The sequence below is a fragment of the Ptychodera flava genome, chromosome 10 (genome assembly GCF_041260155.1).
Source record: "Ptychodera flava strain L36383 chromosome 10, AS_Pfla_20210202, whole genome shotgun sequence".
Classification (NCBI taxonomy): domain Eukaryota; kingdom Metazoa; phylum Hemichordata; class Enteropneusta; family Ptychoderidae; genus Ptychodera; species Ptychodera flava.
In genome coordinates, this window is record NC_091937.1 from 5,143,507 (window position 1) to 5,431,864 (window position 288,358).

The following is a 288,358-nucleotide window of genomic DNA, read 5'->3' on the forward strand; positions in this document are numbered from 1 at the left end:
TGTACATTTAACTACTTCATAGATAGAGCTTTTAATCATTCAAATGATTTGAGAAAGACATAGCTTATTAGCAGTAGAGACAGTGACTCTATGAAATAAGATTGGTTAATTGTCATCGAAGTCCATGATAGATACGGAGATGTGATGTCAAATATGACACATCTGTTTCTCAAACGTTTAGCGACAACATATCTAACTTAAACCTACAATTTGGTGGTTTGCCAAATAGTAAGAAAAATATGTTACTTTGGGCCAGTTTTGACGGGTGTAGCATGCTAGAAAGGTAGGCCATCCGTTCCGGACACCTGGTACTATTCAAACTTAAATAATGTTAATTATTGAACCTATCATATTTGCAAATTGTCGCCACCTTTTTCGTTTCGTTAGTGTTCCCCGCTCCGCTCTGCCGTTGTCCACTGAAGGTCAGTGTAAATTTGGAAGAAAATATTATTAATTCTGTGTAAAATTAGAAAAATAAACTGAAAATTTGGAACACAAACAATTGCATATAAACATCCCTACCACCATCTCCCAAGATCTGTCCTTCGGCACAACAAAGCCATTGGTCACAATGTGGAATAAAAAATCCAAACATGACAACTGTGTCATTTTAAATATATGTACCTTAAACTTATAAACCGCGGGGAGGTTCGGATGCATCACATGATATACTGTGACTAACGCTTCCTATTGGTGCGGTGTTCATTTTCACGCAACGATGGCGCTTTTTGAGAAACTGAATGCTTTATCCGTCAGGTCTAAATACGCTCACCTTCATTTCGACATGTCCTCGATTTAATCTTTTAAAATTGTTTTACAAACTCTCAGTTTATATACACTTTTATAGCCATTTTATTGAGACCTTGTTTTGACAGACATGATATAGAAATTATCTTGTGAACTGATACCAATTATGTAAGTTCAGAGTTATTCCAGTGATCAGCCGTACAGAAAGGTCACCTCCTTATAGTTGTCACTTTCAGACAGTCCTAAAGACATCTGTTCACAGTGTATGAATGTCGCGACAAGAGAAGGCCTTAGAATTTACAGATTATTTATTCTCCATGTATTTTTAAAAACAAATGATTGGATGCGTTGGAAAAATTTTATCGTAATTATATCTTAAACAAGACTAAACTCACTATTTTTGACGAATAAACTAGATCCCTTTTTCAAGCGTTTTTTAAGATTCTTCCATCATGTCATATATTAAGTCTTTGCCATTCGAAACTATTACTTGTTATTATCAGCAGACACTTTCGACCAAAAGTTATCACCCTATTATATTCCGTTCTGAGGTACCTGTTCCGAGTATAACTCTGTTTAATTGTTCCCATGTTCTCGGTTGCGCATTAATTTCATTACATTGAATACAGTTCCGTTTAATTAAATTAAAAGGGACCATTGTTTATTTGTGAAAGCATCACAATATAATTATGATTGTTGATTTTCTATCCGCCCAAGTGTCCACATTGTAAATAAATATCCAGCATTTTTATTTCCGTTTACTTATTTCACACCGCTCGTTTTCTTTCAGTATAATGAAAGGTGAAGATCAGTTTCATTCACACACTGGTCAAAACCTTTGTACTTGCCAGCCTTATACCCTTGAAGCATGACAACATAGGAACAATTCACAACGTAAAATGGATTTCAGCATCAATCTAATAACCAAAGCTCGGCGCCAACGTTAACTTCACCTATGAAATTCTCGTCAAAGTTCAATGTTCACAAGCCAATATGTTTTTGCGTATGTTGCCATAAATGTCTTTTGCGATCATTGCAAATTTTCGTTTAAACTTGAAAAGACTTAAAAATAATTTAAAATTTGCAAAAAACGTATAGTATTTTATGATCAAAGTCTTGCTTTGGTAGGAATTCGATGGTTCAAGCTTCTGCCGAAATTCAAATTTGTTAACCAAAAATCTGTTTTCTGCAGTTGGTGACAAACAATGAAGAACGGATGCACCAATGAGCGTGTACACTCCTCGAGTTGATATTGTCCTCTCTTATGTTTGATCATTCTTGATCTTCGTCACTCTTCTGACTTGTATTTAAAAAAAAATAACATCTGTAACTTTCAGTTTCACACCAATAACTTTCAACTTTATTGCTGAAATACGGTAAGAGATTACATTAATGGTTAGCATTAAAAGAGTATCTATTGATAATTTTAACTTAGCGTAACCATGAAAGTCAATAAACCCATCAGTATACAAGAAATTATCTCTACATGCGAGGTGATTGTTATCGCTCAGTCGCAGAACAGTTGTCGAACCCCTACAAGTTCAAAACGGGCAGGTTAGGACAATTTCATTATTGTTATTATCAACATTATTTATATTCTTAAGAATTGTTCACTTTAGATGTACGTGAAGACCAAATCACTCGCAGTGATTCAACAGTTGTCAAGCAGTCGCCACAAACTGCTGATACAAACTCAAATGAACTTGGCCAAGGACAACACAGATCGCAATAAACACAAGACAGCTTCTACTTCCACTTGAGACAATTGTTAAGACTGATTAGAGTTGCTGGGTTTTAAAACTGCACGTGGGGGCACTCTGCATAAAGACGTACATGCTATGTAAATTACATGAAAGATATTCTACAATTGTAAATGTAACCACATGCAGACTAGTCTGGTGCAGTCTCTATCGTCGGTGACTCTGTTTATTGAACTTCTTATCGGTATTTCGCGGTACTACCCGACAGTATAGTTTGAATTGCGGGTATTGATGACGCTAACAGCCACCATAACAGCAAAACGTATCATCATCATCATCATTATCATCATCATCATCATCATCACAACCACCATCATCATCATCATCATCAACGTTTCTATCACCACGATTTCTTTTCGAATGTGTAAAGTGTAGTGTATATGTGTAATTTCTTTGAATTCCAAGATTCACAATATCATGATTTATTAAGGTTGTTCAAAGTCTGATAATCCGAGCAATTTAACGACCGATCAACCAGAAGGTGCACTGACAGCTACAAAAGCGATTATCCAGATAAAGACGTTAAGGAAGCTTAAACCCCTGGCCTAGATTGGCAGGGAAGAAAGAACATGCTGTAATGGAAGGACCGTTGTATCCCGTAGGAAGCACTTGTCAAATATCAAGGAAGCCAACGCAGGCAATGCAGATCGGGTGGATATCTGAAGCGATAAGAAACTAAATTCCAGTGATAGATTAAACGCGTATACATCAACAGTATATTGTTTTCTCTGAACTTGAACTTGACTAGAAAACAAATCTCCTGTATTGTTATAACTCCTTCGAAGACTGTGAATCAGTCACACGTCTTACTTCTTCGAAATCTTTGACTATCTCTGTGCCAGAATCAATGCCTTGGTATATCTCCACATACTTGTCTTCCTCGTGTCTGCAAATGAGTATGAAGTATAATTGTGTCCACTAGTTTTCCGAATGATACCTTGAACTTTCAACAGCCATTTCGGATACTTATATTCAGCTGTATCTAGCCAATAAAAGTTAACATTCTTCTATACTTGCTGAGCCGAAAGACAGATTCCGACATTTAAAGGACAGCATTTGTAACCTTTGAAGATATATTCACAGTTTATGTTTTAAATGTCAACAACTATTTCTCATCCTACTCCAAACTGCATTTTGAGAGAACATGCAGTCACTTATAGTAAGGTACATGGCTGAAGGCTCCTTCAACCAATAAAAGCGTTTTTGGTTGCATGGACCTTTCTCCACGTACATAACTATAACGTTATCGAAAGTCAAAGAACGTGATAATTTTGTTTTCCTGGAACAAAACCCGTATGTCTTGTTTCATCTTGAAAACCTTGTCATGGAGAACGGACATCTTCTGTACCTTCTTTTACTATCTTATATTGAACAGAAAAATGGTATGAAGTGCAAAAAAGCAAGTATTATCACAAAGCTTACCCTAAAGCCACAACAATAGCTGCACACACTACAAGAAATACGAGATTGTAGGGTTCAAATTGGAATCAATCTGGTACTAAAGCTGAATCAGCCACGGGTCAATGAAGTGTCAAAATGTCAATGAAAATGATGATTATAAATATCGTATAAAATTGTTCTTTTCATAGGATTTATCAAGCCGAGCTAGAGATGAAAGACATGGTTGTCAGCAAACTAATTTAAATTCTAGACGAGCTACTCATATAAAGCGTTAAGTTAAACCAGGGTAGGCAGGACAAATCCGAGGTTATCGTCTAAAATCATGGTTGTTTTGCGTTTCCAGAGTTGGTGTTTTCATTATTTCGCTCTCTGGAACTGTCGCTTTCCTCATTCGACTTTTCCATCAACGTCTTCCAATATAAAAGAGAAGAACCCAATATCACAGCAAATGCACCAACTAAATGCCAGTGGTTTGGTACGACTTTTGTGACGCAGTATTGTAGAATGTAAGCAGGTACCACTTCGAAATTGCTTAAGAGTGTGGCCACAGTTGTACGTTCAAATTCTACACTGCCAACACGGGCATACTCGCCGATTATACTCAGGGTAGCCATTGCTAAAATACACAACATCGTCCCCTTCGCTTCAAATTTCCACGTCGGCTTCTCCAGCAAAAAGGTCAGAAGCAGACTCAAACTGGGGACGAGTATGTTCATATAGAAGAGTTTCGTAAATATGGGAATGCTACCAGCAAGGTAACGACACAGAACAAAGATGGTGGCGTATCCAACAGAACTGCTGATGATTAGAAGATATCCGACCAGAAAGTCGATGTGTTGTTCATCAAGGAGGTTACTTGTGTCACCGAAGATAAATACCGGCTATGTTATCAGAACGGTACCGGCACCATTCAACACAAATGCGATAATGTCCGAAAATTTTATAGGTTCGTAAAGGAATACCTTTGCTGCGGCGCTGGAAAGCATTTTTATGCAGCCTGCACTTACTGATGTGGCGTCACCAATAGGGATGTACTGCAGCGAGAAGATGAAACAGATAGAGGCCAGTGCCCTAGCTATTCCTAGGGCAAGGAAAGATACTCCATGCCCCACACTGTCCGGAATCAACTGTATCTTACGCCATATAACTGCAACAATGACGATCAATAAATTAACTATGTTGCAAAGAAAGGAAATCTGCAACGGCTCAAGTCCCTGCTTGAAGAGTAGAGCGATGAAGAAATTGCAAACAGCAAATGAAGTTCCAGCTAGCAGTGCAAGCGAAGCTCCTACAGTCGACTTTAAGACGCGGTATGGTTCCGAACAAACAACAGAGATATGACAACACCTGTGCTTCTTTGCATCGAAGTTCTTGGAGAACAATGAACGCCTTTCATCCATCTCCGTCATTTCTTGAAATATGTCGTAAGCTGAAAGTCGTTGCTATTCATCACAATCGTCACGGGACGTCCAGCCCCAATCAGCTTACCTTCAAGCAGGCATACCTACATCATGACCCTACCACTGCAAAGGAGGGAAATAGCCTGATATTAATTGACTATGCCTTCCAAAAACAATTATTGCCACATATGTATTTTTGTCATGGACGTTAGCGTCATTTTTATTTAGGGAAGATAGGTTTGATGTCCCTCTGTTGACGTTAATGGCTTAACTGTGATCACGTGTAGCCTAGTTTGACAAACGCCAATGAACGATACGCTTTGAAACATGTCACTGCATGACACTGACGCATACTTTTCGGCTGTTTACAATAAATGAAGGCCATTTGAGACAGACTGGCGTGTTTATGAGGTTGTTGACATGTTTGAACCGTAAAATAACCTCATATCTTTTGGAAAAAGTGTCACGACTCTCTGTAAATTCCAAGAAGTGCTCCAACCTTTTCGTTGTAAAACATTCGTCTACGCAGTCCCCATCAGTTATCAAAGACACCAAGGGACCGTAATACTTGTGTAATTGAAGACGAAAATGCCACCGGGAGAATTCAAACTAATGGAATTTATTGAGAAATCGTGAACTCCAACCGCGTTACAACTTCAGCTCTCTTACCAATGCTTACATTCTATATGGCTCTTTTCTAGAATCTGTTTCTTTTCTCCCTCATTACATTTTAATCTTCGATGATATATTTTCACACAAGATGTAACACTCATTGTATTCTAATGACATCAGCTTGTCATACAAAGAATTGCCGACTCTTTAAATGCCATTTATTCTACAAACCATCACTGACAATCTTCCAAATTGTTCAAAATAAAATCGACTCATTATTTCATGTATCTATGATGTTACTAAGATTAAAATAAAAATCTTACTTCTACGATATACAGCGGTTCAACTCAAATTATTACGTCACTGTCAGGACACTGAAAACTACTGATGTATGAAACGATGCATACTGTCAGACCTTTGTGCCTCTCAGCTCAGTCTTAGCCAAGTTAGCTCTAGCAAATGAGTGAAATTCCCCCATCATATTCCCCCTCTCAACAACCCCCCCCCACCCCCACCCCGCATGACAGTGGTCTGGATATCTTTGAATTCAAACACCGTGTAGCGATGCAAGCAATTCGAAGGAGTACAACGTTGGTAAAATTGTATCCATATTGTAACATTATCTGTGTTCGTAAGATATGAAATTAAAGGATTATATGTATTATGGGTGGAACTAACAACATTATTCTAAACTTAGTAAACATGAAAAATTCAGGCACACATGTAAAATGTTTCTCAAAATGTCGCGCAGCAAGTTTCATGCTTCGAAAATAATTTGACAAATTTCTGCTGCCTATGTAACTTGCCTGGTTATCTTGTATGAGGTGTCTTCAGACATATGCTTCTTTTTTAATTTTACAATCACCTGATTATATTTCAAAGCATGAAAAAGTAAAGTGTTTTTCAAGACAATTAATTTGAAGGAGATCAATAATATTTCATTGTTTCATGGTACATCAAAGTTCCATCTGATCATTATCCATCATAGAACTACTCACATGTAAATTATCCTTTCTTCACAAATTGAAGGAAATAAGCAAATAAGGCCGAGGGAGTATTAACAAATGTAATACAGAACCTTTGCCATTGAGCACATTGCTTTACGATAAAGCAAAGACTCATGGTTGGATTGCTGCAGTCAGCCTGCTAACCCGATCGTCCCCATTGTTCCTTCAAACTGCAAAACAATTTTAAAATATGTGAGTTGACATTATGGAGCAGATATTAACGTTTTTCACTTGCTACTATTTGATTGAAATATAATGTTCTAAAAAGTAAATATTCTAAAATAGAGTTATTGTGCGAACGACAACCCTCTTCGTAGGCCCAGTCGCCATTATGTCAAAATACGTCTATTAAATTACGGTCTATACTATTTGCAGGGTACATGGTAATTTAGCCTGTACTAAGTGTCAAATTATCAATGGCACTTATTTCTTCGTATTAGACCATTCCAAACTCACCGAAGACCACCGTCACGAAATAACATTATTCCCTTACGTTTGATATATTTTGATAAATATTTTATAAATTGTTCTCTTGATCGAGATTGTCAAGCTGAGCTATAGATGAAAGACCTAGTTGTCAGCAAAGTTAATTTAGGTTCTTCACCAGCTACTCATATGAAGCGTTCGGTTAGTATGGCCAGGGTAGGCAGGCAAAATCAGGAGGTGTTATCGTCTAAAATCATGAGTGTGCTGCGTCTCCAGAGTTGGTATTTTTATGATTTTGCTATCTTGAACTATCGCTTTCCTCATTCGACTTTTCCATCAACGTCTTCCAATATAAAAGAGAAGAACCCAAGATCACAGCAACTGCACCAACTAAATGCCAGTGGTTTGGTACGACTTTTGTTACAAAGTATTGTAGAATGTAAGCAGGTACCACTTCAAAATTGGCCAAAAGTGCAGCCACAGTTGTACGTTCAAATTCTACACTCCCAATACGGGCACACTCGCTGATTACAATAGTGGAGGCCAATCCCAAAATGCACCACGTCGTCCAACTAGATTCAAATTTCCACGTCGGTTTCTCCAGCAAATAGGTAAGCAGCAGACACAAACCGGGAACAAGTATGTTGATATAGAAGAGTTTTGTACATATGGGAATGCGACCAGCAAGGTACCGACACAGAACATAGATAATGGCGAATCCAGCGGAACTGCTGATGATTAGAAGATATCCATCCAGAGCATTGAACTTTATCGTGCCTGTGACTTGATCAGACTTGTCATGGACATGTTGAGTAACGAGGTAATTTGTTTCACCGAAAATGAACACTGGTTGGGTTATCAGAATGGTACCAGAAATATTGAATACAAATGCGATTAGGTCCGAAATTTTGAGTGGTTCGCGAAGGAATACCACTGCCGCTGCGCTTGAAAATACTGTTATGCAACTGGCGCTGACCGACGTGGCGTCACCAATAGGGATGTACTGGAGTGAGAAGACTAAACAGATGATGCCAATCGACTTAGTTATTCCGAGAACAATAAAAAGAATTCCATCCCAAATGGTGTCTGGAATCAACTGCACCTTGTGCCATATAACAGCAACAATAACAACCAGGAAGTTACTTATGTTTCCTAGAAAGGAAATCTGCAAGGGCTCAAGTCCCTGCTGTAAGAGGAGAGTAATAAATAAACTGTAAAAAGCAAATGAAGTTCCAGCTAGCAGTGCAAGCGACGCTCCTACAGTCGACTTTAAGACGCGGTATGGTTCCGAGCAAACAGCAGAGTCATGACAACACCTTTGCTTTTCGGCATCGACGTTCTCAGAGAACAAGTAACGCCTTTCGTCGATCTCCGTCATTTTTTCAAACTGGTTGTTACATGTAGCTGAAACGTTTTCACCACATAGGATTCGGAGTGACTGGGATCCGTGAAGGTAAATATCACTGGGTGAATATAGTGAAAGTCAGCTTGTAGGCCGATGCGACCACTGCATGGGATTGTAATGACCTGACGATGAGTCATGCCTATTAAAAGGACAGCAATAGCATTCACTCAAATTCGATGTTACTGCCAGTTTCCATTTAGGGAAAATAGGCGTGTCGCACCTTTGTCGTACCCTTTTTGAAATCATTGTGTTGGCAATGATTTTAGGTATCCTAATTTGCCAAACGTCTGTTAAGACCCCTCTGTTATTTAATACTTATAGTGAGATGTAAAATTATAAAATTAGGGCTGGAGACGGCATTAACAATAGGGAGGGCCAGCGTTTATGTAAATTATACCCACTCTGTAAAGGAGGCATTTGAAGTCATACGGATATTGTTGGAGTCATACTAGTCGCTGCTTTTAAATACATGAGTGGATATTGTATATAAAACAATAGGACTCGATAAAAAATTAACAGAAAGAGTCCCTTAAGGGTCTTCACCCAAATTTTGTTTTCTTAGGTAGATTACGCAACACTTTTAAGTATGCTAACCCTAAAACTAACCCTAACCCTCATTCTTAAGCCCTCCAAAAGTTGTATGTGATGTGCTTCTTCCAAGGAAAGTCCGCAATTAAAGTTATTTCCAGGTATGAGGGGGACTAAAGGAACTCTTGCACAATTAACTAGGAGGAAATTATTTTCAAAAATAAATCTAACCCAAAATTAAGGGACATATTTGAAGTTATGTAGACAAAGTTACATTGATAGCTGTCACTTAGTACTTCAAGATGCATATAAAAAATACGAGATTAGGGCATGGGACAGTACTGACAAGGGGAGGGCACGTATCTTACAAAATATATATTCTACTGAAGACATGCATATTTTTGAAGTAAAACTAGTTACAGAATGATTAAGGGGCTAACACAATACAATAGTTGATATTACTGCACATAGAATGCAGTATATAAAACATAATTCCCTTGACATCTAGGGACATGAGCTTGTACAATAGAAGTGTGTGATCATTCTATCAAACGCTTTTGAAAAATCCAATTGGAGACAAAATAATTTACCATGTGTGATACTTAGGTATTTATGAATGAAAGCATAGAGTACAAAATCATTATTGACGGTGCAGTGTTTTTTTGGGGGGGGGTTTGTTGTTGTTGCTGTTCTTTTTTGGGGTTGTTTTTTGGGTGTTTTGTTTGTGTTTTTTTGCAAGCCCGCTTGACAATCTGAGATAATATTTATTTGATTAGACCATTAGCTTCGACGTTCATTCAAGATTGAAGTGAATTTTTTCCCTAGTGCATCGAGAAAGGAGATTTCACGATAGTGGTTTAAATCTCTTTTGTCATCCTTTTTAAAAAGAGAAATTACAATAGCCCATTCTGAGAGGTAAAGTCCAGACCTAAAAATACTGTTGAAAAGCTTCAAAGAAACTTTAAAGGCACATTTATAGAATTCGTTCTGAAGTCAATATGGACCCCTGGATTTACTTGTTTTTAAACACTGCAACATTTCATGTGTCAGTAATTGGACCTTTTAAGATATTAAATACACCATCCCCGTCATCTGTATTGCTTTCAATCAAGATCTGGCCAATGGTTTCCTCTACTGTAAGCAGAAAATTCAAGTCACTTCATTCAATAAGTTAAATGTAACATTCCTTGTACTGAAACATAATCTTACCATTCCTGAATACCGATATCATCAGGTATACTACCTTTACATTTCATTATAGATTTTAAATGTGACCAAAATTCTCTAGCATTTGTAAAGCGGCCTCTTGAAAACTTCTCCCGATCGACTCTTAAATCTGTTTAAGGTCCACTCAAAATAGGGATAGACCCACCACAAATTGCAAAAGATTTTTTTCTTGACAATGCATTTTGGAGAGGTACCCAGAACAACATGTTAAAAGTTTACTCGAATCTGCCTTGGAGAAATATGTCTAATTTGCATAAATCAAATATGACTGCCAGCTATCTGACAAAATAACATTATTAGCCATACATCACATGTTAAAGAAGCTAAAGTTAGTTAAGAAGCTAGTGATTTTATAGTCTAACGTTACTTATTTGTCACAGGGAATCATTTTGGAGATAAAATGTTTGACATGGGAACTTTGACAATTTGCATAAATCCAATGTGGATGATTACATTCCCACAAAATAACATTTCCCCCTGAACATCAGGTCATAAACAAGCTATTTCTGTGATTTCTTAAGTCTAAGAACATTTCTTTGGCATGGACAAACGATTTTTGAGGTACAATGTTTTACATAGACATTTTAATAATTTGCATTAATCCAATATGGCAGCCAAAATTCCTACAATTGACATTTTAGTCATACACCATGTATTAAAAACAAGCTGTTACAGTGATGTTTTAAATTGAAATATATTTCTTGGGCATAAGAAACACCTTTGAGGTTCAATGTTTTACAAAAGCACTATGATAAATTGCATAAATCCAACATGGCTGCCAAATTAATGTCCCCAATGCTTAATAGTTTCTAATATGAAAATATTGTATATTTTTAGGACTAGGAATCTATCAAAAAGGAACTGAAGTCCTTGGACATTTATTTTTAAAAATATAGAAAATATGATATATCGTCCTATTAATAATAACGACCCATTTAACACTGGAAGTCTATTTTAATAGGTTTGTGGGGCATGTGTTAAAATACTTTATGAACATACTGTATTTTGTAAAGAATGTTTAGGTTGATTTTATAGAATTCCATACATGACTAACAAACAGATTAAAACAAGTTATATACGCTTTTATTATTAAGATGTTAGAAAGTCGTGCGATTTTAATTATATCGTAATGTTTCTATATATGTACCTGTTAACCATTGTAAGTCGTCTAAATCATTTATTATCTTTCTTAATATAACGTTGGCTTCATTAGTGTGGTACATTATTTGTGATTTGTATTGGTTTTAATACCATACTGAGACAAAATATGTAATCTGTAATGCTTACTGTTAAGAAGACGCGTATAAAATGTTTACTGGTTAATTTAGACAGAACCACCTCATTATGGATGAGTTTATCTTTAGTAGATTCCCCTAGATGATAGGCAGGAAGGAATCACACATAATAGCAAAAATACAATAAACACAACAAGGCTAATAAAATCACAGAAACAATGAATAATATGATGACACAAAATATAAAAGTGCCACATGCACACAAATTAAAAGAGCACTTTTGCAAAAGATGTCAGATTCAAAACAACCTTATCATCAATCAAAATATATATTTTAAAACTGCAGACTTAACAAAGGCTTAAAATTATTTCAAACAGAATCTAACTTTTACGTAAACTAACAAGAAAATCTGGAAAAATGACACTTCGATATATGATGACACGTAAACTTGTAATTGTGTATGCCCATGTTGTTCGAAGTGAAGACATTCGTATTGGATTATGATTTCTTGTGATTGTCTATTTTTCTGATTCTTTTGTTTGCAATAATTTTTTGTTTTGCAAACAGATTCTTTAATATTTTGTTTGTTTTTTTAAGTTAATACCAGTTTTCTGTCAGGAATTGTATGATTCTCTTTGTTCTGATATATGGATTACATTAATGTGAAAAATACACTGTCATCCTTGGTTTGGTTTCCTACTTTTTGTTCCACTTGCCTTCTTGCTTTACGTTCTTTTACTCCCGATGATGTTTTCTATTTCCTGTTTTTAGTATAGTCTACATCATGTCATTTTCTGCTTAAAAATAGTCTTTGTTGTTGCATTTTACTTTAATGTTTCATTTTTAATGAGGGCTTTGAACATTGCACTAGAATGACATGGCTTTCAGTGTAAGAACCGGAATATATCCGTTGCTTTTGTGTGTTCCAGTGGGGAAAATCTTTTTTGTTGTATCATTAACCTTTAAAGAAAAATTAGGCCTGAATATTAGATATGTTTATCAGAGTTTCAAACATGTTGTATGAGAGGTCCATTTTGATTTTCAGCATATGGAAGTGTCTTTCTTCCAGATGTATTGTTTGTATTGTTTGAAAGTTTGATTCTGTTGGGATGAGTAGGTGTTTGAATAATTTAAGCCGTTTTTAAGCATGCTGTTTTCAATTTTTTGCAGGCCTGATTTTTGTGAGTTTGTGTGGTGATAATTTTGCTATGAATCTGACATTGTCTGCAATAAAAGTTTTAATTTGAGTGCATCGTGGCATTCTGTTGTTTTTGTCATATTGTTGTTTGTTTCTGTGTTTACATTAGCTTTAATTTGTTCATTCTTTTTTGTTGTTATATATGATGACTTCTTGCTTATCATCTAGGGTGGGTCTACTCAAGATACACTCATCCATAATTAGTGAGTTCAGTCTAAAATAAAAACTACACATTTTGTACATGTCTTTTAAACAGTAAACACACATATTATATGGTTTGTCATTGTATGGTATTAAACACAAATACAAATTACAAATAATGCCTTACACAAATGCATCCAATGTTGCATTTGGAAGGAGAATACATGATTAAGATGACTTACAATCATTAATAGTACTTTTTATATATAGAAAATCACAAAATAATAAAATCGCATGACTTTCTTACGTCTTAATAGTAAAAGCTATCAGTATATTACTTGCTTTAATCTGTTTGTAAGTCATATACGGAAGTCTCTAAAATCAGTCTAAACATTCTTTACAAAATACATTATATTTATGAAGTGTTTTAACACAGTTGGGTGCCCCACAAACCTATTAAAATAGACTTTCAGTGTAAAATGGGTCGTTATTATAAACTAAGGTTTACAGCATATTTTCCATATTTTTAAAAATAATGTCCAAGAACTTCAGTTCCTCTTTGATTGATTCCTAGTGCTACAATAAAGCAGAACCTTATTAAGCAATGAGACATAAATTTGGCGGCCATGTTGGATTCATGCAAATTATCATAGTGCTTTTTGTAAAACATTGAACATCCAAAAATGTTTCTTGTACCCAAGAAATGTATTTCCACTTAAAAATCACTGAAATAGCTTGTTTTAATACGTGGTGTATGACTGAAAATGTCATTTGTAGGAATTTCGGCCGCCATATTGGACTTATGCAAATTATTAAAATGCCTGTGTAAAACACTGTACCTCAAAAATCGTTTGCCCATGGCAAAGAAATATGCTCAAAGTTCCTATGTTAAACATTATATCTCCAAACTAATTCCCTGTGCCAAATAAGTAACGTTAGACTTTAAAATCTCTAGAATAGCTTTTTTTCCATGTGATAGGTGGCCAATAATGATGTTTTGTCAGACAGCTGGCAGCCATATTTGGTTTATGCAAATTAGACATATTTCCACAAGGTAGATTCAAGTAAACTTTCAGTATGTTGATTCGGGTTCCTCTCTGAAATGCATTTTGAAGAAAAAAATTCTGTTGCAATTTGTGGTGGGTTGGGTGCATAATGTCATAGATTGACTGTACTATACTATGCGCTTCAAGAGTGAAAGACTTGCACTTTTAATTCAACCATTCTCTTACCAAATCTACAATAAAAATCTGGGATCACTGTGCAAAGTTTAGAACTAGCGAAACAAATTACCCAACATTTTGCGATATTTGAAATTCAACATGGCCGCCATCCATGCGTTAAGTCTATGGGGGGAAATTTAATTTTGGATTTTCAAAAAAACTAAGAGGGTAAAAGATTTTCTTTCTCCAAGAGCTTTACAATGAGCACCCACAAGTGATACATCAGGAAGGAATTGTAGAAATTCGAAAGTTGCGTTCTACCTTAATATGTTTCTTTGCAACTTTGTAATCGTTACGAGTCTCCATGGAAGTACAGTATTTCTTCAGAATAGTTTCATTTATCATGTACGCAACGATTTTTGTTTTTATGAGATGCATCAAACCGAACTATTTGATTTTATTAACGGGCACTCTGATGTTTGTACTGATAACATCCATCAATTCAATTTATCATTTGCATTGGGTTCGCAATGTTCTGTTACGAATCTTTAACATTACGCAGTACTGAAAAAGTTAGTTGTGCATTTTTCAGATATATGAAGACGAACATTGGTAGAGATGAGGTTATCAGGACACTTTTTTATAACTTGCAGCTTAACACCCTGATCTAAAGTCGCAAAATGGTGTTACGAAGGTGGTTTATCTCACACAGAGATTAATGAACCTAGCGGTCATCGATCTCAGTAAAATTATTTAACTCGGCTAATTCCTTTCTACAAGGTTTTACGCAACACATGTTCGAATGATATTAGAATAATGAAAATAGATAATAGTTAATAAATGAAAATGAGAATTTCCCGTAATGAATTTGCAACGAGTCACAGTGACGTTGGAATGTTAATTGTGACATGTAATTTTAAGATCATGATATATTGATGTTTGTGATTGGATGTATTATTTTATCTTTAATTCATGGCTATCGTATGATCAAACCTTTAATATAAAGTTTTCAATCCCATTCTAAAATAATACGAGGGGTTAAATACACAGACAGAGGAATACGGCGGACACAAGACATAAAGACTATGGGAGAAGCATATCTTGGGCGATGGCACCTGTCCAGCTTGTCTACAAAGAGATAAAGTCTATGTAGTGTCAGCGAACTCCGAACGTTTGGTGTAGTCAATATTTTGAAGATACACAGTAGTTCTCAGCAGGCCTAGACGAGTCAACGAGACGAACAACCAGGTAAAAAAGTACTGTAACAATGGTCTAAATCGACCATAAACAAAACATCAAATTATTCACGTCAGCGAAAATTGTGAAGATCATTATCGTATATTAAACATCACAATACCCATTTGTATTCACACAGGTTACATTTCCTAGCTTACCGATCGCCGTTCTACACTGTAAAGTTAAGTGTTCAAGGATAGAACACCAATTAAACGCCTTTTTGTAACACTTTTTGAACGCGTCTAGACGTTCAGAAATTTAACACTACGTGTTCAACCAACGTTCAATATTTGAACACACGTGTTCAAATTTTGAACATCACGTGTTCATCAGACTTATATTGAACACCATAGTGTTCCATGACTGAACACACATTGCACATCAATCTGATTAAAATCAGATGTAGAGTACGGCGACGTCCTCTTATGCGTACGCGGTATTCTGTAGTGAGAGGCGACAGCGAGAGAATACCGCGTACGCATAAGAAGACGTCGCCGTACTCTACATCTGATTTTAATCAGATTGATTGCACATGAAATGTGTTCAAAAAATTGAACGCATTTACGCGTTCAAAGGGCTGTAACACTTTTTGAACGCATGGACGCCGTTCAACGATGAGTGTGTTAAAGGATAGAACACATGATATGCACTTGTTGAACACCTTTCATTTTGGGCGTTCAGGGGGTGTTCAAGCCTGGCAATAACAAAGCAGACCATTGATATTCAGTAAAACTATTTTATTCTAAAAATACACAAAAAATTCCTTGCATAAAATGCAATAATTTAGTATAAAATGGGCAAATAAACATGGCCACTTTGTAAAGTTTGTCAGAGGAAAACATCAATGGTGTAAACACTCATCACAACATTAACAAAAGAAAATCCAACTAACACACTGCAGATTGTTTTCAAACGACATGAACAAAGTAATGACAAAACAGGTTTTACTTAAATATTGTGGATTACGTCATATGTTCATAGTTGTAAAACCGTACAAGAATATCTGTTTTGAAAAAGCTCAAAATTTGGCTTATTGTTTTGAAAACACGTATATGTATGAATTGCATACTCCATTTTTGTAAGACGGTTTCTTACAGAAATTTCCTTTTGTATAGACAATTGTAAATTTGGAAAAACGTTTGCCAAGGCTTCTCTGATGCACATGCTACATAGTTGTCCACACTAAAGTAAACACAACATGTCAAGTTGTCACAGTAAGGCACAACATTAGAAAGTGGGTAAAGTGGGTCCTTGGCAGTGTAAAACCTATTTCCTTGTCCAACAAAGTAATTCATGAACGAAAAGGTTTGTTTGTTTGTAATATCTTTAAATAAAGATAAATATTAAAGAAATCGTACTGGCCGTTTTGAAGAAAAAGCTTGGGATGTAAAAATTTGAGGACGATGCCACACATTCACCTATTAGATAAGCTCTGCGTCGCTAACAGCAAAGCTAAAAAACAGTAACAAATCGAGAACAAAAAACGTGTTGATCTACAATACAAAATAATCTAAGATTTGGTAGGCTATGATCAACTAAATTTAATTGAAGCATAAGCCTTTGTAGACGTGAAGTCTCCTTCATTAGATGCAAGGGTGTAATGAAGAATTGAAGCAGAAAGCGACAGAAAATTCTGAGTGAAAACTTCATAGAATTCATAAATTCAGAGTGTACATTTTTCACTCTGAATTTCTGTCGCTTTCTGCTTTATTTCTTCATTCCATTCTTGCATCTGATAAGGGAGACTACACGTATTTGAAAGCTTATTCTCCAGTAACATTTAGTTCATCATAGCGTTCTACCAAAGCTTAGATACATTCAGAACAAAAATACAGAAACTTATCAAAATTCAGTTACTGACCCTCGAAAGTTTAAATCTACACTAGAGATGAACTGAGGTTCTCAAGCTTGTTTCCAGACAGCTACCTGTACACTAATCATCGTCAATTTCTGTACCGTCAGCTTCTGTAATAACTCTTCGATAACCAGGTTAATCCAACTTTTGACATCCTGGAAATAATTCAATTATAGGTAATATAGCGACATGAGACTTTAAATAAAAGACAAGGTGGCCTTATTAGGTTAAGGAAAAGAGGTGACTTTGGTATACAGTGCCTCTTTTCGATACTGTTACAAAATATTGGCTTCTTCTTGTCATCAACTGATGAAAAGTAAAAAAGCCAACTCTCAAATGCTGAAACAATAGAGTGTACACTCTGCGATGTTTAACTAATGTTTTACATGCGATTGTGATTACCAAAAGACATGTGTTAGCTGTGATTACGCAGCGGCATGACCCTTGACCCGAGTGCGATCGATACGCGCGGCCCAAAACACCGCTGCGTATTCACAGCTAGTGTATGGTATACCAGCCACTGAAAGAAAAAAAAGGTTTCTTCTCGTATTTTAGCTATTCCAAAGTACTATACAAATAATTTCAAAGGATAATAATACAGGTGCTTGAAAATTTAACACCTTTTAACTATTTTGGAGAGAAAACTTACCCTTTCTGGTCTTGCTTCCGCACGATCACGACTTCAGCGTGCGTTTACAAGAAAAATGTCGCAACTTCCGTTTTGATGCATTACGGGATAAGAAACGGCACCAAATTTGAACACCTAGTGTTTAGGAGTAGAACGCCTCTTGCACGCCGATGTTAAAATTAAAACGTTCATGGTGGTTATCTGATTTTCTTTTCTAAATTTCAAAATTTCAACCCGTAATAAACGTGTAAAATTATTTTGTATACTTCCTTTTTTCGAAAAAACATGCTTTCAGCAATTTTAGACCGGAGATATTTTTCACTTTGTGGCAAATTCGTTACATCAAAATCCGTGTACGTTTGCCGGACAGCGAGGCAGTAGTAAATTTAATATAGCCATAGTAAAGTAAAAAAACACTTAAGATTGTTAATTGTTTTACAGTATTGTAAAATTTCTGTAATGCTAAGTATTTGAACTCTTGAAGAAGATAGTTGTTAACACTTCGTGTTCAGCTTTAGAACACCACTGTTAATAATATGAACACTAACGTTAACAATATGAACACTTGGCGTTCAAATTTGAACACCGACATCTACATTTTGAAACGCGTAAAGACGCGTCTAGCGTCCGCTATTTTTACAGTGTACCATTGACAATATGAAAATCAAAATTCCCGCAGATATTAAAAACTATCATGTGGCAATTGATCAATCAGATTGCTCCATTCAATAGTCTTTATCTATTCATGAGGCCCTTCGTGACGATCATGATGCCAATCGCGAAAGCGGGGAGGGGACATTGAAGCACAGGGAAATTGGAGGGTAAAATCTAAAAATCGCACAAGAACCGAGTTAATGAAATGCTTTATTTATAACGCAAGAAAAGTGACGTATTATACGTCATAGAAATCCATTACAAGACTGTGACTTTTTATACAAAAACCTACTGAGCTGTAACATAAAAGTCCGATAGCTTTCATACAGAATCAATTATTCAAATGAGCTTGGATATTCAAAGTTGGGTCAAAAGAGTTTTATTTCAAAATTCACGTCCTTCATTTTTCGACCCACGTCTACAGTCCAAACATTCAGTGTACATCTGTTTCATCATACCATCGAAAATTCATCTACTTGTGACAAAGGCCGCGTCATTTGCGGCTGAAAAATTCAAATCAAAACGCCCTAAATCGTCTCATAATGCCGTTTGAGCCCACACGCTCCAGCTGGCAGAGTGTATTTGGCATGTACTTTTTGACATTTCGCTTGTGGACTTCCTCAAAAAATGCAGCAGCCAAAAGTTTAGTTCGGTGGCACTAACCTCACTGAAATCAGTGAGAACTCTGTTATATTGCAAAACTGAAACACTTGTAGAATTTTTGCTATCCATGCTGGGCTGGCAAGGGACATACCCAACGACACTGACTGACCATGCGATGACGGCAGAATGTTGGCAAGATTTGGTGGGTTTGAACTGAAACAGGGGTAAAAATATTGATCGCTTGGAAAGAAGACAGGTTGCAACATCATACATGTCACCATACACATTTAGCAATTCAGTCGCACACCATGTTTTAGAAAACGGAGTTTGACCAATCAGAAACAAGATAGCAACACTGTTGCACATTCTGCACTCAAATACTGAGAAGACCTAAATTAGCATGTTAGGATGCACGTCACTGAAAGTCAAATAAAATGATAACGTCACTACCAAAGCGTTGTCCAATCAAAAGTGATAACGCCATATCACGGTCCCTCAACATAGGACCGTGGTCATATCCCTTAGACAGCAGCAATTTTCACTATTAAAACACAAAGCTGAGCATGTAAAACTGCATACATGCGTTGGCAAAAATATAGAATAAGATGCGCTCAGGCTTTTATGGGACAATTACATTTTAGCTAATTTTAAAAATCAAAGTTTAATTTATATACTAAAAATGTTACATGTACACATTTTATCGTAAATGGTTTTCTTTAAATGCAATAAAATGCCACCACTTGGACTTCCTCGTGTATGGCGTTTTGTTACAGGTAAACAATCACAGTATAATAATAACCTTTATTTCGAGAACCAGCTCATAGAAAAATGCAAAGTTGAAAGAAAAACAGACAAATACGTAGACAACAAACTACATGCTTCCATAAAAAATTGTCTCAACAATACAATACAGAGATTCTACAAGCACAGAAAAAACCTTAAAAACAATCTGTCATAAAACATTTCCACCATCTACTCCCTTTAATAACATAACCAGACAAGGCAGAGCAGACTAAAGTATTTGTACTTCTGGTCAGTATAAGATAACCAGCCCTAGCCGCACGAAGTTTACTGTGAAAGGTCAAAATGTGATTACGTACAAATGTTTCACTTATGCTCAATCTTTGCTTAATATTCAAAAGAATTCTATTACTATTATTGTAAGCAACACGAATGTCGCTCATACTTCTTTTGGAGAAGACACTCCATAAATGGGAACAGTACATCGAAGAACAGAAAGTTTGAAAAAGCCTAGTTTTGACCAGGGTTGAACATCTATGAAATTTACGAATAAGTGAATTCGCCTGAGAATACAGCAATCTCATTTGGCGCATTATGTCGTCATTGTCATTTCCAAAATGGTTGAAGATGACTCCCAAATACTTATGTTTCTCAACAAATTTCAACACAGTATCATTAAGAAGAATGTGAGGTAAACGTGAAATTTTGTACCTTGGTGGTTTTACAAACAAGCACTTCGATTTCTTAGCATTAAAGATAATATCGTGGACAGCAGGATAACTACAGCACTTTTTAACTAACATATTAAGACCCTTAACTGAGGGACATATAAGGACAATATCGTCTGCATACATGAGATGATTAACACATTTTCCTGCAAGAAAACAACCAATTTGTGTTCCATCAAGGTCATTACTTAGCTTATCTACATATACTGCAAAAAGCCATGGGGAAAGAATTCCCCCTGTCTGACACCATTTTTGACTGGAAAGCTGTCTGACAGCACTGAACCCCATCTGACACGAAAACATTGGTGTCTGTACCAGAAAACTAAAATTTTAACAATAAAAAGTGGAACAGATCTGTCAATCAATTTACGAAACAAGGTCCAGTGATTAATCCTGTCAAATACTTTTGTCGCATCAAGAAAGCATAAAAATACAGTACTGTTATGTCGATTGTAAATATCAATGACCTCTTTCAAAATAAAGATACACATATCAGTTGAGTGGTTTTCTTTAAATATCTGATAAATCTTTCAGAAAAATCAACACTCTATACTAGTAGATGTCTAGAAAGTTTCCAACAAGCTAAGCACATCGTAGGTTCCACAACAAGAAATAAACTAAGTATACTACAATTTGGATTTTAAACCTCTGATGTTCAACATAATGACATAAATATTTAAGTTATTGTTTCTGCCTTGGACACACCCACATCTATTGGTCGGTGTATTGGTAAGATTTTCCGCTAATTTCATTGATCGTATAAACCGTTTTCTTACCTTCATTGTTATTGTAACGACTTTCGACTTGTTTCGTTGGGTTCCCTTCAATCAGCAACTTGCGAAACGCGAATATGTAGTCTCGATTGGGTTCGTCTCGAAAAGTCTTCGCTAATATGTATATTCGTTCCTTTACAACTTCGATCTGTCATTTAGGCCTATAACGACGATCGGTTTCGCTCGCACAGACAGATCATTGGCAGTGAGGTGCGGTATACCCTCTCACATTTAATTGTGATTGCATCCTGCTTATTTTAGAATGTCAACTTGACCTTCTCTCCTTAGTATTCCCAACTAACATATTGGTTATGTTGCGGTACACTGTAAAACATGTTGTTATTTTTCTGCTGCGATTCCCAAATCATCGTTTGTTTGTATCAGGCTGCCATTCTCTCTCCTTAGTTGTTCTTGTCTCGTTTTGATTTCATTTACAGAGTCCTTGCTTGCTTCAAGATAAGCAGAGTTTTGTTGAAGATGTTCCATCACATCTGAAGTAGTTCTGGTTTTTGCCATATATATTCAGATCGTGCAATCACTTTGTTATGTCCAACGCTTATACATGCAAATCATTTCGTTGATGTCTTAAAGGCACAGAGTCGCCAATTTCTTCATGAATTTTGTTTGATACGAGATACTACTTATATTGTTTGACATGTTGAAAGATACTGAATGAATGGGTGACCATGCATATATTCTACCCCGGTTTTAGACACGATAGATGAAACCATCGTGAAAATGAATTAATGGTCATGACCATTAATTCATTTTCGCCATGATTTCTTTTAATTTGTCTAAAACAGGGGTTAAATATACACCCATTCATTCAGTATCTTTCAACATGTCACACAATATAGATAGTATCTCGTGTCAAGCAAAATTCGTGAAAAATGGGCGACTTAAACCCTCTAAAGTCTGTAATCTGTAATGGTACCCGATGTAGTTTTGGAGGTCCTGGATGTCTTTCAATATTACGAAAAACGATCAAGAGTGCAACCAAGCAGAATTTAATCGACAGAGACAGCTGGCATTTCATTTGCGACATGACAAGGTTGGCCATCTTTGGTACTTTTCTTAGTCGAGTGCGAGTGAGATCGCCACCCACAAACCTCTTATATTGACGCTATATTTGTCCAGACCCAACTCCCACTTTGTATATCAGTGAGTTCAGATGAACATTCGTCAATTCCAGTGATGATGTAAACGACTGTTAATGTCATCATTCAGATGACAATGAAAAACCAAATATCTTGCAAATATCTTTATAAATATGTATAACGAGTTTCATCGGCTTTTATCAAATCCTATTGGAAAATTGTGAAAATTCATTAAATATGGAAATTACTGAATATTATTTGTCTGTATTTTCGCCTGTATCAACGTCATTACGATAACTTTGTCATTGAGAATGTTATTGTTCTAAAATAATAATCTGGAAATGACTCTCAACCCTAAAATTCTCTATGTATGATTCTCAGTAAATAGCTAGGAAGCTGTGACAAATTCAAGTCATTTGCGCAGATACTGAGCAGACAACATTCACCCTGACATCATCATTTAAACATGTCCAGTTATGAATTGCTTTTCTTTGCATTTTATCGACTCTAGAGCGAACAAACGAGGTAACATAAAAATAAAATGCAGGTTTCGACCTGCTAAGTCATGTGAACGGAACATCTAATTACTTTCACTATAGGGAAAAATTGCGAGACTGGGGCGAGAAAGTGACGCTTTCTCGCAATGGGTGAGAATCTCTTGTTATTCTTACTCCTACTGGTGAAAATTTTGAATTCTCACTGGTGATCAGTGAGAAATCAACTCTTAAGTGAGATTCTATTATCTCGCCAAGGAAAGCATTTCTCACTGATCACCAGTGAGAATTCAAAAATTCTCACCGGTAGCAGTGAGAATGACAAGAGATTCTCACCAATTGCGAGAAAGCGTCACTTTCTCGCCCTAGTCTCGCAATTTTTCCTTATAGTGTTTGCTAACACTAAAACACAATTTTTGAGTGACACATACGAAAATGCTAGTCATGTCACGCAATGATCTTTAACAATCTACGTTTTGACAAATTGTCATCATTGTTTCCTTTCAATGTTAGGCAGTCCTGCTTGCTTTCTTTATTTTCATGTAAAATATCAACGTAGCCAGTATGGTAGCCAGTATGGTACCGCAGGATGGGTACTGACTATATATTTTTGCTCATGGCTGAGAGCTGATGCTCGGAGCGAGTGCCAACAAAGTCACAAGCTCTACTCCTGGCGAAAAGTTCAAAACAAGCTGACTTTTCACTGTTAAATTCAAGCCAATGCTACAACGGCACAGTCGATTCTCTTTAGGCCAGAGAAAAAAAATCTTGTTCATCGGATTTTTTGAATTTTTTTAGGCCAAAGGTAATCGCTGTCCCTCGGACTTTTTGCCGAATGCTGGCGATTAAATTAATAGTCATGGTGTACTAACCTTGACAGAACGGAGAAATTTCAGCCAAAAATTGACCCAGTTTGTGTCGTGATTTGCAAAATTCAGCCGTCTCAGAAATCCGACGAAGTGTAGGGCACCGCCAGCGGCGGTACTAAGTACTTGCAATGCAGAAGTATGAATTTGCCGAAGTCAAAAAAATTGCAATCTGGCAAAGTAGAAGCGGCGATTCAGATGAACTATTAATTTTTTTCTTTCTGGCCTTACGAGTTTTAATATTGTCAGTTCAGTAATTACCATCGTTGCGGTCGATTACCTCCAGCCATTCAATGCTGTATCACAGAGTCAATGAATATTAGCGATACAAAGATGAAATCCACAATATCTATCTTAAAAAATCGAAAAAAGTTAAAGAGTCGAGGTAAGGACTGGATTCAATAGTGAGATAGAACCAGCGATAGTTTTTAGAGTACAGAGACCGAGAAACCTAGACTTGGGGCGAGACGGAGCGTTAAAACGTCAACCTTAACATTTTTTATAAACTTTTTGTAGAAGCCAAATCTTAGGTCTGTCCCAAACAATATTTGGGTATACCCGCTCTTTGGCTGGGAAACACAGCCTGTTGCCGGTGAGCCTGTTTCTATTTACTTTTACAGAAGTGTTTTACACATAATTATACTATGGTAAATTATTTCATAGACAATATAGTAGTAGAAGGGAAAAATAAAAAGCTGTTCACCACTTCTTCCCCCATCGATTGGATTTCTTTACCATCCACCTACCTGTTTCACTCTTTCATTTCCCTACCTGGAAAAAAACACCCGCTGGTCCTCATCCTTCTCACTCCCTCCATCACATGATTGTTGCCATCCCTGTCGACACTCCGTCGACCCCCAAATCCTACATAAACGATCTGAGACTAGAAATTCAGTATAATGTTTCTTGTGTAATGATACAGAATTAAAGATGTGCTCTTTTCGTAAATATATAACATTTTTCTCAAATCTAGTTCAACGCCAGAATAGAGCAGGCCTACATTTGTTTTAATTGACAGAGAAGACTTAAGAGCCTTGCGGCGTGTTCAATATTAACCGATTAAGTTTCTGGAAGACTTGGAGTAGAATGCTCCTCGGGGACAAATATTCGGACTTTCAAATTCCTACAATTTTCTAATCTACCACCCGTGGGAACCCATTTTAAAGCCCTCGGAGTAAGAAAAAATTTTCTTTGCCAACAGGGATGGCGGCCATTTTGGTAAATTTGAGGTAATTTGTTTCTGTAGTACCAAAATTTGCATGTAGACTCCTGATTTTTATTCTTAATTTAAAAAAAGAACTGTTTAAAGTTTCATTGAGGAAAGTTTGAGTAAAAGTGTAAGAATTTCACTTTGGACGCGTGTACTAGCTTAGAGGAATAAGCATTTCATCCTTCCTTGAACCGATGACGTCACCCCGTATAGCCTTTCACGTCCAAATAATTGATTGGCGCGATATTTCTTGCATTGACTTTCCAAATTGTATTTTGTTGATAGAAAAGTGCACGTATCGCATATCATTCACCAACATTTGCAGATAAACATTATCACGCCGTTTCCATTCAGGAAGTGAATTGCTTACCGTCCACATTGGGAAAACAATCTAGTGATAACAATCCTGTGTCTGCTTTACGATCCGATTATCGATCGTTGTTTACACGACAAATGACGACTGTTATAACATTTGTCTGAGTGTGTGTTCTTAATGATGAGATGGATCACGGTCCCTCCACAAAAGGGAGGGACCGTGGTTGGATGGACCAGTCTCCAAGACACTGATAAATGCCAATTCATAGCTGTAAATGCTGATTGTATTAATTCCCTGAATTTTGAGAATGGTGAATTATGAAGTACAGAGTTATCGGCGGAGACATCAACTTTGTTATGAGAGGAGATGCATTCAAAATAATATTCCTCTTATAATGGTTGACAGAATAAATCTGTGAAATGAAATGTTTGTAATAGATATTCATATTCCATGTGTCCATAATTTTAGGGCACGTACTTAGTACTTATATATGAACATGAAATATCAAAGATTTTGAGGAATCGAAGCGATTACACAAAGCATGTGGGCAAAGGCAGAATAAACAGATATAAACCAAGTTTGCAATGTTGATAAAAATTACTCAATGATATCAAACAGAGATGGTAAATAATGTTATGCCGCTAAGGAACACACATGTTTCTCGTCAAGACCTTGGCCATGCACGTCTAATTGAGGCACAGCGCTCCTTTGCGTATCATGTCACCCGGACAAGGACAATTACGGCACGGAAACTTGGACGTGGCGAAACTAAAGACAACTGTACATGATAATGTCTACTAGAATCAAAATGCAGAAACACAATATGAATCATTACGTAGCTTTTGAAATAAAAGAATGGCTGAGTTTTATATCATTCAGTGTTAGAATTTTTACCGCGTGATACGAGGGTATTCCATCGCAAGGCACCTGTCACGGCGATTCGATTTATGACGTCACGAGAACTTGTTCGAAACTTTACTTCAGAAATCGAATATCCAGTCGACGTCCACAATCAAACAAAACAGATAACTTCAGTAACTTGACGTTTTGCTTGGTAATCGCAGAAATCCGATAACGAAATAACGTTTTCCGGTGAGAGACGATATAGATATACACAATGGCTTTCAGTGATCTAATCCATGAAGTGAAAGGTCTTGATTTGAACGACTCTGCTCGGTATGGTGAGAGACAAAGAACTTCTCCTGGAGATAGGCAGATATCTGGTTCATCTGCTTTCGGTAAATCAATACAGAGCTTAAGAAAAGGTAATCCAGTGTGGAACGCGCCGAAGACAAATCTGGTCAGGAAAGCTGAAAAACGATGGAAGAAATGTGAATTGAAGAGGAAACCGAAAGAGAAAGGGGAAGTTGAAGAATCCACAACGACAAATTACGAAAGCCGCTGAGGGCCATCGTACTTCCTACTTCAATATTTCAACGCGACTTCTCACTTCAAAATTTCATTTCTAAATTTAGAAACTCTTACACATTTCTCACTTCAAAATTTCGTGCGACTTCTCACTTCAAAATTTCATTTCTAAATTAAGAAACTCTTACACATTTCTCACTTCAAAATTTCGTGTAATGGGGACTTCTCACTTCAAAGTTTTGCTTCTAAAATTAGACACTTCGACAAACTTCTCACTTCATAATGTTGACGACCCACAATTCCTGTAACAAGATGGTGGCAGTCAGGACACATGGTCGAGACGGCTGAGATCGTGTATGTTTCGCGATTTAGCAGGTAAGATTTCCATTGATTTTATCATAAGTCAGTTGATGTGTGCATAATGCAGCTGCCGCGAACCTAATACCGAGGTACGATTGAAAACGTTTGAACACACGACCGATGAAATAAGATGATCAACGAACTGATCAAGGACGGTGATTCCTCCATAATTAATACATTCCCCCACTATTTATGAGCGAATGTGTGGATAGGCAATATTGACACTCACAGAAATCTCTCATACATGAATTGCGTAAATACTTCTTCGATTTCTGCAGATTTCCTCAACAGAGGTCGACAGGCATTTACTCGAACGAGCTCTTATATTGTTAGAAATTGTAGTGCTGTAACTTAGGCTTTCTGTTTGAAGACTATTTACAACCGAGATATTTTACCTGTAAAAGGTAACATAAAAGCATAAAAAACATCACAAATGAGTTTTAGTTTAGGTATTTTGTAATAAATGACACTGAAACGTTCATACATCTAACAACAAAATTAAGTTTCTGAATTTATAGGCTCTGGTACGTATTTCTCACTTCAACTTTGTAGATTTAGACTTTGGCATGTATTTCTCGCCTAAACTACAGTATTATTTTTTTCTCACTTCAAAGTTTCGCGAGGACTTCTCACTCCAAAAAATGTCCAACTTAAGAACTCACTTCAAAAAATGTCCGACTTCTCACTTCAAAATTTCGCTACGACTTCTCACTTCAAAAAAATTCCGACTTCTCACTTCAAAATTTCGCTACGACTTCTCACTTCAAAATTTCGCGAGGACTTCTCACTTCAAAATTTCGAGAGGACTTCTCACTTCAAAATTTCACTACGACTTCTCACTTCAAAAAAATTCCGACTTCTCACTTCAAAATTTCGCTACGACTTCTCACTTCAAAATTTCGCGAGGACTTCTCACTTCAAAATTTCACTACGACTTCTCACTTCAAAAAAATTCCGACTTCTCACTTCAAAATTTCGCGAGGACTTCTCACTTCAAAATTTCACTACGACTTCTCACTTCAAAAAAATTCCGACTTCTCACTTCAAAATTTCGCGAGGACTTCTCACTTCAAAATTTCGCTACGACTTCTCACTTCAAAATTTCGCTACCACTTCTCACTTCAAAAAAATTCCGACTTCTCACTTCAAAAAAATTCCGACTTCTCACTTCAAAATTTCGCTACGACTTCTCACTTCAAAATTTCACTACGACTTCTCACTTCAAAATTTTTCCGACTTCTCACTTCAAAATTGTGTTTCTAAATTTAGACCTATCTACGCATTTCCCACTCCAAAATGTAGCCATCCTATAATTTCTTTCACCACATGACACAGAGACAAGATGGTCGCCAACGCTGGACATTATAATCACCTAGCTGTGATATCGCCACGGTCCCTGTGGCAGACTGTGGCGATGACCCCAATGACCCGATCGCGTTCAACATACGCCACAAGTACCGCTGCGATATCACAGCTATATAATCACCGTAACACGGTAGGACTGTCTCACGATTTATAGTTAAGATTCACTTGATCACGATGGCCAAAATTCGTGTAAGCTTCGCGATTTATAAGTTAATTTCATCGTAAGTCAGCTGATGTGTGCAACAATGCAGCTGGTGCGAGCTTTACCGAGGCAACGTTTAACATGTTTGGACAACTTACTGATCAAAGATGATCAACTTACTGATCAAAGGACAGTAATTCCCTCATACAATTAATAAATTACTCCACCATTTATGAGCGAATGTATGGATTGATAGTATGAACACTCATTGAAAGCTGTAACACATTAATTTGTGTAAATACTTCTACGATTTCTGCTGTATGAACAAGCACTGCACAGTCCTTAACGGAAGTCGACCGGCATTTACACCTGATATACTTCGAGCTGTAGCCCCTAAATTAATCCTTATATTATTAGAAATATCGGGGTAATACTGTAACCTATTCCTTCTGTCTGAAAACCATTTAGGCCCCTAAAAACGAGATATTTTACTTTTAAAAGCATTACAAAAACATCATAAATGTGTTTTGGTTTTGTTACTTTCTATACAGTAAAACTCCAACATCTTACAAATCACGTTCCTAAATGCAGACTTTGGCACGTACTTCTCACTTCAAAATTTCACTACGACTTCTCACTTCAAAATTTCGCTACGACTTCTCACTTCAAAATTTCGCTACGACTTCTCACTTCAAAATTTCGCGAGGACTTCTCACTTCAAAATTTCACTACGACTTCTCACTTCAAAATTTCGCTACGACTTCTCACTTCAAAATTTCACTACGACTTCTCACTTCAAAATTTCGCGAGGACTTCTCACTTCAAAATTTCGCTAGCACTTCTCACTTCAAAATTGTGTTTCTAAATTTAGACCAATCTACTCATTTCCCACTTCAAAATTTAGCCATCCCATAATTTCTTTCACCACATGACACCGGACAAGATGGTCGCCAATGATGACATTATCACCGTAAAACGGTAGGACTGTCTCACGATTTATAGTTATGATTCACATGATCACGATGGCTAGTAAGCGTTGCCATTTATAAGTTAATATCATCTTAAGTCAGCTGATGTGTGCAATAATGCAGCTGGCGCGAGCCTTACCGAGGTAACATTTAACCATAGACCCTCGAGAATAACGTTTCTCGAGGGTCAATGATTTAACATGTTTGAACAACTTACTGATCAAAATCCTTTGACAAAGGACAGTGATACCCCCATAATTTATAAATTAATTGTTGTTTGTATCGGTGTTTATGTTTATAGTCGTGTTGTTGTTGACCAATAAAATTCAACGAACATAAGTCTAATCATATCAAGTTCAAATAGCCTTTGTGAAAGCTGATGGTTTGTGTTACATGTAACGTTTACGTGTTATTGCAGATCAAGGCCGCGGCCGCTGAGTCTTGCCCATCACAACGTCGCTGACCTAGAACTTCTATTAGTCCAACATGGCGGCTAACTGTAGAATTACAGCAGGTACGTTAAACCAACGTATGCTCGATATTCAGTGATCTTGACTCAGGGATAGCGATACAGAGTTTTATGCATAGGGCTGTGTTTTTCATCGTGAGATTTGATGATGAGAGTGTTTGAGAGTCGCTACAGCCGAACGCAACAAACACGAGTCCATGCAACATGTACACGTGGTACTTGTCAACCGACTGTGCCCCAAACCACACAACAATATTGTAGCCAATAAAGCTGTTGCCACGCATGCAGAGCTTGATAGAGTGGTTTGAAACCAACTAAGTTCAACGTCGATAAGCGAGTCACTCATGTGAAAGTTACTGAAACAGCGAGAGACATTAGGGAAGCGTCAAATTACAGCTGTTTTGCATCATCAGCGGTGGACGATTTCATCACTGCAACTCCCATGACATTGACAAGGGCAAGACTGCTTTTTCTACCCGCTTCAGCCACTTCGGCAAATGTGCATGCTTTAATTGAAGAGAGGTCAAGATACCATCATCCAGGGGTGATGGTGTACGGGTTTGAATCCTCATCAAATAAACCTACATGTAATGTATTGTATGGCAAATTACATAATCATTTTGTGACTGCAGCTGTAAGCACACCCTAGTTTAACGCCCAGCCATATGTACATGTAAATATGCACCATTCATCATTGCCATATTCCATCACTGTACAATGTTGAGTTTTATTGATGATATTATAGGTATATGCATCAGTGATACCAGTCAAGCTTTGTGTGGAAGCTCTAGGCTGTCTATTGGAAAGATTTGAGTGGCTATTGCTCTCAGTGAAACCAATATAGATCTCTATAATTTTGTTTTTTTCCTTGTCAATGATTCACAGCTTTTGGTAGCCCTGTTTGAGACTAGGAGAGGAGAAGAGCTTTTCCATGTCTTTCTACAGGAACAGGTCAGTAAATATGACATCATCTGTGATTAAATAAGCTTATTTTTCTTCCTCCAGTGAATATTCCTCGAATTCCTCTAAAATAACTTTGCTGTTTCTAAGCATTGTCTTTTTTGTTCACCATGTGAGGTTCTGTAGAATGTAATGCTGTCTTATTGTATGTGTTTTCCCTATACATTAAAAAATTGAAACTGTTGTATAATTAGGTGCTGGATAAAGAAACTGTTTCTCTGATGACTGATGAAAGCTTGAAGGCTATGGGATTGAAAGCTGGAGAAATTGCAAGGTTAAAAGTTGAAGTGGCTAAAGGTAAGTAAATATCCCTGTGATATTTGTATAGTTTCAGGTTGTTCTGTATATATGTAGCTGTTCAGCATAGTTTCTCAAACTAAGGGAAAGGTGAACAGAGCACTCAATGGATCGTTTGACTTCCATGACCATTAGAAAGGATCATTTGATATGCTAAAAGTCTGTCCTGGAAGGTTTCAATGGGGGTTTCTGATGAGTTTTAAATCTAGACATGAAACTTGTATAACTTAATTGTTTGTTTAGTGAAACTTGTAACATTATTAAAGTTGCTTTTGATGCATTCTTAATCAAAGTTGCAAAGTCTGGCCGATGTAATTATTGGGATATATATATATATATATATATATATATATATATATATATATTGTATATAAACAAAATTACTTCAAATTACTTAAGTTTCATGCATCCTGCAATCATCAGAACTTGAATTCATTGGTAAACAAAAGCACAATGGTTATTTGATGCACATTGTTGTTACATGCAGAATATTGAATGTCATTGTTACAGGGAGTTGAACAAGTCATTGAAATTCATTACAGAACAAAGACACAGAAGAAACAGAGACAAAAGTTCCAGCTAATATCTTATAAATCCTGTCATTGTAATGCCTTTTGTAATTTTTAGTTGAAACATCCACTAACTGTATATCAGACCATGATTCCAGGGTTCTCAAAAATTTTTGAAGTAGCCGGAAAATTTAGAAAAGTAGGCGTTAGCTTCTGTATGCAACCAAATTCCCTGGGCGGCGGGCGGGGGGGGGGGGGGGGGTATTAAGTATTTTTTTTAATTTGAAGACATTTCTGGGCATTTTAGGCATTCTTAAACAGTGTGTGAGAAGCTTTTCCTACACACACAGGGAGGGTTTCAGGGAGGGGGTCCCCCTCCCTGTGTGCAAGGAATTTTTAAAATTTGAAGACATCTTAGATTAATTGCATGCATTGTTGTACTGTATGAAAGAATATTTCAGCATAAGAGTGTTAAGGTGATAAGGATTTTTTTTTAATTTGAAGACATTCCTGAGTAATTTATGTATTCTTATGCAGTGTATAAAAGGCTATTTCAACATACACACATGTGAAGGCTTTCAGGGAGGGGGGTGTGCAAGAAATTTTTAAATTTTCAGACATTTTGGAGTAATTTCATGCATTCTTGTACAGTATGAAAAACCATTTCAGCATACAGAATAATTATTATCTCAATCAATTTACAAACTGTTTTCGTGGGATAGTTCAGTTCAGAAAATTAATTTGATATCACTCAGGCCTGTCATTAGGATAACTGCATTCAGTTGGCAATGATACTAGCAAAATTTCACCAGATTGCTGTGTAGAATTATATTTAGCTCATGACTTGAACAAACATTTTGAAATACATCTTAGATAGGGTTTTCACAACCCAGAAAACTATCCGCTAGAATCCTGACCAGTCTGGCTGTACAAAGTTTTTTACTGATTTAAATAAACTTGACTGAAGATACAGTAAAATAAAACAGTTTATTCATGCAATTCAATGAATTATAGGAACACAATTTTCAGTGATTTCAATTCACTGTACTATTAAATTTCACAATAAAACGAATCCGCGAGCTGATTATTGATTTTTTGGTGATGTTGAATATAATTAAAAGAAAGAGAGCTAAATTTCAGTGTTCATGTTTGATAAAATCCGAAACTATACGAACACCAACCTGTACTACACCACCGTCCGGAGGGACGGTGCTACACCGTATGTGTGCAAAGCACCGGCAGTCGATTGTAATACAGTACACACAACGCGATATCGGTCGACCTGAAATTTGACACTGTGATAGACGTAGCGTTTCAAAGGTACGGAAAGGGAGACCAAGTAATTTTTTGTTTATTTAGATTTGATCTAAAACCTCGCAAAACTACTCTTACACAGAAATCAAAGTTTTCAAACGTCGACTTTCTCTTCCGCGAAGCACACAACCACGGCCCCTCAACAAAACGCGATGTCGATCGACTTGAGTTGAATATTGACATTGTGATCGACCATGGATGGATTGACATGGCGTTTCAAAAGTATGAAAAATGAGACTCAGTAACTTTTGGTCGCTTTAGATTTGATCAAAAACCTACCAAACCTATCAGACAAGGCCCTATTCTTACGCAGAAAACCAAAGCTCTCCAGTGTCGACTTTCTCTTCCGCATTTGAACGAAACAACGTCGGCTTCATTCGGAAATGGTCGGCTATTCGTGGGTATTACGTTTGTATGTTAGTCCAATGTTCGGCTATACCCGATGTGAACGTCGGAATAATTCGGGCTGTGATCGGGAAAGCAGGGTTGACCTCGAGAGCAATTCCCAGTATAGTACAACACGTTCGTTGATCGCGGTACTACAGTGATAGCAACAAGTTCACCGCGTATATAGCCACATCGGCTCTTCTGAAATATTATTTCCGGCTTGCACGACCACCAAAAAATCAAAATATTGTTATCAAACCAGAATTTTGGGGCTAGAGCGAAACAGTGCTGAAAAGTAGCCGGCCAAAATACGAAAGTAGCCGGTCAATTTGGCCGGCATCCGGCTAAAAATGAACACGCTGTGATTCTGTTCTTTTTTGGTTGTGCTCTCTCAGATGAAAAGAAAAAGAAGGTCGTTGATTTGATTGAGCAAATACGGCTGAAAAATGTGAAGAAAGGAAATGCTCGGAAGTTCAAAGGTCAAAGGGTATGTCCTGATTTTCATACTAGCCAACCAAAGTGTTTACTTCTAAAAGGCAAGGAAAATTTGTATATTTAAATCTATAAGCCCAATACTTTTAGCAAATCCACTGTCTACATGAGATCTAGCTAGCATTCATAATGTTTGAACATTGATCAATGAAAAACATCCAAATCTAATAACAGGACTTGGGCTGATGTGTATCATCACACTATCCCACACAGTACCATAGAGATGTATTTGTATTGTTGTTGAAAACTCAGTTAAGTCCTTCTGGTGATGTGCAGCGTGCTCAGAAGATTATATCTGATAGGTTGATTGTCACTATTCATAGCAACCGAACTTAGGGAGTTAATTTGTATTATTCATTTATAATGGTCAGATTCAGTCACCAAATTGGATAACAGCTCCCAGGACGCTGCACATCAGCAGCAGAAGGACTTAACTGAGTTTTCAACAACAACAGAAAGACGTCTCCATGGTCCTGTGTGGGATAGTGTAAATTAATGTGCTAACATTCTTGTAACATCTGTTCCCAACTGTCAATAGCAATACCAACTTTCAGTTTTCTAATTAATCATCCCAATCAACATATTCGATAGATGAACTGGTATAGGAGACATTGAAAAACTGACTGAAATATAACGTGACCAGTCATCCAGCAATAATCAATCTAAGTGGCAGATATTATTGAAACTCTATGTGACAAACCCCCAAGCACCTACTCCAATTTTTCATATATTTCTCAATTTTCATGACAGATGTCCATTAACCTGCTATCTTGCCGTTGAAAGTGTCATAGACTGATTTTCACATTATGTCCTTTTTATTTCAAACAGGTCACTCACCCAGTGGCAAAGAAACAACATTGTAAGGTTAACATTGGATGGTTACATTCTGAAAATGGTCAAACTTTCAAGCAAGTAAGGTTGCAAGATGGTGGAGGGACTAGAATTTTGGACTTCCCTTCAAGTGATCTGGTAACTGTTGACAGCATCAAACAGAGAAGTCTCAAGGTCTTTGCCAAAGGTATCGCAAAGTTTCTGTCGGCAGACTCTGTGATTGCTAGTGTTTGTAACTTTAATCGGGAAGAAATTGATGACTTCAAAACCATTGATGGGGAAACGTGTGATTTTACTGAATATTTGAAATCACATGGACTGTATGCCAGTAAGATTAAATTATACTTACTGACACAGCCTAATCTGTCTCTGCTAGACAACAGGAAAGATACCTCAATGACTGAATCTGATGAAAGGGTTGAGCAAACCAAAAAAGTCACTGAAGCATCTGCTACATGTACATTGTCAGATATGCCATCCATAGTACACCTGCTATGGGGTCCGATATGCCATCATACCAGAAGGTGGACCATCTACACCTGCTATGAGGTCCGATATGCCATCCATACTGGAAGGTGGACCATCTACACCTGCTATGAGGTCCAATGTGCCATCCATACCAGAAGGTGGACTATCTACACCTGCTATGAGGTCCAATGTGCCATCCATACCAGAAGGTGGACTATCTACACCTGCTATGAGGTTCGATATGCCATCCATACCGGAAGATGGACCATCAACACCAAATATCTCACTCCCTACCTCATGTAGTACACCTAACACACAGACCAATCCAATGCTACATGAACTTGATGAAATTGAAGTAAAACAAGATTCTGTCTGTCAAGATGATGAAAACTCAGCGGTGAAAACCCTAGCGGTGCACACAGAAGGTCAACTGCCAGAGTTTCAGTATAGTAAGATTGACATTTCATATTTCATGGAGAAGGAATCAAGTTATTCAGAGGTGGTGACAAAGTTTCTACAATGAGCAGATCTGAATGTCATCAATATACGTCAATGTTCGACCCTGATATTAGTGAATGCAACCTTCATGACATTGACCCTGTACAGCATGGGTTTAAAATTCAGGCCATTTCAAAGCAGGGCAAACAATATTTAGATTATACCTACGACAATGATGAAGTAAAGTTCACTTTCCATCTGCAAATGGTGAAGAAAATACCAAAATCATTCTGCATGGTCCAAGAGAAATCTATGGATATGATGGTAATCAGTTGATACTTGGTGTAGTGGCATCATGCCATGGACAAACTGGCACTGTCTACACATGGAAAAAAGATGGCAATATCCTGCTGCAGGGTTGTGATCAATGCTGTTATGCTGCTGTATGAAAAAATGTAGAATAATGTATGCCGGATTTGTGTCCATCTTTTGCTTTTAGACTGTGCGTGGGAAACACTCAATAAGTGATAATGCACTTGGTCTTTGCAAGGGTTCATAATCCAAACAAATGCTTACGTTGGAAGTCACTACAGCATTGTTGCAGGATGCTGACATCAGCTTCAAAGACTCTGCTGAAAGTGTTGGAAACCCCAATATTTGTATATTTCAGGTAATTTTCTCAGTTTGTGACCTTAAATGACCTACACCAACCCAGGATATGTTGTGAGACAGTTTTGAAGGCTGTGAGCATAATTTTGTCATATTTGGTATCAATTTGTAGAAAAATTTGATCCAGAAAACAAAGCTTAGGTGATTTTTTTCATTTTGAACCAATTTTTGCAACTTTTCTATGTAAGACATACAAGAACTGATGAGAAATTTGGATCCAGGATAATTCCAGATGTTGTAATCACCGCCCACAGTGGAAGGCATTTCACTATCTGTTACTACCTAAGTGCTGTTTACATTAGAATGATAACACTCATCAATTATTGAAGTTTCGTAATTAGGCTGATATGTCAAGATACTTCATCAAATTTCATGAAACTTTGTACAGATTTTTAGCTCACATTGCTTTAACAGTGAAAAAAGACATTTATCAGTGTCATTTTAATTAATCTGTAATTGCATATGTAATGAACTATCCTAATTAGAGTGATATTTCCACAAATACAGTGTCAAATTTGATGAAACTTGATACAGATGTTGATCTCATAGTGTTGTAAATACTGCATCAAACTTTATGAAATATGGTACTGGTGATAATCTTTTAGTGTAAGGATAGTATGCAAAAATGTTGTGCAACATCCTGTCGATTAATTCCTAGTTGACTCATTAAATGACCTTTTGGCCTAGATTGGTTTATGTTTTCATCACCATGGAACTCATTCTTGGCCATTGAGCGCCATGTGTATCAAAGTATTTTTATCACAGACCTAATTAATGAAGAGGACCTTATCCTCTCTGAGGACTTGTAATCAAAATACACATTAACAAGTGGGGACTGTGTCATCAACGATGACTTGTTAAGGCTGGTTTTTGAGAAAAAAGAACTGAAAATGCCTTTTTAAAAGCAAAATAATATATGACTTGATATGTTGTTTTATCATTATTGACGTGCTTCTACTTGTTCACCCATTCTTGCATTCATCATTGCAATAAATAAATGCTGTGAAAAAATGAACCTGATGTGGCCTGCATCTGTTCACCTTGATCTTAAGGTAATATGCACCTCGAAAGTGAAAAACTTAAACTTTGCTCAAACTTTCCTCAGTGAAACTTTCAACCATTCTCTTACCAAAGCAAGAATAAAAATCAGGGTCACCGTGCAAACTTTGGTACTAGAGAGACAAACAACTTGTGATTTCTCGGTATTTGAAATCCAAAATGGCCGCCATCCCTGTGTTAACTCTATAAGAACAAATAAAATTTTCGATTTTCGAAAAACTAAGACTGTGAAAACTTTTCTTTCACCGAGAGCTTCAAAATGAGCCCCCACAAGAGGTAGGTCAGAAGAAAATTGATAAAATTTGAAGGCCTGAATTTCTGTCCCTGAGGTGCGTTCTACCTTAAAAGGCAAATATAACTTTCTGTCTTGACAACCATACCATAGTTTCAATATTTTACCTTGTGTACCTGCTTGGTTTGTATGCAGGAAACAAGTAGAAAACAGGCTCTATAATTTTATAATTTTTAAGTGATCAGAATACAAAATTCCTGAAAAGATAAGATGATCACAACTTTCAGTATAAGGAATACAGTCACTCTAAATGTATACAATAAAATTAAAAATGTGCCTGGAGGATGTACTAAAATACAGGAAGCTGCTTCCTGTCGGTAAAATCTAAAAAAATCAAGATTTTAAAGACTTTTTGCAGATTTTTTTACGCATTTGTGTTCTTATTTTTTTTTATTTTGCAAACTAGTTTGAAGATTTTTTTCCCCTAACTTTCTGCTCTGATTTTTTTTTGTTTTTGACCACCCCCTCCCAAGTGCTAATGGTCCGTCCCTTACAATAGCTTTGCCTAGCAATAAAACGTGATTAAATGGTCATTGACTTTGATGCCAGGAAAGCTACATCATGTCCCCTCTGCTGGCTACATGAGCTTACAGGATTCATTGTAAAAGCTTCAATGCAGTTGCTTCTAATAGGATGAGAACTGTAGCCACCCAATAATTAACAGTTTTAGCTCTACAAGGTGAGAAGCATTGTGTGTGTATAAGAAGTGCAAACGTTAAAAATCGCGTTCCTTTCTTTAAGGTAGTGTGTGCCCTGAAAGTGAAAGATTTAAACTTTTGCTCAAACTTTCTTTGAGAAATCTTTCAACCATTCTCTTTCAAAGTCGGGAATGAAATTCAGGGGTCACAGTGCAAATTTTGGTACGTGGCGGCCATCCTTATGTTGACTCTATGGAGAAAAATAAAATTGTCGAATTTAGAAAAACTAAGCCAGTGAAGTTTTCTTTCACCAAGAGCTTTAAAATGAACCCCAACAAGTAGTATATCAGAAAAGAATTGTAAACGTTTGAGAGTCCGAATATCTGTCATCCAGACGCATTCTACCTTAACTGCTGCAGATTGACTCACAGGTCTACGTTTCTTTTATGGTGTATACAGGTCACAAAGAAAAACACTAAGTACTCATGCTCGTCAAACGTTTATTTTATTTCACTCATTTGGTCAACATAGTTTGACATGCAGCAAGGTCGTTAACTGTACTGTTCAATAGCATGTACGATTTCCAAATAAAGTTCATTTGCTTCATTTACTGTTGTTGGCACCTGTTGCTGCGGTTTAATTTCATTGAGTAATTGAACAAACTCATCACTACAGCCATACAATGGAGGTATTTCTGAATACAAATCAGACAATATATCTATCTCACTTTGTCTGCTCTGGTTCCATAGTCACGAGTATTATATATGCTAGGTAAGAAATACAGTACATCTGGTTTGCCTCTCACATTTTTCTGCATTTCTCTTGCTTGTAATAAAATGTAGAATTCCATTCAACAGCAATATCATGAAGCTCTTGTTGTAAAACACCCATATAACAGAATCGTAGACACTCTACATGTATAGGATCATGATCATGGAACAGTCCACTGTCTCTTAAATCTTTGAAATAGTTAATCCACCAATCAGCACCCTGCTTGCGCATATTGCTCCACCATGCCTCGATCCTCTGGTTCGACGTACTTTTGCCGTACATGAAACTGTTAATTCCAGCAAGATCATCAGAATCATTCCATCTGAAATATGGTTGCAAATATTCAAGAGCAGAATTTTCTGTACCTCGGTCGCACCTTAAACTCTTGGAACAAAACCAATTTGTTTTACATAGTCAAGAAAGTAATTTGCTATGATATGTGGGTTGTTATTGCTGGTAGCAACCTCCAACCACAAAATACGCCTACTGAAACCATCGACCGCCCCGACCGCCCATGAATTGCAAACCAAATGGTTTCAACTTGTCATAGCCATCCACATGCCAGATAAAATTTGGTCCTGGTGAAACATATTTTCTTCTCAAAAGGCGATGCTTTTTACGCCTCTGGATACCGTCAGGATCAAGGATATTTCACAGGTGTAGAACAGTATCCGATTCACCCGCAGACCGTATTTAATTTTTAATCTCTTCCACATGGCTCTGTATCCAAGGCACTTCCCACTACCTTGTATTTCACTTTGTATGGTAGCAACCACTTGTTGCAAGTTTGATGCTGTTCCTAGACATTGTCTGCGTTTCAGGCCATATTTCTGAAGAAGTCGCTTCAAATGTCGTAGACTGAGAATAACACCTGCAAAGTTACAAATGATTCAGGCTGGTAAATGTCAAAACATACATATTTTATTGATTATAAACAATTTAAAAAGTGATGGAGGAGTATCAGTATTACGACTCAATACTACAGATACCAACAACTGTTCGACTTAGCTTCAACGCATTGCAATATGTATATTACTTCATTCAGATACCGCAACATTGAAAATGTGTTCAATCATTGATTGGAATGAAACAACATCACCAAGAGCCCCAAGGTATCTAAGACAACAGCCTTTATGTGCATTTGCACAATGAATACTTACCATGAGAGATGGCCAATGCGGCAAGAATTTCTTCGTTGAATAGCATGCACTGAAATAAGCTTGAATCAGACTCTCTCTATAAGCGCTTTCATCGGCTTGAGCATTGACTGCTGGTGTGTAGTCAGGTAAAATGCAATTTACTGACGACAATCCAGAGCAAAGAAAACCTACGAGGAAGACGATCTTTCTACCATCCACCTAAAATAAAGGGGAAAGGGTTGTAAATTTTTAACAGTAATAAAATTTTAAATGATCATACAATCAGGTATAGACACGTGGAACGTGTTTACATAAACTCAAAGATTAATGTTAAAAAATATCAATATATCTTTCATGGATGACGTCTTTGTTGTGATTTGTCTTTTTAACTTCCTTTACTGAACCGAAAGTTTCGATGGGTTTTGGCGGGTTGGTTGGTAACCAATGATGGAATTTCCACATCTTAGATATCGAGAATACATCAAACAAGGTCCGTATTAAGCATTCCCCAAAGACACGTAACTTAAAACCAACCTTCTTAAAATGACCAGACATCATCGTACTTCAATACCCACGACACTGTTGGCAAAATAGGAAATATATTCTAGTTGAGACAAGTAAAAACATCTTGTACAAGCCAGTCATCATGCTGACACTCAGACTGCCAAGCAAATTTTTAACAAATGAAAAAGAAAAACTTACACTAGGTCTAAATTTCATCAACGGAAAAGTTTGACGTGAGAAATATGCGATCAAGTGTAAGCTTAGAATCAGAAATTTAAAGTGAGAGATGTACGTCAAAAGTGTGAAAGTAGAAACGAATTTTGAAGTGACAAATCAGAAATTTTTTGAAGTGAGAAGTGAAAAATTTTGAAGTGAGAAGTCGGAAATTTTTTGAAGTGAGAAGTCGGAATTTTTTTGAAGTGAGAAGTCGAAGCGAAATTTTGAAGTGAGAAGTCGGAAATTTTTTGAAGTGAGAAGTCGGAATTTTTTGAAGTGAGAAGTCGAAGCGAAATTTTGAAGTGAGAAGTCGGAAATTTTTTGAAGTGAGAAGTCGGATTTTTTTTTGAAGTGAGAAGTCGGAAATTTTTTGAAGTGAGAAGTCGGATTTTTTTTGAAGTGAGAAGTCGTAGTGAAATTTTGAAGTGAGAAGTCGGAAATTTTTGGAAGAGAGAAGTCGTCGCGAAATTTTGAAGTGAGAAGTCAGAATTTTTTTGAAGTGAGAAGTCGTAGCGAAATTTTGAAGTGAGAAGTCGTAGTGAAATTTTGAAGTGAGAAGTCGTAGCGAAATTTTGAAGTGAGAAGTCGGAAATTTTTTGAAGTGAGAAGTAGTAGAGAAATTTTGAAGTGAGAAATCCTCGCGAAATTTTGAAGTGAGAAGTCCTCGCGAAATTTTGAAGTGAGAAGTACGTGATAAAGTCTGCATTTAGGAATGCGATTTGTAAGATCTTGGAGTTTTACTGTATAGAAAGTAACAAAACCAAAACACATTCATGATGTTTTTGTATTGCTTTTGAAGACTAAAATATCTCGCTTTTAAATGTTTTTCAGACAGAAGGTCTAGGTAACAGTATTACCCGATATTTTTAATTATATAAGGATTAAGTTACAGCCCGATATATATGGATTATTTAGGGCCTACAGCTCGAAGTATCGTGTAAATGACGGTCGACTTCCGTTAAGGACAGTGCTTGTTGATACAGCAGAAATCGTAGAAGTATTTACACAAATTGATGTGTTACAGCTTTCAATGAGTGTTCTTACTATCAATCCACACATTCGCTCATAAATGGTTGAGTAATTTATTAATTGTGAGGGAATCATTGTCCTTTGATCAGTAAGTTGATCATCTTTGATCAGTAAGTTGTCCAAACATGTTAAACGTTGCCTCGGTAAAGCTCGCACCAGCTGCATTGTTGCACACATCAGCTGACTTACGATGTATTTAATTTATAAATCGCGAAGCTTACACGAATTTCGGCCATCGTGATCAAGTGAATCTTAACTATAAATCGTGAGACAGTCCTACCGTGTTACGGTGATTATAATGTCCAGCGTTGGCGACCATCTTGTCTCTGTGTCATGTGGTGAAAGAAATTATGGGATGGCTAAATTTTGAAGTGGGAAATGCGTAGATAGGTCTAAATTTAGAAACACAATTTTGAAGTGAGAAGTCGGAAAATTTTTGAAGTGAGAAGTCGTAGTGAAATTTTGAAGTGAGAAGTCGTAGCGAAATTTTGAAGTGAGAAGTCGGAATTTTTTTGAAGTGAGAAGTCGTAGCGAAATTTTGAAGTGAGAAGTCGTAGTGAAATTTTGAAGTGAGAAGTCGTCGCGAAATTTTGAAGTGAGAAGTCGTAGTGAAATTTTGAAGTGAGAAGTCGTCGCGAAATTTTGAAGTGAGAAGTCGTAGCGAAATTTTGAAGTGAGAAGTCGGAATTTTTTTTGAAGTGAGAAGTCGTAGCGAAATTTTGAAGTGAGAAGTCGGAAATTTTTTGAAGTGAGAAGTCGTAGCGAAATTTTGAAGTGAGAAGTCCTCGCGAAATTTTGAAGTGAGAAGTACGTGATAAAGTCTGCATTTAGGAATGTGATTTGTAAGATCTTGGAGTTTTACTGTATAGAAAGTAACAAAACCAAAACACATTCATGATGTTTTTGTATTGCTTTTGAAGACTAAAATATCTCGCTTTTAAATGTTTTTCAGACAGAAGGACTAGGTTACAGTATTACCCCGATATTTTTAATTATTTAAGGATTAAGTTACAGCCGATGTATATGGATTATTTAGGGCCTACAGCTCGAAGTATCGTGTAAATGACGGTCGACTTCCGTTAAGGACAGTGCTTGTTGATACAGCAGAAATCGTAGACGTATTTACACAAATTGAGTGTTACAGCTTTCAATGAGTGTTCTTACTATCAATCCACACATTCGCTCATAAATGGGAGAGTAATTATTAATTGTGAGGGAATCACTGTCCTTTGATCAGTAAGTTGATCATCTTTGATCAGTAAGTTGTCCAAACATGTTAAACGTTGCCTCGGTAAAGCTCGCACCAGCTGCATTGTTGCACACATCAGCTGACTTACGATGAAATTAACTTATAAATCGCGAAGCTTACACGAATTTTGGCCATCGTGATCAAGTGAATCTTAACTATAAATCGTGAGACAGTCCTACCGTGTTACGGTGATTATAATGTCCAGCGTTGGCGACCATCTTGTCTCTGTGTCATGTGGTGAAAGAAATTATGGGATGGCTAAATTTTGAAGTGGGAAATGCGTAGATAGGTCTAAATTTAGAAACACAATTTTGAAGTGAGAAGTCGGAAAATTTTTGAAGTGAGAAGTCGTAGTGAAATATTGAAGTGAGAAGTCGTAGCGAAATTTTGAAGTGAGAAGTCGGAATTTTTTTGAAGTGAGAAGTCGTAGCGAAATTTTGAAGTGAGAAGTCCTCGCGAAATTTTGAAGTGAGAAGTCGGAATTTTTTTTGAAGTGAGAAGTCGTAGTGAAATTTTGAAGTGAGAAGTCCTCGCGAAATTTTGAAGTGAGAAGTAGGAATTTTTTTGAAGTGAGAAGTCGTAGCAAAATTTTGAAGTGAGAAGTCGGAATTTTTTTGAAGTGAGAAGTCGTAGCGAAATTTTGAAGTGAGAAGACGGACATTTTTTGAAGTGAGAAGTTGGGCATTTTTTTGGAATGAGAAGTCCTGGCGAAACTTTGAAGTGAGAAAAAAATAATACTGTAGTTTAGGCGAGAAATACGTGCCAAAGTCTAAATCTACAAAGTTGAAGTGAGAAATACGTACCAGAGCCTATAAATTCAGAAACTTGATTTTGTTGTTAGATGAACGTTTTAGTGTCATTTATTACAAAATACCTAAACTAAAACTCATTTGTGATGTTTTTTATGCTTTTATGTTACCTTTTACAGGTAAAATATCTCGGTTGTAAATAGTCTTCAAACAGAAAGCCTAAGTTACAGCACTACAATTTCTAACAATATAAGAGCTCGTTCGAGTAAATGCCTGTCGACCTCTGTTGAGGAAATCTGCAGAAATCGAAGAAGTATTTACGCAATTCATGTATGAGAGATTTCTGTGAGTGTCAATATTGCCTATCCACACATTCGCTCATAAATAGTGGGGGAATGTATTAATTATGGAGGAATCACCGTCCTTGATCAGTTCGTTGATCATCTTATTTCATCGGTCGTGTGTTCAAACGTTTTCAATCGTACCTCGGTATTAGGTTCGCGGCAGCTGCATTATTGCACACATCAACTGACTTATGATAAAATAATGGAAATCTTACCTGCTAAATCGCGAAACATACACGATCTCAGCCGTCTCGACCATGTGTCCTGACTGCCACCATCTTGTTACAGGAATTGTGGGTCGTCAACATTATGAAGTGAGAAGTTTGTCGAAGTGTCTAATTTTAGAAGCAAAACTTTGAAGTGAGAAGTCCCCATTACACGAAAGTTTGAAGTGAGAAATGTGTAAGAGTTTCTAATTTAGAAATGAAATTTTGAAGTGAGAAGTCGCACGAAATTTTGAAGTGAGAAATGTGTAGGAGTTTCTAAATTTAGAAATGAAATTTTGAAGTGAGAAGTCGCGTTAAATATTGAAGTAGGAAGTACGATGGCCCTCAGCGGCTTTCGTAACAAATTGTATGCAGCAAAATGAACAGAAAGACCGCGGATTGAAGACAACAACTAACCTTGAGTCAGCCCCATCATGCTTTGCAGGGTTTCGTCAACGGCTCAGAAGGATCAAGCAATGGTTTGTGGTAAAGCTTGGTGGTAGAGTATCTACCAATTCATCACCATCGGCCCTGTCCGTAACAACTCCTTATAGGTATAATTCAAGCCAGTCTCGCGATAGTGGTATCGGAAATACCAGTGAAAAGTGGTCCGCTGGTAAGTCTTAAATATTCATTACATCAAGTCGTAATTGTATTTAATTAGTAGACCTAATGACTGTAGTACAGGATCTTACAAGATTGTTTGGTACATCTACATGTAGAAAATCTTCAAATATTAAAATTAAGTTGTTAAAAGCAAAAAATACTACTGAGAACACATTTTGCTCGCATATTTTTAATTCTACCTTTCAATTTCTGATTTTAGAAAAATGTTGAGATGGAATTTTGTGAAGGTGTTCTTAGGAAATATTCGGTATTATTCCTTTACATTCAGTCAAGAAGAGTAGTTATTCGACAGGTCGGTTTATCATTATACAAAATTACAAAATCTGACCATTATTATCTATTGTGAAAGAAATTTTTTATCACCCAAATGTACGCACGAAATATTACCTTTGTTTTCTGCATGTGACAGCGTAGGATTACGATAAAGGAAATTCGAAAACATCTTAGGTAAGGTCACGGATCACGTGTTGTGATATTCTTTTATCGTAATCATTGTGCTTTTGAATTCTATTTTACAGGCAGTCTTCGTTACTTCAGAGGTCTTCTTGATGGCTACTCTTACAATATCATCTCCAAATCTTCTAGAGGTAATGGCGGCATAAGCGTTGCGTATGATCTTAAGTTTGACATTTCCAAGCCACTTAAAGCACCACCTATTCGCCTGACTCAGCAAAAGAATAAAGCCATCGCACCTCTGACTGTTGACATGTTGAATGAGAAGATGAGAGAAGCAGAAGAAAGACGTAAGGAGCTTGTAGAGCGTAAACGTTCGAAGGCTGCTTTGATGAGCAAAGGTATGAAGTCTGTAACAACGAGGGCGCACCGCAGTCGCCAATGGTCAAAGTGGATTTCCCTCCAAAATATGAGCATGAAATATTGAGTAAAACTGTACAAAGATCCGGTGATCAAAGGCAATTTAATCAACTACAAGTGATTGCAGGTTTTTTGTTGGATTCAAATGAAAGAGTTCTGAGACTTTCAAGAGGGAAGAGACAGAGGTAGCGATAATGGTGGATGTGGAGGCAGTAAGTGAGAGATGAAGATGATGACAGGAAGCACAGAACAGATGTCTTCTTTTCCAGTCATGCCTATCATTTAAACAGCCGCCAATGTACCGGTATACGATGCCATAGACAAAGGTTTCACAGCGGCACTTTACATATGTCCTGCAAATTACCAGTGTGTCATTCGACACGGAAATGAAGTGAAATAATCAGTGCCAAGGAAGAAGTAGGAGTAAAAGCCGATACAATGATGAAAACCATTTTCAGACGTCACAGAGTGCGTTTGCAAGTTTAATAAAGTCGTGGAGAACATTAGTTTTAAGACAGAAGTTGGCTGCCGTATAACGCGTGTAATAAATGAGAATTTTTAAGGTTTCCTTGAAGGGAGTGACCCCAGATGACCTCGCCCAGCTGATCATAGTTATCAGATGAAGAATGTCAGACAAAATTGTTACCATGGAATGTCAAAATGACAGCTGGACGGAATTTGAAGAAATTGTTGTGTTGATCATTTTATTTTACGTTAATATAGGAACCTCAATGTATACTTAAATGATTACCAGTTGAATACTTAACCCTGTCACCACAATGGTTTCAACCAATCCCATCGTTTTCTATGGTAAAGTTGGACTTCTAGACAGGGAAATGGGGTGAAAGGGTTAAAAGAATTCATCTGAATGAGTTTTTTCGAACTATTTTGTGGTTTTTCCTGGTGAAAATGAGTGAATTCTTGCCACAAGGTAAGCGGTAGCAAGCGAAAAGTACGAAAAGGTAGATAGCTTTCGAAAGAAACTGGATCAATATTATGAATTTGCTTAAGATTTCATTCTTTGTACATTTTGTTTTTGCTATTCCTTTCTTGTGGAATTATATCTTTTGATTTTAGCAATAAATATGAAACTGTAATTTCATTGATAAATTCCCACTGGTAAGCTCAGGTTCTTTAAGTGCGGAGTTGACACCATCAATGTGCAGAATGCATGACTTGACCAAGATTGAGAAAAAGTTCAGGTTATGGTGTAAGTTAGACACTCTCTCACTACACAACCCCTCGCTGGCTTCACCTCAGACCATAATACCGCCCTTGGCAGTTGAGCGTCGCTTGTTAGAAAGACTGTTGAGGGCGCATAACTGCGTAGAGAACGAAGGGGCCGGCTGTGAGAGAGTCAATGTGTAAGTGCCCACTGTGTTGTATTGGAGTTCAACTTGACGTGGCTGTGTCATAGACGCAAACAAATCAAGAAAACTGGTGGCCTTACGATTTTTGTTCGATGTCGAAAGACACATCCCAACAGAAACAGTGGAACTGGCTATGAGTCACACAGATAACTTCCTTCCCTGAAATATCACACTGAGGAGGAAGAGAATTGCAAGTAGTAATATTTTCATTTTTTGTTCCAAGTTTGATAACAAGCTCTTCCTCATCTCATTCTTCTCCCTAAATTTGTTGAAATAAAAGGTACTAGCCTTGGCGAATGAATCCTAGTACGGATTTGAATTCGATTGTTAACAATGACTTTGGAGGTCACACATCTAAAGGCTATGTTGACAAACTGATTATTTCAACATGTTTTTCAAACAGAAAGCAAATGCAGGTAAACATTCATGAAAAGTTGTAGGCCAATAGATCCTTAAGGTGCTGAAGGATAATCTCAGTGGTTTTCATAGATTGCTGTTGAAGACAATGTTTGTCAGACCACAGTCCTTTATCATGGAGTGACTTTGGTTTGATACAATATATTACTTATATTGTTTGATATGTTGAAAGATACTGAATAAATGAGTGACATGCAAATATTCGATCCCAGTTTTAGACAAATTAAATGAAACCATCGCGAAAATGAATTAATGGTCATGACCAATAATTCATTTTTGCGATGGTTTCATTTATCGGGTCTAAAACCGGGGTCGAATATATGTATTGTCACCCATTCTTTCACTATCTTTCAACATGTCAAATAATATCAGCAGTATCTCGTATCAAACAAATTTACGAAAAGTGGCCGACTTTGTCCCTTCAATATTGTACTTGGCTTTATTACGATGTCTACATGTAACATCATCGTATACGAATATCCGTATCATTTGTAGTAAGACTAGAAAGAAAAAAATAAATTGTTCATCGGAATCGCCGCGTCTACTTTGACCGATTTGGGTTTTTTTTATTTCAGCAAATTCATTCTTCAGCGTAGCAAATACTTTAGTACCGCCGCTGGCGGCGCCCTACACTTCGTCGGGTTTCTCGTCTGGGCTTCTCAAAGAAACTTCGAATCCGAAGTCACGGTCTGCACTGAGCTCCGTCAACACGTTGTTGCGACGTCTGGATTTTGCAAATCACGACACAAACTGGGTCAATTTTCGGCTGAAATTTTTCCGTTTTGTCAAGGTTAGTACAGCATGACTATTAAATCGCCAGCAAATAAAAAATAAAAAAAATTTATTCGTCGCTCTTGAACCTTGGTCCAAAAAATCCGGTGAACAAGATTTTTTCCCTCTGGCCTAAGCGATAATTTCTGTTCTACCGTTTGTGTGTCCGTATAAGAAGTTGAACGAAATAGGCTTCTCTGAAACTTACTTTGTCAAAGTCGTATCTACAAACTAGTAAATATTGTCGTAATTACTCTGAATACTGAAATCATATCTATGATTATTTCTCTAAAGTCTGTAGGAGGGGATAGTGAAGCAGAAAGTTGTGGGGCACGGTGAAGGAGGGGGGCTATGAAAAATTCGTCGTTGAAGAGAGAATCCGTCGTGTAAAAGTACGTATCGCGATCAATTGTGATATTTTTCGCTGGTTTTTTTTCCTTTTATTATTAAAAACTCATAAATGTTTTACATTGACTTATCTACACAAAATTCAAGGAGGAAACTGTCAAACCCGACAATTCACATAAGGGATATTATGAGTTCAAAAATTCTTAATCTTTCTGGATTATTACATATCTCCTTGTCTATTTTGCATCTTAAGGAAAATTCATATTTTAACAGTGCAATTACAGGCACTTTTGGTTCACTCAGCCAATGCTTATGAATGCACCATTTACCAATCAAAACCAATTAATTTACAATGCTCTCCCCATTTTTTGAGAAAACGTTGTTTGTTACGCAGTTAAAAATAATATAATGGTCAAGTAGAACGAAATCTCTGCAAAATACACATCTTATAATACATTGGACTTTAGCCCAAATTACCTTCGCTAATGAACAGTGTATGTATTTATGTTCAAGAGAATCAGGTGTAATACACCGCTCACATCGAGTGAATCTCTCTTCTTCCAATAAAAGAAATACTTGTTACATGGCAATAATCTCTGTAAAAGTTTCCATTGAAATTCCCGTAATTTCGTTTCTTTCGTGATTTTATAAATATTTTTCCAGATCATTTCACTGGACTGGTGGGTTACTCCAAGTAACGAGTGCCATTTTCTAAGTTTCTCAACACCTACACAATTCTGTGACATCATATTGAAGTAAAGGACTTTACAAGTCACTTTGTCCATGGCAATCAACTGTTTCCCATTCCAGATACCATCTTTACAATTTCTCGATGATTTATAAAAAAAAGTGGAACCTACTACACCATTTCAAAGTCACATTTCTGTTTCTTGTGGTGTTGCAACTCGCACTGTACCATGCATTTAAAACCTTCACATAAAAATCGGGAAGTACAGATTCTAAAGCTTTTGGTACAGAATTCCTGCCTTTGCATGAAGCCAGTCTCTTGACCCACACAGCACTTAAAGCTTTAACCTGTTTGTCAAGATTTACGCATTTTAGACCTCCTTGTTCATAACCACTTTGAAGTATTCCAATTTTGATCTTCCGTTTTTTCTCGATAAAGCTGTCAATTAATGTCTCAACTTTACATTTGATGTCTTCAGGTAATCCAATCACTGAGCTTAAAAACAAAATCTGTGAAATTGCGAAAACCTTGGTAACAATCACTGTCCCATAGAATGTTAGTCGTCTTCTTTCCCAAAATTGCTAGGTCTTTTCTAGCTTTTTAATTTTGCTATCCCAGTTAAGTTTTTTACATTTCTCAGTGTCATAGCCAAAATAAACGCCAAGTGTTTTTACTGGCTCATTTGTCCACTCGATATTTCCCACTTTCTTCTCACAATCCCTGTTTCTGCCAATCCACATTGCCTTCGTTTTCTTATTACTCATTTTCAACCCACTGCACTGCTAAAATTCATTCATAACTCTTAGAACATTACGAATTGATTGACAGTCCTTTACAAAAAATCGTGATATCATCAGCCAATAATGAAATCTTAGCCACACTGTTACCATGTAATTGAATACCAATGATCTCCCTGTCTTGTCTTATTTTACATGCAAGTAGTTCGATTACAAGTTAAAACAATAACGCCGAGAGTGAACATCCTTGTCTCACTCCTCTGTGTAATGAAAAGTACTCCGAACACCATCCTTTGTAAACAATACAACTAGAAATATTATTGTACATCACCTTAATCCATTGTACAAAGCTTGATCCAAAATTCACCTTGTACATGAAATTCCAATTCACAATGTCAAACGCTTTCTCATAATCAACAAAAAGAATTGCTCCCCCAGATTCCGTTTTTTACTATATTCAAGATAAGACGTATGTTTTCGCCGATAAAGCGGAATTGCATATAGCCTGAATCCTCATTGACGGTAATTAGTACGTTCAGAAGTGCTTCTGCTTTCGTCTTCGTTTTCGTTTCTTCTTGCTATCTTTACCTTTGCCTTGAGTAGAAGTCAACAAGGGAGGCGACTCAGCGGACAGCTCCGAGAAAGTTTCCCTTGATGTGTCATATCGCCGATCGTCGCCTTCAATGTCCGTTTCTTCACTTTTGCTGACATTAGGGGTATTTCTTCTGCTGGATCTACTTTCTCTCAGGAAAGTCAATATCGAGCTCTGTGCTTTAGCGTTCGAAGATTCAGATGTTCTGTTTAACCGGCTTTGAAGTTTCTCAACTTGATCACCGGCTGCTTTTTCTTGGCCGGATGATTTTTGTCGTGTACTATCACGGGCACTATAATCCATACTTCTCGCTGCACCTGATATCACATCATTGGAACTTGTATATTGTTTTTTTTTCCGTTGTGTTCAGGGTAGGCTGAGACAGTATTTCCTCTTTATCATCTCGTTGAGAAACCATACAGTTTCTTGCAATGTGTCCTTCTTGCTTACAAATTCTGCATTTAAATTGCCTGGTACACGTGTAAGCTACATGCCCCTCTTCCAAGCATTTGCCGCAGCGTTGCTGGGTATCTGCTGAAGATTGTTTGTAGATTATCTTAGCAGAAAATGCACCAATTTTAATCAGCGTTGGTAATGGTACCTTTGGTTTTTCGATGTACACAGATCGGTCCCCATTCAGAATATTTGTAAGCTTGCCGTCCAACCTCCATTTCAGGCGTAAATCTGCCGGTGGTGTTGCGATGTACTTATCGTCAACCCTGAAATATATAGAGAGGCCCGACCTTCAAACCAGTGGCATCGAAGATCTATGGATACAACTCAACTTCACAAACTCAAAACCAATTCTCCTCGGTACCATATACAGGCCTCCAGATTCCACCGCCGCATGGTTTACTACTTTTGAATCTACGTTGGACCGAGTGATCAGCGAAAATTTTGAAGTAATTATAATGGGTGACTTTAATGTAGACATTTTAACGGAAAGTAGAAATTGTAAAGAATGGACATCGATTTGTAGTTCATTTGGGTTGGTAAATATGATAAACTCACCCACAAGGGTGACGAATAATTCTAGTACTTGTATCGATCATATTTTGACGACAGACCCTGAAAAGATAATTCATACTGGCGTAGCGTGTATTGGATTAAGCGATCACTTCCCTGCTTATATTATTAGACAAACTTCTAGCAAATCTATTGGTAAAGGTAAACACACAATTAAATACAGATGTACAAAGAAATTTGAGTCGGAAACATTTTGTAAAGATCTTGCAGAAGTTCCATGGTCAATTGTCAGCAGTTCTGATAATATCACTGATATGTTAGACACATGGAATAAGTTGTTTCTAGGTGTTGTGAACAAACATGCACCAATCAAAGAAAAACGTGTAAAATATCCAAAAATTCCAGAATGGTGGAATGAGGATATTGAACTCTCAATCAAGATTAGAGATAATCACAAACAAAATAAATCATTTGAATTATACAAGAAATGGAGAAATAAAGTCACAGGTTTAATCAGGGCAGCTAAACGTGATTTTTACAATGGTATGTTGAATAATTGCTCAAACGATTTTTGGAAAGTTTTCAAACATCTCGTTCCACGCTCACAATCACAGAATCCTACATTTCTTATCAGAGAAGGTAATGAAATTTCTGACAATAAAGACATTGCTGACACTTTTAACAACTTTTTCACAAATGTAGCTTCAGAATACATAAAACAAGCAAACAACAACGATGACCTTCTCAACAAATTGACAAATTTTATAACAAAACACCTTCCGGATGATGCAAAATTCAATATACCATTGCTAAAAGACTCAGACATTTTGAAATATCTTATGAATTTAAATTGTAACAAATCCACTGGTTTAGACGGCATCAGTTCAAAAATTTTGAAAATTGGCGCAGGTCAAATCACACTGAGTCTCACAGCTCTTTTTAATTATGTAATCACAACAAGTACTTTTCCAAGTCAATGGAAGTCAGCTAAAGTAACTCCTCTGTTCAAAAAGGGTATCAAAGATAACATCTCAAACTACAGACCTATTTCAGTCCTTCCTGTTTTGTCAAATGTTAGAAAGACATGTACATAGTCATTTTTACAATTTTCTTTCATTGCACAATTTACTGTCAGATAAACAATCCGGTTTTCGTACGTTCCACTCTTGTCAAACAGCTTTGACTAACATTACCAACTCATGGTACCAGGCAATCGATAGTGGAAATCTAATAGGTGTTTTACTCGTTGATTTTAGAAAAGCCTTTGACCTAGTTCATCATGGTACTTTACTTAAGAAACTCAGACTTTATGGTTGTTCAGAGCAGACAATGGGCTTTTTCACTTCATACCTCGCAAACAGAACTCAGTGGTGTCCTTTAATGGAACCCTGAGTGATTCTCTTCCTGTCAGTACAGGTGTACCGCAGGGATCTATTTTAGGGCCCCTGTTGTTCCTACTTTTTATAAATGACCTCCCTCTGGCTTCTGAAAATTCTGATAGTATATGTATGCTGATGACACAGCAGCTCAGGTGATCAGTCCCAAATTTAACGAAATTGAAACCAAGCTGAGCAGAGATATGAATCTGATCACACGCTGGTGCGATCAAAATAGCATGTGTGTTAATTCACAGAAAACTAAGGTTATTGTCATTGGTACAACGCAGAAAAAAGCCAGAACGAAAAATCACATCAATGTTATGTGTGGCAATGATCAGCTCGATTGTGTAACCCATGAAAAATTGTTGGGTGTAACCATTGACGACACCCTAAATTGGGAAAAGCAAGTAAATTCAGTTTGTAGTAAGGTAGCCTTTAAATTGCTGCATCTAAAACGTATTCGTCCCTTTTTAACTCAGAGAGCTAAGATGATATTTTACAATTGTTTTATTTTACCCCATTTTGACTATTGTTCTAACATATGGGGTCATTGTTCCAACAAACTTTTACTTCGTGTTTAAAGACTACAGAAAGCTGTAGCCAGAGTACTTTTAGACTCAGATTTTAGCACTCCTAGTCGTAATTTATTCGACGTTTTAAACTGGTTACCATTTAGAGAAAGGATTGTTTTTAATGAATCAGTCTTGATGTACAAAGTCCAAAATAATTTGGCTCCTAATTATTTGAATGTTTTTAGAAGTGTCCAGAACGTCCACAGTCGTAGTACAAGATCTGTAGACAGAAATGAATTATATATTCCAAGACACAGAATTCAAATTTTAAGAGGAGTTTTACGTATAGCGGTGTCAAAATATGGAATAGTTTACCAGCAGATGTCAACTTATGCTCTACTCTTCACTCTTTTAAAACGAAATGTAAGTCTCATCTTTTGGGCAAAATGTAATTTTTGAGCCATTTTTGGAGTTTTTTTATATTTTGTCGTCTGTTTCTTGATGTCTTAATGTTTTGTTTTTCTCTGTTCTGTTTTTTTATATTTTTTTTAATGTACATATTGTATATTTCTTGCATCTCGACACTGTGTGAGAAGAGCCTTCGGCTCAACAGTCTATCGAGTTTAAATAAAGTCTAATAATAATAATAATAATAATATATCTGTTTTCAGCTTACAGCCCAAACTAGTCAGCGTAGCGGCAATAGTGTTATCATCGAGTGATAATGGTAGATCGTTTACCGTTAGTTTCAACCAATCTTCATGTAGCTCTCTTTGAAAGGGGTTTCGTCCCCAAAGTTCTACCGACTTACCACGTATTGAAAGTCCATGTTGTAGCAAAATTGTGCGATCAGCATCATCATTTAAATAAATACGCCACAGACTTCTAATGCGTTGCAAACCCTCCAAACTGCCAATAGTGACAACTTCGGAAATGGCTGTTATAACTTCCTCACCTCGCCACCATTGAGTACTTTCCCTTGGTACAATATCCCACTGCTTCAGAAAGACCGGCAGAACTTTCACTTCGCAATCTTTGCCGTCGGCCTTCAGACTATTGTTCGTAACCGTCTGTGCGTAGCTGGCTTTGTTTCCGGCAGCCATGTCTGCACGAGGAGATGACAAACTAAAACTATCGAAATGTCTTTCTTCTGAGAACAAAATCGCTTCTTGACTTTCAAGCAAGCTAAACCAATCGTTGATAAGGAACGTATCTTCAATTTCGGGTCGAAACCATTGATTTCGAGCGAAAAAAATCGAAGAAACTGTGAGCGTGCTGAGAATCTGCTTCCGTACATGACCACAGAGTACCATAGACAGAGTGGCAACAGCTATTGTTTAAGGCGTGAAGCGGTTACGTAAGCAATCCAAGTTTGCCTCGCCTCACGAAGCTCTTGGCTCGCTTTTCCGAAGAGTGCCGACCATGCACCCATCGGTAATTTTCGGATTTTCACCAATTGTTAAGCGAAAGTATGTTCGACAAAGTTTGTGTTGTTGTTGTCGTGTGGTGCTGATCGGAATTGATGTGCTGGCAAAAACGGGAGTGTTTTGAGCTTCAGGAAAGTGGGTTTTACCGTTTTAAAAATTCCTCTCATATTTTTATGAATATATAATGAGTGTGTTTGAACCAAATTTGAAAGTCTTTTATCGATACTGTCTGGTTTTACTCAATGGTTTACGGTCAGTCATACCGTCTTTTACACGTGCGTCAAGACAGGACATGTTTATGAAACTGCTGGCGTGTTATGTTTTGATTGGCGTGAAGCAGTGTTTCTGGCCTGAGAGCTCACAAAGTAACTATGGTTGCTACGCGACTGGCAGTACGATGCCATCTCGTCGTATGTTTCGCATATTCTCTTGTAATTATCAACCACAAACAAAGCCTCCAAAAAGTTTAACACCTTTGAAGCTCATTTTAATATGAAAAGCCAATAGTCTACCGAGACGGCCATGGAACAAAAGGCATGCAAGTGTTGCCACTCTGTCTATGGTACTCTGTGACATGACAGACTAGAGCGCCCTTATTTCTTTTCCGCAGGTTTATCAAATCTCCTTTCCGATTCATCAATTAACATATCTATGGCTTCAAAGTATTGACTTTTAAAATATTGCTTTCTCTGGCTGATGCAGGTTCATCTGTATTCTCAATAAATTTAGACAGAACTGTATTATAAAATCTGTCAAAAGCAAAATCTGTCCACTGACTTTGACTGAAACTTTTTGCGATTCTTTCGGCTTCGACAGTACCCTGCATTTATATGTCTCAGGTTTGGCTAACTCTCGGCAAAATATAACATCCCATCATAAAACAGGGTATATTTTCATCTTATTTTAAGGAGGGTTGGTGTAAGTCCCACTACTCCCGCGCTTCCTCCGCCACTGCAATCGGGTTTTTCTCACATCCATAATAATGATCGCGTAACCTTTCGAGCGCGCGACAACTCAGTCGTGAACTTACGTGTGACATTTTCGACCAACGAGAGTTAGGTGCGCGAGAAGAACACATTGTGACGTCATTGGCATTGTCGAATGTTTACACAAAGTTCTCCAAAACTAATCTGCTGCGAGTAACGTCGTTATTCATAGCGAATATTTCTGTCATCTTCTCTCTACGTTCTGAGAAAATTGTCAAATATTTCGATACTGCAACCATGCTTGGCTTTCTGACGATAACTGTATTTATCAGTTTCCTTACAAGAAAGAAGAGGTTTGTCATAGATTCAGATCTGGACAAAGACATCGAAAGGTTTGTAGAATCGAGTCAAGATTAAGGAACACATACACAAAAATATCATCTTTATTAACATTGATTCTAAATGAAGGGGAAAAAACGGTTTTAAAAATGCCGTCGTTGTATAAATGCAAAACATCGTTTAATATTTGAGCGATAAACTACTGATATTAAGTTTGATCAGATCACGACATATACACGCGAGCAATAGCGGGTTCATAGCGGGTTCATATATGGAACGAAGTGGTCAAAATGGGGGATTTTTCTTTAACTGAGAGCTCGAACATATTTCAACTGTGCTACATCGAGAATATACCAATGTTATGGTCCAGAGATCGTCTTTTAATATTTGCAATAACAAGTCTTAGAAGTGATAGCATAATCCTTCGGATGAAACTATTAACTAGGCCGACTTGTCATAAATCTGCCTTTAAGCTATTAATCTCGTTGAATGTATAATTATTATTAACTATGATTTTTTTACATTTTGAATTATTTAGAATGAGGCGATTCATTGAAGATAACCGGGAACAGTGGGTTGAAACAACGTACAAATGTAAGAATTGCCGAGTTGGAGAAGACATGTCGGTCAGAGACATGGGTACCCAGACACCTTCGGACTGGTCAGCCATCGGGGATGATCAAGCCTCATCGAACTCTGAATCAGATTCTGATGTGGATGAAATGCAGTTACAAGATTCCAACTTAACATGAAAATGCTTATGCGTTGGTCATGACATGGAGTCGTTTTCTGGAAGACAATTTTAATTATTTATCAATGTTATATTCTACAATAAATATTCATGTGTAAATTGTATTTTACTTCATGAGTAATTTTTTCTATAGTGACATTAATGAGTAACGCCGAGGATAAGTTTTCGAATATTCTCCTTCTCTAATGTAGACACTACAGGCAGTCTACACCACAGGCAGTCTACACCACAGGCAGTCTAATGTAGACACCAGGGGCAATCTAATAGGCAGTCTAATGTAGACACCACGGGCAATCTAATGTAGACTCTACAGGCAGTCTACACCACAGGCAGTCTAATGTAGACACCACGGGTAATCTAATGTCGACACTACAGGCAGTCTAATGTAGATACCACGGGCAATCTAATGTAGACACCACAGGCAGTGTACACCACAGGCAGTCTACACCACATTCAGTCTAATGTAGAAACCACGGGCAATCTAATGTAGACACCACAGGCAGTCTAATGTAGACACCAGGGGTAATCTAATGTCGACACTACAGGCAGTCTAATGTAGATACCACGGGCAATCTAATGTAGACACCACAGGCAGTGTACACCACAGGCAGTCTACACCACATTCAGTCTAATGTAGAAACCACGGGCAATCTAATGTAGACACTACAGGCAGTCTAATGTAGACACTATAGGTAGTCTAATGTAGACGCTACAGGCAGTCTAATGTAGACACTACAGGCAATCTAATGTACACACCACGGGCAGTATAATGTAGAAACTAAACTTGTATTGGAACTCTTTCAGAATCGTTCATTACAATTTCTTTTAACGTTTGTGTTTCGCTCTAACAAACGAGTTATTCACCCAGGAATTGATAATGGCAAATTCTGCGATTTTTATTCGCAAAGATACAGTTACTATAGAATAATTTGAATTATTGCTTGCTTATGATTCCTTTTTCTAAATATATGTTTTTTTATGATTGACAAGACCTAATTTTTAGCGTTGCGAGATGTATCGATAATGATGATGTTCTATGAAAGGATGAGTGTTGGGGTAAATATGGGACAACGGCAAGTTTTGGGAGTGATAATCATCTCATGACGCGGTCATTCCATTTCAGATGTATTAACAAAACAACTCTGAACTGCTTTTTTTCCATGGAAATGTGTCATCAACCTAAAACTTGTAAAGGAGGTAAGAGTTATCTGAAATTATTATTGAGGTGTTTTTTCGAACTCTATGACACTGTCATCAGCCTCTAGATCTGTAAACAACAAGAAGTCAAATCAGGTTGAAACTGTCTTTGCTTTTTAAAGGGATACAGTCGTCGGAACTGCTCTCTAAGGTCGTACGGGACCCATACGACCAATGTAAACACTATATCCAAGGTACGATGGTGATCGATGAAAGTTAAACCATGTCTGTCATAATCTACATCGTATAATTTAAATGTTGCAGCTATGATGATGAGGTACATCTAGATATCGTGCACGAAATACATTGTTTTGTAAACAAGAAACTCGCACAGGCGCAGTTCCGACGACTGTTTCCCTTTAAAAAAGAAGAGGAAACGATAATTTTTTTCTACATTTATTAACAGCAAAACTTATTTGTAAGGAAAGATGCATAGGCATTTTAATCATTATCATGTGCTTTCCCGTTTCTTATCATGAAATTTGTAGACATCTTAAATGGAGTTTTTTTTCAAAACTTTACAAAAATCTCACGTCTCTGTAATGTAACATTCACCTGATATTATTTAATATCAGAAACTTCTTCCTTTCACTGTTTAATAGACTTCGGTGTTGCCAACTTTTGCTGTCTTACGAAATGAAATACACCCTTTTTGTAATCGGCTTGTTCATTTTTCTTGTCCATTCCTAGTTGTTGCATTCCTTTTTGTATATCAGCTTGGTCAAGGTCAGAATTGAAAGCGTCACTGATGAATTCATTGGTGGGACTATCTGGAGGAAGGTCATCGTCCTCTTTTTTGTTGTCATCGGTGATGTCAATGGGTTGTGAATGGTTTCCATCTAGTGGAAAATCAAAAAGATTTGAGAAACTGTTAGAGTGGAAGACGATGTTGAAATTCTTCAGTTTGTTTCACAACTTACATATGATGTCATCGACATACCAGACAGCAATCTCTTTCCGTAGGTATCCTGATATTCAGTGTATTCTGATGTGTGCGGATTAAAATGCATGAATTCAGGTACAAGTTTTGGAGAAGGCGTTGAAAATGCAATAACCAATCAGCAGAGTCTATTATAATTACACCTAATACAATATCGGCTAGTTCGGGAAACAGAACCACCTGTTAATTTCCCTTAGGAGCCAACCATGGGTAAATTTCACAAGATAAGCTTATGGTTAGTGCGCCCTCACAAAAAATCGGGATTTTTTTCCTTGTTTTTATTTTTTTATCTCAGCGAGACTTCAACTATGGTATTAGTATACATTTATGGGGAATCGTTTAGTTCAAGTGATACAGATAAAATTCTATTTCTTTAAACGATATTACTGCAGCTACGATGAACTACTGCTACAGCGTCTCGGTGACTGGATAAGTGAATACCAGTACCAGTAGTGAGCGATGCGCTCTGAGTGTACTATACTCATAGGCTGCAGAGCGCTGTGATATGGCCGGGTTTGGCGGGAAGATGCTTAAGATGTGTGTTTGACTTTGATTGGTTACAGATGAATCATGCTAGAAAGAATTAGAACTATGTGTACACACAGGATATCAGGAAGGTATTGATAAGAAGGCAATCTGTCTTCAGCATTTATATTTGCATAACATTTCTCAACAACAGTCTCTGCTTTAATGCTCTGAAAAATATCTGCATTGAATTGCATACTTGCGAAAGAACGGGATAATTTAATCATTTGTTTTTGTGATTAGCATTACAGATTCGACGAAGAGATTGCGTTAGCGGTTAACCGTTATGTCCCAACTTATTTCAAGTTCGACCAATGAATCGGATATAAACTTTCGCACGTTGCACAGCAGCAGGAAGTAGGCCACAGACGGTATACATAAACCGACTGGACTATATTTAGTATTCGAGAATTAATTTCTGCTAAATGCTCCACCATTGCTTATAAGATTTTAGTTCCGCTGCATTGCCTTCCGTTAAAGTACGACAGCAATGAGTGTATACAAATTGTAACATCCCTTCAGATCTGTTACATCTGATGTTTCTCTCCCGTGTACTATGTTGTGTGCATTCTGTGATGATGAGCTGAGCTCAGTGAGCTGTGCAGGTATGGCGCGGCGTGTGGTGTGAACGCCACGAGAGGAAAAGGTCGTCTGACCCCTGTTATCGTCACGTGACTAATGAAGGACGTGCGCATTGGTGACTTTCTACTCTCTGCAAACGACGGGAAGTACGGGCCGGCCGGGCAGAGTGTCCTACATTTCCTGCGCAAGTGTCACATCCCACCGACGAAATAGCTGGCCGCTCACCGCGAACAAGATTCCAAATTTGTCATAAGCACGAAGAGTAGAAAGTAAGCTATATCCTGATTGTCTTACAGCTACAGGTAAGCAAGGCGCTTAGTGTGTAAATAACTGATCATGTTGATGAAACGGTATTCGGTCGTTTCGACACAATCAATACGCGTACAATCTGCCGTGCTAGATCGCGCGAGTCGATTGCTCGGCTGTGTACTGTACGTACTTGGATAATTTTTACATCACATTTCGATCAATTAACATTTTCGGACATCTGCTAAATGTAAACACTCTCTAGTTTACATGTACGGATCGTGCGATCCTGCCACATGAAAAGATTGAGAGAGCATCGCTGGTTGCACAACGATCTCCACATGTACCCAAACTTCCCAAGCCGCAGTTATAGCACATCTACAGCAGCTCACTGTCTTGTCTTTTCTGACTTAATAAAATCGTACGACCTTTTTTTTACAATATATTTAGCAGCTTATTATAACAAAATCGAACATTTTGACTGAATCTGCTCTTCGGTTGTGTGAAGCATGGTTTAGTCTAGCCCTACGAGTATGGCGAGAGTGTCCGGCTTTGGCTTTGAGGTGGGAGGAGGCGTAGCCAAAGCCGGGCACTCTCGCCATACTCGTAGGGCTAGGTTTAGTTCACAACAGCGTCTTCAGGCTATGTGCAAATTTGTGTAGTATACCATGATCCCATCCAGTCAGACCGACCGATCGTTGATTAACTGCGAACCGTCACATCTTCATCGCAAGCGACGTTTTCAGAACCAGAATAACTAGCGAGTTATGTTCATTAAAATCATTTTGTAAATTATGATTGAGTATGGGTCAAGCCCCAGGCCTCATGCTTGCAACGGGTGAACGGTTAACGGGTACGCCGTTGGAGGCGTACAGCCGTAGCCGTAAACATGGTAAACACAGATTCGCAAAGATGCAGCCTACATGGTCGCGGTTATGCAAGCGAATAAGTTATGAAAAAAATGAACATTCCAATGCTCCACTGTCTGTAATTCCTCTGACAATGATAAAACGCTGTAAGAGAGGCACAAATGATAAAAACTACGATTTCCAGCTCGGATGAATATTCATGATCCAAGTACGTCGCAGGGGAATATTTTGTGTCGTTGTTATAGGTGTTGAACAAGTAGGTTGAGGTGAAATGGAAATATGCTGGTTCTCCATCATAATTTATGGTACGGCACTTTGACAGATTTCACTATTTTTGCCAATTAATAATCTCTGATACTTTTAATATTGCATGCTAAGTATTCAATAGCTTAGGCTAGTTGCCAAAAAATTGAAATATACTCAAAGATTATGGTATTCCAGCACCAAAGTATGAATATTGCCACATTAGACCATGAGCAAATGAAATTTTTTTGGGAAAATGACAAAATAACGCCAATACCAGAAGAACATAGTCAATTTAGTTCTGTCAAATGAACAGTTGAACAGTGTATAGTCTGATGTCAAGGAAGAGCATCAAGCAGTTTGATATATTTATGTACAGCATTGTTGAAATCTTATCATTTCTACCGTCAAAAATATATCAGCACTTTCTCATAAAGCTATTCTGATACTGCAGATCACTTGATTTATCAAAAGTCGAAAATTTTATTTTTCCCCATAGAGTTAACACAGGGATTGCAACCATTTTGAATTTCAAATGCCAGGACTTGTTAAGTAATTTCTTTGTCTAGTACCAAAATTTGCAAGGTGACCCCTGATTTTCATTCTTGATTTTTTAAGAGAAAGGTTGAAAGCTTCATCGAGCAAAAGTTTGTCTTTCTCTTTCAAGGGGCAAACTACAAAGTTTACTAACAGGTGGTTCCTGTCTGTTTCTAATCATTGTCACATTGTTTATTGGTATTTTCACTAATTGAACACCCCCTAGCAGAGAGAGCTGTGGCATAAAAATAGCATCTGAGAAACCATACAAAAACTGAATGCATAGTTGAAAAATTTGTGATAGAAAACATACAAAGACATGCTTTAACTATTAAATGGAAAACAAATTCATAAGTGAACTTGTTACTTTGGCCACCTTAAGTTATTTATTAAAATTGCTACTCCTATGCTTTTTGCCAATCTTGAAAAATTCTCTGATAATGCTGCAGAGTACATTTTAGCATCGACCAGTGAATTGCTTGAAATAATGTCTTTGTTTGATCAATCCCAGATTGTATCTGCACCTTTTTAATTATATATTCAGTTTCATAAAATAATTCTTGAACTTTATTGGTTTTTTGAAGAAATGTTACCTGTCTCTGTTCTCTTGCCAAGGAATATGAGGAGAATGTGTATTCTGTAGTCATTTTGTAGGCAGGTTTTCTATTCCTATCCATTTGAGTGTGAAAATTTGATGTTGATATTCAATAAAACATGTGATCTTGATGAAAATGAAAGTGAATAAAACGTGATCTTGATGAAAATGAAAGTGAAGTCTATAATCAGATCACTATTTATGCAATTTCAAACGTTAAAGTTAGTCTTGTAAATTCTTTCATGTACATGTACATGTATGGTGTTTCCATCATTGGTATTTTCCATTGCATCATCAAATTCTCATCTCCGTCACACAGTTTGTTGAGCTTGAGCAGTGTACCAGTTTCTACATGAGAAGAAACAATTTTACACGTAGCTTTTTCAAAATGCCGTCTTTATTCAATTTGGTTATGAAATGTTGTATGTCAGGTACATGGTATGTTTGATGACTGTGTTCTGTCCCGATGTCAATGACCTTTTGCAAATAGCATGACGCATGTCATAGTGTGGTAAATATTAATTGCCCATGCATCCCAGAAAGATTCTAAACAAACACAAAAATAACAAGTGTAAGACACCATTTCAGTCCGTGTTAAGTGATATTGACTTTGCTTGTTCATTTTATCCCCTGAAAATCATGGAAATGGCGTGAAATTTTCTGAAGGTCATTTGAAGGTTAAACATGATGTCAGGTTCAAATCATGTTTTCATATGTAACTAGGACACAACACTCTACAAGGTATTATCATAAGGAACAGATGCAATGGTGTATGCTTTGAGTGATCATATCTGTTGATTCTTTCAACTTTTTACCAAATATGGAAATCAGGGGTATCGCAGACAGAATGACATCATGTGTTTGTTCAATATTTGCATATGAAAGAGTGAGCAATTTCCCAAATTGGTGACATCATTTTGGTCTGATATTGTGCAATCATGGACACAGCACTGAACTGAAGTTCACTGTGCTTAACATTGCATGAGATACAGTGTCTTTTTTTATTTAAATGTGCAGTAACATTTCAATCGTGATAGGTAATTGGAGCCAGGATATGCTTACATTGCACGTCGTCATTGGCATATAAATGAAATACTTTCAAGAATTTCACAATACAGAAATACAATAAAGCACATGGTGTTTCAGGGAAGAAGCTCTGACTGAAACCACATTGGCCGCTGTGAGTCTCACACTTTCTTAAACTTTATTTTTGGGGTTTGATTTTTTTGTTGTTGATATTTTTACATAGTTGCAAAGTTTGCCAGTAGCTGTTGCTCATTCTGGCAGGCAAGATTACATAGTCTAAGTACTTCATTCAGTGAAAGAGTAGACCTAAGCTTTTGACAGTAGCTGGTTTTATAAACATTTATTAATAATATTTGTAATGCAACTCAAAATACAGATAGTTAAACACTAATACATGCCTTTACTGTACCCTAGTCTGACAATCAGAACTGTCTCCAACTTTGGATTACATTGTACCACTACATAATATCTGATCTAGGACCCAACTAACGCAAGACATTGATTTTTGGACCTGAAGTGAAGTATTTGGTTCAAACTTTACCAGATATGTCTGTCATGGCTTGCTGTACATATAGCCAAGTACCATATAACTACCAGGTACAGTACTCTGTAAAAAGAAAGAGTAGCTATAACTTTTGATAGTCATTATTTTTTTATTTTATAAAAGGTACATCATTTCACTGTATAGGCTAAGAGTAAGATTGTATTGTGAAGGGATGGCCTTTCAAACATAATGCATTCCAATGCATTCTGTATGCAGTCTTTATCCTTGAGGAATTAATTCTTGTCTGGACTAATATTTGCTTGTCAACAATAAAATTGCAGACACGCAGGCTATGTTGACAAGTTGAAACTGTGCATTTCAACATGAAACATGATTAAACAAGAAACTGTTTCACAAGCAAAAAATGTAGAAAATGAAACTTTCAAATTTGAGATGTAATGGTGCCGTCACAAGATAGATGTTTGATGAAAAACTAAAGTTGTCACTTCAACTGCTTGACAATTGAAAAATTACCACTGTTATGAAGTTGGAGGATTTTGAAAGGGATAATGGAAAAAGAATGTGAGTGCGTTTCAACCAAAGAATAGTTAATCTGTCTGACAAAACAATTTTTCAGTTAATTCAACATATTTTTCTGTAACCAAAGATTGACATGAAGACAGTGAGTTTGCATCAGTTTAAGCACAGCTGAGTGATAATTTTCCCATTGTACTTTGAATTTTTGACGCTGTATCAAATTCACTAACTAAGAGTCTAAGATTTCTTCAATGTTTCATGTACCAAAACACTGGAGAGACCCCAGACTGGTTAACTAGACATTACGGCAGAGGACTATCCAAAATCAAAACTATCATATGTCCATGAAAATTCCATGCAGGGATATGATGGAAGATATGCTATCCTGAATCATCTCATGTATAATACTGTCACATGGAAATACATCTCATGTTTTGGTACTTACACAAATTTACGCCTCAAAGAAGTAACAAACATATTAAAAGTGAAGCGTTCAAAGCAGTCAAATGTCTTTCAAGTTCATTACTAAAGACAAATGTGTCTAGCTTACCAAACAATGAAGATGCAAAAGTATACTTTTATCAAGAACTGCTCAGTCTTTATGTTACTTTTGCAAAAGTTATAAAAGAAAGAAATAATTGAACCATGTTATCTTAAACTCCAGCAAAGTTGCACACTTTACCAATACATTTTAATGTTCCTTTTCATACTGAGTCATTTGTAAAAGATTTAAGGTAATCGCTATAAAATTATAACTACATTTTCTAACATTTCTCTGTGCATGCAAGTCAATTGAGTTACAGTTGGCTTTAACACTGCATTATCTGACAGTGCCAGCTGTCATTTGCTGTTGTCTCCAAAACGCATCATCATAATCCCTGTGCCATCCTGTAGACCTATATGTCATTCAAGGTTAAATTCACTCCTTTAACTGTGGTTCTGATGTAAGTGTCTACACCGTCGTGCTCTATTCACTCCACAAGGACACGGTGACAAAGCATTTTGAGGAGCACAGATCATTCATACCATCAATGCCAGGTTCCTTTGTCTTGCAGTATTTACAATCCTTAAAATGTTGTACAATTGTCTTTCAGAGAGCCACAGTTATTTGAACTTACATACCTTACATAATCAGTACAATGACCTTTTCTAAACTATGCCATACATGTATGTTCAAGCAAAAAACCTATTCATGTATTTATTGTTTATCACCTGACTCAAATTCTAGGTCTTGCGTGAATGCCATTCAGTCCTGGCCTATTTTACTACTGTTCAAATTGATGCAGGGTCCAAATTACTTTGCGGCAACTGAATCGTAACTACATGTACTGTGAGTCGGGGTACACACTCAAAAACACAAACCTCTCTTTATTGTATCAATCTGTACTACAGCAGCCATCATTTGTACCAAGAGTATCCAACAACCAAAGTATGTTTCATGGCTTGGTCAATGATATAGTACCATTATATATATAGCACACGATGCATTTTATGATACTGTATTTGTTTAACAGATGAACACTGCTCACGCCATACCCAGAATTAGTGTGCCTGTGTGTGCCATGGCATAACATTTCACTTTCCTTTTCAACCAGTTAAAAGCACTTTCATCAGGAGTCTTTGGCTGACCTCTAGTTTTCCAACCCATTTTTCTAGATAAATAGGGAAATAGGGCAATAGAACAAAGCTCATGCAGCAGAATTGCGTATGCAGTGCTCTGCATAGCGTATATACTTAATATATTCACTTTCATTTCTGTGTCTGTTTATCATGATTTCGATTCACCATTGTTGATATCATGTTAGAAAGAGATTAATACCATACTTTACTGCATTCACAAAGGATGATGCTTTGTTGTTTATGTTGCTATTGGCCAATGAAATTGAAGAATTCTCAATCATATCGGTAATAATGCGAATACATGTACCAGATCAGCGTATTATTTGGGCATCAGAGATGTAGGTATCCATAGGTATAAGTATCAAGTGGTAAGGCCAAACGTTGCACTCTTTCCTGTATTTGTGTAACTAGGAAGAAGAAGTGTAACATGGGCCATGTACTCTTTACTTCCTTGCTTGCTGTTTACAGCTACATGTATTAAAATCCCTTTGATTATTATAGTGGGCCTGTACATATTTGCAATGATATGGTTGAAACAACAGCAGCAACATGTTCTTCAATTTTATCAGCAAAAGATGGATGACAACAACCAGATCACTAAATTTCCTCTGTTCATATGCATATCATTTTATCAGGTAGTTACTTTATACAGATTTAATTCTGACAATAAATGCCTACATGGGAAATTGCTTCAAATTCTTTCCAACTTACAGTTCTTTTTGGGTCTAGTGTTTGTGAGGATTCAGTCTGATGTTATTGCGAAAATCTCAATCTGTTTTGTACCAACAAGAATTGTGGCCAACCGAGTACAAGAATTTGTATACATTCATGTTGTACTTGTAGTCCCAGCAAGAGAAGACATTGATAGTTGAAAATTTCTTATTAGTAGAATACACTACCTCAAAACCTGTAGGACACACAGTGAAGAATTGTGGTAGAGGGACTGTGGTGATTAATGGCATACATTAATGTTAATAATAATTATGCCAATTGCCAAGATTTAGAAGATGAGTTTGTTGTGTTGAACAAAATTGTCTCATGAAAGGCTAAAATTGCCAGATTTTTCTTTCATAGATACTTGTATGATTTTGTAAAGTAATGTAATTTGCACACATGCTACACCCAGACTCAGGCAAGTGTATTTTGAACATTTATGGTAATGACTAAAGATGTCTATTCTTGTAAAGCTAACTTTTGTGAAGTATGACATAAAAAGGAAAGGTATGAAGATAATTACTGTGAACAGTAAAGAGAACATGGACCTTTTGTACATGAAGTGCTTTCTTGGAAAATGTGGCCATTCTTTTTTGCTTTTATGTGGTGCAATTTCTTTTATGAAGTTCATGAAGAGAAAACTTTGAAATACATATTGAGCAGTTCAACCCATAAGTGACCGCAATTCAACCCACTTGAAATCAAGTACACCTGAGTCATTGCTGTTGATAGTATAGCGTACATCTGTACCAGGCACAGGGTTATAACGTACAGACTTCTACTGGCCAATCACCAGTCATGTTGAAAGATGAAACCACAGTCTCCATTCAGTCAAGAAAAACTAAATATACTCAGTGACGTACATGTAAATGTCAGCGTTTCCGGCTCACAGAATGCATCTTGTGTCTCGTTTGTCAAGCATCACATTTCACTTTCTTCTAAGCTTTGTTGGTATAGTTAAATGAAAACCCAGAGCAAATCTTGTGAAAGTGTAAGAGATTTGTAGTGTAAGTGTTGCTGATAGAGTAAAAAGCCTGTCACCATTTCAAGTGACACTGTAACTGGGACAAGTTTACCATCCAGAAATATAGTACCTACATACCAGCTACATTCATATACTGTGCATGTTAATGTCTTTTGTCAACTTTGAAATGTCATGCTCTGATAATTTTGTGGTTAACATGGCTGAACTCAGCAGAGTTCAACAAAAGCTCCAGCCAGTAAACCTGTGTCATAAATGTGTGGATGAAATGCTAAACACTGTTATAAAGGATATGCATGTATTTTATACCATAGTCTAGATTTACCTAAAAATTTATTCATATCAAACAGCCTAATAATCTGATTTAAAGTTTTCAGTGTACTTGCACAGAAAATGGAAAATTGCTGATTCCTAAAAAGCACATACATACATGTATTCTGAAAATGTGAAATGATGAAATTACAGAAAGGAGTATGAACTTAGCCTGGCAGGAGCTGCTGTAGTCTGAAATTCAAAGCATCAAGTTGTATAACTCTGGAAATTTGTACAAGCAATATGCATATAGTGACAGCTGTGTGTTACTTTAATGTCTGTCAACATAATGTAATGTTGTCACAACAAATCAGAGGTCTTGGCTTGTAAGGGTCATCGTGTTTGCAAATTGTCACTTATTAATGTCCAATCACATTCACAGTTATATTTTATGTGTGACCATTGACATTTAATATCTAGCACTGGATTGGACAAAAAAGAGTTCTTCAGCATCAGCTGTTGTAAAGTATGAATGTAATTACAAAGCATGAATCAGTTATTTATGATGGACATCAAGTGGTAATAGAAAAGGAGAAATGAATATACAAAATGAGTAGAGATCATCCAATCTGTAATTGTTTTCTGACTTTAAGTCATTTTATCTGAAGCAGCACATACATGTAATTAATTTCTACATGAATATTAATTGTATGATGACATCTCATGTACACTCTAGGATGTGGATATAGATTAAGACTTGCCCCAGTGTTGGCTTTACTGTGGCAGGATGCATGTCATACTGTGGCAGATGTCATGGAGTATGCTTGTCCCTAACAACCGAGTGCCATAGACTGTCAACAGTCCCATGTACATGTCTTATTTCCAGCGAAACATTCAAACTACATGTAGCTGTACTTACCATCAAAGGCCATAATCTCACAAGCAGCTGTGGACAATCTATTGCATTGGTAGTGTGCCAATCAAGCAATGGTGAAGTGATTGTGAAACCCATACAGCTGGCCAATAATTACTGCAAATACACCAGCAAGATACAAAGTGTAAGCTTCCTACATGGATAGGTAAAGCTACTAACTAGTGCCGAGTATACGTAGTGGACTAGTCTCTCTGGGTACAAAATGTACATGTACTAATGTGTTCATGATCTGATGTTGTACATACATGTCTTTATGCTCTATATTACAAGTGGACGGAACTACACATTCTCATTTGATATGAGATGCATTTTAAATTGTAAACAAAGTACAGCATATTGTACACAAATACCACATTGACACCGTCTGTACATGTATCTACATGAGAAGCTGGGTATCGGTAGTAATTCTAGTTGTAAAGAATACCAATTGCAGTGTTGTGTCAATAACAGTACCACTCTCTAAAATTAATCATGTTAATTAACAAACACCTGTATGATTTCAGATATTAAAATTAACCATATTATGTAACAAAAGCCTACTAGTTCAAAGGCAAATGAATGGATTCCTAATTCAAGTTCAGCAGTTCAGACAATGTAAATTTCTTTGGATTGTGATTGAAAGCTAAGATTTCTTTATGTAAGATGGAAATCTAATTTTTTTATCCATTCAAAAATAATTACAAATTCCGTGTCTTCATCATTGTACAAGTAATGCATTCAATGTTCTCCCCAGAGCAATTATAGAGTAGTGGCCGCCACTCTGTAATTTTTGTAAACAATAGAAATTCATTACCTAACAATAAATGTTATTGTTATGCAAATTAGTCACCACTCTACCAGAAAATCCTGGGAGAACAACACTGTATGTTTAATAATCAATTATCGATTAAATATTCAACTGAAAACATTTCATGAACTTAGTTCAGTACATTTCAAAGTGCTCTGTATATATGTCTTTGATTATATCATAAAACTGTTTCCATGACAATGTAAGAATTTGGCAGATTGAAGTGGCCCAGCAAGGCAGTTTATATTGTTTGAATGATCTAGCTAGTAACTGAACTTCCCTTTCCTTAAAATAACTGTGGAATGGAACTTTCATGTTTACTTTTGTTTGAGTTTGAAGCAATTTAGATTTTTAATAGTTCTGCCAAGCTCTGTACATGCATGAATAGCTCTTCATACAAACAGGTAAACTGGTCAACTTATCTTAGGTCACGTTGAACTTCCCAAGATTAGTCATGCTGAAAAAATTCAATTGTGTAAGATTTTTCATGAATGATCCGTTGTCAGTTCACTAAGAAGTAACATTCCATGACTATACTTGTACTTTGAAATAGTGTGTGTCAACCTTTTAGTTGTACTAGACACCTAAACATGTATCAGTGCTGTAAATGGATTACTTGACTAGTGTTACTTTACTTATATAGTAAAACCTGTCTGAACCGAACCCTACAGTGAGTGAGAAAATTGTTTGGTTTTGAGAGGTGTTCAGTTTGTAGAGGTCCTGTAAATGTAGAGTTCTATTAGAATGGGACTGGGAAAAGGGTTCACTTTAGACAGGTTTCCAATTACTGTTACATGCATATTTAGGACAAATTTTAAGTAATGCAAACATGGACGGATTATCAGAATCAGGTTACTTCCTTTGCTGCTTGTCTTTACCTTCTCGTGTCTATTTATAGACAGAGAAGGTATTAGAGTTGAAAACCAGTATGCTGGTGTCAACTTCTTCCGTCTGTCAAGACTTCCGTCTGTCAAGATCCGTTGACGTCATGCTATGTGATGGGTCATATCATAAACTGGTGGGGGTGTTTATGGCTCAGGTTGAGGTGTAGGAGAACGATTTTGAGCTGTGACAAAAATCAAAGGGACTTAGCGGCATAGCCACAGTGTTAACCCTTTCTCCAAGGTTTCTTAGTTGACTACGATCTATTACAGACTACTGAGCTGACGTTAGGGGTACTCACTTCGTGTTTGCTCACTCTGTGTGCGCTAGTGTTTGGTACTGAGTTGCGTGGATATCCCCTCATGGCCTCTCGTGATATGGGCCTGTTGCATAAACTGCAGATGGTGGATGATCATATGCCTCTGAGTCTGAAAACGGTCATTGTGTAAGCCTTGCATTTTTTGTCATTTAATTTTGCAAAATATCGGCGAGTACCTCAATATTTCAAGATAACTCTTTCTTCCCAATCATTTCCTGGAGTTTCAGAGTCATATGAACGAAAATGAGTGAAAGTTTTAGACAGGAAAATCGGACGTCGGCCATGTTCATTGTTTACAGTACAATCAGAAGTTTATGTGGAAGAAATAACTAACAAACACTGTTCATGATGCCCGCCCTCTAGAGGCAGACCTTCCTATATGAAGTACCACCTTTGATGCTTGTGGAAAGCTTGGCCACACAAAGGAGCATTTAAACCACAGGCGCTTGGCACATTGCTGGGATAATAATCGTATTTAATATGTAGAATGTCTATATTGAACCTGATTATTCAATAAAAGAATCACCGTACGCGATATTAGTGTAGGCCTATAGGCCTACACGTTGACTGGCATTGTACCTATGGCTGCCTGGCTCGGGCACGGCGAACGCACTGCATAATCATCAATGTGTAGAATGTCTACATGACTTCATTATTCATTAAAGAATAAAGGTACATGATATTACTGTACATGTCGGCTAGCTTAACCGAGCGGCTGTAGAGCTCTGCGGGGCTTGGTCCGGCTTTGGCTGGGCACACTAACCCAGCGCCGGCCATTTTGAATAAGCTGCATGCAATGTATGCGCCTGTGCATACAACCCTTGGCAGATGACGTCATTGCTCTTCTCTCATTGGACGCGTACATTGAATGCAGCTCATTCAAAATGGCCGGCGCTGGGTTGGTGTGCCCAGCCAATTTCAGGACAATTTCTCGCCAGTAGCATAGGGTAAGGTATGATTTTAGGCAAAAGAGGCCAGTCGATCGATTGTTTATGCAACCATCTGACCGTTGACCAGTTTTTATCACCGGGAATGCTCAGAGTTCGTGAATTTCGCTGATTTATGAAATCGGGCTGTGAATTACTTTCACGCCTTGACTTCCTGTCTGTGCAGCAGTAGACAACAGGCCAAAGCCGGCCAAAGCCCTGCAGAGCTCTACAGCCGCTCGGTTAAGCAAGCTGACATGTACAGTAATATCACGCACCGTTATTCTTTAATAAATAATGAAGTCATGTAGACATTCTACACATTGATGATTATGCAGTGCGTTCGCCGGGCCCGAGCCTGGCAGCCATAGGTACAACTGCAATGCAAGTCAACATGTAGGCCTATAGGCCTACACTAATATCACGTACGGGTGATTCTTTTATTGAATAATCAAGTCGTATATAGACATTCTACATATTAAATACGATTATTATCCCAGCAATGTGCCAAGCGCCTGTGATTTAAACATTTAGAAAATGACAGATTGAAGGTATTCTGAAAATGTCAAATACTGAGGAAAAATGAGCAAATATTCAAAATAAACAGGTTAACTGACTGGTCAGCTATAAAAAACAATGAAAATGTTTATGATCATAAGTTTTTGAGATGCGCACATTTCACAAATACAGAAATTATTAACATTATAAATGTAAGACCAAACTATTTTTTGGGACAGGTTGGAAATGAGGGGTGAGAGACAAAGGCACTTCTATTGCTGCATGTGGATGCAGCCACACCATTTCATTTACAGCATACTTATTCACTGTGTGTGTTCAAGTTCCATATTGTACTGACTGTCATACAAGGATAACATAAGCAAATCAAATCAAATTAGAAAAGGATCAATGCTGTTGTGTGGATTTTGCTGAACATGGCTGATTTTAATATTTCGCCCTATATATTTGGTATCCGGCAAAGGCATATTTTGATGTAAAGTCAAAATTAACACTACATTGCTGACAATATATGTTACCTTTTCTGCATGAACTTTTCTTTTTTTAATTAAAGTATAGTAGTACTTCGAACAGATTAACAATTATCGTGATGTCAACCCATAATTTTACATCACAAAGACAGTAATTCTGCCAATTTTTTTTTTGTTTTTCAGTCATTTTATAAATTTTGCACTGCACAAGATGATTGAACAAATTGCAATGTGTGAATTTGTAAACTCAAAGAATAAAAATCCTTGGTCACAGATTAAATTATTTATTGAAAAGAAATTAATCTTAAACATTTTTAGCATATATTCTTTACACGGTCATGTATTTCAAGGAAAATATGCCTATTAAAAACAGTAATTTCTTCACTTTCAATTTTTTTCAATACTATGACAATTATCAGCCATGAGGTTTTACAAACACAAGACCAGATAAGCATTTTTCATCATTTCCACAGGACTCTTTGGAAAATCCATTAAAAACAGTTAAAAGTGACTTAAAATGATCACTTGGTATACATTTAATTTACAGATGCCAGGTTGTGTATTTCACATGCACTCAGGTCAGTAGGGAAGTGCGTCATTACTATTTTGGACTGTTAATTCTTATTTCTGAATTATTTAACTTTTTTCCACATTGAACTATCTTTAGGCAGTTTATACTGTAGCTTAGAATTTTTTTGATTGATGTATTTAATCATCTTTTGGGTTCTTTGGGTCCATATCCCACCTCATGCCCCTACATCATCAACTATTTACCAACAACTTCATGCCAACAACCAATTACCTGACCTGGCCACACATTAGAGAAGGTACAGCGTCATTGACGGTATTTTATGTAAAATTTCTTCCGATCTGATAGCATGAAGTATTTAAGATAATAGTGAACTTGCCGTCACTTGTGCATATATGTATATGTGGTGAACTGGTCAAAATCTTGTGGTGTACCAGTCACTTGGGTGGTTTATTGCTTAAATATCTAATGGTGCGTCTTTAAATTCCAAACTGATATGAATTAGTAGCCTGTGCTTTCAAAGTGGTTCATGGTGACCTTAGTGTGTTGACTGTTAGAACCCCTCAGTCACATTGTTATTTTTATGGTACTATAAATTTCCTTATCACACGGTTTTAATGACCTGTTTTTGATGACTCATGGTTTTAATACAGATTGCAGCATCTGTGTCAAGAGAGGGCTACAGCAGTCTGATGAATAGAGGTATTTTGTCAGTATTTCAATCATTATACAATCTTCAAACGTCTGTCTACCAGTCGAAAGAGATTTCAAGTATTGATGTAGATTATTTTGATTGAGACTGCACTTTGTTTTACAGCAGAAATTTTCGTATGGCAGTTCACCTGTTTCTACACATACCATAACTCACATGAATTTTGACAGCATTTTTCGATAAAATGTCGCAGTGACTTGCCGTGGTCAGAATCAATATGTTGTCAATAGCAGGTAGCAAGTGGGATTTGTTAATGCAGCGGTGTCTTGATAGAATCACAGTTGTCCTGAGCACAGCAGTATTTTGCTGCAGAAAAATAGACGATGTAGGGTTGTCCCGTCGGTCGTTTTGAGTGTAGATGTGTTGCAATCACCTGTAGCCATAAATCATGCATTCTTACAAGTCAATATAGTTGACCACATAAATGGGTGTGCGGTTGTTTGCAAGGTGAGGTATGACTAAAAGGTCTTTGACACGTAAGACAGGCAAGTGAAATAATTGCAATCTGTATGAATTCATGCGGAGTTTTTACTTTAAAAGGGCATTGAGCCGGTATATGTTACCCAGGTTACTGTGTCAATAGAAGGAGGACAGTTAAATCATTGGACAGTAGAAACGCTGCTTCTGTTGAAAAATTGTCAACCTTTTTTCTTCAACCTGGAAATGTGAAAATCATTACAGGGAAGTCAAATTTAGATGAGTTTTTATTTAATTTAAAAATACTGTGTAAACATGCAACAATGCCCTTTTCTCTTTGTTACCGAAGGGAAAAGTTGTCATAGGTCTAACCATAAACTGTTGTCAGTGCTATTAGAAACACATCTATCAGCTCAGCAATGATCATGTCACCATGGCAACACATCTCTAATATATGTGCTGCAGTTCTTGTAATATCACTATGGCGACAACTTGCATGTACCAGAGATAAAGATCATTTTAGCAGTTTTCAAGCATGTTTAGCAGTTTATTTCTCAGAAGATTGTCTTTATAGAGAGCGTATTTGCCCTCTGAATCCCAAACCAGTAGTTAAATTTGACAAATTATCAAAAATTTATTTGAAAATTAAAAGGAAAGGTTAGGTTTGGTGGTTTGCAGTAGGTTGGGTCATATTTATTAATATTTTACCAAATTTGTAATCCATGAAATAAACAAAATTTGTGGTCTGTCATTGAATTGGTATCACAAAGTGTGTTTGGATTATAGAATAGTTATATGTATATTGACTCACAGATGGAATATTAATTTGGTAAATGACAAAACTTCTAAAGATGAGTATTGCCATTCTATCAAAAAAAAGACAGTACCACTACTTTACAAAATCTCCTTGGAGTGAAAATGTGAAATGCAAAGATATACATTTACAAATCCACAATCACATTTCCTCTGGTGGCTCTTTAGCCATGCTAAATTTCACTTTCTGTCTTGGCTAGTCAGACTACTCCAGACCAAATGCAGCTTTCTGTGGTTAAACCTAATTTATTGTAATTGAAAGCTGACACACTGAAAGCTTTGGAAGTAATTGTGCAACTGAATCAACAATCAGCATAATAGCAAGATCCAATTACATGGTACAGATAAATGAATGAAATTGCCCAAAGCTTTAAAAGCATGTTCTAATTTAGGTTTCAGCTTTCAGTGTGTTCATACTGAGATTCACACCAACCAAATTGACGGGTATTTACTGATTTTAGCTGCCTTCTCCCTTCAACAAGTTTCTCACCCAATAGAAACAGCCTCTTTGAAATCTTCCTTCTTCTTGAAACTGCCTCGGCCTCTAACACCCATTTGAAAAAACTTTAGACAATTTCCATATATGCCATGAATTTTGTATGGTTCAGTAGATGTTCCAGTACAAGTATGATATATTCAGATACTCCAGGTAGTTGACAGTAACAGTGGAGGTTGAGTAACCTTGACTACTGCTAGACTGGCAGCAACAGTGACAGCATGAAGCAACATCAAGTTGGTGTTGGGTAAGTCTTGATTGAGAGAACACGAATGGTGATAAATAGGGGAGAACCATTTGATTTTTGGGGGGGGTATGGAGGAAATGGGTATGGGAGCAATTTTTTTTTTCCTATCACAGTGACAGCAATTTTTTTTTCTACTGTCAGAGCTGCATCATTTTTTTTTTTCAAATGGAGTAGCAATGCAAATTTTTTTTTCTTTGTCATCAAGTTTGTGATGCGTTGTATATAAGGGAGCCGTAATTATTTACGGCCTGAAACTCAGAAATTTCAAGTGACACACCCCCCCCCCCCCCCCCCCCCCCCGTCAACCATGATGAATTTGAGTAACTCCCCTCTCTAACTCTGAAATTTTGACTGATTCCCCCCACTTAGAAAAGTTAAATACAAATACATGTATTTGTAAAATTTACAAAATACAGCAATTTAACAGTAAAGACCTTTGAAATCCTGATGTACTCTGCTAGACTATCATCAGTTATCTCATGATGGTTAAAAAAAGGTGAACCCATCAAAATGAAATTGCAAGTCACAATAAAATAAAGATATAAAAGCTCACGCAGTATCTAACCATATAGTATATTGTTTAATTTGGATGGGTATTATGACAAGGTTTCACTAGGATATCTGACCGGGCAGAATTTTAAAGTACAGGGGGAGAACACGCGAGAGGATTAGGGGGAAAGTGTCACAGGGGCTTTCCCGTATCTTGCATGGAAAGTTTAAGATATTGATGTGTGCAATGGTGCAGTCTGGTGCTATCTGAGAGGTGTTTTTTAATTTTTTTACTAAGTGAAACCGTTAGAACACCTCAAGGGGGAGAGCACGAGAGGGGGTTTCCCCCCTCGTATTGGAAATTTTGGGAAATTGATGTGTTTAATGGTGCAATCTGAGAGGAGTTTCAGGTTATTTTGCATTTGGTAAAACTGTTTGAAAATGACATTGAACATTGCAATATTTTTACATTTTATGCATGATCAGTGTTTGTGTCACAATATTCAACAACCAAACGATGACAATACAATTTGTGAAAAACAGTTCTGTTTGCCAGAGACTGAAGATAAATAAATATACAGGAACGGAAAATTTGTGACCTTCTTGTGTCATTTCTCCAGCTGCCAGCTTCTAATGAAAAGCTTGAATATGGTATGTTTAACTGTCAAAATGGTCATTGAAGTGAGGTAAATGGAAACATGTCTCTGTGATAATAAAGGATGAATTCATAACAGTTCAGTTTTGTCCTAGATCCTGGGAAAATTTTGAGAATTGATGTGCGCCACGGTGCAGTGTAGTGCAATCCGATAGGTATTTTAAATTTGTCTTTTACCAGTAACACTGTTAGAAAAGCCAAGGGGGGAGAGCACGAGAGGGGGTGCCCCCCTCTCGCATTGAAAATTTTGAGAAATGGATGTGTGCAATGGTGCAATCTGAGATGTGTTTCAATTTATTTCGCCAAAATAAATTGAGTAACCCGTCCCCCTTCTTCCTCTCCACATTTTGAGTAACGCCCCCTGAAGTTTTCAATTTTTTTAGTGACCCTCTCCCTTGTATTTCATTACATTTGTTGTTCCTCAACTTGTACATCTTCCTAATATATTTATATTGAGAGAATACTATATTGATTTTAACACTAGTTTATTGACTCCTGTCTTGTGTTTTAAAATTTTCACAATTTACAGAAGTCAAAAAGTCCCCTTTAGATAGTGCCTATGCCATTGAGATATTGCAACAGAAATCCTGAAATATGATTTCTTGGGTCAGGAAAGGAAGGAAAACATTGAGTGCACTGAGGTGTAAGTAGACCTATGTAGTGCATGCTTATATCATAAGTGCTGGGAAAAAAACATAAGAATTGCTTGTGGTAAAAAACATTTGCGCCGCCTATGGCGGCGCGCCGGCAAAGAATACATGAGAATAGGGTTTCCAAATTTTGCTAATTTCTGGTGCATTGTGACAATTTTTTTTTCACTTCTGTCTGTTATGACAATTTTTTTTTTCTCAGGCCATGGCAGGATCAATTTTTTTTTTCTTCTATCTCACCTGGCGACAAATTTTTTTTTCTCAAAATCCTCCATACCCCCCCCCCCCCAGAAATCAAATGGTTCTCCCCTAAATAGCTGTGAACTACGTCAAGATTGGCCTTTGGAGCTCAAAGAGATTTGAATGAAGTGATCTGAAATGAATGTGAATCAGATGTCAACGTCATGTCAGTGTGATTCTTGATTCCCTTGTTGTCAAATTAGGCTGGCCCATGGGAGTTCAAATGATTGCACTTTTTTCACAGTGAAATCTAGAATATGGAAGTCTTCATAGCCTGACTACACTATTGTGTAGTCATATTTACTAGAACTTAGAAGTAGCCATAGTTGGTGTGTTTTACTGATGAGCAGTTCTATAGCACTCTTCCCCTATTGAATGTATGTTACTTAGCAACCACAGACGTACGTCACTCTAATGACTCTAAGATATTGTAAAAGCGTACAAAAATAATCTTTGCATGTTTATAAAATGTTTACCAGTTTAGCCCAACGGTAGATTGAACCATTCCATTTTAATATCTTATCAAATATTGCTCTGATGTCTAATTGCATGTTTTTACCAAAGCTAAATTTAAATGTTCTTTTACAATTTACAAAGCTATCAAAGGACATTAAAAAAGTAAAGTTTTGGTGAGACGCCACTGTAATCCTGGGTACTTGCAGTATATTGTAAAATTTTTCATATATTATAAAATCAGTATTATCATTTTATGTACTGTATAAAAAGACTTTTTATGGTGAACTATTGATTAGACAGCAATATTAATAGCTTTATTGTGATTGTGTGACTGCTGTGATTTTGTACTTTCATTTATTCTTAAATTAAGTCAATTTATCCTTAATATCAAACATTTCCAATGAACCATCAAGCAAGGTACATGTGTGATTGAAAATGTGCTTTTATAGCCGTGGAGAGCACTAGTGAGTCTAATTGTCAGATAATCTGTTCGATGTGTCCTGGGTAGACATATAATTCACATGTGTTTTTCAGAGAATATTTTGCAGGCGTCTTGATTTGTTTGTAAATTATGATGGAATCATATTTCCAGATGACATTCTGTAGTTCCTATGTTTTCTCAATGGACTGCAGTATATACGGTATCATGCATTGTATTTACAAGTTTTAGTTCTTAAAAAATGTACAAATACTTCACTTAATGATAAGAGCAATTGATTTAAGATTTTCTGAAGTGTACAATGAGAATAAGCCATTGAGGAAATATGTAGCCAATTTACAACTTGAGGAAAATGGGAGTTGGTAATACATATGATTGCCATACTTATTATAAATGGTAGGATTTAAGGTGTTACAAAGAATGGGCAGATGATCAAGAAGTTATCATTTACTTTAGTTGAATCAATATGCATTGTGCAGTATTCAAACATTTGCTGTCTCTGTGATTGTACACAGTATTGGCTGTTGAACTTTCACCCACACTTGCAATCTCACTAAGCAGTATCGTACCCTAGGCACTCTGAATGTAACATTCCACATGTCAATTGTGGAATCCGATGATAAATGTTTTTCGGAACACACTTACAGTTACATACACCAGCGGTGAAAAACAGGGTAGGGTATATGCATGCATGTATTGATAAAGAGTTGTAGTACAGCTTGTGTGTGTGAATTGAATATTAAATAATGAGAATGTCTGAAGGGGCTGACAGACTTTACAACTGTACAAGTGAAATCGAATTTAATGTATCCATAGACAATTGAACTAAAAGACTGAATCTGACAAATATAGTTGAAGCAATTCTTGACAGTTATGACAATGTCATGACTGTCACAAGACCATGACAGGACGTATCCTACCCACATGTACGCTAGAGGGCACAGTATGTTGCTATGAATATTCATTATGCTACTATGAATATTCATCACTCATGAGTCAGACTAGTGTCGTTTGCATAATTAACATGTCACACTGCAAGCATGAGACCGACACAGCTACACAGTGGGAGGGCACAATGATGGTAAATTACCATAACCCAGTGTGTTGCCATACTGATGGGTCCAGTTTGAAACTGTATCATGTCCTAAAGACAGGTGTCAAATAATTGGATTCTTAGATTGAGTCTAAGATGGGCTAGATATCTCCAAAATTTACACAGATTTTCTGATATAGTAACTTTTGCCAATTAGAGCCCTGGATCATTATCTCTAATACTTTGCTACATCCATAAACCATGTACACATTGGAGTGTGGAGGGACAGTGCCTGAAATAATTTCCTAAGTAGCTATCTTTAATAAAGCCTACATACTTTCATGTATTGTAGTAATATAAATTCTGTACACCACAATTAACCTCAAAGTCTCTTGAGGAGTCAAAATTGCATGATTACAAGATTCCTAATTTATCTCGTCAGATTGGGCAGAATACGGTACTATTTATCAAACTCAGGCCTGAAATCTACGGTACCAAGGTATTTGCCCATTGATTTCTAGGCTACGTCAGCCTTTGACCTTTAACCCTTTCAACCAACTTCCATGTTATCAAAACCACGTAGGTTCACCCACCTTTTTGGAAAAAAAATGGAATGAACCAAAACAAGAATGATGAAGGGATTGGAAGCCATGCAATTGATAAATGGATTTAACCTGTTCACCCCTAAACTCCTGTAAAGAGATCCACACTCAACCCTGATAACAATGGGTTTTGGCCAAACCATGTCTTTGAAGGGGTTAACAAACTCACACAAGTTGTACATGAATAAATGTGGCTACTCAATTAATATGCATCCAGTATAACAAGAATATTCAAGTCATTTACAACAGTTAAACTATTAAAATTGATATCCCCAAAATGGGACTTAATACACAACTATATTTCTTAAATAAGTCAGTGGAAAAACAAAAATCTTCAATACCAGATCCTTCTCAGCAAACTAGTGTTCTGTATATAAGATCTAATACTTACCATACTGAAATAATTTCAATTGATCCTTTCACATTTGAGGTGAGTGGTCATTTGAATGTGTGTCATCTATTGTTCTGTTACGAAACAACAATATTGGTCTGAATTGTCTGCAAGGGATTAGAGATAGCAGTACTGTATGTAAATAGTAACAGGACTCGCAGAGCAAACAGTATACACATTAGGAGTATTGATTGTTGAACCAAGAGACAGTTACATATATTCTCTTTGTGTGTGCAGCGCAGTTTGCCCTATTGCATAACCAATTCAAGTGGTGATAGCTGGTCATAGCTGAGTCATAGATCCTGCGCAGTCATACTGCACTCAAAGCTGGACATGGCGATATGCCTTTCAAGTTAATGGTTAACACCTAGATCCCTGATTAGCAGTTGCCTGGAGGGAAATTTCATAAGTGTTGTACAAGACCCTGTCAAAGTACGGTTCATAATCACACTGCCTCTGCCTGTGTAACCGGTTTCATAAAAGCAGCCTTGTCTTGAGTTCTTGAAGGAATACACAACCAAGGTAATACATATTTAATCCCTGTATGTTAAGTGAGTATTGGTACTCTTGTATTGGGAGTGTATTGGTCACTATGACAAATATGGTCATATGTTTATGGACATCAGTCATATAAAACTGTCAGATAGAAATTCATATTGTCACATATGATTAAGTAGCTTACAAGGTGACATTTATCACAAACACATACCGGCATGTTCACACAAAGGGTTTTCAACAATGCAACTGGCCATGGGTGAAAACTAGAAACAGCTCAATCATTTGAATTTATCAAATTCTGTAATACGTTGCCAACTGCTATCTCAGATTTGGCAGCCACTGATGCAGTTTTCATATTTGGAGAAAAATGACAAGGCAAAATTTCCTATACAAGCATGAAGATAAATGAATATTGAAATATTTAAGGTTGGATGACCGCTTCAAGTGTTGCTATAGATACAGAACAAGAGTGTCATGTGTTTTTTTGACAGGAAAGCAGTAACGCGCCAAAATTGTCTTGCCAAACCTTTCATATGATAAGATACATACTGATTACATAAGTAATGAGTACTTCTTGACAACACCTTTAATCTTTTCCAACATATTAAAGATCCTTCTTTATTAAAATTTGCTTGGAAGACTGTCAGTGCATAAAGTGAATAGATTAGTGCTTTTTTGTTACCATACAGATGTCAGCTGTCTGAGTTATAGTTGAATTTGTCTTGTCTCTTCATCAAGGTCAAGTTGCCTGCAGCTGGACTGTATATCAGTCACCAGACATCAAACCATTCACTGCTTCTTTGCAGTACGTGTCATATTAAAATCTCAACTTGTAAATGACAATTAATGCAGAAGGTACACATTTCCAGATAATTAACTGTCTCGGCTTTGAACTCGCCAAGATGTCAGGTTCAACAAAAGTGTTCCAGATCATTGTCAAACCAGATCTTCAAATGTTGATATGAAGTACATGAATAAAGAATGAATTTGCATAAATATATAATCTTGCAATCTGTTGTATTTATTCATAACTCAAACGTCATCAACATTTCAGCATTTTTCTCTGATAAACATGTACTTGTAACTTTGTCCAGAGATCATACTATATGCCTATGCTTTTTTGTTGGATTATTTGACTGACCCCGGTATATTTATTACCATATTTGGCAATGCATTGATTTTCTTCAGACAGCCATGGTGTGACGTATGTTCAATGTTTGTTGACTGTGCATATACATTTGAGGAGATATGTGAATTCAACAGTGGTATTTTCAGTCTGCTGCGTATCTCAATATAATCTTTGAATAATTAAAGCAATATTCACTTTCTTAACTCTGCTGAACACAGTGTACATAAATATACATAAACATTCAGTGAGCCATCAAATGTGTACACACCTTTAACACAGAGCAATTCTCAAAAATGACATGGAAGTAAAACTATATATTTGTGATATACGAAATACTTATCAAACAATATCACATGACGTGTGACAAGTACCGGTATACATCCTACAAGAAAAGCAAAAATAAAAGCAATTTTGAATTTCAGTCCTTATATGAAATTTTAAAATGTCATTTTTGAAAATACGGTCACGGCAAGAATCTTGTTATCATCATGAAAAAACAAAAATTGGTAATATCATTGTTAGAAATAATAGGCTGAATTACACATTTTGTCACATAATCGCAAATTTATTGCACTGAGGTATCAGGTTTTATGAAATTAAAATGCATGTGAATGTTCTGTATTACATGTAAATATTACAGATGTTGGTAAATGTATGCTGACATAGTCTCCTTTTATTGATTTCAGAAATTTCCAAGAGACAGGCCTGCTACAAACATTAAGACTCAAACCCAGCAGATAACTATAAACTGGTTTCAAGATCAACAGGCAGAGGAAGGTGAAGTTTAAGCAGTCATGGCATCCAATGGGGATGCAGTACCAGTGACGGATGCCAATAGTGGTAAGACAGATACAAACGGAATGGCAAGGACCCGTCCATCGGGTAGCATGACTCCAGTTGAGCAGTTTGGTGAGAACAAGCCTTTCAAAGAAAAAAAACTACCTGTGTGGATTTTTTTTTTAGATTCAGTGATGTATGCTACAACTCAATGAAGTGCTGGCTGTACATGACTTGTTCAGGGCAATACACTGTATAGAATATTGAAGGTCATTTGAAGGGTATACACATCCCTGACTAATTTCATAACAATCTGCAAATTCTTTCATCACTAATACCAGTAACATGACTTTCTCACTTTACTATTGCTTGAAAAGTGAAACCTGTTTATCTAAAATTAACACCTATACATAAATTAGTAGACCCATACTAATATACTAAATAGTTGCTATGGTGATGTCAAGCTTGTTTATATCGATGTACAAAGTATATGTTATTATTACGCTCGATCCTGAAGGCACGTACTTTTCAGGCAATGCACATGAAGACGCTGTCACATGCACACACTTACCGCACAACAACCTCTAACACACACATGCATACACATACACAAAGCACAGCATGTGTTTGTGCCTGTATTTCCATATACATCAATGTATCTGTCAAGATGTGTATGTTTACATTTCTTCTATCTATCTGCCTGTCTGTCTACCTGTTTGTCTGTCTGTCTGTTTAGGTTTAAAGTTCCAAGGTTATTGGGTATCTACACATAACGGAATGGAAGGTTACCAACTCCCATATATGGTGCTCATAGTTTCAAAAGCTTTCCTCAAGTTATTGAATGGAACTTGTCAGCTTTGGTTTCATTGAATTTCATATCACTACCTGTTTGCATTTGATTTCTGGTGCTGTATTTCCACTGAGATCAGTTTGACTTTGTTACATTCAGGTACATACTGAGTAGATCAATAAAGTCTGGGAGGTGAATTTTTTGTGAGGAATACATGTAGCTTTATGTCTGGACAATGACGTCTCTAACAACATGTCTGATATTTCCATTGTTAGGTTTACTGTATGTGTGTAAATGTTTATGATAAGGGCTGTGTCAGGTGGAGCTATCGCACAGAGCAATAATTTTATAATGAAGCATGTGTAATTGTAAGTGCAAAATCGTAGTGTGCTGTATCTGATTTCTCACCAAATGTTTCTGTCAAATCATGGACTACTAATGTAGAGTATGTTTCATAAGATTTAGAATAAAACATACAAAACAGCTTATTTGATGAGTACATGTAAAAACTTTACAGTTCTGTTGCACACAGGGAATACGGTGATATTTGTTCAAGAGATAAAAGACGTGCAGCTTTGCTCATTGATTAATTATTCATGAAATGAGAAATTTATTTTGTGTGTGTGTGTAGTCAAGGATTTGTCTGTCCATGTTAAGTACTTGAATCCAATCACATACACATTTCTCTGTATTTGGCAAATTCTATAGTTCAAGAGGTTGCTCTGTTCTCATTCCTTCCTGCTACACAGTACAATTTTGAAATTCTAATTTATGTTGGTTTTTAGTTAAATTATGCCAAATTATGAAGAATATATTGGTGTAAACCTTTTGAATTTTGTAAAATCTGTTTTTATGTGTAATCTGTGATCATATGATGTAAATACTAACAAACATACTCTTATAACGTCTAGTAAAATTTACTAATCCAACCAACTGTCAATCTAAATGTATAGATCCAGAATATTCCCTCGCTGGAATATTTTGTTTTCTTGCATTATGAAATTAACCTTCCTCACTAACTCTTCCCCCCCCCCCTCTCCCCGATCTGCATGTTTTGAAACTAAAATGTATCTTGTCATTGATATTCCCAGACGTTGCATTGAGAGATTAAAAAATCTCCTAACAGTGGAATTACAGTTGTCAAGAAAAACGCCCACACAGCCAATTAGTGAATACTACAGAGACACAGCTACTTTTGCCTTTCTATTTTGTCTTGCCATGTCAATCATAAATGCTATGTTTTGTTGACAACGTCAATGCTGAAAACTTGATAACACATTCTATTTTGATCAAAGGTTATCATCGAGTAATTTAATATACTATGACAAATATCGAATTCTCTCCTACTGTTATACGAATTTTCACTTTTTACCTGTATTTGCATTCTGTAGCTAATGCTTCATGTTTGTCAAATCACAGAAATGCAACAGGTTAGAAATTGCATTAGCTGTTCATGAGCTGTCATTTAACAGTGCCTTTGTCAAAGGCAATACCCTATCACAGATTTCCCCTGTTGTGCAGTATTTCAATGCAATCATGTTACCATGGCAAACAGTAGAAATGTAACAACAATTCCTTACCCATTCACCAGTACATTTATTCCAAAATCTCATCAAAAAATGTCACACATTTAAAATCATTATGAATATAGAGATAAAATGTGTGATTATCAATAACATGGCTTTTAGAAGCCAAATTATATTCAGCAAAATTAAGTTTGAATATTTATCGCTAGACATTTTCTACTATTATTTGATCATTTCTGAGATGGACCATCTTGGAAGGAGTGTGTGTCATTTCTGAGATGGACCATCTTGGAAGGAGTGTGTGCAATCAGTCAATGCAACTCACTGAAATATCAAGGTTCAAGAACTGTAAGGGAAAATTGTAATATTGATATTGACATTAATGATATGGTATGCGTAAAAGATCTGTAGTTTAAGCAGAGCAAGTCATGTCAGCCAGACACACACTACACATATTGTACACTGCTGTGTGTTTCTCTAACATCATAGAAGCAAAAAAGACTTTCCATTTCATAATCCAAACATCTGAAGGCTTCCTATCATTCAAAGTAAATATTTGTGTTATCTGAAAATTGTCATTACATATTCCTGCTATATTCCTGCTGTAAAATATTACAACCATGTTGCCCATGATTTGGACTCTCAAACTGTTAACTTGGAGAAGGGAGAAAGCCCAGCTAGAATTTTCTTTTGGAGATTTCAAGTCTGTTGTAAAAGCTTTGTCAGCAATATTTTTTTTGTACGGTATTTCACTCTTGCATGCTGATTCTTTTCAAGACTTGTTGCATGTACATAAGAAACTATATTGTTTATGTATTCTTTGAAATCACTTCTTAATGAAGTGTGTTTTGATATTTCTTAATAAACTTCCAAACTCTGTTTAAGGTAGTATGCACCTCGAAAGTGAAAGACTTAAACTTTTGCTCTAACTTTCATCAAGGAATCTTTCAATCATTCTCTTTCAAAATCAAGAATAAAAATAGGGGGTCACCGTGCAAACTTTGGTACTAGAGAAACAAATTACCCAAGATTTACCGATATTAGAAATTCAAAATGGCCGCCATCCCTGTGTTAACTCTATGGAGAAAAATATAAATTTTCGAATTTCGAAAAACTAAGCCGGTGAAAAGTTTTCTTTCACCAAGAGCTTTAAAATGAACCCCCACATGTGGTATATCAGAAGAGAATTGTAAAAGTTTGTGAGTCCGAATGTCTGTCCCCGAGGTGCGTTCTACCTTAAGATAAGATGTTCAGAAAGAGTAAATTCCTGCAAATATAGACACAGCTTGTTATGATCTCCATTTCAAACAAGTCCACAACTAAATCATTTATATGTCAGTTGCATATTATCAGACTGAGTGTCTTTTTCCCAAAGGACATTGTTTTATCTTTCCAGACTTGATATCATTCAGTGTTCTATACAAACAAATTGAATTGTTGATAAAAGCACATCATACAGTGCATTTAATATTCACAAATCTGAACATATTAAATAGACCAGACCATCACGACACATTTTAGTAGAATTGAAGTCATCCTCAATCGTAATCTTTATGATTGAAATAAACAGCTTCAGCTTTCAATCAACCCAGTGCAATTTCCTTCTGTATGTGTAGGTCACTGTGTTGTTCCTTTTAATGTTTCACTCGTGTATAAATTCATAAATCAATTTTCAATTTGCTAATTTTCAAATGGCAATCATAGCTTATGTCAATACCATTGTTGTAACATTGCTCAGAACATCCAAACAGAAAATTCTAGTTGGGCTTTTAGAAGTTCTTACTATTTTTCTCATTTTTTGTGTTAACTTTAAGTAGCTATAATGTTTCTTCAGTATCTCAATTTTTATATATTCATAATTTTATCCCAAGATTTCTGTTCAGTGCACTCACGAAAACCAATGTATACCCATTTATAAATGCACTTGATTTTATAATGTGAAATTTGATAGAAATATACTACACTGCACTTGTATGGTAATTTTGAAGTATATTGTTTCCAGGGCAAATGAGTTCCACCTATTAATGATACTGTGTTGTTGTTTTCTGTTTTGAAACAAAATCATCACTAAGCACAAAATGTGAATATTGTGACAGTAGTTATGTTGTGACTTTGTTTCTTTGAAGATCGCTTTGTCAGTTTTTGCAGCAAGATGACAAGTTGTAGTGGAAACAGAACGATATATCACAAGATCTATAAGTTCTAGTTGAACACAGATCATGATCTTGGATATCTTGTTTGATGTTGTGTGTTTCTATTCACCAGAATACAAATATGTCTGTTATTTATAAATCAACCAATATTCTGAAATACTTGTTGTAAATTTTTGGACTAAAAAATGTTCAACTACAAGAATCTCTGAGCTTTCTGATCTACCACCACTTGCCAGACTTGCTGTCAGACCGTGTGATGTTTTTTTGACCATTTATGTAATCTTTCATATTTTTCTGACTTTCTACTTATTTTACAAATTTTTTATCTCTTATTTTTTTCTACCAGTATAGAGAAAGTAAAATTAATGTTTAATTAAGAGAGGATTCCATTGACTTACTCTGTATCTGACAGACATGCATGACACATGATAGTTCATATCACTGATAACAACATATTAAGACTCAGCATCATTTCAACTATAGACAGATCTGTTTCAACATTTCTACCTCAGCATTTATGTCTTTCTTCACCATTTCAGTGGTGTTGGTAAAGGGGAAATAAGATAACATTTTCCTAACAATGTCTTTCATGTTTTCTATTTCTATGATATCATTTCTCCTGATTCATCTCACTTTCTGTGCTAGGCTCCACCAAACAAAAACCAGGTACATGGATATATTTCATTTTCTTTGCTAACTCTCAGAGTTTGAAAAAATGTCAGTCCACATTAAAATTCTGAAATGAATTTGAACACAGAAGATTTAAATGTAAACATTCTACTGATGATCTCACTTGTAAATTGTCTGATTTTGGCAAAATTTGAAAGATATTATACCGTAAAATTTTGAAAATTATTTTTTAATGCACAAATTACCATCAAATGTGAAAATTTATGGGTAATGACCAGAGAAATTAGTATTTTTAGCAAAAATAATATGATTAAATTTAACATGATTTCCATTAAGGGAAGGCTGTCTTACATACAATATACAGGAAACTGAAGACTATGTTAAACATCAATATGAAAATTGAAGGGAAACATTTTGTCATCAAAGTTCACTATTCAGCTCCCAATGACACAAGACATGCTCCAAGCACGAAAATTTTTAATATGCAGCAAGATATTTGTTGTTACATCCATGTACATGTATGGTCAACAACACAGGCGTACATATTTGCCGATATAGCATATTTCTATTGCCAGCTCAAAAAGCCGCATTCTATGCAATATGGGTTTCAAAGTCCAAGCAGGTGTTCATATAAGAAATATGTTGTATTTACCAAAGATGAGTAAATATGAACTTTGACCTGAGGATTGCCTGTAGGCACAGTATCAGACTATGAAGGTCTAGATGGACCAGATAATACTTGAGATCTGAAATCATTTTTCACTGTCATCACTGGTGCCATTCTGTGCTTGTTGATTTAAATAGAGTCTGTCACGCTATTCTCTACGTGATCAATACTCTTGTCAAAAACAACATAAATCTTTAGTTAATATTATCAAATGTCCCTTCCTCAAATTCTGTAACAGTAATGGTATCCATAAAATCTATCTATTTTTCCAATTCTTAGTAATAAAACAGAAAATATACTCAGAAAATGAAAACACGCACAATGATGTACATCGTATAGTGTCCCTAATGTGCAATTGTTAACACACTGTAGGTTTGAGTGAAAATACAGAAAGCCCTCCAAGCTACGATGCTGTCATTGGCTCAGATCAGAATAACTCTGGCAAGAAATATGAACCAGCTGTACTGGAAGTGACACCTGTGGATGGCAAAGCTGATCATTCCGTTGACATGGCCAATGGAACTGTTACCGCAGAAGACAGACTTGAAGGTGATGGTGATGGCAATGGTGATGAAACCAAGTATGTCATAAACCAATCTTTGCATGGCTTGTATCTGTGAAATGGAAATTCTATGGATTCCACAAGATTTTATCATGGCCCTGCCTCAGTCCCCACCATTCATCCAGTGCACTCACAACAAGTAGCATTTCATGTGATGGATAATTTCCACATTTGGTTGTGTTGTTTTATTGTTATTAATAACTTTATTTCAGCCTATCTGCCAATACCACTAAAAACCTACTATAATTGTAGCATTGAAGCTAACATACATGTAAAGCTAAAATTAGTAAAAAGAGTACAAAAACCACTAATAAAACACATGTACAGACACATATTGCTGCCAAAAGGTTGAGCTGAAGTAGGAATTGGAATGTATGCAAGTGTAAATATCAGAGATTTTGCTATCCATGAAATGTTTACACAATGTAAATAACAACTTACCGTGTAGTTTTGAAAAATTCAAGAGATTGTCAAGTTGAACACAACATTGTGGTGAGGAATGGAAATGTATATAAAATCAGAACAATAACAATATAGTCATCGTATCTTCTCATGAAAAGTATCATAAAACTTGATTTGATATGTATAGAGAATAGCAATGAAGTAACTTAATAGAGTTTAAGACATATGTAGCTGTATATTGTCTCATCTAAATTTGACAACCTTACCAATATCTGAAGACAATATGAGCTAGTTGTATGTTTTTTCTTCGTACTGATCTATAAGTTGACCAGAGCCAGCATATTGCTTTACCAGACAGAAAAACACTATGATAAAGAACAGAAGCTCAGATCAGCATACACAATCTTACATACAGCTTTTGGAGTATATCAAATCAAATGTACGTCATTTCAAAATTATTCTGATGCTGAATCATTCTCTAATTGCAGGAAAGATGAAGAAGAAGTGAAAACAAAGATGGTCAGCTTTGGTCAGCTTGTAAGTTTCCATTGATTATGTCATTTATGCCTTTAGATGTAATACCGCCGTACATGTACCGGTGTGCCTTACTTTAAAATCAGTTACCAGACTGCCTCATCCCTACTTTACTGCCTCTTTGTTTTGAGACAAATCATCATTTAAGTAATAAATATCTGCTGAATGAGATTCAGTATTGCTGATAAGCTGTCTAGACACACAGCAAGTTCAAAAATGATACAGATTTAGGAAAAGAATTTTTGATTTCAGTATTGTTCTATGCATGGTGAATAATCAACTCGTGTGTTAGGACTCATGCAGTCACAAGACTTGTGATATTAATTTGTTTATTTGTTTGTTTGTTTGTTTCTGACAGTACCGCTTTGCTGACTGCAAAGATGCATTGCTTATGACGGGAGGTCTACTTGCTGCTATGGTACATGGATCAGCTTTCCCATTGATGATCATTGTGTTCGGTGCAATGACAGATTCGTTGGTTGGATCCGGTTCTTACGAAAACATGAATATGACAACTTTGAATGAATCTCAACTGCAGGACTTGTATGAGTAAGTAAAATTTGTACAGATCAGTGTCCTTAATACCATTCGTTTTCCATTAATAGGGTAATAAGTGCAAATGGATCAAATTGGCTAACAGTGCCTCAAATTGTCAACCACTCAGTATTTCAACTAGGGTTCCCTGTTGTGCCAAGTATTCTGTTAACAAAAGTTTATATAATGATAGTCTATCAACCAGTCAGACAACTTGGAAAGGCTTCCATTTAACAGAGAAGGTAGATTGTTGAGTTCAATTCATTGCATAGTTTTAAAATTTTACAAAATATGCGGAATATTCCATGTTAGTCCTACTAGGTATGTCCTCTTGCCACAGTTCACCGTATTACAGTGCTAAACGGTAGAGGTGACCACAAAATGAAGAGTGGTTACACTATGCTCTGATTTATGCCTTAAATTCTCCATCAAACTTTGCACAGTTCGGTTGCGTTTACCAATTACACAGTAATTCTTTGGCAGCCTCCCTGGAGCATGGTGAAATAAGCCGTATTTAGTATGTCAACACAACCTGTGGCTGTGTTAAAGCTATGTTATTCTCGACATTTGTGTTTGTCTCCAGACCAGAAATCTTCTCTTGTGATTATGCTTCTACGGTTTCGAAGTTAAACATTGCTATACCCTCAAGGCAAACTGACAGAATGCCAGGCTCAGTCTTGTGATGGAAATAATCCACTTTTCTCAGAATTTTTTTCATAATGAAACAGAAGTTTCTAAAGAAATTCTATCCTCTAAAAAAATGTATCATAGTACAGTTCCAATATTCTATTAACATCATCTGTCATGTCTTCATTACTGATACTGGAATTGAATCCTCATGTCATAAAAATGTTTCTTATGCATTAAAGTCTTCGTAGGTGTTTCTTTTCATTTATTGTACTTATGAGCTTTGACAACACAGATTCTGTAGCAGCCACATTTGGCAAGCTAGCAGTGTTGAATTTTTGCATGACCTAGGGCGCCCTAGATTTTAAGTCAACGACATCAATGGAAAATTAAACTTTGCTCCTTGAATAGAAAATTTATCCCATAGAGTTGAACAAGACTTTCTGGTCATTATATGAACACCCAGACAATATTTTACCTCTTGCAATCATTAGAGTCCTCCACATACTAGCTGTTTTCTGATATATTGCATTCACTAGTTGGTAACTAGGTGTAATCTTTTTTTTACAGTCAAGAAATGGAAAAATTTCTGCAGGACATGAATAAATATGCTCTGTATTTTGTTTTCATTGGATGCGGCGCTTTCGTGGCTGCATACTGCCAAGTTACTTGTCTTGTCACTACGTCGGAAAGACAAGTCTACCAGATACGTACCAATTTCTTCAGAGCCATTCTGAAGCAGGAGATTGGATGGTTTGATACCAATCCCAGCGGTGAACTCACCACCAGACTATCAGAGTAAGTTACAACAGAGTCTGTGTCACTGCAGTAAACTGTGATATAAGTACTTTATCAGTAAAACCAATAAATTATGAATAGCCTTTGACCCTGCCAGTTGCAGAGTACCAAACACTTATCAAAATGAGTTCATATCAAACTCATTTTCTTTGCAGACACATCTTGAATTTACACCTGTACCCTGCCTCTGTTTTAATCATTTTATCTCATCTTTGTGTGTCATCAAATAGCATTACCATTTTCTACTCCATTATTGAAACATCTGTACTTTAAAACCAACCACTGTATCATGCTTTAGTGCCCCAGTTACATGTCTTATTCATCTAGATCCGTAGTTGTACTATATTTGCTGTAATCATTGCTGATAGCAGCCAATACAGCAGTTTGCTGTCTGCTTAATTTACCTCACTTTTAATGTGATTATTCTATCTTTCAAACATCCTCCCCGTTTCATATCAAGAGTAAATTTAGCCTCTTGAATGCTAAGTTTTTCATTGATGTCATCTTGCTGCCAACATTGCTTCTAAATTCAAATCATTTCAGCAGTTTCTGTGATTCGATTTGAAGTTTGTATGTTTTAGAGACCTGTTTGTCTTTTACTCAATATGCATATAACATTTTCACTCCAGTTTCCGTGAACAGATCCATACTCATTGATAACAATGGGTTTGGACCAAATTGCTTTGATGAATAGGTTAATGTACAAGAAGTCATAGCAAAATGACAATGTCAGATTTTAATCCCATTCAGTCATATTAAAAAATTCATCTCTGTAGTTCTACAATGTGCAACCCTCTTTAAAATTTACAAAATTACATTCTCTATATGGATTGGTAGTGAACTGTGATATTTGATCTCTGGTACCTCCAAACAAATTGATGAGCTGACAATAACACATCAGGCAAAGTTATGAAGTTATAGAAGTACGTCATGTATCAATCTGACCCTTGACTTTTCATTACAGGGATGTCACCAAGATCAAAGCTGGTATCGGTGACAAGTTTGGTAACTTTGTACAGTACTTCACAGCTTTTCTAGCTGGTTTTGTGGTTGGTTTCATCTATGGCTGGCAGCTTACATTGGTCATCCTAGCTGTCAGTCCTCTCTTAGCTGTTGCTGCCTTTGCTATGACTAAGGTATGTACCGGTACAGTACCATCCAAATATGCAAATTTACCATTTTTGTAAATTGCTCACGTGTGAACACGTGAGCATATGTCGCAGCGATGTCTGTCTGTCTGTCTGTCTGTCCGTCTGTCTGTCTGTGTGTCTGTCTGTCTGTGGGTCCATTTTCTCAAAAACGGCTGAACGTATTTCAGTCAAATTTGGTAGACATCTTCAGAATTCAAATGGCTAGAACTGAAAAGGTTTTGGTGGGCGTGGCTTGGATATTAATGAAGTTATGAAAGTTTTAATTTTTCTGTTACGCCGCGTATGACAAGTGAAAACAATCGACTGTTTGAGGGCGCTGTGAAAAGTGCTTGTCCAGGTTGGCTACAGCTGGATAGCTCTGGTTTCAACCACGGTCCCTCCGTGTTTCAACCTCGTATTGAACATTAAAAATATGATATTTTATTACTCATTCAACTCACTATTCAAGATAAAATATCGTTTAGCAAATTAGCTTTATCCTTGGTAATTGATTGTTTCCCTCGCTGCTCGATCGCCAGAAATGAGTACATACAATCTTAGCCCTGCGTACGATGCTGTGTGTTCCGCTACAGCTAATAGCCCCGTCACCACAGTGAGCGGGGCTATTAGCTGTAGCGGAACACACAGCATCGTACGCAGGGCTAATACGTTCTCTACCTAGCCTCATGGCATGGAAGTGCTGATGAATAATAACTTTGGGTCAAAGGTATTGAAGTGTCCAATCAGGTTCGTGCACAGAGTCCAAGGCCATGACCTACTTCATGTACTTCTGCACTGTTTTGATTTTGCTTCGCCAAGAAACGTATTCGTCATTGTCCATAGAAGTATGTTTGCTCTCCTTTGAGGTTGTTTGTGAAACAAATTCCGGGATAGGCCTTGGAATGCATACGATCGGCATCGCGGCAGTGCATGTAGCTAGCCCTATGAGTATGGCGAGAGTGTCCAGCTTTGGCTACGCCGCCTCCCACCTCCGGTAGGCGGCGTAGCCCCGGCGTAGCCAAAGCCGGACACTGTCGCCATACTCGTAGGGCTATGCATGTAGCGTACCATGCTTGTGTAACTGCCGAGCTCAACGTGCATTCACGGTTGATACTCGTGTACAATCATGATGTGTTCAATTCTGATGAAGATTCATAAGTCTTACTTTTGCAGTCTTTTTTCCGTACGATAATCCCGACAATACGTGTTACTGTTAGACGAGGTGGCCATTTTATGATAAGTTTCAATACTGCACAGCTACATAGCGTCACTATCGTGTGATCGAGGTACTAGCGTTGTTGAACGGGATACAGAAACTCTGCAGAGGGAGAAACGATCGTTGACATGAACAGTCAATGTACTTCAGCACATAGTCCGCAGATAGCGGATCGAGAAAATAAACGTGTCCCAGTAAATAACGGAATATTTATGTACATTAACTCGATATTAATCAAATTTCCAGCTCATCGCAAAAAAATGTATTGCAAAGATTAATTTGTCACTGACAAATACTGCACTGTATGGAATACAGTCTGTAGAATAGTTCAACTTCAAGTGGTATTACCCGAGACAAACACTTGTGTTGTCAATTTTGATTTCATTTCATAAACTTCATACTTCATCGAGTATCGTGTATTTCAGCCTTTTATTGATATTTTCAATTTTTGTCTTGGCTTTGTTGTGGAACATGTTGAATCGTCTCCGTGGACATGTAGGCAAAAGTGTGACGGGGTCGAAGTGACTTGGGTACCTGGGGCCGACCAAAACCAGTGTGAATTACTGGGGTCAAAGCGGACAGCGGCCGGGATGACGTGTTCCCCAAGCGAGCTACCTTCAGAAGTCTGTTTCATCGCAAAAAACGTCAACTTTTAAAACCCGTCATTTATTTACTGATGTTATTCTCAGCATCACAAACATATACGCCTCTGCTATGTATCACAGCAAATAGTTATATTTGAGCGCCCCGTAAATGGGATCCTCGTTTTTTTGCGAACCCGGAAGTGTGTCTTGCTCAATGCATTTCCTACCCATAGCGAGGGAAACTGCCCGCGTTCCCATGCTCCCATGCACCCTTTTTCAATGCCAGTGCAACGCCATCTGTGCAAAATTTGTGGTGGTATGCTCCCGTGTTATGGAAAACCTCTCTTATTCTAACAATGACGTAGTTGACTTTGGACTTCGATTTCGTAAATGTGATGTCCATGCAGTGAGTTTGGGTTGGCGCGCTTATAATGCAATCTTCGCCCGCCTGCGGTCCGATATCCCGCATTTATTAGTGATATTTATCTGTTTTGACTTGACCAAAGTTGGCAAAACTTGCTATGTACATTAAAGATACTATGATACAAGATTATTGAAAGTCATTTGACATTTTTTTCAGCCAATTCCCAATATGCATATTTAATGAACCTTCCAAATTAGGGATATATACTGGCATTTACTTGATAAAATTTGGCGAAACATGCTGTGTACATTGATCATTATACCAGGTTATAACAGTATTGAAAGTCATTTTGCATTTTCATGTCAGCTAATTCATAATTTGCATAAATAGCTAACAAGCTTTCACGGTTTGGCATATAGAGCTTGAAGGACTTGACCAAAGGTAATCACACATGCTATATTGTGATACAATGACAGTACTCAAAGAAATTAATTATTTTATTTCAGCTAATTACATATTTGAATACTTAATGACCTTTAGAATTGATCTGTGGTGAAATTCATTGTGTTGATCATAACACTTTAAATGTAGCAAAGCATGTAGCAAAGGTTCAAACTTGCACATAAATGCAATATATAATGAAACACGTGAGCATTTTCAGTTCATATCTTCTTGTAAATTTCTGTCCATCAATGATTGAACAATCTTATTTGCTGTTTATTCATACATGTATGCTTGTTGAATTACATAAGGCAAATTTATGGTTGTTTCTTCCTCTTCAAAACCCTCAGAATCTAATCATTTTCACTTTTATAAATTCAGCATAATTTTCGCAAAATTTTGGTGTCACACCAAATAAAAAATACAAAACAAATTCCCAACTGACCAGCCTTATTTTCAAGGGGAATGTTAATGGAAACACTCATAAATTTTGGGGGAGACTCAGTAAGATTTAATAAACTTGGTAAATTACAATCAGTGACATTTTTATAGTTATATTTGTTTCACTTGGGAAGTGAATTTATCCTGATGTTTGAAATATACTATGTACTCTAGCTGTCACCACCAGCTACAGGCTTCCCATAACTATAATGTCCATTGTGAATAGGAAATGGTTTGACCATGTAACATATGGCATGTTCCTGACATTGTCATCCAAATAAATCAGTATGCATCATCTGCTGCCAGGGTTTGAGTTGACATTTTAAACCAGTTACTTATCATGTTTCAGGCTGTAGAACAACATCAAGAATTTCCTAACGTAAAACAAAAGTAACTGAAAAAGTTTTCAGCAATACAACTTTCCCAATAACTTATGTAATAGAAAATAACAGAAGACAAGAAAAACTACACAAACGCATGCATTTTCATTGGTGTTAGTGTATTTTTAAAGGCGCCCTTCTCAATCCCTGGTTCTCGCATTAGCAAATGTGTCAACAGCCCATTAACAGTTTGTCATTCTTTTGTTTTCCATTGAATATTTTATCAAGGAAATAATATTTATATAAGATAAATCTGATAATTGATGGTGGTGTATTTGTAATGGTTGTATGTAACATGAGTCTAATTGATTGTTGTATGTTTACTCCAGTTGGTGACATCCATGACCAGTACTGAGTTGGATTCCTACGCCAAGGCAGGGGCTGTTGCAGAGGAGGTCTTGTCAGCGATAAGAACTGTAGCTGCATTCGGTGGTGAGAAGAAAGAAAGTGATAGGTATGGATTTGTTGTCATCTTGCAAGGATGGGAGTAATTTCATGTACTTTTTCTGTGTATTAATTGGTAGATTGCATCAGTTTATCTGTTTAAAGTAGGATAAAAACATTTTGTTATGAAATTTATCAGAATTCCACCTTTGTAACGCACACAACACTAGTATAACATTGATAAAAAGAAATGAGAGAAATTCCTAGAAGTCAAAGATGTGTTGGTCAGAAGGCAGACTGGATATACCAGTATACTCTGCAGTGTTTTCAAAAGTGAATCAGTGATCTATAAATGCATTTTCTTTTTCACATCATGTGAATAGAGATTTACTAATAAATGCAGATAGATAAGAAATTCCATATGAATTATATGCAGTGTTTAAAGGGGAAATATACCCTGAAAATTAATTTGGAATATTAAACTGATATGGTCATTGAAAGGCTTTCGAGTCTATTTTATTCACTTTCACTCACTGGCTAACAAACAGCGGTATACGAAAATACTGGAAGTGACGTAGTAAACTTGGTCATTGAAGCAGTCGACGTGTGCAACTGTAAGCTTTTCCACTTACAGTGTATATAGAATGGCTACTCAATATACAAGCACTCGGTGTCGATGTTTAAGTCGAGCAGAAATAAAGTTTTCTGCAAATACCACTTTGAGAAGGGTTGCTTTTAGCGAAAGTTGCAAGTCCAACTATGGAACTACAAGCCTAAAGAAAACTGCCCGGGGCATATACAGCCCCAAGTGCTTTGCTTGTACATAGGGACTGTACGTACATGTACGCTGAGGCACTAGAAACGGAACACTGTAGACAGGACTGCCGGTTCTAGACTAATCATGGCTACATCAGGGAGTTCTGTGACACATTAAAAATGCTTGCACTTTTAGAATTAACGTCGATCTCTTTAGAGCATTGGCATTACTTCGGTGTCGGCATGATTTCACAGCGATTGGGTTGACAATTGACAGGCATGATTGATCGCCGAGAACTTCGTCATCGAAGCTAGAATAGTCACTTTCTGAACTCAAGTCGCTGTAACTTTCTGACGATGTCAGTCTTGGATCATCGATTGCTCGTTCAGGTTTGAAGTTATTACCGATTATCTTCGCCATTATGATTTTCAGTCGAGCGCTGAGGTTTGCGTACTGCGTACGCGTACTCCACTCGGCGTAGAAGAGCGCTATAAGTGACCTCGCTTTGAACCGGCTGTGACTAGCAAGTTTGATGCGTCACTTCCGGTTTCCGTGCGTTCAGCTTGTGGCCACTGTGCTAATACGCGCAAGTGAAAGTGAATGAAACCAACGCTATTTTGTTTATTTTTCACTAAATAACGACCTGATTACCTAAGAAAGTCTGGATAAATTTGCAGCGTTTAAGATTATTTTCTGTCCGTACACAGATATCTTGTGAACTTAGAGTCTGCAAAGAAAGTTGGTGTGAAGAAAGGTTTGGTTCAAGGCTCTGGCATGGGTATCACTTTCCTCTTGGTCTTCTGTACCTATGCCTTGGGTTTCTGGTGAGTACACTCTACTATTCATGTTTCCAAGATCATGTGTGAAAACTACCAGTGTAATTGAGCAACTGAGGTTGAAATACTAGTACACCATTGTTATTCTGTCAGACAGACAAGATAACTCAAGTGATGTTAAAGGTATACTGTCACCTGTTCAAATTTTGCCACAGTTACCATGGAAAGAGAAAATCTAACCAATCACAGATTTTAAGCGGGTGGCCGCTTTTAAAAACAGCACCCTCACATGGCATTTTGAATACCTAGGAACGCCCCTTTAACCATATATGGGCATATTTAGATTACAGGTGATTGTATACCTTTAAGGATTTGCCTCTTTAAGGTAGTATGCACCTTGAAAGTGAAAAACATAAACTTTTGCTCAAACTTTCCTCTCAGAAACTTTCATCCTTTTTCTTACCAAATCAAAAATAAAAGTCAGCGGTAACCATGCAGAGTTTGGAATTAGAGGTAGAAATTGCCTATCATTTACCAATATTTGAAATCCAAAATGGCTGCCATCCCTTTGGAGAAAATCAAATTTTTGATTTTCAAAAAACTAACACAGTGAAAATTTGTTACTCTATGAGCTTTAAAGTGAGCTCCCACAGAAAGGAATCTTAAAAGTATTAGAGTTCAGATATCTGTCACTGAGGTGCATTTTACCTTAAGGGAAAGAAAGATATCTCAAGCCAAGAATTTCTGTGCAAGGATTTTTGTGATTGTTATGAATATGTATGTGCCTTATATTTTCAGTAGCTGTTTTTCCATTTCCAAGCATGATTGATTACTTGAATTAATCACACAGAGTTCTTTTGATTGGGGAGCAGTCATAAATTTTCCACATTTTAATTGAAACCTTTTTCAAATAAAGGGAATTTTTTTTTAATTTTCATTTTGTATTTAACCAATAAGCTTGTTCATAATACTCAATAATATGGTGCATATATTTAGATTAAAAAATAGTCGGAAAAAAGTAAAATTTCAAAATGATTTGGTCTGAGTTTATGCCTCTATTTATTGATTTTCTTTATCAACCAGTTTGATGTAACATAGATATGTGCTTTTCCAGCAGTCTTCTTTCACACAGGTATAAGTTAACTTTTTAAAGAAGAATTTTTCTATCAATGTTCCTGGTCCCACTATTGTATCTCAGTGTTTTATGAGCAAGATCAGGTTTGCAACAATGCTACAAACTGTTCTCACTTTTCCATTGCAGGTATGGTACCACACTTATCCTTGACCCCGATGTAGATTACACAGTCGGCAGTATGCTAACTGTAAGTTTCAAGAGTTGTAATTTATGTCTCATATACACAAATAACCTCCTCAAGGGAGTAAGAATTTGGCCGTTCAGTAGTTTCCTATATGAATGGACCCTAAGCCTTTGGTCTTAAGTCTAAGCAAATAGGGTGATGTCAGTTTGACAATCACTATTTTAGTAGAAACATGGCCCTTTTACGCTGGACAATCCCAGGAGGGTAACAAGTAGGTGGGTTGTTAAAGTAGGTCGCATACATAACTACGTTGCTGTAATAAAACAAGGTGTACTTATACAGGTCAATTATTGCCACTAGGGGGCATCTTTCATGTCATCCAGCATATGTGGAATAATGACACTCCAATGTCTTTGTTGATGAACTATGCTTTGGCAGAAATCGAACACATATATTGCAGGTATACGACATAAGATACTATCTTGCTTCCAACAGAAGATACAATCTTACACATGCTCAAAATTATCACTTGACATAAAATATCTCCTACTTTTTTCATTGTTTCTAGGTATTCTTTGCTGTCCTGATTGGTGCATTCTCTCTGGGAAATGCCGGTCCTTCCATCGGTGACATTGCCACTGCCCGTGGTGCCGCAGCTCACATCTGGGAAATCATCGATAATGTAAGCTTTCTTGCTTCTCCCCATATTCAGAAAAATCTATATACATGTATTTACACATATTTTAAGATACCCTTCTTTATTATAGTTGTTGATGGCCTGGCTTGTTGTGCATATGGGCTGTAAGAGCTCGCAGAACCTGGCTACCCAGCATGCTTTGCATTAGAATGGCGATCCATAACACAAGTCATGACAGCTGCAAGCCGATGATGTTGTACTTTTTGAGCCCAAACAAAAAATATGATACCTTTTAATTTATTTTGAAATTTTAAAGTTATGTAACTAATTTTACTACTATACTGATTGCAAATATTAATCAAGGGAGCAAATATTGAAGCTTTGGCTGTAATGTTTGATGATGCACTCACAAGCATTGTAAGATTGCAATGGCAGGGACTATGTTATCATGGAAAAATTAATATGGTATTATGTTGATGCATGAACATCAGTGAGCTGTTTGTGACTGCCTTCAGAGGCCCACTGCCATGAACTCAGTTAACAAGCTGACTGTATATTATTGTCTCCAGCAGTAGTTCTCCAGGTTGGTTTAATACTTGGTTGTACACTTTCTGTGTCAACAATGCAGTGCATTTCTATGCTACGTTTCCATAACAACACGTTTCATTTATAATTGTTTTCTTTGCGTATTTCCATAGCAACCATCCATTGACAGCAGCAGTCTTGATGGTGAAAAACCACCAATAGAGGGCAACATTGAATTTGAGGATGTTCATTTCCAGTACCCATCCAGGAAAACTGTCAAGGTAAAATAACTAGATACAAATACTTACAGCATAACTGACCTCTCAGCCACTTGTTTAGACACTCATATACTTACAATACCTTTCTTGTTTGATTCCTGAAGGGACCAATGTAAAACAAGTGGAACATGTGAGGTTTTCACCATCTTGTTATTTTGAAAATCAAAAATCTAATTTTTCTCAATACAGCTCCCATAGCCATATGTATATATGGCAATGGAAGCTATTCTTATAGGCTAGGGAAATGTCTGTATGTCTGTATGTCTGTATGTCTGTGTGTCTGTATGTCTGTATGTCTGTATGTCTGTCCGTCAACATCAAAAACTCCAAAACCGCTGTACATTTCATCTTGATATTTGGTGTGTACATGGATGATGGGCTGTAGATGAGATTTTGTTCAAATGAAGTTGTCATTGCCAAAAAATATGCAAATTAAGTGAAAAAATGTAAAAACAGTCAAATTGAAAAAACTCAATAACTATTGAGCAGATTACATGAAAAATTAGCATGTAAGTACTTTGGGCTGACATGAAATGATTGTGCACATCTTGGGTCAGTATCTTGGACTTGCTATTTTTCATGAATTTTTTTGTAATTTTCTCCCACTTTTGGTCAAAAAATCTCCTGCTCTGAAACCACAAGTCCGATTGATTTGAAACTTGGTATGGAAGTGCATAGGAGTGACCTTTCCCAAATTTGGGCAAATCGTGGTGAAATTTGCATATTTTTAGTTTACACGTCCATAGACTCCCATGTATAAGGCAGATCTCCATAGACTCCCATGTATAAGGCCACGAAAAATAAAAATTTAGTTTCTCATCGTATTCATATTGCAAAAAGGATGCAGTGACACAATTTTTAGTCCCCACGGATGAAGTCCAGTGAGCTTATAGATTGGGTCATGTTAGTCTGTTCGTCCATCCGTGAGTCCATCCGTTCACGCATATATCTCGGATATTTTGACAAAATGTCATGTGACCTTGATGACCTTTGATCTCAAATATACATATTTGTCCATAACTCAGTAACCACAAGTGCTACCACCCTTCATATATGGTATGATGGGACAGCTTATGACGCCACATATTGTACCTCATTAATTATGCACATATCTAATTTTGAGCGAGCCAATAGAGCTAGAGGTCTGATTTTTGGTATATAGGGATAACTTAGTAAAACAATTTTTTTGACAAAATGTCACGTGACCTCGGTGACCTTTGACCTCAAATATACATATTTGTCCATAACTCAGTAATCACAAGTGCTACAGCCTTCATGTATGGTATGATGGGACACCTTATGACGCCACATATTGTACCTCATTAATTATGCACATATCTAATTTTGAGCGAGCCAATAGAGCAAGAGGTCTGATTTTTGGTATATAGGGATAACTTAGCAAAACAATTTTTTTGACAAAATGTCACGTGACCTCGGTGACCTTTGCCCTCAAATATACATATTTGTCCATAACTCAGTAACCACAAGTGCTACAGCCTTCATGTATGGTATGATGGGACACCTTATGACGCCACATATTGTACCTCATTAATTATGCGCATATCTAATTTTGAGCGAGCCAATAGAGCTAGAGGTCTGATTTTTGGTATATAGGGATACCTTAGCAATACAATTTTTTGACAAAATGTCACGTGACCTCGGTGACCTTTGACCTCAAATATACATATTTGTCCATAACTCAGTAACCACAAGTGCTACACCCTTCATATATGGTATGATGGGACAGCTTATGACGCCACATATTGTACCTCATTAATTATGCACATATCTAATTTTGAGCGAGCCAATAGAGCTAGAGGTCTGATTTTTGGTATATAGGGATAACTTAGCAAAACAATTTTTTTGACAAAATGTCACGTGACCTCGGTGACCTTTGACCTCAAATATACATATTTTTCCATAACTCGGTAACCACAAGTGCTACACCCTTCATGTTTGGTATGATTGGACACCTTATGACGCCACATACTGTACCTCAATAATTATGCGCATATCTCATTCTGAGCGAGCCAATAGAGCTTGATGTCTGATTTTTGTTATATAGGGATAACTATAGGAGAGAAATTTTTTGACCAAATGTCATGTGACCTCGATGACCTTTTACCTAAAATATATGTTTATGTCAATAAATAAGTAACCACAAGTGCTATGTCCTTTGTATTTAGTAGGATGGGAGACCTTATGACAACACACGCTTTACCTCATTAATTATGTACACATCTAATTCTGGGCAAGCGAATAGAGCTAGAGATCGGATTTTTTGGCATATAGGGATTAATTAGCAATATAATTTTTTTTTCAAAATGTCATGTGACCTCGATGACCTTTGACCTTGATTATACATATATATGCGTATTTCAGTAACCACAAGTTCTATACCCTCCAATTTTGATAGGATATTAGACCTTAAGATGTCACATCTTGTACCTCATTTATAATGCGCATATGTATTTCTTGGCTGGCCAATACTGCTAGAGGTCTGACCTTTTTTCCCGATTTAGAACCATAACTTAGACATGCCTCATGTGTTTCAAATTGGGAACAACGACATAGACCTATGTGCCCATAGATCTCAACATATACACTCCAGTGATACTTCTTAATGACCACATTTTCCTGCTCCATCAAGACTAATACTCCTATTACAAGTGGGGACTATGTCATTGTAAATGACTTGTTGAGTTAATGGTTGTATCACAGTATTCGATATATCTAATTCTGTATTTTTTCCATTTTATATTCTGAATAATTACATTAAACATATTTCACTGTCTCCAGTACATTTCATTTAAGTATTTTCACTTCATGCACTTTATCCCTTTCACACATGTTCAAATATCTGATCAGAGCAACAAACACTAAATAGTCCAGGATGGGAGCTACAGTGTCATTGACGCTATTTTTCTCAATACAGTTAATCCAGGGTATAGTAGTATATTTAATTTCAAATATCACTTAATTTAGGCATTTTGTTTTCAAAAACCCAAACTCAAACAGTGACCCAACATCAACTGTGGAGTAAATTTTACTCTCAGGTATCCATTTGTATTGTAACTATAGAATTTTAATTACCTGCAGCAATATGGAGAATACTTCAATGTGGTTTTCACAAAAGTTTGCCTATGTACTTACTTTTGCTTGCGTACAGTGACTACTCAAAAAACTTAGTGTAGGACTGCCGTTTCTTACTTAGTCTTTCTGCATACAGTGACAGTTTCAGTGGCTATGTGTAGGGCTATAAGCCAGTACCATACCCAGAGGTGTGTAGTGGTTTCACGATCACAATGACCACTTTCCTGGATTGCTGGATTTCTACATGAATATTTGCACTGCTTGTTGTTGTCTCAGGTGTTACAAGGAATGAACTTGACAGTGAGTGTTGGTCAGACGGTGGCATTGGTCGGTTCTAGTGGTTGTGGTAAGAGTACATCAGTACAACTCATACAGCGATTCTACGATACTATTGAAGGAAGTGTAAGTATCAATCAATAAATTGTATCTAAATTTATTTTGTCTTCTTCAAATCTTTTACTCGCATATTTTATTTCAAAAAAGAGAACTCATATTAACCCTTTGAGTGCTGTAATTTTTCCCATCAAACCTTAGTGCAACATTTTACCAATTTTTATTAATTTTTTTGTAATTAATTTGATAACTTGCACTTTTCATAGACTCCAGGCTTTTTGAAAATTTTGGGGAGAATCTGGAAAAAATGTTTGGACCTGAAAGAAATTTGTGCGTTGTATTTTATAAAGGTGACAAACGTTGATTGTGGCACTCAAAGGGGTTCAGCTCTTTTCACTTCAGAAGAAGACAATAATGCCAAACCCATTGTAGAGGATTTTCTTGGACTAAGCTTATGAATGAAATTTTTTGTAACTGCCATTGGTACAAGTACATGTACAAACCAGTCAAGAATATTATTTGTCATAAAACACTCTCACAATTTATTCATCTGTCGTTAGCTAAAGATTTTTGTCAACTGATTGGAAAGATACTGACATGTTCAAAATGGAAAGATTTTGATGTTAATTAAAATTGTTAAATTTGTGATACTTCAGGTCAAAGTTGATGGAAAGGATGTGAAAGACATGAACGTCAACTGGTTACGTGAGCATATCGGTGTTGTAAGTCAGGAACCAGTGTTGTTTGGCACCACTATTGCAGACAACATCCGCTATGGACGAGAAGATGTCACACAGGCTGAGATAGAGAAAGCCTGTAAAGAGGCCAACGCCCATGACTTCATCTCAGCTCTGCCTGATGTAAGTGTCAAATTTATTTATCAGTGTCTGAATCCTGCAGGTCCGAGGCGCTGAATCTAATAGCCCCAGTTGCTAAGTTATCTCTTCCAAGAGATGCAATTTTACAACAATTGAACAGTGAAAAATGTCTTTCACTAGCATTCAAAACATGTTTGTCGCCATGAAGGACATGTCATTCACTTACTTGTACTTTCTTTATTGCCTTCACCAATTTCAGTATTGCCCTGAGCAGTTTTAGTGTTTCCTTCAGCAATTTCAGTATTGCCCTGAGCAGTTTTAGTGTTTCCTTCAGCAATTTCAATATTGCCCTCAGCAATTTCAGTATTGCCCTCAGCAATTTCAGTATTGCCCTCAACAATTTTAGTATTGCCTTCAAATCTTTCCCTAGAATTGTACAAGTGGATCGAAAAGAAAACAAATCTGAACCATAGTTTATTTGTGAACTGAGGCTTTCATGTATTTCTTCATGATAACTTGATAACATGACATACATCAATATTATTATGGAAGAGATATCACTCTTTGAATAGTTTACTTGTGCTATACATAACATGCAGGGTATGATATTTTTGATCAGCAGTTGAGGGCTTAATATGAATATGAAGAGTTTATCAAAATTAGCATTAAGTCTGTAAAGCTATTTTCTTTCAGCTTTGGTCATGTGATTTGTGTAGTCACAGTTTGGTATTACAGTAAGCTTTTCACTTGTCTCTATAAATTGCCACCAAACATCTGAAATTAAACTGTGAAAGCAAATGATGACACACAATTGAACTCTCTTGACAGGGATATGGAACTCTTGTTGGAGAGAGAGGAGCTCAGCTTTCTGGAGGACAGAAACAGAGAGTGGCTATTGCCAGAGCTCTTGTCAGAGATCCCAAGATATTACTGTTAGATGAAGCTACATCCGCTTTGGACACTGAGAGTGAAGCCACTGTACAGTCTGCTTTGGATAAGGTAAACAATCCAACATTGACAATCAAAGGTTTTGCCAACCCAGTGGCAATATATAAAGTTAAACTTGCCAGCAATTGCTGAGTCTGTATCAGACAAAGTGTTCTACAAGAATGATAGGGTTACACTAAACCTTATTGCAGTGTGATGTTATCTTAGAAAGTTGCTCACATTGACTGTAAGAGGCACCTTAATACAGAAGGGTACCTCTATGTGACATTTTGGACCCTGAACCCTGTTCAGATTTGCCCAGCTCATAGTCAATTTTTAAAGGTACAGTCAAATATTGTCATACAATTTGTACAAGGTGAGTTTGCTGGCCACCGAGCAGCATCTGTTTGATGATTACAGTTCAGTGTCAAGTTTCAAACCATCAGTTGTCATATGAGGTTATTGCAAAAATGTCACAAAGGATACACAAGGACATTGGCACAGCATGTCGTCTGATGCAAAGCAGAAGGCAATACACAGCGCTGGTGTCCTTATGCATCCTTTGCAGTATTTTCATAAATCTTTATTATTATACATCTTACATTCCTTACTGGGGCGTTAAATGGGCCGTGTATTGACTAGTTTCATGCAATGTCAACAATATTCTCCTGCTTTGTAGAGCAAGTATTGAAGCTATCTTGTATGGACTTCTAGCTAGCCTGTGCATTATCCGTCCAGAGTGTGAGATGTAATCTGAATGTTATCTTGTATGGACTTCTAGCTAGCCTGTGCATTATCCGTACAGAGTGTGAGATGTAGTCTGAATGTTATCTTGTATTGACTTCTAGCTAGTCTGTGCATTATCCGTACAGAGTGTGAGATGTAGTCTGAATGCTATCTTGTATGGACTTCTAGCTAGCCTGTGCATTATCCGTACAGAGTGTGAGATGTAGTCTGAATGCTATCTTGTATGGACTTCTAGCTAGCCTTTGCATTATCCGTACAGAGTGTGAGATGTAGTCTGAATGCTATCTTGTATGGACTTCTAGCTAGCCTTTGCATTATCCGTACAGAGTGTGAGATGTAGTCTGAATGCTATCTTGTATGGACTTCTAGCTAGCCTTTGCATTATCCGTACAGAGTGTGAGATGTAGTCTGAATGTTATCTTGTATGGACTTCTAGCTAGCCTGTGCATTATCCGTACAGAGTGTGAGATGTAGTCTGAATGCTATCTTGTATGGACTTCTAGCTAGCCTGTGCATTATCCGTACAGAGTGTGAGATGTAGTCTGAATGCTATCTTGTATGGACTTCTAGCTAGCCTTTGCATTATCCGTACAGAGTGTGAGATGTAGTCTGAATGCTATCTTGTATGGACTTCTAGCTAGCCTTTGCATTATCCGTACAGAGTGTGAGATGTAGTCTGAATGCTATCTTGTATGGACTTCTAGCTAGCCTTTGCATTATCCGTACAGAGTGTGAGATGTAGTCTGAATGCTATCTTGTATGGACTTCTAGCTAGCCTGTGCATTATCCGTACAGAGTGTGAGATGTAGTCTGAATGCTATCTTGTATGGACTTCTAGCTAGCCTGTGCATTATCCGTACAGAGTGTGAGATGTAGTCTGAATGCTATCTTGTATGGACTTCTAGCTAGCCTTTGCATTATCCGTACAGAGTGTGAGATGTAGTCTGAATGCTATCTTGTATGGACTTCTAGCTAGCCTTTGCATTATCCGTACAGAGTGTGAGATGTAGTTTGAAAGCTATCTTGTATGGACTTCTAGCTAGCCTGTGCATTATCCGTCCAGAGTGTGAGATGTAATCTGGTACTTGAATGTTCAATGTGTCCCTTGAACAGTGAACACACAAATACAGCCGCAGAATGCGTACACATCAGCTCATGGGGGTGGGGATGCCTTGAAACAGCAAATGGCTTTTTAGGGCATTCAAAATTCTATTGATCTTGATTGTAGATGTATAATAATGTCAGTTATGTATCCATAGACTAGGCCGACTTACAAAAAGCAATGTTATTGGTCTTCCTCTTTACAGGCCAGTGTTGGTCGCACAACTTTAGTGATAGCCCACCGGCTTTCAACCATCAGAAATGCTGACAAGATCTGCGCCGTTCAAAATGGTGTGATTGTTGAAGAGGGGAATCATGATGTGTTGATGGGTAAACAAGGATTGTATTATCAGCTTGTCATGCTGCAAACCAAGAAATCTGATGATGTCAGTGATGAAGGTAAGATATTCATTTTGGAAATGCTGGAAGTGATATCATGTGTATGGGATCCTGTGGGAGAAATGATTTGTATCCTATAGCTCAGGTGTTTCCTGTAGTGGCATCATCTACCAAGCCTATTGACTCCATTGAAGCTGATCAGAGTGGTGATTTCTGCTATATTTTGATGTTGCTGTTCAAATTGAAAATACAGACACTTTATCAAAACTAACTGGCAAAGATTGCTTGCATAATCGCTATGAAAAGTTATCTAATCTCGCCAAAACTATTTTGACAATATTGATTATAATGATGATAACTCATTCTTTTCCAATTTTGGATTTAAAATCTGAGAAATAAATGCTAAACCTGTAACAGTCCCTGATGTAACCAACGACTTGATCAGTAATTTATCATTTTGCTATTTTCGGTGTTGCATGATATTCATCTTCAAAAAGATATATATCAGTGTTTGTCTAACCCTTGTACAGTTTTAGCAAAGCAAACTTAAATTGATAATATACCAGTAGATGATGAATAAACATGTAAACTCAATGCATTGTAATCCTCTTTAACTTTGGCTCTTTAATATCCTAAACTTCTATATTCTTGCCTACTTCTACTATCGTACATAGACTTAACTCTTTCACCACCAAACTGTGCTACGACCCCCATCATTTCCTTGTCCTGATCAACCTAGTGGGTTAAACCTAGAATTCAAATGTACAGACAAAACCATGTGCACAAATATACATAGAAACGTGTGTATTTCCATAGGCATTGGTACACATGAGTGACTTTGTACTGTTATCATGTGACTTCTTGGGCATACTGAATCTGTAGAACACCACGTGTCCTTTTTATTCTGGAGTTGAACCTTTCCCCATATAATAACATGTCCACAATTGCCATTTATTAAAGATGGGTTTTGGCCAAACCTTGGTGATGAAAGGGTTGAGATTGAAGTTGTATCTACTAATGGGAATATATGAATGAATGGGTTAGTCTTTCCCTGAAATAACTCTAAATGGTGTTGCCATGGTGAGAGGAAACTGACAATAATTGGTTGCGAATTTAATGATATGAATGAAGTGAAATGCAGAGAGAAATCATGGTAAAGACAAATTGTAGTGTCCCAAATAACAACTCACCAGATTTAACAGAAAATACCATATCATAACTTCTGATAGAGGTTTGCTGCTGTTATTTCAAATATCCTTTTCTTCTGCTATTCCTGCTTTGTCTCATACCTTGCTTTGCTGTCTGCTATCTCTTCCCATGCTCTTCACCCACAGCTCTAACTCTTTCACACCCAAAGTGTGGTTCAACCCCATTATTCCCAGTGGTTTGGTTGGACCACTATACTGTGCAATAGGGGTGAAAGGGTAAAGTCTGTCCACTGTAACATCTGCCTTTATGCTTTATGGCTTGCAATTTGTGTTTCTGACATTGCTTTTGATTTACCTCAAACTTACCAACATCAGATAAGAAAGCGCTCGTATTGGGTAAGTTAACAGGCCGGAGACGGTGCTTGCATTCTTTAATAGTAGATGGTTGCACTGTCAATAATGAGATGATTATGTCAGGAAGGATCACTACATGAGCTGTCACATGACCTGTCACATGACATCTAATGTTTTAGATTGCCTTCAACCACACACAGAGTGTACATTAATACGGAGTATGAAGTCACTGTTATTGTTAGTATGTGATGAGGGTTTACATGGCATGGAACAGAGTGTTTTAAGATAACTTTCTCTCAAAAAAAAAAATTGTGATCAGTGTAAATATGCATTACTGATCAGGATTTTGACCTACAATTTGGCTTGTAGTCTATTGCTACAAAAACCCAAAATTTGGTTACTTCTTATTCCTGTGTAGTAATTTTAACTTTTGTTCGTAAATTGCCAAGTAAAAGCACCATCGTGAGGGAATATATAGTCACAACCAAAGCCTGGCAATTTTTCCATGGAAATATTTCAGATCAGAACACAATCACAGGGACTTCATAATAAATGATCACTTACCGGTATAACTTGAAAACATCATGCACACATATTACAATGGGCCATGTCATGTTAACATAGTATGGTAATAAACAGACAAACTTAGTTTGGATTGCAGAATTTATGACAGACTAGATTTATAGCAGATTGGTTGGAAATGCAGAAGTATTTGTGTTCAATTGTGTTGCAAATGATTTGAAAGTCAGGTATTAGAAAAAACTGACAATGATTTCTGACAATTCTGTAACATATTTATATGACTGTATGCATGTGTCACAGTCTATACATTGTGGTAATAATATAGACGTGCTGTTGTAATAAAAGCTAGCACGTTATGGACCAAACTATATTCAATGTTATTGCTAAGCTTCTACTGTGTGGTAACATGTGCCCTGTCATAAAGTCAACACACAATAGCATGTTTGTGCAAACGATTTCCTCTTCTGACAGGGATTTGGGAATATATAGAACCAAAGTCCTTGTCACCTATCTTTCCCGTTATATGAAGATTTCATATCAAAAAGCTGCCCTATAATTTGTTCCTATCACTGGCATTCCTTGAAATTAATGGTCTAAAAATCAATGTTACTGGAACAAAGCTGCTGTTTTGGTCATTATTTATTGGTATTTCTAAAAGTCAGTCATATCAGTTAAAATCTAGAAACATACTGGAAGATTAGTGAGAAAAAATGCCCTGTCTACTTGCTGTCAAAAGAGATAAGAAAATGAAAAGATTGATTTTGGTATTTGTTAGCAGAGGTTTATGGCAATAAACAGTAAACCACTGTGTAGAGATCAGATCCAATCTAATAGTGATGATTGCAATTGTAGGCTACTTACTACGGTAATTGTAACAACATGTATAATATTTTTTTCACCACCAACAGAAACTCTGACAAAATTTGTCTTTAAGCAGATGTGTAGGGAGTTAAAATTTGTAGACACTTCAAAAACTCAACCATGAAGCCTGTCTTTATAAATCTATGCTTGCATTCATATCTGTCATATATATATATATATATATATATATATATATATATATATATATATATATTAATATTTATTTTTGCATGTTAATGATGGAATTCTTAGGTGATCACAAATCAGCTCTATTGACATTCTCTTATCCCACTTGACAACATTGTCATCCTTTATGGTTGAGTTTTTGACATTTCACACCTCAGAAAATCACCAAAACAGCAAGCTTGTCACAGTATTAAACAAGAAATCAGAGTCTTGTATCAAGCCAGAAACTTTGACAATTACTCTCATCTTCTTGCAAACAATTTGTGTTCAATATTCAAGAATTCCCAATTTGATTAGAAGAAATAATTTGCATGTAGAAGTGTAGGAGTTAAAAATTGTTGACACTTTTAAACAAGTTGTGTTTTGTTTTGATGTACTGCGATAAGATCTGTGTGGAAGTAGTTCTATAGAAATGACTGATTTTGACTTGGTAATTTTTGTTGTGTTGTTTTATTTTCCAAGAAACATTAGAGAGAAAAAAAATCATCATAGATTATTGCAATCACATCCTATTCTATCACATTTTATCCATTGCTTCATTCAAAGTTAACACATGTGATCAGAGATACATACATGGTCATTTTTCCAATTAAATTTTCAAACTGTATTCATATTCTTGTCCGGACTTTTCAAGACAAATTTCTACATAATAATTGAATGAAAATAATTATCAATAATAACATGAAAAAATAATTACTATTTATATCATTTTGCATTTTGGAATGATGTACTGTACCACAAAGTAAAACATTATGTTGAAGTACGTGTCCATCATCATATAGATAATAGTAAAATTTCAATAGATTAAAAACATTAACAGAATGTGCTATTTAGTAATCAGAATTGTAAGAATTAGTATACAGAATTGTCTGATGTTGTATACTTCATTTCATTTACAAGTTCATTTGAAAAACAAAAATTCAGCTATTATAGTGTATGTCAGTAATAAAAGAACATGATTTGAAATGTTTCTCAATCTTTTCAAAAAACTATTTGGATGTTGTATGAAAAATCACCTATATCCATCATTAGCACAGTGGGACAGGTCATCTCAGGTCAAAAGGATTGAATGAAGTATTATAAATCTTTGTGTGAGATATATTATTTACTGCTGCCAATCAAAAGCTGCCACACGTAGTCTGCATGTATTAAGAACACACCAGCAGTCTGCTTAATTCATTCATAAACACACAGCCTATATTGATTCCACGCTGGCCAATGGCATAGTGCTAAAATTCTTAGCAACGTGCAGTTCACCCCTAACATCAATTTTGTCTTTTTTCTGCATCGCTTTGCTTTTCATATTTTTTATCAATAATTCACGTAGCTGATGAAACTGCCGCTAATGGTAAGTCAGTATGTTACATACATGTGTAGCTAACCGTCCATATCAGCATATATGTTTATAACATGTGCATAGCTGTCTAATAAATACTGATAGAAATAGAGCTTTGTATCCTCTTTTTTTCTTTTCTGTTCTCTATTCTCTTTTTCCCCTTCAAAAGATGTTTATATTTTCTGTCCTCTTATTGTGACCCTGCCTGATCTATTCTGTTAACGTCAAGATTTGGTTTTGTGACAGTCCTGTGTATTATGTCGTTGATGTAGGCTGTACGTGTATTTTAAAGTGATTTGTGTTGTAGTAGATGTTGTCCATTGTAAATAACATTCATAGGAAATATGTAGTCAGCAATTCTTAACCCTTTCGGTAGAATGCACCTCAGGGATAGATATTCAGAGTCTCAAACTTTTACAACACGGTTTTTGTCGTACCACTTGTTAGGGCTAATTTTGAAGCTTATAGAGTAAAGAAAGTTTACACTGGCTTAGGTTTGTGAAAAGCAGAAAGTTTATTTTCTACCATAGAGATAACACAGGGATAAATTTCCACTATTGGTAAATAATGGGTAATTTGTTTCTCTGGTACCAAAATTTGCACTGTAACCCCCAACTTATAATCTTGATTTTGAAAGAGAATGACTTAAAGTTTTCTTGAAGAAAGTTTGAGCAAAAGTTTAAATCTTTCAACTTCGAGATGCAAACTACTTTAAGGCAGACACTAGAAATTTCACACTGGTCTGTAGAAAGTTAGTTACTCGTGGTATTGTTGATAATGAAAACCACGGAAACTCAGTCTCTGTAGAAACTTATGAAATCATTATGGTATCATTATAGTCATATCATAGATCAAACGACAATATGTAAGTTGTCATAAATCAATCCAGACAAGTAAAATATATAATGGAGAAAATTGGAATATAAGCATGTAGGTATTTGACTGACATTAAAGTGTTTTGAGGTGCTTCAGAAAACTGATGGCAGCTGTGGATGACACAGACAGTTGACTATCTTCAACAGATGACAAAGTCAATCATTAGAAGTATAGAATTAACTAAAAGTGCCAGGGGTTTGAGAAATGTTTAGAAGGCAGCTAGACAGATTGCTGTCAATTGATGTGATCAGAAAGACAAGATCATAGAGCAGCAAGTGATGGAGAGTCAAGGCTGAGAATACACACATGCTACAAAAACCATCAGTCAGTGAAGAATTCTAAAATGTAGTTGACATTTGTGACAAACTGTGTCAGAAACTTGTTTTCATGAATATGACAGGGATTTTTAATAGTCAGCATTAACCCAAACTTCAATACTGGTACAGATTAATGACACAATAAATTTGCTGACATGATGCCAACAGCTAATATGACTGGGAAGAGAAACAGATAAAGTCTACAGCCGTTAGAGTGAAAAGTAATGTGTATAGCAAAACACAAAAAGTGGTATCACAGTGTTTCATCTAGACAGTGGGATGGGGGATTCCCCCTCTGCTGACATGTTGGCACCCCCAAGTCATTTATCAAGAGGGACGAACCCTCCCCCCCCCCCCCCCCCATGAAATGGTGCCAGTGACACCCTAGAGATACAAGTAGAACACATGAACTGGTGAAATCACCCCTAAATTTTCTAGTAAAGGGGAAAATCCCTCCTGTTGATGCCATCCTGGATGAAACACTGTGTCAGAAAGACAAATAATAAAGTAAGGCAGTGGAAAGTGAAGCCAATACAATGTACTGGTAAGTACGTGGTGTAATGTGGTATGGACACACTGAAATACAAAGATAGACAATGTTACATCAAGCAGAAGGTGAGAGTATGCAATGGAGATGACATATCGTTGCAGCATAACACACATTTTTCTCACACTTAATCCACAGTCAGAAAGGGTACATCAGTATTGACATCTGTGGGAAAGTGTTTGTACAATGTCATGTACAGTTTACACATTGTAGGGAGGGAGATTTATAAAGCAGGGGATGTGATGTAGATGATGTTGCCCATTATAATTCTTTGCTGTGTATTTTTTACATTCCACAGAAAGTGACGACGAATTTGAAAAGCGCCCTCTGTCAAGTGTGAGTCTTAAGCACCGTGGATCTCAACGCGACTCTAAAAAGAAGCTGTCAAGAACATTCTCCTCTGACTCCAAGAAATCTGAAGGTGATAAAGAAAAGAAGGCAAGTAATAAAGACTGTCTTGACAGCTGAAATACTTTTGTATTTGCAATGCCTCCAGAGAAATCAGTAGCATATCGATAGGGTGGAAATTGTAAAATGGATGTCGTAAAGTTTATTGCATATCGTCTTCATCAGCAAGCTGTGTGTATGTTGGCGATCCTTTCAGACACCTGCCACCACAATACTACAGATGAAATGATAAATATTGTACCATCAAAGGACAGGAGTGGTAAGATTTTAATTGACTGCCAATCATAGAAGGTCTTGTACACATCAGTATGGAAATAGCCATAAGGTAAAATGCAGGTGCAAGAAACATCTGCTGTGGTTGGCTTGTAAATTTGTTCAGAATGGGGGAAATGAACTACTGTAGAACTTTCTGGAGAACATGATATCTCTACAAACCATGCCATGTTAAGAGTGTATATAAAGATTTCAAAGTCACAAATAGCGATGATGAACTTCACACTTACTGATCAGAATTTCATTGCATCACAATTTGCATGTCAATAGAAAGAAGAAGAAGACAAAGCCCCAGAGGTTGGTTTCAAACGTATTATGAAGATGAACTCATCTGAATGGCCTTACATCTTATTTGGATCACTTGCAGCTGTTATCAATGGAGCCATCCAGCCAGCCTTTGCCATTATTTTCAGTAAAATCATCTCTGTAAGTGACAGGTCTTAATATCTATATGGGGTTGCCTCAAAAGCAATGCATAACAAGCAGATTAGGAAAGTACTGTCCCAACTCTATTTTATTGGCTCATCCAAAAACTAGACAGTTTGCATTTACTTTTAAGGAATGCTCTACTTCTGTTTTTACTCAAAAATTTATTTGTTGAATATTATTTGGTAAAGGAGACAATTGCTACAATAATTATCCATAGTAACTATTCTGCACGTTAGCTACAGACTATTGTCATACTCTCCTCAACATCAATGGCTATGTACATGTAAGTGGGATAAATACTAGCGTTTAAAAGATGGAACAAAAAGGCAAGGTTATTTTCAGAATCTTTCATATGGTTTACAGAGTCTATGGATAATTTTAGAATAAAGTTTTCCATTTGATCACATTTTAGAGTTAACACAATCAGATATGAATGCTTGTTTTATAGCTGTAATCTGAATGAGCATCCATGTGATATATTGTACACTGTCTTCCTCAATTAAATAAAAATGATTCTTTTTTGGCACACAGGTGTTTGCCCTACCAGAGGATGAAATTATGAGTGAAGTTGAATTTTTCTGCATATTGTTCTGTGTATTGGGTGTTGTTTCTGGCCTGGCCTTTGTTGTTCAGGTATGTTAGTATTATGGTTACTCATACAGTGTTATAGCTACTGTCTACAGTCTGCAGAAGGATATGAAATCATACAACTCACGTACTTAGCTTTCAATCTAGTTAAAGGTAGTATGTACCTTGAAAGTGAAAGACCTAAACTTTTGCTCAAATTTTCCTCAATGAATCTTTCAATTGTTCTCTTTCAAAATCAAGAATAAAAATCAGGGGTCACTGTGCAAATTTTAGTACTAGAGAAACAAATTACCCAAGATTTACCGATATTAGAAATTCAAAATGGCCGCCACCCCTGTGTTAACTCTATGGGGAAAAAATAGAAGTTTTGATTTCAAAAAAAGTCAGTGAAAGTTTTTCTTTCTCCAAGTAATTCAAAATGAGCTCCCATAAATGGTAGATCAGAAAAGAATCAGAAAAGTTTGACAGTCCAAATATCTGTCCCCAAGGCGCATTCTACCTCAAATTGAAGGCTTTTGAAGTCAGAGGTTGTAATGTTACAGCGTATGTTTCGAATTAAAATTAAATCTCTGATATTGCAAGTTTACAAGTAGGCATTTATTAATGTTTGTGGTTAATTATATATTATGAAACTAATTCTGTGAAATTCCAGTTTTTATGTGAATTGAATTTGCTCCAATGTGTTTGTTCATTGAGGGTGTCATAGAAAACTCACACAATTATATTCTAGGGTACCAGACAGATTTCCCATTGTTTGAAGCAAAAACGTAAAAATTTTAAGTATCCCATGGTCCCTTGAAAGCATGTGAAAGTAACTGAAACTACTCCAATACCTATTGTGATGCAAATTTCCTTGCCACGAATAAACAATGGTGATTTTCAGAGCTAAGTTTCATTTACATGATCTTTTAAAGTAGATATTTCTGGATCCCAAGATACTTGATACAAAACAAAATTTTACCTGTTTTTGAATTTCAGTAACATGATGTACATGATTTGTTATTGAATGTGCAATATGCGGAGTCTGAGAGTAGAATTCATACTGTATAAGCCTTCAATTAGCAAAACAAAATATTGCAGTGGAATTCGTAAGCTGCAGTGTCAACATATTTGTCCTTGGTTTGCAGTCATCCATGTTTGGAAAGTCTGGAGAGGAACTCACTCTTAGAATGAGGTTTATGTCCTTTGAAGCCATGCTCAGACAGGTACGTTATACAAACACTCGGCAGACATCAGCACATAGCAAGTTGTAGCAAGTTTGACAGCTAAGTACAGTCACATATCTTTGATAAGTCTCTTCCACTCTCTCACACATGGTGTTTTGTATCCCAGAATGCTTAATTTTCATTGAATACTGATACCGTTTTGTAGAGTTTCTGTTGAATACGGTGAGCCATTGCCTGAAATATTTGAAGGTAGCTCATTAAAGTCAAAGTAACCATTGACAAAATGTCAAGTAATTGTATTGGATGAACACCAAACATGTACATTTTACCTCATGTTTCTAACTTCATTCTGGCTTTTTAGAACTTCTATATTTGTACACAGATCCCATATACAGAAGATGTTTCATAGAACTACAGTGTAAGGAAGATTATTAACTCTTGTGTGACAAGTTCAGTCATAGAATATTGTGTTGTACTTTCCAGTATTCATCAGTATCCAACTATATTGTTTTGATAGAGTAATTGGGTTTTAAAACCAGTCAAAAATGCTGGAGAAAAGTCTTTGAGGACTCAAAATTTCTAATGTTGTTTCGTCTTGACCAAATACAGGAGATTGGTTGGTTTGACGACAAGAAAAACAGTACAGGTGCTCTGACCACAAGACTTGCCTCTGATGCTTCTATGGTTCAGGGCGTAAGTAATGATAATGTCAATTGTGTATGATTATGTATGCACCAACCACAGAGAGAGATTTTAGTAATTCAGACCATTGGTAGCACCAGTGCAAGAAGGTTGTGACCAACATTTTTATGGAAATCATTCCTCTTTTGAATATGGCTTTGAATGACCTGTAATGTGGAGTAATATTAAAATGAAGTACAATCTTTGTGTAGACAATTATTGCAGATTAATACGCCTTTCACTTTTATAATAAGACTGCAACCATTGCTCTTATGGCATACCCACCAGATATTGAAATTTGCAGATGTGACCTTTGTGCTGATGCAATATATTATTCATTGAACTGCTGAAAAGCATATTTCAAAAAATCAGACTATTTCATGAAAATGATACCATAAAACTATGAATGAGATCATGAAGACTGCAGTAATGCAAACACACAAGAAGTGGTAATAAACTTCAGATGTGTTTTCATACAAATTAATCAGGAAACGATGCAATGAAATTTTCAAAGTAGCAAACAAACATTATTTCAAACACCCTAAATACTGTCATATTATTGTCAGAACACTCGCATTAGTGGACATCAAAGTGAAAAATCAGTATACAGTGCTTCAAAGAGTTTCATAGCAACATGGCTTTCAGTAATGTTAGCTTCAGTCTCTTGAAACAGAGAGTGCAAACGATGAAAATTGCAGTAAGATGTAACACAAATTCTGGTAGATGTTTAGGATTCATCTATTCCATCTCAAAACAGGCTGCAGGTATCCGTATTGCTACACTGGTGCAGAACATTGCCAACATGGGAACTGGTATCATCTTGGCTTTCTACTTTGGATGGCAGATGACTTTGATTGTACTTGCGTGTGTTCCATTTATGGCCATTGGTGGCGCACTTCACATGAAGATGTTGACTGGCTATGCTGAATCAGACAAGGATGCTTTGGAAGGAGCTGGCAAGGTAATGGTTCATAATCGTTTGATAAAAAGTGACATTAGATTTAGAAGTGTGGTCTTCAAGTTGGCCAATAGCAACAAGACTCATACTAGATTTATTCATGATACACATGATAGCAACAGTATAGTTGAAAACTTCTGTATATCTGTACAGTAGGATATTTCAGTCAATACGTACTGGCAGATCATGTGCAGTGTATTTGCAACCATATTCCATGAAACAAGGTCAGTTAGGCGGTCTGTTTTGATCTGTTTGCTGATTGGGTAACAGGAGGGTTTTTTGGGGTTTTTGGTTTTGTTTTTTTTTTTTTGGGGGGGGGGGGGGGCTACTTATTGTTTCATTGCAGAGTAAAGAAAGTTAACAAAACTGAAAACAGTGAAAACAAAATACCAGAAACTACTGTAAGATTGTTTTTACAGATGGCAATAATGTGTTGTACTTTCTCTGTGCACTCCAGCTGCAGATTGCAGCATCAGGAGGTGTACACAAATGAGTATGACACCATTAGAACAGTTACCATGACAAATCACAAAGTATTATGAGACCTGACAAAGTTCCATGTCCCTATCAAAAGATTGATAGTGGTAACTTTACATATCAACAACAATTTTAAATGTCTTGTTTTTCTCATTTCAGATTGCATCAGAAGCTATTGAGAACATGAGAACAGTTGCATCATTAACCAGAGAGAAGACATTTTATCAGCTCTATCATGACCTGCTCTACCCACCTCACAAAGATTCCCTGAGAAAAGCCCACATATATGGTCTGACATTTGGATTTGCCCAAGGAATGGTGTTCCTTGTCCATGCTGTTGCTTTCCGATTTGGAGCATGGATGATTGAGTTGGGAGAAATGACCTTTGAAGATGTCTTCTTGTAAGTCATATCAATTATTACCATACCTTATGCTTTGTCTGGTCATGTGTGTTTTCAGTATTAATATAAGGAGATAAATTGTGCCAGAAGTTCAATGGAAGACTTGAAATAGATATATTTTGTTTAGCCAACAGTACAGTCATGTCATACATATAGCAAGTTACATTGACATCTCTGGGAAAAATTTGTAGAAAATCATACAACAAAAAATGAGAAATATTAGTCATGCTTATCTGATACAGATAGATATTATTCCCTAATATTTTTCTTCGTTCAGCGAAGGAAAATACGAGTGACAAAATGACCGTGTCACCACGAGTCGGAGACCAGTGGTGACACGGTCATTATGTCACGAGTATTTTCCGAGCTGAACGAAGAAAAATATTAGGGAATAATATACTTATCACATGCACAAGCCAAGAATTCGTTATTTTTTTCAAAATAAAATAAGTTTTCCGTGACGATTCCACTTTTAAACTTTTGTAGGAATAAATATCAGTACGCCGTGCACAAGTTGTCAATCATTTCCAGTCGTCCGTCGTGTGCGCTAGCGCTCACGTTCGTTCGTGTGTGGAGCAAATGACAGCACTCGGTCTTCACGTAGGCTACCTTCCGCAAAGTTATACTCTATTTCAAAGATAGCATAGTCCTAGAAATTTATCACAGACGAAGATACGCTATTTTTCGGGAACAACTATCGACTGAATCTCGACGGCGCGAACACTGTAAACGTCGCGCCTGACCCTGTTTGCAATGCGCACGGAACCCACGGTATACGCTACCAGCTTCGAGTTCGTTGTTTCTGCAAATTATTCACGTAATTCCTTCGGAATATACAGGCGGTACACTCTTGTGTTTACATTGTTCGGATTAGTAATGTCGTAGTCTGTGAAAATATCGATTTCATTACATGACTTTTGATCGTTGGAGAAACATCGGCCGCCATGTTGTTTGTTTACATATTTACAAGCAACACGAAGATCGACAAAAAAAAAAGGTCCGACGCACCAAAATTGATGACATAGACGCGGGTTGTCGTGACGTAGAACGACCAGAGAATAAATCCCGTATTTTTTGTTCGGAGACGACAAACTTGGCTTGTGCATGTGATACAGGAATATATCACAAGAAAGGTTCACTGTATGTGAAGAGATCTATTTAATACTTGGAAAAGACATACACATGCAAAGTATTTGCAAAGCAGTTTGTAAAAACAAGCATTAACTAACAGGTATTTGATAGCTTTACAAACTACGTCTCTATAGAATTACACAAGTGTTTGAAGTTTATATGACCACTGATGTATGCTAGTATAAGCCAGTTGAAAGTCGAATTGTCTCATACACTTTACCCTGTAGCAAACCACTATGTATTACTCTAGTTGTTTGCAACAGATACAATTGCAGTGCTTGTAAAGCATACCAAGTTTCATAAATCTGTGTCAGAGTTTTACCTGCTTGGCTAATTCCAACTTTTTTCCTTTCAAACCATATAGGGTATTCTCATGTATTGCATTTGGTGCCATGGCATTGGGTCAAGCCAGCGCCTTTGCCCCTGATGCAGCCAAGGCCAAAATTGCCGCCAATAACATCTTTGAACTTCTGGACAGAGAACCAGAAATTGACAGCAGCAGTACTGATGGACTTCAACCTGTGAGTATATTGTTTTGTGATTTGTGAAGTAACGTTACCAATGCAAAGTGAACCTAGAACTACTGAATACATCTACCTACAGTATAGATTACAAATATTATTTTAATATAGATAGCACTTAGTTTGTATAGTGTATGTAATATTCAGATACTACCAGCACTTGTTAGTTGCTTTTCAAGGTTAATGCAGCATTAAACTGTAAAAAACGTGACATTCATATCACATTCAGATATTATACTTCAGAGAATACAAGGAAACAGCTGACAAACCGTTGTATCAAATAAACATTAATATTAGCTGACAGTTCAGCATTACCAATAGATTGTACATCAGAGCAAAACATAGATTGATTTCTGCAACAAGTTACAAAGAAACTACACTCCTATTAGCCAATAATTTCTGAAAATTTCGACCAATTTTCTGACATTGCAACCGCAGAGAAACTTATGTTTTCCCCAAAACCATTAAATTTCATGGCGCATTTCTCTCAAGTGAAACTTACTCAGTTACAACAGCACTGAGTACTGAGATGTTAGCAGATAACTTAATAGTTTATTTTAGCTATAGAAAACAAACAATTTCAGGAATATAAATGCATTTATTTAGTTGTTTTTCTGTTCTGAATCTAAGAAATAATTTATGGTCATATTTTTTCAAATATGATTTCACATAGCCGTATATTTCACCCTTTGAGCACCAAAATCAATTTTCATTGCCTTAATAAAATGTACTCAAGTCAAGATTTTTCAGATTTTGGCCAAAACTTTCATGAAAAACTGTAGCCAATGAAATGTGATATCCGTTTGGTCCAAAATTATCAAAAAAATACAGAAAAATTCATAAAAATTGGGTAAAATTTACACTAAAATTTTGATGGGAAAATTACAGCACTCAAAGGGTTAACTGTGTAAATCTTTTTGCAGGAGGTGTGCAATTCTGAGGTGCAGTTCCACACTATTAAGTTCCGTTACCCAACCAGACCAGATGTACCAGTGTTGAGAGGTTTTGATATGAAAGTGAGCCCTGGTCAGAGAGTAGCTCTGGTTGGTAGCAGTGGTTGCGGTAAAAGTACAGCCATCCAGCTTACAGAGAGATTCTATGATCCACTGGCAGGAGAAGTGGTAAGTTGACTCGCAAGTCTTAGTGCAAAGAGTTCAAGTTGTGGAAAATTGAGATGTTTTATGTGTTGTACTGTAATATAATACCCTATCTTTTGATTTATTTTTGTGAAATCATTATACATGGCTGTAGATCACATTATGACATTTTTACTGTCGTGAAAGATGTTTATGAAGTGTTCCAGCTGAAAGGTCAAAGTGCAAGGTCAGGGGTCACAGACCACGCTGTAGCAGTAATGGGATACTGTATCGTAATTTAGCTAAAAATGTCAGAGTGAATTTGTATTTCACTTAGCTATTGCAGTGTGTAAATATAATGGCTGGCAATCACAAAGCTATACAGTAGAGTGTAGTTGTTAAAGGTATACAGTCGTCAGAACTGTGCTCTAAGGTCATGCGGGACCCATAAAGCACTGTATCCATGGTACGATGGTGATTGATGAAAGTTAAAACATGTATGTCATAATCTATATCGTATAACTTACATGTTGCAGCTAAGATGATGAGGTGCATCTAGATGTTATGCGTGAAATACATTGTTTATAAACAAGAAACTCGCACAGGCGCAGTTCTGATGACAGTTTTCCTTTAAAGAATGCAATCAAGTGACAAATGTTGTATTTTGTTTTAGTCACAGTAGTCTCATAGTATCAATAGTAAGATCAGTAGTCACAGATATCTCCAAGCAGTATGGCCTGAACAATTCATAATGTCATAATGCATATATAATTCAAAAGACAGGAGTATAATGTTAAATATGTGACATAATTTGTTTGAGCTTGTTGTATCAAAGACTGGTGCTTTATCACAAATGTAATAAAACAAGTATTCAAGAGATAAAAGTGTCTTGAAATTCAGAATGTTAATAGAGTGACAAGAAAATCTTAAAGTCTTGATTCTGTCCATTAATCAATATTTTTATGGTTTAACTTTGACAGACATTAGATGGCAATGACCTGACAGCGTTGAACATTCAATGGTTGAGAAAACAGATTGGTATTGTGTCCCAGGAACCTGTGCTCTTTGACTGTACCATTGCTGAGAATATCGCATATGGTGACAACTCCAGGGACGTACCCATGGAAGAAATCATTGACGCTGCCAAAAATGCTAATATACACAATTTCATTGATTCTCTACCAGCGGTAAGTAGCCAGCCCATCCAACATTTTTTGCTACCTCCTTACGTTTATAGACTCTGTAGGCTTGCAAAATCCATGGAAATGTCATGTGAATCCCATTCATGAACTGTTTAACTGTATTGAACATAATATACACCATGAAAGAGTTTTCTTGGTGCTTTGTCTCATTCAGTTTTATGTATAGCGCCCTCACAGTTCATATTTCAAACCTATCGATTGCTTGAAGTTCAACACAGTAGTATTAATCTATGCAAACTATAAGTATTGTTTCAGTATGCTGATCCAGAAATAATGATTCGTGATCAATCCAGAATATTTACATACATCAGATTGTGCTCTGTATAATTGGAACATGCCAGTGGTGAAGACGTCCTTGAACATTGATGTCTTTACCATGATGCTCTGTGGTGTTATTGTCAAAAAAGTTGACAGAATGTGTCTCTGTTGTAATTACGCTGACAGGGTTACGAAACCAAGGTTGGTGACAAAGGCACTCAGTTATCTGGAGGTCAGAAACAGAGAGTGGCCATTGCCAGGGCTCTTGTCAGAAACCCAAAGATCTTGCTCTTAGATGAAGCCACATCTGCCCTGGATACAGAGAGTGAAAAGGTGAGAGTTCAAAGGGCACGGATTATGATTTTGTCTAGCCATTGACCATTCACATGTACACGACGTATTCTTATCTTTCTTTGATAACATATCTTGATGTATTTGAAGAAATTCATTGTAATTTGTACCACAAAGGGTGAAATGTCAAGTTTCACAACCAGATGAGATATCTTCATTTCTCCTTTTGATGTAGAGTTTTCAACACATCCTTAACAAATAATTTTTTACCCTCCCATGAATAATTTAATTAACAAAGACTTACTCTACCTAGACAAGAATACACTTTGCTCTATGGTATGGGAGAGTTTAGAAATTACTCTTCAAAATTGTCTCCTTTTAACTTTGGTCTTTTTTTTTTAACTTTGGTCTTTTTTTTCCAAAATGCAAAAAACAGCCTCACAAACTTCATTCCACATCTGAAGTCATCTTTGTGTTATGAGTAATAATAATATGTTGTATATGACCACTGTGTACCTGCTAGCATCATATTCAGCCATATACAATACCCGGTATTTTCATATTTCCTCCCACGGCATAGGTTGTACAAGAGGCTCTGGATAAAGCCAGTGAAGGGCGTACATGCATTGTCATAGCCCACAGACTCTCCACCATACAAGATGCCGACATGATTTTCGTAATCCAACATGGCAAAGTGGTGGAGAAAGGAAAGCATTCAGATCTGATGGCCAAGCAGGGAGTCTACTACCGACTTAACAATACCCAAGCCACGTAACCATCTGAGATACGGTGACACAGACAATGAACTACAGATCTAATAGCATTCTGCATTGTGTACTGCTGTTTGGTGTTTTGTATTCCTACAATGATTTGAGGAAAACTGCTTGTCTCTGAAATAAAGTGTACAATTGTTTAACAGCAAAGAAGACAAGCCATCTCACAAGAGTCAGAAACAAATATTTTTTATTGTATTATGAGTCTTTGCATTCAACCACAAATGCTAATGGATTTAGTTGTGTTTTGTTCCATTGTTCATGACAAAAGCAAGACTTAGTGTATTATTAAATTAATTACATTTTATCTCACTATAACCATCGATCAAAAAATATTTCTGTCATCAAAAACGTTCTTCATTTTAATGTGTGTGGTTCAGGTGGCTGACATTTTTTACACCATGTTATTTGGTTTGTGTTTGGCACCACAATTCTTCATCATGTCACCATAGATTGGAATTACTATCACCTGTGTACAGATGATGATTATAAAAGCAATGTTGAGATCTTGTGTAATCAGCTGTATTAGACCTCTCAAAAGTTGATTCTGTGTGTGGTACCTGTACACACAAGATGCTGAGTCATACTGAGTCATGCTAGCAAGCAACAGCATCAAGACGACTGTAAATTAACTCAACCTTTACATGATTTTCAATCAGTAAAACATAGTCTTTGGTCTACCTCATTCTTTAACCCCCTCCACCCACCGCTTTCAGAAACATAGTAAATTTTCATACTGGCTAATACTGCCAGATTACAGTCTCAAAATCTCTTGTCCTGATTCTGTTACTTTCCAATCATACAAATACTAAAGTTTACTCTTGTAAAACAGATGATTACATGCCTATATCAGCCCTAGCTGTTATAGAAATGAGGCACTCGTAGAATTTGTAAATGAACAGGAAAATTGTGTAACCCAGGGGATGGCAAATTGTGTCTGCTTAACCTTTATAAGGTATTATAACTATTGTTATGATGGATATATTATATAATCAAAATTTACATTTATATTACAACTGATAATTTATATATTGATAATTTTGTCAAGCAAAAAAGTATGGGGTGTAGCTATGGTACTCTGTGAAATTGCAGTTCATATAGCAGATTAATATATAGGGTCCTATTTTATATAAATTATGTATTTTCACATTTTTTTCATGTGTATCTTCATATTATATAGGTATGAATTTATACAAACTAGGCACAACGTGAACACAGATAGTTTCACCTTGACTGTTTGTGTCGGAGACCACTTGCCAGTAAGTTAAGGGACCATTGTGTAGAGGCTCTAATATGATATGGTACATTGTGTGTTTATCTTATGAAAGGTCCCTTAGGTTCATTGATAATAACGTCCAGCAGTAATACGGCTTTCCAAATCTGTTATCTGAATAGTAGCAAGTAAAATCATAGTCACACTTTTGTGCATACTTTTACTCTTCTAAGTTTTTGCCAAAGCAGATGTTTTGCTGCCAGTATTAGTTTTAGTTTGTTCACATATATTTACTAGGGATTCTAGATAATTTTTGTTTATCTTTTAGTGAAGATTTAGCTTGAATGCACAGAGTTTTGTGCCAGATATTGTGAAATATCTTTCAAACACTACAGAGAGGTTGAATTTAGTTTTACAAAAATGTAAAACTGAACATGAATCCATGGTTTTCTTTGTCCTGCATTTGAATTGACAGCCCAGCCAAAGACACACAAGATATGATAATTACGGCAACAAAATCTACGCAAACAAAAACAGAAATAAGTACATTATAAAATGTCAGTAGCTCATCAAAAGTTCAACATATTACGATAATATGAATGAATAACGCAGGTTTGATCCCAAATCATAGCTTTACACACTAAAAATTGCAAAGAAAAGAGTTTGTTTGATTGTATCATGTTTTGGTTTACATCAAACTATCTGCTCTGATTTTACATCCAAGATGTGTTAATATTCATTGAAATTCAAAAACGAAAATTATATTGAAGTTTGATATTGATATAAGATGATCTGAGTGGACATTTAGAATGACTTCCAGAGTTCAGTTACAGTGACAAAGAGAGCAAATTTACAGTGAGGCTTAAACAGATAGGACAGTTTCTTGTACAAGTTTGTTTTATTATTGAGCATATTTCATTGCTGGAGCCAGGTACCCTATGTTTGAGTTGTGTGCATGAATTTGCAAATATGGTTTTGTTTTTTAAATTGAAGATTTTACAAGCCATGACATCATCGCCAAATTTCAATTTATTTTCATTCTGGACAAAAGCTAATCTGTGCAAAGACTGAAGGGCAGTGTTTCTGTGGTTCCAGATAGATTGTTACAGAAATAACAAACACACTTCCAATAAGCTAGAGTGAGGAGGTTGACAGAAGGGTAGGGGGAGGGGGCATTGACATTACCCCAATAACCCTTCTCCACTCTTCCTCCCGGTAACTTTCATACAAAAACTCTGCAGCGTAACTTCTCTTACCTACTTAAAGAAGGAAACATTTTCTCAAAAGTGACACTGATTGCTGACACAGCAATCTGGTAGATGTCATATTTGATGAGATTGAAAGGAAGCACTCAAACTTTCATTTACATATTAACATTTTGTGCACTTTCAGACTGTTTGAAGAGAACATGTATTAGTTTCCAGGTTTGCTTTATCACAGTTTGACTCTAGATTGTACCATTTTACATGTTGGTTTAACCTAGCTATTATAATAAGATTGTGGTGTTTGTAATTTGTTTTTCTCCAGTATTATTCTGAACAAAAATCGTAGGTTTGTAATTGTGTTCACAAATCATTTATTGAATGTTGTCACTCAGTCTCTCTGAACATTTTCTCGGATAAGTTAAAATTTCACATTGTGTAATTTGAAGAAAAAGGAAGTAAAAATGTTTGTAATTTCACTATTGCCTGGCTTGAATATTTTCACACTAATCCAATCATATATTACTTCTATTCCTACCATAACACTTTACAGAGAGATGTGCCTGTAGCCTTGGTGCGTTGATCATTTCTGTGTAACAGTATGAAGTGCATGAAGTACCGGTATGTATACCATAGTAGGCTATACCTGCCTGATAGCCTATATGGGGAGGTTAACTCTTGGCTATGTAGGTGAAACGATACAGGTATGTGTACCTGCCTGGGGACAAGGTGGAAATAATTTCCAATCTTTGGTTTGCAGAAATCACAGGCAAGGCATACCATATGGTAAAGTCAGTGAGACATTGCCAGAGCAGGGATTAATTTGCTTTGGTGAGCAACTTTTCAATTCCCTACCCCCAGATATGTGGTTGTTATTTTCAACAAATTGCCTTCACTGAATGTGTGTCCGATGTGTGTCCCATGTTGGTTTCACACAAACACGGATACTGAATGATCACACCAATACCAATGATGTGTGTTATCACATTTCTAAACCTTGGCCATCACAGTCACTTTTCAGAGGGATACAAGGAGTATGGAGTTTTTTCAGCTCATTGAAGTATGATTCTGCATATTTTTCCAACCATTTCCACACCATGCAGCAGATGGCAAGATTCCAATCCACATTTTGCTATTCTCTTCTCTATAGAAAGTTACTCATTGCAAATGTCTGTATTAAACAGGATTTTATTCACAATATACAAGTAAATATGGAAAATACAAGCAAGTAGGCAATAGGGAATGAAGTGTCCCTTTATTTTACCATTCCTTTCACATCAAAACTGAAGACTCTCCTGACACTTAATTCATTTCTATAGTTTTATACCAAAATAATTCTGTTTTCTTTGCATTTATGAAATCATCATAGAAACAAATCATTCCTTTTGTGTCATTATTTGGAAAAGTTGTGACTCTGGCAAGAATGATTGAAATGTAAATTTGCACACTGAAACTACCAGTTTCTAGATTGATGGTATGATATAATACATTCAATTAAAACTTTCTTAGTGTGTTCTTGAAGTTATCAATTTACGCGTTCAGTCTTCATCAGGGAGGCTGGATGAAAATTGCATTAAGTAGAGATAGCTTTTCATGCTGACGAAATTGTGTTGAAGTTGCCTCTCAGGTTGTGGCTCAAATCTAACCTAACAAGAAGTAGGAGTAACACACTTGTGCTGTGAAGTTTCACCAAACGTACCACATTATTATCTAAAAACTGACATACTCATATCTTTAGATTACTGAAACATAGACTTGCCCTATGTGAGTATATAAATATCGCAATATTGTAAATTGAAGAAAAAACCTCCAGCAGACTGTCATGTCAATGGTGATATGATCATGAAATTGAAGCTATATACTTTGGCAGAGTATTGACTTAATGGTGGGATGAATGCTAAACCTGGTAACTACAACTACTTCATACACCTGTAAAAAGCAAAGACACTGTAGGCCACTTTACTGTGAAAATAAACAAATGTGTACAAAAGGAAACAATGATACAAGTATTATGAAAAAGAAAAAAGCCGGACACAAGAGATTTTGAGAATATGGTCGATCTTTCTCTGGTTAACCCTAATCATGCCAAATAGTATCACATCCCCATCAACTAAGTTTGGAAAACTTGTATTGAACCAAAACAAAATATAATTTCACCAACTTGTCTTGGTCTGTCACAGCAGCTTTAGTCTGTAAAAAGTGTGTTTTCGGTACGTATATTTTCAGGGGCATTCAAATGTCCATTTTTCTGTTAAAATGCACCATTTGAGATGGGTTGTGCTCAGCCAGTTTTAACCAACCAGTCCTGATGGTGAAATATGAACTTGGCAGGAAGAGGGTTTTAATCTTGCTAGTGAATCTTAATACTCTCCGTGTTACACTATCAGTGGAAGGAACATGTGTGTCCCTTGATTGGGTATGATTGACAGATTGTTAAATCTTTACAAATCTACAAACAATGTTTAAAAAATTCATGACATCACTGGCAAGCAATATGACATAACTCACAGAAATACAAAGTTTCAAATTTCATAATGGCTTATCAGAATATTGATCTTACATTTGTATATTCCATTTCATGAATTTGTTATTTTTTTTTTGTCATTAATATTTGAATAGGCTTCCATCCAAAAAAAAAAATGATCTGCCCATCAATCTAGGGTTGACGTATTACTCATTCAAAGATTTAATACTTTTGGTTATAAAAATTCCACAGCGGCCCAACAAAGTCACAAACTGGTCAAACAATGAAACAGAGATAATTAGACCAATCGCTCAGAATCTATTAGGAAAGCTGTGGGCAATCCCTCCTTTTAACCCTTTGACCCCTAATTCTCTATGTAGAAGTCCAAATTTATCATAAAAAAAAACAATAGGATGAGTCCAAACCATGGTAGCAAGAAGGTAACTGTGTGTTCCCTTGGAATGTCAATAATCTGAATCTGAGAGGTTCCACTTTTTGTATGTCAGAATAATTGGAAAAAATTTGTACAAGTACAATGCTAAATAGATATTGAACTTCTTGGCAAGAGCTGTGCACAGATTAAGAAAATAGCTGCACTTTGGATCATCTGTTTAACTTATGTCTTCTGCATTTTCAGTCCCCAATCCTTGTAAAACTTTTTCACAAACAAATCTCCACTTTTAATCTTTTTCGTCATAAATGGTCCAAAGACAGATGTGCCAAACTGAAAGATACCTCCATTGCGGCCGAGTGACACCACCATCATGACACCCTCTGTGAATATCAAAACATGAGAACAATCAGTATGTGACCAATAGAGGGCGTCAGTACAGAAATTCTCCAAGCAAAACATCAGTGTTGTTGGAAACATGAAGATGCCGAAACAGTCTACAGGTTGTTGGAAAATATTTTCAAACAATACTCCTTGATGAGGTTATAATCTATATTTCAACGTACATTCAGCAGGAAACAATGGAAATAAAATTGTTCTCTGAAACAAAATGATGAAAACATCAAAATTGACACTTAATGTCCCCTTATCATTGCGGCTGACTCGCAGCGTGTTTGCAAGGTTATATCTGATTGGTCGATTGTCACTATTCACAGCCACTTAGGGAGTCTATTTGTATTGTTTTCATTATATTGGTAAGATTCAGCCACCCAATTGGATAACAGCTTCGAAATCGCTGCGAGTCGGCCCTATCATTGTAAGCTTCATCACACCCTTTTCATGACTGAAATGGTCTCCAAATGAGTGGTGGATTTGTGTCACTTATTTGACAAATAACAACCTCAAGCAAACTACCTGGTACCTCGGTTTCATGATTAGCATAAACTTGGCCAACAAAATGAACAAACACTCTCTGAAGATTATTAGTCATGTGGTTCAGCAAAATGCCAACATCTGATCTAACGATTGAAAGTCAGACAATTAAAGATGACAAAATTTCAACTTACTTGGTTTGTACGGCTTCTTTGCTTTACCATTGGCTTCATTGACCAAGTTGCTGACTAACAAGTCAGCTTGTTGTTCCGCTCTGTATGCCATCTTGGTTTCCTTGACATCATTACAGTCACCAATAGCATAGATATCTTCACAGCCTTCTACTTGCAGGAATTCCGTGACCTTTAATTGACCTCTTTCATTCATCTTATCAGCTGACATTTGGGACAAAGTGGAAATGTGTTATTGGAATAACAAGCTTTATTGTAACAAGCATTTGGAATTTGTATTGTATCATTTCCTAAGACAGACAGACACTGGCAGTACTGTATGCACTCGACCTCTGCATGTGAACTTCTGAGCTTTTAGGACCATGCACTGTCAAGAAATTCCAAACCTCAACTGAAACTGTCAAATGTTAAATGGAAATATAGCTGAGAATTCTTCAATTTTATGGCAGCTTTTTGCCATAACAATTACACATTTTATTATACTCTATCATTATGTTACATAATTATATTTTATACCCCAGTATTAAATTCTGAAAACATTACTACAAAACCAATTATAGCATTTACATAGTACATGGCTGTGCATGTTACATGTAGGTGACTGAACTTTACTCAACTATTGAATATAAAACCGTCTGCTTAGGAGAACATTTATAGTAGTCTTTTTATAGTCATCAAGTCCTAACAAACAGCTATATATCATTGTTAAAAGTGCTGTTTCTCTGAAAAAGTGTGCTGTGGAATTGTAGAATTCCAACAGGTGTGTAATTTGAATCAATGGACAATTCCACAACAATTAAGAATTTTCTTTGTTGCCATCTGTGGTGTTTGATTTCTCTTTTAAAAGGAAGTATGAATTGGTAACCTTGAAAAGTATATTTGCTGTAACTACCAATGCATAGGCAAACCAGAGATTGCTTTAGAATGTGTTCACAAGGGAAACTGAGCTTTGCCCTGATTGTCACAATAAAAAGTACAAACAAGTAAGTAGTACAAGTGAGTTACGATGTTTACTACAGTAGAAATAATGCCATTGCAGGGACGCAAGGCTAGGGCTGGCGTCAGTAATACCCATCCTCTTTAAGAAGCTATATTTGAGTGTAAGGTGACAGGAGGACATTGTACGGGTAGCTACCCCAGCACACAATGGCTGACCTCTTGGCTCGTATAACTTTGTCAATACAAACAAAACATTAAATCAAGAATGTAGAGTATTTAAAATGGAGAGAGTAGGAGGTGAGTTTATGGCGTCTGCATACTTCTCCATGCCAACATGAAAGAAGCCAGGGATTTACCAAATGAAGGAAGCTTAGTTGAGATTTAATTTCATGTAAATTAGATAAATTAGAATCACTGTACTGGAACATGTGGCATGCAGCCTGCATGGCAATAATTAATCATGAAAAATTACAGACAAGAGTAATCGTCAACCCAACAATTCAACTAAGAATCCTATCCTATAATCAGCTGTTTTTTATGGCATACTATAAAAATAATCATGATGCATAGAATTTCTTGAATTATTTTTTGCTTTTTCATTTTCCTTTCAGTTTCTGACTATAAACTAGAGAGTAATGCCAAAATCCACTATGCCCTGTGAGTGTCAAGTGACATTATAGATAAATGTATGACTGATATTGCTGCTTTCATTTCTTCAGAGATATGGAGTGTAGAAATGAAGAGAAGGACACTAATATCTTCTCCTTTTGACAAAATCAAAAGGTAGGACATGTTACAAAGCCTAATTGGTCTCTCACCTAAGCTGTTTTCATAAGCCGATGAGTTGACTTTGGCGCCAGTGCAGAAAAGAACCAAGTCAGCTTCTATCTCAGTTCCTTTGTCTGTGAGAACTTTAAACATTTCAGCTGTGTGTTCCCGTGGCAACTCTGACAAATTGCTCACTCTCTCCCCTGAAATATAAATTATTCAACAATATACGAAATTGACAAACAACGTAACCATGCACAAATTCAAATTGAATCGGTGCATCACCAGATCTTGAGGCATCTAAAATTATGTCACAAGAATTACATAATATGAAGCAAAGAGAAAATTAATTTTTAGAAGAAAAAAAGAGATTACGAAAACATTTAACAATCATTTCAAGTATTTTTGGGGCATTGTGATTGGCTGACAATATACAAAGTCAAAACTGTGATTGGATGACAATATACAAAGTCGAAACTGTGATTGGCTGACAATATACAAAGTTAAAACTATTATTAGCTGTCTATATGCACAGCTAACACTGTCTAATGAGTCTACACAATACTGATCCCAGTCTCAGGTTTGTAGTAATACTGAGAAAATTTCCCTGAGGACGCACTATAATTTTCATAATTTTCCAAACTTTGAAATTTTCATTCATTCTAATTCCTTGGTCCATTTGAAATAATCTGTAGTAATGTTACATTTATTCCTATTCCTCATATCCAGACAATTTAATGATATAACTTTTTTCTGTACGGTTGATGTATCTTTTACTGTCGTTTTGCTAAAATTCAACATATTTGACAAACTTTTTAATGATAAGGTGTTGTATATATTTCATGCTTCACCTACATTGTACATTAACGTGATGTGAATTTTGTGAAAATGTCAATGTTGAGACATGGAGTTACATTCAGTTACACTCAACCTATCTTGTTTTAAAATATTCATGAAATTTAAGGAAACACAGTATGTAATTTAACCCTTTCAGGCCAAAACCCTTAGGGGTAGACCTGGTAAGTTATCAGAAAGTCAGGTCTGAAAGGGAATTCAGCATATGGATACCAGTATACTGTTATCTCCCTGTATTTTGTGAAGCGTACGTTGGCAATGCCATTGAAACTACTGATAGCAGCCGATCCTATTCAATAGTTACTATTGTAGTAACAGAGAAATCTTTTGTGACTCACATGGGTCTTTCCTTATTAATGGTGAGCTATGTAAGCGGTCTGAAATCACCAAAGTGCGCCTGCAAACTGCGCTGGCGCATTTCAAACTGCGCCCCCATTTTGCGCCGGTATATTGCGCCGCCCAAAATGCGCCCTTACTCTGCGCCATTGCGACGTTTCAATGTCAAACCACGGTATTAATAGTCTATTTTGGTTTAGTCAGGCGATTTCAAAGAAATTTTCATGTTTTTCGTGGGAAATATGGTGAAATGTGTCACTAAAATGCGGAGGATGGAAGTAATTTTTTCCGACACGTATGTGAAGTATGTAATAACATCACCCGAGAGGGAAGGTAACTCCGAGCCAGTCGAGTGTCATCACAGGGGATTCAATCTCCGATGATGACGATGATGACGATTAAATATTTAAAAATGAAGATAAATAAACATATATTTGGACTCAGTAAATTTGTTGTTATTGTTGTTGTTATTGTTGTTGTCGTTGTTGATACTATTTGCAGAAAAGAACAAAGTATGCGCTGCAAATTTCAACACAGCCTAACTATAGGCCTACATGTGCGTCGCAAATTCAACACAGCCTAACTATACACAGATACATGTGCGTTGCAAATTCAATACAGCCTAACTATACATGTGCGTTGCTGCCTAACTATACATGTGCGTTGCAAATTCAATACAGCCTAACATTACCCAAGGGCTGTCACTTCGTTGCCACACACTTTTTTCGATCGCCAAAAATGCACCTAGCATGCATCGAAATCGGTAAAATTCGACGTAGGGTCAAAGCACATTAGTCTTTCTCAATAATACTCCAACATTTTTACCTCTTACCGATGAAAAGTCGAGAAATCAGCAAGTTTTTCAGCGTATCTGGACGTCTCTTACATTTCAGATTTAAAAGGCACGGCGGGGTATTGAGTCACGTGGGCGCTTTTCAAATCGAACCAATAGCAGAGCTCGCCAAAATGCACCCAGCAAGCATCGAGAGCGGTAAAATTCGATGTAGGGTCAAAGCACATTGGTCCTTCTCAATCATATACTCAAACATTTTACCTCTTACCGATAAAAGTCGAGAAATCAGCATGTTTTTTTAGCGCATCTGGTTGTCTCTTACATTCCAGATTTAAAAGACCGCGCGTTACATTAAGTCACGTAGGCGCATTTCAAATCGAACCAATAGCAGAGCCCGGCCCGTACTGAACGAATGGGCCCAGCGTGAAACCCGGCAGTAACGTAAGTTTCTAACGTCTTTGGAAGACTATGGGTGACACTGTCTGCGTGCGTCTGCATACGAAATTCTGGTAACTTTAACAGTTCCAGTTCACCCGCAGCAAGAGATCGTTCTTTCCAAAGATGTGAGAAACATACGTTGCTTCCGGGTTTTCACGCTGGCCCATTCAGCTCTGCTATTGGTTCGATTTGAAAAGCGCCCACGTGACTCAATACCCCGCCGTGCCTTTTAAATCTGAAATGTAAGAGACGTCCAGATACGCTGAAAAACTTGCTGATTTCTCGACTTTTCATCGGTAAGAGGTAAAAATGTTGGAGTATTATTGAGAAAGACTAATGTGCTTTGACCCTACGTCGAATTTTACCGATTTCGATGCATGCTAGGTGCATTTTTGGCGATCGAAAAAAAGTGTGTGGCAATGAAGTGACACCCCTTGGGTAATGTTAGGCTGTATTGAATTTGCAACGCACATGTATAGTTAGGCAGCAACGCACATGTATAGTTAGGCTGTATTGAATTTGCAACGCACATGTATCTGTGTATAGTTAGGCTGTGTTGAATTTGCGACGCACATGTAGGCCTATAGTTAGGCTGTGTTGAAATTTGCAGCGCATACTTTGTTCTTTTCTGCAAATAGTATCAACAACGACAACAACAATAACAACAACAATAACAACAAATTTACTGAGTCCAAATATATGTTTATTTATCTTCATTTTTAAATATTTAATCATCATCATCGTCATCATCGGAGATTGAATCCCCTGTGGTGTCATTTGCATCGTAAATCGACCTTTAAATCTGTTTGTAGTTTCTACCCAAACCTTGTCGGTAAATACTTTCACAGGTTAAAAAAGACGCTAAATTTTACTCTCAAACTATTTCGATGGCCAAATATCTCTGCCATTATACATTTCGTAGGGTAACTCTATACGGGGTCCAGACACTTCGCACCAAAACCAGTTCGCCCCACACAACTTCGTCCCAAAACCATTTCGTACCAAAACCACCTCGTCCCAAGTACTACTTCGCCCAACCCCACTTCGCCCCAAGTACCACATCGTACTAAAACCACTTCGCCCAAAGTATAGTACCGTCAACTCGTCCTGAAACAACGATGTTACGACGTATCACAAGGTTGTTTTTACCTGCAACTTGGAAGCATTAATGTGTTAGGACATTTTGGCTACCACGAACCATTTATTGTTGCATGAAACCATAAACGATAGAATAAGAAAATAGAAACACGCAAATGCTACAACTCAGGTGCCTTGCGCGGAATTGCACGATGTCAATTTCGCGAAATGCGTACACTTTCAAGATTTCAGTCCCAGGATGACAGAAAGGTGGTTATTTTCAGCTTTACCAGTTAGCGATAAGTTTCGGGCAAAGTGGTTTGGGGACATGACTTTTGGGGCGAAGTGGTTTTGGTACGAGGTTGTTTTGGTGCGAAGTGGTTTTGGTGCGAAATGGTATGGGACGAGATGGTATGGTGCGAAGTGGTTTTGGTGCGAAGTGTCTGGGAACCCTTGGCCTATACTCAGTATATGGCGAGAGTGTCCTGGCTGTCTCAGTGTCTGAATAGGCGGTGCAGCCGTAAACCGAACATTCCATACTCATTCCCTTGTTTGATCGGAACCTCTTGGACCGTAATTCTTGCTCTAATTCTGCGGCCTTTGAATCGTCCAATAATTGCTACTTCCAATTCATGACGACCCCAAATGATAAGGAATGCGACTGATTCTGAGACTCTCAGTTCATAGAAGAGTCAAAGTGCGATCACGTTTGCGACTGAACTTGAGACTCCCATTTCGCTTTGTGATGCACATTTGCGAGTGAATTTGAGACCTGGTCTGATACTCTCATTTAACGTGCAAACAGCAAATGCGACCGTCCTTACGACTGACTTCCTGACGTAAGGTATGTAAGGGTACCGGAAATCGACAAGTGCGAGGCTAAAGTTAGGAGAGCGAATGTGAGGGCTTGAAGTGTACGTGCTCACTATGAAAGTGCGATCGATAGTGAGAATGTGAAGTGAACTCGGACTGTACATAGTTAGTGCTTGTCAGCATTATTTCATCACTTTGGTCGAATGAAAACTTACGATCAAAGTCATTGCTAAAACAGCGATACAATCTCCATGGAAGTACAGTGCTGTGTATCATGAGCGAATCGCTGAGTGAATCCATCATTGAAGTCCCCGATGGAAATTATTGCAACACTCTTATTTCCAAACACCAAGAAGTTGATATATTCGTCTAAATAAAAATATGAATGAGACATTCATCTTTACATAATGGAGAATAGAATATTATATCAGACTACGAAGAACATTATTTACCAGGTTTTAAAAATCAGCGAGAGACTGATCGGGCTGGGACGTACGATCCACAGACTGATTCAAAGTGGTGGTAACAGTGGAAGGGGACGCAATGAACACTCAATCCCGATGGGTTTTATATAGTTATGTCAAAAACGGGAGTCACAACCATGATTAGGCTATTCAGAGTCAATTAACCTTGAAAACGGACCAAAACGATAGCACACAATTACATACAATCTAGGTCTAGCGTCCTGTGACACTATGGCGGGTTTCCGAGTCCCTGTCGCGGTTCGGAAAACGACCTGCTGACAGCTGATGACAAAACACGCTCATGCTTTTGATCATAGACCCTGGAGCGATGTTTTGATGGATTTCTAGCTTCCTTACCCTATAAACAACTTGAAACTAAAATGAAAGACGAAAAAAGATCCGTGAACGGACGAGAGATTTCCTGTAGAAACTTCAGATATTTACTGAGGCGGATCATCTATTTTTTTACATCCATGGGCGGATCATGGCAGAGAAATTTACCTCAATGGATGGATCGATCGGAGCACCGAGAATATGGCATTTCCCATTTGATTTCCAAAACATCATCGTGGAGTTTCTGACAGAAAAGAAAAAAATTGAAACGACAACTGATATCGTGTCATTTAAATACGGGCTTTTAATTGTTCATTCATTTTAGTAACTATCATCGTGCCGTTTTAGAAGATTTTTGAGGACCTAAACGACATCATGTGTTGGTCCATTGCCATGGAATCCTATGCCAACGAAAGGTGGTGACTTTTTTCAAAGTTGAATAAAATTTCCTTTATGGTTGTGTTAGTCAATTAATCGAAATTTTTTGTTCCCAATTGATCATAAACCCTCGATTCTCCCGTCTCTGATTCCATATTCACTAACTCATTCTTTCTCTTCTTTATCGATCGATGAAAGTAATTTAATCTTCAATACTCTTTGACAGATGTAACATCTTCACCTATATATTGTCATTAGTTTCTAACCAACGTCCAAAAAAAATGGCCCGAGCGTTTGCCAAAGCACATGGGTCTATGATTGCGTGAACGGCCGTACTCTATGCATTGGGAAGATATTCATGTTGCAGTCTGCCCGAAAACAAAACCCGAGGATGTTTAGGCGATAACAAAGGCGATGTCTCAGTTGAATAAAACAAAACTAAACTTTTCGGACATCATATCTTGGCGTCGATTCGATGTGCGACCATACGCTGATCGCCCATATTCTCCATAAACAGATAAAGCTAGTTATAACAATTCTGCGACAAATCCGTGGTGTTTCTCCCCGTGAATTCGAACGTCCTTGAACCCGTAGCCGCGATCATTGTTTTTTGATGTGTTCCGTGCTTGATGATTGGTAGAATTAATGTATCAAAATTTGAAGACACATGTGACTGAATCCTGTGATTGTTAGACAATTGATGGTGTGTAGGGGCGAGACGGAAAGAAACAATCCAAGGACCAAGCTAGGGAGCATCATGCATTGCATGCTTTCTAACAATGAGCTGCGTGTTTCCATATCTATATACCATACGAAATCCGGCTTTGACCAATGTTCCTGTCCTGTTTCGGAGGATAACTTTCGAGCTGCGTAACCGATGTTGAGGTTCAGATATCCGAATCTTTCGTGTTCGAAAGGCTTATTGATTTACAGAGAATACAACTTTTGTATAATTAGTTACGTGTACATAACCCAGCACATGGGGCAAAGCCAAATACTAACCAATACCAGGTTGGAAAATTTCACCGAGTCGCTCTCATCAGAGGTCGAGAAAAAAAATATGTCGGTATCGTTGCTCCGCCATGTTTATTGTTGTTTGTGCGACTAGTTTGAAAGTCATAGACTTTCTTAACGGTGAAATTCATATTGCCATTCAATATTTTACACACGAAGTCACCTGTCACCTCCATTCGGAAGCAAAAACGTTTACACAGAATGTTTTTATAGTGATAACTAGCTCCAGGCCGTGACATGTCTCTAGTTACGAAGAAACTTCGTAAATCAAAATCGACATCAACATTGAGCTGTGATCGTGAACCGTTAAATAAATGTCGGCAAAATAAAACATCAAATGGCTAAACTTTTTTGGGAGAGAGAGAGAGAGAGAGAGGGGGGGGGGGGGTTCTGCAGTCGCGAACTGATCATGGTCTTTAGGATGGATAAATGCAGAGTCGGTTTACACATTTGCGCTGCGCGCTGCACAGATATCGAAAATGTACAGATACTTTCCCGAAATTTGACTTATTTTATAACATGAGTAGAACAAAACCAAAAATATTGACGTTACTCTTCGGATGTTTGACTCGCAAGTTTGCTAAAGTTAGATTACATGTACCTATACTTACAGAAAATGGACGCCGTAGTCTTCTGTTCAAAAAATATATGTTCTTCAACACCACGTTTCTTATGATCGGTGATGTCACATTTTATTATTTTATAAATATAAATTAATGCACGATTTCAAACCGTAATTATTTTTCTTGTCGAATTGAGAGAGTTTTTAGTAGTTCTGTAGACAAAACGATCAGAAACAGCAGAGTATCTTGGCAATGGCACGACATCTACGCTATCGTTTAGCTGCAATAATTGTACAGTTGCAGCCAGAGCCCCGGGTAAGCCGAATTCGGAACGTAATAACGCCAGTTGCAGCGGCGTCCTAGATTGACTGTACCTTTGTCATTTCTGTTGAAGTACACCTGTTATTGCTACAAGCATTGTGGGCTTCATGAAACGTTGTTTCTCTGTACATGTATACCGGTCTCGCCGTTATATTCAGTGTCGTATAATCTGTTGTTTGCATGTCAACACATTGGCCTGTGTACAACCTCCTGTGGACACTGATCGTGGCCGTAATTTACACAGACATAAACATTCGATCCCGTCCGGGGATGTCAAAGGTGAACGGGATTAACTTGATCCCGGGTATCAAGTCCCTGGCCTTTATGGAGATGCAAAATTCACAAATTTTGACTGCTGCTGAGGCCAAGCCACGATACCGCCAAGTGAGTGTAATCCGTCCCATACAAACATAACATGGTCTCGTACCTCCGAGACTCCGTGAAAACATGTCATATCATTTTTCTAGCTGCATTTTTTAGGGCACGGATATTAATATCTACAGTCTACACTGCTAAAGCGTCCTGCTAGTGCTACGCAAGTGCGACTACTCGATGTTGTGACACTCGGAAGTGTTTTGGCGCAGAGTAAGGGCGCAGTTTGGGCGGCGCAATATACCGGCGCAAAATGGGGGCGCAGTTTGAAATGCGCCGGCGCAGATTGCAGGCGCACTTTGGTGATTTCAGACCGCTTACATACCTGGAATGGTCAGTGCTTTTGCCTTAGGCTACATGTACATATATGTGATATATATACCCTACCAGCACAAAGGCTTGTTGCAGCTCAGAAATAAAACATTCTGAAGTCGGTCTGTAGCATTCTACCCAGCCATTTGCCCTGCAGGATATCAGCTAACTTACGTAATTTGAAATAAAATTTGCCTTACAATTACTGGAACACAACTACACATTGTACACAGTCTGTGCCCATAGTATTCAGCTGGCATCCACATTCTCTGGATATTTGTGGCCTAGATGTCATCACATTTTGAACTTTAAATTTCACGTACCTTTTCAGTTTCTATGGTAACTACAAAGGTCATATTGAATGTTTAAAGGTCATATTGAATTTTATTCAAACAGTCTATACTTGCCAAGTACGAGGTTAACTCCAAGTTTTGTCAGCTGATCTTTCATAAGTTTCTGTGCTTTTTGAATAATGTCAGCATCAACAAGGACATCTCTTGGATGAATCAGAGTAACTTCCTTGTCTTTGTAGTCTGTTGCAATCTCACCAGCCAATTCAACACCCACTGCACCTCCTCCAATAATTACAATCTTCTTTGAAGATTTGATCTACATCAACAAGAAATATCAAAACCACCTTTTACTATGCTTCATCGGTATGTAAATAACTAGGCATGAATGAATGAATGAATGAATGAATGACCAATTGCCATACACTATCATTAGAATCATTCATATCTAACCATATCCATATACTCAAAGTCAAATTAAAATTCAAGGCCTCCTCAAGCAATTTTCAAGAACTTTTTGAAGTCAAAAATACCATTTTCCAGGTATCATTTTTAAAACATCACTTTATTACAAATCATTTTGTGATTTTATAAAATCATCAATTTTCAATGACTTACAGAGGAATCAACATCATTTTCAAAGATTTTCCCAGGACCTTCAAAAAGGATTTAAAATTCAATAATTTTCCAGAACTTTCAGAATTGTATGAACCCTGACATCAGTAACAAGAAGAAAAGTTTGCTATGCCAGTCTGCATCTACCAATCCTAAATGAAGACATTTGTATCATTCAGTACATGATTTCAGATAAACTACATTTTTTTCAAAACGACAACAAAAGATATGACATTCCAGTGCAATTATTACATCCATCTTGACATTTCAATCACGCTGGTGAGTTTTTTGTCAATGAGGTGATAACATGGCAAACAGGAAAGCTAACAGGAAATCCCATGAAATCCAATGCAATTTAAAAAAAAATCAATGCTTGAAGTTGAAAGAAATTTTAAGCAGGAAAGACACTGCTATGATTATATAAGAACCAGGATGAGATGTAATAGAAGAATTGGTTCCTGAAAAAAACTTTTGTCTGGTGTATTTCCAAAATAAAGTCTTGTCACTCTTATCTCAATGTGTTTTAACAAGTAAATACATGTCAACTCATACATATTTCAAAATTGCTGCCTCAGTTCTCTTCATATAAAGTGATTTTGAATTTATGGAATTTTGCAGTAAAGGTTCTTTTGACAGACACATCATATACAAATGAAACCCACAATGAATATTCTGACAAATGATTTGTAAAAATATTTTCACTTCTTCGCTTGTTAGAATGACATGCATTTTCACTGTTGAAAAACATAATCTCACCTCTTCAATAATTTTGTCATACATGCTGACAGCATCACTCTTATCACTGTTGGCTGGAACTTGTCCAGGAAATGGTGCCCTGGTTCCCGTGGCAATGACCAGAGTTGTGTAATTGATAGTAGAACTATCTTCCAATGTGACAGTCTTGGCAGATTGGTCAATTGCTGTCACAGTTCCACGTTTGAAATTGTCACCCACTAAGTCACTGTAGGGTATGAAGGATGCACTTGCAAAACCTACCAGGACAAGAAAATTAGATTTAATTAATTAATTACTTTTCCCTAGTTTGAACAATTCCATTCTTTCCTCTCCCCTTCACCTCCCGATTCAAATCTACATCCTTAGAACCCTAAGTATGAACAGTGATAGACAACATAGAAGAGTTACCAGGGGACAAGGTGTGTCCTAAAATGTATGTATGCTCTCTTGGACACAGCTCTCAGCGCCACATATCACACACTGACATAATTTAGTGTTCTCTCCAAGGATTTCTGATATCATGGTGACTAATTTGCATAACAATACAATTGATTGTTATATTACTTAATTTCTATTGTTTTACCAAATTTAAAAAGTAGTGGCCACTGTGTTTTAAGTGTGCTGGGTAGAACACTGCACATATTTTTTCAGTGCCCTACTGAACTTGCTGAAAAGCATGATCATAAGACAAATACATTTATACAAAAGATCATGACTGACAAATCCACACTCCACTCCAATGAAAAAACACAGAACTTGAATTAAGTTTTATGATAATTTTCAAACTTAGTGCAAAAGCAAATGATCAAAGATTGTCTGTTATCTCACTTGTGGTAGAAAATAAACAAATTCTATCAAATGCATCAGAGAAATCTACCCACTATTGCAAACCCTAGTACAAACTTTTCTGAATAATTCTAGTACCGTAGTTGTATTTATTTGCAGCCATATAATTTCATGTACTTGCAATAGTTCAGTTAATTATTATGAACACAAATAACTGCACTGAATACACATAGAGGGAGCTGTTCTCTGAGCCTAATAAACCATACAGGGTTATACAACAAAAATAATTCATAACATGGTTATAATCAATAAGTCATCCTTCACACAATGTAACAATCAGATCTGTAATACAGGCATAAAAGTTTTTGACAGACAGAACCATACTTCTACCTAAACACACATAGTGACAATACACATACAGATGTTGACAGCCTTTAATGATAACATTAGTATCTCAGGGTCTAAACTAAATTTGACACAGCACTCACATACCAAAATTTCACATACAATGATAAGAAACATTTTGAATACCAACCTGGTTGAACTGCTCCTCGCAATGCAGATATGTTATGCTGAAGACATTCTTTTCCATCAATCAATGTGAATTTATTTTTTCCTTTAAGTTTCTTAGCAACATGAGTTCCTCCAAATCCTCCTCCAATGATCACAACATGAGATTCCGCTGCTAGACTTGATGAACTGCCAGACCCCATCCTCAGATAAGCTGTTGAATCCTTAGATAGTAAATCTGAAGATAAATAAAACTTTGTAACATTTTTGCAACATTAGCAATCATATCAAGTGATGTGGTGTATTTCATGATGGGGATATGCATTTGAGATGAAATAACCTTATTAGCTGTAGCAATGATCTCTATAATCTAGATGTAACACAGTTTCACCAAAAAAATTCTCGATAAAATGTAATGTTGGATACAGATAAAAGAGATTTTCTATCCTTGATAATTATTATGCCTACAAATAAAGAGATTTTTTAACCTTACTCATTTAGAGAACTAAATTGTTTCTGTAGGTACCATACTCCTTTCATTATACAAAGATAATTATCATGTAATAGAGTTTATATTGAAGAAACGTACACAGTGACAATAATCACAAAGTAATTTCACAGCAAATCTCTCTTTACATAGTTGTACATATGATTTACATATTTTGATTAGTTTTTTCAGGATAATATATGCTATTAAAATAAATACTCTGGGGAGCCATGCGGTGTAGTACTACTACTTTTGATGGAGTGTAACATTTCAAAAAGATTATAGGAACACCTTGTTGGTACCATATGGGATTGCATTGCTACTAAAGGATAAATGGACCAATTAAGGCGCTATCAATGTCTTTGGAAGAAAAGAGGGCTTTTATTACTCAACAGGTTCTAGGAATAAACTATCAGCTGTGGACAACATAGTTCATTCTCAGCAAACATTTCATTTCCAGCTATAGAAATAAACCAAAGTTGAAAATGATTAAAAATCTAACGAAAATGTGAAGATTATTTCTTATTGATCAATAAGGTTGTGAAAATGTCAAACAACTAAGAATATATGTTGACATCTACTTACATGACATAAATATAAATATATTGATAAGAGCTTTAGACTCATTTAATTATTATTTAGAAAAACCGATAATAAAAGCACCAGTCTGGAAAAACTCTCTCTGAAAGAACTATCACTAATTTGTTAGAAAGATGTGACAGAGGCTTTGACCTTGGTGGAGACAAAACACCCAGACCTGAACTCAGTATGTATCAGTTAATAACCTTTTACAGGTGAGCTGACAGGCACTTGACACTCACACCATAAACACTGCTGATTTGGCATTTCAACACCTATATCTAATAAGCACATATCACAAAGCGTCAGCACAAAGAAACTTTGATTTGAGTATTTGAAAATAAAATGTCTTATTGAAGAAATTGACTGTGTTGTCCACGAATATGTTTGGTATAAACGATGGCAGACCCTTTCTACAGAAAGTAGAAATCAGGGTGTAATAATAGACTGTTGAGACATCTTTCAAAGCCCACAGTAGAAGCCTTGAAGATGCTAGTTTGGCCTGAGTGGACTTTTAAAATGAAATTTTGAACATCTATAAATACAAGGCATCACTTGGCACAAAACAAACAAGTGTAATATTTATAAAATAGCTCATTAAACCACTTCACTTGATCTAATTCCAAATAAAAACAAATTGGATCAGGGTTGACTCAAAAATTGCACTTCTTGCAAATATTGTCATAAATATATATTTGAAAAACATTTCTGAAAATGAGAGAGAACGTTAGTGAGTGAAACTCCATCACACATGTGAAATTCTATTTCTTTAGAATTAAGTGCATATCATTATGATTTCAATACTATTTTGTGAAGCTTTTCTTCTGGAGGGACATGAATGTCAGTGAGGTTGTAAAACAGTGTTTTGTTACAGCAATAATATATTAATAACTCAATAATGGATTAATAGCCTAGAGATGGGTGAAAGCTGTATTACAAAGACAACATTTCTGTAAAGGCAATTAGTCTTACATGTTACAATGATAGATTTGCCAATATCTGTCAAGGTCATGACTCTGCAGTTGAAGCTAATATCATAATGAATATTATGTACAGAAGACATTAATACAGAAAGGTTGCCTTCTAATGATGCTGTTGAATAAAATGTCTCATCAGATTTTAAGTTTACCTATAAATTTTGTCTTACTCAACACCTGACAGTTTTCATAAGTGACATTAAATTAAACAGTCAGTGCATGTGGATAATAATAAACCCTGTTTAGTATTACTAGCTTTGAGTTTCAAAGGAGGTCAAGTGGTTTAAGTAAAATCTGATGCGTTTATATTTCTTATCATGCCTGGAACATGTAGTCCAAAAGTCAGAATGACCTACATTACAAGTAAACTGAAGACCAGTTGAGGCCAATTTACATAATAAATGCATAATTTTAATATTGTTTTGCTGTGAAAATTTATTCTACTGTATGATTATTAACATATGGATAGATCCCCAAAAGAACAGTGGGGTGCTGATGTGGCATATGGCAAATTTTAGATTGTTGAATCAGATTCAATTCCACCAGCAAGGTGTTTGCAAATCTTATTTGAAGGCTGAAGTTCACCATGACACTGATTACAGATTTATTTATCAATGTCAAGGACTTTGAGTTCATCACTGTGAAAACTGATTTGTCATGATGAGCTTTGATTTCACAAACAACTAAAAACCACCAAAATTGCTTCGTCATGGTGACCTTCGGATTTCCTCACGTCAAGAAGTCAGTGACATTAAAGTGTCAAAAGCTATGTTAGACCTAGGATACAGGGCTATTAAAGTAATTTAAATCACTGTGTCCTTGCCATAAATTTGAATATCAATAGTTCCAACCAACAAGATGTTTCCATCACAGACAAGCTTCCTCTACATGCATGACACGTCTAACCCATAAATCAAGTGTAGGGGTCAACAGGATGTACATCATGGGTCAGTGGTGTTCATTGTCTCCTGTATGAAGACCATACAATAAATTTTGGTTGCCATGGCAACTCGTGAAAGTAAATACGAGTATTTAGTTCTGTTGTAACAATCTGTAACAGTCCCTTCAAAACTTTGCATATGTGAATTAGACCTACCTTCAACAAATCAAGCTATATAACCAGTGCTGTTGTGTCAATGTTTTGCAGAAAATTATTAAAAATTTATTACTAAGTGTAAAATATCCTGAACTAAATCAATCTCTCTGATGCACTTCGTTCAACATCTGCCTTTTCTTGTATTTTGTGTTTCCTGTCAATTTTTGCTGAGTCATGCCCTGTTGAAGTCTGTACCATATGTTCTCATGTGTAAATTTAAACTGTATACTTTTTACGGTTGATATCAGAGAATATATAAACAAATGAAAATATTCCTTGGCTTTTTACATTTCTTTGTTGTTTTTCCTATCCCATGATTTGCCTGTGAATTACTCAGCCAATATCAATCAAAAATCTACAAGACCTAATGAACGCATAATGCTAGAGATTATACTTACAAATTCTATGCTGATGTTATTAGAGAAAAACAGTTCAGTTTTATGACTTTGACATATGAATTCCACTTAGTTTAAAATATTGTTATATTGTATGAGGCAATGCTAATGGAGATGAAAGCTTGTGCAAATTGTTTGCATTCGTGCCTCCTTACACCTTTTACAACTTAGCAACAAGATTGTTTTTTACCAGAATGCACCTTGGAGGTACATGTTCGCCCTCTTAAACTTTTACAATCCTGTTTTGGTCTACCACTTGCCAGGGCTTTTTTTTAAGCTCTTGGAGTAAGTAAACTTTTCATCAGCTTATTTTTATGAAAATCAAAAATTTCATTTTATCTTATAGAGTTAACAAAGGGTGGCGGCCATTTTAATTTTCAAATGTCAGTGATGTTAGGAAATTTGTTTCCACTGCACCAAAAATTTGCTTGGTGACCCTTGATTTTATTCTTGGTGTTGGAAGAGAATGGATGAGTTTCCTAAACGGAAATTTGAGTAAAAGTTTAAGTTTTTGAGTTTTGAGGCACATACTACCAGTACCTCTAAGCTGAGGCAATGTTATTTGTTCATTTCTTCTAAGAAGAAAGCAATATTATAGCAACATGAATATTTTTTAAGCAACATGTAGATCATGGATACTGTCAAGCGGAGTAAGAGTATAAATTTAACCGATACACAATTCTTCTTCATGGCTAAAACTTATTATTAAAGTACTTGTGTTCACATCAGCCAAAGCTCTGAAAAACATTTACATTTTCACAATAAACTGTGCCCATCACTGCTATTTCAAGTCTTTTCACAACCATAATACCACAAATCAATATTTTGTCCTGGCCACAGTCCCTCCATCACAGAACAGGATACGAATAGCACAGAACAATAAAATCACAAGTGAAGTGTGTGTGTTGAAGTGTTTAAATCCTGCATGCAAAGTGAGTTCCGGGTTCGCTTGAACAATACTCTTTTTAAAAACAGGCACCGCCTGCTATGTTGATCGAGTTCACAAACAAAGTGTACCGTGGTAAGTTGACTTTCAACTTTAACTTTGAACTTGAAAGTCGTATGCAGTGAGTCCATTACACACGCATACGCTTACTTTTCGCAAAAACAACATTGTTGTCACGATATAAAATGCTGACTCATTCCTCGAGGTCAAAAATGATTCATTACAAAACTTGTGAGAACATTACATCCAAAGTTGCTTGTGTTCAATACTCTGCGACAGCCCTTGCAAAGCTTCCACCTGGCCAGTAGGGACCCTCGATCGCCTCACTGAGTATTGAACCACAAGCGACTGGCGGTGTGGTTACATCTGCCGTCCGTGGAATCAGTATCAGCAACATTACAGAGACAACAGTATGTATTTGCATTACACTTTTATTTTATTACACTTTTATTGCCACAAATGTGATGTAAATCCTACATTCACAAGCAAGCAATAAAATACCTCTGCGACTACCTCTGGGATGATTCGAAGATATGTGGCTGCTCAGACCTCACATTTTCTATATCATAGTCGTCTGCTTCGCCACACTAAGCAGTAACCTAGTTGACTAGTGGTACTAATACTAGTGGTAATACTAGTGGTAATACTAGTGGTACTAATACTAGTGGTAATACTAGTGGTACTAGTACTAGTGGTAATACTAGTGGTACTAATACTAGTGGTAATACTAGTGGTACTAATACTAGTGGTACTAATACTAGTGGTACTAGTGCATAGGTAGAGAGGCGTGTCACGGTTCATCTGCGACAACCGAGAGAGCATGCAGCATCTACTAGTTACGTAGTACATTATACACAGACGCCTGTAAATAGACACTCCGTAAACAATTCATGAAGTATTCATGTCGCTCATAGAGTTGTTAAATATCGATGATGTTATAAATGAATAAACAACAAAAAACAACAAATAAGGGTATAATTACCTTCTTTGTTTCTGTTCTATTTTGCACGGTGTAAGCTAGTAAACGATGTCTCGATATCTGTCTGCTTCCCAATACAGCAGGGGAACTACGGCCGGAAAACATAAAATACAGTCTACAGAATCATGGATGTACAAAAATAGACATCCATGACATAATCTATCTGAAACATGTGGAAAAACTATACCCGTATGACAGATTTTTCTGTGATTAAATCACTCAACGGTGAATGTACGGGCGCGCACGTACGGCGAAGAAACACGTTATTTTGTCGGGGGACCGTGGTTGTAATTATGTATTGAACTGACCGTGTCAACAGTCGATGTAGCTGCCTAGGGTTGTAGGTCGGACGGACGGCAATTCTGTTTGGTGCCGTCTGGCCCACAACCTAACTCCGGGCAAAACCTCGAGCTACTGCACTGCATCTGCAGTCAATACCGCTTTATACTACATGTAATCTAATATGATGATATGCCTCTAAACTGACTTTAATATTTGCATGAGATGTCAAGGATATACTTACAAAGCCTGGCTAAACGCAATGTAGGTGGACAGTCTCGGCCAGTCGGTTGTCAGTTCTCCCAGTGCTGGAACTAGCAGGGCAAGCCCGGATGACAAGTGTGACGCGATCTCTGGGTTGTATTATTATACTCACTCCGCTCATGCTCTCACGCGTCACGCAGTTACGTCTCCCTTCATTACGTTCATCATGTCTGGGGGCGTAATCCCCTTCAAGTACTCTATTTCTACTTCTGAGACTTAGTTGAAATGAATTTACCTGTTGAGTAAATTTATCTTTTTCAAAAAACAATATTTCTACTTATGTGTTACGCAAATAGGATCGTCACAGGAGAGTAACGTAAATGAAAGACACCAGCAAAAGTGCTTTACTTATATATAAAGCACTTATATATATATATATATATATATATATATATATATATATATATATATATATATATACGTATACATATATTATATTTTACATTTCATATATATTTATATTTTAAATAGTCATTCTATGTTTTAATGACATTGTTGACATGTCAGTTGTAAGATAGGAATTTCAAAGTGTCAATCTTAAAGTTTGAGTACAGTACATTTGAATGAGCTGTATTTGAATGAGCTGTGAATGTATTTCACACTTTCTATGCTTAACCAGATGTCCTGAACTGTTGTACAGAAATGGATGTCAATCATTAATATCAAAGAGGAAAAAGCAGTGAATCAAAAATTTTGATGGGTGTTAAGACTTGCCAACCATCCTATTAAATCTCCTCAGGAGCCATAGAGAGCTTTTTTAGCCAAATCTGATGTGTACAGTGTCTGAGAGGACCTTTCTTGTAACATTGAAACCATAAAAGCACAGCTAATAATGACAAAAACTGCCTTTTTAACTGTTATTTTGTTCATAAAAAAGCATCTTTCTACAGAAAACCTGAGACACAAGGAAAATAATTCCTCAATGAGAAGGAAAGATATCTTGTCATTTTTCTATCTCTAACATTAGTCATTGTATCAAATATATATTGTGAAATATTTGTGCATGTTGCTTTCTCATACTGAATTCTCATAGAGAGAACAGAAAAGTATCAGGAATTTGTCATCCTTTTCATATGAAATGCAGATTTCATAATGGTACACTTTCACTTAGCAAACATCAAGATATCTCTGACATAAATCTCTGATTTATTAAAGTATGGCGCCCGAAGGGCGCGCCGAAAAATGTAAAACATCCTGATATCTCTGATATATATGCCTTGTATATTAAAGTCATGCACCTGAAGGGCATGCTGAAAAATGTCTGATATATTAAAGTAATGAGCTTGAAGAGCACGCATAAAAATATTGAACATACAGATATCTCTGATATATGTATGTTACGTTTGATATGTTAAAGTTGGGCGTGCTGAAAAATATGACTGATTATTAAAGTTACGCGCCCGAAGGGCGCGCCGAAAAATACAACTGAATGATGAAATTGTGGCTGACACTAGCATTTTAGGCAATGATGAGCCTGTGTCAAAATTCAAAAACACACTGACCCCCCCTATTGGGCATTTCAAAAAACATGGTGACCCCCCTATCACCAAAGTCAAAAACAGGGTGAAACCCCCCCCCCCCCGCATGAATCCACCGCCCCCCCCCCCCGGCTGAAGAAACTGACCAGTCCCTAAGGGCTGGTTTTGACTTTTACGATTTTAACCCCGCCATCACAGCTGTAAAAAATCGTAAAAGTTAAAACCAGCCCTTACAAGGCAGGAATCCCGTCTGAAAACACCATAGCTATGGACCCACAGATACTACGAATATATGGTAGCTAGGTCCCGCACATGATGTACGAAGTCACTAATGATCTTGATCTTTGAGGATACACCTGAAATTTTGAGTGAGGCCGTAATGCGTGTCAAACTCAATATGAAAGTGGATGAAAATAATAAATTCGAACTGGAGACCGAAGATATACCAACTATTCGGTGACTAATTTTAAAGCAGATGCCTATGACAATCCGAAGTTAATAAGCTTACATTAAAACACAATAGTTGCGGCCTTAAAAATGCAAGCGTATAGGCCGAATAGTTTTTGCATGAAACGTTTCTGTTTTGTTGTTTTGTTCTGTTTTGTTTGTTTTGTTTTGTTTTGGAGAGGGTTTTTTGTCTCTTTTATATGTTTGTTTGTTTGCTTGCTTTTATGTTCCAGGACTAACGAAACATTCTCTCGACATTTCTGCAGTAACATGCGAATGACATAACATGCAACTGCTAGTATCAATGGATCAGGTCTTAAAATCATAGAAAATGGAGCAAAAGACTTTCTATGTGAAAACATACATTTAGAGAACTTCACGTGTTATCTGAGAATCGAGTAGAAACAATGTAACATAATTAGGACAGAATATTGAAAGATTTCAATATTTTCTCTTCTGTAAGTATAAATATAAATATCCTGGTAATTTTTAAAAATCATGTACAACATTAATTATTATTCCTTATTAAGGAAGTCGATAGGAAAAGTAATGTTGGTTTACAGATGAAAATGTCCATCTCTGTACAACAACTGACAAACTTTATGAATTTGGCATCTGCTCAAAGGCACACCGTAGCATCACTGATAAGGATAACCGCTCGCAGAGCTGTAGCCTAGTCATGACACAAGTTTAGACTGTTACGCTATTGTGGCGGCATGTTGATCGACAAAAACTACTCCATTTTTTCTTGTATTTATTTCCATTTCGCCCAGACAAAAATTTAAAAAGGATGACAGGCCTATCCCCTAAAAATAAAGATGAAAGTAAAAGCTCCCGATATCGATTATGTAAACTGTTGGTCCTTGAAGTACCAGAGAGCACTTTCTTATACATTAAATCACAGTCAAGGAAATTCTCCTTGTCTGTGATTAAATGATTTTATATAACTGCAGTAAAATCACCGTGTCCCATTGCAAATTCTCTTTCATTCCAATATAGACTATATCAGAGGTGGTTGTAAATTTACTTTCTCAGTTGTCTTCCGAATTCATCAGCTCACGGGGTTGAAGTGAGGGGTGAGTGACACTACGTTACTTTGAAATCGACAATTCTTCGCGCGTTTAATTTTCTATCATATGCGCCAAGAACATCTGACTTCGCCCATTTGCAGCTACCGTAAACGATAACAATAAAGTAAACCGTAAAAGAAAGCAAAATGACAATTGATGATTGTGACATGAAGTTAATTAATGAAATGAGACATTAAGTCTTTGGTTTATTAATTACCGCCTATTTATATTCAAGGTAGTATGCATCTTATAAACTTTTGCTCGAACTTTCCCTATGAAACTTTCAATCGTCTGCTGATCAAATTAAGACTGACAATCAGTGGTCACCGTGCAAAGTTGGGAAGTACATATATTACCCCCGGATATTACCTAACGTATGCTGATATTTGATATTCAGAATGACCGCGCCATCACCCAATGGGTGGAATAGAATTTTTGATTTTCAGAAAACTGAGACGGTGTAAATTTTTCTCACTCCAAGAGCTTTGAATAAGCCCCCACAAATGTTAGAACAGAAAAGAATTGTAAAAATTTAAGAGTCCGTATATCTGTACCAGAGGTGAATTCTACCTCAAAAGAAAATGAAAGTCTCTCCATGAACAGCCTGAGTCACATAGAAATCAAAAACAGGAATGAGATTTCAATTTCCCCAATATTAGTTAGAAAAACAAAAGGCTCGACTCTTTCGGCATAAAAAGCCTCAAAGCTGTTCATTGTAAATTTATCTCCAAATGATGAAATGAGAGCAAATTTTAGCAGACGATTTTCCCACCCATCCACAGCAAAAATGATACCCTGCGTATATGAGTTGCACAGAATTTCGAAAAGGCAAACGACGCTATAGCTTCGAATTCATCACGTAGTCAAAATTAGGCTACGTGTAGTATTTTTAAGATTTTTTTGATTTTTTTCCGTGAATTTAGGGACTGGTCAGTTTCTTCGGCCTTGGGGGGGGGGGGGGGGGGTGGATTATTTTTTGCCGACGTCAAAAAGTGGCTGACCCCCCTATTCCAAATTTTGAAAACAGGGTGACCCCCCCTATCCCCCCCCCCCGCACACAAGAACTGTAAAACAAAAGGTGGACATAAATTATATATATATATATATATATATATATATATATATATATATATATATATATATATATATATATATATATATATATTTCATATACATATATTTTATATTTTACATACATTTATATTTTAACAGCCAGGATTCTGTGTTTTAATGAAAATGTTGACATGTCAGTTGTAACATAGAAATTTCAAAGTGTCAATCTTATAGTTTGAATACAGTACATTTTGAATGAGTTGTGATGCTTAACCAGATGTCCTGAACAGAAATGGATGTCAATCATTAATATCAAAGAGGAAAAAGCAGTAAATCAAAAATTTTGATGGGTGTTAAGACTTGCCAGCCATCCAATTAAATTACCTGAGGAGCCATAGAGAGGCATTTTAGCCAAATCTGATGTGTGCAGTGTCTGAGATGACCTTTTCTTGTAACATTGAAACCATAAAAGCACAGCTAATAATGACAAAAACTGCCTTTTTTAACTGTTATTTTGGTCATAAAAAAGCATCATTCTACAGAAAACCTGAGACACAAAGGAAAAAAGTTGCATCAATGAGAACGAAAGATATCTTGTCATTTTTCTATCTCTAAAATAAGTCACTGTATCAAATATACATTGTGAAATATTAGTGCATGTTGCTTTCTCATACTGAATTCTCATGAAGAGAACAGAAAAGTATCAGGAATTTGTCATGCTTTTCATATGAAATGCAGATTTCATAATGGTACACTTTCACTTAGCAAACATCAAGATATCTCTGGCATATATCTCTGATTTATTAAAGTATGGCGCCCGAAGGGCACGGAGAAAAATATGAAACATCCTGATATCTCTGATATATATGTCTTGTATATTAAAGTCATGCACAGGAAGGGCGTGCTGAAAAATGTCTGATATATTAAAGTAATGCGCTCAAAGAGCACGCTGAAAAATATTGAACATACAGATATCTCTGATATATGTATGCCTGATATGTTAAAGTTGGGCGTGCTGAAAAATATGTCTGATTATTAAAGTTATGCGCCCAAAGGGCGCGCCGAAAAACGCAACTGAATGATGAAATTTGTGGCTGACACGATGCATTTTAGGCAATGATGAGCCTGTGTCGAAATTCAAAAGCACACTCTCCCCCCTATTGGGCATTTCAAAAACATCCTTGGTGACCCCCTATCACCAAAGTCAAAAACAGGGTGACACCCCCCCCCCCCCCGCATGAATCCACCGGGCGCCCCCCAGGCTGAAGAAACTGACCAGTCCCTTAGACAAGCATCCTTGTAAAGTATCACTGTATAGTAGCAAACATCTTTGATATCAGACTATTTCATAGAGTTTGCATCAGCTCAAGAAGTAGGCCCTACTCGCCATGATTTCGTGACATGAACGAGAATGTTGAAGTCGCATTACATTTTCGACAAGATTCTCTATAACTGAATAGTAAACTATATCAAAGAAAATCGGTCGATTTAATTCGAAGGCAGAATGAGGTGTAAGAATAGTTGTCAACTAAAATAATAATTTTTCTCAAAAATTACACGAATTTCGTATTATTCTGAGAAACAAATACAGCACAATCAACGGTAACGCACAACTAAACCGAGAAAAAAGGATACGCGTACACTATTCGTAATTACGTGTAACCATAGACTGTTTCTCTAGGGTCTATGGTGTAACTTAAAGATCTCTATCATAAGCCTGTACGCACTCTCTCTATGTATAGCTGTGTTCAGGCGTATAAAGCGCCAAGAGCGCGTGCGCACAGTGGAGCGGGTTAAGACCGGGCCACAACATAGGGTGCAATACATCTTGAGATGAATATTGATGTCAGTGAATGAAACGAGAGAGTAATAAGAAAATAGAATTACGTGACCAATAATAAAATTACTTATTATTCTTTATTTGTTGTTCTTCTTTTTCGTTATTCTTCAACTTGACGTTTTATAGGAATGAAAAACCTTTTCACATCTTTTTATCCTTCCATGTGTCCGATTAGCTATCTATGCGTCAAGCTGTGTACCTCTTGCCTTTTTGATCTACCTTTGAACTGGAGCCCTCAACGGCGAAGACAGGTACACTCTCATGACAGTTACTGCTCATCTGGCAACATCTGAAGAGGATACCAAGCCTAGCTTACTTCATCTCAGTCGTTGTCATGAATTGTCCCTTCTCTGCTGAAAGTGTTTGAATGAAAACCGTAACGTTTTTAGGGAAAGCCGTGTTTGACACATCTCTGAGTTACTGGCGAGTGGGAGGACGTTTTCTTCAGTCGACCATTTGAAAAAATGAACTCCTGGATGTCCAGTGATCAAGCACAGGCGTGATGTTTTCTGGGTAGTTTCTACCACAGACTCTAGAGTCAATGCAGGCGAACCGCTAGCCGCCACTGTTGTATCAGTGGCGGCTAGCGGTTCGCCTGCATTGACTCTAGAGTCTGTGGTTTCTACAAGTGTAGTTTATTCTACGTTTCGACGTTCTCTTCCGTAGTAGGCTACGGAAGAGAACGTCGAAACGTAGAATAAACTACACTTATAGAAACTACCCAGAAAACATCACGCCTGTGTGATCAAGACGCATGGATAGGCTTGACGCATAGATAACAATCCTAAGGCATGAAGACCGGATTACAAGTAAACAATGTGGCAGAATCTCCCTATAATGGATCATGATAAATTTACACGAAAGGCCAAGCAAACAGACTCTCTCATTCAACTGGTTTCGAGAAACTTGCCGTTGAACTTACCCGACGCTAATAAATTTGTCTAAATTCTCCTCTCGCTACATAAGTATTATTTATGGCAATGACGAACTTTCCACCAAAGACCTCAACAGTTTTTGACTAGTTTCTGACGAGATCCAAGGATCATAACTTTGGCTTTCATCACTTGACAGCGATGGCGCTGTATCCTATTATCAAACTTCCGACAAAAGGGGAAAAACAACTTAAAGAAATTGTGTGAATACTGTAGCATCAGTTCAGAGCAATTTCCTGGTCCTAAGTTGTAGCGGGCAAAAGGTAGTTATTATGGCAGACAGTCAAGAAGTTCAGCCACCAAGGTAGTTTAAACTGTTGGACAGTTTAGACAGTATCATGGTACATTCATTTGCAAATCTTGCTATGTCAGTTTTGCTCACTGCATGCTCGGAGTAAACCGTATAATATGGGACAAAGTCTTCCTCTTTGCACGAAATACTGGTGCTGTGATAAATGCTATCAAAAGTGTGCAAGTGATGGTCAGTTCAATCAGTCAATGTCTGTAGCAGAACTACAAGTTCGTGAAGTCTATATGATTAAAACAGCGAGGCAAAAATCTATGCTGCACACAGAAAGGTGTGATTGTTATCATCTGACTAGACAACACAGCTTCTTTCATAACCTCTATAGCCACGAACAACTCGATTAAGTAGAACGAAAGCTAGAGAAAGATGGCAATCTTTTTTTCCACTTTACTGTGGTCCTGACTTTAGCAGTGGCCTATCACTTTAAATGATAAATTTCATCGTTTCATGTTCAACAAAGCTAGATAGTTTGCATTCTCTGAGAGGCATACCGTCCCTACCGCCAGCGGCGCACTTTTATTTTCATTCGAGGTCTGGAAACTGAGACAACTATTGTTGTGGGCGACACCTTGTGGGCTTGCTAACACAAAGCCACAGTAAAAGCCAGCGGGTAAAGTATGTTCGCACTTAGGAAATATCCCAACTTCTCCATATTCGTTTATTGTTTTTACATATTGCTTTTACATAAATTTAAAGTATGCGATAAGTAAAGTCCAACGCCTTTTAGATCACACCATGTTCGGAACTTGATCCGTCATAATTTCGGTAAACATTTTATAACAAGCAATCTTCAGTGACTGTAGAGGTAAACACGGTATCAAAAACTGAAGGTCGGGTCATGAACCCGGAAAAGAAATCACAGTCCCATCCACCAATGATGACTTTCTCTGATCTCTGATATTGTTCGCAATATTCGCCCGTGTTTAGCCACTGGCTCCACAAGATATAAGGACAGCAGAGGTAAATGACAAAATAAACCTGAATGAAGACGTCACGGAGAAATAGTGGGTCATGATTGCGCATTTCAGCAACTCATTGTAGATGAAGGTAGATCTAGTAACATATCTTTCATTAGGTGAGTATGTTTTGTTTATTTGCCTGCTTTGCCCATTGCCATTGTAAAATTACTGGTAATTGTAATAGTTAACACCTGTTGACCGAGATCGCAAACGTTTGACCGCAAATCATATAACTAGTGTTGCTCATTGAGTCCCGAGTTGCCAGGGCGCACTGAGACTGAAGCTACTGTTACTACTCCATGACACACATATAAATCATTGCAAGTCGCATCTAGATCCTGTTTTCCATGCTAGTTGGGAAATTTCTGACAAACTACTTCGTCATTATATATGTAACATGTAACAGGTGATAAATACAGCTAAGATATCTATCTTCTTTAAATTTACACTCATTTATTTTTATTACAGTTCTATAATCATAATACAGCTGTACTGTTATCAATCTCCAACGTGAGTCATTCAGAAAGTTCAGGCCTGTGAGAGTCTCCGACATGAACAACCTGTAATCGATGTCTCTAAACTTATTGATGTCAGGTATGTTACTGGGAATTTCTCGACCGAAAAAATTTCCTCCATATTTAATGTATAGTGCCGCTAAGAGACAACTAACTGGCTTATGTACATGTGGTTGACTTGAGTGAATTAAAAATATATCATCGGGTTTACCTGCAAAACTTTACGTTGCTATTTAGTACTCACAAGTTCAGATTAATTCTCACAAACAAGTGGGTTCGCGGAAAAGTGCATTAAAATTACAAATTATTTATTGTTTTTAACAGAAAAGACCGATTGTCCATCCCGACATAAATACTTTTGTTTTCAATAAAAGCGACCAATCATAGCCAAAAACTAAAAAAAAAACATAAAAAGAGTTATGAGCGTTGTATCATTTAACAATGTATTCGCAGTTTCAATATTTCTGTTTGTTTATATTTATATTTTCCACCTTCCAGAGCATCGAACGTTTCTACCGCTGGCTAAATTCGTAAACTGGAAAACCATTTTCAAAAACGTATCACCTATAATTACACCTTCTGTTTCAAATAACAAAATTCATTGAAGTGCCTGGATCATTTCCTCTTTAGTAACAGTAAGAATGTCATTTCTTTCTTTTTCAGAGCAGAAGTTGTTTAAAGGATGGGTGGTAAAGTTTTCTGCGAATCTGCCTCTTTTCATTTTTGGTATCCTGTATTCTAGTGTTCAAGCGAACCCTTTCTTTGTGAAAGAGCCAAGTGATTACACACAGATCTTCTCTTATGAAAGCAGTCTGTCGTTAACTGTCACTCTCCATTGTGCTGTTCTAAACTTGCAGACAGGTCAGAGTGTTGTATGGTACAAGAACGGTGTACAAATCAGCAACAATGGTATGATGTACTCAAACTACGTTGACACCAGTCGGTATATAGTAGACATGTATATATCAACTTCTGTCCAGCAATCGTCTGCATCATTCGACTTGAAAATTGAGACTTCTAGGACAAGCGCTGCTATTGACTCTGGAAACTACCAGTGTGTGGTAATCCCTAACGTCGAATCCCGTACAGCTCGTCTCGATGTCTATGTAACCCCACAGTCTAGATATTTGCGATGTGCGATCGGTGTTGATCCAAACGACGACGTTTTTGACGTACCTGCTGGAACTCCGATTCCATTATCGTGCATATCAGATCCAACAGGTGTTCCTGCCATGACAACACACTGGAGTAGAGAGGGATATCCAGGTGAAACATTCGGCATTTTCACGGGCATTGACACAAGAGATGGATCACTTACTCTCTCATTCTACTGGACACCAACAAATCAACAAAACCATGCAAGATTTACTTGTATCGGATTCCACCCAGGCTATACGATAAACGTAACATGTCAGTTAGGTCCATTCAACGTACAATATAAACCGATCGTCCAGATTTCACCATCATCGCACAAAATAACCATGGTAACCCAGGTGGTAACTTATAATTGTATTGCCGACGCAAATCCTCCAGTGACACTTTACGTATGGTCAAATACAGCAGGGGAGAAGTTTAGTCCGCAAGGTGCCAACGTCATCATTGGTTCTGACGGAACATGGATGCAAATGACAAACTTTGAGAGACAGGATAATGGTGTGTATTACGTCACTTGTTATGCTGAGAATGACATCGGGCGGTCGGTGAGTACTGAAGCTACATTGAATATCAATATCCAATCAAGTACCAATACAATAGTTTCAACATATACACCGACAGAAAGTGAGATTTTCAGCGACCGACGATCACTTCCTCAGGTATCCTGGAATCCCATATCAACTGAAGATGGAATGGACATGACCTTGGTCAGCAAAACCATGTCACCGGACAAATTCTCATCACGGTGTCCTTGTAAAAACAGTACAAGTACAACGATTGCTGTTCTGAGTGCGACGGTTGCAATTTTAAGTTTGGTTATGATCTTTGGAATCACTGTATTCGCCTATTGTTTTATCGAAGTTCGTAGGAAAGGTCAAATTCCATTTACTCAGTATTCTGTGCATAAAGAGTGTAACATGGGTCATAGCAGACAAGCAGACCAATCTTTCCGAAACACTAATGTGCTAAATGTTCAAACGCCCGACACTACATCCATGACCCCAATCTTTCAGGACCCAAGAACTCTGTAGAATATGACGAAATAAGTCGTGACAGCCACAGTATGGAAAATTATCAAAGTTTGAAACCAACACCAAAAGATGTGTATACGTCACTGAACGACGTTAAAGTTGTAGAGAAAGGAGAGTGATTTGTATAGTAAATGAATCGCACCACAGTAACAGAACATTCATGTAGCACAATTTCTTATCTTCGCCTTTTAATATTTAATGAAAAACAATACTACTAATTTTTGTTGTCGAAAGAAAGAAAGGCCACGACCTTCGTAAGTTTTCAAAATACAAGTTTTGAGAGATTCCACTGAGTTATAGCTGTATTGCTTTGATTTATGTAGGTTCTCTTATGGTTTTCTTGGCGATTGAAAGTTTTTGAGGATATTCATTTAGAAGTAATGATTTGCGATTTGCGATTCGTTTTCTAATTTTGATTCAACGTCAATTTTACTATTTTCGTAGATTATCAGTATTTTTGTCATTTCAGTATGGTCTTTGTAGCTGTTATGAAAGCAAAGTTTTTATGTTGTATGATCACAGATAAAATTATTTGAGTAGTCAACTCTAATTTGTTAATTTAGAATGACATTTTTATTGTCATGTAGATCCAAGTTTTAAAGTTTAAATTCAGATGCCGATGACTTTTACGAGACCAGGAACCACGATAATTTGGGGGAAATGTAATGTGCAATTTCCTTTTTACTGTAGTAAACTTTCATGTGAAGTCGTGATCCCGGAACAAAACATATGCCACGACTGAGTGTAGTTTATCTAATAGGTTCGTCAGTCTCATGTGCTATCGTCTACTAACTAAAAGTCCTACTTTTATGGTTTTTAAGGTTTTCCTTTTTTGTCCCTCGTTATCAACGGTTTTCGACAATGTTCTGCTTCAATAAGGTAGAGTAACGATCGAAGTCAAGGGCGCTTCTGAACAGAAGTACTCACAGAGAAAATAAGATTTATGCGCACAAACTTATGCTTGTTATAGCAATGGTTCGTATAAGTGCCCTGTGCGGGATCGGTATACATTAGAATAAGGCTGTATACAAGGTTAACTGATGATATGGTGAAATGAGTTGGATCGAACATTGGACTTTATGAGGCGATAAAAGAATGGAGGGAATCTGAAAAACAAATATTGCTGAAACAGTTTTGCTACCATGCTTGGGTTTTAAAAAAGCTTTTGGAGATCAACAGAAAAAGAGTGTAAATTAAAAATATACAACTAATTGGCAAATATCACGAAAATGTGACCGCTTTTTTCAATAAAAACTGGGTGAAAAGATAGGGTGCCGTACGTTGTGAGTTCGATCGGAAATTTACTGATCATCGTCACATTAGTTTGGATAAACACACTGACTGTATGGTGTACACAGGGAACATGTTGATATGAATTTCAGAACAGCTAATATAACCAGAACAGCGTATTCTTTCTAAGTTGTAACACAGAGAAACATGAACAGAGTCGCAACGGGTATCGTTTAAGGCGTGGAAGCGGTTACCTAACCCATCCATGTTCGCCTCGCCTCAGGTTGCTCTCGCCTCTCTTTTCCGAAGAGTGCCGACCATGTATCCTTCGGTAATTTTCGGACTTTCGCCAATTGTTAAGCGAAAGTATGTTCGGCAAAGTTTGTGTTGTTGTTGTCGTGTGGTGCTGAGCAGAATTGACGTGCTGGCGAAAACGGGAGTGTTTTGAGCTTCAGGAAAGTGAATTTTCCGTTTTAAAAATTCCTCTCATATTTTATGAATATATATTGAGTGTGTTTGAACCAAATTTGAAAGTCTTTTATCGATACTGTCTGGTTTTACTCAATGGTTTACGGTCAGTCATACCGTCTTTTACACGTGCGTCAAGGAAGGACATGTTTATGAAACTGCTGGCGTGTTATGTTTTGATTGGCGTGAAGCAGTGTTTCTGGCCTGAGAGCTCACAAAGTAACTATGGTTGCTACGCGACTGGCAGTACGATGCCATCTCGTCGTATTTTTCGCATAATCTCGTGTAATTATCAACCACAAACAAAGCCTCCAAAAAGTTTAACACCTTTGAAGCTCATTTTAATATGAAAAGCCAATAGTCTACCGAGACGACCATGGAACAAAAGGCATGCATGCGTTGCGACTCTGTCTATGTTTCTCTGTGCTTGTAATAAGAACAGATGCGGTAAATCACAATTCAAGAACAACAATAAATTCAACTCCAGTATCCCAATTTGTATGGGCTTGATACTTTCTGCCAGTCTGGAGTGAATGCACCAGGAAAAATATTTCATTTTCAAAGCTTCAGTCCCATACTGATCTTGAGACAATTAATAGGACCTTCGTGCTCAACTCTGACCCTTGAGTTGTCAGGAATGGTATGACAACTGTTTGAAAGATTTGCATATGTATTGTTTACCGACATGTCTGCTTCAAGGTTCAAAACCCACACAACAATTGACTCGTACGTATTTGATGTATGTGCAAATGTTAGCACGATGATTTTTAAAACCTTCGCCAGGGCCGTATAAACGAATGTACGAGGAAACGAAATGGTGATTAGAATGCAGTAATACAGGCTACCATCTCTGTGAAGAATTGGGTCATTTCTCGAATACAAAATTAACACTATACGATAAATACTGCTGTGTTGTAAAATGCATACTTTATCATATAAAGCACCGCCCAAATCTTTGTTGCGGCATGGGTCGGCCATATGTTATTGAACAATGAAAATGTGTATATATGCATCATAGCTTACGGCGATTTAAACAAATGCTTAAGAAACATCCTCCTTTGTTGTGTAGTTTTTTATAGTGCTGATTTTATTATACATGTCTCGCTTCGTGTTTGCCACGTGATTTTAACTATCATGTCATGTATTTTGCTTTCTATTCCCTTTAACTTTTTTGTGAGTTTTATTGTAATAAAAAATGTTTCATTTTATTTTACACTGGTCCTCCCTGGAAATTAGTACATTTTAACTGAGGGAGCTAAACAGTATAAATATGAATGAATAAATAAATAAAAATAAAAATAAAATAGCTCACTATTTCTGAAAAGAGACAATGGCATTTTGCAATGGGAAATCCCAATGAATGGTTGTATACTGGTTTTCCCTTAAAAGCCACCTGTGAACGTTTTTTTCCTAAAAACATCCTTCACTGGCCAAATCGGTGCGATATTGATCGTTTGAGGAAAAGTGGGAAAGATATAGATATAGATTTTCGTTTTCTAACTCTGGATTAAAGCCTGTAGAAAGGCAAATACACCATAGACCACTATGGATGCACTTAGTATAAATTGGTAGGTTTTTTTTAAAAATTGGCGGGTATTTTTTACAATGATTGTGCACCTTCAGGTGATTGGTGCTACGGAAAATGCAAGTGAATCCTCAACAGGGCAGGGTACCTCAAGTCAATGCATAAAATGTATCATTAATGCAGTTTTTCTTCTGTTATCCAATTGCAATGCAGATTTTCGATGTACAAGGTGCGTATTAAGCGTTCATGTAAATTTCGCTAAAGAAAACGTTTGTTCGGTCGATAAACATCACCTATTTGACAGTACGAGTCAGGCAAAACAGATGAATCCGCGTAATGCATGTGTCCAGATTGGTGGAATTATTGGTTACATGGGTCGACGGTGATAATTCGGGTATTTTAGTCATTAATCGATCTAGCAAAAGATGACAAATATATTTGGCTAAATTACTCGGTACCTACAAATGTGTCGTATTTACGCTTGGGGTCAGTAGTTATCTTTGTTGTATACACTAATAATTAGTATACTTCTTTACGCTGACGATATATTAATCACAGCTGACTTAGAGGATAAACTTAGAGAGCTATTGAGCATCTCAGTCACTGGTGTCAAAAATGGTGTATGATTGTTAATGATACTAAAACCAAGATTATTCATTTCAGAAATCAAAACATCCCCAGATCAAACTTTACTTTAGGGGAGACTAGAAATAGTTTCAAAATACAAATTTCTGGGGCAATATTTGATGATTTTTTAAATTTTGGAGTAACAGCCAGTACATTGTGTGAAGCAACTGGCAGGGCTTTGGGTGCCATATTTAAAAAAAATCATAAAGACAAGGATTTTCGGCTAAACTTTATTTATGTGTAATACCCATTCTTGGCTACTGTTCCGGCATTTGAGGCCACGCTAAGTTTAAATATTCTGAGAGCAAAACAGGGCTATACAATATTTTAGGAGTTCATAAGTTTGCTCCCAAGTTTGCCATAAATGGTGACATGGGTGGAATAATGCCAGCCTCAGACGTAGATTGAATATTCTCAGATTTTGGAATCGAGTTATTGATATGCCACATAATAGGATTACAAAAATAGTTTTCCTATGGGACTATACATTAAAGTATAGAAACTGGTCTCATGAAATACTTCAAATATTTACAGATATTGGATTACAAGATAGGTTTTCAAATTTAGAGATAGTAAATTTAGATGATGCTTTGTTCAAACTTAAGCATATTTTTGCAAGAAATTGGTCCATGGAAATAAACCGCAAGCCAAAATTAAGAACCTATGCAACTTTAAAAAAAAATACGAGACAGAAAATTATTTATTACACTCTTTATCAAGACCAAAACATTCAATTTATACACAAACAAGCAGGTAGGCAAAGTTGCGTTAAAATGACAAATCATTTGATTATTAATTAGTGAAAGGATGTTGAACCGATGTAAATACGAAACAGTAAAGCCTCGACCAATATTAATAAAGAAATTATTAAACGAGAAAAAGATTAGTAGGCCTTGAACAATATATATGGAATTATTTATTTATTTATTTGTTTATTTATTTATTTATTTATTTATTTATTTATTTGTGTGAATTTTCCATCTTTCATTGCATCGAACTTTTCGACCTCTGCCAAAACTAATTTTAAACACGCATCACCTATTATACTAGCTGTTTCAAATAGACTCAATTCATTTTAGTTCTCAGATCAGAGACATACATTTCTGCAACGATGCTTTTACAGTATGGTAATGGTAAGAATTACATATACATACATGTATTGTTTTCAGTGCCATGTAACCATTGAAAATGGATGGTAAAGTGTTTGCAACTCTATGACTCCTTAGTTTCTATTTGTGCAAGATGCGAGGTATAATGATATTCAAATATACTGATTACATTAATGAGCATTGTTTCGATATTAAAATTCTGTGCTAATGACCCTTAATAAATGTGGAATATTCATGTACCTCGGCTCTTGCATTGTATACTTTTGGTATCCTATGTTCTTGTGTCTGTAGTGTTCAAGCACGTGAGCCTTTCTTCTCGATTGAGCCACGTGATATCTCACAGAAGCTTGATTTTTCGCTCTTTCTATCTCCGCTGTACTGTTTCTGACTTGCGGGAAGACCAGAATGTTGCATGGTTTAAAGACGGCGTACAAATCAACAACAATAGTCATTTATCGCAGACGTCGTTGACATCAATCGGTTCCGAATAGACTATATCCGGTATGGTATTCATCATTCAATCTATATATTATGACATCAGGGTCTCATTTTGACATTGACACTGGTTACTACAAATGTGTCGTGATGACAAATCCTCCTCTAGAATCTCGTACAGCTCATCTGCTGGTCTTGTTATCGCCTTACGATATACCATAAATCCGTGACAAATAACTGTGACAATTCGTGACTTTATTCAGCCAACCATTTTTAATCAATGTAGTTCAAATAAAAAGATAGGATATGAAAACTTAAGCGGCTTATTATGTCCGTATTGATACAACTGTCATGGATTTCGGTATGAATATAACTGCAGCGGTTGTCTATATCAACATAATTGTGTCATTTTACGAATGTTCTATGAATAGAAATAGTTTCGAAACGAACAAGAACAGCAAAACTGTATTTACATTTCTGATTATGACACTTTTTGCCTACAATGAATCGTTTGAGTTTATGTGTCAGTTTAAGTGTCAAGTTCATGGATGTCAATTCCCTCTACGGCGAGTAGTGAACTTGACACTGAAAGTAGCCCCTCAGAATCAAATCATTAATTTTAGGCAACCTGTCTAGCAATATATACACCAGCACTGTTGTTGGTAGCACCATGTATGTATTGTATGCAGACTTTTATGCTGTCAGAATAAACCCAAGTCCTTTTACTCTGGTATCATACACATTTTGTTCAATATTATTGGCATACAAACTTCGTATTAAATATGACCCTTAAACTGTCTTGTTCAAAATGTAACCTTATCAAGAACCGTGACTATGTAGTAAAACTCAAACCCCTTATTTCTGCGCCATAAAAACGGAGGCTGCCCAAGATTCAAATCACGCAACGTGCCACAACTAGAGGTTTCGTCATAAACGTCGCTATTCGTACTCAGGAAAACCAACACCAATTTAGCAATTTGACAAATTCGTAATGCGTTATTGATATTGGCCGATGAAGATACCACACTCAATGTGTAAATTTTGATTCAGAAATACGGTGCTAGAAAAGAACATTCAAGATCGAAATTTGGTCAACTTTTAATGTAAGTGGTCATGTGAACCGGTGAAATTTTGAAATTTACCCATATTTCGAATGCCATTCTTTGATTGGGGTGAAAAAGTGGTTGGCCGAATAATATCACGGATTGGATTCCATGCAGAAGCACCATTATGCTTAGTTCAAAATAATGCACTGATATTGAAAATAGAAAATAGAAATAGCGGTATATTTCGATGTGCGATGGATTTAAGCTTACCAGAAAAATCATCAAAAGATATCTTTCAAATTCCTTTATTGAAATCTTATTGAAGTAACAGGTTGGCCGCGATTTGTCAGGGGTTGCGATGTTCAATCGGCAATGATCCAGACGATGACGTTTTTCATACAGCCAAGTTACGGAAATACCCATCAAATTAGTATGGCGATCAAATCGTACAGGTGTTCCCGAGATGGCAACATACTGGTCCAAAGAAGCTTCCCTAGGTGACAAGTTCGTAATCGATACGTCCACAGATAGAAGAGGAACATGGTTCGCGCATCCTGTCACTGTTGTGGACACCAACAAATCAACAAAACCACGCAGTATTTATCTTAGACTCTCCACAGTCGCTGTGCCTTGTTTTGTGCGCGCCCACGATGGGCCTGCATTCGAAGGCTACGCTGTGAGCACGCGCTGCCAGACACAGCGACTGTCCGTTCTTGCAAGGATATGGATATTCATAAGGGTAGTGTCGTCAAAAGAAACACCTATCTAACTGGGCGGAGAGAATATATTCTAGTAGCTAGTACACCTCTATACGCGGGATGTTTTTATTTTTCATTTTTAATTTTATTTGGCTATGCTATTTGTCATTTTTGTTTTGATTAACGGATGTGTGGAGTTCTATAAAGTACCCGGATCAGGCAGAAATCCGACCGGTCGCTTGCAAGAACGTCCAGACCCAGTGCGGACGCAGATACCTGAGACGCGCAAAATCGATTTTCCTTCGTGGGTGGTATGGAACGCGAAAATTTCAAAAAAAAATCACTAAATCTAGCGCTACACATTGTAAAGAAATATCGCCTGTAGTTCATCGAGAATTCAACTTATGTTAATTATAACTAGGCGAATTGAAAGATAAATAGTTAGATTTACCAAATCGTACATTATTTAGTGTCTTATTAGTTTATATCGCTGAAAAATCGCGAAGTCAAAATGTTGTCTCGTGCGTTTTGACAGAAAATACAACTCATTCACTCCTGAATTTTCCGGTCATGCTCATTACATGTTTCTTCTCCAAGTTTGATTTTGTCACTGTCCTTTTACACAGACATCCAACTTAAACGCTATGCCCTCAGTTTTGGCGATAAGGCCGTGAGACGGAAATGTTAACTTAAAATAGCACTGACAGGGACAGGTAGTCCTTGCAAATCCCTCAAATAACAGCTAAAGCGCATGCGTGAAGGTTGCCCTCTAGCGACGATACTCATTGTAGCGTTTCTCAAATATAATTTAACCCAAACGGCAACATCGCCTAGCTGCTAGGCCTCACACAAAACCAGTCGGCTACCGTTTACCGTTTCTCATCCTGAACTTTTACGCCGGAGAAAGTATCTCCCCTTTAAAAGTGCAGAAAATTAAGCATAAAAAATGAGGCGATTTACTGAAGCCTTGTATCTCTAAAGTGGCCAATATAAATTTACTAAAAAAACATAAATGAACTATTACTGATTGTCACTGATTTTTCTGAAATGCACACTTGCATATTGAGCCAGAAAGGGGAAAAAATTACAAGTATCACAGCTTCAAGGCTATACCTGAGTTCAGTTATTTTAACAATTATTGTTCTAAAAGTACAAGTTTAATTAATGATGAGGTTATGCGATTTACCTAAACTAAAATACGTATTTTTTATAAATCTTTTACAATTTGATGCAATAAGTATTTTATAACAATACAACAACAATAGGCCCAATAAACTTTATTTTAACTCTATAGCCATGATAGGTATACGCCTCTTTTCACAAGGGTCGAGCACAAAGAAAACTTATACACAGAAGACAGAGTACAGGATAACAACAACATTACAACACAGACAGGTTTCATGTAAAAGTGTACAAAGCTTTGTCGATAAAATTTGTAACAAGCCTGCTTAAAACCTCTAACACTTGTACAACTTCTTATTGCTGAAGGCAAATTGTTGTACAGGTAATTACTCAAAAAGACTGCTTAAATAATTCGGTTCTAGCAAATGTAACTTGTAGAGCTTTATTACTAATAAATCTTAAAATCTTTGTGGATCTTTGTTCTTCATTGTTATATCCCGGATGTATGGAGGAGACTGGCCACAACATACCCTTGTAAACAGACACTATTTAGGTTGTACTTATAGCGATGGGATAGCAGATACCATTGTAGAAGTGTAAACATTTCAATGGATGAGGTACCAATGTCACAATTCAAAATCAGTCACATTGCCCGCTTTAAAAGACAGTTCAAGTGATCCATATCCTTTTGACTACAACAACCCCAAATATCGAGACCATGATCAAATATGGTAAAATGAAACTGTTATAAAATTGACGCCTTGCTGAAACTGGTAAAAATGCTTAAATTCTGGCAAGAAGATACAGATTACTCTTTATTTTTTCACAATACTATCAACATGTAATGTTTATGATAAATGACTCTGAATCTTCCACACCAAGCAGCTTTTCGCTTACTACATTCTCAATATCATTGCCACCATCTTATGATGGCACTTTGAGTTCATTTTCAACCAAAATTCATAAAATTGCAGCAAATCTAGACTGTAATAATGATTAATGTCTTTAATGGCAATAAATCATTGTTGTAATGACATGTCAAAAAGAAATTTAAATGTTTCAGTCTTGTCACGCATAACGTTCACTGGCCGTCAGTCCATGTAGTGTTGATCTGAAAGAATAAGTTCACACCACTTACTAATATACATGCATATTAAAAACCAGCAAATTTATCATTTATTATACATATGTTTTAAAAGTATTTGTCAATGATTATTTATCAAGTCTTCAGTCAATTGTTAGGACAATTTAGTGCGTAAATTGTATAAAGAATGACACTCTTTGAAAATTATCACTTCAATGGATAAACATGCATGATATATTAACATATATCAGTAGCAGATATTGTTATATAAAACAGGATTTTCACAAAACATCCTTCCATATCAACTGTTCTGTGGAATCGTCCGACTTCAATGCTCTCATTTGTTTCTGATAGGATCTCATCTCACAAACTTAATGCACATCCGATGTGAACTCCCAATAGACTCCCTATACTTGATATAAACTTCAGCCTAATTAGTATACAGCATCGCCCTCTAGACTATCATTTTCTCTAATGTGTACAGGTGAAGCTAAAAAATAGTCACTGCTATGGCTAAAGACGCGGGTCATAGGAAGGGGACTTTGTTTTTTTCATGTTTAATACTACGTCACATTGTAGACACTCAGAGAAAAATCAAGAGAAGAATGGGAAATCGTACCCAAAAATGCAAGAAGATCTTTATTGACGATAGACTATAACAGGTATGGATTCAGAGACGTATTGGAAGTCATTAATGCTGGTTTTTTAAGTAAACTATAGCTTTTTGTCAGGAAATCCGTCTCCGATCTCGGCTGTACGTGCGATAGCGGCTATTCCATTTCCCGACTTCCTATATTTCTAATGCATACCAAAGCGGCCATCGCCGTATATCGAACAGCAAGTGACTGTGGCTCGAGGGTAACTTGCATGGTATTGTTTTTGAAATACCGCGACGGTTAAAGCTATTCTGCATGATAATACATTAAGTAAGCGACAGAAGATTGTCAACTTAATGCTTCCCTAACAAATAACTGGATTAAACGACCGTGATACTAAATATGAATATTGTGAACGAAGTTATCATCAATTATATCGCCTGGAAAGTTAATGTACTTCCGGTTTTCGGGTGTCTGCATTTCATACGCTATCGTACTGTCAAATGACCTCCTCCAGAAGCGATATTCACAAAATCTATTCCTATACATAAACTGTTAAGGAAATTACCAAAATTGTTCAAGATAAGGCCGTGAGACGGAAATGTTAACATCAGAAAGCAGGACATAATACCGACAACTTTCTCCTAACGATGCAATCCACTATCGTCAGCAATGTCAATTTTCTTTGGGCATATTTACATTATTTAGAGGAGGATCACTGCATGAACGGTCAATTTTGATCGGAGACCAGTATTCTTAAAATAAGATTACTTAAAATATTCGATCTCAAACTTACTTGGCGAAATTAAACGAAAATTTGGAGAGCTCCACCTACCTGAACCGTCGCCCAGTCAGTCAGATGTTGCTCTGAAGCGCACGCCAGGACCCCTTGGCAACGATGGAATTTGGCATAAGCATGCTTAGCAACAACGGAAAAATCGCATATCTGCGTCCGCACTGGACCCTGGGATTCGCGTCGCGTCTCTGAAGGGCGCGTACGGTGGCCCAAAACTACCTGTTCTCCGCATTCAAAGTCTGCGTCGCATTCAATTGTTTTTCTCTCACATATGTCTCCGCATTCAAAGTCTGCGTCGCATTCAATTGTTTTTCTCTCACATATGTCTCCGCATTCAAAGTCTGCGTCGCATTCAATTGTTTTTCTCTCACATATGTCTCCGCATTCAAAGTCTGCGTTGCAATCAAATGTTTTTCTCTCACATAAGCTTATGTCTCCGCATTCAAAGTCTGCGTCGCAATCAAATGTTTTTCTCTCACATATGTCTCCGCATTCAAAGTCTGCGTCGCAATCAATTGTTTTTCTCTCTCATATGTCTCCGCATTCAAAGTCTGCGTCGCAATCAAATGTTTTTCTCTCACATATGTCTCCGCATTCAAAGTCTGCGTCGCAATCAAATGTTTTTCTCTCACATATGTCTCCGCATTCAAAGTCTGCGTCGCAATCAAATGTTTTTCTCTCACATATGTCTCCGTATTCAAAGTCTGCGTCGCAATCAAATGTTTTTCTCTCACATATGTCTCCGCATTCAAAGTCTGCGTCGCAATCAAATGTTTTTCTCTCACATATGTCTCCGCATTCAAAGTCTGCGTCGCAATCAAATGTTTTTCTCTCACATATGTGTCCGCATTCAAAGTCTGCGTCGCAATCAAATGTTTTTCTCTCACATATGTCTCCGCATTCAAAGTCTGCGTCGCATTCAATTGTTTCTCTCCTAGATGGGCGTCGCAGTCAGTGATTTTGTCACCAACACATGAGGGCGCTGGCAAGTTTTCGTGAGCGTGACCCTCGCTCCATGACCCATGATTGCATCCGGAAAAAGTATCACTCTTTCAGTGTTCGTGATCGCGAAAAGCTCATTGATTTCAAAGGTAAGTGACAAAGTTATTCATTGTATTGTAAGCTTATGGGGTTAATGATCTAGCCACCGTCTAGCCCTGGATGTATTGGCAGTTGTGGGACGGGCTGCCGTTTTACATTCGGACGCTCATGTGGGACCCATTATGATGCGCCCATACTGGTGAGCAGCGTACCCACAGGCGCTCCTTAGTTGGTTGTCTGCTAAGTAGATCGATTTTCGGATCGATCTACTGATCCCGCAGTCGATTTGCCCGCCACTGCAACCTAAATAGGTTGCAGTGGCGGGCATATCGACTACGGGATCAATAGATCGATCCCCGAAAATCGATCCACTTAGCAGACTACCCAACTAAGGAGCGCCTGTGAGCGTACCCCCTTGGCTAGATCATTAACCCCATAAGCTTACAATACAATAAATTACTTTGTCACTTACCTTCAAAAATGAGCTTTTCGCGATCACGAACACTAAAGGAGTGATACTTTTCCCGGATGCAATCATGGGTCATGGAGCGAGGGTCACGCTCACCAAAACTTGCCAACGCCTTCATGTGTTGGTGACAAAATCATTGACTGCGACGACCATCCACAGGCGGCCCAATCACTATTAATAAAGCTTATCTTTGAGTTTTTCTCAGTTTTCTCTGTCACTATCAGTCCCTCTCCTTTTCTTCATGCTCTGACTGATCGTAGTAAATAAAATAAATGACTATATAGCCTAACCTAGCCTCTTGACTCTTATTTATTTTACACCCCATTACAAGGATGTTTATCTCTCATAAACACATCTTGTAATTAATTAGTCAACACAACTAATTATGCTAATCCGTGGACTTATCAAGGGTTGGTCAACATTGGAAAGATAGAGATGTAAATGAAAAAGGAGTTTTAGTAACCTTTCCCAGCTTTCGCGATGTTGACTAACCTATAAAATCCCTGATAAGTCCACGGATTAGCATAATTAGTCATGTTGACTAATTAATTACAAGATGTGTGTATATGAGAGATAAACGTCCTTGTAATGGGGTGTAAAATAAATAAAGAGTCAAGAGGCTAGGTTAGGCTATAAAGTAATTTCTTTTTATTTCCTACGATCAGTCAGAGCGTGAAGAAAGGGAGAAGAACTGATAGAGAAAACTGAGAAAAAACTCAATAATAAGCTTATTAATAGTGTTTGGGCCGCCTGTGGCCCATCTAGGAGAGGAACAATTAACTGCGACGCAGACTTTGAATGCGGACACATATGTGAGAGAGAAACAATTGAATGCGACGCAGACTTTGAATGCGGAGACATATGTGAGAGAAAAACAATTGAATGCGACGCAGACTTTGAATGCGGAGACATGTGAGAGAAAAACATTTGATTGCGACGCAGACTTTGAATGCGGAGACATATGTGAGAGAAAAACATTTGATTGCGACGCAGACTTTGAATGCGGAGACATATGTGAGAGAAAAACATTTGATTGCGACGCAGACTTTGAATGCGGAGACATAAGCTTATGTGAGAGAAAAACATTTGATTGCGACGCAGACTTTGAATGCGGAGACATGTGAGAGAAAAACAATTGAATGCGACGCAGACTTTGAATGCGGAGACATATGTGAGAGAAAAACAATTGAATGCGACGCAGACTTTGAATGCGGAGAACAGGTAGTTTTGGGCCACCGTAGGCGCGCGCGTGTTCCAACAGGGAAGAACGCGAATCGCAGGGTCTCTGCCAGACTATATTTATCTGTACGGGATTCAAGCCTGGCTACAGCGCAAATACAACATATCAATCACTATTACTATTACGATGAGAACAGTGTCGAAATTATCTTGGTCTCTATATTTGGAATTTATGTCATTATTGTACTTGGGCCTCAGCCCAAGTACATTTGTTTTCATTCCGTGGGAAAAACTGTAAGGTATGACCATTTCTGGCTGAGACCAGGGAGGGCAAAATGTCTTGGCTTCATCTTTCTTGGCATAATAAATGGCGTAATGATGTTAACTGAATGGAAGTGCTGCTCTCAGCCAGTCTTGAATAAGTGAGATGTGAATATTAATGCTTCTCTATCTGAGTTTTTGCCACAAAATCTTCTGAATATAATCAAAATGTGCATCGAAATGCAACAATTAATGCACCCTCCGTTTGCTAGTCGATGGCACGACCCTTGCTACACCCACTGGAGAGCCAAAGTGGGAGGGGTAATTTCAGTTTGGTCGAACAAGAGGGCTCGAGACCAGAATTAATATTTAAACTTGAAACATGTTTATCGCTGACAAGATGTGGACTAGTGTTAATCAAAGTAAAATTTTGAAAAGGAAAGGTTTTATATCCCGGACACAATGAAAACCATTACGACTGGAAACTGTACCCCCAGTTGAGAATAGTAATGCCCACAGCGATGGAGAACACTTATCCTTGAGCTGAGGAAACCAGACCATCATTTCGAAATAGAGCTGCAGATTCGAGAAGCTCGTTCAAAATAGCTAGGTACACCCCATAAAAGGGGTGGTTTCGAGTTTTGAGGGCAAATTTCGCCTCCTTCATATAGAAATCGTACGTTTGTTTTTCCAGGAGAACACACCATTTGACACAAAATTTGCATGTAAAGGGGTCGCCAGTAAGCACGTGGTCAAATCTGGCATAAGAAACAATATGAAATGTTGAGTAAAGCCAGTCCAAAATAAACTGATTTGAACTTTTGTGTTTTGTAATTTATACCACTGCAGTAACATTACCTTTTTTGACAACATCACACAATGTAATACGTTTTGAAACTGAATACTCCGACGTATTCTGTGTCTCCTTTGCTAAAAAATACGGTATGCCGATTACCATGTAAGGAGATGATGACGTCAAGACAGATTTGTAGTGCGTTTGGTCCTGGATGGTGCACGAAGTTTTGTCAAGGTAGCTTGTGTATTTATTTCCTAAATGGGAGAGATTAGGGTCGATCTAAACGAAGGCCGAAGAATGTTATGATACTCTAAGCGAGCTGAACTCTAACGCGAATGGTTGGATAATTTGGAGGATGTCTAGAGTATTGAATTTCAACTGCGTCACAAGTTTGCGAAATGAGTATTCCGTCGAACGGTCAACGAACGATATTTTAGAAATCTGGAGACATGGCACATCGCATTTTTATTTTAGTATTTTACATTTTACAAAGATTTAAGAAGCAATGATTTTGTCGAAAATTCTGAAAAAATATAGGAAGATTTGATCGCGAACACATTTTCACTTGGGGTCAACTAGCCCTGCGTACGATGCTGTGTGTTCCGCTACAGCTAATCGCCCCGCTCACCGCAGCCCTGCAAAAGACCCGTACGTAGGGTCGGTGACTTCAAATTCATTTTGGGACTTGACGTAAAAACTTAAAAAAGCCAAATTACTGCCGAAATTCAGCGTTCTTGGGCCCAAGTCGTATCCCAGCCTACCTCAGCTACTCGATCGCTTCCAAAAATGACAGTCTTTTATTCACTTCTCGTAAATAACCGTCGATGTCGGCAACTCTCTCGCTAGCCCTGCGTACGATGCTGTGTGTTAGCTGTAGCACATAGCATCGTACGCGCGCGGGGCTAGGGGTCAACATGGGGTCGCAGCCATGTTGCCTCAAAACTTATTTCTGTCTGCACTCAAAACTCAAAAATGTCGGATATGTACCTGAAAAATCGATGCAATTTTGTCAAACTTCGGCGAAATTTCAGCCTATAGACAAAATTTCATCCAGGTAAGGTAAATTAACTGAAATTTGATCGAATCCTGAGCTTGAACGTGACAGCTCGCCTTCCTTCTCCGGGAAGTCAAGCATCCAGCTAGCAGCTGCCCATACACAGTTGCCCATATGGCCAGGTTTATGAGATTGTTTTCAAGCGACGGCGGCAGACCGTACGGTGCTCTGGATATGAACCTACCGCCGGTGTAGCTGTAATAACTGTTGCGTTGTTTTTAGTGCCCACGGACGAAGTCCTGGGGGAGTTATAGGTTTGGTCATGTCAGTCCGTCCGTCCGTCCGTCCGTTCACGCAGATATCTCAGACATGCCCCGGTCAATTTCTTTCAAACTTTGCACAAGAATAGTACCTAACCCCATACAGATGCACGTCGATTTGTTTCACAATGCGATCGAATTTGGCCGTGTTAGAGGACTTTTTAGTTTACACCTCCATAGACTCCCATGTATAAGGCAGTTCTGTATAGACTCCCATGTATAAGGCCAAGAAAAATAAAAATTTAGTTTCTCATCGTATTCATATTGCCTAAAGGATGCAGTGACACAGTTTTTTGTCCCCACGGATAAAGTCCAGGGGGCTTATAGATTGGGTCATATCTGTCAGTGAGTCCATCAGTGAGTCCATCGGTTCACGCAGATATCTCAGACATTTTGACAATATCATGCGACCTTGGTGACCTTTGACCTCAAATATACATTATTGTCCATAACTCAGTAAGCACAAGTGCTAAACCTTTCATATTTGGTATGATGGGACACCTTATGACGCCACATATTGTACCATTAATTATGCGCATATCTAATTTTGAGCGAGCCAATAGAGCTAGAGGTCTGATTTTTGTATATAGGGATAAGTTAACAATATAATTTGTTTGACAAAACGTCACCTGACCTCAATGACCTTTGACCTCAAATATACATATTTGTCCACAACTCAGTAACCACAAGTGCTACATCCTTCATATTTGGTATGATAAGACACCTTATGACACCACATATTGTACCTCATTAATTATGTGCATATCTAATTTTGAGCGAGCCAATAGAGCTAGAGGTCTGATTTTTGGTACATAGGAATAACTTAGCAATACAATTATTATGACAAAAGGTCACGTGACCTCAATGACCTTTGACCTCAAATATATATATTTGTCCACAACTCAGTAACCACAAGTGCTACACCCTTCATATTTGGTATGATGGGACACCTTATGACACCACATATTGTACCTCATTAATTATGTGCATATCTAATTCTGAGCAAGCCAATAGAGCTGGATGTCCGATTTTTGGTATATAGGGATAACTATAGGGTAGAAATCTAAATATGCCCATCTAAATATTAGACATCTACTATCGAGAACAAAAGAAATCTGCTGTAATTTGAATATTTAAGGAGTTTAAGCAATTTCCAATATAAATAAAGAACCCCTGCCTCAAACTCCACAAAAGTTGCTAGACATATTTTGCCGTTGTCATGCCATTGCTTCGTTTAATAACCAGTTAATCAAATGCCTAATTGACAGGAGGAAATTCAAGACCATATTTGAATAGTAGTATATATTGTCCTCAAAATTACTCTATCACGGCCCAAGTACTCATTGCCTTCAGCAATACTGCCTTGTTATTGATATATTCATTTCTTAGATATTCTCTCATTTTTTGCCAATGTTTGGATATTTGATTATCCTTATGTCATAAATCAGTAATGTTTCGTTACTTATTGGTTATGAGTACAGAAGTACTTTATCTACTAGTTATTATGTCGTTACTTGGAGATGTTTTGGTACATATTTTCATTTTTGATCGCTACTATGTCATTCTTAGGTGATTCAATTGTTTATATTTGGTTCTAATTATCTCATTATACAGTTATTATCTGAATATTCAGTCGAAATTATCTCATTACTTGTCGTTCCTACATCATTATTCCGTTGTATTTGCTTATTTGTTTGCATTTATCTTATCATTTATGATCGATTACTTTATTGATACCGTGTATTTCATTGGAAATTATCTCATTATTTTAATTATTCTGTCGCTGTATCATTATTTAGTCAATATTTCATTATTTACCAATTTTTACCGCATTATTAAGTATTTTTATTAATTCGAATTTATGTCATGATAATGTTATTTGCTGATTGTGTTGTGCATTGATTGTATCATATCATAATTTGTGATTTTCATCTGACCTGCTTAATTCATACCAGATATCATCGAACAAAAATAGCCAATAGACGCAGTAATGTTAATGTAGTTCACGCTTCAAATTTAAAGACTTAAACTTTTGCTCAAATTTTCCTCGAGTAAACTTGCAACTATTTTATTTCAAAGTCAAGAACAAAAGTTGAGGTCACAATCCAAATTATGATACCCAAGAAAAAATTACCCGACATTTACCCATATTTGACATTCAGAATGGCCGCCATCCCTGTGTCATATATAGTTGGAAATAAAATTTCCGATTTTCACAAAACTGAGCCGAAAAAAATCCAAGAGCTGAAAATAATCCGAGGCAAATGGTTTTTGGAGTCCGAGCATCTGCCCTACCCCTTCTCCCTAGTGGTAGCCCTGAAGGAAAATGAGTACCCATGCGTGTTCACAAAATTACAAAAAGTGAGGTTTTCTTCATCATCCAGGTCATTGAAAAGGGATTAATTCTCTTAGATGTACAACCATGTCAGTGATAAATTGAAAGTGAGGTTTTTAATAAGGATGCCATTGTGTCTGTTCAGAAAGTTGCTGTAGACTTACACTGTAATGAAGGTAAGCTAGTACAGACAACAACAATAGATTAGGCCAAAGTAATTAAATTCTTTGTTTTGCATCGACTCTAAATGGGAAAAGGTACGCGTCTAAGCGGCTGAAAAAACACACACAAGAAAATTAACACAAAGTAATTTGATTGCAGCAAATAAAAAATTGTAACACAATTTTTAGTTCAGAAAGCTAAGCGGTTATGTCCTAAAATTTCCTATTCAAATACATTATGTGTGTTTTTCATGAAAACCATAAAAACCTACGCGGTGGGGACGCAAAACAAAGAATTTAATTACTTTGGCCTTACCATGGTATGTCAAAACAATCTCGTTGTTCTACCAGCATCTACGTGGTTTATAACTGTATTTGCAATTATCTCACCCATTCCAACATTTTAAAAATTGGGGTTGTTTTTTGGTGTATTTTTCTGCAATATTTCTCACAACAAAGGCTTTTTTTCTAAATCCGAGATTAGGGATGTTTTCAAATTTTGCGAAACAAGAATTACCCAGCCTTTCCTTAAAGTGCCGCCAGAGGGCTGTCGTCAAGCGCATTCTACTTTTACAAAGTCTTGAAACGGTAAACAGCTGTTGACTGCACACCCCCCCCCCCCCCGGTCGACCAAACAACTCAGCGACAATGACCGGCTTACAGACTGTCTTTGTGCCTGTCATGATGCACTGATTTCTGCCATTGTGTGCGAAACAAAGTCAAACATAGCATTCGCCCTTGTTTAGCCCTTGGCTCCATAAAACTGTAAAAGATAGCGGAAGTAAAACGGCAAAAAAATTGGAAGGGACGTAACTCAGAAAGACTGGGTCACTTTGATGCATTTCTGCTACTGATTATGGATGAAGGTAAAGCTAATCACGTTTTCGTCAACTCATGAGGATGAAGAAAGGGGTGGTACCTCTGCGTCTAATTTTCTATCATATGTTCAATGAACAACGGACTTCGCTCAGTTGCAGCTGATGTAAACGATAACAATAAAGTAAACAGTTAAAGAAGGCAAAATGACAATTGATGAATGTAACATCAATTTTAATAATGAAAAGAGACATTAAATCTTCGGTTCAATTAATTAGTATTTATATTCAAGGTAGTATGCATCTTCAACTTTTGCTCAAACTTTCCACTGTAATGAAACTTTCAACTCTCCTCTGATCAAATCAAGACTGAAAATCAGTGATCACCGTACAAAGTTTGGAAGTACACAAACATTTTACCTGACGTATGCTGATATTTGATATTCAGAATGGCTGCCATCCCTGTTTGAACTCAAAGAGGGAATAGAATTTTCGATTTTCCGAAAACTAAGAGGTTGAATTTTTTTTTATTCCAAGAACATTGAATAAGCACTCAACAAATTTTAGAACAGAAAAGAATTGTAAAAAGTTGAGAGTCCGTATATCTGTACCAGAGGCCCATTCTACCTTAAAAGAAAACGAAAGTCTCTCCATAAACGTTTAAAAATATCAAGGCTAACTCAAACAGGAATGAGATTTCAATCCCCTGAATGTTAGTTCGAAAAAAGAGGCTCGACTCTTTCGACATAAAACAACTCAAAGCTGTCCATTGTTAACTTATCTCCAAATGATGAAATGAGAGCAAATGTTGAAGTCTGATTCCATTTCGACAAGATTCTCTATAATTGAAAAGAAAATATCGGTCGATTTAATTCCAGGACAGAACGAGGTGTAAGAATAGTTGTCAAGTAAAAAATAATTTTTCTCAAAAATTACACAAATTTGGCATGATTCTGAGAAACACATGCAGAAAAATCAACGGGAACGCACAACTATACGTTCGCCGTTCGGTGTTTGTGTAATTACGTGTAACCATAGACTGTTTCTTTAGGGTCTATGGTGCTCTGCCATGAGCCTGGTCGCACTCTCCAGCTGTGTTTTAAGCGTATAAGCGCCAAGAGCGAGTGCGCACAGTGGAGGTTAAGACCGGGCCACACCATGGGCGCGGCCCGGGCGGCTGCAATACATATTGAGATGAATATTGATGTATAAGCTTAAATGTTAATGAAACGAGAGAGTAATAAGAAAATAGAATTACGTGACCGATAATAAAATTACTTATTATTCATTTGTTGTCCTTCTTTTCGTTATTCTTCAACTTGACGTTTTATAGGAATGAAAAAATTTTTCCCATTTTTAATCCGTCCAATCCATGTGTCCGACTAGTTATCTCATAGACCCTCGAGGGTCAGCAGCAGCGGCCTTTGAAGAGGATAACAAGCCTAGTTTACTTCTTCTCAGCTGTCATCATGAATTGTCCCTTTTCTGCTGAAAGTGTTATGATGAAAACCGTAAATTTCGAGGGAAAGCCGTGTTTGACACATCTCTGAGTCACTAGAGAGTGGGGGGACGTTTTCTTTCGTCGACCATTTGAAAAAAATGAACTCCTAGATGTTAAGTGATCGAGACGTGTGGATAGGCTCGACGCATAGATAACCAATCCTAAGGCATGAAGACCGAATTACCAGTAAACAATTTGACATAATCTCCCTATAATGAATCATAATAAATTTACATGAAATGCCAAGCCAACAGACTTTCTCGCTCAAATGGTTACTAGACGCCAATAAAGTTGTCTAAATTCTCCTCTGAATCCCTCGCAAAAGTAACATAGGTATTTTACGGCAATGGCGAGCTCTTCGTCGAAGATCTCAAGATTTTTAACCAGTTTTCTGACGAGATCCGACGATCATAACTTTGTGTTTCTTTACTTGACAGCTATGCTATTACCAAACTTTCGACAAACGGGAAAAAACAACTTGAAGAAATTGTATGGTGTGAATACTATAGCCATAGTTCAGGGAAATTTCCTGGTCATAAGTTATGACAGGCAAACGTAGTTATGAAGGCAGACAGTCAAGAAGTTCAGTCGCCAAGGCAGTTTAAACTGTTGAACAGTTTAGACAATATCATTGCTCATTCATTTGCAAATCTTGCTATGTTAGTTTTGCTCACTGCATGCTCGGAGTAAACCGTTATAATATGGGACAAAGTCTCCCCCTTCGCACGAAATATTGGTGCTGTGATCAATGCTATCAAAAGTGTGCATGTGATGGCCAATGAAATCAGTCAATGTCTTTAGCAGAACTAAAAGTTCTATATGATTAAAACAGCAAGGCAAAACAGATTATGTTGCTCACAGAAAGATGTGACTTGTCATCTCCCAGAAAACACAGCTTCTTTCACAACTCCTAAAGCTGCGAACAACTCGATTAAGTAGAAAAAAGGTAGAAAGAAAGATGGCAATATGTTTCCACTTTACTGTGGCGATGACTTACAGTAGCAATAGCAGTGGCCTATCACTTCAAATGATAAATTTCATCGTTTCATGTTCAACAGACCTGGATACTTTGCATTCTATGAGAGGCATAACGTCCCTACCGCAAGCGGCGCACTTTTACTTTCCTTCAAGGTCTGAAACCGAGACAACTGTTGTTGCGGCCGGCACCTTGTGGGCTTGCTAACACACAGCCACAGTAAAAGCCAGCGGGTAAAGTATGTTCGCAACTTCTCCATATTCGTTTATTGTTTTTTACACATTGCTTTACATAACTTTAAATTATGCTATCAATAAAGTCCAACCCCTTTCAGATTACACCATGTTCGGAACATGATCCGTAATAATTTTGGTGAAAATTTTATAGCAGGCAATCTTCAGTGATTGCACAGGTAAACACGGGCATCAAAGGTCGGGTCATGAACCCTGAAAAGAAAATCACTGTCCCATCCACCAATGATGACTTTCTCTGATCTCTGATATTGTTCGCAATATTGTTCGTGCATAGTATACGCCCGTGTTTAGCCACTGGCTCCACAAGATATAAGGACAGCAGAGGTAAATGACAAAATAAACCTGAATGAAGACGTCACGGAGAAATAGTGGGTCATGATTGTGCATTTCTGGCAACCAATTGTAGATGAAGGTAAATCTAGTGACATATCTTTCATTAGGTGAGTATGTTTTGTTTATTTGCCTGCTTTGCCCATTGCCATTGTAAAATTACTGATAATTGTATTCGTTAATACCTGTTGACAAACAACTCAAACGTTTCATCGCAAATCATATCACTATAGAGTTGCTCATTGAGTCCCGAACTGCAAGGGTGGACTTAGACTGCAGCTACTTTACTTGTTTAACCCCGCGTCTTCTTCATGACATACATACAAATCATTGCAAGTTGCATCTTAATCCTGTTTTTTTCCATGCTAGTTGAAACATTTCTAACAAACTACCTCGTCATTATATATATATATATATATATATATATATATATATATATATATATATATATATATATATATATATATATATATATATATGATTAATTTGTAACTTAATCTGTATGCTTTAAATTCACACTCATTCATTTTTATTACAGGTCTTTTACTCATCTGCTGTACTGTTATCCATCTCGAGCCTGAGTCACTGTCACTCATCAGAAAGTTCAGGTCTGTGAGACTCTCCGACTTAAATAACCTGCAATCGAGTATGAACTTCTTAATGTCAGGTATGTTACTGGGAATTTCTCGACCGAAAACTTTTTTCTCCTTGTTGTGACGTCATGAGACAACTTGCTGGCTTCTCTAAATGTGGTTAACTTCAGTGAATTAAAGATATGTCATTGTGTTTACCAGCAAAACTGTACGTTGATATTTAGTACCCACGGGTTCAGATGTACTATCACAAACAAGAGGGTGCGCGGAAAAGTTGCATTAATATTACAAATCATTTTTATTGTGGCAGAAAAGACCGATTGTCCATCCATACATAAATGATTTTGTCTCGAATGAAAGCTAGCTACCAATCATAGCTACAGTAAAGCAAAATCAAAGAAAAAAGAAAAAAAGATTTATGCATTTTATTAATCAATGTATTCGCAGTTTCAATATTTATTTGTTTGTTTGTTTTTCACCTTTCAGTGCATCGAGTGTTTCTACCAGTGACTAAATTCGTAAGTCAAGCACCTGGATCATTTCCTAACAGTAAAAATAATCATTTCCCCTTTTCAGTGATAAGTTGTTCTTAAGATGGACATTAAAGTTACTGCGAATCTACGACTTTTCATTTTGGGTATCCTGTGCTCTTGTGTGTTCAAGCCAACCCTTCCTTTGCGACGGAGCCAACTGATTTCACTCAGGTCTTGGCTTATGATACCACTCACCATTTAAGTGTTACTCTCAGTTGTGGCGTTCAAAACTTGCAGACAGGTCAGAGTGTTGCTTGGTACAAGAACGGTGTACCAATCAGCAACGATGGTGCCGTGTACTCGAACTACGTTGACACCAGTCGTACGCAGTAGACATCTTTGTCCGTGGATCGTATGCAATATTAGACCTGAGAATTACTACGTCTGCAGCCACTGCTGACATTGACTCTGGCATCTACCAGTGTGTGGTGATGACAGCTCCTCCCCTGGAATCCCGCACAGCTCGTCTTGATGTCTTTGTAACGCCACAGTCAGGATATTTACGATGTACGATCGGTGATGATCCCGACGATGACGTTTTCGATGTGGAAACTGGAACACCGATCTTACTAGCTTGCCGATCGGATCCTACAGGTGTTCCTGAGATGACAACGTATTGGACAAGAGAGGATCTCAGGTGACACGTTTGATACTGTTGCGGGTATGGGGTGAGAACACCGCCAAAATTATCTTGAAAACTTTATTTAAACTTATCTCATTATTATTATTCCATTGTTTGGTGATTTAATGATAATTATATCAGTATTTGGCCATTATTTTTGCAATTATTTGATCATTATATGGATATTATTTTGACATGATTATGAACTTATTTGGTAATTCGGTTGTTTTGACATTATTCAGCATTGATGTCTTGATTTGGAACTTATTTCATCATTATTATGCCATTATTTGGTGATTTGGTCATTTTTATGTCATTATTTGGTCTTTATTATGCGATTATTTGGTCATGATTACGACATTGTCTTGATATTATCTTGATATTGTCTTGACATTATTATGTTAATTCGGTTCTTTTGCCATTATTCGGCATTGTTGTCTTGATTTAGAACTTATCTTATCATTATTATTCCATTATTTGGTGATTTGGTCATTTTTATGTCATTATTTGGTCATTTTATGTCATTATTTGGTCTTTCTTATGCGATATTTGGTGATGATTACGACATTGTCTTGACATTCTCTTGATATTGTCTTGACATTATTATGTTAATTCGGTTCTTTTGCCATTATTCGGCATTGTTGTCTTGATTTAGAACTTATCTTATCATTATTATTCCATTATTTGGTGATTTGGTCATTTTTTATGTCATTATTTGGTCTTTCTTATCTGATTATTTGGTCATGATTACGACATTGTCTTGACATTCTCTTGATATTGTCTTGACATTATTATGTTAATTCGGTTCTTTTGCCATTATTCGGCATTGTTGTCTTGATTTAGAACTTATCTTATCATTATTATTCCATTATTTGGTGATTTGGTCATTTTTATGTCATTATTTGGTCTTTCTTATGTGATTATTTGGTCATGATTACGACATTGTCTTGACATTCTCTTGATATTGTCTTGACATTATTATGTTAATTCGGTTCTTTTGCCATTATTCGGCATTGTTGTCTTGATTTAGAACTTATCTTATCATTATTATTCCATTATTTGGTGATTTGGTCATTTTTATGTCATTATTTGGTCTTTCTTATCTGATTATTTGGTGATGATTACGACATTGTCTTGACATTCTCTTGATATTGTCTTGACATTATTATGTTAATTCGGTTCTTTTGCCATTATTCGGCATTGTTGTCTTGATTTAGAACTTATCTTATCATTATTATTCCATTATTTGGTGATTTGGTCATTTTTATGTCATTATTTGGTCTTTCTTATGCGATTATTTGGTCATGATTACGACATTGTCTTGACATTCTCTTGGCTTTCAATTATCTGACCTCCTTTATTATCTGAACTCATTATTTGACCTGCATTTGAACCCTACCCAGAAATCATTGCACATTCACAATGGCGCAGATGATACGGTCTGTTCCCTCGCATAGAGATAGAAAAGCCGGCTTTGCGTAAGATTTAAAGCGCAGCTCAGCACATCACGTATCTAGAATAGTTGGGCGTGCTCGAAAACTGAGATCGACCACAATTTTGGATTAAAAATCGATTATTTTCGGCGGCGGAACTGGGCTGTGTTGGGTAGCCTTTGGTGGCCTGTAGTATTAGCTATTACACCTAGCCGAGCGTACAGGTCTGTGTACCGTGTGTTCTCGGCGTTATATGGTACAGGCCCACGGCACGTTTCGTAGATCGTCGTCGGATGGGAAGTGACTAAGACCGAGGTTCGGTCTTCGGCCTCACAGTGTCAGTCACTTCCCATCCGACGACGATCTACGAAACGTTCCGTGGGCCTGCTATGTTAAATGGTGGAGGCCGTATAACACCGGAAACACACAAGACCTGTACGTACGCACGGCTAGGTTACACCCAGCCTGCCACACAGAGATCAGTAAAGGTATCGATACCGTGGACGAAAACGACAATCGCCGCGCTGTCTTAAAAAAATCGCAACACATAGAAGACTAGGGGACTAACAGTTACCATGGATTTTTGAATTCTAGCATATGAGAACAATCAAATATTAGAGAAAAAAGATGGGGTCACCATACTTGATCTTATGCAAGTGTACGATGAAAAGTCAGTTTTTCTAAATCACTTAAAATCAATATATAAAACCATTCATTTCAAGTTCATGCAGTAAATTAAATTTTCACATCTCATTGTACCAATAACACAAAGTTAAACTCTGAACAGTAAAGACTCTAATTTAAATGGAAAAATGTGTGACTAAATGGAAACTTTTATTTGTTATAAATTTGCCATTATTAGACCCAAAATTTCTGAGATTAAAACATTAATTTCATGGAATATTTTAACCTTCCAGTATTGTCAATTTTGTAAAACATTTTATAAGTGGCATCTAAGTTGTACATGTCTTGTACTTTTGAAAAAAAAATTTCGGTAGGTCACTGTGCTCATTTTTTCACAATTTGGTTAAACGTAGCTAGGAATACACAATTTTCATACTCTCTCATGATTGTCATTTTGTGTGCTTTTCAGCTGGTGCCATTGAACTGGCCAGAGTTGGATAAACTCAAGTCGGCTTAGACTGAGAAATCAAAAAAGTTCACTGATGCATTTAAAAATGAATCAATTTTAGAACTTGCCCTAGGTATATGGCTCCACAACCTGCTGATAAGAGGTAGTGTTAAATTGCGTGCAGAACGACACATTACATGTTTTTTTTTTACTCTGTGTGCATTCCTAATAAATATGCGGCTATATGGTAATTTGGGGGGGGGGACTTGAAAATTTTTGAGGGTAGTGAGGGGGGATCTGAAAACAAATAAGATTTCAATCGCGATTCCTCCAGCCCCCCCTCACCATTTTTTTTTTGAACGCAGCCTTAAATATGTTTGACCTTGACAAAGCGATTACATTGTCGTATTTATTTGCCAAATATAGACCACACTGCATTTGATTTTTTTTGATTGTATTATTAGAATCAAAATCATCTCAACATACTCGTGCCATTATTGAAGCTTTCTCATCCAGATGAGTCCAGATGGGAATTATGAAAAAATGAGAAAGCAATACTTTTATCTTTTATCTTATTTTACGGCCAGTTAGAGTTGCACCTGTAAGCTACAGACTGAAAGCCGGTACTAAGGGACGATTCAGAATTTACTTCCAGGGGAGGGTGAGGATTTTCTATTTTCTGGGTGATTTTTTTCCACGGCCCCCCTAGTAAATTATAGAAAAAATCTATGGCCCCCCTCATCTTTCCTGTTTTTTTCCCATGGCCCCCCCCCCCTAATATATACATGCATGCTTATACATTATAGACATATCCAGTCTAACAAGTTGCAGGAACTGTAGTGGACATATAATCGATGATATAACAAATCATTTCAGGGTTATGTGACTATAAAAAGAATGATTTGCAGGGACTGCAAGTGGCACACTTTGGAAAGGGTAGCAATAAATATATCTGGTTGTAAGTTTCTGAAGAAAAGTTAATTACTAAATATGAATACTTTTTACATTATGTCTCACTGATAAATATGATGCACACAAAGACAAGCAAAGATGTCAGTTAGAAATAGTGAACAGAAAATAAGAGGAGCAGATAATTGGCAAAGTGATATATATTTTGAAGTTTAATGGTACATCATTTGCAGATATCCAGATATTTCTGGAAAGTGAGATGTACATGTACATGCACACGTTCAGCATACATTTTCATTTGATGATGCTGAATATTTGCAGACTCACGGTGAAAGTTTTAAACATTAGGAATTAAAATTGGTGAAAGCCAACTTATTTTTAATTTTCTCTTTTTTTCTAATTTGGTTGTCATAAGACCAAGTAGCTGCCACTGAAAGCAACAATTGCTGAGAAGTATTTTAGAACATTTCTTGAACAAAACACCTTATCCAAAACATGAATTCACATGTTATTCTGCTCATTCCATTCACAATCCAATGTTCATATTAAAATGCAGATTACCCTGTGTAAGTCAAAGTTCACATTTTGTCAGCAGTATTTTTCAAAATTGACAGAGCATTCATATTTCAAATTTTTTTAACAAACTTTTAAAATAGTCATGATGCACATGTTTTCAGATGACACAAACAATACATGTTAATTTGTTTTTTTTGCCTTTTCTGACAGCCGCCACTGTGAAATCTTTGATTATACATATCAGAATGAATGGGACACAAAAGTATTAGCACCAATACACAATGTGTAAGCCTATCCACATTTCTCCTAGCCTCATACACACTGAGATCACTTCTTGGACTACAGCAAATTTCTTGTGTATACAATATTTCAACAATCCGACACCATAGCATTGATGCAGTGCCACATGATCTTCTGGATGCACATACAGGATTATTGGAAAATCAACCCTTTTGTAAATTTATCACCATATATTTTTGACAGTAATACATAATTTTTATTTTAAACATTAAAACTATTCGCTGAAAAGCAACTTGAAGATGAGATGGCCATAAATTTATTTTCAAAAAAGTTTATAGTAGATGTAAGCACTGTAAAAAGTTATGTAGAACATTTAAAAATTTAGAAAGGGTAAAATTGATGAGAATGAAACATAGAAAAAAGGAGCAGAAAAGAAGAGAAGATTAAAAAATACGAGGACTATGACTGGTTAAAGTTGCTCTTGAGTGGGAACCTTCAAAATTTAAACGTAAAAGAATTAAAAAAATACCTTGATAAACATAAATTACCAAAACAAAAAAATTGAAAGCTGAAAAAGTTCAAATTATAACTGCATATATACATGCACAACCTTCATTCAATTTAAGAAAACTGTCAGGGAAAGATGTAACAACTTATGTCACAGATGAGTCAGAGTCAGATAGCAGTGACTCTGAATTGGAAATCTCTGTCAATGGAGTCATTGAGAGTGATGATGATGGTGTTGGTTCTGAATATAATAGTGACACAGACCTGAACTGACGAAATCATAGAGAACCAACGTGACCATGTTACTTTAAGAAGTGGCAGAGTAGCAAGTCGTTTTGTTTTGAATTAAGGTGGAGCTGCATGTTGCCAATACAGTTTTTTTCAAAGCAATATTTCTCATTAAAGATGACAAGGAAACCCCCTCATACCATATATTTTCAAAAAGCAGAGACTCTAAAGTTTAGTATGGTAGCAGTAGTTTACTCAAAGGATGAAGTGGGTGTATATTTGGGGTAAAAACCTCAATTTTGGTATTAATGATAAAAATTAATTTAAGTCAAAAACTAGACAGTATTTTCTGAAATGTAATATTTCACTTGAAAGGAGAGTATATGTAGAAAAAAACAACTATTTTATTTGGCATTATCCATCCTCATTTTAAAATTGTAGGGTTTAAAGACTGACACACTAATAATTGATTAAAATCATGATCAGCAAAATTAAAATGCCTCTTATTCAAAATGCCTCTTATTAAAAATGTAAGAGCTTTGTTGCCAACAAAACCAATTGATAGTCGTTGTGTTATATAGCATGTAAAAACATAATGTGAAATTTCAGAAAATTTGACCCAGCCGGAATGGAGTTAAATTCTTTGGAAATTTTGAAATTGGGAGGCAAAGGAAGCCAAGAAATCGGGTGATTGGCATACATTTGCATAAATTAACACTTCTTTATCATACAACTTTCAACTGCTTTACAAGCTACAAGGTAAACCCAACCTTAAAAAGACATTTGCTGTAATTTTTGCATTTGTTCAATGTTCATCTCTGTGTATCAGCATTTGTTTGTTATTCTATCACTACATAGAACACCCAATGCTGTATTTAGCAACATACCAGTGTGAACATAAATGACCATTGTTATTGTTGATAAATGAATTCTAGTCTGGACTTGATCCGAGATCTCTTTTCAACAAAAACAACCCTGACTGTTCACTACGAAAGCCGCTGAGGGCCATCGTACTTCCTACTTCAATATTTCAACGCGACTTCTCACTTCAAAATTTCATTTCTAAATTTAGAAACTCCTACACATTTCTCACTTCAAAATTTCGTGCGACTTCTCACTTCAAATTTCATTTCTAAATTTAGAAACTCTTACACATTTCTCACTTTCAAAATTTCGTGTAATGGGGACTTCTCACTTCAAAGTTTTGCTTCTAAATTAGACACTTCGACAAACTTCTCACTTCATAATGTTGACGACCCACAATTCCTGTAACAAGATGGTGGCAGTCAGGACACATGGTCGAGACGGCTGAGATCGTGTATGTTTCGCGATTTAGCAGGTAAGATTTCCATTTATTTTATCATAAGTCAGTTGATGTGTGCAATAATGCAGCTGCCGCGAACCTAATACCGAGGTACGATTGAAAACGTTTGAACACACGACCGATGAAATAAGATGATCAACGAACTGATCAAGGACGGTGATTCCTCCATAATTAATACATTCCCCCACTATTTATGAGCGAATGTGTGTGGATAGGCAATATTGTCACTCACAGAAATCTCTCATACATCAATTGCGTAAATACTTCTTCGATTTCTGCAGATTTCCTCAATTTACATTTACTCGAACGAGCTCTTATATTGTTAGAAATTGTAGTGCTGTAACTTAGGCCTTCTGTTTGAAGACTATTTACAACCGAGATATTTTACCTGTAAAAGGTAACATAAAAGCATAAAAAACATCACAAATGAGTTTTAGTTTAGGTATTTTGTAATAAATGACACTGAAACGTTCATACATCTAACAACAAAATTAAGTTTCTGAATTTATAGGCTCTGGTACGTATTTCTCACTTCAACTTTGTAGATTTAGACTTTGGCATGTATTTCTCGCCTAAACTACAGTATTATTTTTTTCTCACTTCAAAGTTTCGCGAGGACTTCTCACTCTTAAAAATGTCCAACTTCTCACTTCAAAAAATGTCCGACTTCTCACTTCAAAATTTCGCTACGACTTCTCACTTCAAAAAAATTCCGACTTCTCACTTCAAAATTTCGCTACTTCTCACTTCAAAAAAATTCCGACTTCTCACTTCAAAATTTCGCGAGGACTTCTCACTTCAAAATTTCACTACGACTTCTCACTTCAAAAAAATTCCGACTTCTCACTTCAAAATTTCGCGAGGACTTCTCACTTCAAAATTTCACTACGACTTCTCACTTCAAAAATTTTCCGACTTCTCACTTCAAAATTTCGCTACGACTTCTCACTTCAAAATTTCGCTACCACTTCTCACTTCAAAAAAATTCCGACTTCTCACTTCAAAATTTCGCTACGACTTCTCACTTCAAAATTTCGCTACGACTTCTCACTTCAAAATTTCACTATGACTTCTCACTTCAAAATTTTTCCGACTTCTCACTTCAACATTGTGTTTCTAAATTTAGACCTATCTACGCATTTCCCACTCCAAAATTTAGCCATCCTATAATTTCTTTCACCACATGACACAGAGACAAGATGGTCGCCAACGCTGGACATTATAATCACCTAGCTGTGATATCGCCACGGTCCCTGTGGACTGTGGCGATGACCCCAATGACCCGATCGCGTTCAACATACGCCACAAGTACCGCTGCGATATCACAGCTATATAATCACCGTAACACGGTAGGACTGTCTCACGATTTATAGTTAAGATTCACTTGATCACGATGGCCAAAATTCGTGTAAGCTTCGCGATTTATAAGTTATTTCATCGTAAGTCAGCTGCTGTGTGCAACAATGCAGCTGGTGCGAGCTTTAAATTTACCGAGGCAACGTTTAATATGTTTGAACAACTGGATGATCAAAGATGATCAACTTACTGATCAAAGGACAATGATTCCCTCACAATTAGGCCTAATAAATTACTCCACCATTTATGAGCGAATGTATGGATTGATAGTATGAACACTCATTGAAAGCTGTAACACATCAATTTGTGTAAATACTTCTACGATTTCTGCTGTATCAACAAGCACTGTTCTTAACGGAAGTCGACCGGCATTTACACCGGATATACTTCGAGCTGTAGGCCCTAAATTAATCCTTATATTATTAGAAATATCGGGGTAATACTGTAACCTTGTCCTTCTGTCTGAAAACCATTTAAAAACGAGATATTTTACTTTTAAAAGCATTACAAAAACATCATAAATGTGTTTTGGTTTTGTTACTTTCTATACAGTAAAAGTCCAACATCTTACAAATCACATTCCTAAATGCAGACTTTGGCACGTACTTCTCACTTCAAAATTTTGCTACGACTTCTCACTTCAAAAAAATTCCGACTTCTCACTTCAAAATTTCGCTACGACTTCTCACTTCAAAATTTCGCTACGACTTCTCACTTCAAAATTTCACTACGACTTCTCACTTCAAAATTTCGCGAGGACTTCTCACTTCAAAATTTCGCTAGCACTTCTCACTTCAAAATTTCACTACGACTTCTCACTTCAAAATTTCAGCACTTCTCACTTCAAAATTTCACTACGACTTCTCACTTCAAAATTTCGCGAGGACTTCTCACTTCAAAATTCCGCTAGCACTTCTCACTTCAAAATTGTGTTTCTAAATTTAGACCAATCTACTCATTTCCCACTTCAAAATTTAGCCATCCCATAATTTCTTTCACCACATGACACCGGACAAGATGGTCGCCAATGATGACATTATCACCGTAAAACGGTAGGACTGGCTCACGATTTATAGTTATGATTCACATGATCACGATGGCTAGTAAGCGTTGCGATTTATAAGTTAATATCATCTTAAGTCAGCTGATGTGTGCAATAATGCAGCTGGCGCGAGCCTTACCGAGGTAACATTTAACCATAGACCCTCGAGAATAACGTTTCTCGAGGGTCTATGATTTAACATGTTTGAACAACTTACTGATCAAAGCCTTTGACAAAGGACAGTGATACCCCCATAATTTATAAATTAATTGTTGTTTGTATCGGTGTTTATGTTTATAGTCGTGTTGTTGTTGACCAATAAAATTCAACGAACATAAGTCTAATCATATCAAGTTCAAATAGCCTTTGTGAAAGCTGATGGTTTGTGTTACATGTAACGTTTACGTGTTATTGCAGATCAAGGCCGCGGCCGCTGAGTCTTGCCCATCACAACGTCGCTGACCTAGAACTTCTATTAGTCCAACATGGCGGCTAATATACGAACTGTAGAATTACAGCAGGTACGTTAAACCAACGTATGCTCGATATTCAGTGATCTTGACTCAGGGATAGCGATACAGAGTTTTATGCATAGGGCTGTGTTTTTCATCGTGAGATTTGATGATGAGAGTGTTGAGAGTCGCTACAGCCGAACGCAACAAACACGAGTCCATGCAACATGTACACGTGGTACTTGTCAACCGACTGTGCCCCAAACTACACAACAATATTGTAGCCAATAAAGCTGTTGCCATGCATGCAGAGCTTGATAGAGTGAGTGGTTTGAAACCAACTAAGTTCAACGTCGATAAGCGAGTCACTCATGTGAAAGTTACTGAAACAGCGAGAGACATTAGGGAAGCGTCAAATTACAGCTGTTTTGCATCATCAGCGGTGGACGATTTCATCACTGCAACTCCCATGACAAGGGCAAGACTGCTTTTTCTACCCGCTTCAGCCACTTCGGCAAATGTGCATGCTTTAATTGAAGAGGGGTCAAGATACCATCATCCAGGGGTGATGGTGTACGGGTTTGAATCCTCATCAAATAAACCTAAATGTATTGTATGGCAAATTACATAATCATTTTGTGACTGCAGCTGTAAGCACACCCTAGTTTAACGCCCAGCCATATGTACATGTAAATATGCACCATTCATCATTGCCATATTCCATCACTGTACAATGTTGAGTTTTATTGATGATATATAGGTATATGCATCAGTGATACCAGTCAAGCTTTGTGTGGAAGCTCTAGGCTGTCTATTGGAAAGATTTGAGTGGCTATTGCTCTCAGTGAAACCAATATAGATCTCTATAATTTTGTTTTTTTTCTTGTCAATGATTCACAGCTTTTGGTAGCCCTGTTTGACACTAGGAGAGGAGAAGAGCTTTTCCATGTCTTTCTACAGGAACAGGTCAGTAAATATGACATCATCTGTGATTAAATAAGCTTATTTTTCTTCCTCCAGTGAATATTCCTCGAATTCCTCTAAAATAACTTTGCTGTTTCAAAGCATTGTCTTTTTTGTTCACCATGTGAGGTTCTGTAGAATGTAATGCTGTCTTATTGTATGTGTTTTCCCTATACATTAAAAATTGAAACTGTTGTATAATTAGGTGCTGGATAAGAAACTGTTTCTCTGATGACTGATGAAAGCTTGAAGGCTATGGGATTGAAAGCTGGAGAAATTGCAAGGTTAAAAGTTGAAGTGGCTAAAGGTAAGTAAATATCCCTGTGATATTTGTATAGTTTCAGGTTGTTCTGTATATATGTAGCTGTTCAGCATAGTTTCTCAAACTAAGGGAAAGGTGAACAGAGCACTCAATGGATCGTTTGACTTCCATGACCATTAGAAAGGATCATTTGATATGCTAAAAGTCTGTCCTGGAAGGTTTCGATGGGGGTTTCTGATGAGTTTTAAATCTAGACATGAAACTTGTATAACTTAATTGTTTGTTTAGTGAAACTTGTAACATTATTAAAGTTGCTTTTGATGCATTCTTAATCAAAGTTGCAAAGTCTGGCCAATGTAATTACTGGGATATATATATATATATATATATATATATATATATATATATATATATTGTATATAAACAAAATTACTTCAAATTACTTAAGTTTCATGCATCCTGCAATCATCAGAACTTGAATTCATTGGTAAACAAAAGCACAATGGTTATTTGATGCACATTGTTGTTACATGCAGAATATTGAATGTCATTGTTACAGGGAGTTGAACAAGTCATTGAAATTCATTACAGAACAAAGACACAGAAGAAACACAGACAAAAGTTCCAGCTAATATCTTATAAATCCTGTCATTGTAATGCCTTTTGTAATTTTTAGTTGAAACATCCACTAACTGTATATCAGACCATGATTCTGTTCTTTTTTGGTTGTGCTCTCTCAGATGAAAAGAAAAAGAAGGTCGTTGATTTGATTGAGCAAATACGGCTGAAAAATGTGAAGAAAGGAAATGCTCGGAAGTTCAAAGGTCAAAGGGTATGTCCTGATTTTCATACTAGCCAACCAAAGTCTTTACTTCTAAAAGGCAAGGAAAATTTGTATATTTAAATCTATAAGCCCAATACTTTTAGCAAATCCACTGTCTACATGAAATCTAGCTAGCATTCATAATGTTTGAACATTGATCAATGAAAAACATCCAAATCTAATAACAGGACTTGGGCTGATGTGTATCATCACACTATCCCACACAGTACCATAGAGATGTATTTGTATTGTTGTTGAAAACTCAGTTAAGTCCTTCTGGTGATGTGCAGCGTGCTCAGAAGATTATATCTGATAGGTTGATTGTCACTATTCATAACAACCGAACTTAGGGAGTTAATTTGTATTATTCATTTATAATGGTCAGATTCAGCCATCAAATTGGATAACAGCTCCCAGGACGCTGCACATCAGCAGCAGAAGGACTTAACTGAGTTTTCAACAACAACAGAAAGACGTCTCCATGGTCCTATGTGGGATAGTGTAAATTAATGTACTAACATTCTTGTAACATCTGTTCCCAACTGTCAATAGCAATACCAACTTTCAGTTTTCTAATTAATCATCCCAATCAACATATTAGATAGATGAACTGGTATAGGAGACATTGAAAAACTGACTGAAATATAACGTGACCAGTCGTCCAGCAATAATCAATCTAAGTGGCATATATTATTGAAACTCTATGTGACAAACCCCCAAGCACCTACTCCAATTTTTCATATATTTCTCAATTTTCATGACAGATGTTCATTAACCTGCTATCTTGCCGTTGAAAGTGTCATAGACTGATTTTTACATTATGTCCTTTTTATTTCAAACAGGTCACTCACCCAGTGGCAAAGAAACAACATTGCAAGGTTAACATTGGATGGTTACATTCTGAAAATGGTCAAACTTTCAAGCAAGTAAGGTTGCAAGATGGTGGAGGGACTAGAATTTTGGACTTCCCTTCAAGTGATCTGGTAACTGTTGACAGCATTAAACAGAGAAGTCTCAAGGTCTTTGCCAAAGGTATCGCAAAGTTTCTGTCGGCAGACTCTGTGACTGCTAGTGTTGGTAACTTTAATCGGGAAGAAATTGATGACTTCAAAACCATTGATGGGGAAATGTGTGATTTTACTGAATATTTGAAATCACATGGACTGTATGCCAGTAAGATTAAATTATACTTACTGACACAGCCTAATCTGTCTCTGCTAGACAACAGGAAAGATACCTCAATGACTGAATCTGATGAAAGGGTTGAGCAAACCAAAAAAGTTACTGAAGCGTCTTCTACATGTACATTGTCAGATATGCCATCCATATCAGATATTGGACCATCTACACCAAATGTTTCACCCCATATCTCAGCTAGTACACCTGCTATGGGGTCCGATATGCCATCCATACCAGAAGGTGGACCATCTACACCTGCTATGAGGTCTGATATGCCATCCATACCAGAAGGTGGACCATCTACACCTGCTATGAGGTCTGATATGCCATCCATACCAGGAGGTGGACCATCTACACCTGCTATGAGGTCTGATATGCCATCCATACCAGAAGGTGGACCATCTACACCTGCTATGAGGTCTGATATGCCATCCATACCAGAAGGTGGACCATCTACACCTGCTATGATGTCAGATGTGCCATCCATACCAGAAGGTGGACCATCTACACCTGCTATGATGTCTGATGTGCCATCCATACCAGAAGGTGGACCATCTACACCTGCTATGAGGTCTGATATGCCATCCATACCAGGAGGTGGACCATCTACACCTGCTATGAGGTCTGATATGCCATCCATACCAGAAGGTGGACCATCTACACCTGCTATGATGTCTGATGTGCCATCCATACCAGAAGGTGGACCATCAACACCAATATCTCACTCCCTACCTCATGTAGTACACCTAACACACAGACCAATCCAATGCTACATGAACTTGATGAAATTGAAGTAAGACAAGATTCTGTCAGTCAAGATGATGAAAACTCAGCGGTGAAAACTCTAGCGGTGCACACAGAAGGTCAACTGCCAGAGTTTCAGTATAGTAAGATTGACATTTCATATTTCATGGAGAAGGAATCAAGTTATTCAGAGGTGGTGACAAAGTTTTCTACAATGAGCAGATCTGAATGTCATCAATATACGTCAATGTTCGACCCTGATGTTAGTGAATGCAACCTTCGTGACATTGACCCCATACAGCATGGGTTTAAAATTCAGGCCATTTCAAAGCAGGGCAAACAATATTTAGATTATACCTACGACAATGATGAAGTAAAGTTCACTTTTCCATCTGCAAATGGTGAAGAAAATACCAAAATCATTCTGCATGGTCCAGGAGAAATCTATGGATATGATGGTAATCAGTTGATACTTGGTGTAGTGGCATCATGCCATGGACAAAGTGGCACTGTCTACACATGGAAAAAAGATGGCAATATCCTGCTGCAGGGTTGTGATCAATGCTGTTGTGCTGCTATTGAGTCTGGTATATACAGTGTTTCTGTAACATTTGATGAACTTGTGGAAGAGTCTGAGTCTGTGGCTGTTAGACATATTGATCTATCTGAATGTCTCCAACAAATGAGTGAAGAGCCATGTCATGACGAGTTGTGCAAGAGTGGTTTAAGTGAAGCCACTACCCAGAGCAGTACATGTACATCGGGTGTGATTAAAAACTCAGGAGTAGTGAACAACCAGCCAACAACCTCACCAAGAGACACACAGAAGGGAAGGCAGTTAACCGAAGCAGCAGATCATGTCCCAAATGTTGAAACCAATATTTCCAGTCACTGTGAGAGAAAGCAGTGTTGTAGCAGCAGTCCGGGTATTCCTTCTGTACAGATGAGTGATGTAAAATACAGTAAAAAAGATGAGATTGGTAGGGGGACATTTGGTGTAGTCTACAGAGGTAGCTGGGCAGGAACATATGTAGCTGTTAAACAAATAAATGTGAGAAATGTTAAACTTTTCCAGAACCGGGTGAAGAGGGAAATTGAAGTCCATAGCAGAATAAGGCATCCCAACATAGTTCAACTCATGGCTGTTGGAACTGAAAAGAACCAACTGTATATAATTTCTGAATATATAAATGGAGCAAATCTTGAAGAAGTTCTCTTTACAGGAGCAGACTTCAAAATACATAACAAACCGTATGTTGCCAGTCAACTTTGCCAGGCTGTTCTTATATGCATTGTAATGAATCATACACAGAGACATTAAACCTGCTAATGTATTGGTAACAAAGGATACTTTGGTCACAAAAGTGTGTGATATGGGTATCAGTAAGCTGAAAGAGATGCATCAGACTCTTCAAGGTGGAACTCAACTTGGTGTTCCAGGAACACCTGCCTACATGGCACCTGAGTGCCTGCTTGAAAAACAAGCTGCCACACCAGCATCCGATGTCTGGTCACTTGGTGTTACACTGATAGAGCTTTTTACTGAGCAAGATGCCTGGAATCTTGATGATGATGGTGATAGTGCTGGTGAAGAGGAACTAGTATCTCCTCTCCAACCCCTGTATGCTATAATGAAACGAAGAGAGAAACCAGAGTCTTTGAAGCTGATGTCAGCATCCTGCAACAATGCTGTAGTGACTTCCAACGTAAGCATTTGTTTGGATTATGAACCCTTGCAAAGACCAAGTGCATATTCACTTATCAAGTGTTTCCCACGCACAGTGTAAAAGCTAAAGGTAGACACAAATCCAGCATACATTATTCTACATTTTAGCTCCTCGGTTTTATATACTGAGGAGCTGTTAGAATTGAAAACCAGTATGGCGGCGTCAACTTTTACTTCCTTCTGTCAACTTTTACTTCCTTCTGTCAAGATTTGGCGTCAACTTTTACTTCCTTCTGTCAAGATTTGGCCAATTAACTTCCGTCTGTGTGTCCATGTGTCATGTGATAAACTGGTGGGGGCCAATTACAGTGATATTTGATCAAGCTGCAGAACTTCATTAACTAAGGTGTTGTTTTAATAGATGTGTACCTGCGATTTTTACGACATTAACACAGCATGGCTTGAGTTGGTCTTGTTTACATCTTTAATCAGCTATATGCTCTCAGTTACACAACACACCAGGGCCACTCCATGCATGTCAAACAGAGAAACATAAACAAATCACCACACTTTGCAATGTCATGTATCTTGCATTTTTTACTTGTGATGAACAAGTGAGCGTGAAAGTTCAGGTAGCTTTGGGAATTGACTGGCTAGACCAGCATCATATCAACTTACATGTTCAAAATACATTTGTAAATGTATTTGTGGAGTTCCTGATTGGACTCAATGGTGCACTGCAAGAACCTTTTCAACATAGCGATTCTAATAAAACGTAAAAAAAGACAGTTTGTTACAAGGCATCCTTTTCACTGAAACACTTGCAAACATGATTATGATGTGTTCTATTACTTGTAGCTCATTTCATTTATACCATTTAGACAAATTTTTCACTATTATTTCTATTTTTAGCTTTGAGGTATTTTTAAAGTTGTAACAGCTATAGTACTTTCTCTTTCGTTCTGTTTTTGAGGTATACTGTGATGAGAATGTTCCTCACAGTATTTCACGATTCGATTCATTTGTAAGAACTAGGATTGCAATGATTAGACTGTTGTTAACAACAGAAAACTTATCATTGTGTCCAATTGTCAGGAATTCCCAAAATTGTTTAATATGTAGATTCACTGAGACTGGACAAGTGAAAATTTCAAAACCTTCCTGAACTTTCAAGCTCATTTGTTCATCACGAATAAAAAAGAAAGATACATGACATTGCAAAGAGTGGTGATTTGTTTATGTGTCTCTGTCTGGCGGACAGTGGAGTGGCCCTGGTTTGATGTGTAACTGAGAGGTGTTGCTGATTAAAGATATAAAGAAGACCACATCAAGCCCAGCTGTTAATGTTGTAAAAATTGCTGATACACAATACCTTGGCTAATTAAGTTTTGCAGCTTGATCGGATTTCATTCTAACTGGCTGTCAACTTCAATGTGTTTTTGGTACATAGAGATAACTATGGGAGCAAAGTTTTTCAACAAAATGTCACATGACCAGCCACTTCCTGTATTAATTATGCACATACCTAATTCTGGGCTTCATAATTGAGCTATAGTTCTGATTTTTGTTATGTAGGGATAACTATGGGATACAATTTTTTGACAAAATATCACGTGACCTGTGACCCCAAATATACACATATATCCATAACTCAGTAACCACAAGGGCTACACCCTTCATATCTTGTATGATGGGAGACCTTATGATGCCACAACCTTTACCTCATTAATTATGCACATATCTAATTTTGGGCAAGCCAATAGAGCTGGAGGTCTGATTTTTGGTATGTTGGGAAATCTATGGGATACAATTTTTTTGACAAAATATCACGTGACCTCGATTACCTTTGTGCTCGATTTTACAAATACTACTGTAGCCTTTCATCTTTTTTGCATATTTATTGCTCTACTGTTAGACTATTGCTTTGCCTTACTCTTGATAGGAAGGACAATCATTGTGCAAACAGACTGCAGCTTGAACTTTTAACACTTAACCAGGTGGAAATGAATGTGAATTCACTTGAATGGCCACCCAACACATATTAGCTATATTGATAAGTGCATATGTAGTGTTGCATTTGTAAAGGAGTTGATTAAAGAGAACAAACATTGTGAAAATGTCCAAAAGTAATCTCACCTGGCTTCATCAGACATATAGTGTTATTTTCTTGAAAGTGTATGCCAAAACCTTTTGATTTGCTTGTATTTGATCTCAAATGACATAAATGTGTACACACAAATGATTAGTCGTGCAGATTTATGCAGTTTGCTATAAAGAAACCTTCAAAGTTCAACCCTTTTGTGTGTTTTTGTGTTGGATTTGTTGAATGTTAAAGATGTGTTGCTCTTGTTTTTAGTCCCCACGGACACCGTCCGGGGGTACTTATAGGTTTGGTCATGTCCGTGTGTGCGTCCGTCCGTCTGTCTGTCCATCCGTTCACGCAGATATCTTAGAGATACCTGGAGCGATTTCATTCAAACTTGGTACAAGGATTACTTCATATGTCATACATATGCACGTTGATTTGTTTTGTGATACGATCCAATATGGCCGCCAGGCGGCCATTTTATTGTGATTTTTACATGTACAGAGCCATAAGTCAGACATGTGTTAACCGATTTTATTCAAAGTTGGTAAAAGGACATTGACCAATGTCATAGATATGCACGTCAATTTGTTTTGTGATACGATCCAATATGGCTGCCGTGCGGCCATTTTTTTATGATTTTCTCATGTACAGAGCCATAACTCAGACATATTTCCACCAGTATCATTCAAAGTTGGTACAAGGACATCGACCTATTTCATACATATGTAGGTCAATTTGTTTCACGTCATGTAGCAGTATCATGTCAATTATTGAAGTTTCGTAATTAGGTTGATATGTCAAGAAATACTGCATCAAATTTCATGAAACTTTGCACAGATGTTAAGCTCACATTGCATTAACAGTGAAAAAGACATTTATGAGTGTCATTTTAATTAATCTGTAATTGCATATGTAATGAACTATCCTAATTAGAGTGATATATCCGCAAATACAGTGTCAAATTTGATGAAACTTGATACAGATGTTGATCTCATAGTGTTGTAAATACTGCATCAAACTTTATCAAATATGGTACCGGTGATAATCTGTTAGTGTTAGGATACTATGCAAAATATTTTGCAACATCCTGTCAATTAATTCCTAGTTGACTCATTTAATGACCTTTTGGCCTACATTGGTTTATGTTTTCATCACCATGGAACTCATTCTTGGCCATTGAGCGCCATCTGTATCAAAGTATTTTTATCACAGACCTAATTAATGAAGAGAACCTTATCCTCTCTGAGGACTTGTAATCAAAATACCCATTAACAAGTGGGGACTGTGTCATCAACGATGACTTGTTAAGGCTGGTTTTTGAGAAAAAAGAACTGAAAATGCCTTTTTAAAAGCAAAATAATACGTTATGACTTGATATGTTGTTTTATCATTATTGACATGTTTCTACTTGTTCACCCATTCTTGCATTCATCATTGCAATAAAATGCTGTGAAAAAATGAACCTGATGTGGCCTGCATCTGTTCACCTTGATCTTAAGGTAATATGCACCTCAAAAGTGAAAGACTTGAACTTTTGCTCAAACTTGCCTCAGTGCAACTTTCCACCATTCTCTTACCAAAGCAAGAATAAAAATCAGGGGTCACCTTGCAAACTTTGGTACTAGAGAGACAAATAACTTGCGATTTCTCGATATTTGACATTCAAAATGGCCGCCATCCCTGTGTTAACTCTATGAGAAAAAATAAAATTTTTCGATTTCCGAAAAACTAAGACGGTGAAAACTTTTCTTTTGCCAAGAGCTTCAAAAGGAGCCCCCACAAGTGGTAGGTCAGAAAAAAATTGATAAAATTTGAAGGCCTGAATTTCTGTCCCCGAGGTGCGTTATACCTTAAAGTATAGGATAAAGCCCGAGTACGAGGGCTCTTCTGGTATATAAAGTCCAACCCAACGATAAAATGTCGAGGCCGCAGGCCGAGACATTTTATCGTAGGGTTGGACTTTATATACCAGAAGAGCCCGAGTACGAGGGTTTTATGCGACTTAAAAACTATCGCCCCTAACTGATATATTTTCGTTTTCAATGTGTTTACGTCAACCGTCCCTTTTGTCAATGTAACATATCTAGGATGTGAATTAAAACTTTTATTTGTGAAATAGCCTTCCAATGTAATGGAACATCCTATAAATGCCCTAGGGCACATTAGTTTATGTTTGTACCACAGCAGATTTTGTGTTGCAGCTGAATTCCGCTGTGTTACCAAATTTGAATATTAAAACGTACCAGATGTCTATAGAATATGACATGTTCACTTTTGATTGGACAGTACTTTACTACGGCGCTGTCATTCGTTTCTGGAATTTGGTGACCAAGGCTTTACGAGTAGATAAAACACCCTGAATTGAGCACTCTGATTGGTCAATCAACAGTAGATAGTTTTTAAAGGCAAATATAACTTTCTGTCTTGACAGCCACACCATAGTTTCAATGTTTTACCTAGTGTACCTGCTTGGTTTGTACGCATGAAACAAGTAGAAAACAGGCTCTATAATTTTATAAGTTTGTGATCAGAATACAAAATTCCTGAAAAGATAAGATGATCACAACTTCCAGTATAAGGAATACAGTCACTCTAAATGTATACAATAAAATTAAAACTGTGCCTGGAGGATTTACTAAAAATACAGAAAGCTGCTTCCTGTCGGTAAAATCTAAAAAAATTCAAGATTTTAAAGACTTTTGCAGATTTTTTTTACGCATTTGTGTTCTCATTTATTTTTTTATATTTTATATAACTAGTTTGAAGATTTTTTTCCTAACTTTCTGCTCTGAATTTTTTTCTGTTTTTGACCACCCCCTCCCAAGATCTAATGGTCCGTCCCTTACAATAGCTTTGCCCAGCAATAAAACGTGATTAAAATGGTCATTGACTTTGATGCCAGGAAAAGCTACATCATGTCCCCTCTGGCTACATGAGCTTACAGGATTCATTGCAAAAGCTTCAATGCAGTTGCTTCTAATAGGATGAGAACTGTAGCCACTCAATAATTAACAGTTTTAGCTCTACAAGGTGAGAAGCATTGTGTGTGTATAAGAAGTGCAAACTTTACAAATAGCGTTCCTTTTTTTAAGGTAGTATGCGCCCTGAAAGTGAAAGATTTAAACTTTTGCTCAAACTTTCTTTTAGAAATCTTTCAACATTTCTCTTTCAAAGTCGGGAATAAAAATCAGGGGTCACAGAGCAAATTTTGGTACTGGAGGAATAACTTAAGATTTACCGATATTTAAAATGGAAAATGGCGGCCATCCCTATGTTGACTCTATGGAGAAAAATTAAAATTTTCGAATTTAGAAAAACTAAGCCAGTGAAGTTTTCTTACACCAAGAGCTTTAAAATGAACCCCAACAAGTGGTATATCAGAAAAGAATTGTAAAAGTTTGAGAGTCCGAATATCTGTCACTCAGGCACATTCTACCTTAACTGCTGCAGATTGACTCACAGGTCTACGTTTCTTTTATGGTGTACACAGGTCACAAAGAAAAACACTAAATGCTCATGCTCGTCAAACGTTTAGTTTATTTCACTCATTTGGTCAACATAGTTTGACATGCAGCAAGGTCGTTAACTGTACTGTTCGATAGCATGTAGGAGTTCCAAATAAAGTTCATTTGCTTCATTTACTGTTGTTGGCACCTGTTGCTGCGGTTTAATTTCATGAGTAATTGAACAAACTCGTCACTACAGCCATACAATGGAGGTATTTCTGAATACAAATCAGACAATATATCTATCTCACTTTTATCTGCTCTGGTTCCATAGTCACGAGTATTATATATGCTAGGTAAGAAATACAATACATCTGGTTTGCCTCTCACATTTTCTGCATTTCTCTTGCTTGTAATAAAATGCAAATTCCATTCAACAGCAATATCATGAAGCTCTTGTTGTAAAACACCCATATAACAGAATCGTAGACACTCTACATGTATAGGATCATGATCATGGAACAGTCCACTGTCTCTTAAATCTTTGAAATAGTTAATCCACCAATCAGCACCCTGCTTGCGCATATTGCTCCACCATGCCTCGATCCTCTGGTTCGACGTACTTTTGCCGTACATGAAACTGTTAATTCCAGCAAGATCATCAGAATCATTCCATCTGAAATATGGTTGCAAATATTCAAGAGCAGAATTTTCTGTACCTCGGTCGCACCTTAAAACTCTTGGAACAAAACCAATTTGTTTTACATAGTCAAGAAAGTAATTTGCTATGATATGTGGGTTGTTATTGCTGGTAGCAACCTCCAACCACAAAATACGCCTACTGAAACCATCGACTGCCCCGTGAATTGCAAAACCAAATGGTTTCAATTGTCATAGCCATCCACATGCCAGATAAAATTTGGTCCTGGTGAAACATATTTTCTTCTTAAAAGGCGATGCTTTTTACGCCTCTGGATACCGTCAGGATCAAGGATATTTAGCAGGTGTAGAACAGTATCCCGATTCACCCGCAGACCGTATTTAATTTTTAACCTCTTCCACATGGCTCTGTATCCAAGGCACTTCCCACTACCTTGTATTTCACTTTGTATGGTAGCAACCACTTGTTGCAAGTTTGATGCTGTTCCTAGACATTGTCTGCGTTTCAGGCCATATTTCTGCAGAAGTCGCTTCAGATGTCGTAGACTGAGAATAACACCTGCAAAGTTACAAATGATTCAGGCTCGTAAATGTCAAAACATATATATTTTATTGATTATAAACAATTTAAAAAGTGATGGAGGAGTATCAGTATTACGACTTAATGCTACAGACACCAACAAGTGCTCTAATTAGCTTAAGCGCATTGCAAATATGTATATTACTTCATTCAGATACCGCAACATTGAAAATGTGTTCAGTCATTGATTGGAATGAAACAACATCACTAAGAGCCCCAAGGTATCTAAGACAACAGCCTTTATGTGCATTTGCACATGAATACTTACCGTGAGAGATGGCCAATGCGGCAAGAATTTCTTCGTTTGAATAGCATGCACTGAAATAAACCTGAATCAGACTCTCTCTATAAGCGCTTTCATCGCTTGAGCATTGACTGCTGCTGTGTAGTCAGGTAAAATGCAATTTACTGACGACAATCCAGAGCAAAGAAAACATACGAGGAAGACGATCTTTCTACCATCCACCTAAAATTAAGGGGAAAGGGTTGTACATTTTTAACAGTAATAAAATTTCAAATGATCATACAATCAGGTATAGACGCGTGGAACGTGTTTACATAAACTCAAAGATTAATGTTAAAAATATCAATATATCTTTCATGGATGACGTCTTTGTTGTGATTTGTCTTTTAACTTCCTTTACTGAACCGAACGTTTCGATGGGTTTTGGCGAGTTGGTTGGTAACCCATGATGGAATTTCCACATCTAAGGTATAGAAAATACATAACACAAGGTCCGTATTAAGCATTCCCCAAAGATACGCAACTTAAAACCAACCTTCTTAAAATGACCAGACATCATCGTACTTCAATACCCACGACACTGTTGGCAAAATAGGAAATATATTTTAGTTAAGACAAGTAAAAACATCTTGTACAAGCCAGTCATCATGCTGACACTCATACTGCCAAGCAAATTTTTAGCAAATGAAAAGAAAAACTTACACTAGGTCTAAATTTCATCAACGGAAAAGTTTGACGTGAGAAATATGCGATCAAGTGTAAGCTTAGAATCAGAAATTTAAAGTGAGAGATGTACGTCCAAAGTGTGAAAGTAGAAACGAAATTTTGAAGTGACAAATCAGAAATTTTTTGAAGTGAGAAGTGAAAAATTTTGAAGTGAGAAGTCGGAAATTTTTTGAAGTGAGAAGTCCTCGCGAAATTTTGAAGTGAGAAGTCGGATTTTTTTTTGAAGTGAGAAGTCGGAATTTTTTTTGAAGTGAGAAGTCGTAGTGAAATTTTGAAGTGAGAAGTCGGAAATTTTTGGAAGAGAGAAGTCGTCGCGAAATTTTGAAGTGAGAAGTCGGAATTTTTTTGAAGTGAGAAGTCGTAGCGAAATTTTGAAGTGAGAAGTCGTAGTGAAATTTTGAAGTGAGAAGTCCTCGCGAAATTTTGAAGTGAGAAGTCGGAATTTTTTTGAAGTGAGAAGTCGTAGAGAAATTTTGAAGTGAGAAGTCCTCGCGAAATTTTGAAGTGAGAAGTCCTCGCGAAATTTTGAAGTGAGAAGTCCTCGCGAAATTTTGAAGTGAGAAGTACGTGATAAAGTCTGCATTTAGGAATGTGATTTGTAAGATCTTGGAGTTTTACTGTATAGAAAGTAACAAAACCAAAACACATTCATGATGTTTTTGTATTGCTTTTGAAGACTAAAATATCTCGCTTTTAAATGTTTTTCAGACAGAAGGACTAGGTTACAGTATTACCCCGATATTTCTAATTATATAAGGATTATTTAGGGCCTACAGCTCGAGATATATCCTTTGTAAATGCCGGTCGACTTCCGTTAAGAACGGTGCTTGTTGATACAGCAGAAATCGTAGAAGTATTTACACAAATTGATGTGTTACAGCTTTCAATGAGTGTTCTTACTATCAATCCACACATTCGCTCATAAATGGTGGAGTAATTTATTAATTGTGAGGGAATCATTGTCCTTTGATCAGTAAGTTGATCATCTTTGATCAGTAAGTTGTCCAAACATGTTAAACGTTGCCTCGGTAAAGCTCGCACCAGCTGCATTGTTGCACACATCAGCTGACTTACGACGAAATTAACTTATAAATCGCGAAGCTTACACGAATTTTGGCCACCGTGATCAAGTGAATCTTAACTATAAATCGTGAGACAGTCCTACCGTGTTACGGTGATTATAATGTCCAGCGTTGGCGACCATCTTGTCTCTGTGTCATGTGGTGATATTATGGGATGGCTAAATTTTGAAGTGGGAAATGCGTATATAGGTCTAAATTTAGAAACACAATTTTGAAGTGAGAAGTCGGAAAATTTTTGAAGTGAGAAGTCGTAGTGAAATTTTGAAGTGAGAAGTCGGAATTTTTTTGAAGTGAGAAGTCGGAATTTTTTTGAAGTGAGAAGTCGTAGCGAAATTTTGAAGTGAGAAGTCGTAGCGAAATTTTGAAGTGAGAAGTCGTAGTGAAATTTTGAAGTGAGAAGTCCTTGCGAAATTTTGAAGTGAGAAGTCGTAGTGAAATTTTGAAGTGAGAAGTCCTCGCGAAATTTTGAAGTGAGAAGTCCTCGCGAAATTTTGAAGTGAGAAGTCGTAGTGAAATTTTGAAGTGAGAAGTCCTCGCGAAATTTTGAAGTGAGAAGTACGTGATAAAGTCTGCATTTAGGAATGTGATTTGTAAGATCTTGGAGTTTTACTGTATAGAAAGTAACAAAACCAAAACACATTCCTGATGTTTTTGTATTGCTTTTGAAGACTAAAATATCTCGCTTTTAAATGTTTTTCAGACAGAAGGACTAGGTTACAGTATACCCCGATATTTCTAATTATATAAGGATTAAGTTACAGCCTGATATATAAGGATTATTTAGGGCCTACAGCTCGAAGTATCGTGTAAATGATGGTCGACTTCCGTTAAGGACAGTGCTTGTTCATACAGCAGAAATCGTAGAAGTATTTACACAAATTGATGTGTTACAGCTTTCAATGAGTGTTCATACTATCAATCCACACAATCGCTCATAAATGGGAGAGTAATTTATTAATTGTGAGGGAATTACTGTCCTTTGATCAGTAAGTTGATCATCTTTGATCAGTAAGTTGTCCAAACATGTTAAACGTTGCCTCGGTAAAGCTCGCACCAGCTGCATTGTTGCACACATCAGCTGACTTACGACGAAATTAACTTATAAATCGCGAAGCTTACACGAATTTTGGCCATTGTGATCAAGTGAATCTTAACTATAAATCATGAGACAGTCCTACCGTGTTACAGTGATTATAATGTCCAGCGTTGGCGACCATCTAGTCTCTGTGTCATGTGGTGAAAGAAATTATGGGATGGCTAAATTTTGAAGTGGGAAATGCGTAGATAGGTCTAAATTTAGAAACACAATGTTGAAGTGAGAAGTCGGAAATTTTTGAAGTGAGAAGTCGTAGTGAAATTTTGAAGTGAGAAGTCGTAGCGAAATTTTGAAGTGAGAAGTCGGAATTTTTTTGAAGTGAGAAGTCCTCGCGAAATTTTGAAGTGAGAAGTCGGAATTTTTTTGAAGTGAGAAGTCGTAGCGAAATTTTGAAGTGAGAAGTCGGAGTGAAATTTTGAAGTGAGAAGTCGGAATTTTTTTGAAGTGAGAAGTCGTAGCGAAATTTTGAAGTGAGAAGTCGGAATTTTTTTGAAGTGAGAAGTCCTCGCGAAATTTTGAAGTGAGAAGTCGGACATTTTTTGAAGTGAGAAGTTGGACATTTTTTGGAGTGAGAAGTCCTCGCGAAACTTTGAAGTGAGAAAAAAATAATACTGTAGTTTAGGCGAGAAATACATGCCAAAGTCTAAATCTACAAAGTTGAAGTGAGAAATACGTACCAGAGCCTATAAATTCAGAAACTTAATTTTGTTGTTAGATGTATGAACGTTTCAGTGTCATTTATTACAAAATACCTAAACTAAAACTCATTTGTGATGTTTTTTATGCTTTTATGTTACCTTTTACAGGTAAAATATCTCGGTTGTAAATAGTCTTCAAACAGAAGGCCTAAGTTACAGCACTACAATTTCTAACAATATAAGAGCTCGTTCGAGTAAATGTAATTGAGGAAATCTGCAGAAATCGAAGAAGTATTTACGCAATTGATGTATGAGAGATTTCTGTGAGTGACAATATTGCCTATCCACACACATTCGCTCATAAATAGCGGGGGAATGTATTAATTATGGAGGAATCACCGTCCTCGATCAGTTCGTTGATCATCTTATTTCATCGGTCGTGTGTTCAAACGTTTTCAATCGTACCTCGGTATTAGGTTCGCGGCAGCTGCATTATTGCACACATCAACTGACTTATGATAAAATAAATGGAAATCTTACCTGCTAAATCGCGAAACATACACGATCTCAGCCGTCTCGACCATGTGTCCTGACTGCCACCATCTTGTTACAGGAATTGTGGGTCGTCAACATTATGAAGTGAGAAGTTTGTCGAAGTGTCTAATTTTAGAAGCAAAACTTTGAAGTGAGAAGTCCCCATTACACGAAATTTTGAAGTGAGAAATGTGTAAGAGTTTCTAAATTTAGAAATGAAATTTTGAAGTGAGAAGTCGCACGAAATTTTGAAGTGAGAAATGTGTAGGAGTTTCTAAATTTAGAAATGAAATTTTGAAGTGAGAAGTCGCGTTGAAATATTGAAGTAGGAAGTACGATGGCCCTCAGCGGCTTTCGTAGTTCACTGTATGGTTTGTGTTGACATCCTAAATACTGGACATTTCATGACGCTTCAGGGAGGAGAACAAGATACTGCAGTAGATGCATAAAACAAAACCACTGTGATATTACCGAATTTGGCAGCTAAAGGAGTTTAACTAAACATGTTGAGTTTATCTGTCACCCAGGTAGCTAGCGTCTATGGTTCTCTTTTGTAGAGATCAGAAATTCTGGGCAAATATTGAATTGATGTTTTTTTTTCCTTGGCCCCCCTAAAAGATTGTGGTATTTTGTCTGGCCCCCCCTAAATTTTCTTGGGAAAAATGGGTGGCCCCCCCCTGAAAATCCTCCACCCCCCCCCCCCGGAAGTAAATTCTGAATCGTCCCTAATAAGTATCAAGGAAATATTCGTTCAACGAAGATGTTTTATCGTAGGTATGCCACATAATATTTTTGGTTGATCGGGAACTATTCTCGAGCATGGTTTTTTTTATTGTAAACTCATAGGGGCACGGTCGCTAACCTAACGACTTTTTATTGCTTTGTTGGTATGAAACCGAATTGAATCAAAATACTTCTTTAAGGCAGAAAAGTCATAACGTGGTGAGCGGGGCGATAAGCTGTAGAGGAACACACAGCATCGTACGCAGGGCTAGGCTAGGTGTAATAGCTAGTAATACTACAGGCCACCATCGGCTACCAAACACAGCCAAGTTCCGCCGCCGAAAATAATCGATTTTTAATCCAAAATTGTGGTCGATCTCAGTTTTCGAGCACGCCCAACTATTCTAGATACGTGATGTGCTGAGCTGCGCTTTAAATCTTACGCAAAGCCGGCTTTTCTATCCCTATGCGAGGGAACAGACCGTATCAACTGCGCCATTGTGAATGTGCAATGATTTCTGGGTAGGGTTCAAATGCAGGTCAAATAATGAGTTCAGATAATAAAGGAGGTCAGATAATTGAAAGCCAAGAGAATGTCAAGACAATGTCGTAATCATGACCAAATAATCGCATAAGAAAGACCAAATAATGACATAAAAATGACCAAATCACCAAATAATGGAATAATAATGATAAGATAAGTTCTAAATCAAGACATCAATGCCGAATAATGGCAAAAAGACCGAATTAACATATTAATGTCAAGACAATATCAAGAGAATGTCAAGACAATGTCGTAATCATGACTAAATAATCGCATAAGAAAGACCAAATAATGACATAAAAATGACCAAATCACCAAATAATGGAATAATAATGATAGATAAGTTCTAAATCAAGACAACAATGCCGAATAATGGCAAAAGAACCGAATTAACATAATAATGTCAAGACAATATCAAGATAATATCAAGACAATGTCATAATCATGACCAAATAATCGCATAATAAAGACCAAATAATGACATAAAAATGACCAAATCACCAAATAATGGCATAATAATGATAAAATAAGTTCCAAATCAAGACATCAATGCTGAATAATGTCAAAACAACCGAATTACCAAATAAGTTCATAATCATGTCAAAATAATATCCATATAATGATCAATTAATTGCAAAATAATGGCCAAATACTGATATAATTATCATTAAATCACCAAACAATGGAATAATAATAATGAGATAAGTTTAAATAAAGTTTTCAAGATAATTTTGGCGGTGTTCTCACCCCATATTCGGGTATAGACCCCAGGGACGGTTCGCGTGTCCTCTCGTTCTTATGGATACCAACAAATCAACAAAATCAAGCAACATTTATCTGTACCGGATTTCATCCTGGCTACAACACAAATAGAACCTGTCAGTTAGGTCCATTCAACGTACAGTATAAACCAATCGTCCAGATTTTACCATCATCATACACTGTAACCATGGAAACTCAGGTCGTTATCTTTACGTGCATAGCCGATGCAAATCCTTCAGCAGCACACTACGTATGGTCAAATACAGCAGGAGATAAGTTCAGTCATCGGAGTGACAATGTTATCATTGGTTCTGACCGAACATGGATACATATGAGAAACTTTGAGAGCCAGGATAATGGTGTGTATTACGTCACTTGTTATGCTGAGAATGATATCGGACGGTCGGTGACTGCTATGGCAACACTGAATATAAATATCCAATCAAGTACCAGTAAAATAGTTACAACATACACACCGACGACAGAGAGTGAGATTTTCAGCGACCGACAAACACTTCCTCAGGTATCCTGGAATTCAATATCAACTGAAGATGGAATGGACATGACCTTGGTCAGCAAAACCAAGTCATCGGACAAAATATCAAGTTGTTCATGTAGAGACTGTGCAAACACAGCGATTGCTGTCCTGAGTTCAATTGTATCAATATTAAGTACGGTTATCGTTGTTGGCATTGCTACTCTCATCTACTTTATAACTAAGAAAGGCAGAATCCCCTTCACAAATTATTATGTACAAAGAGATGGCAGCGAACGACATGACAGACAAACAGATCGTTCCAGCCACAGCACAGCGATGTTAGATATTCACACGCAGGGCACTGCATCCATACAACCTAGCAGCAAGGATCCGATGGCCTCTATCCTGTATGACGAAATAGGTCGTGACGGCCATGGTACAGAACATTATCAAAGTTTAAATCTGACACCCAAAGATGTGTATACTTCACTGAACAATGTAAAAATTATCGAGAAAGGGGTCCAGATATAGCTATATAGATATAAAGAAACGTGTCGTATATAATTGATATTTCATTAAAAATTATTTTCGATGACAAGTGTTTCTAAGTAGGCATTTCGTTGAAAGTTTCATAAACCTAAGAGGGTTATTATGACACATTAGTTTTCCGTTTCGAAAGTTCCAGCACTTTTAGTCGTGAGCATTTGCAAAGAATAGTGTCTTAACAAACGTATCTTTTGATAAGTGGTCTGTGCTTGGCTCAATGATATATTTTGAATGTTGTTTTGGAAGGGATTATGACTGGAGATTTTGCCAAGCGCATGATATTGTTTGATATGCACATCACATTATCCATGATTACACGCCTTTGATTGATTGTGAATAATTTAACATTAACCCTTGTCTCGAACATTGCGATTTACCATCTTGTCATCATGTAAAGAAATTCAAAAAGCCTCACTCTATTTGCCTGTCGGTCAAAAGAAGAGATACCAAGACTCATGATTGGGTGACATTCCAACAATTGTATCAAAATACTCGCCTACATGTAGTAGTCCTAAACGTTTTTCCCATTTTAAATCTTTCAATTTACCATATAGCAAGCTAACTGTAACATTTCAATTTTATGGACAATACCAGTACACTTCGTAGACAAATAGTGTTTGTAGAGAGCGATTGTTGAATAATATACCAATCATGACCGAAACTGGGATTTTTCGTTCAACTTGCTTTTTCTTTTAAATTCACATCTGACTAAGGCGTTTGTGCCATGGTAAGAGCTTTAGTACGTCTATTGTAGTCCTGTTTTCTATTGAAAGAATCAACTTGATACCAAATAAGTCGATCCAACTGGACACTAACGATCACATGATTTGTGTTATCTTAGCGAAAGTTAAAAATTCTGATAATGTATTCATGTAATATCTATGTAATCAGATCATGTGATAACAGTCACGGTAAAATTAGAACCGAAATGGTTAGATTTTTTTCATGATATTTCTCTCTTTCTAAGCCAAATGAAACTTTAAGAAAATTGTAGTAAATCAATGCGTCAGTTCTTTAATTTTTGGAAATGCAAATGAAGCGGAGACAGAGTTTTTTAGTCACGCAATGGTATGGGTACCGAATCGAAGTGCAATGATGGCAAGTTCGAAACCTTCATGAATAAGTATAATACTCGATGATGGTGGGTGGTGACCTCGAGACTTGAGGTGGTCTTTTGCCGCACGAGCACAGGCGAACTAGACATTAATAGTCTAAAAATATGATATTGTTTTCGTAATTATTAAAAATAATAAATTGTAATTATAATTAGCATTAAATCTGGGTTGAGCTTCCTTTCTGAGGAGCAGCATTCGATAACAACGCTGTATGTGTATGAGATGTGTGTGACATAGGCGGTCTGCCAGAGCGTTACTGTGAGTTTAATATACTCCTAGTATTATTGGACGCCCTGGCCGGCCGATTAGTTATCTACGGTGGCCCAAAACTACCTGTTCTCCGCATTCAAAGTCTGCGTCGCATTCAATTGTTTTTCTCTCACATATGTCTCCGCATTCAAAGTCTGCGTCGCATTCAATTGTTTTTCTCTCACATATGTCTCCGCATTCAAAGTCTGCGTCGCATTCAATTTTTTTTCTCTCACACATGTCTCCGCATTCAAAGTCTGCGTCGCAATCAAATGTTTTTCTCTCACATAAGCTTATGTCTCCGCATTCAAAGTCTGCGTCGCAATCAAATGTTTTTCTCTCACATATGTCTCCGCATTCAAAGTCTGCGTCGCATTCAATTGTTTTTCTCTCACATATGTCTCCGCATTCAAAGTCTGCGTCGCATTCAATTGTTTTTCTCTCACATATGTGTCCGCATTCAAAGTCTGCGTCGCAGTTAATCGTTCCTCTCCTAGATGGGCCACAGGCGGCCCAAACACTATTAATAAGCTTATTATTGAGTTTTTCTCAGTTTTCTCTATCAGTTCTTCTCCCTTTCTTCACGCTCTGACTGATCGTAGGAAATAAAAAGAAATTACTTTATAGCCTAACCTAGTCTCTTGACTCTTTATTTATTTTACACCCCATTGCAAGGTGTACTTGTTAACTTGGCGTCTATATGTGTAAAATGCATTGTTTATAGCTCATATACACACATCTTGTAATTAATTAGTCAACATGACTAATTATGCTAATCCGTGGACTTATCAGGGATTTTATAGGTTAGTCAACATCGCAAAAGATAGGAAAGGTTACTAAAACTCCTTTTTCATTTACATCTCTATCTTTCCAATGTTGACCAACCCTTGATAAGTCCACGGATTAGCATAATTAGTTGTGTTGACTAATTAATTACAAGATGTGTATATGAGAGATAAACATCCTTGTAATGGGGTGTAAAATAATAAAGAGTCAAGAGGCTAGGTTAGGCTATATAGTCATTTATTTTATTTACTACGATCAGTCAGAGCATGAAGAAAAGGAGAGGGACTGATAGTGACAGAGAAAACTGAGAAAAACTCAATAATAAGCTTTATTAATAGTGATTGGGCCGCCTGTGGATGGTCGTCGCAGTCAATGATTTTGTCACCAACACATGAAGGCGTTGGCAAGTTTTGGTGAGCGTGACCCTCGCTCCATGACCCATGATTGCATCCGGAAAAAGTATCACTCTTTTAGTGTTCGTGATCGCGAAAAGCTCATTTTTGAAGGTAAGTGACAAAGTAATTTATTGTATTGTAAGCTTATGGGGTTAATGATCTAGCCAAGGGGGTACGCTGCTCACCAGTATGGGCGCATCATAATGGGTCCCACATGAGCGTCCGAATGTAAAACGGCAGCCCGTCCCACAACTGCCAATACATCCAGGGCTAGACACAGTTGCGAGTGGAGTGATACGTACCGGCCGCCGCGTACTATGCATTGCAACAGGAGTGATACGTACCGGCCGCCGCGTACTATGCATATAACAATTATTATATGCATAGTACGCGGCGGCCGGTACGTATCACTCCACTCGCAACTATGGGGCTAGACGGTGGCTAGATCATTAACCCCATAAGCTTACAATACAATGAATAACTTTGTCACTTACCTTCGAAATCAATGAGCTTTTCGCGATCACGAACACTGAAAGAGTGATACTTTTTCCGGATGCAATCATGGGTCATGGAGCGAGGGTCACGCTCACAAAAACTTGCCAGCGCCTCATGTGTTGGTGACAAAATCATTGACTGCGACGACCATCTAGGAGAGAAACAATTGAATGCGACGCAGACTTTGAATGCGGAGACATATGTGAGAGAAAAACAATTGAATGCGACGCAGACTTTGAATGCGGAGACATATGTGAGAGAAAAACATTTGATTGCGACGCAGACTTTGAATGCGGAGACATATGTGAGAGAAAAACATTTGATTGCGACGCAGACTTTGAATGCGGAGACATATGTGAGAGAAAAACATTGAATGCGACGCAGACTTTGAATGCGGAGACATATGTGAGAGAAAAACATTTGATTGCGTCGCAGACTTTGAATGCGGAGACATATGTGAGAGAAAAACATTTGATTGCGACGCAGACTTTGAATGCGGAGACATATGTGAGAGAAAAACATTTGATTGCGACGCAGACTTTGAATGCGGAGACATATGTGAGAGAAAAACAATTGATTGCGACGCAGACTTTGAATGCGGACACATATGTGAGAGAAAAACATTTGATTGCGACGCAGACTTTGAATACGGAGACATGTGTGAGAGAAAAACATTTGATTGCGACGCAGACTTTGAATGCAGAGACATATGTGAGAGAAAAACATTTGATTGCGACGCAGACTTTGAATGCGGAGACATATGTGAGAGAAAAACATTTGATTGCGACGCAGACTTTGAATGCGGAGACATATGTGAGAGAAAAACATTTGATTGCGACGCAGACTTTGAATGCGGAGACATATGTGAGGGAAAAACATTTGATTGCGACGCAGACTTTGAATGCGGAGACATATGTGAGAGAAAAACATTTGATTGCGACGCAGACTTTGAATGCGGAGACATATGTGAGAGAAAAACAATTGATTGCGACGCAGACTTTGAATGCGGAGACATAAGCTTATGTGAGAGAAAAACATTTGATTGCGACGCAGACTTTGAATGCGGAGACATATGTGAGAGAAAAACAATTGATTGCGACGCAGACTTTGAATGCAGAGACATATGTGAGAGAAAACATTTGATTGCGACGCAGACTTTGAATGCGGAGACATATGTGAGAGAAAAACATTTGATTGCGACGCAGACTTTGAATGCGGAGAACAGGTAGTTTTGGGCCACCGTAGTTATCTATCTTTTTGACCGACCTTTGAACTGTAGCCCTCAACGGCGAAGACAGGTACATTCTTATTTGACAGTTACTAATCATCTTGCAGTCCCTGAAGAGGATACCAAGACTAGCTTACTTCATTTCAGATGTTATCATGAATTGTCCCTTTTCTGCTGAAAGTGTTTGAATGAAGACCGTAACGTTGAAGGGAAAGCCGTGTTTGACACATCCCTGAGTCACTAGCGAGTGGAGGACGTTTTCTTTCGTCGACCATTTGAAAAAATGAACTCCAAGATGCCCAGTGATCAAGACGCGTGGATCACAGGTGTACGGAACGTTTCGTAGATCGTCGTCGGATGGGAAGTGACTGACACTGTGAGGCCGAAGGCCGAACCTCCGTACTGTATACATTACGGAGGTTCGGCCTTCGGCCTCACAGTGTCAGTCCTTCCCCCATCCGACGACGATCTACGAAACGTTCCGTACACCTGTGGCGTGGATAGGTTTGAGAAAAGATAACCAATCCTAAGGCATGAAGACCGAATTACTAGTAAACAATTTGACTTAATCTCCCAATAATGAATCATAATAAATTTACACGAAATGTCAAGCCAACAGACTTTCTCGCTCAAAGGGTTACTGGGCGCAAATAAATTTGTCTAAATTCTCCTCTGAATCCCTCCCAAAAGTAACATAGGTATTTTACGGCAATGACGAGCTTTTCGCAGAAGACCTCAACATTTTTAACCAGTCTCTGACGACATCCAACGATCATAAATTTGGGTTTCGTTACTCAGTATGCTATTACCAAACTTTCGACAGACGGGAAAAGCAACTTGAAGAAATTGTAAGGTGTGAATACTGTAGCCATAGTTCAGGGCAATTTCCTGGTCCTTAGTTGTGACAGGCAAACCATAGTTATTAAGGCAGAAAGTATAGAAGTTCAGTCGCCCAGGCAGTTCAAACAGTTGGACAATTGGACAATATCATTGCACATTCATTTGCAAATTTTGCTATGTCACAGTTGGACAATTGGACAATATCATTGCACATTCATTTGCAAATTTTGCTATGTCACAGTTTTGCTCACTGCATTCCGGAAGTAAACCGTATACTATGGGACAAAGTCTTCCACTGTGCACGAAATATTGGTGCTGTGATAAATGCTATCAAAAGTGTGCATGTGGTGGCCAGTGAAATCAGTCAATGTCTTTAGCAGAACTAAAGTTCGTGAAGTCAAAATGATTAAAACGGCTAGACAAAATTTTATGCTGCTCACAGAAGATGTGACTGTTGTCATCTGATCAGAAAACACAGTTTCTTTCAAAACCCCCTATAGCTGCGAAAACTCGATTGATTAGAAAAAAGCTAAAGAAAGATGGCAATCTGTTTCCATACTACTGTGGTCCTGACTTTAGATGATAAATTTCATCGTTTCATGTTCAACACAGCCGGATACTTTACATTCTATGAGAGGCATACGGTCCCTACCGCAAGCGGCGCACTTTTGCATTCATTCGAGGTCTGGAAACGAGACAACTGTTGTTGTGGGCGACATCTTGCGGGCTTGCTAACACAAAGCCACAGGCCCTTGCAACTGCTATAGAACCGATCGTAAAAGCAAGCGGGTAAAGTATGTTCGCACTTAGGAAATATCCCAACTTCTCCATATTCGTTTATTGTTTTTACATATTGCTTTTACATAAATTTAAAGTATGCGATAAACAAAGTCCAACCCCTTTTAGATTACACCATGTTCGGAACATGATTCGGAATAATTGGGTGGGAATTTTACAGCAGGCAATCTTCAGTGACTGTAGAGGTAAACACGGTATCAAAAACTGAAGGTCGGGTCATGAACCCGGAAAAGAAATCACAGTCCCATCCACCAATGATGACTTTCTCTGATCTCTGATATTGTTCGCAATATTGTTCGTGCATAGTATACGCCCGTGTTTAGCCACTGGCTCCACAAGATATAAGGACAGCAGTGGTGAATGACAAAAAACCTGAATGACTAGACTTCATAGAGAAATAGTGGGTCATGATTGCGCATTTCTGCAATCCATTGTAGCCGAAGGTAAATCTAGTAACATATCTTTCATTAGGTGAGTATGTTTTGTTTATTTGCCTGCTTTGCCCATTGCCATTGTAAAATTACTGGTAATTGTAATAGTTAACACCTGTTGACCGAGATCGCAAACGTTTGATCGCAAATCATATAACTAGAGTTGCTCATTGAGTGCCGAATTGCAAGGGCGCACTGAGACTGAAGCTACTGTTACTACTCCATGACACACATATAAACCATTGCAAGTCGCATCTAGATCCTGTTTTCTATGCTAGGAAATTTCTAACAACTACCTCGTCATTATATATATAACATGTAACAGATGATAAATACAGCTAATATATATATATATATATATATATATATATATATAATATATATATATATATATATATGCTATTTAATCTATCTCCTTTAAATTTACATTCATTTATTTTTATTACAGTTCTTTACTCATAATACTGCTGTACTGTTCTCCATCTCCAACGTGAGTCACTCAGAAAGTTCAGGCGTGTGAGACACTCCGACATGAATAACCTGTAACCGATGACTCTAAACTTATTTATGTCAGGTATGTTACTGGGAATTTCTCGACCGAAAAACATTAATCCTCCATATTTAATGTATAGTGCCGCCAAGAGACAACTGACTGGCTTATGTACATGTGGTTGACTTGAGTGAATTAAAAATATGTCATCGGGTTTATCTGCAAAACTTTATGTTGCTATTCAGTACTCACAAGTCCAGATTAATTCTCACAAACAAGTGGGTGCGCGGAAAAGTACTTGCATTCAAATTACAAATTATTTATATTTGTAACAGAAAAGACCGATTGTCCATCCCGACATAAATACTTTTGTTTTCAATGAAAGCGACAAATCATAGCCAAAAACTAAAAAAAACATTAAAAGGCTTATGAACGTTATTTCAGTAAACGATATATTCGCAGTTTCAATATTTATGTTTGTTTGTATTTTCAACCTTCCAGAGCATCGAACGTTTCTACCGCTGGCTAAATTCGTAAACTGGAAAACCATTTTCAAAAACGTATTACCTATAATTACACCTTCTGTTTCAAATAACAAAATTCATTGAAGTGCCTAGATCATTTCCTCTTCACTAACAGTAAGAATGTCATTTCCTTCTTTTTCAGAGCAGAGTTGTTTATAGGATGGGTGGTAAAGTTTCTGCGAATCTACCACTTTTCATTTTGGGAATCCTGTATTCTAGTGTTCAAGCGAACCCTACCTTTGTGTCGGAGCCAACTGATTACACACAGATATTCTCTCACGGAAGCAGTCACTCGTTAACCGTCACTTTCCGTTGTACTGTTCAAAAGTTACAGACAGGTCAGAGTGTTGCATGGTACAAGAACGGTCTACCAATCAGCAACAATGGTACCGTGTACTCAAACTACGTTGACACCAGTCGGTATACAGTAGACATGTCAACTTCTGTTCAGCAATCGTTTGCATCATTCCACTTAAAAATTGAGACTTCTGCGACCAGTGCTGACACCGATTCTGGTAACTACCAGTGTGTGGTAATAACAGTCCCTAACGTCGAATCCCGTACAGCTCGTCTCGATGTCTATGTAACCCCACAGTCTGGATATTTACGATGTGCGATTGGTGCTGATCCAAACGACGACGTCTTTAACGTACTTGCGGGAACACCGATTTCATTGCAGTGTCGATCCGATCCAACAGGTGTTCCTGCCATGACAACACACTGGAGTAGAGAAGGATATCCAGGTGAAACATTCGGCATGAACACGGGCACTGACACAAGGGATGGATCACTTACACTCTCATTCTTCTGGACACCAACAAATCAACAAAACAATGCGGTATTTATCTGTACGGGATTTCACCCTGTCTATACGATAAACGTAACATGTCAGTTAGGTCCATTCAACGTACAATATAAACCAATCGTCCAGATTTCACCATCATCATACAAAATAACCATGGAAACCCAGGTAGTAACTTTTACGTGTATCGCTGATGCAAATCCTCCAGTGACACGCTATATATGGGGAAATACAGCAGGGAAGAAGTTTAGTCAGCAGAGTGACAACGTCATCATTGGTTCTGACAGAACATGGATACAGATGATAAACTTTGAGAGTCAGGATAATGGTGTGTATTACGTCACTTGTTATGCTGAGAATAACATCGGAAGGTCGGTGACTGTTATAGCTACACTAAACATCATTATCCAACCAAATACCGGTACAATTGCTACAACATATACACCGACTGAACGTGAGATTTTTAGCGACCTACGAACACTTCCCCAGGTATCCTGGAATCCCATATTAACCGAAGATGCAACGGACATACACTCAGTCAGCAAAACCATGTCACCGGACAAAATGGCATCATGTTGTCCTTGTAGAAACAATACAAGTACAACGGTTGCTGTTCTGAGTGCGACGGTTGCAATATTAAGTTTGGTTATAATCTTTGGTATCACTGTTTTTGCCTATTGTTTTATCGAAGTTCGCAGGAAAGGTCAAATTCCATTTACCAAGTATTCAGTGCATAAGGTGTGTAACACGGATCATAGCAGACAAGCAGACCAATCTTTCCGAAACACTAACATGCTAAATGTTCAAACGCCGGACACTACATCCATGACCCCAATCTGCCAGGACCCCACGAAGTCTGTCCTGTATGACGAAATAAGTCGTGACGAACATGGTACAGAACATTACCAAAGTTTGAATCCAACACCAAAAGATGTGTATACGTCACTGAACGACGTAAAAGTTGTAGAGAAAGGAGAGTGATTGGTATAGTAAATGAATCGCACCATAGTAACTGAACATTCATGTAGCACATTTTCTTATCTTCGCCTTCTAAAGTTTAATGAAAACTATCATTACTATTTTTAGTCGAAATGAGGGAAGGTTGCGACTTTCGTGAGTTTTAAAAATATATGTTTTGAGAGATTCCTCCAAGTGTAGCTGCATCTGCTTTGATTTATGTGGTGTCTCTGATCGTTCTCTTGGCGAATGGAAGTTTTTTGAGAAAATTCATTGAAAAAGTTATGATTTTTATAGATATTTGCGATTTGGTTGTCTAATTTTGATTCAACGTCATTTTGACAATTTTTCGTAGCTTGTCGGTAAGTTTTGTCATTTCACCTTTGTAGCTGCTGTAAATGAAAAGTTTTTTATGTTGTATGATCATGGACAAAATTCTTTGAGTCAACTGAACAACTCCAATCTTTCAATTTTAGAGTGACATTTTTTATTTTCACGCAGAGCCAAGTTTAAATTCAGATGCCATTGATTTTTAGGAGACCAGAAACCACGATAATTATAAGGAGATCATGCACTATGTGCCATTTCTTTTTACTGTAGTAAACACGACATACATAACAACAATACTTTCATGTCAGGTCATGATCCCGGAACACAGCGCATGGCATGACCGAGTGAAATTTACACAACAGGTTAGACTATCTCGTGTAGTATCTATAAACCAAAAGTCTTGCTGTAATGAGGTTCTTTTAATGTCGCCTCGTATATGCACCAGTTTTGACCGTGTCCTGCTTCAATAAGGTAGTGTCACGATCGAAGTCGAGGGCGCCTGTGAACAGAAGTACTTACGTAAACAGAGAAAACAAGCTCAATCTTATGTTTGTTGCGGCATTGATTTGTAAAAGTGCCCATGTGCGCGAAAAATATGATATCGCACGTTCAACGGACCCTCCATAATAGTGGTTTGACCGGCATACATGTAGAATAAGGCTGTACCAGGTTAGCTGATGCTCAGTCCGTGAGTTCTTAATGATATAGGTAGTGTACTGTGGAATATTTGGGATCGGCCATTAGACTTTAGGAGGCGGTAATAATGGAGGGGATCTGAGGAACAAATATTGCTGACACAATTTTGCTACCATGCTTAGGTTTAAAAAACTTGCGACAATCGACCGAAATAAGTGTTAATTCAGAAAAATGCAAATAATTGACTGTCATGAAAATGTAACCTTTTTTTTTCAAAACTGGCTGAAATGGCTGGGTGCCGTACGATGTGACTTCGAATCCAATTGGAAATTTACTGATCATCGTCACATTATTTTGAATAAAGATACTGATTGTATGATGTACACGAGGAACATTTTGAGATAAATTTCAGAACAGCTAATATAACCAGAACAGTGTATTCTTCCAAAGTTATGTATATATGTATGAGTTATGTATGATATGGGTGGCCGTCCGGCCACCCATATCATACATAACTCCTACACATACAGCGATTTTATCGAGTGCTGCTCTGCAGAAAGGAATTGAGAAGCTCAATCAATCCTGATGAAATACTAACTCAGGTATGTGATATCAGTGTTTATTACGATTTATTATTTTTAATAATTATGAAAATAATTTCATGTTTAAGACTATTCATTTCCCGTTGGCCAGTGAAGTAAGCTGAGAATTCAATAACAACAATAAATTCAACTCCAGTATCCAAATTGATCACGGGCTGCATTTGCATGGACTCCACACTGGCTGCCAGTCTGGAGTGAATGCACCAGGCAAAATATTTCATTTTCATAGCTTCAGTTCCATACTTATCTTGAGCCAAATACGGCCTACGTGATCAACTTTGACCTTTCAGTTGTCAGGAATGATATGACATCTGTTTGAATGACTTGCATATGCATTGTTTACCGACCACTCTGATTTCAGGGTTCAAAAACTACTGGTGTTTTAATCAATTGACTCATGCGTTTTTGATGTATGTAAATAATGTTAGCTATCGGGCACAATGGTTTTCAAAACCTTCACCAGGGCCGTATAAATGAATATTCGGGGAATAGAAGTGATGATTAGAATGCTGTACTACAGCCTACCTTCGCTCTGAAGAATTGGGTCATCGCTCGAATACAAAATTAATACTATACGATAAATACTGTTGTGTATTTTATCATAAGCTTATAAAGTAAATCTTTGTTGCGGCATGGGTCGGCTATATATTATTGAATAATGAAAATTTATATGCATCATAGCTTATGGCAATTTAAACAAATGCTTAAGAAACATCCTCCTTTGTAATTTTTGTGTAGTTTTTTGTGTAGTGCTAGTTTTATTAAACATGTCTCGCTTCGTGTTTGCCACGTGTTCTGTTTTTGCATTTTATTCCCTTTAACTTTTTGTGAGTTTTATTGTCTTATAATATTTTATTATATTTTACACTGGTTCTCCCTGGAAATCAGTACATTTTTGACTGAGGGAGCTAACCAGTATAAATATGAATAAATAAATTAAATAAAATAGCTCACTATTTCTAAAAGGAGATAATGGCATTTTGCACTAGGAAATTTGGTGTATTTTAGTCATGAATCTTTCCAAATATGACAATCGGTATTGGCTAAATTACTCAGTGATAATTTGGGTATTTTAGTCGTGAATCTAGCAAACGATGACAATCGATATTGGCTAAATTACTCTGTACCTACAAATGTGTAGTTATCGTTGTTGTATACACCACAGTCCCTCCAACCATCGGACCGGTGGGTGGAGGGACGGTGTATACACTAATAACTAACGAACGTCGGCCAAAGTAAGTAAATTCTTTGTTTTGCGTCCGCGCGCGCCTAGGTTTTTGGAGATTTTTCGGAAAAAAACCACAAACTTTCCTTTCAAAAGTTCGCCGTTGGTGGCGCTATTTTGTCGCAAAAACAAGTCGTGGCTTTTAACTTTGCGACAAAACACTCCTTTACGGCAATCAGATTCCATGCGGTGACGTAAAACAGTACTCTCTACATATTTACCCCTGTCGATACTCGACTCTCAGCCTCACGCCGGGGCCTCACGTTCTCGCTGTCTGTTGTGGCTTTGCCTGTTGTGGCTTTGTCGTCACGATAAAAAATGGATGAAAGCAGGGAAATAATCGAAGTTAAAAAACAGGAGACCTTTGCATGGCAACTTGAAGACATGGTCATTGCGAGCAATCGGGACTTGAACAGAGAGAGATTCAGTCGGCCGATTGGACTTGGGTACCACGACTCAGAGAGTATGGCAGACGGAAAAATCGGAAAGTGTTGAGGCCTATCCAAGTTAATTGGTCTTTTAGGTTTGCCACAAATTGGTTAGTTCGTCCATTTTAACTTGCAACAAAAATAAACCAGTGATCAGTACTGTAAACGAAAGGCTTTTACGTACAGTTTGGGTATGGGAAAATATATTAGAATCCCTCTGTGAAAGTTCAAACTTGTAGTAGGCGGTCGCAGCTGCTCTTGAAGGAGGTCACGCTTTCTGCATTAATGACATCGACTGGCAATTTATTCCAGGTGTCCACAACTCTTGCTGAAAAATTACTTTCTTGTGTTAAGTCGAACGGTTAGTTTATGAAGTTTGGGACAGTGTCCTCAAGTTCTCGAGTCGGCTGCTAACTCAAGTGAAAGGTTACAGTGATCATGGCCTTTTATAACTCTAGAGTTGAATCATGTCGCCGCGAATTCTTCTTTGTTCAAGTGTTATTAAACCAAGCTGTTTGAGTCTATTTTGATAATTGTAGTGTTGAAGTTTAGGTATTATTTGCCATGCTAAGATTTTTATGTCCTTTTGTAGCCATGGTGACCAAGCTTGTACTGCATGTTCGAGCTGTGGTCTCACAAGTTGCTTGTAAAGACGAAGAATGACATTTTTTTATTTGATCGACAATGATCGTTTGATGAGATCAACATTCTGTTTGCTTTTTTGCAAACTTATCACATTTGCTTGAAGGTTTTAAGGTAAATGAAGTAGATCGCCCAAGTCATTTTCTTCAGTTGTACGTCCCAGTGAAATATTGTTCATTGAGTATTCATTGAAGGGGTTGTTGTAGCCAATATGCGTCCGCCAGTGTTCACTCATTTTTTGTAGCTTGTTCAAATCAGCTTGTAGAATTTAAGGATCACTACAATTTCGCAAGGGATGATATGTCTTGATATTGTCAGTAATTTTTTGAGTTCAGAACTAATTTCACCGCCAGCATGATTGATGTAGATTAGAAAGAGTACTGGTCCAAGAACTGAACCCTTTGGGACACCTCTTGTGACGTATTCTCCATTCAGATGATGCTCCATTTATGACTACTTGCTGTTTTGTATTTGTCAATTATGCTTTGACTCACTGTAGAATATTTCCATTTATGCCATGATACTTCATCTTTTCAATCAATCTGGAGTGTGGTACTTTGAAAATGCAAATTATTCATATAGATGTGAAGCTTCCACCTAAATTTGGATCTGATGAGTCTAGATCTGTGTGTGGAGACTGACAATTGCGAAATGCTCTCTTTTATTTAATGGAAAGGAAAGGTGATGGTTTTACGGATGGTCCCGAGGAAGCTACAGGGAATACTTTTGTCAATTATATCACCAATTTCTTCTTCTCCCCGATGCCCCATCTTTCTAAAATTGAATGCAGAGGCTACAAGTTACCATTTCTGCTTGGTGTTTTCTTTCAAAACAGACACCTTTCAGCAAACTATGACATTCCATCAGAGCATAGACATTATAATAAACTTGAAAAAAACGTACAAGAACTTGAGGACAAAAGACCGCTGCTGTATACTGTTATAGTGTACCCATTCCTCAAACTGTCCAGATTAAAGTAATTTGATGAGGCTGTCAAGTTGCTGTGCAATGGTATTGACATGTGGACACTATGAATGCACAAGAAAGAAATCTAAAACTAAAAAAAGAAAAGCAAACGTCAAAGAATGACTGTGTATTTTGATCCATTTGTTATGAAAATGTATACATTGATCATACAGTGTGTCATACTGTGACAGGAGTACTCATGTGGTCTGAGAAAAATTGTCCAATAAAGGCAAACAGATTTTGTGTTAAATTTTCTGTGTGTGTTTTTTAGCCGCTTACCCGCGTACCTTTTAGGATTTTGAGTGGACGCAAAACAAAGAATTTACTTACTTTGGCCTAATTGACAAACGTCGGCGAAACGTGACCACTTTTTCGGATGAAGTCACCCTTACACTAGTTTGGATAAATACAGTGACTGGTGCACACAGAGAAAATATCTTGGTCTCAGCCACAGAGTAACATAAACAGAGTGGCAACACTTGCATGCCTTTTGTTCCATGGTCGTCTCGGTAGACTATTGGCTTTTCATATTAAAATGAGCTTAAAAGGTGTTAAACTTTTTGGAGGCTTGGTTTGTGGTTGATAATTACACGAGATTATGCGAAACATACGACGAGATGGCATCGTACTGCCAGTCGCGTAGCAACCATAGTTACTTTGTGAGCTCTCAGGCCAGAAACACTGCCTCACGCCAATCAAAACATAACACGAAAGCAGTTTCATAAACATGTCCTTTCTTGGCGCACGTGTAAAAGACGGTGTGACTGACCGTAAACCATTGAGTAAAACCAGACAGTATCGATAAAAGACTTTCAAATTTGGTTCAAACATACTCATTATATATTCATAAAAATATGAGAGGAATTTTTTAAAACGGTAAAACCCACTTTCTGAAGCTCAAAACACTCCCGTTTTCCGCCAGCACATCAATTCCGATCAGCACCACACGACAACAACAACACAAGCTTTGTCGAACATACTTTCGCTTAACAATTGGTGAAAATCCGAAAATTACCGAAGGGCGCACGGTCGGCACTCTTCGGAAAAGAGAGCCAAGAGCTTCGTGAGGCGAGGCAAACATGGATTGCTTACGTAACCGCTTCACGCCTTAAACAATAGCTGTTGCCACTCTGTCTGATATTACTCTGTGGTCTCAACACAGTTTCTCCTTGCTATTGTTTATTTTATTTTAATACGTTTGACTATGATATATTTTCCCAATAAAGATTTATACTAGCAACCTTTGATGTATTGGTCTCATCCTAGCACTGTTTTTGCAAAGATTTATTTTCATCCTTCACTATCTCATGTATCTGTTCATTGAGTCTTATGCGAAGTTTTATCACTGTGTAGTGTCTATTGTCTGATGTCTTTGATAGCCTAATGCTCCGAAGCAAGCAAGGGTAATTACTAATCTGTGGACGCTGTCAACAGATTATCACCGAATTAACTTTTGTAGAATATATATTATGCCGTTCATACACAGGCCATTGAGACGTCTCTGAAACGGTTCTGGGCCAATACTGACACAGAAAGTTATGTGTGGACACTCCGAAATGGTTCTGAAGCGTTTCAGATTTGAGACGGTTTAGTCGGCCCGACCAGAGCCGTTGTAGGGATTAACTCTATCCGCAAATCGCTGTGTGGACAGACTGAGCCGCTTCAGAAGCGTTTCAAACGCCCTCACGCGACAGGTATTTGTAACATAAAACAAACAACAACCAATATACAATATTCACTTTCGCCATGGCTGCCGAACACAGTACTACATCTCGCGGTATACTGGTCCGACGAAGAGATAAGCTTGATACCAAAAACCCTATCAATTCGACCAGAAAAAATTCATTACGATTTGAAAAACGTCGAATTAATAGGAAATTAAAACTGCCGAAATAATTTAGTGGTCGAATTTAATTTGGAACGACGAGGATGAAATTTAAGCGAGACATTTTTGCCATGTTGAGACTGCTTCAAAGCATGGACTGTGAAATTTTGTGAGGTCGACAAATTTCGTAACAAAAAAACCTCAAACGCACGTTGGTGTCACATCAAAATCAAAGTGGCCGCGATTACAAACGGAACAATCTGTGAGACTGCCACCGCCGCTCGACGGACGACACGTAAGTTGACATCGTGTGCCAGCCCTTGGAAATATATTGTAACTCCTTGACAGGCAGATGAGATAGTCTTATAGCGTTTGATGCATTGAAAGTTTGTAAAAATAATAAAAAATGACATCACCGATCATAAGAAACGTGGTGTTGAAGATAATAGTTTTTAAAAGAAGACTATGACGACCATATTTCTGTAAGTATTATCTAACTTTAGAAAACCAACATCTGAAGATTTACTTCCACCAACACTTTTGGATTTGTTCCACTCTTTATTATAAGATTAGTCGAATTTCTGGAAAGTAGGTGTACATTTTCGATGTCTGTGTATCGTCTACACCGAAGTCATATCCGAAAGAGTATAATCAGTTCGCGACCGCGTAAACCTCTCTCCCTCTCTCTCTCCGGCATTTCAATGTTTTATATTGTCGACATTTATATATCAGTCTGAAGTTTCAGGTCACTGCTCATTGCAAGTAGTTGATGTCAATTTTTCCGTATCGGGCATGGTCTCTATCGTCACTCTAATTGTTAGTGTTTTCCTGTTATATTCCATATCAAACTCAAAACACAACGTGAACAACGCTGATAATATATTGCATATTTCGTATCGAAAACCGGTAAAGTTCGTAACTGGTGACATGTCACGCCCTGGAGAAAGTTCATCACCATCGATCGAATGTCCGTGGCGCTTTTGCTTCCAAATAGACATATTGAAATGCACAGGGAACTTCGCGGTATGGCAATTATATGAACTTTACCTTGAAGAAAGTCTGTGACTTTAACTGGCCGTACAACCAACAATAAACATGGCGGAGCAATGATACCGATTTCAGAGACTTCGATTTTTTTTCATTGCGACCTCGACCGCTGGTGAGAGCGAGTCGTCTATTTTTTTCCCACTGGCTATTTGGCTTTGAATTTTCAATTGCCATCTTGCGCTAAGTTAAAGCTAAAAACAAGACGGGCGTTCTCTGTAAATCAATAAGCCTTTTGAATATGAAAAAATCGGACATCTGAACCTCAACACGCAGCTTGAAAGTTGTTCTCCGAATCAGGACAGGGACATCGGCCCGGGACATCGGTGAGGCCGGATTTCACGTAGTAGCTATGGAAACCGACGGCTCTGTCTATGGTTCGTTGTAAGAAACCATGCGATGTACGCTCCCTTGGGCCGTGGAATTTCGCCGTATCGCCTCTACAGACTACACCGTCTATTACCTAACCATGCTATTAAACAATCACACGATAGTTCAGTAACATATATCTTCATTAATCTACCGATCATCCACCGTCGAACACTTCGAAAACAATGGTCGCGGTCATGGATTCAAGGACGTTCACAAGAAGAAATTATCAATAAGTGGCGCGCAGAATTATGTTTACTGGTTTTGAGAACTTCTAAAATAACTTGTAATCTGTATATCTTCACACATCGAACCGATATTGTATACCTATCACCGTCGAGAACCGATATTGTATACCTATCACCGTCGAAGTTTATGTCTTTCACTGTAGAGTTCTTTTTATCCAAAACACATATTCAGAAGAGTCCCACAGAGCAGTCAAATGAAAGGATAATTGCTTCAAGCGAATGAAATTGCACGAAAGAATGAAAATCAACAGCACACCATGGACGTGATTTAAAACAATAGAGCTTGTGAATAGGACTATTTGAGTAAAAAGTGCCGTTTTTCTCGCAATTTTAGCAACTGTAACGACCCTTTATTCTTTAATACCTTTCCATAATTGAATTAAACTAGGTTTAGGGCTTATACACACAGTGTACACTGATGTACAGAACTTTAAAAAGTATTCTGCTGGTAACGAACAGGGGTTTACACTCTAATGGGCGCAGTAAAACAATGGTCACGTCCATAGATTCAAGGACGTTCACGGGGAGACACGATGGCAAATAGTGCAGTGTCGTAAAATTGCTTAGACTAGTTTTAAGAACAGTACAATATCTGGTCATCGGTGTACCGCTACCTGTGAATCGAAACGACAAGTGTAGACCTATAGCTTCGAAATTTTATGGGAGAGACACCACGACTAAGACCGACAGTAGCATAACAAACTATTCCCAATTGTTCGTCGTGTTTAATACAGACATCTCTGTAGGTGATTCTGGTTTCTCTTGAATCAAAAGTCCGACATTGACAAAATTGACATAAAATAAGTCCGAAAAGTTATGTTTTATTCAACTAACTGATTCATCTCCTTTGATATCCCCTATTAGCTACATGTAAACAGTCCGGAAAGACTGACATCGATGTCTCCCGGGCCCCCATTTCTTCACCGTTTTGCAAAACATCTCATCAGCCGGACGCATGGGCAATATCTTTGTACGTTGGTCAAAACTAATGACAGTATAGGTCAGGATGTAACATCGGTCAAAGTAATATTGAATATGGAAGACGAAAATGCTTTCATTGATTGACAAAAATGAGAGGGAACGAGTCAGTAAATATCGAACCATAAAGGGGAGATCGAGACTGCCATCCCCCATGATTAATCAACTGGGAACAAAATATATATTTCGATCAACAGACTTACACAACCATAGACAGCATTTTATTCAGCTGTAAAATAAGTCACCGCCTTTCCTATAATAACACCCCGTTTGCGTTTCGATCTACTCTGCTCTGTCTCCAATCGGTATGGCCGTCCGGGTTTCGCCTGCCGTACTGACTGATACATGGTTATTTCTTCACATATTTTTTCATCGTTTGGCATAAAATACAGCATCTCTTTGGTGCACAAGGCAAATCAACGTTTAGAAGGAAAGTCACAGGAGGTTAGGATATTATATACCGTAGGTGAAATTAGAATGGAATGTTGAAGATGAAAAGACTTTTATCAGTCGACAAAAATTGCCATAAACCGAGAATTGAGATTGTCTATATGATTTATTAATTGGGAACAAAAATATTCGATTGAGTCATTAAGTTTGTGTTTGATTCGTTTTAAATGTGTTCCTACATTCTTATCCGATTGTTTGTGTTAATAAAAATGTTTGTTTCGCCTCGGATATTTGTAGGGAAGTTTGGATTAGTGTGGACGGTAATGTTTGTTTGTGTGAGGAAAGCTTATGGCGAGGCGAAACAAACATTTTTATTAACACAAACAATCGGATAAGAATGTAGGAACACAATTTAGAAACGAATAAAACACAAACTCGACACAAAAACATTTTGGATAGTTCGGTGGGGAGACTCTTTCACATTCTTTACAGCCAGTACGACGTCGTTCGTTTCAGCCATCTTGTTATGCAGTATGCTTGGCCATACACACCTTTTGAACTCGAGAGGGCGCATTAAGACGTCTTAAATATCAAAACAATGGCTTAATTTTGTGAGTATGGACACGAGCGGACCCAAACTATTAATCCCCTGTGTTTACAAATCACAAATAAAGTCGCTGAAACGTTTCAATTTTTGCCTGTATGAACGAAGTATATATGGCCACAATTTAAGCATGTCTTTTGAAGTCCTGTTTTCATGTTGAACGAATCAATTTGTACTAAATAAGTCGTTTGAACCATAACTGAAGAAATATTGAAGATCACATGATAAGCGTTATCTTAGCGAAATTTTAAAATGCTATCCGCGTATTCATGTAATCTTTATAAACTCAGATGATGTGATAACAGTCACAGATGTAATTGTTGTTTCAAGATAAAGCTTGTGATGTCTTGTGACTGTACAGATGGAATTGATATCAATGCATTTAGGTCAGGTCATGATCCCGGTGAAGAAACCACAGACCCATTCACCAATGCTGGCCTTCCGAGACCTCTATTGTGTGCGAAACCCTCTATTGTGTGTGAAATACGGTATGGCATCGTATTTACTCTGTCTGGACAGTCGAAGTAACCAGTGGAAAGTTTACGAGCGAACAGACATTTAGGAGAATGACTGAGTCCTGAGAGTATATCTCTTTAAAAGATTGTAGAGTAAGTTTAATGTACATTATGTTGGCTCAATATTATATGAAAACTCTTTTTTAAAACAAACGATGCGGAGGTATTTTTATGTCAGTCTGAGACAGAACAAAAGTGCATGGGATGGTGCACGCTATAGCCCACTTATTAGACTGGAGAAGATTTACCTAACGATAAAAATCTTAACGATAAAAATTGTTAAAATGGCAAAGCATAATCGATGTGTACTCATCTTTTTTATAATTAATTTATATATATAAATATATATATATATATATATATATATATATATATATATATAGTGTTAAAATGACAAAGTATACTTGATGTGTTCTAATTTTTTTATAATTAATATATGTACGTATATATATACATATATACACAATATATACATAACGTATATACATATATATAACATATATATATATATATATATTATATATATAATATATATATATATATATATGTTATATTATAGATGTGTGTGTTTGTGTGTGTAATGTAAAGTATTTATGTGATCATTATTTATATTTAATTTACTGTCGTTCATTTTATCACAGTTCTTCAACTCATGCAACTATTGTTTCGTTTTAGTAAGAGCAAGTCCATGACATCCTTTGACTTTTACAATCTTCAATCGATATGATAACCGCTAGACGTGAGTCAGGTAAATTACGGAGTGTTTACGAAAGAATTTGTGGCCTAGTAGTGGATAGTCAACTTGTTCAACATTAACGAGACAAAACACTTGATACAATAACTGTCATGGTGAATGTTGTAGATTGAAAAATGGACATATGCTTTCCTTGGCAAACTAGAAATATCGTGCGATATATGACCTTGATAATAAGTGTCAATTGCTGCAGACAATTTTTTTACACACAAACAAATACGTAGGCAAAGTTGCGTTAAAATGACAAATCATTTAATTATTAATTAGTGAAAGGATGTTGAACCGATGTAAATACGAAACAGTAAAGCCTCGACCAATATTAATACAAAAATTATAAAACGAGAAAGATTAGTGGGTCTTGAACAACATATTCGGAGTTTGTTTGTTTGTTTGTTTGTTTGTTATTTGTGGTTTTTATTAGCTACTATAGACTTTAGTCTATAGAAGCTATTGGGATGGGTATCCGTCCGGCGTCCGTCGTCAGTCTGTATGTATGTATGTATGTATGTATGTATGTATGTCCGTTTGTGAGGCGTCCGTCCACTCAAATATATTGAGAACCGCAGTGCTTACTGATTTGATATTTGTTGTGTAGATTAAAAATATGATTTTGAGAAACTATTTTTTTTTATTTTAGATATTGTTGAAAATAGGCAAATTAATGCCAAAAAAAGGTGTTTTGTAAAAAATCTTCTTCTTCATAACCGCTGGTCAGACAGCTTTGTTATTTGGTATACAGGTCCCTAGGGATAACCAACTTAGATTTGTTCAAATTGTGATGAAATATGCAAATGTGTGTTTTTAGGATTTTTTTTGTCATTTTTGGTCAAAATTGACTTACATTGTATGGAATTCTTGTACTGTATAAACCCTATCAATTCACCCAGAAAAAAATAATTAATATGATTTTAAATAATTGAATTAATTAGGAAATCATCAAAGCCAAAATAATTTTAGTGTGGAATTATCAGAAAGTTCAACTTTTTTTGACAGTTCATAGTGAAATGCTTACCATCTTGGAGGATTAAAACATGTACCGGTAAAGGCAACTTTCCTGAATCCCAACTTTGATATATTCTGAACCACCATTTATGTTATCTAAAAGAAATTGCTCATAATAGTTTGTCATGATAGGGTGGTCAAATAAAGAGATAGAGAAAGTTCTAATTTCCATTTATGGTTGACTTGGTAAGGATAAAATAAAGATTACTTTTTGAGGGGAAAAAACAGAGTGGTCAATTAAAAGAGTGGTCAAAGTGATGGGGTTTTTATGGTAAAGCTGGGCTGTAAGATTCCTCATGTGCTATTTATAGCACTTATGCAATCTGTGTAAACAGTGCAATGAAAGTGTAACATGATTCCTTATAATGCTTTTGATGACCTTGAACTTCTTAAGTTTCAAACATTTGTCTCTTCAGTGTGCTTTCTCTGAGTACGTACAGTCTCAACTTATTCAACAGAACTTACTTACAAGTTAATTTGAAAGTTAAAATGTGCTTGGTTAATAGGATGAAAAGAATATATTAAAAGATAACCAGCTCAATATTCTTTATAACCTGACAGATATGCTGTTTTTTAGACGCAAATCTTGATTTAAGCAAGTCTTGTTTACTTTAATTAGAATGTAATTAACTCTCGTTTATTTGCTATTATAGACTAATATAGTCTGATGAAATATGCAAATCTGTATTTTTACGGAATTTTTTCCATTTTGGTCAGGCCATTCTGAAATGAGCTATCAAAGATATCCACCTTCTTCATCAATACATGTGTCACAAAAGGTTTTCTCTACATAACACAGCAGAGCTCTGTCAACTGTTGAGTCGCTTGTTTTTTCAAAACTGCTGGTCAGACAGCTTTAATATTTGGTTTACATGTCCCTAGGATGACCTTAGTGAGATAATTCATACAGTCAGGAATTACTTAATTTTGTATCCATGTCTATAGTAGCTTCAGGGACTTTGGCCCTATGTTTTATTTATTTATTTATGTGAATTTTCCATCTTTCATTGCATCGAACTTTTCGACCTCTGTCTAAACTACTTTTAAAACCTCGCATCACCTATAATACTGGCTGTTTCAAATAGACACAATTCATTTTTAGTTTTCAGATCAAAGGCATACAGTTCTGGACTAATGCTTTTACAGTATAGCAACGGTAAGAATTACATAAGATGTATGTACTGTTTTTCAGTGCCAAGTAACCCTTGAAAATGGATGGTATAAAGTGTTTGCGACCCTACGACTCCTCAGTTTTGGTATCCTGTGTTCTAGTGTCTGTAGTGTTCAAGCAGGCGAGCCTTTTTTCTCGATTTAGCCACGTGATATCTCACTGATGGTCACCAATGCTTGATTTTTCGCTCTTCTAACTCCATTGTACTGTTACTGACTTGCGCGAATACCAGAATGTTGCATGGTTTAAAGACTGGGTCGAAATAAAAATGCAATATAGGAGTTACTTGTTGGAACATATTACAGACCACCGTCTTCGACAGAGCATGATCTTTCCGAACTGGTGTTGTCATTGGAAAATGTGCAAAAGTCTGGTCTCCCATACATTGTTGTTGGAGATTTCAATATTCCACATATTACATGGAAATCAACATCAGAGCATGTGTGTAAAACGCCAAATGATATCAGCAACTTCTTTTTGGATGAAGTAATTTCAAACTTCAATATTGATCAGCACTGTTTACTGCCAACAAGGGAGAACAATTTTCTTGACCTGTGTCTGTCAAACAGTGACAAAGTACGTGTTGAGGTCGGAGAAAACATCATAACCTCTGATCATCAATCCCTCTCTGTATTACTGCAAGGCATTACAAAACCTGTAAAATTTGCTATTACACAGAGGGAGATGTACAACTTTAAGAAAGCCAACTGGGAAATTCTAAAATCCGATCTTGCAGCTATTCCCTGGATCGATTTACAAACAACTGGTACCGTTGATGACTGTATGGAGACTTTTTATGATCTAATTATGTCAGCTATTAAGGACCACATGCCGCAAATCAAACTTCGACGCCGCGTCCCTCCCTGGTATGATGCAGAGCTAATCGAAGCTTTAAAATTGAAAGAACTTATGCCAATAGACGTTTACCTGTGCCTGAGAATTATAAAACTTTTCAAGCAGGCTTATACCCCATTCCAGAAACTGGCGAATATGAAATACAATGATTATGTTGCATCTGTTGCAGCAGATGTCAAGTGCAACCCCAAGCGATTTTTCTCCTTTACTTCAGCCTGTATGAAAGGGACAAAGTCGCGTATTCCTGGTACAATAGAGTTGGACGGGCATGAAGCTTGTGACTAGCAAGCTCAGGCCGATATTTTCAATACTTCCTTTGAATCTGCTTTTAAAAATGATGACATCAATACCATTCCTGAATTAGACACTCAATTACATGATCCTTTGCGTAAGTTCACTATATCTGTGTCAGAGGTGAAGTTGGAACTTTTAGCCCTAAATGAACATCAAGGCAATGGGTGATGATAATTTGCCAGCGATAGTTTTAAAAAAATGTGCTGATTCAATTTCCATTCTACTAACTTTCATATATAATCGGTCTATCCATGAGGGAGTTTTCCCGACAAAGTGCAAGAAAGCTTTGGTTGTACTATACACAAGAAGGGTATAAAAACTAACGTTAGAAATTATCGCCCAGTGTCCCTTTTGTCAATTGTTTCGAAAATGTGTGAGAAAATGATTTCAAGGCATGTATATAACCATGTAAAGTGTGTTTTGTCTGAACAACAGCATGGTTTTTGCCTGGGCGATCATGTGAATCTAATCTATCTGTCTTGCTTAATGAAGCTCGTATTGCTGTTAATGAGGCAAGACAGTTGGATGTTTATATATACAGATTTTTCCAAAGCTTTCGACAAAGTAAATCATAAATATTTAGTTTACAAACTTAGTAAGTATGGAATACAAGACGCCCTCCTTGACTGGTTTAGTAGCTACCTAACTAATAGATCCCAGGTAGTTAATGTTAAAGGGTGTAGATCAGATCCTGTCTTAGTTAAGTCAGGGGTCCCGCAGGGGTCACAACTGGGACCACTGTGTTTCATTCTTTATTTAAATGATATATTTGGTAATTTTAAATGTGGCTCCTTAGACTCTGCAGACGATCTGAAGTTGTTTAAGATACTACATAGTGTGAATGACTGTTCAATCTTACAAGAAGATATCAATTACTTGTCCACATGGTCTGAGAAATGGAAAATGCACCTTAATTATGCCAAATGTGTAGTACTTCGTCTTTCATTGAAAAGATTGCCAATTGAGAGGGATTATAATATGATGCTCACAACTTGAAGACTGTTTATAGTTACAGTGACCTAGGCGTGACACTAGACACAAAGTTAACTTTTTCAATCACGTTCTTTCAATTGTCACTGATGCTCGAAGACTACTTGGCATGCTAAAAAGGTTTGGCAAAAGGTTGTCGGTGGATGCATTGTGGTTTACAAAATGTTCATTAGAACTAAACTCGAGTATGTATCAGTTGTTTGGAACAGCATTGACAAAATGTACTCAGATAAACTAGAAGCTGTACAGCATAACTTTGTTAAATATTTGTGTTATCTTGTAAAAGTAAGGTTTGATGATCATTCATATGATGATCTGTGTGTTATGTTTAATTTGCCAATGACAACCTTGTTTTTCTTCACAAATCAATTAATGCCATTCTTGATTGCCAACCGATTTTTAATTTACACATTCCTGGGCAATCAACTAGACAGAAAAGGACATTTTATGAACCCCATGGTAGAGTTAAACTTACTAGCAATTCACTTTTTATTCACATTCCAAGGCTGTATAATAGTTTTTATCAATGTCTGCCAATTTTTAATATTTCTGTTTCGAGTTTTAAAAGAAAAGCTAAAAGCATTTGTTTTTGAATTTTTACTTTGTCCTTGTTGTGCATGTCATTTGTTTTAACTTGCTTTCTTGTCCTGTAACATCATGTTATTTGTTTTTTTACTAAAATCCTCCTGTAAGTGCGGATGTATATGATTTTTAGCTCCGCTGTCAGCGATGCGGAGCTTATCAAATAGGTTGATTTTCCGTCATCGTCCGTGTTCGTCCGGCCTCGTCCGTCGCCCGGCGTCCGTCAACAATTGCCTTCTCCTCTGAAACCGCAAGTCCGATTGCTTTAAAATTTTGTATGCAGTTCACTTGGGGTGATTGTTCAAATCGTGGTGAAATTTGCATATTTGTATTTGGGGCATTTTTGGCTGTTTTGGTAAAAAAATCTTCTCTGAAACTGCTTGTCCGATTGCTTTGAAATTTGATATGCAGTTTACTTAGGGTGACTTCAGTAGATTTGTTCAAATTGTGGTGAAATTTGCATATTTGTATTTTTAAGGCAATTTTTGTCATTTTCGGTAAAAAAATCTTTGAAATCCTCTCCTTCAAAACTACCAGTCAGATAGCTTTGATATTTGGTACATAGGTCCCTAGGGATGATCTATTTCACATTTGTTCAAATTGTGCAGAAATATGCAAATTTGCATTTTTAAGGCAATTTTTGCCATATTTGGTCAAAAAATGTGTATTTCCAAAACTACTCATCTGATAGTTTTGAAATTTGGTATACAGGTTCCTACAGATGATTTAAATGATATTTATTGCAATAATGATATAATCTGCAATTTTGTATTTTTGGGGCAATTTTTTCCATTTTTGGTCAAAAAATGTGTTTCTCAAATAGTACTGGTCTGATAGCTTTGAAATTCGATATGCAGATTCCTGCAGATGAACTAAATGTGATATATTGAAACTATGATGAAATCTGCAATATTTGTATTTTTTGGGCAAATTTTGCCATTTTTGGTCAAAAAATTTCTTTCTCAAAAACTGCAAGTTGATAGCTTTGATATTTGGTATACAGGTTCAAAGGGATTTTTTTAATATATGATATATTGAAATTATGGTGAAATCTGCAATTTTATTTTTAGGGGCAATGTTTGCCATTTTTGGTCAGAAAATTTCATTCTCAAAAAACTATTCGTCAGATAGCTTTGGTTGACATGTTGTTAGGGATGATCCAATGTGATATATTCAGATTATGATGAAATCTTCAATTGTGTATTTTTGCAGCTATTTTAGCCACTTTTTTCTGGCCACTGAAATAAGCTATCAAAGATTTCAACCTTCTTCATCAACATGTGTCAAAAATAGTTCTTCTCTACATAAACACAGCGGAGCTATATCGGCCGTTAGGTCGCTCGTTAACTGTATCATATCTGTGTTGGAATTCGAAATAAATAAATAAATAAATATATAAATCATCAATAATAGCCAAGTATTCGCAGACGTCGTTGACATCAATCAGTTCCAAATAGACTACGTGGGTATGGTATTCATTATTCGATCTATATATTAGGACATCAGGGTCATTTTGACATTTTTGTTTCAAATTTTGCGGAACAAGAATGGTTACCCCCATTCTTTCCTTTAAGTGCCGCCAGAGGGCTGTCGTCAAGCGCATTCTACTGAAACAAAGTCTTAAAAATGGTAAATAGCTGTTGACTGCACTTCCCCGGTCAACCAAACAAACAACTCAACGACAATGACCGACTTACAGACTGTCTTTTTGCCTGTCGTGATGCACTGATCTCTGCCATTGTGAGCGAAACAAAGTCGTGCATAGCATTCGCCCTTGTTTAGCTCTTGGCTCCACAAGCTGTAAAAGATAGCGGAAGTAAAGCTGCAATAAAATTGGAAGGGACGTAACTCAGAAAGACGGAGTCACTTTGATGCATTCCCGCGACTGATTATGGATGAAGGTAAAGCTAATCACGTTATCTTTAACTACGTAAACATATTTTGTTTATTTTCCCGCTTTATTAACGAGGAATTACTGGTAATTGTACCCGATGTAAACCAAAAACAGCAACAAGTGTTGTGGGCACAACGTTCTATGAGAATTCCATGTAAAACAAACCATGCCGAAGACAGAGCTCAATATTTTTGTCGGCCCGAGTTAAAGCAACATTGAATGAGTTGATGTCTGTACTATCAGACCGGGGAAGCTGTAGCAAAAGACATAACGATTTCAATGCAGTCTATGTTACCGATGAGTGGCGATTGCATTCGTCGGTGACGGCAGTTTGACCCTATAGTTGACCGACGACACAAACGTTTGATCGAAATTTACTGCGTCCCAGGATGGTTTATTGTGTCCCGCGACTTGAAGACCTATAGACTAGAGCACAGTCCCTCCATTTAGATTCCCTTTCACACATACTAGCGATTGTTCATTTGTTTGAATTAACCATCGAGCACATTAATTTAAGTTAAAAACATTTGTAACTATACTTACAAGTAGGTAAATACACGCATGTACCGTATGCATGTACCGTATGTGTATGTAAATGTATATGCATGTATACGTATACATATGTAATATTGTGTACACACTAATGAGAGTTTATATATATATATATATTATATATATAGATATATATATATATATATATATATATATATTATATTATATATATATATATATATATATATATATATATATAAGAGAGGCAACCATGTTTGATTTAGGCAAAAAATAATCCTACTCCATGCAGAAGAAATTATAAAGTCCCTTAGCCGCTACCGAGGTTCGGCCTTCGAGGGACTATCCAGGCAACACTGCTAGCACCTTGAGGCTGGTGGACCATCGAGATCTATCTTCTTGGGGAATATTTATGTGAACAATAATACTTGTACCTAACAGTTAATCACAATTGGCTTAGACCTTAGAGCGTTCGCATGTGGATAGCCTTCGTCTACAAAGCTATTGTTCACGCTAAGCAATTGCAACAATGCCAGACCACAGTCCCTCTATCCACGACTGTGGACACATGTACAAGTTTCCGTGAATGGTGTGGAGACAGCAGGCCTAACAAAGGATACACTCGACGTGCTAACTACACAAGGTATCCCATCAACCGATGTCCTCAAGTGCGTCAACAATCAAGACATCATCGGACAAACCTGCCTATCGGCCAACGTGGACTGCTCCGCTGGGCATGGATTAGCTGCAATAATTGTAGCCCTGGTGGGGCTGGGCAGTGCGGTTTTGGTTTCTGTCGTGCGGCTCGCGCTGTGCCCCACCTGGTTATCAGGCATATGCACACACGTCTACGGGGAGTATAGGGGCAGAGCGAGATAAAACACAGGTGACTGTGCTTCTGAATTTAAACATTATCTTTTCTTTCTTGCTCTGTCGTCTTCAGAATCTGTATCTTCATAAGCCTAGACAGCAAGGCACACTAGACCAAAGGGGGATTTTCTCCCCATCGGGAGACAATCTCCCCATTGGGAGAAAAATTGACCTCCTGATCAGGAGAATTTCTCCCGATACGGAGACTTTTATTGATAGAGTAGTTTATAATTTAAAAGATATTTGCGCATTTAGTAAAGTGTACCACTCTGTTCATTATCAAATTTGAGGGTGGGTTTACCATTGTTCTGAAAGAGTTCACCATTGCTTTCTTTGAAGTCCCGTTATGTTGAAAAAAATCAACTTTGATACAAATAAGTCGATTGAACAATTGCCTGACAAAATGTATAAGATCACATAATTTGTGTTATCGTAGAGAAATTTAAAATTCTGATCCCACGTATTCATGAAAAGTTTACATAATCAGATGATATGATAACAGTCACAGTATAACGACAACATTAGAACCGAGTACGTGGAGGTAGTTGTTTGTTTCAAGACAGTACTTTCTTTCTAACGAAAATGAAACTTTAAGATCATTAAAAACATTTAGTTATTGTAAATCAATGAATTGCAAATGAAGTGGAGACAGAGCTTTGCAGTCACGTGATGGTGAGGATGTAGGATCGAAGTGCGATGATGGCAAGACCAAAACCTTCATGGATAAAAGTATAAGATCAATGATGGTGGATTGTAAGCTCCAGACTGGAGGTGATACTTTAGCATCTATAGCTGTGGGTCCATAGCTGTGGTGTTTTCAGACAGGATTCCTGCCTTTTACGGGCTGGTTTTGACCTTTACGATTTTAACCCCGCCACCACAGCTAGTTTATCATCCGAGTCGTGAAGCCACGGCCGACAGTACGGCAACAACTTTGAGACGACGCACTTCAGCACAAATACTTTCAGTGTACCTTTTTAATATGTCAGATTAGCATACAGTTATAGCACGCATCTAAATCAGCTACAAAAATGTTAGCCCTTTGGCCGTCTGTTGGCTTCTTTTGTGTTTGCTGTTGTTGTGGTCGACACCTTATTGTCAAGCGTCACAACAGTCAACTCAAACGAACCAATCGTAAAACACGCAGTGGGTAAATATCCGCAGTTCGCAAATATCCCGACTTCTCCATATTCTTTTATTGTTTATTTGTTTGTTTGTTTGTTTGTTTGTTTACATGTGTTTTTAAATGTCTATCAAATCATGTAAGTCTAATCCTTTGTAGATTACACCGTGTTGGAAAAGTAAACCGCCATAATTTTAGTGGTGAAATCGTACACGTATAGCGGCACTAGTAGCTGAGGTAAACACGATATCAATACTTTGAGGTCAGGTCATGATCCCTGAAAGAAATCACAGTCCAATCCACAATTGATGCCATTCTCTGATCTCTGCTATTGTGTGTGAAATATGGCTGTGCATTGTGTTCGCTCTTGTTCAGCCCTTTACTTCACAAGCTAAAGAAACAGCCGGTCAAAAATGGAGAAAAGAATGGGAAGAGACATAACTCAAGGACTGGGTCAATTTTGTCCATTTCTACTACTGATTGTTGATAAAGGTACAGCTAGTCGCGTTTCCTTTAATTACTAAATATTTCCCGTTTTGTCAGTGTGGTAATTGTACTATATGTAAACCAAAATCAAAAATACGCTCCGTGAGAACTCTACGTTAAAAAAAAAAAACATATTATGCCGAGGACAGACCTCAGTATTTTATCAGTTCGAGATAAAACAACATTATCTGAGCTGGTGCAAACACTATCAAACCGGAGAAACACAGGCGCTCCTTAGCTGGGTAGTCTGCTAAATCATAGAGAAAGATAGATAGAGTGGCAACAGGTATTGTTTAAGGCGTGAAGCGGTTACGTAACCCATCCATGTTCGCCTCGCCTCAGGTGCTCTCGCCTCTCTTTTCCGAAGAGTGCCGACCATGAATCCTTCGGTAATTTTCGAATTTTCGCCAATTGTTAAGCGAAAGTATGTTCGGCAAAGTTTGTGTTGTTGTGTCGTGTGGTGCTGAGCGGAATTGACGTGCTGGCGAAAACGGGAGTGTTTTGAGCTTCAGGAAAATGAGTTTACGTTTTTAAAAAATTCCTCTCATATTTTTATGAATATATAATGAGTGTGTTTGAACCAAATTTGAAAGTCTTTTATCGATACTGTCTGGTTTTACTCAATGGTTTACGGTCAGTCATACCCTCTATTACACGTGCGTCGAGGAAGGACATGTTATGAAACTGCTGGCGTGTTATGTTTTGATTGGCGTGAAGCAGTGTTTCTGGCCTGAGAGTCACGAAGTAACTATGGTTGCTACGCGACTGGCAGTACGATGCCATCTCGTCGTATTTTTCGCATAATCTCGTGTAATTATCAACCACAAACAAACCCTCCACAAAGTTTAACACCTTTGGAGCTCATTTTAATATGAAAAGCCAATAGTCTATCGAGACGACCACGGAACAAAAGACATGCAAGTGTTGCGACTCTGTCTATATGTTACTCTGTGGCTAAATAGATCGACTACGGGATCGATAGATCGAGCCGAAAATCGATCTATTTAGCAGACTACCCAGCTAGGGAGCGCCTGTGCCGGAGAAGCTGTATCAAAAGACATAACGAATTCAATGCAGTCAATGTTACCTATGGGTGGCGATTACATTCGTCGGTGACGGCAGTTTGACCCTAGTTGACCGACGACACAAACGTTCGCTCTAATTTACCGCGCTCCCAGGATGGGTCATTGTGTCACGTGATTGCCGGGTAATACCTCTAAGCACAATTCCTCTATCTAGAGTTACTTGAACACGTAATATAGTGATTGTTATTTTACACTTAACTTGATTGAATTAATTCATGTAAACTTATAACACTCTTCTTAGGCATCGTACAATTATCATCGGACAGAAAGAAGTCCATTGTTGTAGTGTGCCTTGATATTCAGTACCAACATAGTCACATTAATTATTGCTGACTGGTGGGTGCGTAGTCAAGTTGCTTTGAAAGCAATAAATCATTTATCATTATATTAAATAGAAAGACCGACTTCCATCTCAATATAAATAATATTATCTCGAATAAAGCCACCAATCACAGAAAAAGTAAAGCAAACAAAACAGAGAAAAAAAGATTTATGAACATTTAACAACATATTCGCTCTTTTATTTATCTATTGTCAGTGTGAAATTACTGGTATCTTCTATTTATCTATTATTAATGCTCTTGTTTATCAATTTATGTTTTACATCTTGCAGGGCACCGAATGTTTCTCGTAAGCTAAAAATCACTGTTTAAAAACGCATGACCTATAATTATATCTGTTGTTTCCAAAAGCAAAATTTATTAAATTCATTCTTGTACCCTATCAAAGCTTACGTTTCCTCTAGAATTGTTTTTCAGTAACGATGAGAATGTCATTTCTTTTTTTCAGTGCATATTTGTTCTTAAGATGGACTTTAAAGTTTCTGTGAATCTACCATTTTTCATTGTGGGTATCCTGTATTCTACTAGTGTGCAAGCAGTCGACCTTTTCTTTGCGGCGGAGCCAACTAATCACACACAGATTTTCCCTTATGGAAGCAGTTACTCGGTAACTGTCACTCTCCATTGTGCTGTTCAAAACTTGCAGACAGGACAGAGTGTTGCATGGTACAAGAACGGTATACTAATCAGCAACGATGGTATCGTGTACTCAAACTTCGTTGACAACAATCGGTATACAGTAGACATGTCTGTTCAGGCATTGTATACATCATTCGACCTGAAAATCATGACATCTGCGGCCACTGCTGACATTGACTCTGGCTTCTACCAGTGTGTGGTGATGACAACTCCTCCCCTGGAATCCCGTACAGCTCGTCTTGATGTCTTTGTAACCCCAGAGTCTGGATATTTAAGATGTACGATCGGTTTTGATCCCGACGATTATGTTTTCGACGTGATTGCAGGAACTCAGATCGAACTAGAGTGTCGATCATATCCTACAGGTGTACCTGTCATAACAACCGACTTTAATAGGGAAGGAATACGAGTGAAACATTTGGTGCTTTCACGGGCATTGACGACATCGAAGGTTCGCGTGTCCTCTCGTTCTCATGGACACCAACGAAGGAACAAAACAATGCAACATTTATTTGTACCGGATTTCATCCTGGCTACAGCACAAACAAAACATGTCAGGTAGGTCCGTTCAACGTACAGTATAAACCAGTCATCCAGATTTCACCATCATCATACAGAGTAACCATAGAAACCCAGGTGGTAACTTTTACGTGTATCACCAATGCAAATCCTCCAGTAACACGCTACGTATGGTCAAATACAGCAGGGGAGAAGTTTAATCAGCAGAATGACAACGTTTTCTTTAGTGCTGACGGAAAGAGGATTCTAATGAGAAACTTTGAGAGCCAGGATAATGGTGTGTATAATGTTACTTGTTATGCTGAGAATGGCATCGGACGGGCACTGCTGCAAGTCCCTTGCATGTCAACATCCAATCAATGACTTCTATCACAACAACATGTACACCGACTGAAGGTGAGATTCCTGGCTACCAGCGAACCCCTTTCCTGGTCTCTTGGAATACTTTATCAACTGAAGATGGACTGGATATGCGCTCGGTCAGCACAGCCGTGTCATCGGACAAAATATTGAGTTCTCCAATAGAGACAGTACAGGCACAACGATTACTGTACTTGGCACAGTAGTCACAATATTCGAATTCCATTAACCCAGTATTCAGTGCGTAAAACGCCGGACACTACATCCATGGCTCAAATCTGCCAGAACCCCGCGAACTCTGCAGACTATGAAGTAATAAATCCTATCTATCAAAGGTTGACTGAAACACCAAAAGTTGTTGTACAAGTCATTGATCCGAAGAAAAAGTTGTTGAGGATGGAGTTTAACAATTGTGATTGAGAATAGAAAACATATTGCACCTCAGTAACATTACATTAATATTGCATCCTTTTCTTCTTCGCCTGTTCAATTTTTCGAAGTTTTATGAAAAGCATTTCTATGATAAGTTGAAAGAAGGAAAGGCTATGTTACACAAAGTCGTAAAAAATTCATACTTGGAGAGATTCCGCAAAGTGATAGCCATGGTGACTTTGATTTATGTGGTTTCTGTGATTGGTCTCTTGAAGATAACACTTTTTTGAGAAAATTCATTGTACAAAGTAATGTTTTTTCTAGATCTATGCGATTTGTCTTATTTTAATTTAATACCGTTCTGACAATATTTTGTAGCTCATCAGTTTTGTCATTTCAAGATAGCCTTGTTAATATAAAGTTTCCATATTGTTTGATCAGGTTGAAGGACTCAGACCAAAGTCTTGCTTGAATAATTACTCCATTTTTAAATATTAGAATGTTAATTCGTTGTCAAGTACAGCCAGAGTTTAGTAATTTCAGATACCGTTGACTTTCTTGTAGTATTTTAATCATTACTATAGCACACGCAACAGCCAATACTTTCAAGTCAAGTCATGATTCCGGAATAGACAGAACATTTCGTACCTCGACCGAATAATGAGGTTTTGAGGGATTGTGGTTTATGTAGAGAAATGTTGAGATGAAGTTCAGTACAGCGAAGTGCGATAGTTACTTGAACAACGTATTCTCTTTCTAATGAGATAAGAAGAGAGGTGGTAGACCACGAATAAAACATAGAATTCCACAACAATAACTCTCGTCCCCAATCAATCCATCATCCCTTTCCCATTTCAAGTCGGTGTCAATTTTGACGGTTAGAGGAAAATTGGCAAGGCTGCATTCACTGACATGATCTTAACAAGAGTTTTAGGAAGTATCGAAAATAATGCAGCAATTTTAAAAGCCAGAGGATGATTTTTAATAAATATTGTTGTCAATCAAAAAAAAAATTGTCTGATGTTTTCAAATGCCCCCGTAAAAAATTCAAAATTCGTTCAAATGCTCTTCTGACTTGATATAACTTTGAAACCCTCCTCCTCCAAATAAAACTTGATTTATTTTGGAATGGACAGATTTTTTCGGGTGTGTGTGTGTGGAGTGGTCTCTTCCAGGGAACATATTTTCTCTTACAGGAAAACTTCATCTTGTAAAACAGCAAAACGGCACTCACATAAAAAGGTTTTGGAACAGGATGACTTCCCTCACTGTCAGGAAAACTGAACAAAATGAACACCATTGTATAAAAGGGACATTAGCTCTACTTTTTCGCCAATTTTTCAGTACATTTTCGTTCTGTGTATCATCTGCAGTTTGCTGCACTACTCCAAACTATGCTAGAATAACATTGACGGAAAGCAAAACTTTAGCAGGTCAAACTGATTATATCGGCCTTTCCTTTCCTGCGGCAACACTATTGTTCCTTCTATTTTGCCTTCGTACGTATGATTCTCACTGTTCCCATTTCTGCCACTGGCGGAGCTGTGCATTCCAATCGCTACCCTCGTAGCCGAGTACACTCAACATGCTCAAGACACAGGAGCTCCTTTATTCCTCCGACACCCCCCAGGCCATAAATAATGACGGCTCCCTTAGCTGGCGGGCAGATCGACTACGGGATCGATAGATCGAGCCGAAAATCGATCTACTTAGCAGACTACCCAGCTGAGGAGCGCCTGTGGATGACAGTGTGTTGGACAAGAGAGGAATTTCAAGGTGACACGTTTAAAACTGTTACGTCTATTAATGCCAGGGATAGTTCACGTGTCTTGTCATTCTACTGGACACCAACAAATCAACATATTGAACCATCCTACATTACCTGTACCGGATTTCATCCAAGCTATACGACAAATAAAACATGTCAGTTAGGTCCATTCAATGTAAAGTATAAACCAATCGTTCAAATTTCACCATCATCATATACGGTAACTATGGAAGACGAGATTGTGAATTTCAGGTGTATCACCGACGCAAATCATCCAGTGGCACACTACGTGTGGGGAAGTATAGCAGGGGATAAAATTGGTTTTCAGAGTGACGTTGTTGTTGCTCCCGACGGAATATGGATGCGGATGAGAAACTTTGGACGTCAGGATATGGTGGATGTGACGTGAGTTTTAATGCGGAGAATGACATCGGGCAGTCGGTGACTGCTGTTGCTACACTTAATATCAATATCCAATCAAGTAGCGGTACAATCGCTACAACATACACTGAAGTGAGATTTCCAGCGACCGGCGAATACTTTCTAAGGTATCCCGGAGTCCCACATCAACTGAAGATGGAATGGATTTAACCAAGTCATCGGACAAAATATCAAGTTGTTCATGTAGAGAATGTACAAGCACAGCGATTGCTGTCCTAAGTTCAATTATTTCAATATTAAGTACGGTTATCGTCGTTGGCATTGCTACTCTAATCTACTTTATAAACAAGAAGGCAGAATTCCCTTCACCAAGTATTCTGTACAAAGATATGGCAGCAAACGACATGACGAACTATGAGAGATCGTTCCAGCCACAGCACAGCGATGTTGGGACACTGCATCCATAAGCCTAGCAGCCAAGATTCAGTGGACTCTGTCTAGACTTGGTTCAAGTCTGTGATTTGTGAATGTTTGAGTGGGTGAACGCGATGATTTGTGTTCTGTTTTCATATGAAACGCATGAGTAGGGTGAACGCAATGAGTGGGGTGACCGCTATACAGGGGAGTTTCTCCCGGAATCCCGGTGAGTCAGGCGGAAACTAACTCACTACTGCGCAAGACTCAAAGGTAAGGTGTTAAATCGCTAGGAAACCTGGCCTGGGCTGCCAAATTCCAATAGGTTTGTATTAAATAGGAGAGACACAAGAGAAAACTAGTACAAATGTTTTATTTTTAGAAATTCACCGACTTGAACCAAGTCTAGACTCTGTCATGTATGACGAAATAAGTCGTCATGGTCATCGTACAGAATATTATCAAAGTTTAAATCCAACATCCAAAGATGTGTATGAACGAAAAATAAACCGGAAAATACCCAATTTATAAAATCTTGTAGTGGGTGAGATAATTGCAAATACAATTATAATCACGTAGATGTTGGAAGAACAACGAGATTGTTTTGACCTATCATTGCAATCTATTGTTGTTGTCTGTACTAGCTTACCTTCATTACAGTGTAAGTCTACAGCAACTTTCTGAACAGACACAATGACATCCTCATTACTGTAAAAACCTCACTTTCAATTTATCACTGACATAGTTGTACATCTAAGAAAAAATATTTACCAGATTTCACTGAACAATCTAAAGATTGAGATATGAAGGAACGTATTGTACATAATACATATTTCGTAAAGAACGATTTTTGATGACAAGTTTCTCAAAGTACGCATTTTGTCGATAACTTCATAATATCACCAAAGGGTTGCTATGATAGATTTTGTGCCATTTCAAAAGTTGTCGTGATTATTGGGGTGTACCACCTTGTAATCACGTAAATAAATTCAACACGCCTTACTCTGTGCGTCAAAATTGAAAGCTATCGGGACTTCTAGAGGCGTGATGTTTGACATTCCAACAGCTGAATCAAACGTTAACATATGTGTCTACACGTGCTACTGACGAAATATTAAAGGTATACTGTCACCTGTTCCAATTTTGCCACAGTTACATGGAAAAAGAGAATCTAACCATCACACATTTTAAGTGGGTGGCCGCTTTTTAAAAACAGCGCCCTCACATGGGCATTTCGAATACCAGGGAACACCCCTGTGACCATGTATGGGCATATTTAGAATACAGGTGACTGTATACCTTTAAGATCACATGATATGTGTTATCTTAACGAAATTTAAGCATGCTGATAATATCTATACAATCAGAACGACAAAATTAGAACCGAAAGAGTTGCTTGTTTTAAGATAATTCTCTCTTTTTCTGCGAAATGAAACCTTAACTTTCAAAACATTATTAAAGATAATAGAAACATGACTAATTATAGTAAATTGTTACGCCCGTTCTTCAATGTTTAATGTGAAATTGCAAATGAAGTGAAGGCAGAGTTTTTGCAGTCACGCGACGGTATGGATATCGAATCAAAGTGCGATCATGGCAAGTTAGGCCTTCATGGATAAGTGTAAGATTCGATGACGGTCGATGGTGAACTCCAGACTCGACGATGGTCTTTTACCGCATGAGATTCCTCCCTGCTTCATTTGATAATCACTACGGAATATACCATCCACAGTACGACAACTTTTAGACGACGCACTTTTCAGCATAGTTTTAATATGTCAATGTAGCATACAGTTAAAGCATGCATCTAAGTTAGCTACAAAAAATTGTAGCCCTTTGGCTGTCTGTTGGTTTCTTTGGTGTTTACTGTCGTTGTGGTCGGCACCTCTAAAGGGCAGGCGCCACAACAGTCAACTCAAACCTATCGTAATACTATGGTAAAACGCATTGGGTAAAGTATATCTGCACTTCGCAAATATTCCGATTTTCCGAAGTTCTTTTATTTGTTCGTTTACACTTGTTTTTTAAAGTCTTTAAAATTACTTATTTCTTACCACTTTAAGATTACACCGCGTTGGAAACGGAAGCGGCTACGATTTTGGTGAAATCGCACATGTATAGCGGTACCTGTACAGGTAAATACGGTAAATACCTTGAGGTCAGGTCATGATCCCGGAAAAGAAATCACAGTCCAATCCACCAATGAAGACTTTCTCTTATCTTTTTTATATTGTTGTCGAAACAAAGTCGTGCATTGTGCTCGCTTTTGTTTGGTCCTTGGCTCCACAAGCTGTAAAGGACAGCAGAGGTAAAACGGCAAAAAATTCAGAAGACGTAACACAGAAAGACTGAGTCGTGTAGGTGCAATTCTGCTACTAATTGTCAATGAATTTTACCTCGTCACATTGTCTTTCATTGCGTGAGTATAGTATGTTTATTTGTCCGTTCATCACTGTAAAATTACTCTTAATTGTACTAAATGTAAACCAAATACCAACAACTGTCGTTGGCATTTCTGTAAGAACTCAAAGTAAGACAAAGTACGCAGAGGACAGACCCCAGTATTTTTTGTCGGTCCGAGATAAAACAATATACTATCAGACCGGAGAAGCTGTTCCACAAGACATAACGACTTCAAAGCAGTCAGTGTTACCGATGAATGGCGATTACATTAGGCAGTGACTAGCTGCAATAATTGTAGCCTTGGTTGGCCGTGGGGATTGGGCTTCTGTCGTGCGGCTCGCGCCTTGCCCCTACCAAGGCGCGAGCCGCACGACAGAAGCCCAATCCCCACGGCCAACCAAGGCTACAATTATTGCAGCTAGCAGTGACTGTGGTTTGACCCTAGTTGACCGAAGACACGAACGTTCGCTCGAAATTTACTGCGCTCCCAGGATGGGTCATTGTGTCCCGCGATTGCCGGGGAAGACCTACATTTATTTTTATTTTTCATTTTTATTTGGCTTTATTTAATGAGGGTAGCCTGGTAAACTCTAGAGAGACTTTATCTCCCCCAGGGCCCTCGACATCACAATAAATATGTACAAAATCACAAAAACAATTTTCGAAAGTGAAAATACAAATAACCACATGTAACAACTGCCACATTTAACAGGAAAACAAGAAAAAATTAAAATTCTGCCCAATATTATTTTAAATAACTGCTTTTAAAAGAGACAAGTGTCTCGGAAGATTTGACTTCTGTTTTCAACTTATTCCATTCATAGCTCCCTGTACTGACCATGTGTTTTTAAAAACATTCAATTTGACTCAAGGGATATCAAGCTTATTTTTGGAGCTAGCTCTGGTCACACGGCTATGACACTGATTGACATATTGGACATTTCCGTCATATACAATGGGGCTATACCTTTCAAGGATTTAAAAACTAAACACATATTTTTGTATAAAATTCTATCAGGTAAAGGCATAATATGTAATGATCTAAAAAGTCATTGGTCGGATAATTATACTTAATGCCAATCATAACACGCACAGCGCGTTTTCTGTAATTTGAATAACTTGTTTACATTTGCATTAGTTCCCCATGCACTACAACAATTGTTCAAATGGGGAAGTATATATGCATTGTAATACGTTCGTCTAGTACTTAATGGTAAATACCGTATTATATATCTAAGTAGAGCTATACGTGAATTGACCTTTTTATAAATTGAATCAGTATTTGACTTCCAGTTCAAGTGTTGATTTACCACTATTCCCAGAAGTCTTTCTTCATTTACAGAATCTAAAATATTCTGACCAAGTTTACAATGAAGAACATGTCTTGGTAGACGTGACAATCTCTGATGTGTGGTCATAAGCATGGTCTTGTTTTACTTGTATTTATAACCATTTTATTTTGCATACACCAATGTCTTACTGATTCAAGATCATATTGAGTGTTTTTTCAATTTCTGCCAGGTTCTTTCCTTTTGCCACGATTGTAGAATAATCGGCATACATTCAATGGTGTTGTTGACAGCTAAAGGTAAATTATTTGCCGATGAAAACATCTGTGTAATTACAAGTTGGTATACATACACCATATATGTATGTATATGTCTGCGTGCGTACATATACACATATATTACAACCATTTGCAGTAATAGAGCGCGAAGCCACTGCAGTGAACTGCAATAAAACTGCTCACACTAATTAGTTTCAGCTGTTGCCGTGGCCACTTTGGTGTTTAACAAGGCTACTTGATAAAGACCAAAAAGTCTGCTTGTACAAAGGCAAAACTAGCTCTGTCTGAGGCTCGAGTTGTAAATGAGAGTTTACGATTGGCACCCTGTGTTCAAGATGAAGATACAATGTAACATTACCATGCACTTGTCCATGTACAAATCTTTTTTATTTCAACTTCCCCAGACAAACTGTCTGCATGGGACATACAATGTTGTCGACTTTGCCAGCTGGCTACAGCTGAAACTAATTAGTGTGAGCAGTTTTATTGCAGTTCACTGCAGTGGCTTCGCGCTCTATTACTGAAAAGGGTAGTATTGTGTATAAATTAGAGACTTGTTATATTAACACACACACACACACACAACACACACACACACACACACACACACACACAAGACAAATTATTTCAAGTACAAGTAATAATACATTTTAAGTTTCACGCATCCTACAACCATCAGAAAGACAGAAGTTCTGTGTTACAGCGTGCCTTGATATTCAGTACAAGCATATTGTTGCTGACAAGTTGGTGCGCAGTCAAGTTGTAATAAATCATTTATTATTTTAGTAAAAGGAAAGGCTGCTTGTCCATCTCGATATATAAAATAGTTTCTCAAATAAAGCGACAAATCATAATAAAAGTAAAGCAAAATAAAAAAGAAAAAAAGTTTCATTAACATTGATATATTCGCAATTTTATTTATTTATTGAGTTCATTTATTTATCTATTATTACCTCTCTTGTTTATTCATTATGTTTTCCACCTTCAAGAGCATCGAAGGTTTCTACCAGTAATTAAATTCGTAAGCCAGAAATCACTTTCCAAAAATTTATGTCCCATAATTGATTACACCTGCTGTTTCCAATAACAAAATTTTTGAAATTCATTCTTGTACCCGCATCATATACCATACGTTTCCTCTGCAATTGTTTTTCAGTAACGGTTAACGTTGGAATTTTATTTATTTTTTTTAGTGCTGAGTTATTCTTAAGATGGACGGTAAAGTTTCTTCAAATCTACGACTTTTCATTTTGGGTATCCTGTATTCTAGTGTTCAAGCAGTGAATTCTTCTTTTGTGGTGGAGCCAAGTGATAACACCCAGATCTTCCCGGATAGAAGCCCTTTCTATTTAAGTATTACTCTTTATTGTGGCGTTCGAAACTTGCAGACGGGCCAGAGTGTAGCGTGGTACAAGAACGGTGTGCAAATCAGCAACAATGGTATTGTGTACTCAAACTTCGTAGACACCAATCGGTATACTGTAGACATGCAAGGATCGTATGCAACATTCAACCTGAAAATCATGACATCTAAGGCCACTGCTGACATTGACTCTGGTAACTACTACTGTGTGGTGATGACAAGCCCTGCCCTGGAATCCCGTACAGCTCGTTTAGATGTCTTTGTAAGTCCACAGTCAGGATATTTACGATGTTCAATCGGTGATGATTCCGACGATGACGTTTTCGATGTAGTAACAGGAATGCCGATCAGACTAGCTTGCCGCTCAGATCCTACAGGTGTTCCTGAGATGACAACGTATTGGACAAGAGAGGGATCTCAAGGTGAAACGTTTCAAACCGTTACAGGTATAGACACCAGGGACGGTTCACGTGTACTCTATTTCGACTGGACACCAACAAATCAACAAAACCATGCAACATTTATCTGTACCGGATTTCATCCTGCCAACACGATAAATAAAACATGTCAGTTAGGGCCATTCAACGTACAGTATAAACCAATCGTCCAGATTTCACCATCATCATATACGGTAACTATTGAAACCCGGGTCGTTATCTTTACGTGCATTGCCGATGCAAATCCTCCAGTGACACGCTATGTGTGGTCAAATACAGCAGGGGAGAAGTTTAGACCACAAGGACAACGTCATCGTTGGTTCTGACGGAACATGGATGCAGATGAGAAACTTTGAGAGCCAGGATAACGGTGTGTATGACGTCACTTGTTATGCTGAGAATGACATCGGAAACTCGATGACTGCTGTAGGCATCTGACCATCTATATCCGATCAATGAGTACTATCACCACAGCATTTACACCGACTGAAAGTGAGATTTCTGGCTACCGGCGAACCCCTTCCTGGGCCTCCTTGAATCCCTTATCGATCCCCTTGTCAACTGAAGATGGACAAGATATCAGCTCGGTCAGCACAGTATCATTAGAAAAAATGTTGAGTTCTCCTCCTAGAAAACAGTACAAGCACAACGATTACTGTACTTAGCACAATGGTCACACTATTGACTTTAGTTATAATTGTCGTACCATTGTTTTCGTCTATTGTTGTATCGCAGTTCGCAAGAATAGTCGAATTCCATTTACCCAGTATTCAGTGCATAAAGAGTTCATTCAAGGTCATAGGCAGAGACGCTAAATGAACCATATTCAAACACTGAACGCCACATCCATGACACATATTGGCCGGGATCCCGTGGACTCTGTCCAGTATGACGAAACTAAGTAGAGACAATCGTGGAACAGAAGATTTAAATTATCAAAGTCTAAATCCAACACCAAAAGATGTTTATACGTCACTGAACAATGTAAAAGTTATCGAGAAAGGAGTTTGATATTATGATTGGGAATATCAAACGAATTGCACCACATTAAGATTACATTAATATTGCATTGCTTTTCTTCTTCGCCTGTACAATTTTTCGAAGTTTTATGAAAAGCATTTATATAATACTAACTTTGAATCGAAAGAAGGAAAGGCTATGTTATACAATACTCGTTAAAATACACGCTTGGAGAGAGATTCCGCAAAGTGATAGCCATATGTGCTTTGATTATGTGGTTTCTCTGAATGGTTTCTTGAAGGTTAGATTTTATTGTGAGAAAATTCATTGTACAAAGTAATGTTTTTCTAGATCTGTGCGATTTGTCTTATTATGATTTAATACCGTTCTGACAATATTTTGTAGCTCGTCAGTTTTGTCATTTCAAGATAGCCTTTGTAGCTGTTGTGAATAAAATGTTTGTATGTTGTTTGATCAGGCTAAAGGATTCAGACCAAATCCTTGCTTGAATATCTACTCCAATTTTTAAATATTAGAATGCTTATTTCGTTGTCCAGTACAGCCAAAGTTTAGTAATTCAGATACCGTTGACTTTTACGAGACCAGGAAGCACGAACATTTAAAGGAAATCTTGTAGTATTTCATCATTTTACTGTAGCCCACGCAACAGCCAATACTTTCAAGTCAGGTCACGATTCCGGAATAGACAGAACATTTCGTAGCTTGACCGAATAATGGGTTTTTGAGGGATTGTGGTTTATGTTGAGAAATGTTGAGGGTCTATGGTACAGCTAAGCGGGATAGTTACTTGAACAACGTATTTTCTTTCTAATGAGGTAAGAAGAGAGGTGGTGGACAACGAATAAACATAGAATTCCGCAACAATTAATCTCGTCCCCAATCAATCCATGGATAACACGGCCCTTTCCCATTTCAAGTCGGTGTCAATTTTGACCGTTAGAGGAAAATTGGCAAGGCTGCATTCACTGACATGATCGTAACAAGAGTTTTAGGAAGTATCAATGATAATGCAGCAATTTGAGAAGCTAAAGGATGATTTTTAATAAATATTGTTGTCAATCAAAAAAAAAATTGTCTGATGTTTTCAAATGCCCCCGTAAAAAATTCAAAATTCGTTCAAATGCTCTTCTGACTTGATATAACTTTGAAACCCTCCTCCTCCAAATAAAACTTGATTTATTTTGGAATGGACAGATTTTTTCGGGTGTTTGTGTGTGTGTGGAAAACTTCATCCTGTAAAACAGCAAAACGTCACTCACATAAAAAGGTTTGGACAGGATGACTTCCCTTACCTGTCAGGAAAACTGAACAAAATGAACACCATTGTATAAAAGGGACATTAGCTCTACTTTTTCGCCAATTTTTCAGTATATTCTTGTTCTGTGTATCATCTGCAGTTTGCTGCACTACTCCCAACAGTATGCTAGAATAACATTGACGGAAAGCAAAACTTAAGCAGGTAAGGTCAAACTGATTATATCGGCCTTTCCTTTCCTGCGGCAAAAACCATTGCTCCTTCTATTTACTTCGTGCGTACGATTCTCACTGTACCCTTTTCTGCCACTGGCGGCGCTGTGCATTCCAATCGCTACCCTCGTAGCCGATTACACTCAACATGCTCAAGACACAGGCGTTCCTTTAGCTGGCGGGATAGGTAAGGCGTTAAAGGTAAGGTGTTAAATCGCTAGGAAACCTGGCCTGGGCTGCCAAATTCCAAATAAGTTTTTATGAAATAGGAAAGACACAAGAGAAACTAGTACAAATGTTTTATTTTTAGAAATTCACCGACTTGAACCAAGTCTAGACTCTGTCATGTATGACGAAATAAGTCGTCATGGTCATCGTACAGAATATTATCAAAGTTTAAATCCAACATCCAAAGATGTGTATGAATGAAAGATAAACCGGAAAATACCCAATTTATAAAATCTTGTAGTGGGTGAGATAATTGCAAATACAATTATAATCACGTAGATGTTGGTAGAACAACGAGATTGTTTTGACATATCATGGTAATCTATTGTTGTTGTCTGTACCAACTTACCTTCATTACAGTGTAAGTTTACAGCAACTTCTGAACAAACACAATGGCATCCTCATTAAAAACCTCACTTTCAATTTATCACAGACATAGTTGTACATCTAAGAAAATTATTTACCAGATTTCACTGAACAATCTAAAAGTTATTGAGAAAGGAGATATAAAGGAACGTATTGTACATAATACATATTTCGTAAAGAACGATTTTTTGATGACAAATTTCTCAAAGTACGCATTTCGTCGATAGCTTCATAATATCATCAAAGGATTGCTATGATAGATTTTGTGCCATGTCAGAAGTTGTCGTGAATATTGGGACGTACCACCTTGTAATCACGTAAATAAATTGAACACGCCTTACTCTACTGCCTGTGTGTCAAATTGAAAGCTATCGGGACTTCTAGAGGCGTGATGTGTGACATTCCAACAGCTGAATCAAACATATGTGTCTGCACGTGCTACTGACGAAAAATGTAAGATCACATGATACGTGTTATCTTAACGAATAATATCTATACAAATCAGAACGACAAATTTAGAACCGAAATAGTTGCTTGTTTTAAGATAATTGTCTCTTTTTCTGCGAAATGAAACCTTAACTTTCAAAACATTATTAAAGATAATAGAAACATGACTAATTATAGTAAAATTGTTACGGCCGTTCTTCAATGTTTAATGTGGAATTGAAAATGAAGTGAAGGCAGAGTTTTGCAGTCATGCGATGGTATGAATATCGAATCAAAGTGCGATCATGGCAAGTGAAGCCTTCATGGATAAGTGTAAGACTCGATGACAGTCGATGGTGAGCTCCACACTCGATGGTCTTTCGCCGCATGAGTGAGATACTTTATTCCTCACTGCTTCATTGCTAATCACTATGAAATATACCATCCAGAGTACAAACTTTTAGACGACTCACTTTTTAGCATAGTGTACCTTTAATGTAGCATACATTTATAGCACGCATCTAAGTCAGCTACAAAAAAATGTGCCTTTGGCTGTCTGTTGATTTCTTCGTGTTTGCTGTTGTTGTGGCCGGCACCTTTACTGGGCAGGCGCCCACAACAGTCAACTCAAACGAATCTATTGTAATAAATCCGTGGCATTTTTAGGCCAACCGAATTTGAATGTCAAAATCGAAGAAGGAATTCTCAAATATCGTCATATTTCTTTCCGTGATTGTCGTTTTTAGAGTTGGCATTTCCAACATCGGATTTTACATGTAACGCCATGCATTACGCGGCCAGCTTATATTTGATAATGATATTAGAGAACGAAACGCGTATTAGCTCGAAATCCAGCACATATGCAATGTTCGCACGAAACAAGTGAGAAGATGTAAAGACCATCGCTTGCAATATGCTAGGAATAAATCGAATATCGAAATTGGTGTAGAACAGGAAGTTAATTCAGTTGTCAATGTTTCATTTGTAAAGGCGGGGCCTCCTTTTAAAAGGGCGCGAAGCCGTGGTTGCGTTCACTGTGTAAGTGGACACCAAATAGGCAACACGCGGGTACACGCTCCAGAAAATGCCACTTTTTTTTTTTTTTTCGGCCGCAACAGGGCAGAAAACTACCAAGCAGTCAGCGCGAAGCTGCTGCCGATCAAACTCTGTGGTTATATTCAAATTCTAACGCAACTGGAAGACTATTTTTTTAGGAAATTCGAGCGTTGATGTTGGGGAATCAATGACCGTTGGCGATTTGAACCGACCGTCAATCAAACGCTAACCTTGTATAAACTCTGTTTGCAGGGTTGAGATCAATTTGTGTAATTAATGGTATAGAAATCAAACATCATACTGGCCAAGTGTTTGACTGGGAGGAGAACTCCACTATAAATGCGAGAACCTGGCATTGAAAATTGCGGCTTTGATGTTGACCTTGACCTGGCGTCACAAGTCGGACGGCTATGCCAAACATAATAAGTTTTACAGTAAATGAAAATTCAGTCAGGCATATTTAATTACAGACGAGTTGCTCTCCTTTGTTTCCGAAACAGACGGCACATGGTCACCATGCCCCCCCCCTCCAAATAGAGCTGTTATTGAGTTGCGTTTGCCAGAGTGGACAAAGTTTCAGGGTAACTACTTTTAGGCTAGATGCGTTCCTTATTCAGAATAAAATAATTGATGGGAGTTGATAATGACGTAATTAATTTCAGTTCTCTACAGCTCGATGTCTTTTCTTACTTCCTTTTTTCACTTTTTCCGGGATCAAGAAGTGTCTTTATGTAACTATCATCGACTGACAGCCGTTCTAGATCCATAGCTGTCCTTGTGCCAGACTTTCAGATCAGCCTCAGGCTGAGTTAACAGCGGCTCAGCATAGACACTAACTTTGCAGTTTTATCAGAAAGTATCACAAGGGCAGGAAGGAGCGCGCTTTTTACATGTAGACACCAGCTATTGAGGAAACCGTCGACAGTATAGGCGCGGATGGATGTATCGTCTAAAATTTATCAGTCTCAGTGAGACGGGATTATCACTAAAAATGTTACATTGTCTGTCCAAACCAATATCGAAAATCGCATATCCGAAATAAGGGATGGACCATTAGACCTTGGGAGGGGGGTGGTCACAATGAAATTGTGAAAAATTTTTTTTTTACTATTGTAAATTTCTGAAATTTTTTTTTTCCAATTGAGATTAGCTGTGCAAATTTTTTTTTCAGAGTAAATTTTCAGATTTATAATTTTTTTTCGTTCGTCGCTGTCTGAAGATAAAGAGGGCAAACATGTGGTGCCAAGCACCACAAGCGGCCACGCAAGCGGTCACTGGGAAGAGGTCAGGAGAGGGGTGTCCCCCTGCTGCTTTTGGAGCTTTTGAAAAATAGAGATTAAAATGGTGTTATTTGGTGGCACTTGGGGAGTATTTTTGCGGGGGGAGGTCAGGAGGGGATGTCCCCCTCCTGCCGTTGGAGCTTTTGAAAAATAGAGATTAAAATGGTGTTATTTGGTGGCACTTTGGGAGTATTTTTTACGGGGGGAGGTCAGGAGGGGATGTGTCCCTCCTTGTTGGAGCTTTTGAAAAAAGAGATTAAAATGGTGATATTTGGTGGCACTTGGGGAGTATTTTTGCGGGGGGTGGTCAGGAGGGGGTGTCCCCCTCCTGCCGTTGGAGCTTTTGAAAAATAGAGATTGAAATGGTGTTATTTGGTGGCACTTGGGGAGTATTTTTGCGGGGGGAGGTCAGGAGGGGGTGTCCCCCTCCTGCTGTTGGAGCTTTTGAAAAATAGAGATAAAAATGGTGTTATTTGGTGGCACTTTGGGAGCATTTTTTCGGATTACACATCTTCCTCTGAAACATGGTCTTCTTGCTCCTCAGTAGCTTCGTATAGTTTTGAAAATTGACTATTTTGGTTTCCTGGCTTCCCTTTCTACTGCGTGGTGAAATGCCTACATTCACCCCACCAAACATCATGCATATCTCATGATTTACAATTGATTTTGACAAGCTGAGAAGCTAAAATAAGCTAAATAATATAGTGAAATTTGCATATTTGTGTTTTTAGAGCAATTGTTGCCCTTTTTTGATCAAAACATCTATTTCTCTGTAGCAGCATGTCCAAATTGATTGGATGTGTAAAGATGTGTTGAAATTTCAATATTTGTCTTTTGGGCAATTTATGCCATTCATGGTCAAAAAATCTGTATTCTCTGAAAGGGCTTGTCCAATTTCTTTGAAATTTGCTACACAAAAACGATTAACCATGCAGATTTATTCAGTATTTGCTATCGAGAAACTTTCAAAGTTCAACCCTTTTATGTGTTTTGTGTTGGATTTGTTGGATAGATGGCATTCTACGTAGTGTATTGTTGAATGTTAAAACATGTGTTGCTGTTGTTATTTGAGGCTGTTTTTTGAGAAAAAAGAATGAAAATGCCTTTTTAAAAGCAAAATAATACATAATGACTTGATATGTTGTTTAATCATTATTGACGTGTTTCTACTTGTTCACCCATTCTTGCATTCATCATTGTAATAAAATGCTGTGAAAAAAATGAAACTGATGTGGCCTGCATCTGTTTACCTTGATCTTAAAAGGCAAATACAACTTTCTGTCTTGACAACCATACCATAGTTTCAATGTTTTACCTAGTGTACCTGCTTGGTTTGTACGCAGGAAACAAGTAGAAAACAGGCTCCATAATTTCATAATTTTCAAGTGATCAGAATACAAAAGTCCTGAAAAGATAAGATAATCACAACTTCCAGTATAAGGATACAGTCACTCTAAATGTATAAATAAAATTAAAAATGTGCCGGGAGGATGTATTAAAAATACAGAAAGTTGCTTACTGTCGGTAAAATCTAAAAAAAAATCAAAATTTTAAAGACTTTTGCAGATTTTTTTTTACGCCTTTGTCTTCTTATTTATTTTTTTTATTTTGCAAACTAGTTTGAAGATTTTTTTTTCCTAACTTTCTGCTCTGAAAATTTTTTTTCTGTTTTTGACCACCCCCTCCCAAGGATCTAATGGTCCGTCCCTAAGGAGCAGTGTATCAAATTGCCATATTCGATTTTGTTGCGCGCATAAGACAGAACGCGTCTCACAAGAGCGACTACTTCATGCGCACTATTTCTAGTCAACACTCGTAAACATCAATATTTAAAGCCGATTCCACACAAATGTTTTTCTCTTTCCAAACTAGAAAAATGCCTGGCCGCAAAATGTATCGCGCACCTCGCGCAATTTAAATTTGCTAATTCGTTCACAAAATCGCAGCGGTTTATGTAAAATTAGCTTGTAAACGTCATTTCCTTGGGTCTGAAATCTGTGACAAAATGCAATTTAGACATAATTATCATGTCTTTCTCTGATTTCCACATCGAAATATGGTTGGCCTAATAATGCCACGGATTGTAATACCATGGTAAAACGCATTGGGTAAAGTATATCCGTACTTCGCAAATATCCAGATTTCTCCACGTTCTTTTATTTATTCGTTTATGCTTGTTTTAAATGTCTTCAAACAAACAACGACCAGAAACACTACATTGAATCCGTGGCATTTTTAGGCCAACCATATTTCGATGTGGAAATCAGAGAAAGACATGATGAATTATGTCTAAATTGCATTTTGTCATAGATTTCAGACCCAAGGAAATGACGTTTACAAGCTAATTTTACATAAACCACTGCGATTTTGTGAACGAATTCGAAAATTTAAATTGCGCAGGGTGCGCGATACATTTGGCGGCTAGGCATCTTTCTAGTTTTGAAAGAGAAAAACATATGTGTTGAATCGGCTTTAAATTGATATTTACGAGTGTTGACTAGCAATATTGCGCATGAAGTAGTTGCTCTTGTGCGACGTGTTCTGTCTTATGCGTGAAACGAAATCAAATATTGCAATTTGATACACTGCCCCTTATTTCAGATATGCTGGTGTCTACATGTAAAAGCGTGCTCCTTCCTGCCCTTGTGATACTTTCTGATAAAACTGCAAAGTTAGTGTCTATGCTGAGCCGCTGTTAACTCAGCCTGAGGCTGATCTGAAAGTCTGGCACAGCTATGGATCTAGAACGGCTGTCAGTCGATGATAGTTACATAAAGGCACTTCTTCAAGTTGATCCCGGGAAAAGTGAAAAAAGAAAGTAAGAAAAGATATCGAGCTGTAGAGAACTGCAAATAAATTACATGTTTTAAACCCCCATCAATTATTTTATTCTGATTAAGGAACGCATCTAGCCAAAAGTAGGTACCCTGAAACTTTGTCCACTCTGGCAAACGCAACTCAATAACAGCTCTATTGGGATGGGGAGGGGGAGAGAGCATGGTGACCATGTGCCGTCTGTTTCGGAAACAAAGCAGAGTAACTGGTTTGTATTGAAATATGCCTGACGAACTTTCATTTAATGTGAAACTTATTATGTTTGGCATGCCCTCCGACTTGCGACGCCAGGTCAAGGTCAACATTAAAGCTGCAATTTTAAGTCCCAGGTTCTCGCATTAGTGGAGTTCTCCTCCCAGTCAAACACTTGGCCAGTATGATGTTTGATTTCTATACCATTAATTACACAAACTGATCTCAACCTTTTGGCTTCTTTTGCTAATCCTGCAAACAGAGTTTATACAAGTTTAGCGTTTGATTGACAGTCCGTTCAAATCGCCGATAGTCATTGATTCCCAACACCAACGCTCGAATTTCCTAAAAACCATCTTCCAGTCGCGTTAGAATTTGAATATAACCACAGAGTTCGATCGGCAGCAGCTTCGCGCTGACTGCTTGGCAGTTTTTGCCCTGTTGCGACCGGAAAAAACTAAGAAGTGGCAGTTTCTGGAGCGTGTACCCGCGTGTTGCCTATTTGGTGTCCACTTACACAGTGAACGCAACCACGGCTTCGCGCCCTTTTAAAAGGAGGCTCCGCCTTTACAAATGAAAAATTGACTAACGCATTAACTTCCTGTTCTACACCAAATTTCGATATTCGATTTATTCCTAGCATATTGCAAAGCGATGGTCTTTACATCTTCTCACTTGTTTCGTGCGAACATTGCATATGTGCTGGATTTCGAGCTAATACGCGTTTCGTTCTCTAATATCATCATCATATATAAGCTGGCCGCGTAATGCACGGCGTTACATGTAAAATCCGATGTTGGAAATGCCAACTCTAAAAACGACAATCACAGAAAGAAAAATGACGATATTCTTCGATTTCGACATTCAAATTCGGTTGGCCTAATAATGCCACGGATTGTATCGCGCACCTCGCGCAATTTAAATTTTCGAATTCGTTCACAAATCGCAGTGGTTTATGTAAAATTAGCTGGTAAACATCATTTCCTTGGGTCTGAAATCTGTGACGAAATGCAATTTAGACATAATTTATCATGTCTTTCTCTGATTTCACATCGAAATATGGTTGGCCTAATAATGCCACGGATTAGGATTCCTCTCAAAATGCAGACACCGCAGCAAATTCCTCCTCATTAATAACTGACCTGCCATTGGCCGCAACCGCTTATTTGAATATGCATACTCACCTGCAACACAATATAAACAGTCCCATTCCCGCCAAATCCTCACTCCTGATGATTGCTTAGCGCATGAAACAGCCTGTAGAGTGACAACTACAAGTTCCTAGATTCTCAGTATTACCGCCCTGCAGAAATGCATTGAGCACTATACTTTGCCTGCATTGACAAGCAATCCATTTTTCGTATATATATATATATATATATATATATATATATATATATATATATATATATATATATATATATATATATATATTATATATATATATATCAGAGGGCTGTCGTCAAGCGCATTCTAGTCTTAAAAACGGTAAATAGCTGTTGACTGCACTTCCCCCCCCCCCGGTCGACCAAACAACTCAACGACGATTACAGACTTACAGACTGTCTTTTTGCCTGTCGTGATGCACTGATCTCTGCCATTGTGAGCGAAACAAAGTCGTGCATAGCATTCGCCCTTGTTTAGCTCTTGGCTCCACAAGCTGTAAAAGATAGCGGAAGTAAAGCTGCAATAAAATTGGAAGGGACGTAACTCAGAAAGACGGAGTCACTTTGATGCATTCCCGCGACTGATTATGGATGAAGGTAAAGCTAATCACGTTATCTTTAACTACGTAAACATATTTTGTTTATTTTCCCGCTTTATTAACGAGGAATTACTGGTAATTGTACCCGATGTAAACCAAAAACAGCAACAAGTGTTGTGGGCACAACGTTCTATGAGAATTCCATGTAAAACAAACCATGCCGAAGACAGAGCTCAATATTTTTGTCGGCCCGAGTTAAAGCAACATTGAATGAGTTGATGTCTGTACTATCAGACCGGGGAAGCTGTAGCAAAAGACATAACGATTTCAATGCAGTCTATGTACATATAAACCCCGTCGTTCACTACGCTCCAACTCTAAGAACCTGCTGTGTGTACCCAAATACAGACTCAAAACGTATGGTGGACGTGCTTTCTCCATCACAGCACCACAACTCTGGAATGCTCTACCTTCTGACATTCAACAGGCCCAAAGTGTTATCATTTTAAACGAAAACTCAAGACTCATTTATTTGCCAAGGCGCATGAACACTGATGTTAAAAACTCAGCGCCTTTGAAAATTACATGGTTATTGATCCTGGCGCTTTATAAATGTTTTTGATTGATTGGTTGATTGATTGATTGATGTTACCGATGAGTGGCGATTGCATTCGTCGGTGACGGCAGTTTGACCCTATAGTTGACCGACGACACAAACGTTTGATCGAAATTTACTGCGTCCCAGGATGGTTTATTGTGTCCCGCGACTTGAAGACCTATAGACTAGAGCACAGTCCCTCCATTTAGATTCCCTTTCACACATACTAGCGATTGTTCATTTGTTTGAATTAACCATCGAGCACATTAATTTAAGTTAAAAACATTTGTAACTATACTTACAAGTAGGTAAATACACGCATGTACGGTATGTGTACCGTATATATATATATATATATATATATATATATATATATATATATATATATATATATATATATATATATATATATATATATATATATATATATATATATATATATATATGAGTCAAGAGAGGCAACTACTGTTTGATTTCGGCAAAAAATTAATCCTTCTTCATTCAGAAGGAATTGCAAAGTCCTTTAGCTACTACCGAGGTTCGGCCTTCGAGGGACTATCAAGGCAACACTGCTAGCACCTTTGAGGCTGGTGGACCATCGAGATCTGTCTTCTTAGGGAATATTTATGTGAACAATAATACTTGTACCTAACAGTTAATCACAATTGGCTTCGACCTTTAGCGTCCGCATGTGGATAGCCTTCGTCTACAAAGCGATTGTTCCCGCCACTGAATAGCAACAATGGCCGACAAAGTACAAAGTTTTCATGAATAGTGCGAGACAGTAGGCCCAACGGAGGATACACACGACGTGCTAAGTACACAAGGCATCCCATCAACCGATGTCCTCAATTGCCCCAACAATCAAGACATCGTCGGACTTAACCTGCCTATCGGCCAACGCGGACTGCCCCGCTGGGCATAGATTAGCTGTAATGATTGTAGCCCTGGTGGGGTTGACCGTGGGATTGGGCTTCTGTCGTGCGGATTGCGCTATGCCCAACCTGGTTCTGAGTCATATGTACACACGTCCATTGGCCGTATAGGCGCAGAGCGGAATAGAACACAGGTTAATGTGCTCCTGAATTTAAAAAAAAATCTTTTTTGATCTGTCGTCTTTAGAATTTGTATCTTATTTTAACACGCCTAGACAGCAAGGCACACTAGAGCAAAAGGGGATTATCTCCCCATCGGGAGACAATCTTCCCATTGGGAGAAAAATTGACCTCCTGATCAGGAGACTTTCTCCCGATACGGAGACTTTTATGATTTAATAGATATTTGCGCATTTAGAAAAGTGTACCAGTATGTTCATTATCAAATTTGAGGGTGGGTTTACCATTGTTCACCATTGCTTTCTTTGAAGTCCTGTTATGTTGAAAAAAATCAACCTAGATGCAAATAAGTCGATTGAACAATACACTGACAAAATGTAAAGATCACATGATTTGTGTTATCTTAGCGAAATTTAAAATTCTTATCCCGCGTATTCATGAAATCTCTACATTATCAGATGATATGATAACAGTCACAGTATAACGACAACATTAGAACGGAAGTAGTTGTTTGTTTCAGGACAGTACTTTCTTTCTAACGAAAATTAAACTTTAAGATAATTAAAAACTTAAATCAATGAATTGCAAATGAAGTGGAGACAGATTTTTGCAGTCACGTGATGGTGAGGACGTCGGATCGAAGTGCGATGATGACAAGACCAAAACCTTCATGGATAAAAGTATAAGATCAATGATGGTTGATTGTAAGCTCCTGACTTGAGGTGATACTTTAGTACCTAGTGGGTCCATAGCTGTGGTGTTTTCAGACGGGATTCCTGCCTTTTACGGGCTGGTTTTGACTTTTACGATTTTAACCCCACCACCATAGCTACTTTAGCACTAATTGCTTCATTTGGTGATGAGTAGTGAAGACTCGGCCGACAGTACGTGAGACGACGCACTTCAGCACAAATACTTTCAGTGTACACAGTTTAGCATACAGTTATAGCACGCATCTAAGTCAGCTACAAAAAATTTAGCCCTTTGTCCGTCTGTCGGCTTCTATTGTGTTTGCTGTTGTTGTTGCCGGCACCTTATTGTCAAGCGTCACAACACGCAGTGGGTAAATATCCGCACTTCGCAAATATCCCGACTTCTCCATATTCTTTTATTGTTTTTTGGTGTTTCTTTACATGTCATGGTGTTTTTAAATGTCTATCAAATCATGTAAGTCTAATCCTTTGTAGATTACACCGTGTTGGGAAAGTAAACCGCCACTAATTTTGGTGAAATCGACACACGTATAGCGGCACTAGTAGCTGAGGTAAACACGATATCAATACTTTGAGGTCAGGTCATGATCCCTGAAAGAAATCACAGTCCAATTCACCAATGATGCCGTTAACGTTCTCTGATCTCTGCTATTGTGTGTGTGATATAAGGCTTTGCATTGTACTCGCTCTCGTTCAGCCCTTTGCTTCACAAAGAACAGCAAAAATGGCGAAAACAATGGGAAGAGACGTAACTCAGAGGACTGGGTCAATTTTGTGCATTTTGCTACTGATTTTTGATGAAGGTACAGCTAGTCGCGTTTTCTTTAATAATTAAATGTCAGTGTGAAATTACTGGTAATTGTACTATATGTAAATCAAAATCAAAAATATAGCAACAACTGTCGTGGGCACAACGTTCCGTGAGAACTCTGTGTTAAAAAACATACTATGCCGAGGACAGACCTCAGTATTTTATCAGTTCGAGATAAAACAACGTTTCCTGAGTTGATGCATAACTATCAGACCGGAGAAGCTGTACCAAGAGACATAATGATTTCAATGCAGTCAGTGTTAACGATGGTTGGAGATAACATTCGTCGGTGACGGCAGTTTGACCCTAGTTGACCGATGACACAAACGTTCGCTCTAAATTTACCGCGCTCCCAGGATGGGTCATTGTGTCCCGTGATTGCCGGGTAATACCTCTAAGCACAATTCCTCTATCTAGAGTTACTTGAACACGTAATATAGTGATTGTTACTTTACACCTAAAGGTATACTGTCATCTGTTCCAATTTTGCCACAGTTACCATGGAAAGAGAAAATCGAACCAATCACAGATTTTAAGGGGGTGGCCGCTTTTAAAAACAGCGCCCTCACATGGGCATTTGAATACCAAGGAAACGCCCCTTTGACTATATAAGGGATATTTAGATTACAGGTGACTGTACATACCTTTTACTTGAATTAATTCATGTAAACTTATAACACTCTTCTTAGGCATCGTACAATTATCACCGGACAGAAAGAAGTCCATTGTTGTAGTGTGCCTTGATATTCAGCATCAACATAGTCAGATTAATTATTGCTGACTGGTGGATGCGTAGTCAAGTTGCTTTGAAAGCAATAAATCATTTTTTATTATTATTATAGTAAAGAGAAAGACCGATATTCCATCTCAATATAAATAATATTGTCTCGAATAAAGCGGCCAATCACAGAAAAGGTAAAGCAAAAAAACAGGAAAAAAAAGATTTATGAACATAAAACAACATATTCGCTCTTTTATTTATCTATCTATTATTAATTCTCTTATTTATTAATTCACGTTTTGCATTTACAGGGCACCGAATGGTTCTCGTAAGCCAAAAATCAATGTTTAAAAACGCATGATCTATAATTACATCTGTTGTTTCAAAAAACAAAATTTATTAAATTCATTTTTGTACCCTATCCCAGCGTACGTTTCCTCCACAATTGCTTTCCGGTAACTTGAGAATGTCATTTCCTTTTTCAGTGCAGAGTTTTCCTTAAGATGGACGGCAAAGTTTCTGCGAATCTACGACTTTTCATTGTGGGTATCCTGTATTCTACTAATGTGCAAGCAGTCGACCTTTTCTTTGCGACGGAACCTACTGATCACACACAGATTTTCCCTTATGGAAGCAGTTACTCGGTAACTGTCACTCTCCATTGTGCTGTTCAAAACTTGCAGACAGGACAGAGTGTTGCATGGTACAAGAACGGTATACTAATCAGCAACGATGGTATCGTGTACTCAAACTTCGTTGACAACAATCGGTATACAGTAGACATGTCTGTTCAGGCATTGTATACATCATTCGACCTGAAAATCATGACATCTGCGGCCACTGCTGACATTGACTCTGGCTTCTACCAGTGTTTCGTAATGACAGCTCTTCCCTTGGAATCCCGTACAGCTCGTCTCGATGTCTTTGTAACTCCACAGTCTGGATATTTACGATGTACGATCGGTTTTGATCCCGATGATTATGTTTTCGACTTGCTGCGAAAACGAGCCCTGCCACTCCTTGACGTGTTCTGCTGGGAGTGGGGACCAAGCTACCCGAGTGGCAGAGGCTACGGATTCGCAGCAAGTTTTCGACGTGATTGCAGGAACTCAAATCGAACTAGAGTGTCGATCAGATCCTACCGGTGTACCTGTCATGACAACCGACTTTAACAGGGAAGGAAATACGAAAGAAACATTTGGTGCTTTCACAGGCATTGACGACATCGAAGGCTAGCGTGTCCTCTCGTTCTCATGGACACCAACAAAGGAACAAAACAATGCAACATTCATTTGTACCGGATTTCATCCTGGTTACAACACAAATAGAACATGTCAGTTAGGTCCGTTCAACGTACAGTATAAACCAATCGTCCAGATTTCACCATCATTATACACAGTAACCATAGAAACGCAGGTGGTAACTTTTACGTGTATCACCAGTGCAAATCCTCCAGCGACACGCTACGTATGGTCAAATACAGCAGGGGAGAAGTTTAGTCAGCAGAATGACAACGTTTTCTTTAGTGCTGACGGAAAGAGGATTCTAATGAGAAACTTTGAGAGCCAGGATAATGGTGTGTATAATGTTACTTGTCATGCTGAGAATGACATCGGGCGGGCCGAAACTGCTGTAAGTGCCTTGCATGTCAACATCCAATCAATGATTTCTACCACAAAAACATTTACACCGACTGAAGGTGAGATTTTGGCTATCCTTCCGGGTCTCTTGGAATACTTATCAACTGAAGATGGACAGGACATGCGCTCGGTCAGCACAGCCGTGTCATCGGACAAATATTGAGTTCTCCACATAGAGACAGTACAAGCACAACGATTACTGTACTTGGCCACAATGGTCACAATATTGACTTTAGTTATAATCTTTGTTACCACTGTTTTCGCCTATTGTTTTATCAAAGTTCGCAGAAAAGGTCAAATTTCATTTACTCAGTATACAGTGCATAAAGAGTGTAACACTAACGGGTAAATGTTGAAACGCCGAACGCTATACCCATGACCTCAACCCGCCCGTAAGCTTACCCGCGAACTCTGCAGACTAAGAAGTAATAAGTCCAGAAAACTATCAAAATTTGAATCCAATACCAAAAGTTGTGTACACGTTATTGAACAATTAAAAAGTTGATGAGAAAGGAGTTAACAATTGTGATTGGAGATGGAAAACGAATTGCACCACAGTAACATTAATACATTAATAATAATTAATAATACATTAATATATTGCATTGCTTTTCTTCTTCGCCTGTACAATTTTTCGAAGTTTTATGAAAAGCATTTCTATAATACTAACTTTTAATCGAAAGAATGAAAGGCTATGTTACACAAAAAGTCGTATAAAATACATGCTTGGAGAGATTCCGCAATGTGATAGCCATAGTGGCTTTGATATTATGTGGTTTCTCTGATTGGTTTCTTGAAGGTAAGATATTTTTGAGAAAATTCATTGTACAAAGTAATGTTTTTAAAGACGTATGTCTTATTATGATTTAATACCGTTCTGACAATATTTTGTAGCTCGTCAGTTTTGTCATTTCAAGATAGCCTTTGTAGCTGTTGTGAATAAAATGTTTGTATGTTGTTTGATCAGGCTAAAGGGTTCAGACCAAAGTCTTTGCTCGAATAACTACTCCAATTTTTAAACATTAGAATATTAATTTCGTTGTTAAGTACAGCATAAGTTTAGTAATTTCAGATACCGTTGACTTTTACGAGACCAGGAAGCACGAACACTTTAAGGAAGTATTTTCATCATTTTACTGTAGCACACGCAACAGCCAATACTTTCAATTCAAGTCGTGATTTTGGAATGGACGAAACATTTCGTAGCTGACGGAATAATGATTGAGGGATTGTGGTTTATGTAGAGAAATGTTCAGAAGTGCAGTAATGCTAAGCGGGATAGTTACTTGAATGATGTATTTTCTTTCTAAATGAGATAAGAGGAGAGGCGTAGACAACGAATAAACAGAATTATTATACACTTGCGTCTGTAACCTATGGAGTTTCGTCGTACAGTAAGTTTCGGTATCAGAGGATGCGGCGGAGTCCAATAACTTTGACGTGTTATTGGACGCTATTTGACATTTGACCTCAAAAACCTTTACGTCAACACGAGGAAAAAGAAGAGAATATTTTACATTTTTACAAAAATATATACTTCTTAACATTCAGTACTTCACAAAGTAAATCATGGTCAGTCCAAAACCGGTGAATTTGAGTGAAATTATGCTGCTGACGTAAAATTTCTACCACGTGCACTGCGCAGCGCGGGTTGAAATTTCGTTCTGTGCGCTTAGCGGACGCGCTGAACGCGTTCCCAGTCTGCTTGCGATCGCTCAGTGCAGTGCGCGAGAAGCATCCAAAAACCGCCTAAATTTCGACTTTTTTTCAGGTAAAATTGGACTAAAAAGGTGTATAATAATAAGGTTATTCCCAAAACGCTACGGTATTGTCCCCGACGCTACGCGTCTCGGCAAAATACCTCCGCTGCACGATGTACTCGGACATAAATCCCGGTACTTTGGGAATAACCTTATATTCCAGAACAATAACTCTTAAGTTTTTATTTTTAGAAATTCACCGACTTGAACCAAATCTAGACTCTGTCATGTATGACGAATAAATCGTCATGGTCATCGTACAGAATATTATCAAAGTTTAAATCCAACATCCAAAGATGTGTATGAATGAAAAATAAACTAGAAAACGCCCAATTTATAAAATCTTGTAGTGGGTGAGAGAATTGCAAATACAGTTAAAACAACGTAGATGCTGGTAGAACAACGAGATTGTTTTGACCTATCATTGTAATCTATTAGTGTTGTCTGTACCAGCTTATCTTCATCACAGAGTAAGTCTACAGCAACTTTCTGAACAAACACAATGGCATCCTCATTAAAAACCTCACTTTCAATTTATCACTGACATAGTTGTACATTTAGAAAATTATTTACCAGATTTCACTGAACAATCTAAAATTTATTGAGAAAGGAGTCTAAATGTAGTCATAGAGATATAAGGAACGTATCGTACATAATACATATTTCGTAAAGAAACGAATTTTGATGACAAGTTTTTCAAAGAACGCATTTCGTCGATATCTCATAATATCACCAAAGGATTGCTATGATAGATTTTGTGCCATTTCAGAAGTTGTCGTGAATATTGGGACGTACCACCTTGTAATCACGTAAATAAATTGAACACGCCTTACTCTACTGCCTGTGTGTCAAAATGAAAGATATCGGGACTTCTAGAGGCGTGATGTGTGACATTCCAACAGCTGAATCAAACATATGTGTCTGCACGTGCTACTGACGAAAATTTAAGATCACATGATACGTGTTATCTTAACGAATAATATCTATACAAATCAGAAAGACAATTTAGAACCGAAATAGTTGCTTGTTTTAAGATAATTGTCAGTAGTAAAGTAAACGTGGACAACTGGGATGAAGTAAGAATTTTACACCCCATTTTATTCATTTATCTACATGAAGCGAAGGAAAAATTAACCATCCATGTAACTAAAGTATGACCCTGACCTATATACGAACTCACGCGCAGCAGTGCATTGTCCTGAACTAAGCGGGGAAATTCCCTGCTGAGTCATTCACATTCCAAATGGAACTTGCGCAATACAGTAGCTATGACTCACCTCCACTGAGCAAAACAGAACGACATTCTATTCTCTCTCTCATTTGTTAGATAGATTCTGACTGAGCCGTACCGGAGCTCTTACAAAGACCCGTATCGGAACAGTTCCGAAGGTGCGGGTCTCGTTTCTGGATGTGAATTTTATCTGCTGGCTGGTCCATTTTCACTATGTTGGAGTCGTCGGAACGAGCGGAACCATAGGGATGTTGTGCAATACCCCTATAAGGACGCAGCAGGAACTTTCCAGCAGGGAATTTCGCAATACCGCTTTCGCAATACCGGACTTCAGTTGCTTAGCAACTTGTGATGTCATGTTAAATGTCTGTCATTCTACAGTTTTCAGAAACATTTTCTGTGGAATTTTTTCTGAACCTAACTTTCATATCCATTCAATCCATAATATCGTAGATATCGCTCCAGAGGTGGACTAAATCCTTCTTGTTTTTGAATTTCTAGCGCCTGATGAAATATGTCCTGAATAAGTTCTGACCCCGGAGCCTCCTCGTTCCGAAGGGTTGCGCCTTTTTCTTGTATTTGTGTAAGCAGCTGTTTATATTGAACATAATAATGTTTATATTTCTCTCGTCTCTTTGCTACACCGTTTTCCCTTGTATTACATCAATAACAACACCTGGTATAGGAGTTAAGGCTAACAGTACCGGAACTGTTGGAATTGCTGCTATGACAGCAGAGCTTACAAGAATTCCCTTAGTAATATTGAGAGCCATATCAATTCGACCCATTAATTTGTAACTTCGTCGATATGCAGCACTTGTTCTTTCTATGTAATCAGCCAATTGTTCAACGCTTTCAACAACTGAGATGTGCATTTTTTTTTACTGTATATGTAAGGGGGGATAAAAATAATTGTAGTAATATAGAAATACAATATGGCAGAAGGAGGAGAAGATATACCACTCCAGGGTTTAGATGATGCAAATGTAAATGACGATGATGATGCTACTGCTGAAACAACTTTTTCCTATGATGATGATACCTTTGCAGAAGCCGATTCTTCCCAGGCCGTCTCAAGCGCGCGGAGCCCGCAGGTAGATCGTGTGATTGGACAGAGAGTAGAACTTGAAATAGATATGGCTGAACAATTCTTAGATGAGAATAATATTACTGATGAAGCAGCACGAAACGAATTAATTTTGAATGCAAATATTAAGAATGGAAAGCTGTATTATAAAAACCTCAAGCTATCAAAAACTATAGGACGTGGATTTAGATCACTCGAGACAGTAAAAAGAGAAGCGGGAGGATATGAATTTGTAAGTAAAGTATACAGTTTGAGGGGGAGCAGCGCAGAGCCCGAATTTGTTAGATCAACATTGTATTCTGAAGATGTGAAAAACGATAAAATACCGGCTGAGAAGATGACGCCAGAAGACATGGGTGTATACAAAGATGAACTGACAGAGTTACGGCAAGATGCTTCTGGTAATGCAGATAAAATACAAGCTTTTGAAAATAAAATCGAACAATGGAACAATCTAAACCCAGAATATAGAGCTATTAATGATGAATTAAAGATTGCGAATATGCATCTTGGCGAGCTTAACAACGAAAAAGTTAAAATAAGGCTAGAGAAAAGAGAAGTTGAAAAACAGTTAAAGGATCCTGAAACGAGCACCCAAGGAAAAGGAAAAGCCGAAAAACTACTAGCTGAACTCATAACAAGAGAAGCTAAAATTGACAATCGAATTGAATACGAAAATGGTAAGATTAGCGGGGCACGTGAAAGTCTGGCTACGACTAGGTCTCTTCGTGATGTAATTTCCGATCCAGAATTGTCACTCAGGCTGAAGCTGACAGAGTTATTTAAACGAAATGGTATTACAATAGCTGCAATACTGACTGCCCTTGGAATGACAATATCAACAATTGCCCTGGCTGTGACTAAAGGAGGAGGAGGAGCGGGAGCAGGGGGAGGAGGAGCAGGAACTGGCGGGTCTGGTTCAGGTCCACCCAAAGTATATACAAAAGCGAAAGAAATTGTAAAGCAATTTGGCGAATGGTTAAAAACATTGGCCGCAAAAAGTGCTGCTGCAATACCAGGTTTAATCGGTTCCCTCGTCAGTTTTCTATTAAAAACAGCAGGATCGGTTGTCGGATTTGTCGGAGAACAGCTATGGATATTTTAACTGGTTTAACATTAGTCATTATAAATAAAATTATGTATTAATATGGCATCAACATGTTTGGTGAAAAGAATATTGCAAAGTTTCTTTCTAAAAATAAAGACCTGTTTGGTTTCTCTGTCGAATTGGAATGGTGCAAACTTCGGCGGGTAAATCGACATATACTTCGAGCAAATCCAGGTGTCCGACTCAAAGATGATAATCTATATCATAACATTTTAGCTTTCGTGAAGGAATGTCAGAAGACTAACTTCTTTAAGCGACTAGAATTCATAGCTGTATTCCAGGATACTGAGGATGACCAAGAGGCTCATCATCTCCAAGAATATTGGGTTCTTCGATTGATTCGCGACACAGGCAATCGATTTATCTTTCAGGCAGACGGAAATATTTACGTAAAGATGTGATTTTTTTCTTCTAAGTAATTTATATACACGAAGTGAAACTTAAGATGTGATTAATTTTCTTTTTTTCTTCTACTATATACATTACACGAAAATGGGGTACGATAGAACATTATCACCGACTTTCACCAACCGAATACCGAATGGAACGAAGTCAGAAAGAACTCATCACGTGATTGCTCATAATCCAAGTGAAGCAGATCCAGGCCAGACACTTATCATACGATGTCCGAAGTTAGAAAGCGGAGTACTCTTAGTTCCAGATACTTTCGACCTGGTTTTTGATCTCGAAGTAATGGGAGGTGGAACTACCCGTGTAGTACAAAATGTTGCAAAAATTTGGTGGAGCGTATGAAACTCACATTTGAGGGCAGACACTTTTTCGATTTGAATAAATATAACCTTATTGAATGTTATCGCGATCTCTTCAAACATAAAAAGGAGAGAACTAACATGACACTGTACGGAATTCAGAACGAAAATCTAAGAAAATTAAGAAGCGGTTCGGCCGATGCAGATGCTGCCGTCGTGGGTGATAATTTACTTTTTGACACATATAAAACAAAATATGCTATTCGTCTCACTCACCCCCTCGTGACAGGTCATGGAGTTGCATATCCAAAAGCGTTAGGGAGTCATATTGAATGGGAAATTACGTTGGCACCCGCCCCCAATTATTGTCAGTAATAAACTGATTACAACCAATTATAAATTAAAAAACATTCAAATGGAATACGAAACAATTTCTGACCTCAATCTCGCGAGGTCAACTGCTGGTTATTACAACGGTGGAAAAAGTTACCTTTACGAGCATATACATTATTTTAGAACAATCCCATTCAAAGAATCGGACACGGTTATCAATGAAAATATAATGTACCACGACGTAGCATTAGAGGTATCGCTATACTCTTCACTAAAAATCAGAATCAGTCAGAATGAACAGTGAACTTTTCTTTAACCCATCCATTGAATCTGTGTCTGTAATGATTGAAGGCATTGCAAATAAAGTGTACGCTCAGAAGATGATACCAAGACAATTTTGGCGAGAGGTGCGACGGTATTTTGCTGAAGATAAAGATTGGTGTGAAATTGATATAGATGAGGCCGATTATTTGAAGAATAAATTCTGTCTGTTTATCGATCTGCGTAGCTTTAAAGATATTGAGTTTCATGGAAATGGTTTAAAAGTAATGAACACAAAGGACGGAATTCAACTTGAGATCCTGAAGAAAGATACCGCGTGGGTTGGCGATGACGCTCACAATGATAATATATTTGCCCACATTTATGTTATCAGTGATGCCCAGGTCACTGTTGAAAATAGTAGATTAATGTCTTTACAATTTTAAACCGATCGTCCGTCCCGTCCTATCGGCCATGTTTCTGCCAGCCATTCGCCCGTGTCTGGATTGTATAACTGCACACGTTTGATATCATTTGGCGCCATCATGATTTTACTACGCTTTTCACTACGGATTTCTCCAGCCTTTTTCCGTACAAACTGTACAAACTGTGCCGGCTCCGGCTTCTTCCCAGTTTCAAATAGATCTTTATAATCTTCAAAGTTCAAATGTTTTCTAACACAAACATCTTTCACCCCTTTATTTTTTTTCGTCTCCGAAGTTGGAGTTCGAAAAGCATACACTTTCGAGCGTATGCCGACAAAATCAAGAATAGGTTCACCATTCAACTCATCTTTAAATTTACCTATCACTTTTTTATTAATCTTCGGAAAGTTGGGTCCACTCATCCCACTAGTATCATATATAGACTTCTCACCATTCTTTTCAACATCTTCTCGGACTATATCATTGAAAGTTACGTCCGGGTCCGGGGAGGGTATTGGTACACTGTAAACAAAACTGTCAGTATCCATGTAGGCTAATCGTATTCCAGGGAACTGGGCCCGAAAGTAATTGTAATGCGTCTCATACATAAGCAGCTTAGAAAGTTCCAGTACTGCGGCGCCGATGAAAACTGGTTTTACATATCTATGCTCATCCGTTTTCAGTTCCAGTAGGGCACTGTCGCAGGAATCACCATCCTCTTCGGAAGTTATGAAAGTTATATGTTTCATCTTTGGATTATACTTCTGAATCTTTTTACGTCCACTATCCGTGCCGTTCCAGTCCGAAACAAATTTAAAGTCTCTGTACTTTCGAACATCTTCTATTGTCTTACCGAACATTGCATTATTCATCAGCTTATAGAAATTCTTTTCAAAATCTGTCCTCCCCTTTGCCCTCATTTTAGTGTTAAAGTCAATATATTTCGCGAGACATGGAGCCTCATCGAAAGCAAGCACCCGATAAATCTTTTTCAATCTCATTCCCATCCGAAGATAGAATTCCAGCAACTTGTAGTGTAAGACATAGGACTCTCTATCCATCACACTTGTAATCAGTCGACCGCCCTGCCTCGGAAATTCATAGTGATGTGGCGCTAATGGCAAATCGCTGTGTTCTTCATGTAATTCGGGGGGATATTCTAAGTCTACTTCTAGAAAACTTGGTGGAAAGGTGGCGCCGGGTCCCCACGCCCCGCCGGCTCCGCCTCGGCCCCCTTCTTCCCATTCGTCCCACTCTTCCCTCGTCATCCAATGAAGTCCGCCCGTAGGCATTGCCTGACTCATTGCCCAGCCGTAGAGATTGTTTGCATCGAGATATTTTATTTCGGTCACCGCTTCTCTGGATCCCAGTTCCCGTAAGCAGGATGATTTGTCTGTAAATAATGAATATTACACTGGCTGATACCTCCTCGTATTCCCCGTTGTACGAAAGTCATCTGCTCAGCATCTTGAATGAGTTTAAACTTATTACCCGTGTAAAGTAACATAGCATCCCATGTCAAGCCAGGCGCTGACATGTAATGGGCCGGATCTAACTTATATGCTTCTAAACATGTGTCGCGAAAATTTTCGAATATATTAGCAAGAAGGAGAACATCCGTCTCACAATAGAATTCCATATAATCACGAATCGTCTTACACCCAACTTCGTCCCATACTCTTAATGCATGTTCATAATCAGACTCAGAAATCCCCTCTTCCGTCAATTCGCTATAAAATTCCCCCCTCTCCGGGAGCTCACCCTCTCCCAGTCTGTCAACCGAGTCTAAATATTCGTAGGGGAAGAAACCTTTCGCCCTTTGAATGTCCGGGTACGAAAGTGGTACCGTCGTCCATCCGTGGTCCGGCACAGTTTTTGCCAACTTCGCCAATGACCCCATCATCAGCTGAGCACTGTCCATAAACTTTATAGAAAAGAAACGTCTCTTTATCTCCCTCTTCCCTCCGGCAACAACAATTGAGGCGTGAAAAATAAATGTTTTCGAGAGACCCATAATTCCTCCATTGCTCGTCTTAGCTATGATTTTAGGCTCTGGTCCGGAACCCCCATCATCTCCTTCGGTAACGATTTCATGTAATTCTTTCAAAATAAAAGAACCATCGTATCCCTTGAGGTTGTGAAAGTAGATAGGAATGGTTCTCGACGGCCGGCATCCTTCGCAATAGAAGGTCGCCTCCTCCTTCACTACTCGGTATCCTGCCGGCTCTCCACATGCAATACAGACTGGATCACATCCGTCGCGCCGGTAATTAGAAGGATCCCTCATCGGTATTATTTTCCAATAATACGATTTAGAATAATACTCGGCCCGTTCTTTCATATCCTTTAGAAATTCTGTAACACAGGAGAGACCTGTGAATGTTCTTTTACCATAAACGGTGGGTCGGCCCGGGCCTCGTTCCGAAGGTCCCCACCCCCGTTCCACCATAACATACGAAAGACAAATTGGAATGTGCCGGCCGGTCCCCTTCTCAATAATTGCCTCAGTATCTGCATAGACGACGTAGGGAGAAGGAACCTTCTTCCGATGTCCTTCAAATTGACACACTTCCTTAGGAAAATCTGGCTGGGCAGTGTCTGTTCCACAGTATACCTGATGTTTTTCTAATTCTTCTGTTGACTTAAAACCTCTTTTACAAACCATACAAATACACTTCCGTCTGCGCTCATTCTTTCGATTAGTACGAGAATTACGAAGGCGATTTTCCGCAGTAATTGGTACGAAGTGAGAACGGCCGCCGTCTTCGCCAACTATCAGTAAGATATTTGCTATTTGATTCCTATCGGCTTCACCTTCGGCTCCGCCAGGGGCACTATATAACACAGTTATGTCAGACGGGGGAGCGGGATCATTTTCGTAGATCTGAAATACTTGAAGTTTGACCCCTGGATTTTGCTGCTCGAAGCGCCTGAATACAGTCATATCGGCGGGCGTGGGCGTGGGAATACCTTCCCAACAGTAGTCAGCCATAAATGGGGCGTACGTATTCCATTTTCTCCTTACCTGACCACATTTCTTTTCACGAAACTCGGGGTCGGCCAACTTTAAACTTGCTACGATGGCGTATTGAAAACAGTTCTCGCTGCCCGAAGGTAGCACCAGATCGCTCACACAATGCTTATTTTTTAACCATCTGGGAAGTTGGACTGCGCCAGCCCCGAGTAAAACTTCTACTAGAATTACTTCAAAATAAGTATCTCCTCGAGAACGAGACCAGAACCCTCAACATTTTCAATTGTATCAAGCATACGATCGTAGCGATCTATTAATTGTTGCCCCACATCCGATCCCGATCCTCTTACATCTTTTGTGTATGTATCTTTTAATTTAACAGGCAATGTACGATTTTGTGTATTACCAGTTTTCGGATCCGATAATTTGACTTCCATTTCGGTAAAAACAGAGTACATCTTTCGTTCCGAATGGACCATACCTTCAATATCCACCAGCTCCCCGATATCCTTGACTCGCTTGACTTCAGGAAATTTTTTTTGTAAAACTGCTCCCTTGAATGCTGTATGTAATCGACGGGCCATAATAATCTTTATGATATATACTATCCTAAAAATTTTTAAAATGAAAAATAATTATTCTATGATAGGTCATCAAAATCCACTATAATATTTTTGGCAGCATTTATTTGTTTATATATCTCGCCTAATCTTTCTAAGTCGACTAGTTCTTCCACATCTTGAATTTCTGGTTTATTAGGCGCAGCACAAAATAATCTCTCAACAGTGAAAGAAAGGCCACGCTTACTTAAGCGCGGTTTAAATGCTAAGAATTCTATCTTACTACCTTTTCGGATATTACGAGGTACAATAGCAGGATTTTCTCGGACTGGTAGTAACGGGCTCACTGTTTTAAAACCGCAGTCAATTTCTTGAACCATATCAATACATGTAGCGCTTTTAAGCCCCTCTCCCTCCCTCTTTTAAACTGAAATTTAAAATACGCCACTGGCTGAGGCCCCTCGCTCCCTCGCTTCTGATACACTTTAGATGGATTGTAAAATCCGCAGGTCGTTCCGATAGGATTCCCTTCGGTGACGGTTCCGATAGTATTCTTGGAGTGAGCGGTCAGGCTTGCAGCATAACTTTTAGCAGTGCTTGCATCGAAACTTTCACCTAGGGTACGGAATATTATTAAATCAGTAAACTTTTGAAGACTCGGTTGCCAACGGACACACACCCCATCGCATGTAGCAGGATCACCTCCCGAACCATATTTAGGTCCGATGTTGAAAACTACTTCTAGCTCACTGTCTACGTATATGAAAGGATCTACATATTCACCAAATACTAATTTGCCTCCATCATCAATTTTGATGTTTTCTCCGGTTTCAAGTATTTTTATTGCAGTTGAAATAGAAAGGATTGTCATTGTCTTATCGTATATATCTTAATAAAAAATAATTTTTAAAAAAAAATTTCTATGATATAGTATCCCCCAAAATGTCATACATATTCATAAATGGACCAACTGGAAGTGGTAAGAGTTACGATGCAATAAATTTGGATCCGTATCACGTACCAGAATTTGACACTAGTTTTTCCAGCAACATTGCCGACTTTTATAATGGCGTTGTTTCGATTGCTGATTTTCAGAACCAGTTTATAGAACATACGCTTAGTTTACAATGTCAGGCTGGGAGGAGGAGGAGGAAACCTCCCTCCTCCTCCCCCCTCCCTTCAGAACACTACATTATTTGTGACTCTTCCATAATTCAACATCTGACTTTTTCTCGAATCCGGGGCGTTTCCACGGAGTGGGAAGAAAAAAAGATTGTTTCTAGAGCATTTGACCATTTACATAGTTTCATTATCATATTCAAAGATATGCCTTGGGATTATTGCAGGCGGAATGTGTTGACTCGAGCCAGGTCGTACGAAATAGCCGCCTTAGAAGAACTAGAAGAGATTCACAACAAGTTCAAACAGACTTTCTTAGAAATTTGCCACGACTACAGACTTCCATGTTTGGTAATTCGGAACGCTCTTACCCCCCTCGTTCTCAAGAATATACTTAATCCAACAATTGATACCGAGACAGTCGGGCCAGTAGAATATCCACGAGCTTTTGACTTTGGAATTGCATGGGGCAGCTCACGCGATAGCGGCAGCCAGGGATTTTTAATAGACGGTTTCAAGGAGGAGGAACTTGAAAAAGCGTACTTCCCACCTGGTCAAGAACAACTAGAACAACCTCGAGTCTCACTAAAGAACCTACACAAACTTCTTAACGCTTGTGAATCTGTGTGTGCTTATAATGCTTCGTTTGACCTACGAGCACTTGACATTATGAAACCCTACGGTTCTGTAACACCGGACTTTGAAGTTACTTGTCTATGGCTTATGTCAGTTGTGTACATTATACTTCAACCAGAACTTATAGATAAAGCTGAACAAGGGGGACTCGAAAGAACGGACTGTGGTAACATGAGAAGTCGTTTTGAAGATCTTGCAAACTTAATATGTGCCTCCGGAGGAACTGAGGGGCCCCCACCTCATCCACATACTGCCGAAAAAGATGCAATAAGTGAACATTACTTACGACAGTACATGATAAATACTTGGCCAGGTGGGGGGTGGAAGTGGGGTGGTAAACTGACACTTTCGGCTTTCAAGAAATTAAGACTTTTTCCATGGTACTTATTGAATAACTTTCGTAAATACTTACGTTAGTACTTACGTAGTACTTGACAAGTACCATGGACAGGAACTTACGAAGTACTTACGTAGTACCAGCACAGGAACTTACGAAGTACTTACGTAGTACTAATAACATTTTCCTCCGGCTCCCAACTATTGAAACTTTCTGGATAACCTTTCCATTTTATCAGATAATATTTCTTTCCTCTAATTTTTTTCGTCTTCAAAATTCGTTCTACTCTGTACAGCTCGTCAGCACCACGTTCTGAAGGTGCGCTCTGAAGTTCATCGGAATAGAAAGTGCCGAGTATTTCCTCTCCATTCAGATCTTTTATTTTGTAAACTGGTGGCGTTCCCAGTCCAGCTGCATACACCACTTTTGAAACTACGAAAATCTCCTCTGTCCAATTTGGTAAATATCCTTTCTTAAAAGTGGTCTTGTATTTTGTAATTCGGACACGTTCTCCCGGCTTGAATTCAGGGTTGGCTCCCCCGGCTGCCAACTCAGGACCGAATAGTGTATAAAATGCCTGCCAATCGTTCTCCTCTGTTACGTCCCTGGGTTTCATTTTGATACTTCCGTGTACGGTGTTATTGTAATTCTCGAGAAGTTGTGGTAGAATGGGGAGCCAGGAACGTGTCTGTCTGTATGTAAAGTATTTCCACATCATCGTCTTAAGCGTCCGATTAAAACGTTCAACGACGCTAGCTTTTTTATCACTGTAGGTGTGAAACCAGTGAATTCCCACCTCCTCCAACCACCCCTGCATTTTTCGGTTCGTAAATTCCCGCCCCTCATCTGTCTGAAGTTTGTCGGGCCTTCTCCCAGATTTCTTAATCACATCTTGTAGTGCCTGTAACGTATCATCAGCCGTTTTTGACTGTATCGGCCTGGCCCATGCATATTTGCTTAGCACATCGATTACTGTTAGCATGTATCGAATGTTACGATTCTCTTTTGCGAACGGGGGAGGGAATTCCACGAGATCCGCTTGCCATTGAGAGTCTATCGATGTTACAAAAACGCGCCGGCCGCCCGAACCACCCCCACGAGTACGAGGGACCGGTTTATGTAGATTATAAGTTAGCTGAGTTTTTAACCACTCCTGCACCTCTTTCTTAGTAACGTGGAGTCCGCTGGCCCGTGCTGCGTCATACAATTTTTGTACACCTCCAAAACCAGTTTTCGGGTTGTAATATAATTCTCTAAGAGTGCCTTCAGCGGAGCCTTCGGCTTCAGCTTCCATAATTGCTATATTATACGAAAAATTTTATGTCGTACGGATTCCGTAAACGAAATACTAGTTTACTGAATGGCCTACTTTTCAATTGCTTGATTAGGCCCACGGCTTCCCGTTCTGACACCTCCATTCCATATTCTTTTATAATAGTTTTGTTGTCTATCTTGTTCGGTGTGTAAAATAGTACTAACATCTGTATGTTTTCCCTGAATGGTTTACTAATACTAGTATATTGTTGAGTCAGAACCCAGACAGATAATCCATCGTGTCTTGCGCTGAAACCAAGTTGGACTAAAACGTTACTGCGCTTCTTCATATCTTTGGACGAGGCGCAGTCGTCGAGGATTATTAAAGTGTTTGTACCGGCCCATTCTTTATGCACGTAGGTTAATGTATCATCCACTGCATCGAGTCCGACTGGAAATATAAACACATTATCATCGGTGAAAATGAATCTTCTATTATACGCTTTATTATTCATGAATGTTGGGCAAATGAATATCACATATTCGAATTTCCTTAAGTACGGACCGGTGAGGAGGTCCAACATAAATTCTGTTTTGCCAGAATATGTCGGTCCAGTTATAATCATGTTGAATGGTGGGGTTACGTATATTGACATTTCCTCTGGATCTATATACTGTAAATTAATGAATCTCTTCTAGTTCTTTTAAGTTACTGGTTCGAGTTAGATGAAACCCAGTCACATCGACAGCATCTGAATGAACTATATAGTTAGTGACTTTATTCCAGTACCTACAATAGTAATGAATATTGCTAAAGATAACAAACCAATTTTACCATATTCGTGAATAGGGTCTACGCTGGTCACGGCTGCTGCCCGTTCCGGGGAGGGGAGGGGAGGGGACCGAATCCGAGTCGTGTCATTGTGAGGTGACTCTCCGGGCTCGTCCTGCCACTTCACAGGATCCTCCCCCTCCATCTCGTGTACAGCACTTTCTCGAACTTCCGTGTTTATATCACCGTTCACCCCGAAGGACATAGATTCTGTTGCGTATTGCAATTCATTATTATAACCTGCGATTGCCGGGCCCGAAAGGATGACCATCTCAGACGGCAAGAGAAGTAAATTGGGTGAGACTGCCATATCA

At 37.4% G+C, this 288,358-nt stretch overlaps 7 protein-coding genes and 3 long non-coding RNA genes across 15 annotated transcripts; 7 read left to right on the plus strand and 3 right to left on the minus strand.

Moving 5' to 3' along the window:
* Nucleotides 1-26,988: 26,988 nt before the first annotated feature.
* LOC139141835 (uncharacterized) lies at nucleotides 26,989-37,501 on the plus strand. 2 transcript variants are annotated; one of them, XM_070711521.1, is made up of 6 exons: nucleotides 26,989-27,194; nucleotides 30,073-30,168; nucleotides 31,009-31,074; nucleotides 31,278-31,380; nucleotides 33,986-34,077; nucleotides 34,911-37,501. In XM_070711521.1, exons 4-6 carry the CDS (start codon nucleotides 31,305-31,307, stop codon nucleotides 35,682-35,684), a joined length of 942 nt encoding a protein of 313 aa, XP_070567622.1. In that variant the 5' UTR covers nucleotides 26,989-27,194; nucleotides 30,073-30,168; nucleotides 31,009-31,074; nucleotides 31,278-31,304; the 3' UTR covers nucleotides 35,685-37,501. The 2 variants fall into 2 exon arrangements, with proteins under 2 accessions (XP_070567622.1, XP_070567621.1); XM_070711520.1 differs by lacking the exon at nucleotides 26,989-27,194 and adding an exon at nucleotides 29,516-29,664.
* A 2,948-nt stretch (nucleotides 37,502-40,449) lies between these two features.
* LOC139141391 (uncharacterized) lies at nucleotides 40,450-44,855 on the minus strand. Its single transcript, XR_011554162.1, has 3 exons — nucleotides 44,694-44,855; nucleotides 40,922-40,966; nucleotides 40,450-40,606 (listed from the first exon to the last, which is right to left on the minus strand). It is a non-coding gene; the product is annotated as an uncharacterized lncRNA (long non-coding RNA).
* Nucleotides 44,856-60,700: 15,845 nt separating this feature from the next.
* Nucleotides 60,701-129,530, plus strand: LOC139141836 (ATP-dependent translocase ABCB1-like). Of its 5 annotated transcripts, XM_070711522.1 has the most exons (31): nucleotides 82,035-82,221; nucleotides 84,013-84,235; nucleotides 89,218-89,238; nucleotides 90,242-90,449; nucleotides 91,322-91,370; nucleotides 91,726-91,916; nucleotides 93,099-93,326; nucleotides 94,291-94,462; nucleotides 98,212-98,336; nucleotides 99,731-99,847; nucleotides 101,061-101,121; nucleotides 101,627-101,740; nucleotides 102,394-102,501; nucleotides 105,868-105,993; nucleotides 106,581-106,784; nucleotides 107,571-107,741; nucleotides 109,724-109,916; nucleotides 111,380-111,400; nucleotides 114,255-114,275; nucleotides 116,302-116,441; nucleotides 116,955-117,110; nucleotides 117,645-117,746; nucleotides 118,829-118,906; nucleotides 119,477-119,560; nucleotides 120,306-120,509; nucleotides 121,143-121,384; nucleotides 122,880-123,036; nucleotides 123,960-124,157; nucleotides 125,093-125,299; nucleotides 125,759-125,905; nucleotides 126,444-129,530. In XM_070711522.1, exons 2-31 carry the CDS (start codon nucleotides 84,121-84,123, stop codon nucleotides 126,636-126,638), a joined length of 4,155 nt encoding a protein of 1,384 aa, XP_070567623.1. In that variant the 5' UTR covers nucleotides 82,035-82,221; nucleotides 84,013-84,120; the 3' UTR covers nucleotides 126,639-129,530. The 5 variants fall into 5 exon arrangements, with proteins under 5 accessions (XP_070567626.1, XP_070567625.1, XP_070567627.1 ...); XM_070711524.1 differs by lacking the exons at nucleotides 82,035-82,221; nucleotides 111,380-111,400 and adding an exon at nucleotides 60,702-60,893 and having other exon boundaries at nucleotides 84,013-84,166; XM_070711525.1 differs by lacking the exons at nucleotides 82,035-82,221; nucleotides 111,380-111,400; nucleotides 114,255-114,275 and adding an exon at nucleotides 60,701-60,893 and having other exon boundaries at nucleotides 84,013-84,166.
* A 693-nt stretch (nucleotides 129,531-130,223) lies between these two features.
* Nucleotides 130,224-151,783, minus strand: LOC139141837 (ferroptosis suppressor protein 1-like). The gene is made up of 8 exons (XM_070711528.1): nucleotides 151,665-151,783; nucleotides 151,145-151,256; nucleotides 145,708-145,906; nucleotides 144,408-144,643; nucleotides 143,154-143,355; nucleotides 134,728-134,880; nucleotides 132,974-133,174; nucleotides 130,224-132,289 (listed from the first exon to the last, which is right to left on the minus strand). Exons 2-8 carry the CDS (start codon nucleotides 151,244-151,246, stop codon nucleotides 132,132-132,134), a joined length of 1,251 nt encoding a protein of 416 aa, XP_070567629.1. The 5' UTR covers nucleotides 151,247-151,256; nucleotides 151,665-151,783; the 3' UTR covers nucleotides 130,224-132,131.
* A 7,886-nt stretch (nucleotides 151,784-159,669) lies between these two features.
* Nucleotides 159,670-164,166, plus strand: LOC139141838 (kin of IRRE-like protein 2). The gene is made up of 2 exons (XM_070711529.1): nucleotides 159,670-159,886; nucleotides 160,949-164,166. The coding sequence occupies exons 1-2, from the start codon at nucleotides 159,853-159,855 to the stop codon at nucleotides 162,469-162,471; spliced, it is 1,557 nt and encodes a 518-aa protein (XP_070567630.1). The 5' UTR covers nucleotides 159,670-159,852; the 3' UTR covers nucleotides 162,472-164,166.
* Nucleotides 164,167-194,980: 30,814 nt separating this feature from the next.
* Nucleotides 194,981-196,434, plus strand: LOC139141392 (uncharacterized). The gene is made up of 3 exons (XR_011554163.1): nucleotides 194,981-195,024; nucleotides 195,432-195,535; nucleotides 196,367-196,434. It is a non-coding gene; the product is annotated as an uncharacterized lncRNA (long non-coding RNA).
* A 215-nt stretch (nucleotides 196,435-196,649) lies between these two features.
* LOC139141839 (DNA-directed RNA polymerase II subunit RPB1-like) lies at nucleotides 196,650-199,490 on the plus strand. Its single transcript, XM_070711530.1, has 3 exons — nucleotides 196,650-196,736; nucleotides 197,432-197,523; nucleotides 198,357-199,490. Exons 1-3 carry the CDS (start codon nucleotides 196,661-196,663, stop codon nucleotides 199,488-199,490), a joined length of 1,302 nt encoding a protein of 433 aa, XP_070567631.1. The 5' UTR covers nucleotides 196,650-196,660.
* Nucleotides 199,491-200,810: 1,320 nt separating this feature from the next.
* LOC139142966 (proto-oncogene serine/threonine-protein kinase mos-like) lies at nucleotides 200,811-201,224 on the plus strand. The gene has a single exon (XM_070713160.1). The coding sequence runs from the start codon at nucleotides 200,811-200,813 to the stop codon at nucleotides 201,222-201,224; it is 414 nt and encodes a 137-aa protein (XP_070569261.1).
* Nucleotides 201,225-207,534: 6,310 nt separating this feature from the next.
* On the minus strand, nucleotides 207,535-212,551 carry LOC139141841 (uncharacterized). Its single transcript, XR_011554260.1, has 4 exons — nucleotides 212,205-212,551; nucleotides 208,658-208,702; nucleotides 208,147-208,344; nucleotides 207,535-207,857 (listed from the first exon to the last, which is right to left on the minus strand). It is a non-coding gene; the product is annotated as an uncharacterized lncRNA (long non-coding RNA).
* An 8,844-nt stretch (nucleotides 212,552-221,395) lies between these two features.
* LOC139141393 (kin of IRRE-like protein 3) lies at nucleotides 221,396-225,012 on the plus strand. The gene is made up of 3 exons (XM_070711017.1): nucleotides 221,396-221,628; nucleotides 222,037-222,162; nucleotides 222,745-225,012. The coding sequence occupies exon 3, from the start codon at nucleotides 222,763-222,765 to the stop codon at nucleotides 224,383-224,385; it is 1,623 nt and encodes a 540-aa protein (XP_070567118.1). The 5' UTR covers nucleotides 221,396-221,628; nucleotides 222,037-222,162; nucleotides 222,745-222,762; the 3' UTR covers nucleotides 224,386-225,012.
* Nucleotides 225,013-288,358: the final 63,346 nt, after the last annotated feature.

Excerpts from the sequence above, each read along its gene's own strand:
- LOC139141836 (XM_070711522.1), top strand. The coding sequence starts at position 84,121 with ATGGCATCCAATGGGGATGCAGTACCAGTGACGGATGCCAATAGTGGT. Across the intron at positions 109,917-111,379 it reads TGATGATGTCAGTGATGAAG|ATAAGAAAGCGCTCGTATTG; the intron begins GTAAGATATTCA and ends TACCAACATCAG. Across the intron at positions 125,906-126,443 it reads TGGATACAGAGAGTGAAAAG|GTTGTACAAGAGGCTCTGGA; the intron begins GTGAGAGTTCAA and ends CCCACGGCATAG.
- LOC139142966 (XM_070713160.1), top strand. The coding sequence starts at position 200,811 with ATGGGTATCAGTAAGCTGAAAGAGATGCATCAGACTCTTCAAGGTGGA.
- LOC139141839 (XM_070711530.1), top strand. The coding sequence starts at position 196,661 with ATGACTGATGAAAGCTTGAAGGCTATGGGATTGAAAGCTGGAGAAATT. Across the intron at positions 196,737-197,431 it reads AAAAGTTGAAGTGGCTAAAG|ATGAAAAGAAAAAGAAGGTC; the intron begins GTAAGTAAATAT and ends GTGCTCTCTCAG. Across the intron at positions 197,524-198,356 it reads GGAAGTTCAAAGGTCAAAGG|GTCACTCACCCAGTGGCAAA; the intron begins GTATGTCCTGAT and ends TATTTCAAACAG.
- LOC139141393 (XM_070711017.1), top strand. The coding sequence starts at position 222,763 with ATGGGTGGTAAAGTTTCTGCGAATCTACCACTTTTCATTTTGGGAATC.
- LOC139141838 (XM_070711529.1), top strand. The coding sequence starts at position 159,853 with ATGAAGGTAGATCTAGTAACATATCTTTCATTAG. Across the intron at positions 159,887-160,948 it reads AGTAACATATCTTTCATTAG|AGCAGAAGTTGTTTAAAGGA; the intron begins GTGAGTATGTTT and ends TTTCTTTTTCAG.
- LOC139141835 (XM_070711521.1), top strand. The coding sequence starts at position 31,305 with ATGACTGATGAAAGCTTGAAGGCTATGGGATTGAAAGCTGGAGAAATT. Across the intron at positions 31,381-33,985 it reads AAAAGTTGAAGTGGCTAAAG|ATGAAAAGAAAAAGAAGGTC; the intron begins GTAAGTAAATAT and ends GTGCTCTCTCAG. Across the intron at positions 34,078-34,910 it reads GGAAGTTCAAAGGTCAAAGG|GTCACTCACCCAGTGGCAAA; the intron begins GTATGTCCTGAT and ends TATTTCAAACAG.
- LOC139141837 (XM_070711528.1), bottom strand. The coding sequence starts at position 151,246 with ATGTTTTCCGGCCGTAGTTCCCCTGCTGTATTGGGAAGCAGACAGATA. Across the intron at positions 145,907-151,144 it reads ATAGAACAGAAACAAAGAAG|GATTCAACAGCTTATCTGAG; the intron begins GTAATTATACCC and ends TTACTATCTAAG. Across the intron at positions 143,356-144,407 it reads ATGACAAAATTATTGAAGAG|ATCAAATCTTCAAAGAAGAT; the intron begins GTGAGATTATGT and ends TTGTTGATGTAG.